This window comes from Stenella coeruleoalba (assembly GCF_951394435.1).
Source record: "Stenella coeruleoalba genome assembly, chromosome: 3".
Classification (NCBI taxonomy): domain Eukaryota; kingdom Metazoa; phylum Chordata; class Mammalia; order Artiodactyla; family Delphinidae; genus Stenella; species Stenella coeruleoalba.
In genome coordinates this window covers 107,923,178-108,162,513 of record NC_137148.1, presented here as the reverse complement: position 1 = coordinate 108,162,513, position 239,336 = coordinate 107,923,178, and the positions used below count along the sequence as shown (strand labels likewise).

Below are 239,336 nucleotides of genomic sequence, written 5' to 3'. Positions count from 1 at the left end.
TGCCTACTCAACTCGCCCTACTCCTTGGTTTTGCTGGTCAAGAGGTTGGAAACAGATAGTTTATTAGCAGCATCATGATCATAAACAATCATAAAGCATTTAAGTACATTTAACTTATGACCTTGCAAGCATCAAGAAAAATATCTCAACCTTGCTCCCATTGCATAATCGTTTGTCTTCCCTACCCATCCCCCCAGGTTAACTTTTAGGTAAAATTGACTTTTTATTAGGAATGAAAGATTTAGACCAATGGATATCCAAGACCCTTTTCCTTCTCTGTGATTTATGTCATTTTAAAGAATATTGCAAGTCATCATAAGAATAGCAATAGTTGACTTTTTAAAAATTAAAATGAATTGGATTTGCAAAAGAGTGTTTAACATAAGCAATTAAACCAAATATTCTGGATACTGTCTTTTATCCAGGAAACAATAAATTCGATGATCTTGTGACATTGTATAGTAGTGCCTTCTGATTGCTAATGAATGATTCAAAGATGCCAATTTTCATTTTCAGTTTAGAATCACAGCCCAATCTCCTAAACATTCGTAATTTATTTTTATAATTTCTGGCTAACTAGGGTCCTGTATTCAGTTAACTAAAGCCGCTTATCTGCCAATATTTGAAAGTATAGTTTCCATAGTGCCCAAAAATCAATTCAGTCCTGAAGCTTCTCTTCTCTTAGGTAAATCTGTATGGTTCCTTGAGCTGTTCCATAAAAGAAGCGACTATTCTGGTTGTTCTGGGAATACGTCTTGGTTTGTTGGCATCTCAAAGTGTGGGACCCAGAACTGAACAGGAAATTCCTACATGTTCATCATGTAAGGTCATGGACTATGTGGTAGGCAGACTAATGGCTTCCAAAACATGTCCCTATTTAAATCCTAGGAACTTTTGAATATATTATTACCATTTATGACAAAAGGGGCTTTGCAGATGTGATTAAATTAAGGATTTTAAGATGGGAAGGTTATCCTGGGTTGTCTGATGGGCCCAATGTAAACACAGGATCTTTTTTTTTTAAGATTTACTTATTAGTTATTTATTTATTTATATTTATTTTTGGCTGTGTCGGGTCTTAGTTGTGGCACCCGGGGTCTTCACTGAGGCATGTGGGATCTTTCGTTACAGCACATGGGCTTCTCTCTAGTTGTGGCGTGCGGTTTTCCTCTTCTCTAGCTGTGGCACGCAGGCTCCAGGGCAGGTGGGCTCTGCAGTTGTGGCGCGCAGAATCCAGAACAAGTGGGCTCTGTAGTTTGCGGCATGCGGGTTCTCTAGTTGAGGCGCTTGAGCTCAGTAGTTGTGGCACGCTGGCCTGGCTGCCCTGTGGCATGTGGGATCCTAGTTCCCCAATCAGGGATAGAACCCGCATCCCCTGCATTGGAAGGCAGATTCTTTACCACTGGACCACCAGGGAAGTCCCAACACAAGGATCTTTATAAGTGGAAGAAGGAAGCAGAGTCAGAGAGAGGTTTGCAGATGCTCTTCTGTGGTCTTTGAAGATGGAGGAAGGGCCAGAAGCCCAGGGACACAGGTGGCCTCTAGAAGACAGAAAAGGCAAGGGAACCGGTCTCCCCCAGAGCCTTTAGAAGGAATGCAGCCCTGCTGACACCATGATTTTAGCCCAGTGAAACCCAATTTGGACTTCTGACTTCCAGAATGTCACCTGCTTGTGGCCCCTTCCATCTTCTAAGTCAACAGTGGAGCATCTTCAATCTTTGATTCTCACCCCTGCTTCCATCATCATATCTCCTTGTCTGAGTCTCACTGTCCCGTATCCCTCTTTCATTTAAAGGGGTCCATGTGATTACACTGGGCCCACCTGGATAATTGAGGAATCTCCCTACCTGAAGACCCTTAACTTAATCATATCTGCACATCCCCTTTACCACGTAAAGTAACATATTCACAGGCTCCAGGGATTAGGACATGGAAATCTTCTGCCTCTCATACCCACTTTGGGTGAAGCTGGTCAATAAGGATGAAATGGAAGGAAATGTAGGAGAAGCAGCCATGGGCCCGATTGCTTAATAGCTTATAAGCCAAGTTTAGGATTTTATATTTAATTCTATGATGAAATGCCTTACCATCAGGAGAGTGACATCATGATTTATATTTTATAAAAATCATCTTGACTACTGTATAGCAAATGGACTAGAGTAGAAGCAGATAGGCAAACTAGGAGGCTTTTGAAGTACTCCAGGCAAGATATGATAGAGGCTTGGATTAGGCTGGTGGAGTAGAGGAGGTGAGAAGTGATTAGATTCATATGTGTTGAAAATCCACAAAGAAGAGTTGATGATTGCAAGACTTTCGGCTTGCGCAATTTGGTGAATGGTATCATAGTAGATGTAAAATGCTGCAGGAAGAGGTTTTTAGATTGTTTGTTGTGAGGGAGTAAAAATAAATTTGAAGTGCCTGGTAGACATCCTACTGAAGGTGGTGAGTAGGCAGAAATATGTATCATACACCAATCTGGAATTAAGAAGTCGGGAGATAAATACTGGAGTCATTACTCTGTAGAAAGCAAAGCCTCTTAGTGAAAGATGACCATATTATTTACTACCCAACCCAGTATATATTCATTTTTTAATTTTGACAATTTCAGTCTTACAGAAAAGTTGCAAGAATGATTGAATTTGCAAATACCTTTCACTCAGTTTCCCCTACTGTAAACATTTTACTACAGTTGCTTTATCCTTTTTTTGGGGGGGGATCTCTTTACTGTTTGAAAGTGAGTTGCAGACACAATACTGCTATACTCCTAAACACTTCAGTAGGTTTTTCTCCTACAAAAAAGACATTCTCTTACATCAGTGGTTCTCAAAGTGTAGTTCCCAGGTTAGCAGCAACTGCATCACCTGGAAACTGTTAGAAACCTAAATTATAGAGCCCCACCCCAGATCAACTGATTTTGATAATTTTGCTATATGTACGTGGGGAAATTAACAAGACTTTCAAAACTATTTCCTAATTTGTATGCATTATTTAGATTTCACCAATTGTCTCAGGAATGTCTTTAATACCAAAAGTACCAAATGGGACACTTTTGTGATTAAAGGGGACCACTATCAATAATTTTGCCAAGGTAAAGTGCTAAAGGTATAATTTTTCATAATAAGGACACTTGGAGATTAAGTGTTAGAGAAGAGGGCAAAGAATGGAATGCACTGAAAGACCTGGAACAGAAGGCTCACTATGAAGGAGAAATAGCATCCAGAAAGGTAGGAGAGTGAAGGCTTTTGCTGAAAAGAGGGCATGGTCAACAGTGGCAAATGTTGCCAAGGGGTCAAGTATAATTGGAATTACCTATAGGATTTTGTAAGTGGAGGTCCTTAGTGACCTTGACAAGAGGCAAATGGTTTCAAAAAAGAAAGATAAAGTGGACACAATATATAGAAAACTCTTTTAAAAAGGAGCAAAGACATGGAGGGGTATGTGGGGTTAGGAAAGGTGTTGTTCTTTTAAGGCGGGGCATCTTACATTATGCTGACTAATGCTGGGAATAATTCTTTGCAGAACAGTCTAGGGAGGTTTACAAACTACTGATGCCTGGGTCTCTCACCCCCAGAGAGTCTGATTTAACTGACCTGAGGTATGGCCAAGTTCCCGGGGACTTTTTACATGCTCCCCAAGTGATTTTAATGTGCAGTCAAGATTGCGAACCACTGCTAGAGTGAGGAAAAAAAACGGATGCAGGAGGGCTTACTTGCTGGAGCTAAGACCTATGTAGCTGACAAATGAAGTTATCATGGTGTCTCTGCCAGCAAAAACGGCCAGTTCTGCTTAGGTTATCAAATCTTTTCAGTTACAGTATACGATTTTTCCTACAAGCATCCATAAGTTAAGCAAAGGGCTTACTGCAGTAACACCGCTCCCCGAGAGACAAGAAAGGAAGAAAAACGACCTTGGTGCGGAACCCCCGGGCCTCCAATCAGGAACCGCCCTCCAACTTAGTCGCGCCCAGCGATTCCCCTAGAGCTGCCGCGCGCCCGCAGAAGCCCAGCGCACGTCGCCAGTGCGCACGCGCACGAGCTGCCGGAGCAAGAGAGCAGCGGTCCCCTAGCGGGCTTGGCCGCCAGCTCCCGCCCTCTGCCAGCGTCCACGGCTCCTCCCTCCTCCCGACCTTCTCCCCGGCCAGCCGCGCGGGAGGGAGGCCGAGATGGCAGATGAGATCGCTAAGGCTCAGGCCGCTCGGCCTGGTGGCGACACGATCTTCGGGAAGATCATTCGCAAGGAAATCCCAGCCAAAATCATTTATGAGGATGACCAGGTAGGCACCGGGCGCCGCCTCGCTCGTGGGCTGAGGCGGGGCAGCCGCCTGTGGACACGCGGGTTTCCCGTAGTGGGAAGGGAAGGGAAGGGAAGAGTCGGGGTGGGGGTGCGCCGCGGAGAAGGGAAGGCAGCGGGCCGCCTCGCGCGGCCTCTGCCTCGGGCCCACAGCCAGCGGGCTGGGCCGCGGCCGCACCGAGGCGGCCGGCCGGCGCGTGCCTGCGCTCCGGTTACGCGTTATCAGCCCGGAGCGCTGGCCAGGCCGCCGGGCGCCCGCGGGCCCGCGCTGCGGGGTCTGGGTGCTTGTTGTGGGCGCGCCGGGTCCTCGGCATGAGCGCTCGCCTGCTCCCCGACTGCCTCGGACCTCTCCTGTATCAGGAATCTGACAATCTCGCCCGCGCTCTGCCTGACAGGCAGAAACCCGATCGCACCCTGACTCGGGCCCAATCTCCGCGATCTCCCGCGCACAGCCGGCCTGCCCGGGAGCTCCCGGGCGCCTCTCCCCGCCGCCTTGCGCTAGAGGGCCGGGGGCGAACGGCCTGGGGGCGGCACAGACGCGCTGGGCCTGGGCGAGGGCCGCTAGCCAACGCCACTCGGACCCACCCCCGCCGCCCATTCTCGGGCCTAGGACTCCTGAGATGAGAGTGGGCCTGCATCTGGGATTTGCTTTCCTTTGGCCCCTCCCGGGAAGAATGGTTCCTTTTATATTTTCAGGAAGCAATTTTATGCCAAGGGATTAAGAATGTCGTTTTTGTTGACTTCACTCTAGGTGAAACTGTTTTAGAAAGGCCGAGTTCATTTGACTTCGAGACATCTTGTTTAAAATATTTAGTGGGCGGTTATATTTATGGATCTCACATAAAGCTGGACAGGTTGGCTGATTTAGATACAAGGTTTGTGAACTTTAATAAATTAGCTTTATGAAATATGGAATATAAGGAAAGATTTTATGCTACTAGTAGCGTTCTTAGATTCAGAACACCTACCTCGAGGTGAATTTATATAAATATCTTTATTTGTCCGTTAGGGGAGTTCTTTTGTTGTAGGTAATGTGTATTTCTTTAAAAATATTTTAAGTTTCTTTTAATAAATGATCGTTGAAATACTGACTTTGGAGCCATCAAAGTTCCAAGGTGTAACAGCATGAAGCAATCTAAATGATACAGCATTTTTGTACAGAGTACCAAGTAGAATAACTCCTGAGACAGTTAAGCTGGGATAGGTTCTATTAAACAGCTTCCACCTTCAGTAGAGAACAAGAGATTCAAAACCATTCAAGTGGTATGTAATTTGTCTAAATGTTACTTATGCTCTTCATTTCTACAAAAGAGAATAGATATATTTATTAAGTAATTCAGTAAAGTTGGAAGAAATCGGTGTTGGTCAAATATCAGCAAATTTCTCATTACAAAAGTGATCACCGCCATAAAGGAAAAAAACCAAATTGCACAACCAGGACTCCTGACCTAGGGAAGGTGGGGACATGAATCAAAAGATTTCCTTTAAGTGGCGCTGGGAAAGTTGGATAGCTGCATATAAATCAATTAAGTTAGAACACACCCTCACACCATGCACAAAAATAAACTCAAAATGGCTTAAATGGCTTATGTTTAAAGACTTAAACATAAGACATGACACCATAAAACTCCTGGAAGAGAACACAGGCAAAACATTCTCTGACATAAATTGTACCAATGTTTTCTTAGGTCAGTCTCCCAAGGCAATAGAAATAAAAGCAAAAATAAACAAATGGGACCTAATCAAACTTACAGGCTTCAGGCTTTTGCACAGCAAAGGAAACCATAAAAAAAGAAAACCGAAAAGACAACCTACGGAATGGGAGAAAATATTTGCAAATAATATGACCCACAGGGCTTAATTTCCAAAATATACAAACAGCTCATACAACTCAACAACAAAAAAACAAACAACCCAATGGAAAAATGGGCAGAAGAGACATTTCTCCAAAGAAGACATACAGATGGCCACAGGCACATGAAAAGATGCTCAACACCACTAATTATTAGAGAAATGCAAATCGAAACTACAATGAGGTACCACCTCACAACAGTCAGAATGGCCATCATCAAAAAGTCTACAAATAAATGCTGGAGAGGGTGTGGAGAAAAGGGAACCTCCAACACTGTTGGTGGGAATGTAAATTGGCGCAGCCACTATGGAGAACAGTATGGACGTTCCTCAGAAAACTAAAAATAGAGTTACCATATGATCCAGCAATCTCACTCCTGGGCATATACCCGGACAAAACTATAATTCAAAAGGATACCATTAAACTGTAAGTTCCATGAAAAGGATCAGAGGACCACATGTGTTGTGTCCAATTCTGATTTCCTAGCATTTATTACAGTGTTTCCCATGGGGTTAGTGTGAAAGAATGATAAGTTTAGGCTGTAAGATTATATATGAAAACCTTGATTTCCCCTCCCCCCCTTATTCCAGTGTCTTGCTTTCCATGATGTTTCCCCTCAAGCACCAACACATTTTCTGGTGATACCCAAGAAACATATATCCCAGATTTCTGCAGCAGAAGATGACGATGAAAGTGTAAGTACATTTACTAACATCACTAATTTTCTTGCTTTTTAAATTGGGAGACTAAATTTTGACTTTAAAGTGATATCACATTTTCATTTTCCTGAGGGCATTACTGAGGAAAATCAGAAAATCATCAGTGATTCAATGCAATGTATAAGTAATTTGATTTTTTAATGAGATATAATTGGCATATAACATATTAGATTTAAGTATATAACAAAATGATTTGATATATGTATGTACTACAAAATGATCACAGTGGGACTTCCCTGGTGGTCCAGTGGGTAAGACTCTGCACTCCCAATGCAGGGGGCCTGGGTTCAATCCCCAGTCAGGGAAGTAGATCCCACATGCCTCAACGAAGATCCCGAGTGCTGCAACCAAGACCTGGCGTAGCCAAATAAATAAATAATTTTTTTATTTTCAAAAAGAAAATGATCACAGTAAGTCTTGTTTACATCTATCACCACAAATTCTTTTTTTTTCTTTTTTCTTCTGGATTTTAATTCCTTTATTCAAATGATCTCTGGGCTTAAGTTTACAAAACAAATTTCATCTTTAGACTTTCATTTCTCCCTGAGAATTTGATAAAGAGAAAAGATGTATATTCACATTAGATGTAGCTCCGTATTTTTAGAGTTTTTATTATTAGAGAACCTTACTATTTTCATTCAGTCTTATGCAGAACCTCTGATATACTATGTTGAGCAATGTAATTGGACATAGTTTGGCATGGAAAATAGGAAATTAATTTTCAGCCTTTGAAATGGAGTATCTTTAGTGTTGACTGATTAGTGTATTTTCTTACCCATTTCCTAGCCTTCTGTGGTCAAAACTACACTCCCACCAACAATCCCAGAATGATGCCCAAAAGAAGTCATCACCACAAATTTTTAAACAAAAAAGCATTCTAAGCAAGGATTAGTTGGTGAGACTAATTTTTCCTTAAGTAAGAAATAGTGTTATTGTACAGGAGAGGGTTCATTGGCTCTTCTGTTAATGCCGTTAAAGAAAAATAATTATTTGATTTTGCTAGGAGGTACTGGCCTCAATTAAAATTTTTCCTGGTGCTCTTTGTAGTAGATTGTATAATTGTTCATAAATAGTATTTTATTTAGGGGTACATTATATTTCTGACCTCACTGATGTTGGGCCTGGTCGTATGACTTAACTTGGCCAATGAGTACAAGCAGAAGTGATACATGTCTTTTGAATAGAAACTTTAAGAGCTAGCACCCGGTTTGCCATGTTCTCTCTTGCCTCTGCCACTGTGATCATACAGAGACTGTTCCATCAGCATGGGTTTCAAAGTGAAAAAGATGTAGAATATAGCGCCTGGTCAACTTGTGATGAAGATGTAGTAAACACAAGAAATGTATGTTCGTTGTAAACCAGATTTGGAGGTGGTTTGTTACCACAGCATAACCAATTCTATCCTGACTGATACACTCCCCCGTAACAAGCAAGCAAGGTATCGTGCCTTATTAAGAAAACTTAAATACCACTTGGAATATGATTTAAAAAAATTTTTTTTTTTTTTTGCGGTACGCGGGCCTCTCACTGTTGTGGCCTCTCCCGTTGCGGAGCACAGGCTCCAGACGGCCATGGCTCACGGGCCCAGCCACTCTGCGGCATGTGGGATCTTCCTGGACCGGGGCACGAACCCGTGTCCCCCGCATCGGCAGGCAGAATCTCAACAACTGCACCACAGGGAAGCCTTAAAAATTGTTTTAGTTGAGCAGATTTTTGTCTTTAATATGTTTATTGAAATTAGTAATTAATAAATACCTAATCTTACTGGGTTTTTAATTGTAGATTATATTATTTTAGGATTAAAAGTGTTTCCAAATATTTGCCCAAAGTCTGTTTCAGTTTGGCAGTCTTTTAATTTAATATTTCAACTTGGTAGTTTGTTACATGATGACAAGAAGTTCTAAATTACCATTGCTTAAGAAACTTTTTTTTTTTTTTTTCAGCTTCTTGGACATTTAATGATTGTTGGCAAGAAATGTGCTGCTGATCTGGGCCTGAAGAAGGGTTATCGAATGGTGGTGAATGAAGGTTCAGATGGGGGACAGTCTGTCTATCATGTTCATCTCCATGTTCTTGGAGGTCGACAGATGAATTGGCCTCCTGGTTAAGTGTATTGTAGGGATCATTTTCCCTTCTCTATGCAGTGATCAGGTCTGCAAGTTCCAATATGCAAAACAATACTTTTTTTTGCCTGTGTATGGAGAGATTGCAGAAATAATTTTAAAAACCCATACGTAATAAAAGACATTGTTGCATGGTCTGAATTCTGTATTTGACTTATTTTAAAAACATATTTGTTGGAATGTTTGAAGGTGGAGTTCATAATTTGGGAGGTTTTTGTTTTTTCTCCCCACGGAGGACTCAGCATGTGTACATGGCTATAATGGTGTGACTGATCTTTGAAGACAAATGTAAAAATTTCATAAAATTAGCTTTAGCTTTGAAATATCCTTTTAGGGTAAAATATTAGTCCAGGAGAAGATTTTCTAATCCAATTCTCTTATTTTCTAAGAACAAAGGAGTATGTGATGTGATTGATTGATCCAGAAAATGACAGTTGTGGGTCTAGCAAAAATGCTTTTTGTCCAGCTCACGTGTTTCTCCTGGACTACTGGGGTAGTGTGGAAGGGATGAAAGTAGATTTGTCACAGAATCTTTGATGACCATGTGAAGCCATACTATGATGTTTCCTTGTTACCTAATGCTATTTATTATAAAGGCTTGAAAATATATTATTTAGAATTAACTCTCCAAATTGAAAACTCATTGTTGTGAATGTGTATGTACACACTAGCAAAAATTTTTAAGTTATGCATGACTCTGGCTGTGTAGAGTTGGGGGGAAATCTCAGGGTTTGAGTTCTTATGTTGGCTGACAACAAAACTTTTTTTTTTTTGGTCTTGCCATGCACCCTAGCCTTTCTAAGTTTGTGCAGGGCAAACAGGTTTGCTTCTTTGCTTTCCTTCATGTAGGCACTTTCCAGCTTCTAAAATTTATTTAATACTTCTTGCCTGCTTTGTCTCTTCTCTCATTCTCTTTGTGTTTATGGGTTCCTTCCATTTTTAATCCCTAAGGCCATTTTAGTAGATTTTGACACATTTTATTGCAAATTGTTTTTCTTCTAAATTTTTAATTTTATTAGTGACTTAAAAAATTTAGGGGGGGTGGATTAGGGAAATTGGCTGTATTTGTCTTACAAGTGAGTTTTTTCCAACTGTCATTTTTTTACTTTGTTTATGGTGTTTAAAATATTTATATAGTTAATGTATCCATTTTTAATTTAGTTCATATTTTTATATAGTTAATGTACCAATTTTTAATTTAGTTCATATTTTTAAGAACCTTTCTCACCCTAGGAGGATTTATAAAAGAAATTATTCCCCTAATACTTTATGGCTTTACGTATTTTTATGACTTTTTTATGAGGGAAGTTCTGGGGCGGGGGATGAGTTTTGGAGGGATTTGTGCCACTGTAAAAAATGTAATAATGAGAGAAGCATTTGTACTATGTATAAGAGGGTTGAGTCTAGTTTCCTTAGGCATATTAACGTTCCCATTGATTTCGTCAAACTAGTGCTAATAAATCAGGTAGATAACCGCTAAGTTGTCTTGCTGATTGTGTCCGACCTTTCTGCCTAAAATCGTTCTGAGACTCAATTTTCAGTGTGTGCGGGGGCGGGGGGGGGGGTGGGGTGGGGGGGGTGGTGAGTATCCCACACAGCATCCGCTAATTCTCCAGATACCAGCTGGGCGTCCTACAGTTCAATTCAATTCTGACACTACCCAGAGATAACATCAGATTCCACAGGTTAAGGGTTCAGTCCTACACAACTGCCATCCCCCTATCCCTCCAACTTCAGATGCCATTCACAAGCTCGGCTTGTTACCTGTACTTCTGACCAGCTGGCTGTAAATCACACATTCTCAAGACTCTTCCTTGACTTCAATTAATTTGCTAGAGTGGCTCACAGGGCTCAGACATTTTGCTTACTAGATCAGTGATTTATTAGAAAAGGATATAATTCAGAAGCAGCCAGATAAGAGATACATAGCACAAAGTATGGGGAAGGGCCAGGAGCTTCCATGCTTTCTTTCAGTGCACCACTCTCCCCAAATCACGTATTCACCAACCTGGAATCTCTGAAAAATGTTCTTTTGGGTTTTATGGAGGTTTCACTGCATAGGCACGATTGATTAAATCATTGGCCATTGGAAATGAATTCAACTTCCAGCCCTTTTCCCCCTCCCTGAGGTTGCTGGGTGGGGCTGAAAGTTCCAATCAAGGGGTTGATTCCCTTAGGTTACCTAAGGGTGGTCCAAAAGTCACCTCATTAACATAACATAACAAAAGATACATTTATCCCTCTTATCACTTAGGATAATTACAAGGGTTTTAGGAGCTCTGTGCCAGAAAGGGAGATGAAGACCAAATATATATTTCTTACCATAAATCACAGTATCAAACTGCCTGAAACAGACTTGTGTCAGATATTCACCAAACCTCAGGTGGTAGCCAATTTACAAGATAGCCCACAGACATCCTCTCCTAGCATCCACACCCTTGTGTAGTGGGTCACAAAGGGCTTGTGGCTTATATACCTTGTTCTCTTGGATTGCTCACTTTGGGGGAAGCCAGCTGCTATGGCCAAGGACACGCAGGCAGCCCAGTGGGAAAGCCTATGTTGGGAGGAACTGAGGCCTCCTGCCAGCAGCCAGAGTTAACATGTCAGCTATGAATAAACCACCCTGGAAGTAGATCCTCCAGCTCCAGTCAAGCCTTCAGATGACCGCAACCTCATGAGAGACTCCAAGGCAGAACCACCTGACTGATCTCCCAAATCCCTACCCCACAGAAATTAAGAGATAACAAAGGATTGTTTTAAGCCACTAAGTTTGGGGATAATTTGTTACATAGCAATAGATAACAAACATCCTCTTTTCCTTAGCATATAGCTAAGTTACGTTTCCCTGCATCCCTTCAGCTATGTGGGGGCATGTGCCTATAGTCTGGTCAGTGAGATGTGTGAGGAACTGATGTATGCCATTTCAAGCCCCAGAAAAATCTCCCATGCTATTTATCCCCCATGCTTTCTCTTTTCCTTTGTCTTGGCAAAATGCAGAAAGGATCCAGCAGAGGACAATGAGCTGTTTGATGGAAGGAGCTTGAATCCCTGAATGAATGGGGCAGAGTCCTCATTATTCCTGACCCACATCAGAATTTGTTAAGCTGAAACAGGAGGGGAGGGGGCAGGGCACAACTTTTAAAAGAATGACATAGCCCGAGGACACAATATAAACTGATTAGAACCAACAGGTCCAAGAAGGCGGACAAGTTCACTAGACCTTAAGCCTCAGGATACGCTCATTGTAACACATCAGCAAGCTAAATGACACACTCACAGGTGCCATGACAGTTCCAAGGCTGACCATAAAGGTCAAAAATCAGGTGCTGGCCTAATTTTTGGAATCCCCACCCCTTCTCCAAAATAGCTGGAATACTCCTCCCACTCATTAGCCTATGAAATTACCCACCCCTATAAAAACTGACAACCCCATACCCTGAGGGCCACTCTTGCCTTCTGAAATGGCCCACGCTCTGTCTGTGGAGTGTGTTTCTCTCTAAGTAAATCCACTTCTTACCTATCACTTTGTCTCTCACTGAATTCTTTCTGTGACAAGACAACAAGAATCCAAGCTTCAGGCTTCCCTGGTGGCGCAGTGGATAAGAATCTGCCTGCCAATGCAGGGGAAACAGGTTCAATTTCTGGTCCAGGAAGATCCCACATGCTGCGGGGCAACTAAGCCCAAGCGCCATAATGACTGAGTCTGTACTCTAGAGCCCGCGAGCCACAACTACTGAAGCCCACGTGCCTAGAGCCCATGCTCCTCAACATGAGAAGCCACCGCAATGAGAAGCCCACGCACCACAACGAAGAGTAGCCCCTGCTCGCCACATCTAGAGAAAGCCCATGCGCAGCAATGAAGACCCAACACAGCCCCAAATAAATAAATTTTAAAAAAAGAACCCGAGCTTCATTAAGTCCTGAGACCAGGTGTGTGATCTCAGTTAAAAAACCCTGGGTTTAAGTCCCAATCCTGTTTTTGCCTGGGTTCGAGTCCCGGCCCATGGGCTCAAGTCTCAATCTGGGTTTTTGCTGGGTTCAAGTCCTGATCTCAGTTGCAGGGTTTCAAATCCACTGAGATTTCAGGGATTAGGTAACAGCAGCTAGGAATATTTACCATAATTAATACAAGGTCCATTCAGGAGTGGTGGAACTTACTTGTCTGCATAAGGTGGCTTGGGCTTTTAACAATCATAGCAGCCTATTTGATTGTTCTGCCCTTTGAATTACCTAGGAGGGTGAGACTGACAGGGTAAGAAGAGTAGAACTTGGAGTTAACAGTTGGGCTCATAAGCAGAGTGTAAGCCAGTTTCTGTAGCACAGCTTGATTGAACTGAACTGAGAGGGAGGCTAAATGGGAAATGACTCCTACCTTTAACATTAAATGTTGTAAGTTTAGACCAAAAGTGATAGATTCAGACCATTCAAGGGTTTTAATTTATCACTGAGATAATCTGCTTGAGTAAGCTACTAAGAAAAAGTGGCCTTTATCCTTCATTTTTAAAAATGTTATTTTTCTCAATCAATATGATACACCGCATTAACAAATTAAGGAATGAAAACCATATGATCATTTCAATAGATGCAGAAAAAGCTTTTGACAAAATTCAACACCCATTTATGATAAAAACTCTCCAGATAATGGGCATAGAGGGAACCTACCTTAACATAATAAAGGCCATATATGACAAACCCACAGAAAGCATCATACTCAATAGTGAAAAACTGAAAGCATTTCCACTAAGATCAGGAACAAGACAAGGATGTTCACTCTCGCCACTCTTATTCAACATAGTTTTGGAAGTCCTAGCCACAGCAATCAGAGAAGAAAAAGAAATAAAAGGAATACAAATTGGAAAAGAAGAAGTAAAACTGTCACTATTTGCCAATGACATGATACTATACATAGAAAATCCTAAAAATGCTACCAGAAAACTACTAGAATGAATCAATGAATTTGGTAAAGTTGCAGGATACAAAATTAATGCACAGAAATCTCTGGCATTCCTATACACCAACAACAAAAAATCAGAAAGAGAACTTAAGGAAACACTCCCATTTACTACTGCAACAAAAAGAATAAAATACCTAGCAATAAACCTGCCTAAGGAGGAGAAAGACTGTACTCAGAAAACTATAAAACACTGATGAAAGAAATCAAAGATGACATAAACAGATGGAGAAATATACTATGTTCTTGGATTGGTAGAATCAATATTGTGAAAATGACTATACTAACCAAAGCAATCTACAGATTCAATGCAATCCCTATCAAACTACCCATGGCATTCTTCACAGAATTAGAACAAAAAATCTTACAATTCATATGGAAACACAAAAGACCCCAAATAGCCAAAGCAATCTTGAGAAAGAAAAACGGAGTTGGAGGAATCAGGCTCCCTGACATCAAACTATACCATAAAGCTACAGTAATCAAGACAGTATGGTACTGGCACAAAAACAGAAATATAGAGCAATGGTACAGGATAGAATGCCCAGAGATAAACCCATGCACATATGGGCACCTAATTTATGACATAGGAGGCAAGAAAATACAATGGAGAAAAGACAGCCTCTTCAATAAGTGCTGCTGGGAAAACTGAACAGCTACATGTAAAAGAATGAAATTAGAACACTCCCTAACACCATGCACAAAAATAAACTCCAAATGGATTAAGGACTTAAATGTACGACCAGACACTATAAAACTTTCAGAGGAAAACTAGGAAAAACACTCTTTGACATAAATCACAGCAAGATCTTTATTGGCCCACCTCCTAGAGTAAAAGAAATAAAAACAAAAATAAACAAATGGGACTTAATTAAACTTAAAAGCTTTTACACAGCAAAGGAAACCTAAACAAGACAAAAAAGACAACCCTCAGAATGGGAGAAAATATTTGCAAATGAAACAACAGACAAAGGATTAATCTCCTAAATATACAAACAGCTCATGTAGCTCAATATCAGAAAAACAAACAATCCAGTTAAAAAATGGGTGGAAAACCTAAATAGACATTTCACCAAGGAAGACATGCAGATGGCCAAGAGGCACATGAAAAGATGCTCAACATCACTAATTATTAGAGAAATGCAAATCAAAACTACAATGAGGGGCTTCCCTGGTGGCGCAGTGGTTGAGAGTCTGCCTGCCGATGCAGGGGACACAGGTTCATGCCCCGGTCCGGGAAGATCCCACATGCCGCGGAGCAGCTGGGCCCGTGAGCCATGGCCGCTGAGCCTGTGCGTCCAGAGCCTGTGCTCCGCAGCGGGAGAGGCCACAACAGTGAGAGAGGCCCAGGTACCGCATAAAAAAAAAAAAAAAAACCTACAGTGAGGTATCCCCTCACACCAGTCAGAATGGCTATCATCAAAAAATCTACAAACAGGGCTTCCCTGGTGGCGCAGTGGTTGACAGTCCGCCTGCCGATGCAGGGGACACGGGTTCGTGCCCCGTTCCGGGAAGATCCCACATGCCGCGGAGCGGCTAGGCCCGTGAGCCATGGCCGCTGAGCCTGCGCGTCTGGAGCCTGTGCTCCGCAACGGGAGAGGCCACACGGTGAGAGGCCTGCGTACCACAAAAAAAAGAAAGAAAAAAAAATCTACAAACAATAAATGCTAGAGAGGGTGTGGAGAAAAGGGAACCCTCCTACACTGTTGGTGGGAATGTAAATTGATACCGTCACTATGGAAAACAGTATGGAGGTTCCTTAAAAAACTAAACATAGAACTACCATATGACCCAGCAATCACACTACTGGGAATATACCCTGAGAAAGCCATAATTCAAAAAGAGTCATGTACCACAATGTTCATTGTAGCACTTATTCACAACAGCCAGGACATGGAAGTAACCTAAGTGTCCATCAACAGAGGAATGGATAAAGAAGATGTGGTACATATATACAATGGAATATTACTTGGCCATAAATAAAAGAACAAAATAATGCCATTTGCAGCAACATGGATGGACCTAGGGATTGTCATACTGAGTGAAGTAAGTCATGGATGGATCTAGAGATTGTCATACTGAGTGAAGTAAGACAGAGAAAGACAAATATCATATGACATTGCTTATATGTGGAATATAAAAAAAGGCTACAAATGAACTTATCTATAAAACAAAAATAGAGTTACAGATGTAAAAAATAAACTTATGTTTACTGGGGGGTAAGGAGGGGGAGGGATAAATTGGAAGATTGGGATCGACACATACACACTACTATATATAGAATTGATAACTAATAAGGACCTACTGTACAGCACAGGGAACTCTACCCAATACTCTGTAATGGCCTATATGGGAAAAGAAGCTAAAAAAGAGGGGATATATGTATGTATAACTGATTCACTTTGCTGAAAGTAACACATTGTAAATCAATTATACTCCAATAAAAATTAAAAGAAAATAGTAGTGGGTGCAATTTTAATTCCAGGTAAAGCTCCTTTTTAAAAAAAAATTATTTTATTTATTTTTTTATACAGCAGGTTCTTATTAGTCATCAATTTTATCCCCATCAGTGTATACATGTCAAAGCTCCTTTCTTGGGCTTCCCTGGTGGCGCAGTGGTTGAAAGTCCGCCTGCCGATGCAGGGGATGTGGGTTTGTGCCCCGGTCCGGGAGGATCTCGCGTGCCGCAGAGCAGCTGGGCCCATGTGCCATGGCCGCTGAGCCTGCGTGTCCAGAGCCTGTGCTCCGCAACGGGAGAGACCACAACAGTGAGAGGCCCGTGTACCGCAAAAAAAAAAAAAAAAAGCGCCTTTCTTATTGCACTCATTTCTAGTGTCCTATTACACTGACAACATGTCTTTCCTACTCATATTATGACTTACAAAATAATAAGTGACTAAAATTTAAAAATTATGGCATCAATTCTAGTTAAAAAAAACAAAACGTGGGGAGGGTGGCCCAGATGGCAGAGTAGGAAGACCCTGAGCTCACCTCCTCCCACAGGCACACCAAAATGATAGCTATTTACAGAGCAATTATTGATGAGAAAGACCTGGAGACTAGCAGAAAAGATCTTCTGCAACTAAAGATATAAAGAAAGAACCACAGTGAAATGGGTAGGAGGGGCAGGAATGCTGTATAGTCAAAACTCATACTCTTGGGTGGGCGACCCACAAATGGGAGCATAATTACAATTGCAGAGGTTCTCCCCAAGGAGTGAGAGGTCCACCCCACATTGGGCTCCCCAGCTTAGGGCCTGGGGGTCTTTCACCAGGAAGATAAGCCCCCAGAACGTTTGGCTTTGAAAGCCAGTGGTGCTTACTTTTGGAAGAGCCAAAGGGCTGTAGGAAATAGAGAGTCCACTCTTTAAGGGTACACACAAAATCTCACACGCTCCAAGATTCAGAGCAGAAGCAGTAATTTGAAAGGTGCCTGGGTCAGATCCACCTGCTGATCTTGGAGAGCCTCCCGGAGAGACAGGAAGCAACTGGAGCTCACTCTGGGGACATAGACACTGGTTGCAGCCATTAAGGGGAATGTGTTCTACCACGAGGACACTGGTGCTGACAAGTGCCATTTTTTTTTTTTCTTTTTTTTTTTGCAGTATGCGGGCCTCTCACTGTTGTGGCCTCTCCTGTTGCGGAGCACAGGCTCCGGACGCGCAGGCTCAGCGGCCATGGCTCACGGGCCTAGCCGCTCCGCGGCATGTGGGATCTTCCCGGACTGGGGTACGATCCCACGTCCCCTGCATCGGCAGGCAGACTCTCAACCACTGCACCAGCAAGGAAGCCCACAAGTGCCATTTTTGAGTCCTCCTAGCGTATTAGTGCTGGGACCCAGCCCTGATCATCAGCATGTTGGCACAAGTACTGGGATGCCTGAGGCCAAGCAGTTAGCCAGGCAGAGGCACAGCCTCACCCACTAGCAGATTGGCTGCCTTAGGAACCCCTGAGCCCCCAGCTGCCCTGGTACCTGACCCTGCCCACCAGAGGGCCCAGGATCTGGTCCCACCCATCAGTGCACCAGAACTAGCCTCGGAGCCCCAAGGCCCAACAGCTAGTTGTTGAGACCTGGCTTTGCTCAGCAGTGGGCATAACACCAACTCTGGTACACCCAGAGTTGCAGCCTAGAGACCTTAGGACCCAACTCTACACACCAGTGGGCAGGCAATAGCTCCAGGACAGCCTGGGCCCAGACTCCACCTGCTAGAGGGTTGGCACCAACCCTGGGACCCCCCAGGACCCTGCAGCCAGAGACCCCAGAACCTAGCCCTGCCCACTAACAGGCTATCAGCCCCAGGACCACTAAAGTATGACAATTTGCCATGTTAGAACCCAGCCTACCCACCAACAGGCCAGCACCAGCTTCATGACCCCCAAGGCCCTATAGCCAGAGGCCTCAGGACCCAGCCCTTCCCACCAGTGGGTAGACATGAGCCCCAGGACAAACGCAGTCCTGCATCTTGCTGTGTCAGGACACAGCCCACCTACAAGCACCCAGCACCAGCCCTGAGACCCTTGGGCCCTGGCCCTACCCACCAGCAGGACAACTCTGGGAAACCCTGGGCCCCTGAACCAGCTGCTCAAGATCTGGCCCCACAGACCAGTGGCTGACACCAGCTCTGGTCCCCCAGGGCTCTGCAGCCAGAAACCCTGGGAACTGGCTCCACCTACCAGTGGGCCAGCAGTAGCCCTGGGACCCCAAGGGCCCTGGCCCTGCCCTCCAGCAGGTTTACACCACCAGCTCTGAGACACCTTGGACCCCTCAGCCAGCCACCCTTGAGACTGAGCCCCATTCATCAGTGGGCCAGCGCCAGCTTTGGGACACCCAGGACCCTGCAGCCAGCCATGTCAGGAACCTGTCCTGCCTACCAGCAGGTGGACACTAGATCCAGGATCCCCAGCTGCACAGCCACCCACTCTAAAGTGATGAAAGGAAAAACCTCCAATCAGGAATACTCTACCCAGCAAGGCTTTCATTCAGATTTGATGGAGAGATCAAAAGTTTTACAGACAAGCAAAAACTAAAAGAGTTCAGCACCACCAAGCCAGCTTTACAAGAAATGTTAAAGGGAACTCTCTAAGCAAAAAAACAAAACAAAACAAAACAAAAGGCCACAACTAGAACATGAAAATTACAGAGGAAAAATCTCATTGATAAAAGCAAATATACAATAAAGATAGTAAATCAACCATGTATAAAGCTAGTAGGAAGGTCAAAAGACAGAAGTAGTAAAATCATCTATATTCTCAATAAGTAGTCAAGGGGTACACAAAACAAAAAGATGCAAAATATGATGTCAAAAACAGTAAAGGTGGGGAGAGTAAAAATGCAGGGTTGTTAAAATGTGTTCAGACTTAAGAGATAAGCAACTTAAAATAATTATACACTCACATATATTTCTATATATAAACCTTATGGTAAGTACAAACTAAAAATCTATATAGATACACAAAAAAGAAAGGATTCCAAACATAACACGATAAATAGTCATCAAATCACAAGGGAAGAGAACAAAAGAAGAAAGGAGCAAAAAAGAAGTACAAAAATAACCCCCAAACAATTAACAGAGTGGCAGTAAGTACAAAGCTATCAACAATTACTTTAAATGTAAAGGAACTAAGTGCTCCAATCAAAAGATATAGAGTGGTTGAATGATACAAAAACAAGGCCCATATATATGTTCCTTACAAGAGACTCATTTCAGATCTAAAGACATACACAGACTGGAAGTGAGAGATTGGGAAAAGGCTTTCCATGTAAATGGAAATGAAAAGAAAGCTGGGGTAGTGATATTTATATCAGACAAAATAGACTTAAAGTCTATTTTAAAGAGACTGTGACAAGAGACAAAGAAGGATACCACATAATGATCAAGTGTCAGTCCAAGAAGAAGATATAATAATTGTAGGCAGAACTGGAGCTCTGGGCAGCACCAGCAGTGACATAGGAGGCAGCGAGGCTGCGATGGCGGAAGCCAACCAGTGATTGCAGCAAGAGTGGCAGGGACAGAGCAGACCACAAGGAAGGTGCACAGGCAGCCAGACTGGGCCAGGCCATGGGGAGAGTGGCCACTGGGAAGCAGGCAGGAGGCTGGGTGGGCAGTGGGCAGCTGCCTAGCTGTGAAGCAACATGGTGCTGCTCAAGGAGTATCAAGTCATCTTACCTGTGGCTGTGGAAGAGTATCAAGTGGGGTAGCTGTATTCTGTGGCTGAGGTCAACAAAAATGAAACTGGTGGTGGTAAAGGCATAGAGGTCCTGGTGAATGAGCCCTATGAGAAGGACAGTGAGAAAGGCTAGTAAACACACAATATCTACCACTTACAGAGCAAAGTGCCCATGTTTGTTCAAATGCTGGCCCCAGAGGGAGCCATGAATATACATGAAAAAGCATGGAATGCCTACCCTCCTACCCTTATTGCTGAACTGTTATTACAAATGAGTACATGAAAGAAGACTTTCTGATTAAAATTGAAACCTGGCACAAACCATATCTTGGCACCCAGGAGAATGTGCATAAACTGGAACCTGAGGCATGAAAACATGTGGAAGCCATATATATAGACACTGCAGATCAAAACCAAGTACTTAGAAAGGATTTCAAGGTAGAGGAAGACCCAGCAAAATTTAAACCTATCAAAACAGGCTGAGAACCCTTGAGCCCCAACTGGAAGCAAGAACTTGTAAATCAGAAAGACTACCCATACATTCATACATACAACATGGTTACTGTCAAGTTCAAGTGGTGGGGCCTGCAGAACAAAGTGGAAAACTTTATACATAAGTAAGAGAGGTGTCTGTTTACAAACTTCCACAGGCAGCTGTTCTGTTGGCTCAATAAGTGGGTTGACCTGACTATGGATAGCATTCAAAGGATGGAAGAAGAGATTAAGAGACAGCTGGATGAGACAAGGCAAAAGGACCCAGTGAAAGGAATGATGGCAGATGACTAAAGCCACCTCTCCTTCTTCTGCACTTTTTGCAAGACAGTGGTCAAAAGGAAGGCCCAGCAGCTCCACCCTCCCAAGTGACAGGTCATCTTCAGACATAGCCTTTCTGTGTCCATTCTTCAGACAACTTTTTATCCCTTACTGTAGCTAATTCTAGATGCCCTTTAATATTGTGAACAAATAGACCATCTGGTATTATGAAGTCCATGTGTGCGGGAGCCTGTTCCTCTGAGATGTGTGGTGTGTAGGTTGCTGTATTTACAGCTCCTCCCTCTCCAACCATTGTGTTCTCAACCTATTTCTGTGTGCCCTGGGAGGCACTTTATTTCCAAGTGACAATTTTAGTCTTTCAAAAACAAATTGTAAATATATACACACCCAACATCGGAGCACTTAAATACATAATGCAAATATTAACAGACATAAAGGGAGAAATTGACAGTAACACAATAGTAGGGGACTTTAACACCCCACTTACATGAATGGGCAAATCATCTAGACAGAAAATCAATAAGGAAATACTGTCCTTAAATGACATATTAGATGAGATGAACTTAATGGATATATATAGAACATTCTGTCCAAAAGCAGCAGTATATGCATTCTTTTAAAGCATACATGGAACATTCTCCAGGACAGATCATATGCTAGGCCACAAAACAAGTCTCAGTAAACTTTAAGAAGGCTGAAATCATATCAAGCATCTTTTCCAGCCACAATGCAAATACAAGAAAAAAACTGTAGGGAATTCCCTGGCAGTCAAATGGTTAGGACTCTGCTCTCACTGCTGAGGGCCTGGGTTTGATCCCTGGTTGGGGAATTAAGATCCCACAAGCTGTGCAGCCAAAAAAAAAAAAAAAGAAAAGAAAGAAAAAAACACTAACATGTGGAGACTAAATGATATGCTACTAAACAACCAATAGATTACTGAAAAAATCAAAGAAGAAGTAAGCAAATACCTGGAGATAAATGAAAATGAAAACACAATGATCCAAATCTATGGGATGCAGCAAGAGCAGTTCTAAGAGAGAAGTTTATAGTGATACAAGTCTACCTCAGGAAACAAGAGAAATCTCAAATAAACAACCTAACCCTACACTTAAAGGAACTACAGTAAGTCCCCTACACACGAACGAGTTCTGTTCCAAGAGTGCGTTCATGAGTCTAATTTGTTTGTAAGTCCAACAAAATTAGCCTAGGTACCCAACTAACACGATAGGCTATTTAGTACTGTACTGTAATAGGTTTATAATACTTTTCACACAAATAACACATACCAAATGAACTCAAAAAATAAAAAAAAAATTTAATCTTACAGTACAGTACCATGAAAAGTACAGTACAGTACCAGCTACATCATTGCTGCTTTTACTCTTGCTTCCAGACATCCTGGGCTTGAAATAAAGATACTGTACTCTATAAAGTACTGTACACTAAAGTACATAAAGGAAAACCACTTGTAGAGGATGCATGCATGTGACAGTGTACACCAGACACGTGAACTAACTTACGTGATTGGACATGTGAACGCACATTCACATCTTTGAAAGTCTGCAACTTGAAGGTTCGTATGTAGGGGACTTACTGTAGAAAAAAAAAAACAAACCCAAAGTTAGTACAAGGAAAGAAATCATAAATAAAATCATAAATGAAATAGAGATGTAAAAAACCATAGAAACACCTAGAGGGGTGGGATAGGGAGGGTGGGAGGGAGATGTAAGAGGGAGGAGATATGGGGATATATGTATATGTATAGCTGATTCACTTTGTTATAAAGCAGAAACTAACACACCATTGTAAAGCAATTATACTCCAATAAAGATATAAAAAAAACAAACAAACCATAGAGTTGGTCCTTTGAAAAGATGAACAAAATTGACAACCTTCAGCCAGACTCATCAAAAAAAAAAAAAAAAAAGAAAGAAAGAGGGCCTGAATCAATAAAATAAGAAATGAAAAAGGAAAAGTTACAACCAATATCACAGAAATACAAAGGATTAAAAGAGATTACTATGAACAATTATACACCAATAAAATGGACAAATTCCTAGAAATGTATAATCTTTTAAGACTGAACCAGGAAGAAACAGAATACATGAACAGACCAATTAGCAATAATGAAATTGAATCAGTAATAAAAATATTCCCAACAAACAAAAAGTGTAGAATTAGATGGCTTCACAGGTGAATTCTATCAAATATTTTGAGAAGAGTTAATGCTTATCCTTCTCAAAATATTCCAAAAGATTGCAGAGGAAGAAATGCTTCTGAACTCATTTTATGAGGCCAGCATCACCCTGATACCAGTACCATGGAAAGACATCACCAAATTACAGGACAATATCACTAGTGAACATAAATGCAAAAATCCTTAACAAAGTAATTGCAAAGCAAATTCAACAATACATTAAAAGGATAGATCATGCACCATGGTCAAGTAGGATTTTCCAAGGGATGCAAGGATAATTCAATACCCACAAATAGATCAATGTGATACTCCACATTAACAAGTGGAAGAATAAAAAATCATATAATCCTCTCAATAGATACAGAAAAACTTTTTGACAGATTTCAAGATCTATTTATGATAAAGACTCTCAACAAAGTGGTTATGGAGGGAATGCTTCTCGACATAACACAGGTCATATATGACAAACCCACAGCTAACATCATACTGAATAGTAAAAATCTGAAAGCTTTCCCTCTAAGATTAGGAACAAGACAAGGATATCCACTCTTGCCACTTTTACAACATACTATTGGAAGTCCTAGCCATAGCAATCATACAAGAAAAAAACATAAAAGGAATCTAAATTTGAAAGGAAAAAGTTAAAGTGTCATTTTTTGCAGAAAAGATGATACTATACACAGGAAATCCTAAAGATGCCACCAAAAAACTACTACAACTCATGAATGAATTTGGTAATGTTGCAGGATACAAAATTAATACACAGAAATCTGTTGGGTTTCTATATACTAACAATGAACTATCACAAAGAAAATTAAGAAAACAATCCCACTGTATCAAAAAGAATAAAATACCTAGGAGTAAATCTAACTAAAGAGGTAAAAGATCTCTACTTGGAAACTATAAGGCACTGATGAAAGAAACTGAAGATGACACAAACAAATGGAAAGATATACCATGTTCACGAATTGGAAGAATTAATATTATTAAAATGACCATACTACTCAAGGCAATCTACAGATTCAATGCAATCTCTTTCAAAATGCCAATGACATTTTTCACAGAACAAGAACAAATAATTTTAAAATGTTTTGGAAACAGAAAAGACCTTGAATAGTCAAAGCAACCTTGAGAAAGAAGAACAAAGCTTCAGAGGTCTCATGCTCCCTGATTTCACACTATACTACAAAGCTACAGTAATCAAAACAGTATGGTACCAGCACAAAAACAGACACATAGATCAATGGAACAGAATAGAGAGCCCAGAAATGAATTCACACTTCTATGGGCAACTAATCTATGACAAAGAAGGCAAGAATATACAATGGAGAAAAGACAGCTTCTTCAATAAATGGTCACTTCAATTTTTCCAATTGGACATCTCCATGCAAAAGAATCAAACAGGACTACTCTCTCACACCATGCCCAAAAATAAGCTCAAAATGGATTAAAGACTTAAAGGTAAAACCTGAAATCATAAAAATTCTAGAAGAAAACATAGGCACTAAGCTCTTTGACACTGGTCTTAGTAATATTTTTTGGGATCTGTCTCCTCAGGCAAGGGAAACAGAAGCAAAAATAAACAAATGTGACTACATCCAACTAAAAAGCTTTTGCACAGCAAAGGAAATTATTAACAAAATGAAAAGGCTGCCTACGGACCAGGGGAAGAGATTTGCAAGCCATATATTTGACAAGGGGTTAATATCCAAAATATACAAAGAACTCATACAACTCAGCATCAAACAAACAAACAAACTATCTGATTAAAAAATGGGCAGAGGACCTGAGTAGACATCTTCCCAAAGAAGACATAGAGATGGTCAACAGGCACAAGAAAAGATGCTCAACATCACTAATGATCAGGAAAAAGCAAAACAAAACTACAACAAAGTATCACCTCATACCTGTCAGAATGGCTATTATAAAAAATACAATAAATAATAAGTGTTGGTGAGCATGTACAGAAAAGAGATCCCTGGTCCTCTGATGGTGGAAATGTAAATTGATGCAGCAACTGTGGATAACAGTATGGACAGTCCTCAAAAAACTTAAAGTAGAGGACTTCCCTGGAGGGTCCAGTGGTTAAGACTCTGTGCTTCCACTGCAGGGGGCATGGGTTCAATCCCTGATTGGGGAACTAAGATCCCACATGCCATGCAGCATGGCCAAAAAAAAAAAAAAAAAAAATCAGAAGTAGAACTACCATAGGATCCAGCAATTCCACTTCTGGGTATTTATCTGAAGAAAACAAAAACAGTAATTTGAAAAGATATAGGTACCCCTATGTTCACTGTAGCATTATTTAAAATAGACAAGATATGGAAGTAACCTAAGTGCTCACTGATAAATGAATGGATAAAGAAGATGTGGTATATATATATACACAATGGAATATTTCTCAGCCATAAAAAAGAATAGTATCTTGCCAGTTGTGCCATCATGGATGTACCTAGAGTATATTATGCTAAGTGATTAAGACAGAGAAAGACAAATAATATCTGATTTCACTTATATGTGGACTCTAGAAAAACCACAAATGAACAAACAAAACAGAAACAGAATTAGAAATACATTCAGGTGGTTGCCAGAGGGGATGAGGGTGGTGAGAGGAAAGAAACAGGTGACGGAGATAAGAAGTACAGATTTCCAGTTGTAAAATAAATGTGTCAGGGGTATGAAATGTACAGGGTGAGTAATATAGCCAATAACTATGTAGTATCTTTCTATGTTGACAGATCGTGATTAGACTTATTGTGATCATTTTGAAATGTACAGAAGTACTGAATCATTATGTTGTGTAACAGGAAGTAACAAAGTGCTACAGGTCAATTATACTTCAAAAACAAACAAACTCATGGAAAAAGCAATCAGATTTGTGGTTAGCAGAAGCGGGATGTGGGGAGGGAGAATTGGATGAAGGCGATCAAAGGTACAAACTTTCAGGTACAAGACAAATAAATACTAGGGATGTGATATACAACATGATAAATCAACACTGCTTTATGTTATATATGAAAGTTGTTGAGGGTCAACAACTTGTGATCATTTTCTTATGATCACAAGAAAAAAATTTTTTTTCTATTTCTCTAATTTTATATATATATAATATGATGGATGTTCACTAAACTTATTGCAGTAATCATTTCATGATGTGTGTAAGTCAAATCATTATGCTGTACACCTTAAACATATAGTGGGTACATCAATTATATTTCAATAAAACTGTAAGGAAAAAGAACAAAAAGTGGTTAAGCCTTTTTCAAATATGTACTGCAAGTATGCCAAGAGTTGATATCAGTTCTCTGTATATCAATCCTTTCATCCATCTATGAAGCAAACTATTTAAAAGCACCAGCTGACGATAGTAATTGCTTCTTGCTTTGCCTTCTATGATATACAGGATCATTTAATAAAGAAATTTTTGCCTATAATAGCTCATTAAGTTTTCTTCCTGAGCATATTTATTATAATGATATCCAGTTCTATAAGCTTCTCTGAAGTAGTGAGACTTGTACATGCATTTGTTTACTAAGAGTAAATTCTGATGTTTTTATAGCCTGATTTCTTCTCTTTGTTCCATACTGAAGAGTATTTGCATTTGTCCTAGAAAAATGCAGTTGGTTTAACATGGATTTATTGTACTCTGTTTGAAAATGACCTGAAAGCTTGGATGGCTTCACATTATTTTTTTAAAAGTCAAGATTATTGATTTATAATTTAAATACCATAAACTCTACCTTTTTAAAAGTGTGCAGCTTGATGACTTTTGACAAATGTACATCATGTATCCATCACCACAATCAAGATATAGAATATTTTAATCACTCCAAAAAGACTTGTCAGGAGATCATTTTATAATCCATGCAAGAGATGACTGTAGCTTGGTCCTGTATGATAGTGATGGAGCTGATGAGAAGTGATCAGATTCAGCATGCATTTTGAAGGTAAAGCTGGCAGCATTTGCCCATGGGTAAATTGCATAAGAAAGTACAGTCAGGATTTATTATTTCTCAAGATTCTATGGACCAACTTGGCAGTCTGCTGCTTTTTGCCTAGTCATGTCGCTGTGCTTTGTTTAAGGTTGGAAGGTACAAGATGATCCCACTCAGATGCCTCACAGTAGGTGCTGGCAGTCAGCAGGGGTCCTTTGAGTCTCCTTTATATGGCCCCTTATTCTCCTGTAGGCTAGACGAGCTTACATGGTGGTCACATGGTAATAAACAATCTCAAACTTAGCTTAAAACAAGTACAATTTATTATTCATCATGATTTTTTGTGTTGGTTGGGCTGTTCTGCTGATCTTACCTGGGCTTGCTCATGTAGGTTGGATGGAATGGATTCAGCTGGGAAAACTGGAATGGCTTGGCCTTTTTCCATGTTGTCTTCCACCCCAAGTTTCTTCACAGCATAATGTTCTCAAGGCAGCATTTCAAGAGGGCGAAACAGATGCTGCAAGGCCCCTTGAGGCTTAGGCTTCAGAACTCAAATAACATCACTTCCCCCACAACCCATTGGTCAAAACAAGTTAAAAAGGCCAGCCTAGATTCAAGGATTTGGAGAAACAGACCTCACTTATACAAGGGAGAAGCAGAAAAGTCACATTGCAAAGGTGGGTACATACTAGTATGGAAGGAAGATATATAGCCATTAATCAGTTTACTCCACTGCCGTTATGTTGACTCGCCTACTTTCTTTCTCTCCTCCTGCCATTAAGACCAATTGCTTCTGTATCTCTTTGTGACTTGAGTTCATACTTCCTAAGAGAAGACAAGGACTCCTAAGGCATGAACTTGGGGCCAGATACCCTCATAAGCTGCAAAATAGCCTATAAATGGCTTACCAGCTTTCACTGTGGTGAGCCAATCTGGTATCCATGGTAGCCAGTGTGTAAAGAACTCAAAGAATCTTATAAAAAGGGCAAAGGGCCAGTGGGTGTGGCAGGTCCTCTGAAGTTTTCCTGAAGGGGTCAATACAGGCATCTTGCTTGACTGGTACAGAGCACCTGGGAAAAGATGTAGTGTGTACAAATATCAGCTTACAGTGTAGTATGCAAAAATATACCTCCTTTTGATCTTCTATAACAACTTACTTTCTCTTTTGAGTCTCTGATCCATCATGATGAAAAATGCATATTTTTAGTCAGCTTAGAGTTTCTCTCTTCCATCCCTTGGTCACACCTAATTTCTGGAGGGTCTTATATAGTGTCACAGCATCAGGAGGGCCTATCTACGCTTCTTTGTCATTGGTCTCTACAGTGTTCTCAAGACTTTAGCTATCTCATTTAATCCTTATTCACTGATCCCTGTAGCCTGATATTTTTTAATAATGATGACCATGATTATGATAGTAATTATGACAGTTTTATGATAGTATTAACAGCAATTTCTATTTATTGTCTGCTATGAGAGGCAGGCAGTATGCTGCTGTATATATTAAATATACTATTGATAAAAACCAAACAACTCTGTGTACATCTATTACATCCTATGGCATTTACTGAGAAATTATATGTATAATGAACACTAGTAATTACTGATGTCCACCATTTGAAACCCCCCTGAATTTAAGGGATTCCTTGTCCCCAAAAGAGAAGTTGAAATGAAAAGACATCTAGTATTCTAGCTCCTCTCCTAGCTGGGATGTAAGCCCTTGACTTAGGCTTTGCCAATCAGATGGACTCATCTGGGATTTTGAATTTGAAACTAATGACACAAAGAAAAAAGGACAGTGGAGATTGCTTTCTGATGTCAGTGGCAGCAGCATCCAGTTGGCAGGCACAACAGTGTCTGTGTTGCCAACTGCTGGATCCAGTATTAAATACCAGGGATGACAACAGTGCAAGCTGCAGTTAGTTCCTTTGTTCAGTGGCAGCAGTAGTGGTGCCCCAATAGACAAGCTTTTTGGTTTTATTTTTGGCTGTGGTATTATCTGCATAGGTTCTCTTGATTATTGCCTGCTTTACCAGTTAAATCTGCGAGGTAGCCATTAAATATTGTTACAAGAAATTAAATTTTGGAGAAATTTTTACCAGGGATGGTTGTAGGCAACAGATCCTCAGGGAAGGGTGGGGGCGGGCGGGGGGAGACCTAAGATTAGTTACTTGGTCTGGTTTAAGATGAAGACAAGGAGAATCCAGCTAACATTAAGAAACTGGATTTTCACAGCCCATGGTAAATAGTACCAAAATAGCTAAATCATTCCATGGATCACTTGTACTAAGTATGCCAATTGAAGGCAAGACTTTGTACTTTCAAGTGCTACTGCCATAGGATGATATGAAGGGTAAGCAGAATTCTAGGACTATGGAGGTGTTGTGATTGCTTCTAATATTGCTGAACATCTGAGAAAGAAAGAATGACATTCTATGAGGCCACCATCACGTTGATACCAAAACCGGACAAAGAAACCACAAAAAAAAAGAAAATTATAGGCCAATATCACTAATGAACACAGGCACAAAAATACTCAACAAAATACTAGCAAACTGAATCCAACAATACATTAAAGGATCATACACCAGGATCAAGTGGGATTTATCCCAGGGATGCAAGGATTCTTCAATATCCACAAATCAATTAGTATGATATACCAAATTAACTGAAGAATAAAAACCATATGATCTCACTGCAGCACTATTTACAATAGCCAAGACATGGAAGCAACCTAAATGTCCATCCACAGAGGAATGGATAAAGAGATTGTGGTACATATATACAATGGAATATTACTCGGCCATGAAAAAGAATGAAATAATGTCATTTGCAGCAACATGCTTGGACCTAGAGATTATCATACTAAGTGAAGTAAGTCAGACAGAGAAAGACAAATATCATATGTTATCACTCATATGTGGAATCTAATTTTAAAAAATGATACAAATGAACTTATTTACAAAACAGAAACAGACTTACAGATATCAAATACAAACTTATGGTTACCAAAGGGGAAATGTGGTGGGGAGGGATAAATCAGGAGGTTGGGATGAACATACATACACTACTACATATAAGATAGATAAACAAGGACCTACTGTGTAGCACAGGGAACTCTACTCAATATTCTGTGATAACTATATAAGAAAAGAATCTAAAAAACAATGAATATATGTATATGTATAACTGAATAACTTTGCTGTATGCCTGAAACTAACACAACATTGTAAATCATCTATGCTCCAATAAAATTAAATTTAAATAAAAGAGACATTGTCACTATTCTTTCTCTTATTTCCTCTTTATATGATGTATCTGTCCTGCTGTGAACAGCATCAGCAGCTCCTAAAAATAAAACAGTCCAAAGGCTATCACCAGCTATGAGATTGATAAGAATCTTACTCTTGAGAGCAACAGTGTATCCTTTTAAAATTGTATTTTGTTACATCACATTATATTTGGCCACACAGTACAGGTCAGATTCAGAAGAGCATTTGGTAGGCTGCATTTTGTCATTTAATAAAACTTTTATGGAGCATGTTTTTTGTTATTAAAGAAAATAAATTACGTTCCACTTCAAAATGTCTTTCTCGGAACTTCTGTTAATGCCGTGAATTTTTTTTTTTTTTTAATAACTTGTGAGATGTTGCATTTGTTTTTTTAGGTGTGCCCTAACCTAAGTGCCACAAACTGGGTCGCCTAAAACAACAGAAATTTATTCTCTTGCAGTTCTGGAGGCCAGAAATCAAGGTGTCAGCAGGGCTGGTTCTTTCTGGAGGTTCTGAGGGAGAATCCACTCCACGCCTCTCTCCTGACTTCTGGTAGCTGTTGGCATTCCTTGGCGTTCCTTGGCTTGTAGCTGCATCACTCCAGTCTCTGCCTTCATCTTTACATGGCCCTCCCCTCTGTCTCTTTATTTTTTAAATATTTATTTTCTTTCTTTTTTTTTTTGCTGCATTGGGTCTTAGTTGCGGCATGTGGGATCTTTCATTGTGGCATAGGGTCTTCGTTGTGGTGCACCAGGGTTCTCTCTAGTTGTGGTGTGCAGATTTTCTCTCTCTAGTTGTGGCACAGGGGCTCCAGGTCGTGTGGGCTCCAGAGTGCATGGGCTGTGTAGTTGCGGCACACAGGCTCTCTAGTTGAGGCACACAAGCTCAGTAGTTGTGGCACATAGGCTTAGTTGCCCCGCGGCATGTGGGATCTTAGTTCCCCAACCAGGGATAGAACCTGTGTCCCCTGCATTGGAAGGAGGATTCTTTTTTTTTTAAATCAACTATTTATTACTATTATTTTTTTAAATTTATTTTATTTATTTATTTTTGGCTGCATTGGGTCTTCATTGCTGTGCAGGCTTTCTCTAGTTGCGGTGATCGGGGACTACTCTTTGTTGCAGTGCGCGGGCCTCCCATTACAGTGGCTTCTCTTGTTGCAGAGCACAGGCTCTAGGTGTGCAGGCTTCAGTAGTTGTGGCGTGTGGGCTCAGTAGTTGTGGCGCACGGGCTTAGTTGCTCCGCAGCATGTGGGATCTTCCCGGAGCAGGGCTGGAATGTCCCCTGCATTGGCAGGCAGACTCTTAACCACTGCACCACCAGGGAAGCCCTGGAAGGCAGATACTTTACCACTGGACCACCAGGGAAGTCCTCCCTCTGTGTTTCTTTCTCACATCTTCCTCTACCTTTCTCTTCTAAGAATCCCTGTCATTGAATTTAGGGCTCGCCCTGAACCCAGGATGATCTCATCTCTAGATCCTTAACTTAATTACATCTGCAAACACCCTTTTTCCTAACAAGGTCACATTCACTTAGTTCAGAGGATTAAGACTTGTTTTGGGGGACTACTGTTTTGTTTTTTTAACATCTTTATTGGAGTATAATTGCTGTACAATGGTGTGTAATGCCATGAATTAAAAAAAAATCTGCTATATTAAAAAGGAATTGCATTGATTTTCTTTTCTAAAGTTCAGGAAATGTCTCATTCAAATATTTGCTTGCTATTAACTATGGTTAGGCAGAAGACAAAGGAATGGATTTTCCTCCTGTTGGAAATAATTAAGCAAGCTCTGCATGTAATATATATTTTGCCATTTATGTTACTTTTATTCCATCAAATATGGTTATAAATGTTTTAGAGAAAGAAGATGGCTATCAGAGAAAGCTCATGTTTGCTAAGTGGAGGATATAATCCTTAACATCAAGACATTGTTTGTCAAGATTCAGCTATTAGGTGTATTTAGGATTCTATAATAGTTTTTGTTATTTATTCTTTTGAAATCCTAATGTAGCATTTCTCTTTGGAAGATATGAAACATCTTTCATTGGGGTTCCCAAGAGGACCCCAAATAAATAGCATCCCTCTTCCTTGCCTGAGTTTTGGACAAATTGAGAAAATAAAACAAAGAGTAAATATAGAGGCCAACATTTTGATTACATCTTCATTATTGTTAGAGATGAGGTTAGAGGATGTGGCTCTATGTCTGTAACCATGTGTCCTTGCTAATACTTAACCTACAATTAAGTAGATTTAACCTTGGATGGGTAAAGGGATTGGGTGGGTTAGCAGGGGAAGTGAGCCTCTTGAGGGCTTCTAAGAGGAAGAAGAGCAGAGCTGAGAATTTGCATTAGTGGTTATTCTTCACAGATTTACCAATCAGAGAAGTCACTCCACCTACCTTGGGATGGAGTGCAAAAAATGAGGAGAGCATACTTAGGAAAAAGCCCTTCTCTTGGAAGTGGGGAGTAGAAGAAAGGAATTCTATTCCTACATTCCTTGGCTTTTTGTTCTTCTAATCCATTGATTTAGTAATTAAGCCTATGGTCAACCATAGGCTGTTTTCAGTTTTGTCCCTGTTTCATAAGAGTGCTCCTCCCAAACCAACCACTTCTTTTGGGCATCATTCTGGGATTGTTGGTGGGAGTGTAGTTTTGACCACAGAAGGCTAGGAAATGGGTAAGAAAATACACTAATCAGTCAACACTAAAGATACTCCATTTCAAAGGCTGAAAACTAATTTCCTATTTTCCATGCCAAACTATGTCCAATTACATTGCTCAACATAGTATATCAGAGGTTCTGCATAAAACTGAATGAAAATAGTAAGGTTCTATAATAATAAAAACTCTAAAAATATGGAACAACATCTAATGTGAATATACATCTTTTCTCTTTATCAAATTCTCAGGGAGAAATGAAAGTCTAATAATGAAATTTGTTTTGTAAACTTAAGCCCAGAGATAATTTGAATAAAGGAATTAAAATCCAAAATCAAAATCTCTTGTTCTTGTGACTTAAAAGTCCAAAGCCTAAAATTCTTCAAGTCCAAAATCCATTCCCTCAAATTTTTTTCCTACTTGGTTTTAGTGAGGAACTAAATGCTTGAGTGGGACTGGAGTTCCTCCTATAACTATGGTTTCAGCTGACTCTCATGGACGGAGTATGCTTTCTTCAGAATTCCAGAAATAATACCTGTTTAGAGGCAAGTTTCTCCTGACTCTCCCATTTTAAAAAGTTCAAAGTGTCCACAGGCCCCATCATAGCCACAATTTAGAAAAAAATATGTCTCTACCCCCAAAAGCAGGAAATGGGAGAAAGCCAGACACCACTCTGCTTCAGCTCCAATGAACTCAGGACCTGGGAGTGGATGAGCCCTAGGATACAGAGCTCCAAGCAGGAGAAAACCCACTGTCAAGAAAACCCACAATCAGTCACCCCTTACCTCTCAAAACAACGCTGCTGGTCTGGTCTTTCTCCATTGCCTCTGTATTAATCAGAGTTCTCCAGAGAAACAGAGCCAATAGAACATATGTAGATAGATAGATAGATAGATGATAGATAGATAGATAAATAAGAGGAGATTTATTAAAAGAATTGGCTCACCGAGGTTATGGAGGCCAAGAAGTCCCATAATCTGTCATCTGCAAGCCAGAGAACAAGGGAAGTAGGCTGTATAATTCAGTCTGAGTGCAGAGGCCCGAGAACCACGGGGTGACTGATGTAAATCCCAATGTTCAAGGCTGGAGAACTAGGAGCTCTGATATCCTAAAACCCAAAGTCAGCAAAAGACAGAAATCCCAGCTCCAGTAGAGGGAGAGGGGAGAGGGAGAGGAAAAGGGAGAGAGGGAGAGAGAGGGAGAGAGGAAGAGAGAGAATTCTTCCTTCTTCCATCTTTTTGTTATATCTTCAGGCCCTGAAAAACGGATTAGCTGATAGCCGCCCTCACTCCAGAGCAAGGATCTTCTTTCCTAAGTCTACTGATTCAAATGCTAATCTCCTGGAAACACCTTCACAGTGCACCCCGAAATAATGTTTTTTCAGCTCTCTGGGTATCCCTTAGCTCAGTCAAGTTGACACATAGAATTAACTATCACAGCTTCCTTGGGAGAAACAGCAGAAGAGGGCATTCCTCGGTTGTAATTCCCCAACTCTGAAGTTTCTAAGCAACTGCTTGAGGTCCGTTAGTCCCCACTTATTTGTCTCATACCCTCACAAGTGCAGGACTTCACTGTTAAACTAATTTTAATCCTGAGTACACCTGGACCACAGACTGCTGGTAAAGGCTTAACAACCAGCTGGGGGTTGTTGGGGGGAAGCCCTGATTAGTAGGGTTTGTTGATTTTCATGGTATAAAATCAGGGCTGATTTCAAGTTGCCAACTGAAAGTGGAGTTGAGAGATGTGCAGTAGCACAGTATTATATAGAGTTTCCACCTTACAAGTACAATAGATACAAATAATCTCAAGAATACAGATAATTGCAAATTGTAGTATAATTAGGAAGTGATGACTTTTGAGTATTTATTGTTCAAAAAAACCTTTTTATTTTAAAATATAGACTCATAATAAGTTGCAAAATAGCACAGGGAGGTTCTGGGTACCCATCACTCATTTCCCCTAGTAGTAATATCTTACATAATTATCAAATATTATGAAAACCAGGAAATTGAGATTCTATTGCCTTTGCTTTTTTAAAAAAAATTAATTTTTAAACTTTTAATTGCTGTAAAATACACACTACATAAAACTTACTATCTTAACCATTTTTAGGTGTATAGTTCAGTAATTGCTACGTTTATGCACATTGCTGTGCAACCAACTTCCAGAATTTTTCCCTTGCAAAACTGAAACTCTATACCCATTAAACAGCTCCTCATTCCTCTCACCCCCTTACCCCTGGCAAACCACCATTCTACTTTGGGCGTTTTTTGACGACTCTATGTACCTCATTTAAGTAGAATCATGCAGTGTCTGTCTTTCTGTGTCTGGCTTATTTCATTTGGCATAATGTCCTCAAGGTTCATTCATGTTGTAGGATGTGTCAGCATTTCCTTCCTTTTTAAGCATGAATACTATTCCATTATGTATATATACCACATTTTCTTTATCCATAATCTGTTGATAGACACTTGGATTGCTTCTACCTTTTGGCTATTGTAAATAATGCTGCTATAAACATGAGTGTTGCCTTTGTTTTTAATACAACTTACTTAATTGTAAATTTATATAATTTAATTTTTAATAATGGCTGTATTTAAAAACTGGCTTGCAAAATTTCTGACAAGTTAACAATCAGCTATTGAGAGCCGCTATACCAGTTCCAGCACATCAGTGGATCTGAGTCACTTCACGCATGGGAATGGGCAGTATTTGTTCCAAGACAGCAGCAGAGGAGAAATAGAACCAGAGTGCCAATATTTCCCTTTTTGGGCTGCCTCCTGTTTGGGGCTAAAGCCACCATACCCTGCACAAACCAGTTCAAAGCACTTCCCCTATCAAGGATTTCTCACAGTTTTCCTTCTCTACATGCTTGGCGTTGATCTTGAGAGAGGGAACCAGCGTCCCTAACAGTTCAGCATCTTGTCCTTCTATGTTATCTCTACATTTTTTCAATGATGTTTTCGATAGTGAACAACAGAATGCCTGTCTCCTTTTACAGGAGGATGATTTGTAAATGCTGTGCTCCATGCTTACTGGAGCTCTTATCTTGGACGAGAGGATGTGTCTGTGCCTTGAGAGCACATCTTTCTTGTCATATCAATGGCATTCCAGAGGATAGACGTCTTTTCACTTGTCAACAGTGATTTTCCCCTTCTAGACAACTGCCATTCTCTAGACGGTGGGAATCATCCCTGGAGACTTTGTGAATTGCTTTAGTTTCCCTAAATGGCTAATGAGGTTTGAGAATTTCTGCTTCCATTCCAAATTGGGAGGCTGGGGCTTAGCAAGTAATAAAGATATAACTCAAGTAGAGCAAAGAAGGCTTTATTTTATTCATGTTTTGTAGCAGAGTGTTAATTTTCCAGAAGTGTATTTTTTTTTTTCCAAGTGCAGCATACAGTTAGAAGCTCTAGTAGGCCACTCACATGGAACAATTATACTTTTGGTGAGTGCTTTTCATAAACCTTAGTCATGTACTTTGGGGACTCATTAAATTTCACTTAGGTGACACATTAAAAAATTCATAGATCTGATAGGGAGCTGTAATTAATCTCTATTTTTCTTCAGGGAAGAGGCTAGAAATGTAGCATTTTGTGGGGTACAAATGATAGACTAAATAGAGGGGAAAACCTCAGGAAGGTAGGTGTGCAGGACTAGCTGCTCACCTGAGCATGCAGGCTTCAGTAGTTGTGGTGCACGGGCTCAGTAGTTGTGGCTCACAGGCTCCAGAGCCCAGGCTCAGTAGTTGTGGCATGTGTGCTTAGTTGCCCTGCGTCATGTGGGATCTTCCCGGGCCAGGGATCGAACCTGTGTCCCCTGCATTGGCAGGCGGATTCTTAACCACTGGACCACCAGGGAAGTCCTTATTATTAGTGCTTCTAATGTGTGTTGCCTGGTTCTGTATTTTGCCAAGTTTTGTCGGTTTTCTCCTTTTGTTTTAAAAAATCTAGCCAATAAACATTTGAATAAAATATTATTTTCTGGACTCCCTCCTGGCTGACACACCTTCATAAAGACCTGGAAGGCTAAGTTCAATTTCCTAGAACGTGACACTGCAGGGAGGGCTGGTCCCCAGCTCAGTTCCAGGTCCACGGCTTACCCATTTCTTTCCTTTTTTCCCTGAGGCAGTGCTCAGGGTGCCTATACCCTGGCTCTTGTAACCATACTCCTTCCATCTCCCTACAAAGGACCCCTCCATCCCCACCCCCAGTGAACTGGGAGCCCAGGTTCTAGTAGTAGGTGACAGAGTCTGGGTGGCCTCATCCTTGTGGTCCTTTGGACACCTTGCTCCATGCCCCACGCAGAGAGGTGAGCCAAATGAAGGTTCAGAGCTCGCATGGAGGCCCTCCTTGCAGAGGTCTTGCAGGGATCCAGTGATTAATAATTTTGTGACAAAAAATGCTATGCTAGGTCTTCCCTGGTGGCACAGTTGTTAAAAATCCGCCTGCCAATGCAGGGGACACGGGTTCAAGCCCTGGTCCGAGAAGATCCCACATGCCGCAGAGCAACTAAGCCCGTGTGCCACAACTACTGAGCCTGCGCTCTAGAGCCTGCGAGCCACAACTACTGAAGCCCACGTGCCAGAGCCCGTGCTCCACAACAAGAGAAGCCACCGCAAGGCGAAGCCTGCGTACCGCAATGAAGAGTAGCCCTCACTCACTGCAACTAGAGAAAGCCCGCGCACAGCAACAAAGACCCGACACAGACAAAAATAAATAAATAAATTAAAAAAAAATGCTATGCTAAAAATAAATGTTTTTAGTATTAACATTTAGATTGGAAAACCCATCACAATTTCCATCTGGTTAACTCGCAGATAAACCTTTGTAACCCAGTTATAAGTTTGGAACCCTGTCTGTCAAATCCATGTTAATTTGATCCAGCCCTTGCATTTGTTAATTTGCAGCTGTTGTTGTTAACTGTCATATGAGCACAGTCAGTCTGAAAATACATAAAATATCTTGATCTTGAGAAGCTTGCTGGTGAAATCAAGCTAAATTTAGAATGCAGTTTTCAAATATAATTTACCACAAGATTGAAGGTTTACAAATCTAAATGATGGTCATTGTTTGCCCCAAAGCAACAAAACCCCAAACTGAAACAAAACAACAAAACGTAAACAAAACCCCAAAAACAGGCTGGAAGTGGATAACTGGTTAGGACCAAACCATATTAGCCCCTGAGGAAGTCTCACGTCTAGATTTTAGGAACAGGATTTAGGTAAGTAGGTCAGATCAATGGGGGAAAAAACTTCGGGAAAGTTCATTTTTGCCTTCATATGGGACTTAAATGCTAATTAACTTACCTGAAACCAAGCCTGCTTAGTAAATAATAGAATAAATAATTAAGCCTTACTGTTTTCATAATTTAGTCAGCATCATTTTTCTGACAATGTTAAAAATTAAGAATAGTACAGAGAAAACATGTAATTGTCAGATGCAGTCATAATACTTTTTGTTTATTCAGTTTTGATAGGTGTTTCTTAATCAGGATTGGTCTGGTAAATGTTTTTTCTTTAGGGCTGTAAACCACACATCTTTGTGTAAATGAAATAAAAGCTGCTCTGGGAGCTAGGATACTTGGACTCGGATTCTGAATCTCTCAATAGGTTTGGGTCCTACCTACTCACCTCAGGGTCTTCAAGGTGTCTTGTGTACCATGAAGTTCCCGGTCTCCCTCGGAAGCACTGTGTAAGGAGCAACAGAAAACATTTACATGAAGCACTTTGAAAAGTACAAAGAGCTAGTACTCATCTCATGGGTTTGTTGTGAAAATTAAACAAATTAATATTTACGTGGTGCCAGATATACAGTAATTGCTCAGTTAATATTAATTATTATTATTGTCCCTACTTTTTATATTTAAACCCATACCATGTTTTGTACACCATCAAACAACATTTCACCTTGGGAAAATTAGAAGATAAGTTGAACATTAAATTCAACTTTACAAGTGGATGAGTTAAAAACCATCTGACATTTGCAAATCACTTTTCCTCTAAGTCATTTATATTTTATCTTATTGCATCCAGTAACACTATACTCAGAAAATATGAATATTTAGTGTGGATTTCTGATTGAAAGAGAAGCCTCTGTTTTTTCCTTTGTGCTCTGCTTATTTCTCTGACTAAAGGCATTTATTTTCGCTGATTCCAAGTTCTGAGCACTGTCCCCTCATGCACTTCTCAGCGTTCCCACAGCAGGGCAGAGCAGGACCATAAAATGAACACTAGTCAGCCTGAGCCATTAGAATGCATGTCTGCTGGCCTTCACCTTATTTGATTCTGCAGTCTAATATGAGACCCTGTGAATGCTTTGTCTGAAGTTGTGCTTATTAAATTCACAGGTCCTTCTGAAGAATTTTCATACCCTCTGAGCATTTTGTGTGTGTTTATGTTCAATATACATCAGAAGGACAACAACTTAATGTTTACTCTGTAAAACTGCTTTTCATTTTGTCTGATGCATTCCTCAATGGAAGGGAACAGAAACCTAGCCTCGTGCTTGGGAGAGCCACTGTCTTTGCTGTTGTGACTGAGAGGATCCCTTTGAGAAACCATCAACTTGCTACTTCTAGAGTAATCTGTAGGTAGGACTCTGTGGAGACACTGGTAAATTAAAAAATAAAAAATAAATATAGTAACTGAGCATATATGGGCAAAATTTTCCAATGACAAGTTGTAAACCCAATCATTTACTATTAACATTGTTTTTTCAATCTTGGCAATCCTTTCAGAAAAGTTCACATGAAAAATAGCATTTCCTTTGCTACCTTGCTCTCCATAAAGTCTAGGACCTTCACTGACCCCAACAATATTTTACTATAGTTTAATTAATATCCACCCCCAAAGACTTTCTAATCCCTATTTTGAGCAAGTTATAGTGTGTGTATTGCATATGTGTGTGTATACGTGTGTGTGTGTGTGTGTTTATATGTTTAGGGCTTGTTTGGCAGACTTGCATACAAGTCAACAAGTGTTCGTTAAATACCATGTATTGAATACACTGCTAATACAGGGGTTTTCAAACAAGCAAAGAATATAGATTTTACAAATGTCCAGTTTGGGTTTGAGAGGTAAGACACAGGAGATAAGACTTGTTAAACAATTACTAGAATTCTAAATTTTTACCATTGAAAGTGGATAAGCACTAAGATTTTTCCAGTTCTAAAACTTTGATTCTATGATTTAGAGGACAAATAAAAAGAATATATAAGCAGGTCCAAAGTTTTATGGCATAGAACTAGTACTGCCTTAGAAGATTAACAGTAACAATAAAGATTCAAGGTTGATTTTTTTGGTCCCCAAAACTCTTACTAATGATGAATTAATGTATAAAAGGAAGAATTCTCATATTTTTAATTCCTTTTGGAAAAAAAAATAACCAGAGTTTTTCTAATTTTTGTGGGCTTTTTACTAAATTCTCAGCAAAAAGTACTTAGGATAAAAACTGAGCACTATAAACCCTTCCCAATGCCTTTTAAACCCACGCACCTATGGTCAACTAATCTATGACAAAGGAGGCAAGGATATACAATGGAGAAAAGATAGTCTCTTCAATAAGTGGTGCTGGGAAAACTGGACAGCTACATGTAAAAGAATGAAATTAGAACACTCCCTAATACCATACACAAAAATAAACTCAAAATGGATTAGAGACCTAAATGTAAGACCAGACACTATACAACTCTTGGAGGAAAACATAGGAAGAACACTCTTTGACATAAATCACAGCAAGATCTTTTTTGATCCACCTCCTAGAGAAATGGAAATAAAAACAAAAATAAACAAATGGGACCTAATGAAACTTCAAAGCTTTTGCACAGCAAAGGAAACCATAAACAAGACAAAAAGACAACCCTCAGAATGGGAGAAAATATTTGCAAACGAATCAATGGACAAAGGATTAATCTCCAAAATATATAAACAGCTCATGCAGCTCAATATTAAAAAAAGAAACAACGCAATCCAAAAATGGGCAGAAGACCTAAATAGACATTTCTCCAAAGAAAACATACAGATGGCCAAGACACACATGAAAAGCTACTCAACATCACTAATTATTAGAGAAATGCAAATCAAAACTACAATGAGATATCACCTCACACGAGTTAGAATGGGCGTCATCAGAAAATCTACAAACAACAAATGCTGGAGAGGGTGTGGAGAAAAGCAAACCGTCTTGCACTGTTGGTGGGAATGTAAATTGATACAGCCACTATGGAGAACAGTATGGAAGTTCCTTAAAAAACTAAAAATAGAATTACCATATGATCCAGCAATCCCACTACTGGGCATATACCCAGCGAAAACCATAATTCAAAAAGACACATGCACCCCAATGTTCCTTGCAGCACTATTTACAATAGCCAGGTCATGGAAGCAACCTAAATGCCCATCGACAGACGAATGGATAAAGAAGAAGTGGTACATATATACAATGGAATATTACTCAGCCATAAAAAGAAACAAATTTGGGTCATTTGTTGAGGTGTGGATGGATCTAGAGACTGTCATACAGAGTGAAGTAAGTCAGAAAGAGAAAAACAAATATTGTATATTAACGCATGTATGTGGAACCTAGAAAAATGGTACAGATGAACAGGTTTGCAGGGCAGATATTGCGACACAGATGTAGAGAACAAACGTATGGACACCAAGGGGGGAAAGCGGCAGGGGGCGGGGTGGGGGTGTGATGAATTGGGCAATTGGGATTGATATGTATACACTGATGTGTATAAAATTGATGACTAATAAGAACGTGCTGTATAAAAAAATAAGTAAAATAAAATTTAAAAAAGGGTATATTAACTATCTTAAAAGCTAGCTTTTATTTTAACTTAATCAACAAGATTTTGGGGGGCCACATACTGTGTGCAAGGCACAGGGAATGCAAAGACAAATAAGAATAGGCCTTACTGTTCTATATTATAGGTACTGACTTTATTATATTTATTGTGATTTCTAATGCAAAGTACTAATTGTGGAGTATACTCTGCCTACTCTTCTCTCTTGGGATTACAAAAACATAGGGAATAATTTTCTTGTGTGTCCACATAAGAGAGCCACAATATCTGAGGCTTCTCAGAAGTCAGTGGCTATTCTCAGACCATAATTTCAATACTGGCAGAATCCTCTACTCAAATGACTTCCAAATCCACATCCCTAGCTTTGAACACTTCTGGATTCCAGTCATAAAATCCAGCTACTTAGTGGAAATGCACTGGGATATCCTGAACTTAACTATAAGTATCATCATCATCTACCCTCAACCCCACCCCTTCCAACAGACTTCTCTAATGGTGAATACCACCATAGTTGTGTTCAACTAGGGTCAAAACTTCAGAGTTATCTTAGACTCCTTCTTCCTTATATCTCATGACCTGTCATTAAAGATGGTCAATTCTTACTTCACAACTCCTCTCATATTAGACTCCTTCTTTTCACTTCTGAAGTTACCACTCTAGGTTTAAGCCATTACCACCTGTCTTATCTCCTCACTTCCAGGTTCTGCCCTCTAATTTAGCCAGCCACCCATTTTCGTATCAGTCTTCTGAGAGCACTACTTAGACTTCTAAAGGCATTTCTAGTTCAAAGATATTATAATTCCTTTATTCAAGAACACTTAGAATTTCCCTGTTATTTAGTAGATTAAGCCCAAATTGGCATTCAAGGATTTCCAGTCTGGTTGAAACACACATTTCCAATAATGTCCTCTGTTATGCCCACATCAGAACCTCTGCAGCAGGTCTGACAGTGTATTCATGCCTTAGTACTCTTCTGCACCTTGTTGTTTTTTCTCTGCATTCACATGTTAATCACCTGTCCAAGTGGATCCCTGGTATCATTTTTTTTTTTTTCAATTGAATCTTCCTTTACTGCTCTATTTGCAGTCATCTCTCCCCACTGGTAGAATCAATAGCAATGTCTGTACTTATATATGGCCTTGTTGTGTGTATGACGTTTATAATTCTCCCATTAAATGGAGGCTGTCCATCACTCACTATATCCTCTATTGCAGATAAAGCAGCTCTCAGCATGTATTTGTTGATCAGCCAACTGAATGAATGATTTAGTAAATGGAGAATGAATGAAGACCTAGGCCAAACTAACTTGAAGTCAAAGTCTTGCATATGATTTTGACCACTTAAAACATCAAGAATGGCATTATGTTCTTCCCAAATGCTTTGACTGGACTGTAGTCAAGTCAGGAAGAAGATATCATCTGTTCTTCTGAAGGAAATTATAGGTTTGGGAAGTCAGTCAGGAAATTTCTGCTGGAGTGCCCAAAGGGCACTTGTAGTCATACATCCCTCTGAGCCTCAAGTCTCTGAATATTCAACAAAGAATATAGAACATTCGAAGAGAGATAAGAGTTCAAGACTTGCCTTTGCCCTGCCCAGAATAAATTGAAAACCAAAAGATTAATATCCCTGATTTTCTTCCCAGGCTTCTGGGAAATGCCTCTGCCATGAAGGCACCAAGCATCCCTCTGCATTGGGTCAAGAGGTTTCGACAAAAATCCACTGACCTGTGTTGGATATTCAATATTAGGGCTGTCAGCTTCAGTATGGAATGCCTTGTCCTTAGGGCGTGGCAGGTCCAAGGGCATGGCATGATCAGAATTAACTTGGATTCAAGGCTAAGAGTTAGCCGCCCAGATTAGCACACCTATCAGTCCACAGAATACAAAAGGGTCTACTGAATAACTTCATAAGGGTAATGGGATTGAGAAGGAAATTGATTAACTAACTCTGTATCCTCTTTATTGACATTATTATATATCATTTAGGCTTATACATTTGTATGGCATAAGCACGATGAAATATTAAAAAGTTATTTTATTCTGTTTCATTTTTAGATTGTTTTATTGTGCTGTGGTTCCAAAAGTGAAATGACAAATTTGACTGAAGACCTTCATTCTATTACTAATCAGTTATCTGTGTACATGGTTAATATATTTCCCCTTGGCCCACTTTCCATGAGCATCACTGCTTTGATCTGTGAGGCGGTTGACCAAATAAATTGACTTGTAGAAGTTCTAACTATGCCACTTTTCTATGATTGGTTTTCTACACAGCAGACGAAAGGGGACTTCCTGTCCCCTTCCACATTCTTGTTGTTTGGGAAGGAAAAGAGCCCTTTACTGACACTTTGATAACGCTCTAGTGTGAGGCTGGGCTTTCACAATAGTCAAAGAATACATACATGATTTCCATATTCTCAACAGCAGGTATTCTAATCCTGCAAATTTTCCTTGATTTTTCCTTTTCTTAAGAAATTTACTGAAGATCATTGTATCTGAGCCTCTGCTTTTGCTGCTTCTTTAGAGTCCAAGCGAGAGCATTGTGTTTGCTCAGTCTCTTCCTCCAAAAAACTCCCTGAAGAACTGTACTACATTTCCTAGTCTTGAAGGATTTCTAGGGTGCTATGATTTCTAGTGAGTCTTTGTCAGTTTGAAACAGATGACTGCTTAATATCAGCACCACCATGGTGACAGAAGCACATGAAGAAATTAGTAATATTAATAACTGATTGACACACAGTATGGGGTTCTGAAGATGATTATTTTGACAAGGAACCATTCATTCATTCATTCGTCAAATAATTCCTTACCACCTACTTTGTGCCAAGCACCAGTACAGTAACTGGGGATACAATGGTGAATAAAATAAGAAAATTCCTCATCTTCACGGATCTATGTTGTACTATGCAAGGCAGATTATAAGCAGGCAGACAAGTGAATAAATAACATAACTGCACACTGTATTATGTGTTATTAAGGAAATAACTCAGCATTGCAATTGGGTGGTCATGGAAGACTTCTCTGAGGAACTGACATTTATGCTGAGACTTGATGGCTGTAAAGAAGCTAGACACATGAAAAGTCAAGGAAAAGATTCCCAAAAAGATGGAACAGTAAGTGTAAGACTTTAAGGGAAAAAGTGAAACTGGATGAGTTGGATTGGAGAGTGGGTAGAATCCAAATTATGTTTACTGAACCTTGAAGGACAAGGTATGGAGATTATTCATTATGGAACTCAAGGTAAAAATGGGAAGACCCTAAGGGTTTTAATTGGGGTTATGGTAGGAGGTGAATTTTATTTTGAAAGATCATTCTGGTTACTGTGAAGAGGTGGGAAAGGGGGAAGGTTAGAAGCAGGCCAATTAGGACATATATGTTCTGAACATCTACTGTTTGTTCCTACAGATCTACCTTATAATCTGTCCTATGTGGTTAAACAGATTATGAATTACTTCAACAGAGCTCCCAAGCCCTCTGGCTTCAGCAGGTTTGATCAACAGTCACTGTGGAGATCAGAGAATGAGATTGAGGCTAATTATTCACCTGGATTCTTTCCTGCAAGGGCTATGTTCCTCAACTAAGGTCCTTGCTCCTCTTGAGATGGCCTACTCTTTATGATTCTTTCTCCTTTTGGGTTCTGGTAACCTTTCCCTCTCCTCATCCTTTGATAACAGCTCTGACGCTGTTAGCCTGGGTTCCTGCAATCCTTTGTTTCCTTAACCCTGCATGTTTGTTTGAAGAACTAGATCACCAGGGTTGGACAAATTCTTTCAGGCTAAATCATTCCTTGGGATTCCTTCTTTCACTTTGTTTCTGCCTTTTGTAGATTCCTTATTTTCTTGCCATCTCAACAACTCATTTTACATGGTGACCATTAAGTATTCAATATTATTTAGCTTTTGTAGTCATTTCATTGGAAAAGTCCTTCCAATATCTAATCAACAAACTTGCCTTCTATTTATCCCTGTAACAGACCCAGAGTATCCTGACCATGGGATGGACACATGACACAGGCTGAGATAATCTTAGTTTCCAATCTTTCTGAGCATGTGTCCCAAGTGGAGACAATCCACTCCTGAGGCCTTCCCCAGGAGTCTTCTAACCCCAGTCAAGGGGAAGAGAATTTTTTCCTCTCCTTGGATTTGAGCTGTGAGGATGTGATACTAGAGTTTCTGGCACTCATTTTCTCCTCCTGCCATGAGGCAAAAGCCTGTTTGCTATGGGAGAGGTTGAAGCCAAGCAAAGATCAGCAAAGATGAGAGATAGGTTGAGGAAGAGTGATAGACATACAAAGAGAACACTTTGGAGGTATCAGGTTACCAGTTCCAATTGCTGAGATTCTTGGAGTTGCATGAGTTCCTGCAGCTCTCCCTTTCATTCTGTGACAAATCCCAATATCTTTCCAATAAATTTCTTAAGCTATTATGGGTGAGAATCCTCTGGGACCTCAGGGCCCCAGTACTGTGGGATACTTAGGAGACAGCCCTAGAGCCACACTTTTACCAGTATGACTCTGTTGCAGACTGGCAGCTTGTGAAAATAACCATGGGTTATTCCCTCTAATCTCAAAGTTAGACTACCCAACAACATGGCTCTCAGGCTAATGATTTAGGATCAGAGACACTAGGTATGAGCACCGCACAGGGCTCCCAATTTGGAAGCCAAATCAAAGGCAGCTGAGGTGACACAGTCTTTACCGTGTCTTCAAAGATAATATTAAAGCTGCAGGCCACAAATGTGTCAGTTCAGAGCCTTCACCAGCATTGTATTTATTCAAACCAACATTTAGGAGAAATTAGCTTTCTTATATTTTCTGTTGCATGTCCAGCTGTTGCCAAAATTTTGGCAAAGTAAGATATCTTGATGCATAATTGAATATTTAACATATTTTTGAAAGTGAATATAAAGAATTTCAAGATTAATTTCATTTTTTGCTTTTAGAAAAAAATAACTAACACCAGATTTTACAAAACCTTTTAAATTTTCTCAAAAAGAAATGAGAAGCACATTACATCAGTATTCATATTACTTTTACTTTTAAAGCTTGTCAGATTTCAGGTTTTAAACAGTTGGCAAACTGAGTCACAGTGCAATAATCAAGTTACTTACCTGACTCCCTCTTGATGTCAGGGGTTTCTCTCGTGCAGTTAGCTTCACCTGAAATGGAGTCAATAGGTGGGGATGGAGGTGTGCAGCTCTTTGTTCTCCTTGACTAACAAACTCAATTTCCTAACAGCTTCTGAGAGACTCAGTAAACTCTCAAGACCAGTCAAAATTCTAGTCCGTTCACTTCACCATTAGGAACAGCGGAGTTCCTAAACTCTAACCAGGCAAAGCACATGACGTGACCTACAGCATATGAGAAAAGTGCATCTACTCTCAACCACTCTTTCAAAGATCAGTAGGATCAAGTGAATGACAAAGCCAGCACTCAGTCTGGGACATCATCAAAGGGGCTAGATAAGCAAACAGTACCTCATGGTGTCTCTCTCCCTTTCTCTTCCTCCTTTCTTCATTCTCCCAACTACTATCCTTCCCCATCTGTATTAGTTTCCTATATAAACTACCACAAACTTAGTGGCTAAAAGCGACACGAATGTATTATCTTACAGGTCAGAAGTCAAAAAATGGGCCTTGCTGGACAAAAACCAACATGTTGGCAAGGCTGCGTTCCTTCTGGAGGCTCTAGGGGTGAATATCTTTCCTTATCTTTTTCAGCTTCTACAGGTCACCTGCATTCCTTGGCTCCTGGCCTCTCCAGACATCTTCAAATCAGCAACTGCAACATTCTGACCTCTGCATCTGTCATTACATCTCCTTCTGTGACTTTGCCAAACAGTCTTCTGATTCTCTTTTTCACTTTTAAGGACATTTATGATTACACTGGGACCATACAGATAATCTGGGGTAATCGCCCCATTTCAAGGTTAGCTGATTAGCAACCTTAATTCCACGTGCAATCTTTTTTTTATTTTTATTTTTTATATTTTGGCTGCATTGGGTCTTTGTTGCTGTGTGCAGGCTTCCTCTAGTTGCAGTGAGCGGCGGCTACTCTTCCTTGCGGTGCACGGGTTTCTCATTGAGGTGGCTTGTCCTTATTGCTGAGCACGGGTTCTAGGCGCACGGGCTTTAGCAGTTGTGGCTCGCGGGCTCTGGAGTGCAGGCTCAGTAGTTGTGGCGCGTGGGCTTAGTTGCTCCACGGCATGTGGGATCTTCCCGGACCAGGGCTCAAACCCATGTCCCCTGCATTGGCAAGCGGATTCTTAACCACTGCCCCAACAGGGAGGTCCCTCCACCTGCAATCTTAATCTAGCTTTTCCATGTAACCTAACACCTTCACAGGCTCTGGGGATTAGGATATAGACACTTGGGGTGGGATGCATTATTCTGTCTACAACACTATCTTCTTCTTAAGCCATTGCAAAACAAAAGTACTTTTTTGAGGTCAAAAAGAAGTCTAGGATGATGAAAATGTTACGAAACTAAACAGATGGTTGCACAACTTTGTGAATATGCTAGAAAACTACTGAATTGTACACTTTAAAATTGTGCATTTTACACCATATAGATTATATCATGATAAAAAGTATGTATACAAAAATGTCTAAGTTGACTATATGGATTCTATCTACTAAGCTGTTTTATCTGTTGCTTTACTTATATATAAACAGGAAATATCACTCACAGTCACTCCTTTACCAACTTAACCCAATTCAGTTTTCTCCTGAGTGGGAACAGGGTTAATGAATCCAGACATATCAATTTCAAGAAAGATTACAGAAGAGACAGATATGCGATAAAACAGGGTGTACTGGCACTTCAAGAACGTATTTTAGATAACTGAGCCTTTCAGCCCCAGACCAACCTCAGTCATACTCTAGCAGATCTTCTTATTGGGCTCTACATAATTTGGAATAATCCCCAAGTAATTGAAATATGCACATGAAAATGTCCTAGGAGGATTTATGCAGAAGTTTGAATGGTACATGCTAGTAAATATTCTGAAGTGAATAGAGACAATTATGAATCAGCTGCAGATGCATCCCAAAGTAAGCAAGTAAAAGTCCCATGCAGCCAGGGAGAATCTCAGTTGGGTTTCAATGACACTAAATCATGAAGAATATAAAAGAAGAAGAGAGCTCTAGGGGTCCTCCATCTGAGACCACAGGCTTAAATCACAGACAATCAACTAGCAAGCCTCATTCTGACAACAGAGCCTCAGTAGAGATGAGAATGTTGATGCAAGGATCCCAGGCCACAGAGATAACCATTATGTGGACCAGAGGTTTGCAAAACTTCTCTATGCTACACACCTCAAAAACCTATGTATAGAATATATGCGGATGTTTGCAGCAAGCATTCCCAGCTTCACTTCTCAAGCATCAACTTGGTTAGAAGGGAGAAGGAGTTAGAAACAGGGAGTGTGGAGACGAAGAAGGTACAATGTCAGTTAATACTGAAAACTGAACCCTTGAACTGCCATTCGTGTTGGAGTATATACTACAATAAAACAACCAACTAGTTATCCTGGCTGGCTCCTTTATCTCTCTATTCACCTTGGGGGAAATTCAAAACTTATATTGATGAAAATGGGATTTGTATCTATTAAAAGTACTTTTTATTCACTCTGAAAAGTGTCTTTATTCTTCAGGAAGTCTCATAACATTTATTAATCCTTCCACACTGCTGTCATAAATGACAAATCTGAGATGAACTTCCTTTTTTTTGCTTTGAGTTTGCATTTAAAAGAGTATGATCCTAAGAGATATGGGAACATATGTATATATATAACCGATTCACTTTGTTATAAAGCAGAAACTAACACACCATTGTAAAGCAATTATACTCCAATAAAGATGTTAAAAAAAATAAAAAAATAAAAGAGTATGATCGTGAAAGAGAGGTTTTAAGAATTCACAATGAACTCACTGAGTTATTTACTGCCTAACTTTCCCTTCATTCTCACCAAGGGAGCATATTTATTATATTTTCTCCCTCTGTGCATTTACATTTCTGAGAAGTTTCCAAAAATGGAAGGAAGTGGGGAATTGGTATACTTATTCTGCAGCCAGGGAGACTCTTCATTTTTTAATAACTCATAATACCAATGGGATAGTTAAATCAAACAGACTTTTTGGCTAGAGATTTTGTTGGTCTAGCTTGATTATTTTCAAACTGTGATCAATCCATTTCCACATTGCTCCTACAGCTGGATGTAGTTTATATTTCAAAGTCTCTGAAAACATAGGTTACAAATTTTCCAGTTTTAGATGGGGTGGGAAAACACTTTGATGTTTTTGAGGTGAAAATTACCCATCAAAGAAGTGGAGTTAAGCACTGCACCAGAAAAAAATTATATCCCATTTCCATACTTGGAATAAAAAGAAGAAAAACAAAACCCAAAGCCCCTGCAATTGAAATAATACATTTTATTAATGTCAACCTTCCATAGTAATTTTATACCAATCTCTCATGGGCCCTAGGAAATGCTAAGACAACCAAACCAAAATTATCAGTAGGTTTATCATCCAAGCCATGACTTATCCACAACAAATTGTGAAACCTCAAACTGCTTCTGCATGCAGTATTTTTGAACTATTTTCCCCCAAACATCACACACACACACACACACACACACACACACACACACACACACACACCCCGATTGGTTAGTCTTATGGATTGCAACAAAGCTTAATGGAGCAAAATCCTCCTATGGGATACCTTGTTCTCCCACAGATTTGGACAGCATGAAATATGTAATTCATTTCTTTCCCAAGCTTAAGTAGTTGGGTGCCAATCTAGAGTAATTGAAATTTTGGGCTCTTGTTTAGGATCATTAATTCTACTCTTCCTTTCTCTATGAATGGGAAGAATAATCTCTTGCAAAGTAGTTTAAATAAAATATGGACATTTATGCAAAATGAATTCCTAGACTTATCAAAGACTTATTCCTCAGACAACGGCAATTTCATGGGACAAACACCTCGTAGATTGATGGTCAAATTGCTTCACTCACAAAATGTTCAGGGCTCTTTTCTTTTTTCCACCTTTTACATCCTGATGATCAAAGAAGCCTTTCTCCCTGTTGGTGCCACTGAGAATCCTGGGCACCCCTTGCAAATCACACCTCCTACTACTTCCTGGGCCAACACTGTCTTGCTTGCCTTGCCGTGTGGGGCTTCCAGTCACTCTCAATTCAGCATTATTCACATTTTCTTGGTAGATACTTTTTCAGTAAAAGGCTTCTTAGACATATACCATGATTCAGTTTAGAGTTTTATTTTGGTTGCCTGGGGACTTGTAAAAAAATTCTGTCTTTTTCATCCCAATCACATATATATATATATATATATATATATATATATATATATATATATATATATATATATACTCTGAGATTACAAAAAGAAGTTTTAAGTCTCAAGTCTCCTGAAACTTTAAAAAGTATATATTTTTTAAATTTAATTAATTAATTTATTTTTTGCGGTATGCGGGCCTCTCACTGTTGTGGCCTCTCCCACAACAGAGCACAGGCTCCGGACGCGCAAGCTCAGCGGCCATGGCTCACGGGCCTAGCCGCTCCATGGCATGTGGGATCTTCCCGGACCGGGGCACAAACCCGTGTCCCCTGCATCGGCAGGCGGACTCTCAACCACAGTGCCACCAGGGAAGCCCTATTTATTTTTTTATACAGCAGGTTCTTATTAGTCATCCATTTTATACACATCAGTGTATACATGTCAACTCCATCGCCCAATTCAGCACACCACCATCCCCACCCCGCCGTGGCTTTCCCCACTTGGTGTCCATACGTTTGTTCTCTACATCTGTGTCTCAATTTCTGTCCTGCAAACCTGTTCATCTGTACCATTTTTCTAGGTTCCACATACATGCGTTAATATACGATATTTGTTTTTCTTTCTGACTTACTTCACTCTGTATGACAGTCTCTAGATACATCCACATTTCTACAAATGACCCAATTTCGTTCCTTTTTATGGCTGAGTAATATTCCATCGTATATATGTACCACTTCTTCTTTATCCATTCGTCTGTTGATGGGCATTTAGGTTGCTTCCATGACCCGGCTATTGTAAATAGTGCTGCAAGGAATATTGGGGTGCATGTGTCTTTTTGAATTATGGTTTTCTCTGGGTATATGCCCAGTAGTGGGATTGCTGGATCATATGGTAATTCTATTTTTAGCTATTTAAGGAACCTCCATACTGTTCTCCATAGTGGCTGTATCAATTTACATTCCCACCAACAGTGCAAACGGTTTGCTTTTCTCCACACCCTCTCCAGTATTTGTTGCTTGTAGATTTTCTGATGATGCCCATTCTAACTCGTGTGGGGTGATACCTCATTGTAGTTTTGATTTGCATTTCTCTAATAATTAGTGATGTTGAGTAGCTTTTCATGTGCTTCTTGGCCATCTGTGTGTCTTCTTCGGAGAAATGTCTATTTAGGTCTTCTGCCCATTTTTGGATTGGTTTTTTTGTTTCTTTAATATTGAGCTGCATGAGCTGTTTATATATTTTGGCGATTAATCCTTTGTAGGTTGATTCATTTGCAAATATTTTCTCCCATTCTGAGGGTTGTCTTTTTGTCTTGCTTATGATTTCCTTTGATGTGCAAAAGCTTTGAAGTTTCATTAGGTCCCATTTGTTTATTTTTGTTTTTATTTCCATTTCTCTAGGAGGTGGATCAAAAAAGATCTTGCTGTGATTTATGTCAAAGAGTGTTCTTCCTATGTTTTCCTCCAAGAGTTTTATAGTGTCCAGTCTTACATTTAGGTTTATAATCCATTTTGAGTTTATTTTTGTGTATGGTATTAGGGAGTGTTCTAATTTCATTCTTTTACATGTAGCTGTCCAGTTTTCCCAGCACCACTTATTGAAGAGACTGTCTTTTCTCCATTGTACATCCTTGCCTCCTTTGTCCTAGATTAGTTGACCATAGGTGTGTGGGTTTATCTCTGGGCTTTCTGTCTTGTTCCACTGATCTATGTTTCTGTTTTTGTGCCAGTACCATATTGTCTTGATTACTGTAACTTTGTAGTAGAGTCTGAAGTCAGGGAGTCTGATTCCTCCAGCTCCGTTTTCTTCCCTCAGACTGCATTGGTTATTCGGGGTCTTTTGTGTATCCATACAAATTTTAAGATTTTTTGTTCTAGTTCTGTAAAAAAATGCCACTGGTAAATTGATAGGGATTGCATTGAATCTGTAGATTGCTTTGTGTAATATAGTCATTTTCACAGTATTGAATCTTCCAATCCAAGAACATGGTATATCTCTCCATCTGTTGGTATCACCTTTAATTACTTTCATCAGTGTCTTATAGTTTTCTGCATACAGGTCTTTTGTTTCCCTAGGTAGTAGGTTTATTCCTAGGTATTTTATTCCTTTTCTTTCAATGGTAAATGGGAATGTGTCCTTACTTTCTCTTTCAGATTTTTCATCATTAGTGTATAGGAATGCAAGAGATTTCTGTGCATTAATTTTGTATCCTGCAACTTTATCAAATTCATTGATTAGCTCTAGTAGTTTTCTGGTGGCATCTTTAGGATTCTCTATGTATAGTATCATGTCATCTGCAAACAGTGACAGTTTTACTTCTTCTTTTCTGATTTGTATTCCTTTTATTTCTTTTTCTTCTCTGATTGCTGTGGCTAGGACTTCCAAAACTATGTTGAATAATAGTGGTGAGAGTGGACATCCTTGTCTTGTTCCTAATCTGAGAGGAAAGATTTCAGTTTTTCACCATTGAGAATGATGTTTGCTGTGGGTTTGTCATTTATGGCCTTTATTATGTTGAGGTAGGTTCCCTCTATGCCCACTTTCTGGAGAGTTTTTATCACAAATGGGTGTTGAATTTGTCAGAAGTTTTTTCTGCATCTATTGAGATGATCATATAGTTTTTATTCTTCAGTTTGTTAATACGGTGTATCACATTGATTGATTTGCGTATATTGAAGAATTCTTGCATCCCTGGGATAAATCCCACTTGATTATGGTGTATGATCCTTTTAATGTGTTGTTAGATTCTGTTTGCTAGTATTTTGTTCTGGATTTTTGCATCTATATTCATCAGTGATATTGGTCTATAATTTTCTTTTTTTGTAGTACCTTTGTCTGGTTTTGGTATCAGGGTGATGGTGGCCTCACAGAATGATTTTGGGAGTGTTCCTTCCTCTGCAATTTTTTGGAAGAGTTTGAGAAGGATGGGTGTTAGCTCTTCTCTAAATGTTTGATAGAATTCACCTGTGAAGCCATCTGGTCTTGGACTTTTGTTTGCTGGAAGATTTTAAATCACAGTTTCAATTTCATTACTTGTGATTGGTCTGTTCATATTTTCTATTTCTTCCTTGTTCTGTCTTGGGAGGTTATACCTTTCTAAGAATTTGTCCGTTTCTTCCAGGTTGTCCATTTTATTGGTATAGAGTTGCTTGTAGTAGTCTCTTAGGATGCTTTGTATTTCTGCAGTGCCTGTTGTAACTTCTCCTTTTTCATTTCCAATTTTATTGATTTGAGTCCTCTCCCTCTTTTTCTTGATGAGTCTGGCTAATGGTTTATCAATTTTGTTTACCTTCTCAAAGAACCACCTTTTAGTTTTATTGATCTTTGCTATTGTTTTCTTTATTTCTATTTCATTTATTTTTGCTCTGATCTTTATGATTTCTTTCCTTCTGCTAACTTTGGGTTTTGTTTGTTCTTCTTTCTCTAGTTCCTTTAGGTGTAACGTTAGATTGTTTATTTGAGATTTTTATTGTTTCTTGAGGTAGGCTTGTATAGCTATAAAATTCCCTCTTAGAACTGCTTTTGCTGCATCCCATAGGTTTTGGATCGTTGTGTTTTCATTGTCATTTGTCTCTATGTATTTTTTGATTTCCTCTTTGATTTTCAGTGACCGCTTGGTTATTTAGTAACATATTGTTTAGCCTCTGTGTGTTTGTGGTTTTTACATTTTTTTCCCTGTAACTGATTTCTAATCTCATAGTCTTATGGTCAGAAAAGATGCTTGATATGATTTCAATTTTCTTAAATTTACTGAGGCTTGATTTGTGACCCAAAATGTAATCTATCCTGGAGAATATTCCATGCACACTTGAGAAGAAAGTGTAATCTGCTGTTTTTGGATGGAAGGTCCTATAAATATCAATTAAATCTACCTGGTCTATTGTGTCATTTAAAGCTTGTCTTTCCTTATTAATTTTCTGTTTGGATGATCTGTCCATTGGTGTAAGTGAGGTGTTAAAGTCTCCCACTATTATTATGTCACTGTCAATTTCCTCTTTTATAGCTGTTAGCAGTTGCCTTATGTATTGAGATGCTCCCATGTTGGGTGCATGTATATTTATAATTGTTATATCTTCTTCTTGGATTGTTCCCTTGATTACTATGTAGTGTCCTTCCTTGTCTCTTGTAACATTTTTTATTTTAAAGTCTATTTTATCTGATATAAGTATTGCTACTCCAGCTTTCTTTTGAATTCCATTTAATATCTTTTTCCAACCCCTCACTTTTGGTCTGTATGTGTCTCTAGGTCTGAAGTGGGTCTCTTGTAGACAGCATATATATGGGTTTTGTTTTTGTATCCATTCAGCAAGCCTGTGTCTTTTGGTTGGAATATTTAATCTATTTACATTTAAGGTAATTATTGATATGCATGTTCCTATTACCATTTCCTTAATCGTTTTGGGTTTGTTTTTGTAGGTCCTTTTCTTCTGTTGTGTTGCCCACTTAAAGAAGTTCCTTTAGCATTTGTTGTAGAGCTGTTCTGGTGGTGCTGAATTCTCTTAGCTTTTGCTTGTCTGTAAAGCTTTTGATTTCTCCATTGAATCTGAATGAGATCCTTGCTGGGTAGAGTAATCTTGGTTGTAGGTTTTTCCTTTTCATCACTTTAAGTATATCATGCCTGTCCCTTCTGGCTTGTAGAGTTTCTGCTGAGAAATCAGCTGTTAACCCTATGGGATTTCCCTTGTATGTTATTTGTCGTTTTTCCCTTGCTGCTTTCAATAATATTGTCTTTAATTTTTACCAATTTGATTACTATGTGTCTTGGCATGTTTCTCCTTGGGTTTATCCTGTATGGGACTCTCTGCACTTCCTGGACTTGGGTGGCTATTTCCTTTCCCATGTTAGGGAAGTTTTCAACTATAATCTCTTCAAATATTTTCTCAGGTCCTTCCTCTCTCTCTTCTCCTTCTGGGACCCCTATAATGCGAATGTTGTTGTGTTTAATGTTGTCCCCGAGGTCTCTTATGCTGTCTTCATTTCTTTTCATTCTTTTTTCTTTATTCTGTTCTGCAGCAGTGAATTCCACCATTCTGTCTTCCAGGTCACTTCTCCGTTCTTCTGCCTCAGTTATTCTGCTATTGATTCCTTGTAGAGTATTTTTCATTTCAATTATTGTATTGTTCATCTCTGTTTGTTTGTTCTTTAATTCTTCTAGGTCTTTGTTAAACATTTCTTGCACCTTCTGGTTCTTTGCTTCCATTCTTTTTCCGAGGTTCTGGATCATCTTCACTATCATTATTCTGAATTCTTTTTCTGGAAGGTTGCCTATCTCCACTTCATTTAGTTGTTTTTCTGGGGTTTTATCTTGTTCTTCATCTGGTACATAGCCCTCTGCCTTTTCATCTTGTCTACCTTTCTGTGAATGTGGTTTCTGTTCCACAGGCTGCAGGACTGTAGTTCTTCTTGCTTCTGCTGTCTGCCCTCTGGTGGATGAGGCTATCTAAGAGGCTTGTCCAAGTTTTCTGATGGGAGGGACTGGTGGTGGGTAGAGCTGGCTGTTGCTCTGGTGGGCAGCGCTCAGTAAAACTTTAATCCGCTTGTCTGCCGATCGGTGGGGCTGGGTCCCCTCCCTGTTGGTTGTTTGGCCTGAGGGGACTCAACACTGGAGCCTACCCAGGCTCTTTGTTGGGGCTAATGGCGGACTCTGGGAGGGCTCCCGCCAAGGAGTACTTCCCAGAACTTTTGCTGCCAGTGTCCTTGTCCTCACAGTGAGACAGAGCCACCCCCCGCCTCTGCAGGAGACCCTCCAACACTAGCAGGTAGGTCTGGTTCAGTCTCCTATGGGGGTTACTGCTCCTTCCCCTGGGTCCCAATGCGCACACTACTTTGTCTGGGCCCTCCAAGAGTGGAGTCTCTGTTTACCTCAGTTCTGTCGAAGTCCTGTCGAAGTCAAATCCCACACGCCTTCAAAGGCTGATTCTCTAGGAATTCCTCCTCCCATTGCCAGACCCCCAGCTTTGGAAGCCTGACGTGGGGCTCAGAACCTTCACTCCAGTGGGTGGACTTCTGTGGTATAAGTGTTCTCCAGTTTGTGGGTCTCCAACCCAGCAGTTATGGGATTTGATTTTATTGTGATTGCGCCCCTCCTACCATCTCATTGTGGCTTCTCCTTTGTCTTTGGATGTGGGGTATTTTTTTTGGTGCGTTCCAGTGTCTTCCTGTTGATGTTTGTTCAGCAGTTAGCTGTGATTCCAGTGTTCTCACAAGAGGGAGTGAGAGCATGTCCTCCTACTCTGCCATCTTGACCTAATCTTGTAAAAAAACTTTTAAATTATCCTGTTCTTCATCACCCCCCCAAGTTTTTTTTTTGTTTATTTTTGGCTGCATTGTGTCTTCATTGCTGCGCAGACTTTCTCTAGTTGCAGCGAGTGGGGGCTACTCTTCATTGAAGTGCGTGGGCTTCTCATTGCAGTGGCTTGTCTTGTTGCAGAGCACGGGCTCTAGGTGCATGAGGTTCAGTAGTTGTGGCTTGTGGGCTCTAGAGCACAGGCTCAGTAGCTGTGGTTCACGGGCTTAATTGCTCCATGGCATTTGGGATCTTCCTGGACCAGGGCTTGAACCCTGTTGCCTGCATTGGCAGGTGGATTCTTAACCACTGCACCACCAGGGAAGTCCTACCTCCCCCCAGTTTTATTGAGATATAATTGATATATAACAGTGTATTCATTTAAGGTATATACAACCTAAGGATTTGCTATATGTATTTATTGCTAAATGATTACCAAAATAGGTTTAGTTAACATCCATCACCTCACATAACTTTTTTTTCTTGTGATGAGAACTTTTAAGATCTACTCTCTTAGCAACTTAAAAAAAAAAAGATTATCACAACAAGTTTAGTTGACATCCATTATCTCCTGTACATATAAAGGGAAGGAAAAGAAAGAAAAAAAAATTTCCTTATGATAGGATCGCTCAACAACTTTCATATATACCATACAGCAGTGTTAACTATAGTTATCATGTTGTACATTATATCCCTAGTACTTATTTATGTTGTAACTGGAAGTTTGTACCTTTTCACCACCTTCATCTAATTCCTTCTCTCCCCCACCTCCCTGCTTCTGGTAACCACAAATCTGATTGTTTTTTTCTGAGTTTGGTGTTTTTAAAAAAATTCCACATATATGTGAGACCATATGGTATTTATCTTTCTCTGACTTATTTCACTTAGCATAATGCCCTCAAGGTCCATCCATGTTGTTGCAAATGACAGGATTTCCTTCTTTTTTTATGGCTGAATGACAATATTTTGTGTGTGTGTGTGTGTGTGTGTCACATTTTCTTTATCCATTCATCTGTTGATGGACACTTAGGTTATTTCCATGTATTGGCTATTGTAAATAATGCTGCAATGAGCATGGGGGTGCAGATATCTCTTTGAGATAGTTATTTCATTTCCTTCATATACATATCCAGAAGTAGAAAGGCTGGATCATATGGTAATTCTATTTCTAACTTTTTGAGGAACCTCCATACTGTTTTCCATAGTGGCTGCACCAATTTACATTCCCACCAATACTGCACAAGGGTTCCCTTTTTTCCACATTGTTATCTCTTGTTGATGACAGCCATTCTAACAGGAATGAGGTAATACCTTAATGTGGATTTGATTTGCATCTCCTTGATGACTAGTAAAGTTGAGCACCTTTTCATGTACCTTTGGGCCATTTGTATATCTTCTTGGTAAAAATGTCTATTCAGTTCCTCTGTTCATTGTTAATTTTGCCCATTGGATTATTTATTTTTTGCTTTGAGTTGTATAACTTCTTTATTCGTTTTAGATATTAGCCCCTTATCAGATATATGATTTGCAAATAATTTCCTCCCATTCTGTAGGTTAACTTTTTGTTTTATGATTGTTTCCTCTGCTGTTCAGAATTGGTGTCAAATCCAAAGAATCATTGCCAAGACCAAAGTCAAGGAGCTTACTCCATGTTTTCTTTTAGTTTTATGGCTTTAGGTCTTATGTTCAAGTGTTTAATTGAATCTGAGTTGATTTTTGTGTATGGTATAAGAAAGTGGTCCAGCTTCATTCTTTAACATGTGGCTCTCCAATTTTCCCAGCACCATTTATCGAGGAGACTAACCTTTCCCCACTGTAAATTCTTGTCTCTTTTGTCACAAATTAACTGATCTTGTATGCACAGGTTTGTTTTGGGGCCCTCTATTCTATTCCACTGATCTATGTGTTTGTTTTTATGCCAATACTACACTGTTTTGACTACTATAGCTTTGTAGTGTAGTTTGAAATCAGGAAGTGTTATGCCTCCAGCTTTGTTCTTCTTTCTCAAGGTTGCTTTGGCTATTTGGGCTCTTCTGCAGTTCCACACAAATTTTAGGATTGTTTGTTCTATTTTTGTGACAAATGCCATTGAATTTTGATAGGAATTGCATTGAATCAGTACTTTGGGTAGCATGGACATTTAAAGAATATTAATTCTTCCAATCTACAAGAATATAATATCTTGCCATTTATTTGTGTCTTCTTTAATTTCTTTCATCAATATACAGTTTTCAGTGTACAAGTCTTTCACTTTCTTGGTTAAATTTATTCATAGGTATTTTATTCTTTTTGATGCAGTTTTAAATAGGATTGTTTTCTTGACTTTTATTTCTGAGAGTTTGTTATTAGTGTATAGAAATACAACTGATTTTTGTAGGTTAATATTTTATTCTGCAACTTTACTGAATTCATTTATTCTAACAGTTTTTGGTGGAGTCTTTAGGGTTTTCTATAAATAATATCATGTCATTTACAAGTAGAGACAGTTTATGTTCTTCCTTTTCATTTGGATGTCTTTTATTTCCTTTTGTTCCCTAATTATTTCGATTTAGGATTTCCAACGCTATGTTGAATAAAAGTGGCAAGAGTGGACATCCTTGTCTTGTTCCTGACCTTAGAGGAAAAGCTGTCAGGTTTTTACTGTTGAGTATGATGTTAGCTGTGGGCTTGTCATATATGGTCTTTATTATGTTGACGTACTTTCCTGCTATACCTACTTTGTTGAGAATTTTTATCATAAGTGGATGTTGAATTCTGTCAAAAGTTTTTCCTGCATCTATTGAGATAATTATATGATTTTTATCCTTCATTTTATTGATGTGGTGTATCACATTGATTGATTTGCAGATATAGAACCATCCTTGTATTCTTGAAATAAATCCCACTTGATCATGGTGTATGATCCTTTTAATGTATTGTTGAATTCAGTTTGCTACCATTTTGTTGAGGATTTTTGCATCTATGTTCATCAGGGATATTGGCCTGTAATTTTTTTTTTCTTCTGGGCTTCTTGTCTGGTTTTGGTATCAGGGTAATGCTGGCCTCATAAAAGAATTCGGAAGTGTTCCCTCCTCTTCTATTTTTTGGAAGAGTTTGAAAAGGATTGGTATTAACTCTTCTTTGAATGTTTGGTAGAATTCACCAGTGAAGCCATCTGGTCCTGGATTTTATTTGTTGAGAGTTTCGATTACTGATTCATCTTTACTATTACCTGGTCTATTCAAATTTTCTATTTTCTATTTCTTCATGATTCAGTCTTGGTATGTTTCTAGAAATTTATCATTTCTCCTAGGTTGTCTGATTTTTTGGCCTGTAATTGTTCATAGTAGTTTCTTACGATTCTTTGTATTTCTGTGGTATCAATTGTAATGTCTTCTTTCTTTTTTTTTCTTTTAAAATACTTGCAATTTATACTAGCACTAAATTTGAATTCCTATATAATGGATTTCTGTTTTCCCTCTTTCATTAGAATGGTGAATTTAATTCTGCATTATTACATCTAGTCAGAATCACCTGTAGCAATCAGCACATTATTAAGGACCTGGATTCAGTGCTTGCACTGGACTGTGGAGACAAGCAGCTGAAACACCACAGAGAAGAGAAAAAGGAAGCAGGAAATGAGCCAGCTGGCGCTACAGAAGAACTGAGGCTCAGAAATATGCTGTATACCCAGCATTGCCTAAAGGCTAGAGACCTGGATGGTAAGCCTCTCTGCTTTTACACATGCCACTCTGTCTACTGCCTTTTGGTGGGCTTTCTTCTCCTCATTTTACCTTCATTGTTCCCATTCAGGATCACTTTAACCAGGTCTCACCTATCTACAAATGAAGGGCAGGACAAGGTGTGTTCATAGCTCATGTGATAATGTCTGAGCTCCCAGAACTGGTCCCGTGACCTCTGGCCCAGCTCTCCCAGATGCTTCCACACCCAGCTCCAAGACCACACACTGTCTTTACTTGTAGACTCTAAAGTAGACTCTGAAGATGTGGTACATATATGCAATGGAATACTATGCAGCCATAAAAAGGAATGAAATAATGCTTGTTACAGCAATATGGATGGACTTAGAGATTATTATACTAAGTGAAGTAAGTCAGAAAGAGAAAGACAAATACCATATGATGTCACTGATATGTGGAATCTAAAGTATGACACAAATGAACCTATGTGCAAAACAGAAACAGACTTGCTGACAGAGAACAGGCTTGTGGTTGACAAGGTGGGGTGGGTAGGGAAGGATGGATTGGGAGTTTGGGATTAGCAGATGCAAACTATTATGTATAGAATGGATAAACAACAAGGTCCTACTGTATGGCACAGGGAACTATATTCAATATCCTGTGACAAACGATAATGGAAAAGAATATGAAAAAAGAATGTATACATATGTATAACTGAATAACTTTGCTGTACAGCAGAAACTAACACAACATTGTAAATCAACTACACATCAGTTAAAAAAAAATAGACTCTGAAATGTGGCATTTCAGCTGCTCCTTGCCCTATACAGAAACCTAATTTGTACAAACCTTGTATTAGAGCCAAATCTTATGTGTATTCCTCCTTTGACAGCTGGCATGATGTTAAGCTATGCCAATGGAGGGCACTGAAGTGACTCAGCTAGCATGCAGGACAACCAGCAGAGCTAACCTCCAGCAGATGTCAGGGGGTACCCAGGCAGGTATCTTTCCAGCAAGTTCCATGGGTGCACCAGATGACATCTCTGCAAGCTCAGCAGCATTCTGCACACACACACTTTCCCATGAGTTCTGTAGATACTCCAGCCAGATTCCCAGCAAGCACCCTGTTCCCCCTGGGTGAGTGACTTCCCAATGAGTCCCAATGATGACCAGTTAACTTCCCAGAAAATTCAACAGCAGCCCCTCTCCACGGGAAGCTTGCCAGTGAGTTTCTTCAGCATCCCAGTAACCTATTTCCTGCTTTCCAATCTTGGCTCACAGCTTCTTAGTGAACTCCTTTGCCACCCAGAGGGTTATAGCTGCACCTTCCCCAAAGAGGTCTGAATATCAGCATTAGATGGGGAGAAGCAGAATATCCCAAATGTGTTCCTTCCTTGGGTACTCTGCCTCAGACCAAGGGGTAGTAGCTGTTCCTTATAGCTGCTATTGCTTTATTTTTAAGTCCTCTTTACCAAGGGGTAAATCTCCTGTTACGCCAATCTCCTGTTACAAGTTGATAATTCTTCCAATTAAATCTTTCCTATCTAATTACTAAATTACTCTGTTTACTGACTAGGCCCTGACTGATACAAATTCTATCATCATTTGGTTTTATAAGAACTCTGCCACTCTATTATTTTAGTTTCAAAAAGCAGGGTGCCAGTACAGACCAGGATAAACCAGTGATTCCCACATCCTCTGCTACCCCAAAAGGTTGTCACATTCCCATGCCATAATGCTACGGTAGTGTGGTCAGTCAGAACTCCATTTGAAAGAGACAATGGTCTTCCGAAAAAAAAAAAAAAAAAAAAAAAAGCAGGGACTCTTGGTATTAGTGAAAACTTTGAGTGTTTGCAATATCATATATTCAGAGCAAAAATTAAAAAAGGAGGACCTATATTAGAATGAGTTGGCTAAAAGTGTTAGAAATCCAACTGATACTAAATTAAGCATAAAAAAGGAGTTTATAGGAAGGATATTTGGTTTTGTCATAGTATCCAAGGAAAGGCTGTAGGAACTCATGAAGCTCCAAGGATCTCAGGAATTGGAACTGAAAACCTAATACCTCCAAAGCGCTCTTTCTCTCCCCTCTATCACTCTTTCTCAACTCATCTCTCATCTTTGCTGGTCTTTGCTTGGCTTTAACCACTTCCATAGCAAACAAGCTTTCATCTCATGGCAGGGGAAAAAATGAGTACCAAAGATGCTTGGTATCACATTCTCACAGCTCAAAACCAAAGAGAGGAAAAAAAAATCCCTTTGCCCTTGTCTGGGATTAGAAAATTCCTGCAGAAGTTCTCTGTCTTCGCTTGGGGCACATGCTCAGCCTGGACCAACCAAGGGCCCAGAGAGACTGGAGACTAAGTCTCAGCCTCTGCTATGTGTCCATCCATGATCAGGATATTCTGGGTCTGTTTACATGGACAAAAGGAAGGCAAGCTTGTTGATTAGCTATCATAAGGACTTTCCCAATGAAATGACTGCAAAAGCTACATAATACATAACAATCACTATGTTAAATGAGTTGCTGAGATGGCAAGAAATGAAAGAATCTACAGAAGTCAAAAAATAAAGTGAAAGAAGGAATCCTGGGGAGTGGTTTAGCCTGAAGGAATCTATTCAACCTTAGTGACTGAGAACTTTTAGCTTGATTGCTACAGCAAGTAGAAGAGACAAGGTATGTTTTTATTATAAGTTTTCCCTCAAAAAAAAGGGTGACTTGAAAATATGAGCACGGAACAAGAGACCATAAAAATGATCTAATAGACTTGAACAAGAACCATATAGAACTTCATGTCAGAGACCGTCTGTCTAGATTTTGTTCCTTAAAGACATAAAGACAACCCTAAGCCATTACCCTGATGTGTCACTGATCTCTGGGGACTCTGAACTGAGGCTTTGGGACCGTGACAAAACTGCCCTTCTGTGTTCTAAGTGATCCCTTTTCTGCTTTGTTTATTTACTCATTTTACAATTATGCCAGGCACCATGCTGTCTCTGCCCTTAAGAAGGTCACAGTGCAAGAAGAACTTGAGTTCACAATCAGATAATGATACTACTGGGTGACAAGTGCTGTAGCAGAAGAGTAGACAAGGAGTGAGAGGAGTTCAGGAGGAAATTCCCAAGTCCACCTGAGTAATTAGGGCGGTTTTAAGTCATGACTTGAAGGCAGACAATTGAGGTTGGGCATCTTGGGTGTGGGAAGAGCATGTGCAAGAGCACAGAGCTTAGGAAGGAGCTGGGTGCATCTGGAGAATTTCCAGAGGCTCAGTATTACTGACTCACAGAGGGAGTGTGTCTAGGAGAGGGAGAAGAAGATACAGGGACAGCCAACAGGGACCAGGCCTAAAAGACTTTGTCCACCATGCTTAAGAGCTGGGGTTTTACCCTGTAGGGCGGGGGAGGGCATTAAAGGATTTAAATCTGGGCAGTGACATGATTGCAGCTGTAGGAAGGAGCACTCAGTAATGGTGTAGCAGCTGTTCAGACCAGGGGTGATGACTGCCTAAACCAAGGCAGCGTGGGCAGGCGGATAAACCTGAGATACTTAGGAGGTTAAATTCCCATGACTGAATAAGGCCAGTAAAAGAGAGAGGCAAGGGCAAGGATGACCCTTTCATTTCTAATTTGTGTAACTAGCTGTAGATTAAAGTGTGAATAAAAGTTGACTTATGAAAGTGAAAGATAAATAATGGTTAGAAGAATGTAATTTTAAAACTACAGGGGACCTGGAGCAAAAAGTCCCAAAGAGGCAGAAAATAACCTAAACTGGTCAGTTGAGCACAAAGAAATGTTATTGGACAAAAGTGGAAAGGGCTGGCTTTCAGAAAGGCTCAGGGCTGGTAAAATGAGCCAAAGCAAGGAGGAAGAGGATTATCTTAGTTTCTTGGTGCCATTAAAAGCAACTGGGATGGATGCCCAGGATTCTATTTTAGCAGTTTTAGCCTCCTTTAGAGACAGAAATTTTGCTTCTTAATTCTCTAATGAGTTTTTGGTATATTACAGAGAGTTATTTCTTCAAAGGAAGAGCAAAATCTGAGTTTATCCTGTCAGGCTTACAAATACTCTAGTTAAGACACATTAGGGCAATCAAATATGCATAGGTTAATCTCACCTATGCTGTCTCCACTCTCTGTTCTTCTAAGTGGCTTAGCTTCTTGCTAAGTCTAGAGTGTCCCTACGACATGTACACTCAAATACGTGGTTTTCTAAAGAGAAGGTGGGAAAAACAGTCAGCATCTGACTGTTGCTAGGCTTGTTTACTTGCTACTCTCCCATCTCTTTCTCTGCGTCTGGCTTGAGCCATGAACCATGAAGCTGAGTCATATCTTACCATTCTTCGTCTCTGCTACTGCTCATGCTTGCAAACCTGATTTGCCCCTCTTAACTTTTCTTCTCAACCCTTTCTCTTCATCATATCCTAGACCTTCCGTATGTACTTCCCTTATAACCTGAGTGAATCCAAAGGCTCCATGTTGCCAACCTCAGCAGTGTCACATTCAAATAATTGATCAACCAGAAGTAATTAAAATTAATTCGAATATTCACTTATGTCTCTTGAAGAATATTAGAGGAGACTCAATTCAAAATTCACAGGACTGCGACTTCCCTGGTTGCGCAGTGGTTAAGAATCCACCTGCCAATGCAGTGGACATGGGTTCGAGCCCTGGTCCGGGAAGATCCCACATGTCACGGAGCAACTAAGCCTGTGCGCCACAACTACTGAGCCTGCGCTCTAGAGCCCACGAGCCACAACTACTGAGCCTGCGCGCCACAACTACTGAGCCTGTGCTCTAGAGCCCGCGAGCCACAACTACTGAGCCCGTGTGTCACAACTACTGAGCCTGCGCGCCTAGAGCCTGTGCTCGGCAACAGGAGAAGCCACCGCCATGAGAAGCCCATGCACCGCAATGAACAGTAGCCCCCACTTGCCACAACTAGAAAAAGCCCATGCACAGCAACGAATACCAAATGCAGCCAAATAAATACATACATAAATAAATGTATTAAAAAATAATCCACAGGACTACTTTTCAAACTAGCCACTTTCCCAGTCTTCTCACTCTCTATCTCCCTCACAGCTCTACGGATGCTTCCATGGATTAGTTTCCTGTCAGATTCCTTAGTCCTCTGCCCTTACTTATTACCTGCTTCTGCCTAACAGGGCTGGGGTGGCAGGGAGGGAAGGCACATGCCAGAAGTTCCTTAGTGGGCTGGGCTGAGAGAGTCTACTGATTTTGGTTGCAATATCCTTGAACTTTTAACACTTCATTGGAATTATTTATATGCTTGTCTCTATCATCTAGATCAGCAATCCTCCACAGAAGTATCCTAGCCCATTAATGTGGTAGAATCAGGCTGGAGGAAGGGCTTGGGTTATAACTATTTTTCAGGGAACTGTGCTGAGCTCTTAGTCTATGCAATTATCTGGAGTGAGTGACCATAAAAATCTGGATGTACTGAGAGAGGAAAATACTAGGCAGTAAAATCTAAAAGTGTAGGGATAGTCATCATACTCATTTCCATTCTTTAGCTGTAAAAGGAACGAATAAAAGCACTTTCATCATGTAGATTGGGATTTATTTTAATGTTTTAAGCTCCAGCGGTTGTAATGTCTTAATCACAAGTTAATTGCTTTCAACTTGAAGTTATTAACACAAATTTTATGATTCACATATTCCTAAAAGGAATAAATGGGGGAACAAGAGAGAAGGCAAAGATCAATTCTAAATTAATCTAATGGACGCAGATTTGGGGGATTTCTCATTTTTTCTCTCCTGGAAAAATAATGAGCTTTACATTATCAGTCCAGATCTCATGATGCAGGATTTGCTTGAAACTCAGCCTGATATTTGCCGCTAGAGTTTTCACATAAACATTGTATTGATTCTGTACTAAAGGATATAGAAAACTGGTTTTAGGCAAATAGTGAATGTGTGCTGGACCAGTTTTCTTTTTTTAACTATGCCTTGTTATATATTATTGCCAACCTCCTTGTGCTTATGTGCTCATATAATTTTGCTCTCCCAGGTAGCATTCCATCTGATTTACCACACCTGTGAAGCTGTCTCTTTGGTGTAGGGGAAGGTAGGAGATGTAGTTTGGGTGCCAGGATATGAAAAATCTGTTTCTGTTAATATACTTATAAAATTAGCAAATTATATTATATATATTATATATGTATACATTATATATATAGGTGGAGAGAGAGAGAGAGAAAGAGAGAGAGGGAGATTTTCTCTAAACTCCAGCTCCTTTCCCCTAACATCCTTATTCATACAGCTTAGTGCCTAAAAAGCATCTTAAATGTAATTATGTGTACAACAGATTGTTAACTTATTCCCTTCCCAGGTTACCTTTTCACAGTCTGTTCCATCCTAATAAATGGCAGCACAGCCCACTCAATTGCAAGGACCAAAAGCTAGGAGCCATCCTTGTATCCTCTCCATTTATCACCCTTTACATCCATCAGCAAATCCTTTGGGGTCTACCTCCAAAATACCTCTTGAATTTGTCCACTTCTTTCTTTGTCCAAACTACCCTCGTAATCCATCCTATATCGTCTTTTATCCAGACATCTATAATAGCTGTCTTGTTAAATAAGACAACATCACTAATGGACAATTACAGCTTAACATCTTCAATATGATAAATGTACTCTTGTTAGGTGTACATAATATAAATAATCAGAATTTGATCAATTGCTTATTTACTTCAAAAATAATATCTGTTTTTAATACTGCTGAAACTTACGTGACCCCTAAAATGATTTATTATGTAATCCCAAAAAATGCTAATAACATAAATAAAAACTAAAAAGTAAATGTTAGGCTAAAATGACAATCTGTTGTGTGTGTGTTTGTGTGTGTGTGTGTGTGTGCGTGTGTAGGCAGTGCTGAGGGAAATATAAGAGCTAACTTTATCATATATCTGAAATTTTAGAAAAAGGTCAGAAACTCTCCCTTTAAAATAGCATAACGATCATTAAAATATGGATGATATTTAACTCCCTTTTAAAAGAGCATAGCTAATTTAAACATGTATTTGTAAGCACGATGCTGGTATAACTAGGGTGCTAAATACATCTCAGTAAGGAATTTTAGGAATATTCTGAAAATGGAGATGTCACATTCCAAATTAAGGTGGCTAACTGAACAAAGGTATCAAATTTTATTCCTGAAATGCAACTAAAAATACAGTAAGGGCTTAAAAATTTTTTTATTACGTTTTTAAACTGCAAGGAATTTTAAAAAGGGATTAAAAAAATAAACTCAGAAAGACAGTGAGAACAAAAAAAGAGAAAACATACACAAAATTTTGGAAGCTGGAAAAGAGATACACAATAAGCAACTTAGCAGAGTACAGAGCTGAATACTAAGCCAATAAGAGCAAAAACCGAGAAACAATCTGATTTTCACTGCAGAATATTCAAAGACTTGGAAACCGGCAGTACAAAATACCTCTGAAATGGAGTTCAAAGGGAATGCTAAATAATACTGATTTAATGAAAATTGAATGAGAAAGGTATTTCTGAACCTACTCACCATTATATGTTTCTGGGCAACTGATTCCACTCTACCCATGATAATTCAGGACTGGAGAGAGTAAACACAGGGCATCTAGCCTAGGGAACATAAGGCAAAGTTAAGGGCATTGGTGCAGTAACAAAAATAGATAGGTTAAGTGATCTTATGCAGATTGTTTACTGAGATCCCAATTTCCTTCACTCCCTAGAACTCTAATAGATAGTACTTTACCCTCCAAAGAGAAGATAAAAGGCTTATATTTAGGAAAACTGATTAGGCCAAGAGAAAATATCTAAAAATACTGTATACCAGAGTTTCTCAACAAACAACCTACCTGATCACTCTACCAAAGAAGGTTAAATTCAACAAGTTAACTCATTTGTTACAGGCTTTTAATCAGCTTTTTAAGCTTTCAGTGGAAGGACATATAAAAATAAGTCAATAAAAAGGAAAATAAAGGTAGTTTGTTGGAGACAGATGCTATGTAGTTAAAACAAACAAACAAACAAACAAAAAAACAACCTACCAAAGACTTAGATGAATATACCAGGTGCATGAATTGAGAGATTCAATAATGAAAAATCTATAGATTCAGCATAATCTCAGTCAAAATCCAGGTAGGATTTTTTTTGGGTAGAAATTAGTGAGTTCAGCCTAAAATGTATATGGAAATGCAAAGGGCCAAAAATAACAAAGATAACCCTGAAGAAGGAGAATAAAACTTGAGATATTATACTTCTAGATATCAAGACTTATTGCAAAGATACAATGAATCTGACATTCACTGTAAATACGACAGTGTGATATTAATTAAGGATTGATAAATAGATCAATGGAACAGAGTAAGGAGCTGAATAAAAAACTGAGATATAAACACATATAGAGTTATTCTACATGTTGTGTCACTCCAATGCAGTGAGAAAAGAATGTATTTTCCCCAAACTTCAGATATATAATTGACAAGCAAATGAAAAAATAATAAACCTAGATCTCTCCAATCCATACCATATCTATTCCAGGAGTGTCTTCTTTGGCATGTCAGAGTAAGCTCCTAACAGACCAACCCTCACAGAAATTTTAGCAATGGCATAGATGCCATCATGATTAGTCAATAAGAAATCTAGAGTTACTCATGCCAATAGGTTGAGAATGATTTGTTGTCCGTCTAAAGAAGAGGTGGTATCATTAATAACTTCTGCCAGAGTTAGTGAAAAGTTTCTTTCGGTCTTTTCTATTTGTAAGATGCTCACCACTGGGAACACTGCTCTGACTGCGTCAACACTGAGTCAGTAATTCTTCCAGGTAGAGTGCCAGAATAATCAGGGGTAGCCACATTTTGTAGCTCATGTCTAAGCTGGAATTTTCACCCTTGGTGATTTATAGAATTAGATTTCCGAGTATTATTCCTAAAACACATGAGGTCTAGTCTGAGGCAAACTGGACCAGACGTTCTGGCTGTAAAGGAAGTAGTAGCCAGTAGGAGCAGAGGAAAAAAGGAGTTGTTCAAAACATGAGATGAGAATTAGGGCCTTACCTTAGCTTGGTTACATATTTGAATCTCTATTAGTCTGTTCTAAGGGACAATTTCTTGGCCCATCATTCAATGAAGGTTGCTGAATTCAGATTTAAAATTACCTCTAACTGATCAGTTGTAATAATTTGTCCTTTTTCTGAGAGGGGGTAACCATCAAAGTCATAGGTAGGTTTTTAAGGTCATTTGTTTATGTAGGTGCAAGTGGAAATGCTACTAGCTATCATTCCCTTTGTTATCATTTGATGAGACTAGAATTGTGCAGAGGTTTTTTTTGTCTGGTGACGGATGGTATATCCAGCAGTCGGTAAGATTAAAAGCAGTGGCTACTGTTTGGGATAATCTAAGAATGGCATTAGAATAAGTTTGTTCTGACCTAACAGTTATCAGAAAGAGGAAAGAAAAGAGAAATAGGGTAATTATGGATGGACAACAACAGGGGTCAAATGTAATCGAGAAGGCAAAGGTATATCCAGAGCAGACACACTTGACTATGAAAAGAAGAGTCCTTTGGAGCCTCTAGAAATCGTCCCTTTGGTGTGCATTTAATGTGACAATTCCATTTGCAAAGCAAGCCTCTCCCTGTTGGAGGACTGGTGTCACAAAGCAGAAAGAAATACTTTTCAGTCGTTGCGCAAGGACTGAGAAAAAGGGAAGGTCTGTGGGTATTTAAAATATCCACCACCTGTGTGGTATGTTTACTCCAAGGAAGAGATTGAGCAAATGTGGCAGGATTTGATGTAGAAAGAGAAGTGCTGGTATCTACCAGGTACTGATGTAGTTGACCATTTATATTTATAGTTAATTCACCTTAAATGTTTAAGGTGAAGGCAGTATATTGGGAGCTTTTTCCTTTCCCGGAGCGTTCTCATTGATCTTAATTGAGGGATTTTTCTGTCTTGGTTTTCTTTTGTAAGATGGATCAATGTTTTTTATCTAGTGTTCTTTTTATTTACAATATCTACAATTGTCCTTGTTAATAGGTGGTCTGTTAGGAAGTGGGTCACCTACCTTTTTGATCTGGAAGGCCATAAGTTTATTTGGGGCCTGTCTTGTTTTATTCTCAAGGCCTTTCAAAATGTCATGCCAGTTGTAACAGCACTATTTCCCATTATAATTTCTGTTGTCTAATTAGGTCTCAGATTTCAGGTTTAATTTCATTGACAAAAATGAGAAGAAAGGTCTGCTGTTACATTGGTGCTTTCTTGAAATCCCAAATGTTGTCAGCGACATTTTCTAGTCTATTCCACAAAAACTCCTATAGTTGCATATTTTATCTTCCTCCTGGAAAATCACAGTGCAGTAAATGAAATCAAATCTCTAACAGGTTACTTGACAAAGAAATACTGTTATTACAGATAAAAGAAACATTTTGAAAAATATGTATCACATAGAACATTTTTAGAAAAATATATCATTAATTATGATTAACAAACCATTTTCTAAATTGAGGTCTCAAGAGCTTGGTCATGTGACTCATTTTCACAGAGACTGAATACAAGAATACAACTGATATAACTGAACAGCTGAACATGCAAAGCTGAAGATCCAATTTTGAATCTTTAGTTTCCCAGTAAAGTACAGACACCCTGAAAATTCAATCACAGTTGCAGAACAAATGCAATGCGTTTCTCTCTCTTGACTACCTGTGCTATAATGCTGTCAGGTGGCATATAATTTTGAACTTAAATTGTATATTTTCAACAAAAGAGTTTTAATGAAAAAATGTGCCTGAAGTCATTCCATTTTTAGACTAGACTATAGACTAGATTAGACTATATCTAATTCAGTGTTTCCAGAAGTGTGTTTTTTAGAGTACTATAACTGCAGGGTATAAATAGGTATTACAAGAATATAGGAGAGGTGGTAAGGAGAGATGGAGATCAAACAAGTTTAGGAAAAAGCAATGTGCTAATCAATGAAAAATCATTTGGTTTTGCTTTTTCCTTTAAATATTTCTCAAAGCACATCCATTATTTCAAGATTAAAACATGTAGTTTTACTTTTTTAGTATATAAGCCATGAAAAGTCATTAAAATGTATTGACTAATGAAATTATCAGACAAGTCAATTGTTCATGAAGAAGGAAATGGCTGCAAAGACGCAATGAACAATTGCTTAAGTAGTTTGTGTAGTTTAAGAAATAAAGCCACAAGGAAAACAAAACCATACTTCTCAGGATTCTCTCTCTGCAAGTGTTGAAATTCTGCGAAGATTTCCAGCCTCAGGGGAATGAATCATTGCAGCTACCTTTCTGCTTATCAGAATGGCATTTATGGTCTGATTATGCTGAAATTTTTTCATGAAGCATTGATCATGTGGTCTTTCATTTGAAAACCTGTAGGAAAACAAAATTTACATTTATACTAGATAACATTTAAGAAAAATGCATTTAAAATTTTAGGATTCAATTAATGTAACTAAATAAAAGTAAAAAAATCTTACATTCAGAAGATGGGGTAAAGCAAGTAAAAAATTTAAGAGGGTATAAGCTAGGGCAGAAAATTAAGCATTAAAGAACAACATAAAACACTAAAAATAGGTAATGAATATTATTATTACAAAAGTTTTAGAAGTAGTTCCTCATGGAAAATTGTTCAAATATTATTCATGATGCATTCTACACAATCAAACCTTTACTCCTACGGAAAAGAACTTATGCCTGGGTGTCAAATGAAGGGGGGCATACAACTTTTACTGGAGAGTAGAAATGAACTATAAATTGAACTGAGCTGAAGCAAAGATACTCCACTGTGCGGTATATGTTCCCCTGCTGCTCTCTCTTGCATCATTCCACCTGCCCTCTCCCTTATCCTTTATATATTGCTGGTGTTAAACCATGAAGCGGATTTCCTGAGTCTGCCTCCAGGTTAAGCTTTAAACTCAAGAGTGAAAGGAAAAAATCAGGGCTTATACATATATATGCCATTACAACTAGCCAAGGTAGGAGTCCGGGTATGTGATCAAATCCCTAGCTTTAACAGGACTTTCAGGGACCCAGGTGGGTGCTGATGCTTATGAGGGAGCAGCATTCGGGGTTTCATAAATCCCAACTCCATCATCTCAGGAAAAAAGGAAGTACAAATATTTTTGACCAAATCACAAAGAATCCTGCTTGGATTAAAAAACAGCAACCCATCTGGTAATATGGAACCACAGGTAAATGAAAAAAATTTTACCTGCGTTGTGAGTCATATCCTGTATTTGAATTAAAAACATTTATTGCCTGTAGTTTGCTAAATTTTAAATTCTAGACTTGTGGGTCCAAAATAAATTTTTATTTTTAAAACGAAGCCAGGATTCCTTTATCTCCTGTCTCCCTCGACTTCTTTTTTTAAAAAAATTAATTAATTAACTAATTAATTAATTAATTTATGGTTGTGTTGGGTCTTCGTTGCTGCTCGTGGGCTTTCTCTAGCTGCGGCGAGTGGGGGCTACTCTTCGTAGTGGTGCGTGGGCTCCTCACTGCGGTGGCTTCTCTTGTTGCGGAGCACGGGCTCTAGGCACGTGGGCTCAGTAGTTGTGGCACACAGGCTTAGTTGCTCCATGGCATGTGGTATCTTCTCAGACCAAGCCTCAAACCCATGTCCCCTGCATTGGCAGGTGGATTCTTAACCACTGTGCCACCAGGGAAGTCCCCAAATAATTTTTATGTGTGATATAACATCTAAGCACAACTGAGGACAACCAAAAGGTCTTGTGGGTTTCATATTGTCAAAGCAAAAGCTGACAAAGTTAAGCAGGCAAAGGAAAATTTAAGAAGTTATTACCAATATGGAAAGGAGACCAAAAGCTGTCTGAACTCAACTCTACTGAAATCAAGGCAGGAGGGTTTTTAAATGCTGGGATGAGCAGAAGAACACAGGCCAGCTGTGTTTGCTAACTGACTTTACTCAAAGGAAAAATAAACTTTCTCACATCTTTGTGACAGAAAGTAGTTTTATAACTTGTATCAAAGCCATCACCAAAGGTAGCCTCCTACCCTCCCAAAGAAACTGGAAGATAGGGTCACTATCTTCACTGACAATTATATTTCAAAGGGATGGCTTCCAGGTCCTTGAGAAAGATAGTTCTGGATTGTAAAACTGACAGGAGGCTTTTAGAAACTATTTACAACTTAAAGAAACAGAAAATAATTTAAAATTATTTAAATATAATTCTATTTTATAACTTTAAATATATTTAAAGTTTTCTGAAGTGAATGCTCTAAGGAAAGAGAGGTCAGAGACCTGGAGACAGAAAGAACCCTGTCTAAAGACTGGCCAAGCTGAGGGGAAGGTTAAGATCATTTGGGCAGTGCCCTCTTTTGCTCAAGGGAATCCGAGTTTTCCACTGAACAACTGAGGAAAGCTAGTCCACGGAGTTCATTTCACCATATTTCTGCTGTTGAAGGCCTACTGGAACCATCTGCTGAGCCTTGGCAGTAGAGAATATTTGCTGGATGGTACAAGCAATGAGGCATTTAATGTGTGTGGGGGGGGTGGATTCCTATAGAAATGCAAAGAAAGACACAGAATAGTAGTTGGAGCAGACTTTAAACCCAGTTTTGGAGACCAGAGCTCACGTAGTTCAAAAGATCCCAAGACACTGGGCTTGAAGCATATTTAGATTATAGAGTGAGGACAGCAGTGGTAATTCAATGCATTTCCTGATTTGCACTCTGAATGTTTTTGGTGATGACATAGACATCAGAGAGGTTTTGGTAGGATCATCCATGACTGTGGTTATTTTCTGCAGCAGAGAATGGAAGACGCGATAGTTCCTATGAACTTCTTGAGTGGCCCACAGCAGCAGCTTCAGGCACAAAGTCTGCCCATACATGATCTGCTCTGGTATAAACCTCAAGTCATCCAGCTTTAGTTAGCAGGACTACTTCTAATCCTGGGGGCACAGGCCAGCTATGAAGCAATACAGAATCCTAATAAAGATCTGGGCAGATTTGAGTTCTCAGTGATGCCAAGTCAGGAGAGTGGGAGAAAAACTGGAAACATTAGTTTGTAGACCTGGAGTCTGATATTGAAGGAAACTGCAAAATTTTTTAATTTGATAAGAAATGACAATTTGTGCAAAATGACAGGATTGAGTGTAATGTACAGGTAGGTAACAGAACTATTTTACCTACAGAGAGGTGAATAATAGATGGAAGACGATGAATAGGACTAGAGTCTAATAACTCACAAGGGCGAGCTACAGTCTTCTACTGCAACATAAAATTTCTCTCTACAGTCTAGGCTCTTTCACTCAAAGATAAGCAAAGTAAGATTATCCTCAATCACAAAATAAGTCTGGGACTTCCTTGGTGGAGCAGTGGTTAAGAATCTGCCTGCTAATGCAGGGGACACGGGTTCGATCCTTAGTCCAGGAAGATCCCACATGCCGTGGATCAACTAAGCCCATGCGCCACAACTACTGAGCCTGCACTCTAGAGCCCATGAGCCACAACTACTGAGCCCACGCGTCGCAATAACTGAAGCCTGCATGCCTAGAGCCCATACTCCATTCCAAACAAAACCCATAATCATCCTTCATCAGTTCATTCAGTACTATGTAATTAATTCTTTTCCTGCTTGATCATAGGTTAGCAGTCTCATGAACCCATCAGCATCTCCACTACAGTTATAGAAATTCTGACTCAGTCCGGTGGTATGGTCTCAAAGTCATTTAAGCAATGTCATCAGAAGCTTGTGTCTTAGAGTACCTGGCATAGTGTTTTCTGAAGACAGTGCATTCTGACCTAGAGCTAACTGATGTTTCAGGGAAACATCAAAGTAAAAAAAAAAAAAAAGTGGATGACATATGACTTAAAATGGATGTGGTTAAAGATCTAATGAGAGTTCATTACAAAAATAATGCAATTGGCAAGGTAATTTGTTTGGTGGGACTATAAATTGGTGCAGCCACTATAGAAAACAGTATGAAGGTTCCTCAAAAAATTAAAAATAGAACTACCATATGATCCAGCATGCCCTTCTTCTGGGTATAGATCCAAAGGAATTAATATCAGGATCTCTGAGAGATATCTACACTTTCATGTTCACTGTGGCATTATTCACTATAGCCTAAACATGGAAGCAACCTGAATGTCCATCAACAGATAAATAGACAAAGAAAATGGGGTCTATACATGTAATGGAATATTACTCAGCCATTAAAAACAGGAAATGCTGCCACTTGCAAATACATAAACAAAGTAAAGGACATTATGTTAAGTGAGATAAGCCAGACACAAAAGGACAAATACCACATGATACTACTTATAAAAGGAATCTAAAATAGTAAAACTCACAGAATCAGAGAATAGAATGGTGGTTTCCAGGGGTTAAGGGGAGGGGGTATAAAGTTACAGTTATATGAAATGAATAAATCCCAGAGATCTATAATACAACATAGTGTCTATAGTTAATAATACTGTATTATATATTTAAAAATTTGCTAAGAGGGTAGGGCTTCCCTGGTGGCGCAGTGGTTAAGAATCCGTCTGCCGATGCAGCGGACACAGGTTCCATCCCTGGTCAGGGAAGATCCCACATGCTGTGAAGCAACTAAGCCTGTGCACCACAACTACTGAACCTGAGCTCTAGAGCCCACGAGCCACAACTACTGAGCCCATGTGCCACAACTATTGAAGCCTGCGTGCCTAGAGCCCGTGCTTTGCAACAAGAGAAGCTACCGCAATGAGCAGCCCATGTACTGCAAGAGAGAGTAGCCCCTGCTCGCCGCAACTAGAGAAAGCCCACACACAGCAACAAAGACCCAACACCGCCAAAAATAAATAAACAGATAAATAAATTTATTAAAAACAATTTGCTAAGAGGGTAGATTTAAGTTGTATTCTAATAATCATCATAATAGTGATAATAATAACAAGAAAAATAAATAAAGAGAATGGGGGGAAACTTTTGGGGGTGATGGATATGTTTATGGCATAGATTGTGGTGACGATTTCACAGATGCATACTTATCTCCAAACTCATCAAGTTGTATATATTAAATATGTACAGCTGTTTTGTATGTCAATCATACCTCAATAAAATGTGTTTAAAAAAAGAAAGAAAGAAAAGTTCCTTTAGTATTTTATTTTGTGAAAAAAAATATCAGAAGTCAAGTTTGAACACTTGGTTAAATAGGATCATGAGTCACTGAGAAAAATAGCTACTTATTTAATCCAGGTGACAATAAAATATTTAAAAAGTAAATATAAGAGGTAATGTGATTGTAAAAAAACCTTTAACTCTTTCAAATATGACAAGACTTGGCTCTCTTACATAATCAATGATATGATAATGTCAACATAGTGTACAGGAAACATAATTCTATTTTTTTTAAAAGATTTAATTTTATTTTTGGCTGCGTTGGGTCTTTGTTGCTGTGTGTGGGCTTTCTCTAGTTGCGGCTCGTTGCAGTGCGTGGGCTTCTCATTGCGGTGGCTTCTCTTGTTGCAGAGCATGGGCTCTAGGTGCATGGGCTTCAGTAGTTGTGGCACGTGGGTTCGGCAGTTGTGGCATGCAGGCTCTAGAGCGCAGGCTCAGTAGTTGTGATGCACGGGCTTAGTTGCTCTGTTGTATGTGGGATCTTTCCGGACCAGGGATCGAACCCATGTCCCCTGCATTGGCAGGTGGATTTTTAACCACTGTGTTACCAGGGAAGCCCCACAGGGAACATAATTCTAAGACACATATTCCGTTGTGCCTTGTAAGTGGATTACTCAAAAGGTAAAGAAAAATCTTTTACAACCTCTTATTAAGAGTAGACAAATAATCCAAGGACGTTTTGCCATTTTTAAAAGAGCGAAAGTCAAACTCTAGTTCTGCATCAGTATACTATTGATACTAAAGCTCATTTATAAAAACGATATAAATAAATCCATTGAGTCTGTGTTGGTAAAAAATTTTCTTAGGTCCATTTATTCATCCAGGGATATCCCAAACATATTAAAATGTTGGGGTTCTATATAAAAAAAGAGAATCACAAAATTGGAATTCACAGAGTTGAAGATAGATATTTCCCTCCAAAAACAAAGAAGAAAGCAGATAATAATCTCTCTAATTATCACTGGAATCATGTTTCATTCCATTGCTAGGTAAGAACTTTCTTCTTCCCTGACCAAAGCAATGCTGTGCCAAGAAGTTTTAACTTCTGAGTTAGAGGAGTAAAATTCTTTGATCAAGGATACCTACTTCTTGGGGCTTCCCTGGTGGCGCAGTGGTTAAGAATCCGCCTGCCAATGCAGGGGTCACGGGTTCGAGCCCTGGTCCGCAAAGATCCCACATGCCGTGGAGCAACTAAGCTCATGCGCCACAACTACTGAGCCTGCACGGTAGAGCCTGTGAGCCACAACTACTGAGCCCGTGTGCCTAGAGCCCGTGCTCCACAACAAGAGAAGCCACCACAATGAGAAGCGCACACACCACAACAAAGAGTAGGCCCCACTCTCCACAACTAGAGAAAGCTCACAGATAGCAACAAGGACAGCCAAAGACAGCCAAAAATAAATAAATAGATAAATAAATTTATTTTTTTTTTAAAAAGGTATCTACTTCTCTTTCCATCTATCCTTTTGGAAATCTAGTCACTTGTTAGCACTAATTGAGCTTTCCTTATACCACTGCATATGACATGGTTAATCAATCCCTTCTTCAAAAAAGTTTTTTTCCCCTTGGTTTTCTATTTTCCCTTCTCTCCTGGAAAGCTGCCCAAATAAGAAACTTTAGTCATTCTGGACACCTCCCTCTCCCTTATGTTTTTCGTTTGTTTGTTTGTTTTGTTTTTTGCGGTACACGGGCCTCTCACTGTTGTGGCCTCTCCCGTTGCAGAGCACAGGCTCCGGACGCACAGGCTCAGTGGCCATGGCTCACGGGCCCAGCCGCTCTGCGGCATGTGGGACCTTCCCGGACCGGGGCACGAACCCGTGTCCCCTGCATCGGCAGGCGGACTCTCAACCACTGTGCCACCAGGAAAGCCCTCCCTTATGTTTTATATTTGGTTATGTTACTACTCTTTTAATCCTCTCTCTGATTTGTCTTTCTATAGAGCATAGCATTTAAGAGTGGAGATTTGAAGTCAGACAACCACAATTTAAATCCCAGGTCCACTGTTTATTAGCTATGTGATCTTGTGAAATAATGGTAAAAATTAAAATAAGAATAGAAATAAGAAAAAGGCTATGTGCCAGGCACTATTCTAAATACACATATCAACTCAATGATTACAACTTATGAGATAGGTGCTATTACTGATCTCATTTTATAGATGAGAAAACTGAAAAACAGAGGTTAAAGAACTCAACAAAGGTCACATAAACAGTAAATGTTCAGCCAGGATTCAAAATTAGTCTGACTGAAGAGTTCATGCTTTTTACCATTTCATTTTTTACTTTTGGCTTTCAGTTTGATATCTACCATGCAGTAAACAATAAATATCAGCATTCTTATTAATATAAGCACACGACTTTTATCAAGTTTCATCATTTCTTACTTGTACTATTGCATCAGTCTTTGCATTAGTCTCCTTGCATGTCCCCAGGTTAATTGTTCTCTCACTGCTGCCAAGGATCATCTTTAAAAAAATCCAGAATTAACCATAATACTTACCTGTATGAAACATTTTAATGATTTCCATTTATCTACCAAATAATATTCAAGCACAGCAAGGTGTTCAAGGGCCTTCACAGTGTTGCCCCCAAATTAATTAATTTTATCATTTCTTTTTCCTCACTCATTCCACACTTGCCTAACCTCAGCCACAACAAAAGTTTACTGGTCCACATGGATCCGTAGATTTTTACATCTTGGTGTAAGCTCAGTGTCATCAGCTCACAATGTTGAGCTGATAGTAGGGTATCACCTAGGCCCAACTTGGTTTCAGTTGGTAAGCATGGGGTAAAAGGGCCTCTGGGTAAAATCTGTTATTAGTGTGGATGCCAGGTAACAGATAAGGAAGCCAGGCACATGCAGAAGAGCACTGAGGTGTCCTTGGTCCCAAGTACTAGGTCTGATTCTCACAGAGATAGCAGTAAGCAGATGAAGGGGGTTTTTCACAACAGACTCAGGGCCCAACATCTGCTGCTCTAGAACTCTGGGGATCAAGCTTAATAGCAACTTAATAGCAATACCTGGGGGCAGGTACTGTCCCATTTCTAAATCAAATGCAAGAAATCTCCAGGCACAGAGGGAAGGCAATAGGGTAGTACATTATTCAGCACCTGGGGAGTGGGAGAAAGTTCCTTAGGCAGGTAGAGGGGTGGTCACTGAGAGGAATGTGAGGTACTCCAGAGATCCCAGGAACAGGAGAGGAGATATTGTGGCTGAGTTACAAATATTCTGCAGTTGGGCTTCGATGTGGGATGGGGAAATAGGGCACAAACCAGTGAAATATGGATAATAATGTGCCATTTGCACCCATACATGGGATTACTGAGACACTTAAGTATGTTAGTCGTAATTTATTTTGTTATATACTCTGCAACTGATCTGGCGAGGCTAGTATTTTTAACATTATATTTAAGGATCACTGATCTTGGGAATTCCCTGGTGGTCCAGTGGGTAGGACTCCACACTCCCAGTGCAGGGGGCCTGGGCTCGATCCCTGGTCGGGGAACTAGATCCCGCATGCATGCCGCAACTAAGAGTTCGCATGCTGCAACTAAGAAGTCCACACGCCGCAACTAAGACCCAGTGCAGTCCAAATAAATAAATAAAAATAAAAATGTTAAAAAAAAAAGAGGAATTACTGATCTCCCAAATTTGCTGCTACCCTTCTGGCAGTATTCCAAGAATTCCCAGGTTTTCCCCTGCACTTTCCATAAGTGGAAAAAATAACGGACCTAGGACCCAGTGGAAGACTGGGTTTAAATCCTGTGTGCTGGAGTGTGAGTCTCAGGATTGAAAATTGATGACTAAAAGCAATCTCGATTTATGGCAGACTGCAGTGGTGCACTGTGAATGCTAGAAGATACCAACATCTGCAGTGGTCAAATTCCAGGCCTCAAAATTAGGACCTCATATGATGTGTTGTTCCTTTTCCAAGACACCCACAGATGATTCATGCGCTTATTCCTTCCTCCAAATGGCCCCTCAGTAACTCATCATCCAGGGGTGACTCACTCTGCCCCTGTTTATACTTGAACACATCAGACAGCAGCTATCTTCATACATGTCATGATTTCCTTGAGTGACATATGTTTCTAGAATGATGCAGGAACACACACCTGCACTCGGGCAGAACTTCTCAAATGTGTGTAGTTACCTATATCCCTAGTCAAGGGCCTGGCATTTGAGCTTAGAGTCCATCTCTAGGCATCAGATTCCTTAACAGAGATTGTAAATAACCTCCTATTTCTTTTACATTTTTGCTTTGTAGTAAAGAAACATTAAAACTTAGTGGATGTGAGTTGTTAGCAGTGTATAGTGTAAGAGAAGGACCGGTAAGTAGATATTTTAAAATTCTAATCATCCTGTTCCTTCAACCTAGTCACAAGTGGCTCTGGCCTACAATTCCCCACCTAAGACCTCAATGAATTTGATTTTATTTATTTACAAATGAAAAAGTAGGTACTTCATTCTTTGTTATTTCCCCGCTGCCTTATGACATTTAATCTGGTATCACCTAATTCTGAAAGTATCAATAGTACAGCAGTCATTATTACTGTAATGCACTATCTGACAATATTCTTCTTATTTTGTTTCCCTGAACTGTCACCAGAGATGTCCATTAACACAAATTTTGCCACAAGTTTTGAAGTAAGCCACAGATACTCATGCATCTTCTTTGAGGAGATTCTCACTCTGAATGTATGACATATGTTCCAATAAGAATAGAAAAGGAAACTAGCAAGGATGACATCTAGCCAAGTCAAAACCTTTCAATTACAAAGGAAAAACACAGGAAATCATCGGAGTAATTGATTTACATCTTAAAAAGTGTATTAAATATTAAAAATAAAGAGAAACCACAGAAGCAACTTAAAAGGTTCTTGCCTCCTACCATTTGTTCATAGTTGACTTGTAAAATAAACTTTTCAATAGTTCTGGACAAGATGTAATATGCATGGAGGGAGAACTTCTGTATGTATATATATATATATGTGTATCAATTTTCTAAAATATAAAATGGAGATACAAACATATATCCCTAGATATTATTTCTAGTGACTTCATGTGAATAGATTTAAAAATCCAAGAGATTCCATTGGCTTAGAAAATAAATACTGTTCTTAGCAAAGAAAGCACTCTTTACTTTTACATAATAACTAGTCTGATCTCACTGATGGGCTTAACACACCATCAAATCACTGCTCTGTGGGACCAAGCAGGATCCTTAAAAATTTCAGGAGCTAGTACACATAATCATAATCATAAATAGCTGATTACTACTGCATGAAATTAAATGGTACCTAAAGCATCTAAGTTATACCATCAAGTATAGTGTATACATTTAGGAGGGACGATATAGTCTACAAATGGTCACAGGAAAATTTTTTTAAAACTTCATTAGGGAAAAAAGGAAAGGAATAAAAGGACTTTGCCTTGGGAATAAGGGGCTGTTTTGGGTTGGGCTGAGCCAGGGAGGGCATGGAACCGAGTCCCTGTGGGAGCCTGAAGCCTTGCACACCCACCTCCACCCCAGCAATGGCTGTCGGTGGTCCACAGCCCTTCCAGCCGAAGAGAAGTACCCTTCGCCCAGACCTAGTAGCAGAACAGGCAGAAATCGAAAGGCGTGGCCCAAACCTCACGAACCCAAGCTAAATCTTCCAGACCTTAATGAGTCTAACCACAAGTGCTGTTGGTGGCCACAGTAAACCACTGCAGACACAGAAATGATGAGAGTGTGGCGGCATGAGGGAAGGGACTTAGGACTTTTTAATTCACTGTTGAATTCCCAGGTCCAAGAATAGTGCCTGGCACAGAATAGGTGTTTCATAAATATTTGATGAATTAATCTCTACTTTCTACATGATAACCAGTCTGGCCACACTGATAGGCATTCTACAACGTCTGCTTTATAAACAGTGTGTTTGGTCTGTATACACTAAACATCTGAGACATGATGATTACCCAGAAATTTCAGACACACAGACATGCTGGACATGTGTTTCTTTAATTAACCTTAATACAGTGGGAAAAGGACAGTCCCTTCAATAAATCCTGTTGGGAAAACTGGACAGCCACATGCAAAAGAATGAAACTGGACCACTAACTTACACCATACATAAAAATTAACTCATAATGGATTAAAATCCATAAAACTTCTAAAAGAAAACATAGGCAGTAAGCTCCTTGACATTGGTCTTGGTGATACACTTTTTGGATTTGACACCAAAAGCAAAGAGCAAAAATAAAGAAGTTGGGACTATAACAAACTAAAAAGCTTCTGCACAGCAAAGGAAACCATCAACAAAATGAAAAGGCAACCAATGGGAAAAATATTACCCAATGAGAAAAATATTTTAAAATCACATATCTGATAAGGCACTAATATCTAAAATATATAAAGAACACAAACAACTCAGAAAAAAACCTGAACAATCTGATTTAAAAATGGGGAGAGGATTTGAACACACAGTTTTTTCAAAGAAAGTATACATGTGGCAAACAGGAATATGAAAAGATGCTCAACATCACTAATCATCAGGGAAATGCAAATCAAAACCACAATGAGATATCACCTCACATCTGTTATAATTGCTATCATCAAAAAGACAAGATATAACAAAAGCTGCAGAGGGTGTGGAGAAAAGGGAACCCTCCTGCACTGTTGGTGGGAATGTAAATTGGTGCAGCCACTGTGGAGAACAGTATGGAGGTTCCTCAAAAAATTAGAAATAGAACTGCCATACAATCTAGCAATTCCACTTCTGGAAAACACTAAATTCAAAAAGATATATGCACCCCCATGTTCACTGTAGCATTATTTACAATAGCCAAGATCTGGAAACAACCTAAGTGTCCATTAATGGATGAATGGATAAAGAAGATGTGGTATGTATGCGCACACACACACACACACACACACACACACACACACACACACAGTGGAATATTATTCAGGCATAAAAAAAGAACAAAATCTTGCCATTTGTGACAACATGGATGGAACTATGAGGGCACTGTGCTAAATGAAATAAGTCAGACAGAGAAAGACAAATACTGTATGATTTCATTTATATGTGGAGTCTAAAACAAACAAATGAACCATCAAGCTCATAGATACAGAGAACAGACTGATGGTTGTTAGAGGTGGGGTGGGGGGTGGAGCAAATGGGAGTCAAAAGGTGCAAAATCCCAGTTATACAGTAAATAAATCATGGGGATGTAATGCTCAGCATGGCGACTACAGTTAATAATACTGTATTGTAGGGACTTCTCTGATGGTCCAGTGGTTGACTCTGTGCTTGCAATGAAGGGGGCCCCGGTTTGATCCCTGGGCAGGGAACTAGATCCTTCAGGCCGCAACTGAAGACCCTGCATGCTGCAAATAAAAAAAGACCCTGCATGCCGCAACTAAGAAAAGATCCTGCATGCCGCAATTACAGATCCCACATGCCACAACGAAGGTCCTGCGTGTTGCGACTAAGACCCAGCGCAGCCAAAAAAAAAAAAAAAAAAAGTGGTCCATTGTACAGTATGTGTATTGTATCTCAACAAAGCCTTTCAAATAAATGGATACATGCATTAAGAGTTTCTTTAAAAAAACAATACTGTACTGCATATTTGAAAGTTGCTAATAATCACTTGAAAGTTCTCATCACAAGAAAAAAATTCTATAACTGTGTACGGCAATGGATGTTAACTAGACTTACTGTGGTGATCATTTCATGATATCTACAAATATGGAATTATTATGCTGTATACCTGAAACTAATATATGTCAAGTAAACCTCATTAAAAATAAAAGTTAAATAAAAAAGAAATTAACTTTAGAATTTCTACAATGCATAACATAGTTTCCCCTATTTTGAACCTGAGGTACTGCATAAAAGTGCCTACAATGCAGTATGCACCTTTTAAAAAAATTGTGGTAAGAACACTTAACATGAAATATACCCTCTTAACAAAATTTTAAGTGTACAATACGGCCTTTTAAACTATATGTACAATGTTGTACAGAAGATCTCTAGAACTAAATCATCTTGTATAACTGACATTTTATACTTGTTGAATAGCAGCTTCCCACTTTCCCTCCCCCTGGCCCATGGCAGCCACAATTCTACTTGCTACTTCTATGAGTTTGGCTCCTTAAGACACCTCATATAAGCAGAATCGTGCAATATTTGTCCTTCTGTGGCTGGCTTATTTCACTTAGCATAATGTCCTCCAGGTTCATTCTTATTGTTGCATATGACAGGATTTCCTTTTTATAAAAGCTATTTTGTCTTGATAGAACCTGTTCATGTCTTCCAGTCTGTGTCTTGCCATGAGAAACTGTTCACTGCTTTCTTAAAAGTATATTTAGTAGACTTAAATGTTTTCTTTTAATTATACTAATAATTAAATATAATAAATATGTTAACATTTCATAATTAACTCATATATTCTGCTAGAATGGCACGTAGCACATAAGATATAGCTTAATTAATAATCATAGGCACCATTCAGTTAGTGATAATACATATCAGATCCTAGGCTAAAAGTTATTCACACATTAAAAATTTTTAATCCTTATGAAAATTCTATAAAGACAATATGATTATCCTTATTTTGTAGATGAAGAAACAGGCTTAAGAAAATTATACATTCAAGAAAGTACAATTTATGCATAGCATTATACAAATGATATGTGATGTGCTTACACTCTAACGAACTCATCAAGTAAGACCAGGGCTGCCCAAGCTGCAGTTGTGAACCATTTGTTACGGTCTGACATGAGATAAGCTTGTTCTGGAATGTTAATCAAATAAATCACAATTCATTTTCCCATTAATATATCAGAACTGTCAACTAGAGGGCGTCTGTTATCCTTATTATAAAAACAGAATTTTTATCTCAGTTTGTCATTGCTTTCTTCACTGAGAAAGTCCTGCTTTAAAAAAAAAAAAAAAAAGTTGCCATGCAGACTAAATCAGATAATATACATGAACACATTTCATAAAGTCTAGTAATATTACCTGGATTTTAGAAATGAGTTTCAAAAAAGGCCAGCTGTCGTCATGCCATACCAATTCCACAACAAGTTGTTCAAAAGCAGACAATTCATGAACTCCCTGTCGACCTGAACTCCTTCAAGTGTCATAGGAGATGATTCTGAAGAAATAATAATATTAATTCTAGGTGATGACAAAACAAAATATTTGATCACCATAAGCTAAACAGGTCATATAAATACAAACTAAACTCAAACAGAAGATCGACACTCTACACACTGAGATGTTAAAGTAACTAACATTCTGAGAGACAGGTAAATCTGGACCAAGTATTTGTTATTTCCTTTTGATCTTAAAAATTTCCAACTGAAATAAACATTTATTGGGAACAGATTGTAAAAAGAGTGTAATACAAAAGGAAATTCTACAACACAAAGTTTGTGGGTTGTTTTTTACTCCATTTTATTAAAAATATGTTTTCAACTACAGTAAAATGAAAGCAAGCAATCCTCTGGTATTTCCTGAAATACATCCTTAGGAAAATAACCTTTTCGGATCTAGAAACTTGGCCTCTTTATAAATTACCTTGCAAAATAGAAAATATTTCTCAATGATGAAATAAAAGATTATTCTTATAAATCTAAAAACAAAAAATAAAAAACAAAAAAAGTCAGCTGAACTCTACAGTGTGCTTAGTGACATAGTCTATTTACATTGTGATGCAACTCCTTATGGGGCAGAGACTGCTAGCCAACAGTTCATGCCCCACCAGGCGTCTGCAGGCTACTCTTTGAGTAGCACTGTACATATGGGGTATGAATAAACACCTAACACTTCAGTTTAAGCAGAGTTCAAGCTGGACTCAGAGAACATGAACATTTGTGTGAAATGTTCAGGGTATTTTTAATCCCTTCTTGCAATCAATCAAAAAACTAGTTTCTATTCTGTATACACAACAAATAAGGCACATAGTAGAAGGTGGGGGTGATTTTAAAAATCAGGATCCTTGCCCACTTTAGGAAGTTTGCCACCTGAATGGAGAGAAAAACTAATGCCAAAATAACCTACTTATACTTAGGCATTAATGATAAAGGCCCAATAAATGATCGGTGTAGACCACAAGAGCTCATACGTGCAGCTGAGGGAACAAGCTCTGAGGCGATCTGCCAAAGCTTCAAGGTAGAGGGAAAAATGTAAGCAGGTCTTTTAATGACGAAACACTCATACGGTTTGAGAAAAACGTAGAGGCAGAAAAAATCAGCACATTCCCAGGAAAATGAGGGAAAGTAATCAAGGGGAGTCAAGAATCTGAAGGAAGAGGGAGGAGTAGGCTAGGAAGGTAAACTTTCCCTCAGGGACACGAAGCGCAGATGCTTAATAAGCATATTGAGTTTCTTGAAGAAAACCTTTTTATTGCTGAAGGCTGCCTGTCTTAATAGTGAGCAGGGACATTGGTAGGGACAGTGTTTTCCATTTTTAGTAGGCAAGGGTGCACTTCTTTGCATAATTCTGACTTTGCATGAATTGTCATGAATACCCTGCAGGTTTAGTTCCAGTTCAGGTTTATGTATCAAGGATGGGACATTTTATGTACGAACAACTTCTAAAAAGTCCTACCCTGGTAAATAATCCATATATTCATAGCCTATAGAAGTATCTGATCCAGAGTTCAGGCTTAAATCAAAATGGATTTTCCTAGGAAAAATTTAATAAGTAATATCCTGGGATATTCCAGAAATAATCAGTTTCCATGATATTCTCCAATTTTTATGTGGTGAGTTTAAGTTGAGAAAGCTTCCTAAAAAATATATATATATGTATATTTATATATTTGTTACAGAAAAGAACTAACTTGAGGGAAATATTTCTTCAGTTTTCCTCCCTGTTAAGCTCTTTTCTCATACTGTTTTTATTTTTTACAAAATACAACACATATGAATCCACAAACTCAAACTAGTGAAAGACAATGGCTGAATGTGAGGTTTGCTTCTTTCCATTTCAAAGTTCAAATGTTATCACTATCCTAATTCATAAAGGAACAATTCAGGGAATATTTACAATTATATCTATATCTCCATGCAATTCGTATAGTATAAAAAAAGGCTTAATTATTCATATTTAAACCTGTGTGACTCAAAATTATTTATTGAAAGGTTTAACAGCCTAGGTTGTTTCATAGAAATACCTGACAGAAAATCCATTAACATGCCAATAATTTCACTAAGTTTTAGTAAGTGGTCAAGGTGAAATCAAGATGGGATATATTTGCATTTCAGCTTAGAATAATAAACTGACATTTGCTTAACATTTCCAAGTGAATTTGCACATCTTTCCCACAAGCATTTATTTTCATATTAGTTGCTTCTCATTCCCAGACATACCCTTGTGTAATTAGGGTTAATATCAAACTATGCCTGAAGAATTTGTTCAAGAGAGGTGGAGACACCAGAGGAGAACAGGAAGCCCCCAACGGATATAACCACACATGTAGTTGCGTAGAGACACCTGGCCAAAGGCACAGGTTCCTTGGTAAGGAGAATCTGAGGTCATGAGCTTGTGTCAGGTCAGGGGCATGGAAGATTTTCAAGAGAAAACAAAGAAAGGGGAGAAAAGAGAACAGGATGACAAATTAAAATCCAGGAATCTGAGCAGAGAAAGGAGAGACGGCTTTCCAGTTTTAACCAAATTTTAAGAGTTGATGGGATCGGATGAAAGAAGTCAGGACTTCTGGGGTCAATGAGATGAGTTTGCTCCTTGGAAGGGCCTGACCTTAGAGTGGGTCCTGATAGCCAGAATCTCTCACAATGGCCCTCAAATAAAGCCATGTGTGCAGTTAAAGGTATATGTACCTCCATGAGGTTTTCTTTTTGCCTGTGCACGCATGTTTATATTCTCTCCTAAAGAAAGGACTTACTGTCTAAATTTCCGTCTTTTTTCAGCACCTTTCCATTAGTGAACTTCAGACACAAAAATAGGGTTTCAAAAAGTTCCACGGGGTGGAAGTGTGGAAGGAAAGCTTTCCTAATTTAGAGTTCTGAGCAAAAGCTTCATAAGGCTTATGACACTGCCTTTCTTTCTACCTTTTTGCTGTCAATTATGAGTTTTACTTTGCCTGCAGAGAAATTTTTTAATAAGCAGTTGCTTTCCTTTGGATATTCTAACACATCTAACAGCATTCTCAGTGCCCTATCATTAATTTATATTATTCACTATGTTTGCAAAGATTAAAAACCAACTCCCCAATACATTTGTAGACTGTTATATAGAATTCAATTTGAATTTAGCGTTAATTAATGTGCCACTAAGCATGTTCTCTATTTTTCCTGTCACTGTATGATATTAAATCCTTTTAAATTTTTAGTTGTTCCTAGTAATTTACACTGTTTGAAAATAATATGCAGTGACAAAGCAAGCAGAAGTTAAATCTACAGCTGATTTAACTCCAAATCACAATTCATTTTCCCATTAATATTTCTGAGTTGTCAGCTAGAAGGTATCTGTTATCTTCATTATAGTAACAGAATTTCCATTACAGTGTCACAAAACTTCATAGAAAATACTTTTTGACGTGCTTAAGTCTCATTCCTTGTGAGAGAGGTCTTGTTATGTGTGGAAATAAAACTAGATACCCTAGAGATCCTGCTATAGAGAAGAAGTTGGAATAAGAACATGATACTAAATTATTTGTTCTTAGGATGGGAAAGAATAACAGAATTGATGAATAACTTTATAAAGTTTAACCAGAGTCTAGTATTTTTGTGTTACTTTAAATCACCTAATCTTTAAATTCAGAGCATCTGTGTGAGGCATTAATTCACAGAAGTTTTCGTGAAGGTCAATTCTGAATGAGTATTTATGACATGTGTTTATGCTTCTGCCTAGGAAATCAGCAAAGGAGACAAGTCATTTTATCTCTGTATTTTGTGAAAAGCAGTACTCAGGTGATACTGGCTCTTTTATTCCAAGAATACATGCATGCCCACACCTAATTTGAGAGCAAGCCGAGTAATGGTGGCAGTGTAATATGAATAGCGCCCACTAAGGCAGCTTCTTTTTCATTCCCACTGAGAAAAAGAAGAAAAAAAAAGAAGGCCTCGTGAAAGTATTCTGTCTGTTCTTCCTCAGATAAAGCAAATCATCTTTCTTTTTAAAATGACCTTCAGTTTTACAGGAGCACAAAACCATAACTGTCATAGCTAAAACTGATCAAACATGTTAAACGTAATACCAAACACGTTACAGGCAAAGCAGTCAATGCTCCATAGGTGAGGCTGATGAAGGTATGCCAGGTATCCTATAACTCCTTCTGTAACAAAGAAATGAAAAGATGCTGCAGCAAACAGAAAGGAATTGTTACTCAAATTTGTTCACCTGAGCCACCTGTACTCAATGTAAATTATACCATACTAGAGATCTTTATAATTATTAATCAAATGAGTACATGAATATATTTCATTAAAAACACTATTGGCAACGTAATTCCTCTAAGACATCACACTTGAGTCCAATGATTAAAATTTTGACATAGGCTCATATATTTTTCCATTACTAAAAACAAGTTACAGAAGGAGACTCTATCAAAATGCCCAATTCTTATACATAGGCATTGTTAAGTTTAAAATAGGAGTCATCTTTGTAGAACTTCCAAGATTGATTTCTAAAAGATTGAGTAAATAAATACTCTGAATTGTACTCCTGTCTCAAGCCAAACACTACTTGCCAGCGTCCAGTAAGCAGCAACCTTTATAAGAGAAAAGAAAGAACAACAGGCATTGTTTTTATGTGATTCCTGGAAGCTTTTGCATTCAGAGCCTAGAGTAATTAACTGAGGACCACATTTTTTTATAAATACAAGTAGAGAGAAGTTGGCCTGCTGGAAATTTTAAGCATCTCAAACTCAACTTCTTCCCCAACATCAATGCGTCAGATCTAGCTGAGATGGTAAAGGGAATGAAGGGTATACTCACACTAGATGCTTGGTATGAACTATTGGGTCAGGCCTATTGGGGCACCTAGACTGGTCAGTGTGGATGAGGTAGAAATATTCAATGTGGTCAATGTGTCTGTACCGATAATGTATCCAGATCATCAGTTTGAAAATTCCTGTGTCCAGGTTTTCATATCATTATTGGGTGCTCAAATAGGTGTTGACTGAAGTTTTACCTGAGAATCCTGACCAGCAAAATCTTGGGGGGTGGGGAAATCTGTAAATTTGAAATGAATACAGATGATTTCTTTTTTTAATTAATTAATTTATTTTCGCTTCACTGGGTCTTCTTTGCTGCACCCGGGCTTTCTCTGGTTGTGGTGCGCGGGCTCCTCATTGCGGTGGCTTCTTTTGTTGCTGAGCATGGGCTTTAGGCGCGTGGGCTTCAGTAGTTGTAGCACGCGGGCTCTAGAGAGCAAGCTCAGTAATTGCGGCGCATGGGCTTAGTTGCTCCAAGGCATGTGGGATCTTCCCGGACCAGGGCTCGAGTCCGTGTCCCCCGCATTGGCAGGCAGATTCTTAACCACTGCGCCACCAGGGAAGTCCAATACAGATGATTTTAAAAAGAAATATATAGCATGATAAGCATTCCTCACTAGAGCATAGGCCTGAATGCGTGACTCTGTAGATAAGAGAATTCTAGTTCATTGTACCATAGATCTGAACTAAAACCGTAATTAATTTGAACCCAGATGAAAAGAAGAGAAAGGAGCAGTGGCAGTTTAACCTCTCACTTTATCATCTAATGAAAGATACTGCATTTTGTTTTTTGAGTCACGAAACACAGACACTGATTCTTGTCAGGTTTTCTCTTACTCTCGTTCCCTGTATCCCAGAATAAGTTTTTCAGTTGCTGTGTGAAAGATCACAGTTCCACAAACTCCCCTCCTCTTTGTCCTCAAGAAAGACACCTTTCTTCCTGAAACAATGCAAAGGAACCTATGCCTCCAGCAAGTATTTCTATTACACTTCAAGGACCGTGGGGGTGAAAGGTGTTTCTGTCTCTTCCAAGGTTTGGATGATGGGTCCATTAGATGGTTAGTGCAGCTTCCATCTGGCAGCAGAATTCACGGTTCCAAGTAGCACAGCATTATTACCTTTGTGGGCAAGACAATATCACAACTGGTGGAGGAATAATCACATACGTTGCCTCGTTTTACATTTGTCCAGGCATTCAGCTACACAAACTATTCCTCTTTGCTCAGTCCTAAATGACATATAGACTGGGGAAAATACAAGAGCACACTAAAGAAATTTATCTCAAATTACTGCAGGGAATTGAATTTGTGGCTCAACTGAAATAGGTAACCGCTTCTATTTAACTGGCTATAAAGAGATATCAGATGGCACTGTGATGTATGTTCTTTACAATGACCTTTGACAGGCTACGGTGGGTCCTGAGGCATTTGAGGCCACGATTAATTGTATTGCTTTCTTGTGAATTTTCTTGCTAACACTCTGTAAATCAGAGGAGTCAAGAAGTTGGTTTCTCATCTAATAGATTTTTTTGGTGCACTTATTTCACCTTTTGCAAAGGAACAATGACTTTTGCGGGGAAAGAAAGGAGGGAGACGTTTGAATGCCAAAATTTAATAATAATAATAAGATGTGGACTGCATTTGGCCTTCAGCTAGGCCTGCTATGGGACCTGTCATTTTGTATTTAGCATGCAATTTGGACTTAATTAAAGCAACTTCAACTAACATATATTAGAAAAGATTATTCTCCCCAAGTGGTTCTCTGATCTTACTTTATTGCAAAACAGTGATGCTGATTAATGTAAACAGAACTAGAAAAAAACTTAAAGTTAAACTATTCTTAATTGAGGATCATAATATTCAGTAGACAATTATGACTTTTCCAGAATAATAAAAAAGTTATAGGAACTTCCCTTATGGTCCAATTGTTCCCTTTCCACTGCACAATATACAGATAAGCAGTAGTCAGTCCACTTATATGACAGTCCACTTATATGACTGCGTGTAAGACATGTCTTACACGCAGGGAACACAGGTTCGATCCCTGGTCAGGGAACTAAGATCCCACATGCGCGGGGCAACTAACCCAGGGTGCCACAACTACTGAGCTCCAGCGCCTCAACTAGAGCCCACCTGCTGCAACTACAGAGCCCACATGCTCTGGAGCCTGCATGCCACAGCTAAAGAGAAAACCTGCATGCCAAAACTAGAGAGAAGGCCGTGCACCACAAGGAAGAACCCACAAAATGCAATGAAAGATTCCTGCATGCCTCAACGAAGATCCTGTTTGCCCCAACTAAGTCCCGATGCAGCCAAAAATAAATAAATTAAATAAATAAGTAATAAATCTTTAAGAAAAAGTTATGTGTAGAATTATTAAATTTAATTTATTAAAGTCACTTCCTGCATCTTTCTTCAGATTTTTCAAATCTATGATAATAGAGTTAAAAATGTCTCAAACTTCTTAAATGCGTTGTTTCAATAGAAAATGCCCTTCCTGATCTACAATTAACCTACAGTCAGCAGTACTCATTTTTAATGCTTCCAAGTTTCCTTGGGTTACCTAAATTATGTATAGAATAAATATAACCGTCCTTATCTTAGTCATCTTTTATACATGTTTTACTGTTTTGCAAACCAGCATGGAGACACTGGAAGCCTAAAATTCCACAAAAAGATTCTCTCACACTCAAACTGAAAGCAGGAAGAAGAAAAAGGAAGAGGGTGCATCAAGTTATGCTAGAAAATAAAATGTGAAATACATGATCATTTTAAGATAGCCACTACTCTAGATTTCATGATATTCTGCCATGTGGAAACATTAAAGAAACAAACAAAAAAATGGATAAGAGAATTCTATATAGAACGGAAAGAAAACTAAAGATCTTAGATGAAGACTGAAAAAAAATTAAAAAGGAATAGGAAAGTAAATGAAGGAATTGCATGAAAAGGAAGAGAAAAGTAGACAATCTGCATAAGAAAAGCAGTTGTGAAACATTCTTACTAGGATACTTGTCGCCTGGTTTCAAATTCAGTTATCATATAAGTGGACTGACTACTGCTTATCTGTATATTGTGCAGTGGAAAGGGAACAATGACAAAGTGAACAATTAATTAGAAGTAATGATTTCCAAAATGAAAAATTTAATAGAAAACAGGATAATTACATGGAACACATTTCTTAGCATGTGAAGGAAGAACGGAAACAAAGCGAAAATGTTGAGAAATACAGCATCATGAGAGAGAGAACATCACTTCATCATTCAGCTATTAGGAAGTCTAAAAGAAAGAAGTGAGAAAAAAGAGGGAGGAAATTATCAAACAAGTAATATAAGAAAATACCTCAGAGTCATAATATTTATATTGAAAGGGTCCTTTGAGCAATGTCATCAACAAAACAATCAGTCTCAGATTAGCATTAGCACCTAAAATACAGTGGGTAAAAAAACTGGATCTGCTAAGAGGATCAGCAACAATGGATGCGAAAACAGGAAGTGATATCTTCAGAGTGTGAAAAAATAGATATGTTATTTATGATTCTGTGCTCAGCCCAACTATCAATTAAGTTTGACTGTTTCATAAATTTATTTGCAGAAATGCAAGGACTCAGATTTTATCACCTCTGCATTTTTTTATGAAGAAAAGACCTCAGGTGTACTCTCTGAAAATAAAAGGAAAATCAGACATTTAAATGAAATGACAGCACTGCCCAGGAGGCAAAAAAAATAAAAAAGGGAAAAGGCAGTGTTTTTTTTTTTAATGGAAAAGATAGTTTTAATATTTCATTATTAATTCTTGATTTTATGAACATTAAAACAATTCACTAACAACTTTGTGCAAGGATTAGGGTGTTAACACACAAAGTATAAAATTATTTACAGTATAAAAATGAACAACTAGCCTAAACCACAGAGTACTTTGTAAAGAATGCTATATTGCCTACCTGGATCTAAGTGGCAGGTAGCTTCTCAGAAGTTGCTGTGATAGAAGGGAGGCCCATTTACAGTGGTCATCACAGCATCCTGTGACAATACTTGAATTAATGCATTTGTATGTAAACTTATGTATCTAATTAATTTTACTATTTGTTATAGATACTATTAAAATATTTTGCTTCTGACATACAAATATTTCATTGTTTTCAAACAGGTACAGTTGTACTGGTAGGCACTAGTTGAATAGCAGCCTTGAATGGGTCCACGTTAGAAGAGAAAGTGAAGCTCCTAAAAGAGTATCTCCAAGAAGAAGAATGAAATGGAATCAAACAGTTGGTAACCCCTGAAAACAGGTGGAAGATATTTGGGAAATGATAAACTCTCTCAACAAGAAAACAGAAATGTAAGAAACTTACAGTCCAAAAATGAAACAAGCTACAAAGGTAGATTTTAAATGAAAGTAATCTATTTAACCTTGATCCTAGGAACATACTCCTTTGAGGAGCACAAGTATTAAAACCCAGAAAAGGGGATGTAACTGGAATATATTACCAATATAAAAATAAGACAATAATATAAATACTGTTCATTTGAGCTCATCCTTTAAAATCAATCTCTTCCTATGACTTTTCCATAAACAGGTAATTATGTTAACAGAGGAGAATGTGAACTGTATCAACCATAACCATATATATGACAGGTGGAGCTGAAAGAGTTCAAGATGCAATTAGGAAGGAGTGCTGAGAGGGAATGGTAGGGTGCAAGGAATAAGTTTGGTTGTGCCTAAAACTGATGGAGCAGTAAGGAGAGATATAAGCACATTATTTAAAGCTAGAAGTAGGAAAAATCAAAAATAATGTTACAACTATTAAATATTGGGAAGGGAAGAAAAGATGATGTTCCATTTGAGTTAATCCTCATTTTTCATAGTGGAGAAGCAATAGGAAGCAACTGTCTCAAATTGATAAACCAAGAAATAGTAGTGTGTTCATATTACTTAGAGGAATGAAGGTAAATAAGTACCACCCCCTGCCCCCTGCCACATACACAAACAAAACCCAGAAAATTCTGAGTGTTTACCTCCAGAGGACTAGAGCTCAGAAGAAGGGTAGAGCAGAATACTACCAAGTATAAGGTGTTTAGAGTTATTATTTTATAAAAATATTTCAATTATTTAAATATATAAAGAGAAAGGAAAGTCATTATAGGAGATATATAAGATAAGTAGCATGACCAAATTTTTGTTAGGGAGTTGGAACCAAGCAGAACCCTGCAGCACACCCTGTCACCCCACCCCCAACACTGGTACAAAGGCCCTCTATGTCCCCTGCCTCTTTGTAGAAAAGCTGAAATCTCCCAGGCCTCCCTGAATTACAGAAGAGCAGGCTCAAGCAGTTAATGATTAGGACAACAGAGTCGCAGACTCAGGGTCTGATATGCATTCCTGAGTTATTTTACAGATACTATAACTGCCACCAGAGGGAAAAAGCTAACTTCATAATGGTCAGATTGGAGCCGTGACATAAGCTGCTCCATCCTGAGCAGTACTGCATCTATGGCTAGCACAATTCTAAAAACTGGCCTGAAGAGAATGGGATTAACACTATCACTCATAATAATCTATACCTTTGTGGGCAGCAAAATAATTGTACTTTGTTCTGCCCGTATATGTAAGGGGGCAACTAAAACTGTCGGCAAAGAGATGCCTCAAACCCATATCGATATCTTTCACTCTAAGACTTCAACGCCATTTTTCAGCATAAAGCAATTACAGAAGATACAGCTTCGTCCCCAATCCCATAGAAATGGAATGATATCTGACTGGGGGAATCTGTAAGCAGCTCTTTGCAGGAAACCACTCTCAGGAGAAAATCCCTTTTCCCTTGTCACTTTAGGAAAGCTATATTGTAACTAACCTTAAACCATGCACCCCCATGCTCCACTCATGTCTGGCCCAAGCACACTTTTCAAATCTTTTGATCACACAATACCTTGCCTAACCTGCTGATTCTTTCCTTAGATCAAAGAAGAAGAAATGAAGAATAAGTAATTATCAGATGATCAGATTTCTTCCCTAGCTTCCCCTTTAGTAATCTCATGAACAAACTGTGTGAACAAGATAGCATCTAAAGAAAGATCACAAGGAGTTGACAAGCCTCCACGCAGTGGGAGATGGCTACAAATTTGATCCTCTATCTCAATGATTAATTGAGATTACTTCTCCTTTTCCCTTTAAGAACTTTCATGGCTGAGCAGAATCTTCAGAGTTGGGTTTTGGGAGGACATGAGTCTGCCTTTCTCCCCAGATTGCCGGCATTCTGATTAACAGCAACTTTCCTTTTGACCAATAACTGCCTCTCGGGTATTGATTTTTGAGTGGCGAGCAGCCAGACCTGAGTTTGGTAATGGAATGAGACCTTATGAAAAATGGATAATGGAGATGGACATTTTGATGGGTACAGAATTTTTGAAAGGAAGGTAGCAGGGCTAATTTTATCCTTAGTTTCTCTATAGTGAAACTGAGGTTTAGAGAGTTTAACGTGGTAATCCAAAGATTTACTGATAGTAAATAGGAAATATACTGTAGAAGTAGAACCTGATCTCCCAAATTTTAAATACTTTATATTCTTTGAGATTCGCCCTTAGAGCAACATGTTCCAAATCCTTTTTTCATTCTTTTTTGGTGCTTATTTTCCTGCAAAATGCAAACTTAAAAAAATTCACTCTGCCCTTAAAGTGACTCAATTAAAACCAACTACATAACATATATCAAGGGAAAGAAACAGTGCAATGTGGTAACATAAAGTGTTCTTCCTACTGCATGTAACTGATAATCCCCTGACTCCTGTAATTCCTTACACCCCGTTGCCTTAAGATAAAATAACAATTGCTTAGATGTCTATTTAATAAAACATGGAATTTTTGCAAAGCAAAAGCCAACTTTATGTTGTACGCAAGAGATATTACCTCTAATAAAGTAATTCAGAAAGCCTAAAAATAAATGGATGAACAAAGGTATAAAAGACAAATGAAAACAATAAGAAAACAGGAGCTATTTCCTGATATCAAACAGACTAGAATTCAGACCAAAAGGCGTTGGATGTTAAAAAAAACATACAGTATGTAATACTTGTTAAAATAAAATGGAAATTAGGCTTGAAGGTCTCCCAAGCAGACAAAACTAGTTTAGCCACATATGCAAAACTCAATCTAGTTTATGCATGTGAAACTTACATAGGTTCTTGTAAGTGAATGGAAGTGAAACTTAGATTATTTCTTGTAAAGACATCTGATAATCACAAAGGAAACTTAAGTTATCTTCCTAAAATGATAGAAGAAAATCACTTGTAACCAATCCCTTGTTGTCTGGAAACCTCCATTCTAACAACCAATCACTGTGAGGTTAAACAACTTGTTCATTCTCACTTTATAAGCCATCCTGTAATAACAAGCCTCTCAGGTTCATACCACTTTCTGGTTTGAAGTCTCCCTATTCATGAGCAGTTTGTTTCTTGCTCAATAAAATATCCACATCAAGTAAACCTCTCTGAATTTTCTCTTGACAAACTAAAAGCCACAATTCACAAAGAAGATACAATATTCATGAAAATCTATGTACCAGAAACACAGAAATCACATTCATAAAGCAAAAATTAAAAGGAAGTAAAGGGTAAACAGAGAGAAACCCACTAAAAAGAGGAGACACTGTCATAACTCTCAGTCCAAAACAAATCAAGTAGACAGTAAATAGGTAAGGATATACAAGACCTATACAACAGTACCAATAAGGTAAGTATTAGAATAGATACTGTCCTCTGTAAGCCCAAATAGAGAATATTTCTTCTTCTTCAACACAAATGGAACATGTACAACTATTTACCAAATATCAAGTCATAAAGATAAGCTCAGTAAGTTCCATAAAATAAAAATAACAGAAAAAACATTCTTTGATGACAATGCAGTAAAACCAAAAATTAACAACAAAATCAGAAAATTCCTCAATATCTATTAAAGGAAGCACTGTGTGAAATAATTCTTGAGTAAAGGGGGAAATACAATCTGAAATTCCTCTGTTTCTTAAAGAGTAATAATAATATAAACATAACATAATAATATAAACAGAATTTAAGAAGCAGAAGAAATTAAAACAATCAGAACAGACTACACAATTTATGCAAAAAATTTAATGTCTATATAAAATAATCAATAATTATTTAGGAAAACACAATTTACTAAAATTGACTCCAATCAAGATAGACAGCTTGAGCAAACCATTTTCCATAGACAGAATAAAGTTATCAAATTTCTACCCTACAAAAAAAGCACAAGGCCCAGAAATGATTTCACAGGGAGATATCACCTAGTTTTTAAAAAACATATTTAAACATTGTTCCAGAGGATAGAAAATGAAGAACTCCCAAATTTCTTTTATGAAGCAAGTGTAACACTAATACCTAAACTTGTGTAAGATCTCTCTCTCACACACACACACACATACACTCACACACATCACAGTAAACAACAATAATGCATAATGAACACAATGGCTCAATAGTAGAAATCCACTAATATAATAAATTAAGAGATCTAAGGAGAAAAATGAGATAATTATCTCAAAAGATGCTTAAAAACCTTTGAAAAAATTCAACATCTATTCCTTATGGAAACATTCAACAACAGGGAATTGATACTTCCTTATCCTGTAAAAGAAAAAGAAAAAAAATATGTAACAATCTTGTATCATATTCTTCTTTTTTTACTGGAGACTTCTGAGGAAGGAGAAAAAATGACCCAGTCAATCTCCTTGCAAACAAGCTGACCTCCTACAAACACATTAGTGCTATTTACTAGCAGAAAGACCAAGAAGAGTCCTTATCTCTAAAATACTTTTAGTAAGATAGACATTTTAGTAGAATAATTGCTCATTTTATTGATATATCAAATCAGATATGGATTTGTAAGGCATGATTTATTGTAAAAAGTCACACAAGCTACCTAAAGGGGCACACAATGGGTATGTTCTGCTGAAATGGCTCTCTGTTCAAGTAATGTTGCATACACATTCATTAAAACTTTGTATGCTGGTGGCGTAGTGGTTGAGAGTCCACCTGCTGATGCAGGGGACACGGGTTCGTGCCCCGGTCCGGGAGGATCCCACATGCCGCGGAGCGGCTGGGCCTGTGAGCCATGGCTGCTAAGCCTGCACGTCCAGAGCCTGTGCTCCGCAACGGGAGAGGCCACAACAGTGAGAGGCCCGCGTACCACAAAAAACAAAAAAACCCCAAAACTTTGTATGCTAAATCCAGTCCAGAAGATATCCTTATAAGGGAGAGAAAGGACATTTGGAGAATTGTGTTGATGGTCTCAGACCATTCCAAAAAAATAACCTGTATTTTGCTATTGTCTACATTGTTTTAGTTATTAATAATTTTAGTACTGTGTAGGTTCTACACTTTGTATAGAGCATGATTTTACAGTCCTACTCTGGATGTTATCTATCCATTTAGAAAGAAGATGATGACAACAATATTGACAGGGACAGAGATAGGTATAGGAATAGAGGTGGAGGTGGAAGTGGAGATTGACATGGAGCTAGGTCTAGAGACCTTATATTTAATGTCAGCTCCTTATTTAATGGAGAAACAACAGTTATTCTGACTAAAGTAAGGAACAAAGTAAGCATACCCACTGTTTCCATCACTATTTAACATTGTACTTGGGGCACTGACCAGTGAAATCAAATAAGAAAAAAATAATTAGAGGAAAAAGGATTGGAAATGAAGAAGTAAACTGATCTCTTTGAAGATGATATGACATTATAACAGGAGAACTCAAAGAATCAATGGTAAATATTACTCAATAAATTCACTAAGTTAGAAGTGTGTAATATTAATATACAAAAATTAAAAGCCTTCACTTATACAATAATAATCAGAAGTTACAATAGAAGAAAAAATCCCATTTACAATATCAACAGAAAATCTTTAGGAATATACTTAACAAGAAATATGTAACACTTAATGAGGGAGCCAAGAAAGAAACACTTCTAAAAGACACAAAAAATACATTCCTTGTTCTTGGACAGAAAAATTCAGTGTCATAAAAACAGCAATACTCTCTAAGCTTATATATGAATTTAATGTGATCTAAATAAAAATACCATGTTTTTCTAGATCTGGACAGATTTATTGTGATTTCATGTGTAAAAATAAACATGAGAAAAGGAAGGTAAACTCTAGGACTAACTCTATAAGATATTAAAACAAACTAGAAATTATATGTAATTAAAACAGTATAATACTCATACATGGATAGACTGACAAATGAAAAATCCAGAAATGAACTCCAAAACATGTAGAAATTTAACATATGAAAAAGACATTATTTTAAAGCACTAAAGAAAAAATAGACTTTTTAATAAATGATATGAGAAGTACTGGATAGCCACTTGGAAAAAGATAAAACTGGACGCATACTTTGCATCAAACACCAGAAAAAACTTCAAATGGATCAGAGATCTAACAGTAAAAAACTGAAAACATAAGTCTTGGAAGGAGATACATGTGATTTCATTTTTATAACATGTATGTGAGAAATCCAGATGTAGTTTTAAAAGATTGATGAATGAAACTTTAAAATAATACATTGCATGAAAAAAATTACAAGGAAGTCAAAAGACAATTGCCAAACCAGAAGAAATATTTAAAATATACCATCTGTAAAAGACTAATATCCATACATGCAGAACTCTTAAAAATAGAGAGGGAAAGAAAAAAACTTGATGAAAACTGGAAAAAGATTAACAGTTAATTATAAATACAGAAAAATAGACCTTAGATATATGAAAAAATGCTGCACTTCACCCATAATAAAAGAAAAGCACATTTAAACCACACTGAAACCATTTCTCACTTATCAAATTAGCAAAAATTCAAAAGCCTGACTACACACTTTGCTGGTTAGATTGTGAAGAATCAGCACTTGCTTATATTGCTAGGGGGAGTGCAAATTGTGCAATCTCTATGAAGGTGAACTTGGAAATATCTAACCAACTATATATTTATTTGTTCACCCAGAAATCCCACTATTATGACCCTACCATGATATGTAACTTCAATAATATAAAAATACTTATGTACACATTTACTAATTTTAGTGTTCTTTGCAATAGAAAAATATTGGAAACAACCTAGAAGCCCAAACATAGGAGAAAAACTATGGTACATGGAATATTATTCAGCTGTACAGAAGAATAAGAATGATCTCTAAGAACAGATACAAAGCAATTGCTGGGATATATTTTTAAGCAAAGCATGTTAGGTAAAAAGATCAGATTTTTTATTCTACCTCTTCTGTAAGAAAGATGTGAAAAAAAATATATAAAGGATTCTAAATACAATTCTTCACTAAAAGGAATCAGGATCCCTTGGAACTAATACCAGATATGAGATAGGAAATATTCAAAGTAAGCCTGAAATAATGTGTTGTAAAGAAACTAAGGAAGTGCCAAAAAACTGATGAAGAGATGTCAAAAGGACAAAGGAACTCTTCTGTAAGAGCTCTTGCTTGACAATTTGAATATTTTAAAAAACCAAAGATTAATAATAGATTATGATATGCTGAATAAAAGAAATTCATGAGTCTTAGTAAGATGGGAATATTCTTCTTTACAGAAGAATATAAACTAATAAATGTATAAGAAATGATAAAATCACAGTTTTGCAACTACCAATATGATAACTGACTCAGGAAACCATCATTAATGATTGCTCAAACCATTGAATGGAAATTTGTTGAGGAACAGGTATTCACACAGCCTCAAATTAACACTGTACAGAGAGTGGCCAGGATGGTAGAGTAGAAAGACCCTGAGCTCACCTCCTGTCACAAGCACACCAAAATCACAACATTCTGCAGAAAAACCATTGATGAAAAAGACTGGAATCTACCAAAAAAGATTTTCTACAACTAAAGACATAAAGAAGGAACCACAACGAGACAGGTAGGAGGGGTAGACTCTCTATATAATCGAATCCCATACCCCCAGGTGGGTGAACCACAAATTGGTGAATAATTATATTACAGAGGTTCTTCCAAAGGAGTGAGAGTTCTGAACCCTACGTTGGGCTCCCCATCTCAGGGGTCTTGCACTGGGAAGATGAGCCTCCCAGAGCATTTTGCTTTGAAGGCCAATAGGGCTTAATTTTGAGAGCCTCACCGGACTAGGGGAATTAAAGACTTCACTCTTAAAGGGAACACATAAAATCTCATGTGCACTGGGACCCAGGGCACAAGCAGTAATTGGATAGAAGCCTTGGCTAGACTTACCTTCTAGTCTTTGGAGAGTCTCCCAGAGAGGCAAGGGGCAGTTGTGGCCCTCTCTGGGGACACAGACACTGGTGGCAGCCATACTTAGGAACATTCTATCATGTGAACATTGTTGCTGGTGGCTGCCATACTGGTTCATTAGCACCAAGACCTGTCCCACCCAACAGCCTGTAGGCACAATTGTTGGAACACCTCAAGCTGAACAACTAATTGGGTAGGGATACAGCCCCACCCATTGGTAGACAGGCTGGCTAAAGACCTCCTGACCCCAGAGCCACCTCTAGACATGACCCTAGACACAGCCCTGCCCACTAGAGGACCAAGACCCAGCTCCAACTATCAATGGGCAGGCACTGGCCCTTCCTGCCAGGAAGCCTGCAGAATCCTCTAGACCAGCCTCATACACCAGGGGGTATACACTAGACACAGGAAAACTATGATCCTATAGCCTGTGGACACAGCTCACCCGGGACCTGGTCCTGTCCACTAGCAGGCCAACACAAGCTTTGGGACATCCCAGACCTCATGCCCAACTGTGTCAGGAAACCCCCCCCACACCACCCCCCCAACAATTTAAAATGAACTCTGGGATCCCTGGGCCCTACGGCCAGACTTCAGGGACTGGATCTGACTGTTCTGCACCCAGCCACCTCATGACTAGGCCCTGCTAAACAGCAGCCAGCAGCATCCACACAAGGCAGAGCCTGGCAACCAACCAGCCTAAGGGCCAACCAAACCTACCGGAAAACCCACATAGTCAGCCCACCACAATAGAGGGACCCACACAGCCCTCATAAGGGGAACCCCTAGAGCATATACCTGGGGTGACAGAAGGGGAGGGCACTTCTGGGATGCAAAGGACCTTTCCTAGAGAAGTCCACTTCTCCAAAGTTGAGAAACATAACTAACCTACTACATACATAAAAATATAAATAGCAACGTAGGCAAAATGAGGCAGCAGAGGAATAGGTTCCAGATGAAAGAACAAAATAAACCCCAGAAGAAGGACTAAGTGACGTGGAAACAGGCAATCTACCCAAGAAACAGTTCAGAGTAATGATCATAAAGAAAATCAAAGAACTCAGGAGAAGAATGGATGCACAGAATAAGAAGTTAGAATTTTTAAATAAAGAGTTAGAAAACATAAAGAACAACCAAACAGAGATGAAAAACACAATGAAAAGTACACTAGAAGGAATTAAAAGTAGCCTAAATGATACAGAGGAATGGATCAGTGAGCTGGAGAACAGAGTAGTGGAAATCACTGCTGCTGAACAGAAAAAAGAATGAAAAGAAATGAGGACAGTTTAAGAGACCTCTGGGACAACAGCAAGCACACTAATATTCATGTTATAGATGTCTCAGAAAAAAGAGAGAGAAAGGACCTGAGAAAATATTTGAAGACATAAAAGGTGAAAACTTACCTAACCTGGGAAAGGAAACAGTCAACCAAGTCCAGGAAGCACAGAGAGTCCCATACAGAATTAACTCAAAGAGGAATACATCAAGACACACTGCAATTAAAACTGACAAAAAATAAAGATAAAGAGAGAATATTAAAAGCAGCAAGGGAAAAGCAACATATAACATACAAGGGAACTCTCATAAGGCTATCAGCTGATTTTTCAGCAGAAACTCTGCAGGCCAGAAGGGAGTAGCACAATATATTTAAAGTGATGAAAGGGAAAAACCTACAACCATGAATACTCCACCCAGCAAGGCTCTCATTCAGATCTGATAGAGAAATCAAAAGCTTTACAGACAAGCAAAAGCTAACAGAGTTCAGCACCACCAAAAAAGCTTTATAATAAAGGTTAAGGGAACTTCTCTAGGTGAAAAAAAAAAGCCACAACTAGAAATAAGAAAATTACAAAATGAAAAAAACTCACTGGTAAAGGCAAACATACAGTAAAGTTTGGAAATCATCCACACAAAAAGCTAGTAGGGAGGTTAAAAGATAAAAGTAGTAAAATCATTTCTACCCACAATAAGCAGTTTAGGGATACACAAAACAATTAGATGTAAAGTATGATATAAAAAACAGTAATCATGAGGGGAAGAGAGTAAAATACAGGGTTTTTAAATGCATTTGAAGTTAAAAGATCAGCAACTTAAAATCATATCTATCTATCTAGATAGATAGATAGATATTAGACTACTATCTAAAAACCTCATGGTAACTGCAAACCAAAAATCTGTAATAGATATACACACAAAAAGGAAAAAGGAATCCAAGCACAACACTAAAGATAGTCATCAAATCACAAGAGAAGAGAACAAAAGAAGAAAGGGAAAAAAAAACCTACAAAAGCAAATCTAAAACAATGAACAAAATGGCAATAAGAACATACATATTGATAATTACCTTAAATGTAAACAGACTAAATGCTCCAACCAAAAGACACAGTGGTTAAATGGATACAAAAGCAAGACCTGTATATATGCTGCCTACAAGAGACTCAATTTAGATCTAGAGACACATACAGACTGAAAGTGAGGGGCTGGGGAAAGGTATTCCATGCAAATAGAAATCAAAAGAAAGCTGGAGTAGCAATACTCATATCAGACAAAATAGACTTTAAAATAAAGACTGTTACAAGAGACTAAGAAGGACACTACATAATGATCAAGGGATCAATCCAGGAAGAAGATACAACAATTGTAAATATATATGCACCCAACATAGGAGCACCTTAATATATAAAGCAAATATTAAGGTACATAAAAGGAGAAATTGACAGTAACACAACAATAGTAGGGGACTTTTAACAGATCATCCAGACAGAGAATCAACAAGGAAACACAGGCCTTAAATAACACATTAGACAAAATGGACTTAATTGATATATACATAGAGACAAGAGAGAGCATTCCATCTGAAAAAAGCAGAATACACATTCTCTTCAAGTTCACATGGAACATTCTCCAGGATAGATCACATGTTAGTCCACAAAACAAGCCTTGGTAAATTTAAGAAAACTGAAATCATATCTAGCATCTTTTCTGGATACAATGTTATGAGACTAGAAATCAACTACAAGAAAAAAACCTGCAAAAACCACAAACATGAAGAGGCTAAACAATACGCTACTAAACAACCATGGGGTAACTGAAGAAGTCAGAAAGAAAAAAAAAATGTCTAGAGAGAAATGAAAACGAAAATACGATGATCCAAAACCTACTGGATGCATCAAAAACAGTTCTAAGAGGGAAGTTTACAGTGATACTAGCTTACCTCAGGAAACAAGAAAAATCTCAAATAAAAAAGTTAACCTTACATCTACAGGAACTAAAGAAAGAAGAACAAACAAAACCCAAAGTTAACAGAAGGCAAGAAATCATAAAGATCAGAGCAGAAATAAGTGAAATAGAGACTAAAAAAACAATAGAAAAGATCAGTGAAGCTAAAAGCTGGTTCTTCGGAAAGATAAACAAAATTGATAAACCTTTAACCAGACTCATCACGAGAAAAAGGGAGAGGGCCCAAATCAATAAAATAAAAAAGGAAAAATGAAAGTTACAACCAACATCATTGAAATACAAAGCTCACAAGAGATTACTATGAGCAACTATATGCCAATAAAATTGGCAACCTAGAAGAAATGGACAAATTCTTAGAAAGATACAACCTCCCAGGACTAAACCAGGAAGAAACAGAAAATAGGGACAGACCAATTATCAGTACTGAAATTGAATCTGTAATTTAAAAAACTCCCAACAAACAAAAATCCAGGACCAACAGCTTCACAAGTGAAGTCTACCAAAAATTTAGAAAATTTAGAAAAGAGTTAACAGCTATCCTTCTGAAACTATTCCAAAAAATTGTAGAGGAAGGAACACTTCTGAACTCATTCTATTAGGCCACCATCACCCTGATACCAAAACCAGATAAAGAGATCACAAAAAAAGAAAATTAGAGACCAATCTCACTGATGAATATAGATGCAAAAATCCCCAACAAAATACTAGCAAACCAAATCCAACAATACACTAAAAGGATCATACACCATGATCAAATGGGATTTATCCCAGGGATGAAGGATTTTTCAATATCTGCAAATCAATCAATGTGATGCACCATATTAACAAATTGAAGAATATTCACTTTGTTATATAGCAGAAACTAACACAACATTGTAAAGCAATTATACTCCAATAAAGATGTAAAAAAAAACCCCCAAAACTGAAGAATAAAAACCATATGATCATCTCAATATAAGCAGAAAAAGCTTTTGATAAAATTCAGCACCCATTTATGATAAAAACTCTTCAGAAAGCAGGCATAGAAGGAACATACATCAACATAATAAAGGCCATATATGACAAAATCACAGCTAACATCATACTCAATGGTGAAAAGTGGAAAACATTCCTTCTAAGATCAGGAACAAGACAGGGTGCCCACTCTTGCCAATTTTATTCATCAGAGTTTTAGAAGAGCTAGCCATAGCAATTACAGAAGGAAAAGAAAGAAAAGGAATTCAAGTTGGAAAGGAAGAAGTAAAACTGTCCCTGTGTGCAGATGACATGAAAAAATCCTAAAGATGCAACCAGAAAACTACTAGAGCTCATCAATGAATTTGGTAAATTTGCAGGATACAAAATTAATATACAGATATCTGTTGCATTTCTATACACTAAGAACAAACTATCAGAAAGAGAAATTAAAGAAACAATCCCATTTACCATGCATCAAAAAAAAATAAAATACCTAGGAATAAACCTACCTAAGGAGGCAAAAGATCTGTATTCTGAAAACTATAAGACACTAATGAAAGAAATTGAAGATGAAACAAACAGATGGAAAGATATTCTGTGTTCTTGGATTGGAAGAATCAATATTGTTAAAATGACCATACTACTGAAGGCAATTTACAGATTCAGTGCAATCCCTATCAAAAACTAGTGGTATTTTTTCACAGAACTGGAACAAATAATTTAAAAATTTGAATGGAATACAAAGACTCCAAATAGCCAAAACAATCTTGAGAAAGAAGAATGGAGCTGGAGGAATAACATTCCCTGATTTCAGAGTATACTACAAAGTTACAGTAATCAAAACAGTATGGTACTGACACGAAAACAGAAATATAGATCAATGGAACAGGATAGAGGGTCCAGAAATAAACCCATACACTCACTGTCAACTAATCAAAGGCAAAGGAGGAAAGAATATACAATGGAGAAAAGAGTGTCTCTTCAGTAAGTGGCACTGGGAAAAATGGACAGCTACATGTAAAAGAATGAAATTGGAACATTCTCTAACATCATATACAAAAATAAAGTCAAAATGGATTAAAGACTTAAATATATGACTGGATATTATAAAACTTGCAGAACACATGGGCAGAACACTCTTTGACATAAATCACAGCAATATTTTTTGGATCTGTCTTCTACAGTAATGCAAAAAAAGGCAAAAATAAACAAATGGGACCTAATTAAACTTAAAATATTTTGCACAGCAAAGGAAGCCATCAACAAAATGAAAAGACAACCAAATGAATGGAAGAAAATATTTGCAAATGACATGACCAATAAGGGATTAATATCCAACATATATATAAACAGCCCATATAACTCAGCTTCAATAAAACAAACTACCTGGTTGAAAAATGAGCAGAAGAACTGAATAGATATTTCCAAAGAGGAACTGCAGAGGGCCAACAGGCATATGAAAAGATGCTCAACATCGCTAATGATCAGGGAAGTGCAAATCAAAACCACAATGAGGGACTTCCCTGGTGGTCCAGCAGTTAAGACTCTGCGCTCCCAATGCCGGGGGCCCAGGTTCAATCCCTGGTCAGGGAACTAGATTCTGCATGCTGCAACTAAAGATCCTGCTTGTGGCAATGAAGATCCCACGTGCTGCAACTAAGACCTGGCACAGCCAAATAAATAAATATTAAAACAAACACAAAAACAAAACCACAATGAGATATCACCTCACACCTGTCAGAATGGCCACCACAGAAAGAACACAAATAACAAGTGTTGGGGAGGATATGGAACAAAGGGAACCTTTGTACACTGTTGGTAGGAATGTAAATTGGTGCAGCCACTGTGAAAAACAGTATGGAAGTTTTTCAAAAAACTAAAACGAGAACTGCCATATGATCCAGCAATTCCACTCCTAGGTATATATCTGGAAAAAACAAAACACTAATTCAAAACGATACATGCTGTTATGAACATGTCAAGATATGGAAATAACCTAAGTGTCCATCAACAGATAAGGAATGGATAAAGAAGATGTGGTATATATACACAATGGAATACTACTCAGCCATAAAAAAGAACAAAATTTTGCCATTTGCAGCAACATGGATAGACTTGGAGGGTATTATGCCAAGTGAAATAAGTCAGACAGAGAAAGACAGATACTATATGATATCACATGGAATCTAAAAAATACAACAAACTAGTGAGTATAACAACAACAACAAAAAAAGCAGACTCACAGATATAACGAACAAACTAGTGGTTACCAGTGATTGGGGAGGGCCAATATCGGGGCAGGAGAATGGGAGGTATACTATTCGGTGTAAAATAGGATCAAGGATATACTGTACAGCATAGAAATATAGCCAATATTTTTTAATAACTATAAACGGAAGTAACTTTTCAAAATTGTATGAAAACTAAAAATGAAATAAATTTTTAAAATTGACAAATTTTGCATTAAAAATTATCACTGTACAACACAGAATTTATAAATTAGGAAAGTGACACTTAAAACGCTGATGCACCGTGAAGAACATAATATCCTGTATTTGATATCTTGCCAAAAATTTTTAAACTGACTCTAATCATAAGGAAACAATCAGGCAATCCAAATTATTGGAAGTTAAAAAAAAAAAAGCACTAATCTTGTCTCTTTATAATAGTCAGTGTTATGAAAACAATACAAAAGTAGTGGAACTACCTAGATTAATTTTAATCTAAAGTATATGTTGCAGAAAACGTTGGGAGGAAAAATAGTTCACATTTAGGCACTTTCATGAAGTCACCATTTCTTTTCATGGTGTTCTATCTGGAAATCCAACCAATACCTCTGTACGTTTCTATGGAAGGATAGGGTAGAAACTTTCAGATAACTTCAAGAAGACAAAGAATACCCTTCCGCCCACCTCACCCAGCCACCCTCAGATTACTCCACCAAATTTTTACTGACATCTGAAATGCCACAACAACAAAAGCATTCCCTTGGCTTCACTGTTTTTCTTTCTTTACTCTTTGTTAGAATGCTAACATTATGAGGGTATATAGTATGACTCCTCATCGGTTTACTCATCAGAAACATTAATTTAACAGGTCATTTCTTAAGAAACTCAGGGTTGAAGAGGAAGAAAGAGTCTGAGGGCATTTGGGGATGCTGGTATAAATGAGAAAAGGGAGAAAAAGCCCAGATAGGACATAATGAGAGGCAACGTAGACAAACCAGTCACTCATAGCTCTGCTGTCTCAAGGCCCTTTCAGTGTGCATAAAAACAATAAGAGATGCCTGAGGGAAAAGCCAATCGACACAAGAGACAAAGAGAGGTTCTTCAACCCTGGACAACCTAGAAGAGCAGACTACTATGGTGGAAGGTATAGGTCTGTTTTTCTTTTTCATTCCAGATGGTGCCAGCCTGTTCTAAGACTGTTGGAAATAGACTCTACCTGGCATGAATAACCGTAAAGCACTTAAAAGCACAAAATACTATGGTAGATCTGGGTTAAAAATGTCTCCTAGTGGCATAGTCTATGTCTCTGTGCTCTAAATATTCTAAATATCCTACCAAAATATATTGGCTTCCTGAAGGCAAATGGTCCTTCTGAAGTATCCTTTATCTCCCTTCATTGGCCAAGTAGCCAGATTTTCTGTAACAACACTCACAGGAAAGGGGGATTGGTAGGACACAATATAGATTCTAGTGGGTCCTACTGAATGACCACGTGAATCATTCATATAATTTAAAAAAGAGTTTCATCATGATGAACCACATTTCACTGATGCTTCAACTGCCTGGAAAGAAACTATAAGTGGATTCCATGTTAGGTTTCTCTGTGCAGAGACACGCTCCCAGAGCCCACTTCAAACACGCCAACAGCTAACACCCTGCAAATGTCAGAAGCCCCACCAGCTCCTCTGTTAGAAATGATCTCATTCTGTGTGGGATAGTTGGCTTGCAAACAAGAATCTAAGTTCATTCATTCTCCCTCTCTGCCCTGGCCGATGTGAGTGATCCTCAGAGAGGCATCTCAGAAGCAAGAAGGCGGTAAAGCTGCTGTTAGAGCTGACGAGCAGTTGGACAGCTGATTATATTGGACCTGAGTGATTACAATTACAACCTCTCTACCTCACAGGCTTTTTAATGGGTTTCAGAAAGTCAGATAATTCTGAATGCCATGGAAACTTCTCATTTGAAAGCGGCAAGGGGATATGGAAAGTTTATTTCCACTGGTCAGTGTGATTCAGTGAACGCAACATGGAACTAAAAAAGAGAAGCACTTTGGGACTAATACTAACAAAGACACAAAATTTAGATAAAAGTAGTAGAAGAAATAGATCTGGTTCTCTTTCACTTGGGTACATACAGGCAGACTCTTTCTAGAATGCCAATTAGTAATGAATAGAGAAAGAGTTCTCAATATCTTTAGACTTCATTACAAATTTGTCAGCTATAGAGGTACTACTGCCTACAAACAAATCCATTTTCTGAGTTTTGATCCATTTGATTAACTTCTTTTATATCATTTTTATGTGACTGAGTTTCTATACTTGGCCAGTTTACCATCAGCCTTTTAGTGTCATTTTTTTATCCCAAGTACATGTTTGGCACAGGTTCTGTCCTTTTAAATAAATGGAGTACTAAATAGTGGATTCTGAAAGTTATTGAAAATTCATTAAATTTTATCGTCCCCATTCATAGCATTCTTTTTGTCCAAAATTAATTCCCTGATTAAGAGAATAAAACTACTTAATACTCTCCATCAGCCTTCATAATAAAATTTCACTTTCTTTTTCATAGAAGAATGTATGTAAAGCAATGTAAATCATTTTAAACTTTCTCTGCTAGTCTAAGAGAAAAATAAATGACTAATAAAAGCAATCACCAGGGTTCCAGGTTAAAATGGTAGATGGACAACACACATCTAAATTCACTCCTTCCTGAAGTAGAACCAAATGGGATCTTTAAAAAAAACAAAATCCCCATATACAGACAAACAAAAAATACTCTCTCAAAGATATCAGGAAGAAAGCCACTAATTTTTGAAACTATAAAAATCAGATAAATGAATGGCCACTGATTAAGTAGATCTAATACAGCCAAACTCCTAAGCCTTCAGTGGAGAATAGCTAGAAACATACCTGACTTACACTCAAAAGGCTCAGAAGCTGGCAATACCAGGTACCTCTGCTGTTTCTGGAATGGGAGTGAAGGGAAAACTGAGTGAGTGAAAGAATAAAATAAAAATATGGTAAAAGTTGTTTGAGAATCTTTTAAAACCCTAGATGTCCTTCCAGACTCTACTCCATAGAGTGAATGTACCTCCCCCACCCCAACAGAAATATGAAAGATAATTCTTCAGAAAAGTTTTAAAAGGAGAATCTCTGGGCTGGGCGTATTTAGTACAGTTGTGGACCTGGGAAACTTAATAAAAACAGAGGCACTCAGGAAAGTAGTCTTTGTTCTTCTTGTTGGTTTCTGCTCTGTTCCCAGGGCATGAGACCCCCCTCCTCCCCCCCTCACCCACCCCCCATCTCTGGACTCTATGTAATTGAGGCTTTTGTTTATTATTACAGTCTTCATTCCAACTAGAAACTGAGTTTTTAAGAAATGTTCTAAAATTTCCTAAACTCTTCCAAGGCAATAAGCTTTTAATCCCAATATAACCTATTAACTTGCAATGCTCTCACTCTAGAGAGTTTGTGGTAAAATGAAAAGATATTAAGTGAAATAAAATTTGGGGCTCAAGAAGAAAAAGCAAACAGGGGCACTAAGTGGAGGATAAATAGTGACTGTTGAATGTTGGAACCACCAGCCCCACCCCCATCCTCTCCTCACCTCCCAGAACTCTGGCAGCCAAATCTCTAACATCTAGGCTGGGGACTGGGAGACCCTTCTCTGGGACACCTGGTCAACCAGGAGGAATTTTATAAAGACATTGACATCTGGAGCTTGGCAGCTAATTACCTGCCAAGACTACCCTACTGTGGAACTATAAATCTGCAAGCCCCATTCCCAGACTCAGAGCATTCAATTTAAGCCCACATTCTATAAGCAGACAAGAAAGGATCTACAAACATCTAAGGAAAGCTAACAGGAAGTTAGCAATCAAAACAAACAATCAATAAGGATAAAAGCCACTTGGAGGACAAAAACTGCAAGGGAAAACAAAACAAATAACTATTACTGATATCCTCCCAAACAGAAGAAAGGCATCCATGATCATGTCAGGAAATAGTATTCAAAGAACAGAAAAGTAGATCTTGGAAATTAAAAACTTGATGGCAGAAATGAAAAACATCAATGGATGGGATGGAAGGTTAATTTGAGGAAGTCTCATAGAAAATAGAGCAAAAAGACAAAGAAATGAAAGGCAGGAGGGAAGGTTAAGAAAATAGGAGCAATCTAAGAGTTTCAACATCCAAAAAATAGCAGTTCAGAAGGAAAGAACTGAGAAAACAGGAGAAAATTATCCATCAAGTAATTCAAGGCAATTTCCTAGGATTAAAGGGCATACTGAAAGGATCCATTGAACACTGAACACACTGGATAAAAATAAAACCACACTAAAATACAACACTGAAAAATTTCAGAATCTTACTGTAATAAAGATCTTAAAACCCTTGGTAAAGCGAGAAAAAAATTAATAAACCAAATGAACTTTTTCTAGAATAACAAAGAAAATAGTAATAACTTCAAAACTCTGAAGGGAAATTATTTCCCACTAGAATTCCAGGTTTAATCAACCTATCCACCTACTTGAAGGGTCAAATAAAGATATTTTCAAACATGTACAAATAAAAACAATGAAGTCATTTTGTGCTCCACCAAAATGAGGAAGTAGATTAAGAGAGACACAGCAGAGGACAAAGGAATCTTAGGTTGTCTTCTGAGATCCAAGCATGGATCTGTATTACTTAAGGTACAGGATGAGCTCTGTAATAAACTGGTCTCCAAAAGACAGTGGCTTTAAAAAGGCAGTAATTTATTTCTCTCCCATGTAACACCCCAAGTTGAGCAATGAAGGTTGGTGGGACATCTGTGCTTCACACAATCATACAGAGAACGTAGTTCCTTCTGTTTTGTTGCTCAACCAGATTGTTGGACTATTCTGCATATTCAAAGCTTGAGGACTTATTATCTATGTGCTAGCTTGTGGAGAAAGGATGAGTATAAATCCAGAGTAAACAATTAAAGTTGTAGTTTACACACCTCACTTCCACTCTTAGACCATAAGAAATAACTTAGTCACATGATCACATCTACCAGAAGAGAGCTAACGAAGTATAGTTCCTAGTTATGCAATCATGTGTCCAGTTTGAATTCTCTTATTATTGAAGAAAGGAAAAGAAGATGTTGTGATATTATATAGTCTCTGTCATAGAGAACAGTCTAGATTGGATAATGTTTTAAAAACTTGTGGACAAGAGCAGTGTAACTCCCTATATCCATGGCCATCCTTTCCTCCAGAGTGAAGAGACAGATATAGTGAAAATCAACAGAAACACAACTTTTATTTTTATTATTTTTGAATTTAGTTTAATTTTTTTATACAGCAGGCTCTTATTAGTTATCTATTTTATACATATTAGTGTATATATGTCAACTGCAATCCCCCAATCCCCCCCCCCCAACTTTCCCCCTTTGGTGTCCATATGTTTGTTCTCTACATCTGTGTCTCTATTTCCACCTTGTAAACCAGTTCATCTGTACCATTTTTCTAGATTCCACATATATGCATTAATATACGATACTTGTTTTTCTTTTTCTGACTTACCTCACTCTGTATGACAGGCTCTAGGACCATCCACATCTCTGCAAATGACCCAATTTTGTTCCTTTTTATGGCTGAGTAATATTCTATTGTATATATGCACCACATCTTCTTTATCCATTCGTCTGTTGATGTGCATTTAGGTTGCTTCCATGATCTGGCTATTGTAAATAGTGCTTAAGTGAACATTGGGGTGCATGTGTCTTTTTGATCTTTTGATCTTTTCGATCTTGAAGATCTTTAGGATCTTCAATAATTATGATGTACATCAGACACTGAATGATGAAACAATACAGAACTGTGCTCCTAACACGAATGGTAACATAAGAGTCTGAGTACTTCTCTCTCAACCAGTGTCTTAGCAAAACCCTTTGGGCTCTCATAAACACAATGCAGAAGAAGATATAAATATTTCAAAATAAGAGGAATTTCCTAATTCCTAATATACATACATGTTTGCATTTGCATAGATTATCTCTGTATTTAAGGAGCTAGTAACACTGGTTGCTTATCAAAAGAAGAACTAGTAATATTTTCACTCTTTACCGTTTTGTTTACCTTTTGAATTTATATATTATGCATTTATATCTCATCCAAGAATAAAAGAATTTATATTCCATCTAAGAATAAAGTAAAATGCATTTCTTTAAAAAAATACAAACGGGAGGAGCTTCAAGATGGCAGAAGAGTAAGAAGTGGAGATCAGCTTCCTCCCCAGAAATACACCTACATGTGGAACAACCCCTACAGAACACCTACTGAACGCTGGAAGAAGAGCTCAGACCTCCCAAAAGGCAAGAAACTCCCCACGTACCTGGGTAGGGCAAAGGAAAAAAGAGAAAACAGAAACAAAAGAAGAGGGATGGGACCTGCACCAGTGGGAGGGAGCTGTGAAGGAGGAAAGGTTTCCACACACTTGGAAGCCCCTTCGCAGGTGGAGACTGTGGGTGGCGGAGGGGGAACTTTGGAGCCACGGAGGAGAGAGCAGCAATGGGGGTGCAGAGAGTAAAGCAGAGAGATTCCCGCACAGAAAATCGGTGCCAGCCAGCTCTCACCAGCCCGAGAGGCTTATCTGCTTACCCGCTGGGGCGGGCAGAGGCTGGCAGCTGAGGCTCTGGCTTCGGAGGTCAGATCCCAGGGAGAGGAATTGTGTTGGCTGCATGAACACAGCCTGAAGGGGGCTAGTGCACCACAGCTAGCCGGAAGGGAGTCTGGGAAAAAGTCCGGAACTGCCGAAGAGGAAGAAACTTTTTCTTGCCTCTTTGTTTCGTGGTGCGTGAGGAGAGGGGATTCAGAGCACCACCTAAATGAGCTCCAGAGACGGGAGCAAGCTGCAGCTATCAGTGTGGACCACAGAGACAGAAATGAGATGCTAAGGCTGCTGCAGCAGCCACCAAGAAGCCTGTGTGCAAGCACAGGTCACTGTCCACAACTCCCCTCCCAGAAGCCTGTGCAGCCCACCATGGCCAGGGTGCTGTGATCCAGGGACAACTTCCCCGGGAGAACACACGGAGTGCCTCAGGCTGGTGCAATGTCATGCCAGCCTCTGCCACTGCAGGCTCACCCTGCATTCCATACCCCTCCCTCCCCCCACCACCACCTGAGTGAGCCAGAGTCCCCTGATCAGCTGCTACTTTAACTCCGCCCTGTCTGAGTGGGAACAGACGCCCTCAGGCAACCTACAGGCAGAGGCGGGGCCAAATTGAAAGCTGTTCACACAGGAGCTGTGTGAACAAAGAAGAGAAAGGGAAATTTCTCCCAGCAGCCTCAGGAGGAGTGGATTAAATCTCCACAGTCACCTTGATGTGCCCTGCATCTGTGGAATACCTGAACAGACAATGAATCATCCCAAACTGAGGTGGTGACTTTGGGAGCAATGATATATATATATTTTTTTCCTTTTTCTCTTTTTGTGAGTGTGCAGGTGTATGCTTATGTGTGTGATTTTTGTCTGCATAGCTTTGCTTTTACCATTTGTGCTAGGGTTCCGTCTGTCCGTTATTATTTTTTTTGTTTTTTAGTAGTTTTTAGCGATTGTCATTGTTGGTGGAGTTGTTTTTTGGTTTGGTTGCTCTCTTCTCTCTTTCTTTCTTTCATTCTTTTTTTATTACTTTAAATTTTTTTCTATTTTTCATAATTATCTTTTATTTTAATAACTTTATTTTACTTTATTTTTTCTTTCATTTTTTCTCCCTCTTATTCTGAGCTGTGTGGATAACAGGGTCTTTGTGCTCCGGCCGGGTGTCAGGCCTGTGCCTCTGAGGTGGGAGAGCCGAGTTCAGGACATTGGTCCACCAGAGACCTCCCGGCTCCACGTAATATCAAACGGGAAAAATCTCCCAGAGATCTCCATCTCAATGCCAAAACCCAGCTCCACTCAACGACCAGCAAGCTACAGTGCTGGACACCCTATGCGAAACAACTAGCAAGACAGGAACACAACCCCACCCATTAGCAGAGAGGCTGCCTAAAATCATAATAAGGTCACAGACACCCCAAAACACACCACCAGATGTGGACCTCCCCATAAGAAATACAAAATCCAGCCTCATCCACCAGAACACAGGCATTAGTCCCCTCCACCAGGAAGTCTATGCAGCCCACTGAACCAACCTTAGTCACTGGGGGCAGACACCAAAAACAACGGGAACTACGAACCTGCAGCCTGTGAAAAGGAGACCCCAAACACAGCAAGTTAAGCAAAATGAGAAGACAGAGAAACACACTGCAGATGAAGGAGCAAGGTAAAAACCCACCAGACCAAACAAATGAAGAGGAAATAGGCAGTCTACCAGAAAAAGAATTCAGAATAATGATAGTAAAGATGATCCAAAATCTTGGAAATAGAATGGAGAAAATACAAGAAACATTTCACAAGGACCTAGAACTAAAGAGCAAACAAAGAATGATGAACAACACAATAAATGAAATTAAAAATTCTCTAGAAGAGAGCAATAGCAGAATAACTAAGGAAGAAGAATGGATACGTGACCTGGAAGATAAAAGAGTGGAAATAACTACTGCAGAGCAGAATAAAGAAAAAAGAATGAAAAGAACTGAGGACAGTCTCAGAGCTCACCGGGACAACATTAAACTCACCAACATTCGAATTATAGGAGAAGAAGGGAAAAAGAAAGGGACTTATAGAAGAAGAAAGGGAATTATAGAAGAAGAGGAGAAAAAGAAAGGGACTGAGAAAATATCTGAAGAGATTATAGTTGAAAACTTCCCTAATATGGGAAAGGAAATAGGTAATCAAGTCCAGGAAGTGCAGAGAGTCACATACAGGATAAATCCAAGGAGAAACATGACAAGACACATATTAATCAAACTATCAAAAATTAAATACAAAAGAAATATTAAAAGCAGAAAGGGAAAAACAACAAATAACATACAAGGGAATCCCCATAAGGTTAACAACTGATTTTTCAGCAGAAACTCTGCAAGCCAGAAGGGAGTGGCAGGACATATTTAAAGTGATGAAAGGGAAAGACCTACAACTAAGATTACTCAACCCAGAAAGGGTCTCATTCAGATTCGATGGAGAAATTAAAACCTTTACAGACAAGCAAAAGCTAAGAGAATTCAGCACCACCAAACCAACTTTACAACAAATGCTAAAGGAACTTCTCTAGGCAGGAAACACAAGAGAAGAAAAAGACCTACAATAACAAACCCAAAAGAATTAAGAAAATGGTAATAGGAACATACATATTGATAATTACCTTAAAAGTAAATGGATTAAATGCTCCAACCAAAAGACAGACCGGCTGAATGGATACAAAAACAAGACCTGTATGTGTGCTGTCTACAAGAGACCCACTTCAGACCTAGGGACACATACAGAGTGAAAGTAAGGGGATGGAAAAAGATATTCCATGCAAATGGAAATCAAAAGAAAACTGGAGTAGCAATTCTCATATCAGACAAAATAGACTTTAAAACAAAGACTATTACAAGAGGCAAAGAAGGACACTATATAATGATCAAGGGATCAATCCAAGAAGAAGATATAACAATGGTAAATATTTATGCACCCAATCTACGGACACTTCAATACATAAAGCAAATGCTAACAGCCATAAAAGGGTAAATCGACAGTAACACATTCATAGTAGGGGACTTTATCACCCCACTTTCACCAATGGACAGATCATCTAAAATGAAAATAAATAAGGAAACACAAGCTTTAAATGATACATTAAACAAGATGGACTTCATTAATATTTATAGGACATTCCATCCAAAAACAACAGAATACACATTTTTCACAAGTGCTCATGGAACATTCTCCAGGATAAATCATATCTTGGGTCACAACTCAAGCCCTGGTAAATTTAAGAAAATTGATATTGTATCAAGTATCTTTTCCAACCAGAACACTATGAGATTAGATATGAATTACAGGAAAAAGACTGTAAAAAATAGAAACACATGGAGGCTAAACAATATGCTACTTAATAACCAAGAGTTCACTGGAGAAAGCAAAGAGGAAATCAAAAACTACCTAGAAACAAATAATGAAAACATGACGACCCAAAACTTATGGATGCAGCAAAAGCAGTTCTAAGAGGGAAGTTTATAGCAATACAATCCTACCTTAAGAAACAAGAAACATCTCAAATAAACAACCTAACCTTACACCTAAAGCAATTAGAGAAAGAAGAACAAAAATACCCGGTTAGCAGAAGAAATCATAAAGATCAGATCAGAAATAAATGAAGAAGAAATGAAGGAAACAACAGCAAAGATCAATAAACTAAAAGCTGGTTCTTTGAGAAGATAAACAAAATTGATAAACCATTAGCCAGACTCATCAAGAAAAAAAGGGAGAAGACTCAAATCAATAGATTTAGAAATGAAAAGGAGAAGTAACAACTGACACTGTAGAAATACAAAGGATCATGAGAGATTACTACAACCAACTATATGCCAATAAAATGAACAACCTGGAAGAAATGGACAAATTCTTAGAAAAGCACAATCTTCCAAGACTGAACCAGGAAGAAATACAAAATATAAACAGACCATTCACAAGCACTGAAATTAAAACTGTGATTAACAACCTTCCAACAAACAAAAGCCCAGGACCAGACGGCTTCACAGGTGAATTCTATCAAACATTTAGAGAAGAGCTAACACCTATCCTTCTCAAACTCTTCCAAAATATAGCAGAGGGAGGAACACTCCCAAATTCATTCTACGAGGCCACTATCACCCTGATAACCAAAACCAGACAAAGATGTGACAAAGAAAGAAAACTACAAGCCAATATCACTGATGAACGAGATGCAAACATCCTCAAGAAAATACTAGCAAACAGAATCCAACAGCACATTAGGAGGATCATACACCATGATCAAGTGGGGTTTATCTCAGGAATGCAAGGATTCTTCAATATACGCAAATCAATCAATGTCATACATCATATTAATAAACTGAAGAATAAAAGCCATATGATCATCTCAATAGATGCAGAAAAAGCTTTTAACAAAATTCAACACCGATTTATGATAAGAAACCCCCAGAAAGTAGGCATAGAGGGACCTTACCTCAGCATAATAAAAGCCATACATGACAAACCCACAGCCACCATCATCCCCAATGGTGAGAAACTGAAACCACTTCCACTAAGATCAGGAGGAACACAAGGTTGCCCACTCTCACCACTGTTATTCAACAGTGTTTTGGAAGTTTTAGCCACAGCATTCAGAGAAGAATAAGAAATAAAAGGAATCCAAATTGGAAAAGAAGAAGTAAAGCTGTCACTGTTTGCAGATGACATGATGCTATACATAGAGAATCCTAAAGATGCTACCAGAAAACTACTAGAGCTAATCAATGAATTTGGTAAAGTAGCAGGATACAAAAGTAATGCACAGAATCTCTTGCATTCCTATACACTAATGATGAAAAATCTGAAAGAGAAATTAAGGAAACACTCCCATTTACTGCTTCAACAAAAAGAATAAAATACCTAGGAATAAACCTACCTTTGGAGACAAAAGATCTGTATGAAGATAACTATAAGACACTGATGAAAGAAATTAAAGATGATACAAACAGATGGAGAGATATACCATGTTCTTGGGTTGGAGGACTCAACATGTGAAAATGGCCATACTACCCAAGGCAATCTACAGATTCAATGCACTCCCTATCAAACTACCAATGGCATTTTTCACAGAACTAGAACAAAAAATTTCACAATTTGTATGGAAACACAGAAGACCCCGAATAGCCAAAGCAATCTTGAGAAAGAAAAACAGAGCTGGAGGAATCAGACTCCCTGACTTCAGACTATACTACAAAGCTACAGTAATCAAGACAGTATGGTACTGGCACAAAAACAGAAATATAGATCAATGAAACAGGATAGAAAGCCCACAGATAAACCCACGTACATATGGTCACCTTATTTTTGATAAAGGAGGCAAGAATATACAATGGAGAAAAGACAGCCTCTTCAGTAAGTGGTGCTGGGAAAAGTGGACAGCTACATGTAAAAGATGAATTTAGAACACTCCCTAACACCATACACACAAAAAAACTCAAAATGGATTAAAGACCTAAATGTAAGACCAGACACTATAAAACTCTTAGAGGAAAACATAGGCAGAACACTCTATGACATAAATCACAGTAAGATCCTTTTTGACCCACCTCCTAGAGAAAGGGAAATAAAAACAAAAATAATCACATGGGACCTAATGAAACTTCAAAGCTTTTGCACAGCAAAGGAAACCATAAACAAGAAGAAAAGACAACCCTCAGAATGGGAGAAAATATTTGCAAATGAAGCAATTGACAAAGTATTAATCTCCAAATTTACAAGCAGCTCATGCAGCTCAATATCAAAAAACCAAGAACCCAATCCAAAAATGGTCAGAAGACCTAAATAGAAATTTTTCCAAAGAAGATATACAGATTGCCAACAAACGCAAGAAAGAATGCTCAACATCACTAATCATTAGAGAAATGCAAATCAAACTACAAGGAGGTATTACTTCACACTGGTCAGAATGGCCATCATTAAAAAAATCTACAAGCAATAAATGCTGGAGAGGGTGTGGAGAAAAGGGAACCCTCTTGCACTGTTGGTGGGAATGTAAATTGATACAGCCACTATGGAGAATAGTATGGAGGTTCTTTAAAAAACTAAAAATAGAACTGCCATATGACCCAGCAATCCCACTACTGGGCATATACCCTGAGAAAACCATAATTCAAAAAGAGTCATGTACCACAATGTTCACTGCAGCACTATTTACAATAGCCATGACATGGAAACAACCTAAGTGTCCATCGACAGATGAATGGATAAAGAAGATGTGGCACATATATACAATGGAATATTACTCAGCAGAAATAGAAACGAAATTGAACTATTTGTAGTGAGGTGGATGGACCCAGAGTCTGTCATACAGAGTGAAGTAAGTCTGGAAGAGGAAAACAAATACCATATGCCAACACATATATATGGAATCTAAAAAAGGAAAAAAAAAGCTTCTGATGAACCTAGGGTCAGGACAGGGATAAAGACGCAGACATGGAGAATAAGCTTGAGGACACAGGGAGGGGGAAGGGTAAGCGGGACAAAGTGAGAGAGTGGCATGGACATATATACACTACCAAATGTAAAATAGATAGCTAGTGGGAAATAGCCACATAGCACAGGGAGATCAACTTGGTGCTTTGTGACCACCTAGAGGGGTTGGATAGGGAGGGTGGGAGGGAGGAAGACACAAAAGGTAAGAGATATGGGGATATATGTATAGCTGATTCACTTTGTTATAAAGCAGAAACTAACACACCATTGTAAAGCAATATACTCCAATAAAGATGTTAAAAAAAATACAAATGCATATACCCTCTTAACCAGCAATTTCACTTCTAGGAATTTATCCTACAGATATACCAGTACAGCATTATTTATAGTTAAAACAGAAGATAACAATCTAAATATTCAATAATAGGAGAATGATGGAATTAATTATGCTCATCTACACAATGGAATAAAATATAGTCTCAAAAAAGAATGAAAACTTTGGAAACTGACTAAAACCAAAGCAATAAATTGTGATCAGTAACTACATGAGTGATTAAATGGATGCAAGCTTTGGCTCTGATCATAATTTGATTTCAAAAACATTTACAATATTACTTTGAAGAAGAAAAAGACAGACTGTAAGACTGAAAATGCAGTGGCGTGACATTAAAGTTAAATGACATATGAATGCACAATTGTTTGTCTTTGTAAGTCAAAATCTGCTCAGAGTCACAGTTCTCTTTAAAATAGTAATGGCAATTATACTGTTGACTTGGAAAAGTATTATGATAAATCAGCAGAAACATCAGATGTGGTGTTTATGACTTGGGTTGGTGCTCAGCTCTTTCACTTAATCATTTTGTAGCCATTGCTGTAACAGACACAAAAGGTCCAAAACTTAGTGCTCACTGAGGTTGGGCTGGGAAGCAGAAGGAGAGAAGGTGTAGCACCATAGCCTATGGGGGAAATGGACTGAGTTATCATGGAAATTCAGGGTGGAAAGCCAGAAATTACAGAGATAAAAATTGGGGTTCAGGGTCAGAAAAGATACAGGATGATAAAACTTAATTCTGCAGAGACTGAGTCTTTGGTACCTGGTGTTTTCAATAGGCTCTCTGGGTACAGGCAAGCTGGGTCTATTTTGGCAAGATGCCTCCAAGGCACTGGCTGGTGTTTATATGATCTTGGAAGAGGAACCTCGATTTCCTCATCTTTGATCTGTAAATAACAACACATAACCTGAAATGATGTACGTGAAAGGACTCTTACAAATATAAAATAGTATTAATTTATTTACTAATGCTGTTCAGGGAAACTATATTGATCTAGAACAAGAGTCACGTTCCTGTCAGTAGGACTCACGCATCTCCATGTGCACAAAGCAACTGTGAAATCCTGTCTACTACTGATTTTCAGCATTTTACTGTGGTATCTTCTTTCCTAAGGCCATGCTTCATGTTGTCCTGAAATCTTTCCTCACTCTGTCCTATGTAGAGAGTCCCCTAGAGCTTATTCCTGCAATAACTTCACTGCTTGTAATGTGAGTTTTCTGCCCCAAGCTATTAATTTCACAAGACTAACCCAGAGAATGTGTGATAGGTGTAACATCTTAGGATTCTCTTGCAGGAAGGAGTGCCTGTGCAATTAGAGGGAAAGAATGGTTCTTCAAAATTGTCTGTGATGAGTCCAGCTGTAAAATTATTCCACAATTTAGTTAGAAAATCAACAGTTTATTGGCTTATGCGCTGCCTGCATTATACCAATGTACACTGTAGCCTTAAGCATTCATAACGCCTATCTATTAAATGACCATAGGTCACCTCCTTTTGTTCCTAGCAGTACGCAGATGATCTTAACTAAAGTCACATAGCTAAATGTCTGCAGTGTGCTACAAATAGACTTTAAAAATCCCAAACCTAAATGACTGTTTTGATCAGGCATCTCTTATAGACGTCTAACGTGGCAAGAAGAACCTATGCTGGATAAGTACATAGCACCTTACAGTGTGCACCCATATGAATTACTATAGTCTGAAAGAATGAACATGTTGAATAAATGGAAATTAGGTCGTGAAAAAGCAAACTTTTTTATAGTGCCATAAAATCAGAAGCAAAACAAAGAGATTTATCACTGTGGCAGAAATGGTTAATTGTTTCTCAATCCCCATTCTCCCATTCTGTTCATTTTTATCTGGGCAGCTTGCCACCCAGCTAAAAGCCTGTATTCCCCAGTCTGCCCGACTGTGTGGCAATTCCTTGCCTCAAATCTTCTGTAAAATCTAAAGGAGGATAAATAAATATAATATGAAAAAATTATCTGTAGGCTTACCTCTTTGATATACCAGCCTGGGAAGGAAGATGGTAAATCTTACCTTTCAGCTAAGAACCTCCCTAGCCTGACCTCTGGAGCAAGGGGTGATGGAAGTTGGCAAAATAGTTAAGTTTGTTTGACCTGAACATATGCATACGTGCTCATTTCTTACCACGAATCATAACCAAAAAGAGCAAACAAATCTGGAATCAGCTACGTAACTCTAAATGGTAATCTTTTGCTGCTACAACATACTTGTCAAATGACACCCATGCTCTTCAGAGATGAGAGAGGAGTTAAGAAAGCATATAGGCTTAGAAAGCGTCAGAAGCAAAGTTCAGAAAACTGTATCTCCTCCTGCCAATTCTGATTTCGGATATTATTACAGACACCAAAGTGTTTTTGCTCCTCTTGGTTCCGTAAACCTTAGTTCAGTGGCTGCCTTTGGCCGTATCCTGTGGGTGTTCCTCCCTCCTCCCCAAGTCTCCTAAGTCCTGCTTCAGGACTCCTGCAGTTCAAAGAGACACTAACTTGCTATGCAACCATATCAAGTAATGGAGCTGGACTGTCCTTAAATAATGATATGGCTTCATTTCATAAAATTGTATATTTAAAGTCATAAAATCTGGATCTAGATATCACCAAATCTAAGGTGTCAGCCTTTAGGTATCAAAGTATTAACTATCTTCAGTTTTACAAGTGAAACACAGAAAGAATAAGGGACTTCTCTAAGATCACTTGACTTGTTTTCTAAGAAAAGACCAGAACCCAGGTCTCCTGTCTCCTAAAAGTTACTCTTTTTTCAACTTCATGGAAGGGGGTTACATAAGGCATCTACCAAAAGAAAAAATACATTGCAGAAATTTCTTCAATGTTACTTATCAGCAAGGGTAGTCATGGGTGTATCCGTTATACACTGTCACAAGCATGTTGTGTAACAAACCACCCACAAATTACCCACTTGTTTTCAGTGGCTTAAAACAAGTGATTTGTTCTCACAGCTCTGCAGGTCAATTGGGATGGCTCTGCTTCTCTCTTATTCTTTTCCCAGGACCAGTGAACTAACTAAAGAATGTCCCTCTCAAGATAATAACTGAGGCACAAGAGGGCAAGTAAAAGCACGTGATAACTTTTCAATGTGTCCATTGGTCAAAACAAGTTACATGCTCAATCCCAACATCACTAGGATAAGAAAATATACCCCAACTATACAGTAGGAGTGGTCACTGCAAAGTAATGCGGCAAAAGATGAGGAGGCACAGTCCTCTTGGGAAATGGTAGCAGCTGGAGCAGGGATCAGGGGGATATCAAGTGAAGAGTTGGAATAGTAATCCAGTCTATCATAGCATAATGTATTGGAAGAAATTAGAGTTTTTATAAAAGTATATTATTTGCAGTCAATGCCTACCAGAGATGAAGCTCACAACAAATTGTTTCATACTCTTTAAAATTCCTTTAAGTGATTACATTTTCTAGAGGAGCCAAATGTAATCCAAAACACAATTTTTTTTTTTTGGATAGAATTGAAAAAAAAGTCAAAGAACTTGATTGATGAAAATTGATTGCCAGCAATGTTTTTAAAGGGATCTCATTTAGAGAAGCAGATAAAATGTTTATAACTTTTAAAAAAAAGATGAAATGTGAGAAGTTGGATGAATACGAAAGAGTTTAAAAATGTCAGTTCAAGGGACTTCCCTGGTGGTCCAGCAGTTAAGAATCCACCTTCCAATGCAGGGGACGCGGGTTTGATCCCTGGTCGGGGAACTAAGATCCCACAGGCTGCGGAGCAACTAAGCCCATTTGCTGCAACTACTGAGCCCGCGCGCTCTAGAGCCTGTGCACCACAACTAAAGAGCTTGCATGCTGCAACTAGAGAGAAGCCCGTGCACTGCAATGAAGAGCCCACGCACTGCAACAAAAGATCCTGCATGCTGTAACGAAGACCCCGCGTACTGCAACTAAGACCCAACGCAGCCAAATAAATAAAATAAATTAATTAATTTAAAAAAAGTCAGTTCAAGTAGAGCTTCAATTAATAAAACATGTTCATCACTAAGCTGTGTGTGTGTGTGTGTGTATAAAATGGATATTTTTTTCATGCTGTGCCATCTATTTGTTAATAAAGTGTTATGACTCTTTACCAAGTAATTATTATAAGGTACCATTCACAAAAACTATTCTATCATGATACATTTAAGAATTCAATTCAACTAGGGAAAAGCATAGAGGTTTTCTTTTTTCATATTTGTTTTTTGTCAGTATTGTTGGTGAGCTCACAGGGACACTTTAATGATGAGACTTTTTATTTCAAAATAAACTATTCCATCTTATGACACTTTAAATTTCATAATATAGAGGTTCTTTTCTAAATAATATCTGATTTAACTTGGCAAGTAGCATAACTTTTTCTACAATCACAGCTGCATGACGTACTTTTGCTAAATAAATGTATTTATCATCAAACTGTGAAAAATCTGAATTTAATTTATTGTTCCATCTTGCTGGGAAAAAAAAATCTGTGATTCTCCTCTGAAGTCAATTAGTACTTCATTTATAACCACTTGTTCAGAATATGTTAATACCAGAAAAAATTTGTCTGGTATGTTTTCATCATTTGATAAAACATTTCTTTTAAAAATTAAAAAATAAAAAGTCAGGGCTGCTCTCTTTCTCATTGCTAGGTGAAGTAACACATATTAAGGAAATGAATGTTAAATTGTTTTTTAGCCAAGACGTGGAAGCAACCTAACTGTCCATCAGCAGATGAATGGATAAAGAAGATATGGTATATATACACAATGGAATGTTACTTAGCCATAAAAAAAATGAAATAATGTCATTTGCAGTAACATGGATAGACTTAGAAATTATCATATTAAGTGAAGTAAGTCAGACAGACAAAGACAAATATCATATGATATCACTTATATATGGAATCTAAAAAAAAGGATATGAATGAACTTATTTATAAAAGAGAAATAGACTCACAGACACAGAAAACAAACTTGTGGCTACCAAAGTGGAGAGTGGGGGAGGGAACCAGGTTGGAGGGAGAGAGAAGTTAGGAGTTTGGGATTAACATATACACACTACTATATATAAAATAGATAAACAACAAGGACCTACAATATAGCACACGAACTATATTTAATATCTTGTAATAATATATAATGGAAAAGAATCTGAAAACGAATATATATGTATGTATAACTGAATCACTTTGCTGTATACCTGAAACTAACACAACATTGTAAATCAACTATACTTCAATAAAAATTTGGTTAAAAAATTGTTTTTGATGTCCCAATTATATCAAATTTTTAGTGCTTCTGATTTTAGTGAAGAATATATTTGTAGTCATTCAGCCTTTTCCACATAGAGATTACACTGAATTTTAAGAATTGACTCATTGAGAAATTACCACTCTTTCAGATTTGATTTATGGAGGAACTAAAATAGGCTAAAAAAGGTCACAATGAAGGTCACTTACAAACTACAACAAATCAAAGTTTTCTGTCTTTTTCAGTGGCCAGTTCATCACCATCACAAGCAATCTCTCTGAAGCCCAATTTGTGAATATTTAAACTACTGCCTTTGAGTAAGTCAACCCAAACCACCTCTCTGTGGCCTCCATGATGCCCTAGTGGTTTTCATTTGGTAATTCTCTGTTCTCACAAAATAGGACACTCTCAAACGTTTTTGAGGAATAATTAAATATGATTATAGAGCTTATTAGGATTATTTACATTTGGTACATTAATTCTAAAGAATTCCAAAATATGAAGACCATTTCTGCTTGTATCTGTTATATTTCAGGTACCTAATAATCCCTGGAATGTAATGTGTGCTTTATAAAGATTTGTTGAATAAAATAATGAAAACAGTACTAAAGACCAGCTTGTCTCAAAATTTTAAATAATATTTGGACACTCAAAGAACATGGATTTTTCACAAATAGTCTTAATGTTGGTATAATATGAATAAAAATAGTGTAGTCTGTTATCTATGATATCAATCATGAAACCCTTAGTTTCTAAGTGGCAAATAGGCAATAAAAAATGATCAAATCATTTCCATTAATTTCTCATAATTGTTCTATCCAAATCAATGGAAAATCAACCTTATTGATTAAAGTGGCTTAAATGTTTAACAATGCACCCATTTTTTGTTGTTCACAAAATCAAAATCTCAACATGTTCTTTATTTTACAGAGACCTAACAGTGGAAAACACAGACTTAATGACCCCCAATTGCTTCACTGACCACCAACTATGGGATTTATTTTAATTACTATCCTCTTTATTTATGATTTTAATATAAGTGCTTCTAGTCTTTTATCTATAAATATCTTTATGGAGTAAATATAATATCGTGCACACAAATGAGCTATTGTTGCTTTTGAAATTTAAATTTAGAATGCAAATATTCACCTGTTATTAAAAACTTTAAGTCATCTTTTAATAGTATATAATAGTCAATTAGATATATTTACAAAATTCTACATATCTACTTCCTAATGATTAAGTTTATTAGGTTACTACCATTTTAAGCATTATAATAACACTGTGATGCACAATAGTACATATACTCTGGTTTTAGGCATTTCAGATTATTTTCTTAGGATATATTCCATAAGTGAAATTATTAGGGCAAATAATAGGGAAATTTTCAAACATTTTGTTCAAATTTCCAAATTACCTTCCAAAAGAGTTTATGACAGATAATTCTCCCACTAGTTTTACATTTGAATGATAGCCTCACTTCCATCTCGCTAGCATTTAGCTTAGTCTTATTCTAAAGGAGACTGTGTTAGGTTGAAAGATGAGAAATAACATTAGTTTTGCTTTAAATCTATATTTCTTTCATTACTAATGAGGTTAATTTATTTATCTTAATGATTATTTGCATACGGTAAATGTTCTATCTCTGAGTATCTAATTTCCAAAAATGATTTCTTTAAATTAAAATATTCCTTCTAAAAAAAGTGATACAAATGAACTTATTTACAAAATAGAAACAGACTCATTGACTTAGAGAATGAACTTATGGCTACCGGGGGGAAGGGATAGTTAGGAGTTTGGGATTGACATGTACACGCTACTACATTTTAAATAGTTGACCAATAAGGACCTACTGTATAGCGTAGGGAACTCTGCTCAGTGCTCTGTAATAATCTAAACGGGAAAAGAACTTGAATAAGAATAGATACATGTATATGTATAACTGAATCACTTTGCTGTACACCTGAAACTAACACAACATTGTTAATCAACTATACTCCAATATAAAATTTTTAAAAAATGTAAAAAAGTTAAAATATTCTAGGTCCCATTTAGTTGCCTTTCATCTGGTATAAAGAATCTCATTTCCTTCCATTTTGTGAAAATCTGGCAGTTAAATATTTACCATGTACCATTACCCTGGAAACTGCAGCCAGGTCCACTCTGGCCCTTCTGTGGCTGCACCTCTCTCCACAAGGCAAGGAGTCCATGGGGCCAAGAGGACAAAGCCTGTGCGGCCCGCCATCACAGTCCAGATGCCCAGCACCTGGAATTCCCTCTGTGAATGGCTCCAAGTCTATACCAGGGGTGGCATGGGCCCCTGCCGTAGGCTTGCCCTAGAACTGCCAATGTTAGAAACAAGTCCTGCATGGACTCTTTCATATCTATCTTTTGAGTATATTGTTCTCAACTCACTCACAAAATTAATCCCTGGAGCTTTATATTTATGTTCAGCTAGTTGCAGGGCCAAGTTATTAAACACAAGGGAATTGGAGTCAGTATGGATTTGAATTCCATCTCTGCGACTTATTAGCTTTGCGACTTTAAATAAGCCACTTAATGTTTCTAACTAACATAGTATTAGGATTATAGAATTATTTAATGTATACAGCGTTTGGCATATAAAGTCACTTGGTAAATTATGGTCTTCATTATGAGGAGAAAAAATCAGGTATTAGGAAAATTATGCATTCTCTTCATCTTCTGAGTATGTATTCAGGCAGAAGGTGTACTGTGAACTCATGTGTATGTGTGTACATGCCTGTGTTCACACATGTAGTCATAGAGACATAGGTTTAAACTAAAAATTGAATGTTAGAGATTGACTAAATTTGGCTTGAAAGGTGCAAAAGTAATAAAAACATATTCAGTCTTCTTTGTATGAAATCACAGCATGATGTATCATAAAGAGCATCAAACTCAAAATCAGCAAGTCTTATATTCACACCAGACTCTTAGGAAAGTAAATACTCTGAATTTCAATTTCCCTATCTATAAAATGACAGTAATAATCTTTCTCTGCCCACATAAAAGTATGATTTACATATATTTATGCTTACTTATTTTACATTTATATGAATTTATAGATATAAATTATAAAATTTTATCCACCTTTAATATTAGTAGTGAGTAGTATCTACAGTAGTTACATAGTGCTTATAGCAGTAGTATCTATAGTTATAGATATCTATAGTGATTATAGGCAGTACTACCTATAGTAGTTCCTGTGATTGGTTTATATTTACTACTCTAGTTAGAATATTTTTACTCAAAATGTACCTATACTTGTTTTGGCTTCCCCAATGTCTTGTTGAACTAGCATTAAAAATTAAATGGAAAATAAATGTATGCAATGAGACAAGAAGGGATAAAGTCAGTCTGAAAATCTTTAATTTTGGCGACATGGAACTGAATTCAACTCAATCCAATCATCCAGATAGGAAAATAAATGTAATATGGCTCATTATTTCTGTGTGTGTATATATATACATGTGTATAAATGTGTGTGTGTGTGTGTGTGTGTGTGTGTGTGTGTGACAGAGAGACAGACAGAGAGAGAGAGAGAGAGAGAGAGAGAAGGAGCATGCTTTGCAGAAATAGTGAGAAATTAGGCATATGATTCATTCTCTGTTTAAAAAATAAAAAACTCTAGACCTCAGAAACATAAGTAGAGCAATAGGCTAAAACAAATTGTAGAGGGATAAGAAAACACTGTCACTATCCTAACTTAATATTAACTCTCTTGTTTTCTTAAGTACATTGACATTTATACCTTACCACTAACAAGTAAGTACTTTGGTACTCTCTCATGTCATTTGGTCTTCTCCTTCTCATCATATTAATGATGGCTAGAATTTTACTTCTAAGTTAATTTTGGACGTGTTTTCATTTTTGTTTCATTAATCCTAGTTTCATTTTTTAATAAACAAAAATAACTTTTACCAAGATATATGATCACTCTTACTTCAGCTATCTTGCCTCATCTCCTAAAATTGTTTCTCTCCTATTTCTCAGAAATGCTCTTACAATGGATCTTTGTGTGACAACTCTTCTAAGATTTTCATTTTTTAATGCCTGGAGTATTTTCATTAAATGTCTTCATCTGAATAGTAATTTGGCTGGACATAAAGTTATACATCAAAGTTCATTTCCTTCTTTTTAAAAAATATTTATTTATTTTTGGCTCTGCCGGGTCTTACTTTCAGCACACAGGATCTTTAGTTGCAGCACGCAGACTTCTTAGTTGCGGCCTGCATGTGTGTTCTAGTTCCCTGACCAGGGATCTAACCTAGGCCCCCTGCATTGAGAGTGTGGGGTCTTACCCGCTGGACCACCAGGGAAGTCCCAGTTCACTTCCTTTTATACTTCAAAAATATTACTCTGTTACCTTCTTACTTCTAGTATTACTGGTGAGAAGTTCAAAGTTAACCTAAGGTTTTTTTCCTTTGTAGGTAATCCTCTCACTGACTTTACTTAGTATTCCATCTTTGATTCTGATATTCTTAAATTTCTCAACAATGTGGATTTTTCTTCTTTGTATCTTCTCTTGATGCTGTATGAACCCTTTACATCTGAAGCTTATTTTTTTATTCTGGGAAATTTACTTCCATTATTTCTTCAAATATTTTCTTCTCTCCATTTTTACTTTTTTCCTTCCTTCTGAACTCTCCACTGTATCTTCTATTCCAATCTTTCATATCTCTTTGGCCTTTCCTTTTATATTTTTAAACTCTTTATTATTTCCTAACGACTTCTGGAGGGTTTTCCAATCTGATTTTCCAATTCGACTAAATTGTTCTTCAGCGATATCCATCAGATATATCCATCCCACACATTAGATTCTATACTTTAAATAATTTTTCATACCGTATTTTCTATTTGGTTACTCCTTATGATACTAGTTATGTTTCTTATTAATATCATCCCTTATTTCTTTAAAATTAGCATGGTTATTTTAATTTATTGGTTCATGTATTAGAATAGATTATGATGTAGTAATAAAAAATCCTAAAACCTCAGTGGTTTAACTCATGCAAAGTCCATTACAAGCCTCAGCAATGCTCCAGGGCAACAGGATGTGGTGTCTCAGAAATCCAGATAGTTGGAGGCTCCACCACCATGTAGTTGAACTGTCTGGAGCATGCAACACATTTGGCCAACACAGCAGGGGAAAAAGAGCTCTGGAGAATCCTGTACTGGCAATTAAAAGCTTCATACTTTAGTAATAAATCATAACTTTGACTTATAAAGAAGTGGCCCAGTACTAGTCACGTGATCCTGCCTAACTGCAAAGGTGGAAAAGGGCAACTCTCCTATTTCCCTGGAGAGAAGAAGTCAATATGGATGAACAGTACACACCACTAGAGTCCCTCTGTTCCAGTACATCTGCTTCAGAATACATATACTATTCTATTCATTGATTTGCTTTTGAGGCAGTTGAACTCCTCAGGTAAAGAGGAAGGGTCACCACTGTAATGCTTAACTTAATGTGTCAACTTGACTAGGCCATGGTATCCAGATATTTGGTCAAACATCATTCTAGAGGTTTCTGTAAAGGCAATTTTTTAATATGAGATTAACATTTAAATCAGCGGACTTTGAGTAAAGTAGACCATAATGTGGGTGGACCTCATCCAATCAGTTGAAGGTCTTTCTATAAAAAGACTGACCTCCCTATAGGAAGAAGGGATTCTGTCAGTAGACAGCCTTTGGACTCGAAGTGCAACATCAACTCTTCCCTGGGTCTCCAAGCTACTCTGCACAGATTATGCATTTGCTTCTACTATCAAGTGAGCCAATTCCTTATAACTAATCTCTCTCTCTCTCTCTTCTCTCTCTCCCTCTCCATATACACTTATCTCCTGTGGACTTTCTCTGTTCAACCCTAACACACTAATAAAGCTTGAGTCACGGACTCTCACTACCAAATGGTCATATATTTTTGCACATCTGCAAAAGTAAGATACTTGTATGCAGCCAGTTAAGACTTCCATCTCTTTCTTCTGTTTCCACTTCCATTCTAAGAGACATGGTTCACAGTAACTCCTGAGTACAGTTATTACTAGCTGTACCTGTGTAAAAATAGCTTCTGGGAATACTCGTTCAGTGCACTGTGCCAACTCATCCTGCATCATGACATGTAAAAGGTCGTATTGTAGTATGAGAATGTTCTTCAGTGTCCAGCACTGAGAATATAAAGGAAGTGGTTTGAAATGCACAAAGCTAAAAAATAATATGTGAAAAAATGATTCCAATCATCAGATATGGAAAATTGTAAGAGAATTTGTTTTTCAATGATCCCCTAGTCAAAATGGAAGTTCTCTGTTTTTAAAAATATACTTGAAAATTCAAAATACATAATTTCAAATGCAACATACAATTTTCCTTTCTTGATACAATCATGCAAAATAGGATTGGTAAGATGTCCTGTGACTATAAAGCACAAATCTATAGCAGTATCAAAAACATGTCAGTGTATGAAGTTGTATGATTTATGCATCCAGGTATCAGTAAGAAAAGCAAAATTGAACAACCATATTATAGAAAAGGATAAAATATATTTCTGGTTTTAAATTGTAGTTATCTTTGTTAATACAACTGTTGACAGATAAAGAGGTGAACAAAGAAAATAAAGAAAAAAAAGGAAAACAGTTTTATAGGAATTTGTCATCTGGTTAATTAATAGAAATACTTTTTCTAGACTTAGTGATGTTCGTGTTATCTCTCAGTTTTAAAACATGTGCATTTTATTGCTATTTCTCGTGTCAGCCTAAACAAATAATCGTTTTCATACCTGATTTTGTATCTGTGATTTTGTTTTCCTGTTTTGCAAGATATAAAACGGTATAATTTTCAGGCCTCATAATCCTGGATCCACCCCTTCTCAGAGGTCTCCATCACAGATTCCCCTGTAATCCCCACGGGTCGAGACCAGAGTAGGGGCTCCCACAAAGCGATCCACAGTGCTGGGGGGGCTGGCTGTCCCCCTGGAGGCCCCGGAGGCTCAGGGGAAAGCTCTCCGCCTGCTACGGCGCTGGCCTGCGGGAGGGGCACTGCGGTCAGCCTGCAGTCACTTCTCTTACCTTGGATTGCAGCCTGTCTTGGTCTCTGTGGTGCAGAGGGGTGCTTCAGCCTCACGCCAGTGTTCTTGGATTCTCTCAATGGTGTCTTGTTCATGAATAGCTGTCATCTGTTCTCCTGAGGGGGAGCCAAGTCAGGAACCACCTATGTCGCCATCTTGCTGACATCATTCTCCATAGGTCTCATTCTTGTGTCTGCTGAACCTATGTCTTCTTGAGGGTGTCAGCTGTTCTATCTGGTTAATGGAAAATGGCACAAGATTAAACGCTGAATCAATCAGTCCAGGTGAGTTGGGCAGGTGGAGATAAGCCCCCACAGCTGAGTATCTCAGGCTCCACAGAATCCCTGGTGACCTTTTGGCTGACCCTCCAGCAGGCAGCTACTCCAATCAGGGTTTCTTTAAAGCCTTAGGTGAATCAACAGAAGCAGGTTCACTCTGGAGGCTGAAAACTGAAGAGTTTAATGGGGAAATAAATGCTGGAGAACAGCGAGTCAGTCTATACCTATGTTAATAACTTCTTGCTGGAGCAGGCCTTTTTTTGCACTGCTGTACTACTCCCTGAATTGGCAACAGCAGTGATCCTCTGAGCTGTTGGGGAAAGGAAGGTGTTTGCAGTAAAGCTTGCAGGCCATGAGACCTGCAGAGCAAGAAAAAGGCAAGTGAAGCTTAACAAAACTTTTTATTTCAAATTTTAGCATGTATCAGATTACCTGGATGGCTTGTTTAAACATAAATAGCTAGGCTTTAGCCTAGGTTTCTGATTCAGTAGGTCTGGAATTAGCCAATAATTTGTATTTTTAAATTTGTATTTCTAATAAGCTTGAGGTGATACTGATGCTACTGGTCTTCGTAGCACATTGGAGAACCACTGTTCTATCCCATTCTCCCATTTTCTGCCTCTGCCTTTCCTCTGCCTCAGGCTACTACCCAGTTATCCTGTGCAAACTAGTCCTCAGATGGTCTTCCCTCTGCGAGGGGGGTGGGGGGTGGGGGGAGTGTTTGTCCTCTATGAGTTCCTTAAATTTATAGTTCCTTTCGCTTCTATAATTTCTCCAGCATTCATTATGGAGGACAGAGGCTGAAACTTATTTCTTCATCTTGGCAAAACCAGAACCCACACCCCCTTCAGCCTCCTCCTGTCTCCTTAGTTTAATATTTACCTAAAACCTTGGTGATGAGTCATCCTGGTTTTGCCAGGTAAAAATAAAATGATATAGAAAATGCCTTGTTAAACTGTCTATTCCTATTCAGTTAAGTAACATAAAGTACACCAACACTGCGAAGTTGTCATCTGAAATCATGTCTGACAATAGACTGCCTCTATTACAGCAAGTTTCCTCTGGAAAACCCATTAAAATAAAAGGTCAGCTTGATGGAGAAGGAAGTGGTAAAAGATCGTGAAAAGAAAACAGAGGAATGCCAAAATTTCTAAAACCAGGAATTGTGAGACCAAAGCTATAGTTATATGAATTTTAGACCAAGAATTTTCAAACTGTTAAATGTTGCCTTTATGTTGGAAATAAATGTCTTCAGAAATTTGATTATGCAGCAGTAATTTAATTATATATGTAGGTTTTAAAAAATCTATTGCCATTTAAGTAACATGTATAATAAATCATAATAAAATAAAGTAATAGTTTATATAGCCAATGACTCATTGTAAAGGGGCAAACTGAATTTCTTTTTTAAATGAAGGAAAACAAAGAGGAATAATAGAAGAAAGAAAAACTACATATTAAGTAAACTCTACAGTGAGACTGGCAACTTGTCAAAGGCAAACTATTCATTTTTATCTGAATCACACATACACACACACACACACACACAACACACAAATATACACACACACAAATAATACATTTCTTGCCTGTAAGTGACTATATTTATACTCTTTGCTTTCAGGTGGAGTCCTTTGATTGCTCTAAGCATGCCTGCTATACGATAAAGACTAAACTGTAGATGTGTACCTAAAATAAAAAGAAATAAAAAAAAGTGATTTTAAACTATTAGAAAAAGTTACACATACATTTATATAGTATCCACAGTACTTTCTCATGGAATTATTCTCCTGGGACTCTATCCCTTCCTACCCCCCTACTCCAACATACAGTGGAACAGAGTAAACTTTGAAAAACCCTGCTCTAGCCGATGTAAAAGATCTGAAATTAACAACAGTGCAGATTTCAAAGGAAGCTTTTTCTCTTTAAATTGGGAAGAGTTGAGGATAGTTTAGCAGCTCCTCAGAGGCAGCTGTTAAAAGAGCCACAAACACAGAGCTCAGTGCCTTAGCCTCGCTGCCTCATCCTGTGTTATTCTCCAAAGGAAGCTGAGGCCGCTTGTCCATGCCCTGTTCTCTCTGCAGAATGGCTATGAAAGATGAGTGCCAAATTACAGTAATTTAGATTTTTTAACAATTTTCTGGTAGTGGACTATAATTGACATTCATCTGTGGAATGGAGTAAGGTTAATGATTCAATCACATTTTTATTATGAAGAAATCTTACCCTGCTTAAATCTGCCAAAAAAAAGGGGGAGGGGAGTCAATATGTATTGTTTCTGCAGTGTTGTTAGTGGTCAGAGTTCCTAAGGAGAGCATTGTTTAAGCTAGTCCTTCGCTCACCATGTAAATTATTCTACCTAAGCGGTTCAAGAAAAATGAGCATGGGATGCTAAACTGCAAATTCCTTGATGCAGGTTTAAGTAAAGTAAAAATCTACCTTCTGTAGTCATGACTGTGATGAATGTTTCCTTGGTACATGTCAGAATTGTCAAGACATTCCGTTGATCAGGAAATGGCTCTGCCTATCCAAAAAGCCTAACAATAGAGCCTTAGATGCAGAGTGAGCCGCTCTCCTGACAGTACTGGTTTTTATTAGATATACAGCTGCAATCCTCAGCCACAATAGAAAAAAAGACAACTTTGGAGGTACAGCAAAGTTTGGAAAGTGGGAGGGTGCCAGAGAAAAATCACTGGAAGATGTCACTTGCTTTACAACTTTCTGTGCCCACCTTCAACTTACAGGGCTCTGGGTCCTTGGAGGGAAGTCTTCTTTGTGGACTCATTTCAAAGAGTTTTCTCTGAACATGAATGCTCCAGCTCCCCATGGGGTCATGAAGCAAGAATGAATAAGCTATACATTTACCTGTACAGTTGCTGAAAACAACAACAAAGAACCTCTTCAATGTAAAAAACCAAACAAACAGTACAATGCCTGCACTTAAGATGCTATACTATTCTCTACAGTATGATGTTCTGAATGCTCAAGAACAATTTGTAACAAATAACCTGTTCACTAAGAGAGCAACTATGGATACATTTTTTCCCCAAGGCAGAAAATATGTGAGTGGAGGGGACAGAATAGGCCCAGAGTGTACTCCTCTGTCTCTTCCTCCTGGAAAATAGAGAAGAAGCCCTCTGATGGAACTACAAACCCAGAGAAAAACAGTAACTACTGTGTGGTTCCCTCAGGGCAACGAAGCCATGTGTCAGTTGAGGATTTCTGACTACAAGTACCTTTATTCCAAAAAATTCTCAGTATTGGACTTTCTAGTGTTGTGAGAAATCAACGGGGAAATTAATTTGTGGGAAGGAACAGAGAATAGGGCTTAAAAGAGTTAAGGTTTTGGCATCAGAGGGATTTGGGGTTTTAATCCCACAGAGACAAAGGACATTCTTGAGCCAATTCTTTCTATTCTCTGAGAATTATTTTCCTTGTCTGTGAAATGAGGACTGACAAAATTTTCCCTAAGATCCATTTAAGTTTGAATATGGCACCTGAGGAATCTTCCTGTACAAAGACATAAAGTCACTAATCACACATGAAGCCATTGTCTTTTCTACCTTTGGTTTAAGATTGAGGCAGCATTTTGGTTCGGAGATCAGATCTAAGTCATACTTGTGACTAAGTATGTAAGTCACACTAAGGCATACTTGTGTCTGAATATTGGCACTTCCACCTACCAGCTGCATGATCCTGGGAAAGTTGTCAAACAGGTCTAGGCCTTAGTTTCCCCACCTGAAAAATGGAGAGGAAAACACTCTGTCTTATAGGGGTGGTCGTGAGAATTAAATGTGTTAATTCAGGTGATGACTTGCAAAGTACTATGAACATGTGAATAGAGAATACAGAACATTCCACAAAATCGTAGGTTTTTTTTTTTTTTAAATCACATTTTACTCTTAGAAATGCATTTACTCTCGGACTTCCCTGGTGGCACAGTGGTTAAGAATCCGCCTGCAAGTGCAGGGGACATATGTTCAAGCCCTAGTCTGGGAAGATCCCACGAACCACGGAGCAACTAAGCCTGTGCGCCACAACTACTGAGCCTGCGCTCTAGAGCCCATGAGCCACAACTACTGAAGCGAACGTGCCACAACTACTGAAGCCTGTGCGCCGAGAGCCCATGTTCCTCAACAAAGGAAGCCACCACAATGAGAAGCCCGTGCACCGCAAGAAGAGTAGCCCCCGCTTGCTGCAACTAGAGAAAGCCCGCGTGCAGCAACGAAGACCCAATGCAGCCATAAATAAATAAAATAAATTAATTTAAAAACAAAAGAAATGCATTTACTCTCAAGGAGACCAAAGACACTAGCCCAGCGTGTTCACCTTTGCCTCTCAGCATCGATTTACATCCTTTAAGACCCTTTCAGAAAACTGTGACCATTTCAGTTTACACGACTGTTAGCAATAAGAATTGATTCGGTTCCATGAATTCTTTTCTTGCTACTATTGCTTTAGATCTTTGTTTTTGTCACCTTCACATTGAAATAGCATGGAGAAAACTATTGACTTCACTCTCTGAAACCAGGGAGATCTGTGCTTTTTCATCTGGCATCCTTCATTTAAAAAAATAACTATTAATCAGCAACATTATAATTATTCTTTTTTTTCAGGTTTCTAAGATTCTTCATATTCTATTTTTCTTTAACATCTTTATTGGAGTATAATTGCTTTACAGTGTTGTGTTAGTTTCTGCTGTATAACAAAGTGAATCAGCTATATGCATACGTATATCACCATATGCCCTCCCTCTTGAGTCTCCCTCCCACCCTCCTTATCCCATCCCTCTAGGTGGTCGCAAAGCAACAAGCTGATCTCCCTGTGCCATGCAGCTGCTTCCCACTAGCTATGTATTTTACATCTGGCAGTGTATATATGTCAATGCTACTCTCTTACTTCATTGAAGCTTAACCTTCCCCCTCCCTGTGTCCTCAAGTCCATTCTCTACACCTGTGTCTTTATTCCTGTTCTGCCCCTAGATTCATCAGAAGCACTTTCCTTTTTTTTTAGATTCCATATATATGCGTTAGCATACGGTATTTGTTTTTCTCTTTCCGACATACTTCACTCTGTATGACAGACTCAAGGTCCATCCACCTCACAGCAAATAACTACATTTCAATTCTTTTTATGGCTGAATAATATTCCATTGTATATATGTGCCACATCTTTATCCATTCATCTGTTGATGGACACTTAGGTTGCTTCCACGTCCAGGCTATTGTAAATAGACCTGCAATGAACATTGTGGTACATGACTCTTTTTGAATTATGGTTTTCTCAGGGTATAAGCCCAGTAGTGGGATTTCTGGGTCATATGGTAGTTCTATTTTTAGTTTTTTAAGGAACCTCCATACAGTTCTCCATAGTGGCTGTACCAACTTACATTCTCACCAACAAAGCAAGAGAGTTCCCTTTTTTCCACACCCTCTCCAGCATTTATTGTTTGTAGATTTTTTGATGATGGCCATTCTGGCTGAAGTGAGGTGACACCTCATTGTGGTTTTGATTTGCATTTCTCTAATGATTAGTGAAGTTGAGCATCTTTTCATGTGTTTGTTAGCAATCTGTACATCTTCTTTGGAGAAATGACTATTTAGGTCTTCTGCCCATTTTTGGATTGGGTTGTTTGTTTTTTTGATATTGAGCTGCATGAGCTGCTTGGAAATTTTGGAGATTAATCCTTTGTCATTTGCTTCATTTGCAAATATTTTCTCCCATTCTGAGGGCTCTATGTCTTGTTTATGGTTTCCTTTGCTGTTCAAAAGCTTTTAAGTTTTATTAGGTCCCATGTGTTTATTTTTGTTTTTATTGCCCTTTCTCTACGAGGTGGGTCAAAAAGGATCCTGCTGTGATATGTCATAGAGTGTTTTGCCTATGTTTTCCTCTAAGAGTTTTATAGTGTCTGGTCTTATATTTAGGTCTTTAATCCATTTTAAGTTTATTTTTGTGTATGGTGTTAGGGAGTGTTCTAATTTCATTCTTTTACATATAGCTGTCCAGTTTTCCCAGCACCACTTATTGAAGAGGCTGTCTTTTCTCCATTGTATATTCTTGCCTCCTTTATCAAAAATAAGGTGCCCATATGTGTGTGGCTTTATCTCTGGGCTTTCTATCCTGTTCCATTGATCTATCTTTCTGTTTTTGTGCCAGTACCATACTGTCTTGCTTACTGTAGCTTTGTAGTATAGTCTGAAGTCCAGGAGCCTGATTCCTCCAGCTCCATTTTTCTTTCTCAAGATTGCTTTGGCTATGCGGGGTCTTTTGTGTTTCCTTACAAATTGTGAAATTTTTTGTTCTAGTTCTCTGAAAAACGCCATTGCTAATTTGATAGTGATTGCATTGAATCTGTTGATTGCCTTGGGTAATATGGTCATTTTCACAATACTGATTCTTCCAGTCCAAGAACATGGTATCTCTCCATCTGTTAGTATCATGTTAATTCTTTCATCAGTGTCTTATAGTTTTCTGCATACTGGTCTTTTCTCACCTTACATAGGTTTATTCTTAGGTATTTTATTCTTTTTGTTGCAATGTTAAATGGGAGTGTTTCCTTAATTGCTCTTTCAGAGTTTTCATCATCAGTGTATAGGAATGCAAGAGATTTCTGTGCATTAATTTTGTATCCTGCTACTTTACCAAATTCGTTGATTAGCTCTAGTAGTTTTCTGGTAGTATCTTTAGGATTCTCTATGTGTAGTATCATGTCATCTGCAAACAGTGACAGCTTTACTTCCTCTTTTCCGATTTGTATTCCTTTTATTTCTTTTTCTTCTCTGATTGCTGTGGCTAAAACTTCTGGAAAATATGTTGAATAATAGTGGTGAGGCTGGAGAACCTTGTCTTGTTCCTGATCTTAGTGGAAATGGTTTCAGTTTTTCACCATTGAAAACAATGTTGGCTGTGGGTTTGTCATATATAGCCCTTATTATGTTGAGGTAAATTCCCTCTTTGCCTACTCTCTTGACCGTTTTTATCTAAATGGGTGTTGAATTTTGTCAGAAGCTTTTTCTGCATCCATTGAGATGATCATATGGTTTTTCTCCTTCAGTTTGTTAATATGGTGTATCACACTGATTTTTTTGTGTATATTGAAGAATCCTTGCATTCCTGGGATAAACACCACTTGATCATGGTGTATGATCCTTTTAATGTGCTGTTGGATTCTCTTCGCTAGTATTTTGTTGAGGATTTTTGCATCTATGTTCATCAGTGATATTGGCCTATAGTTTTCTTTTTCTGTGACATCATTGTCTGCTTTTGGTATCAGGGTGATAGTGGCCTCATAGAATGAGTTTGGGAGTGTTCCTCCCTCTGCTATATTTTGGAAGAATTTGAGAAGGATAGGTGTTAGCTCTTCTCTAAATGTTTGATAGAATTCTCCTGTGAAGCCATCTGGTCCTGGGCTTTTGTTTGTTGGAAGATTTTCAGTCACAGTTTCAATTTCAGTGCTTGTGACTGATCTGTTTATATTTTCTATTCCTTCCTGGCTCAGTCTGGTATGGTTGTGCATTTCTAAGAATTTGTCCATTTCTTCCACGTTGTCCATTTTATTGGCATATAGTTGGTTGTAGTAATCTCTCATGATCCTTTGTATTTCTGCAGTGTCAGTTGTTACTTCTCCTTTTTCATTTCTAAATCTATTGATTTGAGTCTTCTCCCTTTTTTTCTTGATGAGTCTAGCTAATGGTTTATCAATTTTGTTTATCTTCTTAAAGAACCAGCTTTTAGTTTATTGATCTTTGCTATTGTTTCCTTTATTTCTTTATCATTTATTTCTGATCTGATCTTTATGATTTCTTTCCTTCTGCTAACTATGGGTTTTTTTTGTTCTTCTTTCTCTATTTGCTTTAGGTGTAAGGTTAGGTTGTTGATTTGAGGTGATTCTTGTTTCTTGAGGCAGGATTGTATTGCTATAAAATTCCCTCTTCAAACTGCTATTGCTGCATCCCATAGGTTTTGGGTTGTTGTGTGTTCATTGTCATTTGTTTCTAGGTATTTTTTGATTTCCTCTTTGAATCCTTCAGTGATCCCTTGGTTATTTAGTAGTGCATTGTTTAGCGCCATGTGTTTGTATTTTTTTTACAGACTTTTTCCTGTAATTGATGTCTAGTATCATAGTGTTGTGGTCGGAAAAGATACTTGATGTGATTTCAATTTTCTTAAATTTACCAAGGCTTGATTTGTGACCCAAGATACGATCTATCCTGGGGAATGTTCCATGAGCACTTCAGAAGACAGTGTATTCTGTTGTTTTTGGATGGAATGTCCTATAAATATCCATTAAGTCCATCTTGTTTAATGTATCACTTAAAGCTTGTGCTTCCTTGCTTGTTTTCATTTTGGATGATCTGTCCATTGGTGAAAGTGGGGTGTTAAAGTCCCCTCGTGTAACTGTGCTATTGTCGATTTCCCCTTTTATGGCTCTTAGCGTTTCCTTTATGTATTCAGGTGCTCCTCTGTTGGGAGCATAAATATTTACAATTGTTATATCTTCTTCTTGGATTGATCCCTTGATCATTATGTAGTGTCCTTCTTTGTCTCTTGTAATAGTTTTTATTTTAAAGTCTATTTTGTCTGATGAAAATGGCTACTGCAGCTTTCTTTTGATTTCCGTTTGCATGGAATATCTTTTTCCATCCCCTCACTTTCAGTCTGTATGTGTCCCTAGGTCTGAAGTGGGTCTCTTGTAGACAGCATATATATGGGTCTTGTTTTTGTATACATTCAGCCAGTCTATGTCTTTTGGTTGGAGCATTTAATCCATTTACTTTTAAGGTAATTATCAATATGTATGTTCCTATTACCATTTTCTTAATTGTTTTGTGTTTGTTATTGTAGGTCTTTTCCTTCTATTCTGTTTCCTCCCTAGAGAAGTTCCTTTAGCATTTGTTGTTTAGCTGGTTTGGTGGTGCTGAATTCTCTTAACTTTTGCTTGTCTGTAAAGGTTTTAATTTCTGTGTCAAATCTGAATGAGATCCTTGCTGGGTAGAGTAATCTTGGTTGTAGGTTTTTCCCTTTCATCACTTTAAATATGTCCTGCCACTTCCTTCTGGCTTGAAGAGTTTTTGCTGAAAGATCAGCTGTTAACCTTATGTGGATTCCCTTGTATGTTATTTGTTGTTTTTCCCTTGTTGCTTTTAATATTTTTCCTTTGTATTTAATTTTTGATAGTTTGATTAATATGTGTCTTGGTGTGTTTCTCTGTGAGTTTATCCTGTATGGTACTCTCTTTTCTTCCTGGACTGGACTATTTCCTTTCCCACGTTAGGGAGGTTTTCGACTATAATCTCTTCAAATATTTTCTCAGACTCTTTCTTTTTCTCCTCTTATTCTGGGACCCCCTATAATTCGAATGTTGCTGCATTTAATGTTTTGCCAGAGGTCTCTGAGACTGTCTTTAATTCTTTTCATTCTTTTTTTCTTTATTCTGTTCCCTGGCAGTTATTTCTACCATTTTATCTTCCAGCTCACTTATCAGTTCTTCTGCCTCAGTTATTCTGTTACTGATTCCTTCTAGAGTATTTTTAATTTCAGTAATTGTGTTGTTCATCACTGTTTGTTTGCTCTTTAGGTCTTCTAGATCCTTGTTAAATGTTTCTTGTATTTTCTCCATTCTATTTCCAAGATTTTGGATCATCTTTTCTATCATTACTCTGAATTCTTTTTCACGTAGCTTTCCTATTTCATCTCCATTATTTGGTCTTGTAGGTTTTTACCTTGCTCCTTTGTGTGTAAGGAACTTTTTTGTCATTTCTTTTTTTTTCTTCTTTTGATGGTTGGTGCTGTATTCCTGTCTTACTGGTTGTTTGGCCTGAGACGTCCAGCACTGGAGTTTGCAGGCAGTTGGAAAAAGCTGGGTGTTGGTGCTGAGATGAGGATCTTGGGGATGCCTCACTCTGATTGATATTCTCTGTGGTGTGAGGTTCTCTGTTAGTCCAGCTATTTGGACTCGGAGCTCTCACCACAGGACATTGGGAGTGACCTCTGGCCTGGGAACCAAGATCCTGCAAGATTTGTGGCATGGTAAAAAAAAAAAAAAAAAAAAAAGGAAGATAGAAAAAAAGGAGCTGTACAATATCAAAGAATAAAAAACGAAATAAAATTAGAAAGATAAAAAATATATTAGGAAAAATAAAACTGTAATTGAAACAACTGCAACAAGGTAAAATTAAACCACAACGGAAGAAAGAATAAAGAAGGGTGGGGGGGAACAAGCCAAAAGGAGAGATCACTAACAAAGTATAAAGAATAAAATAAAATTAGAAAAATAAAAGATTTATTAGGAACAATAAAAATATAAAAGAATCAACAACAATGAATCAGCAAGGTAAAACAGAACCCCAATCTAAAAGAGGAAAAAAGAAAAGAAAAAAAAAGCCTTGGTTATACGGGCGAAGTTTAAGTGGGGGGTGGAACTTAGGCCAGGGCGGGGTTTAGGGTGGGTTGGGACCTAGGCAGGTGTGTGGGGGGGTGACGTTTGAGCATGGGATGGGGCCTAGGCTCAGGACCCACGCGGCCAGAAAAGGCCTTGGGGGCGGGGCCTAGGCAGGGCAACATTCAAGCATGGGGCAGGCCCTGTGCGGAAGGGGAGAGGCAGCACATAGAAAGGAGCGCCTCTGGAGTGTGGAGTTCCGGAGTTTGGAGATAGGGCCCTGAGTGAGGTTGTGTGGGTGGGGTTTAGGCCCAGCGCATTGGAGGGGGTCTCAGAGGGGGGCTCTGAGTGTAGAGGTAGGGCCCTGTGTAGGTGTGCAGGGGCGGGGCTTGGGCTCTGTGCGGCAGGAGGGAGGCTCCGGGGGCAAAGGATTAGGCCCGGGAACCCAAGAGGCTTCTCGGTGCCTAAGTGGACAGGGAAAGCACTGGCTGCGTTCCCTTCCATTCCTTCGTGCCCCTCCCCCACTGGACCCTTAACTGTGGGTGGGTCCCCCTGGATTTAGGAAGTCCTTCCCTCCCCCAACCACCCCTCAGGGATGCCGGTCCTGGAGTTCTGGCCCTTACTTTTGCTCCCCCTTCCCCCGCTTCACTCCCTCAGGACTCGGGCAGCTGGAGGGGGCCTCGGTGGGCAGAGGATCAGGTCCTAGATCTCAGCAGGCTCCTGGGGGCCCAACTGGGCAGGGGAAACCTGGCCATGCTCCCTTTTGATCCTCTGCCCTCCCAATGGTTCCCCAATTTCCCCCTTCGGGTGTGGGATCCTTTCCCCTCCCCCAGCCACCCCTCAGGGGCACCAGTCCCGTCCCTCCTCCACTTCCCCTCCCCCTTCACTTCCCCCACACCCCACGTCCTACCCGTTGCTGGGGTTTCCTCCTGTCCCCTTAGCTGTCTGTGGTCCCCCACCGGTGCCTGGTATGTGCCCTAGTTGTGAGGAGGCACAAATTCCACATCCTCCCAGTATGCCATCTTGACTCTAAATCTGCCTATTTTTTTTTTAATTGAGAAGAAAGAGGAGAAACATTTCTATAAAAAATGTTTTTTCACCAAGAAAAGGAGAGTATAAAAATGTTGGAGATATGGTAAGGGAAAGAGTAAGTCTGTGAGCAAGCCATCTAGTGTGTCAGTGAGTGAGAAGGAGAAAATTGGAAGGAGAACTATAGGCAGAGAGAAGGAAACAGATTGAGAAACCAATTTTAAGAAGAATCAACTAAAGGAAAGTAGAAGATTTGAAAAAAATAAGAGAGTGGCAACAGAAGGAGAAAGTCTGGTGAGAAGTGAAGAATAATAAAAATTTATAGCAATTCATGTATATGACAAATTCAACCCATATTTGAATAGAAATACCAAAAGAAACACCAAAGAAGGATCTAATGGAAGGTTCTCATCACCCACATAAAATGGAGATTCTTTTCCCTAACCTTTATTTATTTAAATTTTTTGGTTGAAGTACTTTTACTCTCAAATTTCTAAAACTTACTGCCCTCTTCTGCCATTTTCTCATTCCTTTTATGATTTTTATTAAGGCTAAATAATTCATTGAAATATAAACATATGTTCTCTTCATAAGTATTCTTCCATCCCAGGAAGGTAGTTAGACCTCCATTCAAGTCATCTATAGAAATTATCTAAAGTAGTGCACTAAGAAAATGTGCTTAGGCTCCTGTGTTTATCAATATGACATTCCAGATACCCCAGATATCATACCCACTGAAAACAAGAAAAAATTATGGAAAATAAATATTAATCCATATAAATTCTTCCCTGATCTGCCAAGAAACTAAGAAATAGTCAGGGGCTTTCAGCAACTGTGAAGCTGGGGAGATCCCAGCTGGGCTGAAGACCTAAGATCTCATTGTCCTCCCAGCTCTTTGACACTTCCCTAAAACCCCTCAGTAAAATGGTCTGATCCATTTCCCCTCTCAAAAGAAAAAAAATAGTCAGGGGCAAAAAATAAAGTCAAAGAGGGAATTCATAGAGAAAAGTAAGTGCTCACCAAATGGCTTTCACGTGGAGGTGACTGCTGACCCATGGTGACCCTGAGCTTTTGTTTTGGTGCTATCACGGGAATAGTGGAACAAAGTCTAATCTTAGTTCCTACAAGATGGGAATTGAAGAGGAGATCCTATACGAAGCTGGGATTTCAGAGGGCTATACCCTCAGTACAAGGGTGAACTGGACATAAAAAACACATTGCAGAGGAAATCTGCCTGTCTTGATGGACAGAAAGAACAAAAAGAAATCCTCCTTGATAATGTTGATGCTGACCCCGGGTCCTGGACCCTTTAATCAATATAAATTGATAAGAGGCCAAACGAGAAATTCAGGCAAGGCTTTATGGGACTCGTGCTGCGGCATGATGGAGCAAAAACAAGAAACAGGTGCCCTTGCTCGTTCCCTGAGGAGGGGTGAGCTGGTTCCTCAAAAGGGTGAGGCTGGGGGCAGATCAGGTGGTCAGGTTGGAGGGCGGCTCCGGTGATCTGCCCGCCCCCGTGGTGGTGCTACGGGCAGGGGTCACGTGCAGGACCCTTCTTTTGCTCCCGGCACCTCAGAAGTGACAACTGGTTTTTGGCCTTTTTGTATCTTATTGTTCATAATTTGCTCCAACTGTGCATTCATGTATTTTTAGTCCCTTACAGTTTCTTTGTGTTCTGTTGCTCGAAGAGACATTTGTCCAGGAGCAAGCACTCCAGTAAAGGATCTAAGGTCCCAGGTCCCAGCCTGTCTCAATGTGAACCAAAAAACTGACCCTCAGAATGGTTTATAGCAAAATGCTAAAGGGGATATCAGTAATGAACTGTTGTTATTAGCTGTTTAAAAAAAATCCATTATCTTGCCAAATAAAGGGAGTTATGTCAAGATTATACAGAAGGGAGGGGTATTGAAATAAAATGTTTTTGTAATTGAAATTGGAAGGGACTAAATTCAGCAACAGAGTAGTGACTGCTTGTATTCATGTGCGGGTAAAACAAAAGGAGACAGGCAGGAACTGTGCATTTTTGGAGGCACTAAAACTAATTTCATTAACAGCTCCACAAAGATAGAGATTATAGGTTCTAACTCAAGGCCCAATAGAAGCAAGGATGACTGAAGAGACAGCCCATTCAATTCTGAGAAGACAAAAAGTCAACCTCTCATGATTTCTCCATGGGATGTGTAGCTACTGAGTGCCATACAGTCTTCATTCTCTGCTATTTTAACTTCCCTAAATCTGATACTCAACAGAAAAAAAAAATGGCACATAGGTAGTCACACATTTAAAGAGCATCTCTGGAGTATCTGTTCTGAAGCTGGCACTGACATAAGCAAAGGCAACACAGAAATGGGTGTGATATGCTCTGAGCCCGGGAGGGGCTCTGTATGGGAGGAAGAATGGAGACTGAAGCTTTAATACAGAACAGTGAAAATGACATGCGGCAGAGGTTGGGATGGCAAAGTATAGTGGAAAATAGGAGGCAGAGCAATTAGCTTTGATGGCGAGTATTAGTGGTTGTTTCTCAGCTGAATCAGAGGAAGGTGGCCTTAGGAACAGGAGTAGAAGAGTTTGTTCAGTGAGTAGGAAGAAGAGAATGATGTTCCGGGTAGGAAATGTGGCATGGGAAAAGGCACAAAGTCATGGAAGGATTTTGTGTGTTTTTGTGTAAAGATAAAATGTGTTATGGAGTAAATCACCAGCCAAGTTACATCAAGAGCAGATACTTTTCCAAACAAGAAGCAACTGGGCCACGGGTAGTGGTCTTGTGTGGTGTGGTCAAGTTCTCTTCCAAAGCAAGGGGTGAGATTGACCACAGCTGATTCAGGGATGCCAGTAAATGCCTGGGGATTCCGAGATATGTCTGCCTGTAAAAATTGTACTATATGTTAATTTGGGAAAATCAAGAGTGGTACTTGGGGTTGCAATGCAGTGGTGCTGAGAAATTCACTTGCTGATAACACAAACACAGGTAAAGAGGACACAAGTGATGTCATTCTTATTATGGGAGGCCACTTATTTACTCATGTATACAAGAAAAATGTTTACATCTCAAGAAATCTGTTAAAGGCTACAAAGTAAAAACCGTACTTTTCTTACAATTTAGCTTAGGAACTAAGGTATGCATTCATTCATTGATTCATTCAACCAATATTTTTGATCATTTACTATGTATCAATATCAGTCTAGGTGCTGAAGACATAGCAGTGAAGAGGAGGACATCACTGCTCATATGGCACTTATATTCTACTGGAAGAACCAAAAACTTGCAAGTCTTGATATGATTAGCTGCAGCAGTTAAACAGATATGGTATAAAAAATGTTCCAAATATGATGTGCATCAAAGTCACCTGGAGATTTTTTTCTATACACAGAGTCCCAGGTTCCAATCACTAAACATCCTGTGATTTTAAGAAGTCTCTCTTGAGACCCTTGATATGCAGCCAGGTTTAAGAAATGATAATGCAGACCATTATCCTAGGATCTGCAGAAATTAACCAAGTGAACGCTCACTTTTGTGAGACCAGCTGTCTAGATCAACCTAACAACTGAGCCGAGCTTATGTAGGTACAAAGCAATTTAGATATATGTACAAACTGGGACTTCCCTGGTGGGCCAGTGGTTAAGACTCTGCACTTCCATTGCAGGGGGCCCGAGCCTGATCCCTGGTCAGGGAACTAAGATCCCATATGCCTCACAGGTTAAAAAAAAAATGCGTTAGATATATTTACAAAATATGACAGATATATGTTTTGTAAATATTTATATGGAGAGAATACGTATTTTATACATGCCTGGCTATATATATACCTGTGCTTGTGCACTTGTTGCCGGAATGGGGACCCCTTTCAGGGCCCAAGAGTGGGCTCTGTCTAACACTCAGAGGAGACACATGTGCAGACAAAGCAAGAGACTTTATTGGCAAGGGGCACCCGGGCGGAGAGCAACAGGGTAAGGGAACCCAGGAGAACTGCTCAGCCACGTGGCTCACAGTCTTGGGTTTTATGGTAATGGGATTAGTTTCCGAGTTGTCTCTGGTCAATCATTCTGACTCAGTGTCCTTTCTGGTGGCTCACACGTTGCTCAGCCAAGATGGGTTCCAGCGAGAAGGATTCTGGGAGGTTGGTAGGACATATGGACTGGCATCTCCTCTCTCCTTTTGACCTTTCCTGAACTATTATGGTTGGTGGTAGCTTGTTAGTTCCATGTTCCTAACCAGGACCTCCTGTTGTAAGATAACTCATGCAAGTGTTTACTGTTGGGCCTGGCCAGGGTGGGCGGTTTCGGTCAGTGGTTCCCCTAACACAGGGGTCCCCAACTCCCAGGGTTGCGGAACGGTAGCAGTCTGCGGCCTGTTAGGAACCCGGCTGCACAGCAGGAGGTGAGCATCCGGCAAGCAAGCGAAGCTTCATCTGCCGCTCCCCACCACTTGCACTACCGCCTGAACCATCACCCCCACTGCCCAAGTCTGTGGAAGAATTGTCTTCCAAGAAACCGGTCCCTGGTACCAAAAAGGTTGGGGACCGCTGCCACACTTGTGTATCTTTTTTGGTGTATTGTATTTGGGACTAATTAGTATTGATTCTACACAACCACACCAACGCTGTACACTTTCTGCGGTATTCTATGTAGACAGTGAAGGGTGGGATACAGCGAAGTAATTTAGAGCTGATCTGTATTAAACCTTTTAGCTTTTTTTTTTTTTTTTTTGCAGTACGCGGGCCTCTCACTGTTGTGGCCTCTCCCGTTGCGGAGCACAGGCTCCGGACGCGCAGGCTCAGCGGCCATGGCTCACCGGCCCAGCCACTCCGCGGCATGTGGGATCCTCCCGGACCGGGGCACGAACCCGCGTCCCCTGCATCAGCAGGCAGACTCTCAACCACTGCGCCACCAGGGAAGCCCCAGCAAGCATTTTCAATGTTCACTCCGCTTAAAATAAGAACTTAAGTAATTCAGCTGCAGTAGGTCATGTTAAAACTCGGTGAGCGGTGGGGTGAGGGCTGATCGCTTTCTCTCCTCTACTCCCTTTCCCAAACTCTACTCATTTATCCTAAAAGATTAACCCAATGTGTAAAAGCAGCTGTATTCTTCTTTCTTTAGGTCACTTGATGACATCATCCCCAAAGTATCTTTTTGTAAATTTAAAACTTCTACTGATTAAATTCAAACCCCCCAGAGAATACTCCAAATTGAGAAATTTAGGTAAGAAAGATAAGTTTAACTCCTTTAGAAAATAAAATGCCTTCTGCAAATTTCTTGTATTTACTTTTTAAGTTTTCTACTTACTCTATTTAGAGACTGAATTGCAAAATTTCTTCCATGACAATACAAGAAGGATTTGAATCTGAATTGTATAATACTGGAATAGATATAGACTATAACTTAAATATTTCCTTCATGGTTTTAGGAAGATGTTCATTTCAGAAACTCCTAATATCTCACTTTAATTAGTAAATAATTTATATAATAATATTCAAATAGGGTTTAACATTCTTAGAATAACGTAACAGAAAACTCTCATTGCCTGTCTCAGTGATAATATTTCAGAAGCCATTGTGGCATATTTATGACTAGTAGTCAAGAAGTTGGAGGTCTATATTCCTCTTAGAAGTGATGCTGGTTGGGAGAAATAAAGAATGTGTTAATGTATTATTGCTAGCGTATGGGTTAGCAATAATATAAACATTGCTTGTAGGATAGGATCAGAAGTTGGAGATAAAAGCATGACAGAGAGATGCAAGTAATATGCAAGATCAAGGAAAATCTATGTTCTTCACCATCTGCCTGTTTCTTTCTCTGTGTGAAAAACAGTGGAAAAATAACTTTCATAGGAATGATTAAAAATAACCTAAAGTATCACTTTCAAGCAGGTTTCCAGCTGAGGTAGAAGGCCCTACCTGCCTTTCACTGCTTTATGAATCAGCGAATTTTTTCATAAGCATTTTTTCATATCTAACAGTCAAGCAACTTGAATGATTGCATGTTAGAAGCTAAGGAACCTTCTTACCTTCAATACTGTTGTGTTCTATTCCTGCATTGCTTCGTTACTTTAAAAAGATGGAATTTTCATTTGTTCTCTTTCTATCATAAGTGTCTCATGGGTGAAGATTCATTTCTGAAAGCAATAAAAAATTCATTTGGTTCATAAAGGAAGAACTCGTTGTGAATTATATTACCAAAGCTGTTCTTGATATGCTTGTCCATTAAAATAAAACAGAATAGTTGAGAAACTCTCATTAAATCATTAAAGGAATTTTTTAAAGTTACCGTTTTAAAGGATTGATTTTATCATTGTGTTATTCAATATGCCTAAGCAATTGGTCCATTCTTCTAAGTCCTGAATAAATAACCCACTAAAAAATCATGGCCAAGTGGTTTTAAACTAGAAAGAGTAGCTGTTGAGTAATATGAAAACCAAGTGAATGAATCAGGAGTTTAAAATTTTAAAAACACTGAACAAAACATCTCATAATTTTTTCTACAACATAAGCAGAAAAAACTTCTCTAATGTCTCTCCACATGTCACAAATCATAGCAAGTATTATTATTACAGATAAAAAGTGTCAGTAGAAGAATCACTCAAATATACAACAAATTTTGACTTACAAATTATTTGCTTAACAAATTACAAATTATTTTGGTTCTAAATGAAATCTTTGATATGGAACTTTATTTAACGAATCAGTCAGATGAACTGATAGTAGAAACTCCAAATTTCTACCCAAGAAGGGTTTAGGGATTAATAAGATGGTTGTAAGGGGTCCTTGAAGCTGAGCTTGCAAAGCACTCTGCACTCCACCAAGAATTTGTGTGTTGTCCACATCAAAGAAGAAGAAATGGAAAGTTGGGGGTGGGGGTAGAGAGGTGTTAAAGACACAGGTGCCCCTAGTACCTGAGGTCAGGAGAGTGGAGGTGATGTAGAAGGAAATTGAAAACAATGAAGGAAAATGAAGCAATTATCTTCTCCACATACTACATAAACTATGTGGAGATATCCTTTCAGCTTTAAGCATTCATGAGAAACTGGTCCAGCCAACAGCGGTCTTTATACAAGTTAAATTCCTTGTTCAGTTTCTTAACAATTACTGCCTCTCACCTAAAAAGAGGAAATCCTCAGGGGTCATTTGAAAGAACTATCCTGGATTTGAATTCGGTTTCTCCACTTATTATCTGTACAACTTCCTTTCTTTCTTTTTGTTTTTTGTTTGTCTGAGAAGTACTTTATTCTCCTTTCCTTTTTTTTTTAAATAGATCTTTATTGGAGTTTAATTGCTTCACAATACCGTGTTAGTTTCTGTTGCACAAGAAAGTGAATCAGCCATATGCATACACATGTCCCTGTACCCCCTCTCTCTTGAGCCTCCCTCCCATCCTCCCTATCCCACCCCTCTAGGTCATCGCAAAGCACCAAGATGACCTCCCTGTGCTATGCTGCTGCTTCCCACCAGCCAACTACTTTTACATTCGGTAGTGTATATATGTCGATGCTACTCTCACTTTGCCCCAGCTTCGCCCTCCCACCCCATGTCATCAAGTCCATTCTCTATGTCTACCTCTTTATTCCTGCCCTGCAACTAGGTTCATCAGTACCATTTTTTTTTTTAGATTCCATATATATGCATTAGCATATGGTATTTGTTTTTCTCTTTCTAACTTACTTCACTCTGTATGACAGACTCTAGTGATCCACCTCACTACAAATAACTCAATTTCATTTCTTTTTATGGCTGAGTAATATTCCATTGTAATTATGTGCCACATCTTCTTAATCCATTCATCTGCTGATGGACATTTAGGTTGGTTCCATGTCCTGGCTATTGTAAATTGTGCTGCAATGAACACTGTGGTGCATGTCTCTTTTTGAATTATGGTTTTCTCAGGGTATATGCCCAGTAGTGGGATTCCTGGGTCATATGGTAATTCTATTTTTAGTTTTTTAAGGAACCTCCATACTGTTTTCCATAGTGGTTGTATCAATTTACATTCCCACCAACAGTGAGGGAGGGTTCCCTTTTCTCCACACCCTCTCCAGCATTTATTGTTTGTAGATTTTTTGATGATGGCCATTCTGACCGGTGTGAGGTGATACCTTATTGTGGTTTTGATTTGCGTTTCTCTAACAAAGAGTGATGTTGAGCATTCTTTCGTGTGTTTGTTGGCAATCTGTATATATTCTTTGGATAAATGTCTATTTAGGTCTTCCGCCCATTTTTGGATGGTTTTTTTTGTTTGTTTGTTTTTGGAGCTCTATGAGCTGCTTGTATATTTTGGAGATTAATCCTTTGTCAGTTGCTTAATTTGCAAATATTTTCTCCCATTCTGAGGGTTATCTTTTCATCTTATTTATGATTTCCTTTGCTGTGCAAAAGCGTTTAAGTTTCATTAGGTCCCATTTGTTTATTTTGGTCTTTATTTCTGTTACTCTAGCAGGTGGGTCAAAAAAGATCTTGCTGTGGTTTATGTCAAAGAGTGTTTTTCCTCTAAGAGTTTTATAGTGTGTGGTCTTACATTTAAGTCTTTAATCCATTTGGAGTTTATTTTTGTGTATGGTGTTAGGGAGTGTTCTAATTTCATTCTGTTACATGTAGCTGTCCACTTTTCCCAGCACCACTTACTGAAGAGGCTGTTTTTTCTCCACGGTATGTTCTTGCCTCCTTTGTCGTAAATTAGGTGTCCATATGTGCATGGGTTTACCTCTGGGCATTCTATCCTATACCACTGACCTATAGTTCTGTTTTTGTGCCTGTACCATACTGTCTTGATTACTGTAGCTTTGTCGTATAGTTTGAAGTCAGGGAGCCTGATTCCTCCAATTCTGTTTTTCTTTCTCAAGATTGCTTTGGCTCTTCAGGGTCTTTTGTGTTTCCATACGAATTGTAAGATTTTTTGTTCTAATTCTGTGAAGAATGCCATGGGTAGTTTGATAGGTATTGCATTGAAACTGTAGATTGCTTTGGGTAGTATAGTCATTTTCACAACATTGATTCTTCCAATCCAAGAACATGGTTTATTTCTCCATCTGTTTATGTCATCTTTGATTTCTTTCATCAGTGTTTTATAGTTTTCTGAGTACAAGTCTTTCTCCTCCTTAGGCAGGTTTATTCGTAGGTATTTTATTCTTTTTGTTGCAATGGTAGATGGAAGTGTTTCCTTAATTTCTCTTTCTGATTTTTCATTTTTGGTGTATAGGAATGCCAGCGATTTCTGTGCATTAATTTTGTATCCTGCAACCTACCAAATTCATTGATTGGTTCTAGTAGTTTTCTGGTGGCATCTTTAGGATTTTGTATGTATAGTATCATGTCATCGGCAAATAGTGACCGTTTTACTTCTTTTCCAATTTGTATTCCTTTTATTTCGTTTTCTTCTCTGATTGCCGTGGCTAGGACTTCCAAAACTATGTTGAATAAGAGTGGCGAGATTGGACATCTTTGTCTTGTTCCTGATCTTAATGGAAATGCTTTCAGTTTTTCACCACTGAGTATGGTGCTTGCTGTGGGTTTTTCATAGATGGCCTTTATTATGTTAAGGTAGGTTCCCTCTATGCCCATATTCTGGAGAATTTTTATCGGAAATGGGTGTTGAAATTTGTCAAAAGCTTTTTCTGCATCTGTTGAGATGATGAAATGGTTTTTGTTCCTTAATTTGTTAATGTGGTGTATCAAATTGATTGTTTTGCATATATTGAAGAATCCTTGCATCCCTGGGATAAATCTCACTTGATCATGGTGTATGATCCTTTTCATATGTTGTTGGATTCTGTTTCCAAGTATTTTGTTGAGGATTTTTGCATCTATGTTCATCAATGATATTGGTCTATAATTTTCTTTTTTTGTGATATCTTTTTCTGGTTTTGGTATCAAGGTGATGGTGGCTTTGTAGAGTGAATTTTGGAGTGTTTCTCCCTCTGCAATTTTTGGAAGAGTTTTGAGAAGGATCAGTGTTAGCTCTTCTCTAAATGTTTGACAGAATTCACCTGTGAAGCCATCTGGTCCTGGGCTCTTGTTTGTTGGAAGATTTTTTTTTTTTTTTTTTTTTTTTTTTGCGGTACGTGGGCCTCTTACTGTTGTGGCCTCTCCCATTGTGGAGCACAGGCTCTGGACGCGCAGGCTCAGCAGTCATGGCTCATGGGCCTAGCTGCTCCGCGGCATGTGGGATCTTCCCAGACCAGGGCACGAACCCATGTCCCCTGCATCGGCAGGCAGACTCTCAATCACTGCACCACCAGGGAAGCCCTGTTTGAAGATTTTTAATTATGGTTTCCATTTCATTACTTGTGATAGGTCTGTTTATATGTTCTAATTCTTCCTGGTTCAGTCTTGGAAAATTGTACCTTTCCAAGAATTTGTCCATTTCTTAGTGGTTGTCTATTTTATTGGCATATAGTTGTTTGTAGTAGTCTCTTCTAATCCTTTGTATTTCTGCAGTGTCAGTTGTGATTTCTTCTTTTTCATTTCCAATTTTATCGATTTGCATCCTGTCCCTTTTTTTCTTGATGAGTCTGCCTAAGGGTTTATCAATTTTGTTTATCTTCTCAAAGAACCAGCTTTTAGTTTTATTGATCTTTGCTATTGTTTTCTTCATTTCTATTTCATTTACTTCAGTTCTGATCTTTATGATTTCTTTCCTTCTGCTGACTTTGCGTTTTCTTTGTTCTTCTTTCTCTAGTTGTTTTAAGTGTAGGGTTAGATTGTTTATTTGAGATTTTTCTTATTTCTTGAGGTGAGATTGAATTGCTATAAACTTCCCTCTTAACTGCTTTTGTTGCATCCCATAGGTTTTGGGTTGTTGTGTTTTCATTGTCATTTGTTTCTATGTATTTTTTTATTTCTTCTTTGATTTCTTCAGTGATCTCTTGGTTATTTAGTAGCACACTGTTTAGCGTCCATGTATTTGTCCCTTCATGGTTGTTAGCATTTGCCTTATGTATTGAGGTGCTCCTATGTTGGGTGCATAAACATTTAAAACTGTTATGTCTTCTTGGATTGATCCTTTGATCATTATGTAGTGTCCCTCCTTATCTCCTGTAACAGTCTTTATTTTAAAGTCTATTTTATCTGATATGTGTATTGCTACTCCAGCTTTCTTTTGATTTCCATTTGCATGGAATATCTTTTTCCATACCTTCACTTTCAGTCTGTATGTGTCCCTAGGTCTGAAGTGGGTCTCTTGTAGACAGCATACATATGGGTCTTGTTTTTGTATCCATTCAGCCAGTCTGTGTCTTTTGGTTGGGGCATTTAATCCATTTACATTCAAGGTATTATCGATACGTATGTTCCTATTACCATTTTCTTAATTGTTTTGGGTTTGTTTGTATGTGTCTTTTTCTTCTCTTTTTTTTCCTGCTTAGAGAAGTTACTTTAGCATTCGTTGTAAAGCTGGTTTGGTGGTGCTGAATTCTCTTAGCTTTTGCTTGTCTTAAAAGCTTTTGACTTCTCCATCAAATCTGAATGAGAGCCTTGCTGGGTAGAGTAATCTAGGTTGTAGGTTTTTCTCTTTCATCACTTTAAGTATATCCTACCACTCCTTTCTGTCCTGCAGAATTTCCACTGAAAAATCAGCTGATAACCTTAGGGGATTCCTTTGTATGTTATTTTTTGTTTTTCCCTTGCTGCTTTTAATATTTTTTCTTTGAATTTATTTTTTGTTAGTTTGATTAATATGTGTCTTGGTGTGTTTTTCCTAGGGTTTATTCTGTATGGGACTCTCTGTGCTTCCTGGACTTGGGTGACTATTTCCTTTCCCATGTTAGGGAAGTTTTCCACTATAATCTCTTCAAATATTTTCTCAGTCCCTTTCTTTTTCTCTTCTTCTTCTGGGACCCCTATAATTCGAATGTTGGTGCATTTAATGTTGTCCCAGAGGTCTCTGAGATTGTCTTCAATTCTTTTCATTCTTTTATCTTTATTCGGCTCCTAGGCAGTTATTTCCACCATTTTGTCTTCCACCTCACTTATTCATTCTTCTGCCTCCGTTATTCTGCTATTGATTCCTTCTAGTGTATTTTTCATTTCAGTTATTGTGTTGTTCATCTCTGTTTGTTTGTGCTTTAGTTCTTCTAGATCTTTGATAAACATTTCTTGTATTTTCTCAATCCATGCCTCCATTCTATTTCTGAGATTCTGGATCAACTTTACTGTCATTACCCTGAATACTTTTTCAGGTAGATTGCCTATTTCGTCCTCATTTATTTCGTCTTATAGGTTTTTACCTTGCTCTTTAATCTGTTACATATTTTTTTGCCATCTCATTTTTTTTTTTTTTTTTTTATGAGTGGGATTGTGTTCCTGTTTTACTGGTTTTTGGCCTGAGGTTTCCAACACTGTAGTTTATAGGCTATTGGGTAGAGCTGAGTCGTGGTGCTGAGATGAGGAACTCTGTGAGACCTCACTTCAATGAATATTCTCTGGGGTCTGAGGTTCTCTGTTAGCCCAGTGGTTCGAACTCGGAGCTCCCACCACAGGAGCTTCCACCCAACCCCAGGCTAGTGAATCAAGATCCTGCAACCCGTGTGGGGTGGCAAAAAAAAAAAAAAAAAAAAAAAAAAGAACAATAACAAAGTAAAAAATAAAATTAGACTAGAAAACTAACAGATATGTTAGAAAGAATGTAAAGATAAAAATATAGATGCGTCAACAACTGGAAGGTATATCATTACCAGAATAGTAAAAAGGATGAGAGAAAAGAAAAGAAAAAAAAAAAAGGTGGAGGGGGAATCCTTGGCTGTGGAGAGTGGGCCTAAGCAAGGGCAAGTTTGGGGTGGTGGGTGGGGCCAATGCTCAGGACCCAAAGGGCTGGGAAAGGCCCTGGGGCTGTGAGGGGTGGGGCTTAGGGTCAAGGAACAGAAGGGGCCCAGGCGTGCCCCCCACCCCTGGTCTCAGAGGGCAGGGGACCACACCTGAGAGCCCAGCATGCTTCCTGGGCTTGAGTGGGTGGGGCAAATGCCCTCCTCTCCTTTCCTGTTCCTCTGGTCTGGGGTCTGGAAGGGCCCCTCCTGCCTGCCTCTCCTTATCCCCCTGGCCTCCATCCTATGCCCCCAGGACCCATGCAGCCTGGAGGGGGGAAGATGGGCCTTGGAGGGTAGGGGACCAGCCTGGGAGCTCAACAGGCTCCCTTGGCCCAAGTGGGCCAGGCAACTTCCCTCCACTCCTTTCCCACTCTTCCTGGAGAGTCCCTCCCACCTGCCTCTCCTGATCTCTCTGGCCTCAGGGGCACTGATCTTGTCTGGCCTCCACTTCTCCTCCCCCTTCAGTCCCTTTACGTCCTACTGGTTCACTGTGGGGTTCCTCCTGTCTCCTTGGTGGTCAGAGACCCCCATCAGCGGCCGGCAGGCACCCTAGTTGTGGGGAGATGCCTCCATGTCTTCCCACACTGCCATCTTGACTCCTCCCCTATCTGTGCAATTTTGAACAAGTTACTTGACCTCTCTCAGACACTTTCTCTTTATCTTTAATTTAGAGATTTTTAATAGTCAGCTGCTAAAATGGTGCATGGTACACAATAGGCACACAATAAATATGGATGAATGGATAAGTGAATGAGTGTTTACCTAGCCTGGGTTATATAAGAGCTAAATAAGAATGTATATAAAATGCCTGACAACCTGCAAGGAGGCAAAAAGACTGATTTTTTTTCTCCTTCTCCCACACCTCCCACTCCCCACCACTGCAACCTCTCTCTTATTCTTTAATGGATCAAAGTAAAAGAAGTCGGGCTTCCCTGGTGGCGCAGTGGTTGAGAATCTGCCTGCCAATGCAGTGGACATGGGTTCAAGCCCTGGTCTGGGAAGATCCCACATGCCACGGAGCAACTAGGCCTGTGAGCCACAACTACTGAGCCTGCGCATCTGGAGCTTGTGCTCTGCAACAAGAGAGGCCGCGACAGTGAGACGCCCGTGCACCACGATGAAGAGTGGCCCCCGCTCGCCACAACTAGAGAAAGCCCACGCACAGAAACGAAGACCCAACACAGTCAAAAATAAATAAATAAATAAAATTTTTAAAAGAATCAACTGTGTAAGGCAAATCGCTACTTATTTTAGTTCCTAGAGAACAGGCAACCAAGGGAAGTGGGAAGAGAAAAGACGGTGATAGAAAATCAGGAGATTCCTTTCCTTTCCTCCCTAAGTATCTCCCCATATGGAAGCAGCAAGCACAGCCATGGGCAGAGCTGCTGTCAGAAGCTTCCTTGGAGCCCAGCCTGTCCCAAACTCTCTTGGTAAACACTTACCAGAGGTTTGAATCCAGGATTCACCTATACCAAGGCCCATACTTAGGCATGTACCGTGACCAGTGATGAGGCTGTGACTTTGTTGGTAAGGCCAGGAAATAAGCTAGCAGTGGTGAACTCCTGGCTCTAGGCTTCCCTTCTCCAGCCACTCTCAAGGGTGACACCCCACGGGACCCTCAAGCCCTAAAAAATACATTCACAGATGACTCAAGCCCCTCCACAACACTTAAATCACAGGAGTATTCCTGGCCCCAGGTGATCATTAGAGACAGTCTGCTGGGAATGCCTAACTGCACCTGGCAGGATTCCGTAGTCCCTTGATAGATATTGGGCTTGCTAACGTCCTCAGAAAACCTAGTTTGAAATACATAATTATGTACCAGAGTATTTTGGCACTGTCACTAACTTTGTCTTTTCTACTGCAGCAGAATTGTATAAACCAAGAATTAAGACTATTTTAAAATACTGGTAATTCATATTCTCCTTGACAATAGAAGGGATTAAACTCAGGTAATCAGAACCATAACCTCTTTATCAAAGACACTGTCACCTAAAGATGACACAGAGCAAAAATTGACAAAAGGTATTTTCTTTCTTTTCATGGAAATTGATAAAGCAGTCTAACTCGCTTCTCCACCTTTATTAAATTCACCCCCGTGAAAGTTAGGTTTTAGTGCTAGTTCCTTACTGTGGGTCAGAACTCAAAAAGAAAACTCAGCACTAAAGATTATTGTGTCTCTGTAATATCATGAGTAGTATATTCTATCATATTGGCTGCAAGCCTATTCTAAGCATACATCAAAATAATACAAATAAAATACAACACTTCTTTACTGGAATGGGGAGTGAGCAAGATCTGAGAGAAAGATAACTCAATATTTGAGGAAAATATTTAGCAATGAACAATATAAGACTGTAGAAAATGAAAACACAAACAAACAAAAATGTATCTTCTGTATTCCAATCCCCTTTTCCTAATTCTTTTTGTCAAACTGTTTTCTTCTCCCTCTTCCATTACATCTGTAAGTGGTTAACTGTGTTTAACCTTCTCAGAAAAACTTTGGAACAGGAGGTACCTAAGGGGGATGCTAACATCCCCAGAATCACTTACGTGTAAACTTGCTGAAAATGGAGATGTAAAATATGTGCTCCTTAAGTTTGTTTTTCAGACCAGCAGTTTAGCCCCCCAAAAGCTTTCACATCAGACAAACTTCAGTTTTAACCATCCATTTCCCCTTACTAGTTGTGTGGCCTTGGAAAATTTAAAATTTCTGACCTTCAACTCATCTTCTGGAAAAAAGATATGGGGAAAAATAGTGTTCTGTGAGTTTAAACTTAATATGTGTCTGGGGATATGGCGAAAATATTTTTATATTTCAGCACAGTTAGGATTTTTTGAGCAAATTTTACTCACACTTGGCCTTGGCTAAAAGCAACCCTTGGAGCTTAATTTATAGCTGACTTACACAATGAGAGAACTCCAGAGCGAGAGACTGGAGACACCCCTGGGTTATAAAGCTGGAGACCCTGGTCTTATATTTCCTCTGGAGAGATTTATTTATATTCCAACAGATTAAAGTAAGCACTCAGGATCCTTCCCATTATGTTTCCAAGGAGACTCTCTCAGGAGATGGGGGAATAACATACGTAAGAACCCATGTTCATTTTTTGAGGATTTCTTGCTTAAAATACACTTCTTATGTACAGAGATTTAATCTATCTGGTTCTTATTATATCACCCTAAGTGTAAGAATTGGGGCACAGGGGAACCATGTAGTTGTTGTTTGCTGTAAATAAGTGAATAATAATATGCTCTGCTCCAGAAACTTCATGTATGTATTCAGGATAATATCTAAATATGGAATTTTTTAAACTTTACAAAATATAAATTTTCTAAAAGAGCACTTGACATGTAGTAGGTACTTAATAAATGGTAATTATTTTTTCAACTTGACTTAAAAATGTTTTTTAACCACACAGACTTATCTGAAATGTGTAGTTTCTTTTTTGTTTCCCAATCAGGATTCCAATATTAGATTTATAGGTAACTCTCATATTAATAAAATCTGACAGTCATAAAACCAAAGCTGAAACACGATAAATTAGGAGCAATTGTTCATATTACAAATAGACTTTTCACTTCCTAAGAGAAACCTGGCATGAGTGGAGGTCATTCTTAGAAGTTAATAAAATTTCAGTTTTTATTTAAAATGTCCAACATTAAAATATTTCCTTTTAGACATCCAAACTTGTAATGTATTTGGAGATGATTAGCCACAGAAGCTCCAAGGAACAACAGAAACTATATGAACTACATGTACTTTTTGTTATACTAGTAGTGATGGTGGTATATTAATCAAGTACTAGTAATAATAACTATAGCAAAAACATCAATAATTAACATTTATTAGGCACCTAATATATGCCACACACTGCTAGTTTATATGTTTTCCTTTATGTAGGACTCAACAGCAAGCTTTTCAGTTACATGTCCTCTATTTTGCAAATGAGGGAGATGAATTTTAATGAAGTGAAGAATGAATGAATCTCTGTCCAAGATTATATAGCCATTAAGTAGCAGAGATTTTAACACAGAACTCTCTGAGGCACAGACCACACACATCACTGCTATGTGGCCTCCCAAGGGGATAATCCAGATAGAAATTTTGGTAATATTGGGGCAAAAGAGGCTGTTAGGTAGAGCTGTAGTAGGCACAGGACTCTGGTTTCCTGACATCATCTTTAAAACTAAACAACCACAGAAAGACTTACAATTACTGTAAATTATCAGAAAGAGAAAGGAAAGAATCAGAATCAAAGATGGATTGTTTATGATACTTCTGAGAGAAACTCTCCAACTAACAGGTTAGTTACATGGGCACATGCACATGCTGAGACATAAACATGCACACAAACCCAGCCTCATACACTTTTACACACAGGTACACATATGTACACACATACACACGAGTACACATATGTACACACACATATACTCACTCAGGTACCTAACATCTGGATTTAAAAGGGAAAAAAACTTTCATGCCCATAAATAAAAGCAGTATCTTGCTTCAGATTCTATTTAGGATCTAAATTTAGTTTTTAAATTTCCCTTTATAATTCTAAGCATCTGGCCAAGGAACACCTGCCCTCAGCTCTGGTATTTGTGATCTATGTGAATAATTTCAGTTGCTAAGTGGACACTTCTGATTTCCAGTGATAGTCCAGTTCATCCCACACTTTCAAATGATGAAGAGTGTGAGCTCTTCTGCCTTGGCTGGCTAGACGTGGGGCCAGCAGTAGATGAAGGTCCCATAGATACGAATTCCTCTCAAGATAGGACCACTCTAAGCCAAAAGGACCTTATCAGACGGTTTCCCAAATTACAGATAAATGAGAATAAATCATTTAAAGAACTGTATTCTAAGAAAGGAGCTGTGTGAGGTTCAAAAGACAGAAGAATAAGAAGGCAAGACGTTAAAAAAAATACTGGTTAGCTTACCTGAGTATCTTATCTAGAACCATCCGTTTCAAATCCTGACATTAATTTCAGTATACTCAATCAAAGACAGCAGAAAAATAGTCAGAAAGGAGCTAAAGACCATTTAATTACATCTAAACCGATGCTTTGCGAGTGACAACTTCGCAGTTAGTAAGATATCATAAAAAAACTCTGCTTTTGTACAAATTTATTAGTGCATGAGTGGTAAAGATTTATAATCCAAAAGATGATACAAAAAGCAACCTGCAGGCTTCCCTGGTGGCGCAGTGGTTGAGAGTCCGCCTGCCGATGCAGGGGACACAGCTTCGTGCCCCGGTCCGGGAAGATCCCACATGCCGCAGAGTGGCTGGGCCCGTGAGCCATGGCCGCTGAGCCTGCGCGTCTGGAGCCTATGCTCCGCAACGGGAGAGGCCACAACAGTGAGAGGCCCGCGTACAGCAAAAAAAAAAAAAAAAAACAATCTGCATATCTGCCCTATGCATGTAAAAATGCATTTGTGAAGATAATATCCTTACCAAAAATGGAAGAAGGTGTGAGTCCAAGAACTAATTGTTCGCCAATTCCAGCTCAATTGAGAAAAATCCAGTCCTCTGGCCAATCTTGATAATTGCTTATTTGTCTTGCATTCAGCTTTCTCCCAGAACTGGCTCATATGCGTATCTCTGATCTCCGGAAAAACAGAAATACAAACTGGAAAGAACCATGCAAGTTCATCTCCAGTGCATGGCTAATATCTGAACTATCAGCTCAGTCCAGGAGAGCAGAGCATGTTTCTCCCCTTCGCACATTTTCACAAGGCTTGTTACAAGAGGCTAGCTACTAATCATGAAATGCCTAATGTGGCTGGAGACATCACATAGATGCCTTCAAATCCTTGCCACAGCCCGATGAGACAGGGACTATGATCGTTCATCATAGGGAGGAAACTGAGATGGGGTTAATTGCCCAACAGTTTTCATTAGAGTGGGAGAACTTGTATTTGAAGACAACACTCTTCATTCCATTCAAGTTCCTTGGAATCTTGTAATTTTAAATACAACAAAAATGTTCATCTCAATAATAAACAGCAGCTAGAGCCTCCCAGGTTTTCTCAAATGAGTCTCTTTTTCAGAATATTCCAAAATAACCTCAAGGGCTTGATGCTTATTTAAACAGCAAGATGCTTCAGTAAAAGAAGCTAATGCTGCCAAGTAGAGTCAGATTTTCTCCAGAGCTTCTAGGTGAAGACAAATAAAGCTCTCAGAAGCATTACAGATAATGAAAATCATCAACAATTTCCTGCCTCTACTGTCTCTTGTTAATACTTTCGTCGTGCAGATTGCCCTAATTTGATTGCGGGATTCCTGTGCCCGCCCCCCCTTGTCGCCAAGAACTATAAACACGATGGGATGTAATAAAGTGATATTCTGGGTCTTTTATTGTCATTATTATTCTCATTTAGCTTTGGAAATTAGATTCGACTTTACTGGCTAAGAGCAGAGCTCTCCATCTTTTCACATAAGGTGTGCCAGTCAGAAATTCCCTGCCATGCCCTTCCTATTAATCAGTTTTGCAAAGGTGCCCTAGAGAAAGAGCCGTGGCAAGCAGAGAAACATCTGTAAAATGCATTAAAAACTCTTCTGAGAATGATGTTTCTCTGGGACTGAGCCACATTTACTAGGTGACAAACACACCCTTCTGGGCATTCATTTTATAGGTAAAGTATGTCCGAACGCTCAATATTCTCCCACAACCCTCACTAACTGTACCTCTCACTTGGACATTTTAAAATTTTAAACAGACAATGTCAGAACTAGCTGAATAGTCCTAGTCCTAAGGAAAGGGCCAGTGCTGGGTACTTGAAAAGCAGTAAGGCATCCCCAATAGATATATAATCCACTGTTGAGCCAGGCATCCTAAATTGAATTTGAGCTTGTCCTGAATTAGCTAAATATTTTATTTAAGTTACTAAGCCCCTACTTAATTCTCTCCTGTCAAAAAGAGCTTATAATACTTCATAAGGTGATTGTGAGTATAAAATGAGATAATGTCTTTAGAGTACTTCGTATAATGCTTGTTACTTAGTGAGAATTTGGAAAAGTGTTTGGTTGGTAAGTATATGTTTGTATCTGTATATAAAATTCAGAAACGTTAGCAAAATGAAAAAGGATTTCTTTGCCACCAAAACTAAGAGTTATATGGCCAAGGAAGTTTTAAAAATATAGGTTTAAACAATGTGAAACAGATTTCTTTACTGAAGATTTCCCAAAACTTGTATTATGCTGACATGTATTAGGAACCCACTAGAGAAAGCTGTAATTAAAAACAAAAGAAAAAAACAAACAAACGGAGTTTCACGGATGCCAACCAGTCAGCTGAAAACAGACACCCAAGTATTAAATCAACACTCAAAAAAACTGTCACTAGAGGACTTTAAGGGAGGTTAAGCCAATTTCCACCTCAATCTGAAGGAAAAAACACCAAAGGCTAGCAGAACACACTCATGAGAAAGAAGACACAACAGATTCAGAGAAAAGTGTTCTAGAGTATATTACCTAAATTAAAGCTGTCAATGCCCTGCATAATTCCACAACCCCTTTGGAAACAGCTAGTACAGAGATGTGTGACAGAGACTCCAATGTTGAGAAGTGTCTGGAATGTGTCAGTGTACACTTGGGCTCACTTTTCTCACTTAGGAAACCGACTTTCCAAATCTACTGGTGATGATGCTGTGAGGATTAAATAAGACTGAGTCTTTTTAAAAAACACCAAACTATTAGACATTGTTATATTGAATGTAAGATGGGACCACTTAGTAAGGAACAGGTGAAGATAAGGTCAGGACTTACTACCAAATCTATTGAAATAATGAAATGGGACCTTGCTACTCAAAGTGTGGTCCATGGACCAGAAGTATCAGTATTATCTGAGAACTTGCTAGAAATGTATCTAGACTTATTGAAACATAATCTGCATTAAAAAAAAAGATACCTAGGTGATCTGGATACACATTACACTCTAAGAATTATTTGCACAGTAGCTTTATAGAAGGAAGCACTGAAAACTTGGCAGAAGCTGACCATAAGAAAATAAAGCTAAAAATAAAACATGGTGTTAAAAAGAAATAACAGGCCCAAAATGGAGTCACTTATGCTAAGCCCCACATGAGCAAACCAAGGCTTAATACCTAACCTAACTGCTGTTTCAGCCCATGCCAGGAATGTAACCTTTAACCAGTCAATTCGGAATTACCCAGTCAGCACTAGTGAGGTAATCTACCCAATAGACTTCTCCCATTCCCCTTAGGAGAGTGACCTTGCCTGAAACAACGCATTCTTTGCTAATAATTTGCTTTTACACTCCCTTTCTGCTTTTAAAAGCCTTTCTTTTCCTTCAGTTTGGTGGAGAGCCCCTTTCTATTTGCTAGATGGGATGCTGCCCCATTCACAAATCATTTAATAAAGTCAAGTTGATCTTTAAATTTATTCAGTTGAATTTTTGTTGTTAACAGATTTGGTAGCAGTGATGGGATCCAAAGGGAACTTTTGATGGCATCTGGGGACAACAAGAAACACAGGTGTGGTACTCCCAACTCCTTCTTGAGTTCACTGTCTTTCTTATGATTTTCAAGGGCCATGGGTAAGTTCCTCTGGGTTCCGAGCTCCACACTGTTGTGTTGAGCTTCCGATCTAATTGTCTTTCCAGTTCAGGGCTAGAGGGTCAGCTTGAGCTGGCAGACAGGTCCATCTGGAATCTGAGTCCTGAGCCTTTGGTTCAGTCAGATTGGAACTTCCCCAGTTCCAGTCTACAGTCTGCATTTACTGGAGTCTGCTGGTTTAGTCCATGCTGGAAATTGCTGGTGGTGTGCACAGTCTTCTCTTGTCCAGTCCCCTAACATCTCTTGGTTATTGCTGGTTGTTAAGGTGCATGTATCTTTGTCTTGATTTGTCTAGATAAGGACTATTGTTAATGGAAATCTTGGAGGAAAAAAAAAAGCTACAAAAATTGGTGGGCACTGGTTGAATATTTGAGTTGTTAAAGCACTCACTGCTTAAAATAAGTTGGTCATGAAACAAGTTAGATTGATACTAGGTCACCTGCTAACCTCAAGAAAATTTCCATGTGAGGGACTTCCCTGGTGGCGCAGTGGTTAAGAATCCACTTGCCAATGCAGGGGACATGGGTTCGATCCCTGGTCCGGGAAGATTCCACATGCTGTGGAGCAACTAAGCCCGTGCACCACAACTACTGAGCCTGCGCTCTAGAGCCTGCAAACCACAACTACTGAGCCCACGTGCCGCAACTACCGAAGCCTGTGTGCTCTAGGGCCCACGTGCCGAAACAAGAGAGGCCACCGCAATGAAGAGTAGCCCCCACTCACCGCAACTAGAGAAAGCCCATGTGAAGCAACGAGGACCTAACATAGCCAAAAAATAAGTAAATAAAATAAAAAAAAAAAAAAGAAAAAAGAAAATTTCCATGCGACGTAAACTGTAAAACATCACACAATTCCCAACTGTGTGGCACAACACTTTTAGGTATTAATGTGGCTCTGAGAGACCCAAAGGTTTAGCTAAAAATAATTATAATAATAATAAAATTAAAATGGGATCCTCAAAATCCAAAATGTTAAGTGTGCCACCTTCTGGCACACCTGCTTATTTTATATCTATGAACTGCAGTCCCCAAAGCTATAAATATCTACAAACATGGCAAAGTCCTACCAAAGGCAACTTAGAACCAACGGCCATTATGGGAAACATACCAAATAGACAAGATCATTAACTTAACAAGTGCATTTGAAAGTATGGGTTTCCATATCAAACGGAATGGAATACCTATTTTAACTGGTAATAGGAATTTTCAAAAGGAAGATTCTTGAAATAGCTTTATTAAAAAAAACGTGTTGCACAAGGCTAATGAAAATTTAAAACACAAGATCATAAACAAAAGTGCAGGAAACCATTAGCTCTACAGCTACAAGTACTCCAAGGCCAGACACCTAAAATAACACCTCAGCTCCCCACACTGCACTCTCCTGGGGGTTTATCAGTAAGATCCCTGCTGGCCCAGGGATCAATGTCTCAGTTATTATCAGCTGGGACACAGGAAAAGAGTTTGTTCTCAAAGGGCTTATGCCAATTTTTTAACATCAAACACACATGCCCTCATATCTACCCTCAAATGAGAACCCTCCTATTGGCCCCTTCCAGAGTTGATAAAACTCTGAGGGATTTTCTGGTAAATTGTTATTTTATTCCCTTAAACAGCTAAGGTAAACTAAAAATTAATGAAGAACCTTGCCAAATTCTGGACACTGGAGCTACACCCCCTACCTTAAACCTCACTTGCCTGGAGCCTGCAGATGGGATCCTCAGAAAACTGGCAGAAGCCAGCTAAGGGTAAGACGTCTTGCCAGAATCAGCTCTCCTGTATCTCTGTCTGTAGTACCCAGTAGAAAGAAGAAAATAAAATATCTTTTGCATCCTCTTTGGGAATGCCTCCTTAGTCCAAGGGGTTGTTCAGTACTGCCAGAAATATTTACTGTCTGTCCCAGCTAAAAAACTACAAAGTAGCTCTGTGGTCAGAAATTGGCCTAATTGCAAAACCTGATAGAAACATTTTTTAAAGCCTTCTCCCTTAAACGAAAATAAAACTACATACCCAGAGGGAAAAAGAAACCTTTTAAAGACCCTGTAAAAGGATTTATGGGTGGATCAACCTTCGGTATCATTTAAGTTGCAAGCCAATTCCTTGAGGAATTGAGAGAAACAGTCCTTAAAAATCTTTGCAAAACTAGAACTGCAGCTCTAGAGGCAACTCAAAGCTCACCTGTTCCTTTTTACCAACCCCCCAAACCTCCTCTATTTATCTTAAAAGACTTATAACTTGCATTCTTATCCTGTCCCTTTGAGATGTAAATGTTAAAGTACTAACTTCAAGGAAGTAATTCTTATCAATAAAAGGAGGGTGGGGGAAAGGTCATTTGGAACTTGGGCAAATGAGATATCTTAAGTGTACTGAAGCTATGAGGTCTCTTCATGCATCTATCTATATGTTCACATGTGTCTCCATATATGTGTTGTAGATGTGTGGTATATTCTACCTGCTCATGGTATTGCCAAAATTAATCTGTAAAAGTATTTAACTGGCCTAAAGAAAATTAAATGCTTATATGAATTACATATTCATAAAATTCTTAAAAATATAATTAAAACATACCCAAATACTTTTCAGGTTCACATGATCTGAGATAAGCTTTAGTAAATAAAAGCTAGCTTGTTTGTTGATTAAATTGACATGTCTTTAGAGTTATCAACATTAGAAATAATTCAGACATACAACTTTCTTTCTACCTAGGCTTACTAAAAGTCAAATAAATTCATGTCATTGCTTACAAAATTTGTGAGCCAAACAAAACAAAAACTTGGGATGATTGCTGACCTTGTCTAATGGCTTATGAAGTTTTTGTGGGAAATGCAAATGTTACTGTTAAGAAGAAGTAAACTGAATAGACGTAAGTAGGGTAAAGAGTTTTCAGGTGAACTTTTCAGATAGTTTCCCCAAATTTTTTCGATAACCTGTAATCTTAAAGTTTTGCTAAGTTAAGTTAAATGATGGATAGTCATTAAACATATAGATCATTTCCAAATGAGATATTCATTACTCAACACAGGTTTATCTACTTTTGGCTTCCTTTTACAGAGAAACTGAAAGATATTTGGATCTATTATTAAACATATTTTGTGGCACACTGAAAAATTAGTTATGAGAAAGAATACATTTCTAGATATTATAAAAAGTATTTATAAGTCTGACAATCCACAGAATGCTACTGTAAGCACACTTCTTTTTTTTTAAAGGTTGTAGAAGGTTTGTGGAAAAGGAATCTTTGGAAAAAAATTTTAATGTCTGCCCACATTAAAGCTGGCTAAACTGGCTAAGATTAGACTGAATTTAATTAAGTGAATTTTAATATCAAATAAGCTGATGCAAAATTAAAATTTGATTTTCTCTCTTTTAAAAGGCCAAAGGTTTCTTAAACTATTGGTCCATTCTTGATAAGAGACTGTAAAAGGTTTTTCTTCAAGTAATCTACCTAGCAAACAAAGATTTTGTTTCTTGTCAAAATAACTTCCTATGTCTTTTTCATCAGGTCTCTGATTTCTTCAGAAAGGTGAGTCTTGTCTATTAAAAGAGCTTAGGTTTTCTTTTTTACAACTATTTAACTGTCTGCATTTTCCTTCAAAGTCTTAATTGTCTCTATGGTTAAATGAACAAATAAGTATTGTTTCACAGTGACCCATGATCCTATTTGACCAATAAAATCTTTAAAACCTTTTGATGTTTTTGATAAACTTTCCAAAAATCAAATTCTAAGTGAAGTCTTTTTGAGCTCAAACTAACTTTGGGATTTTCCAGAGGGCTCCTGGAACATCTCAAAAGATTTGTTTCTTTCTCCTTATAAAAAGGGAGATGTTAGACTAATTTGGCTTATTTGATTATATGGGAAGCACTGTCAAATAAGAAATCATACCAAGCCTTTTTTTATGGTGTATTTGTATAGTTTTATGTTATAAGTGCTCCAGAAATTATATAGAGTTCCTAAAATCTGACACGTCCTGGTATAATGTTATCATCATAATTTTAGTCACTATTTTAAAATGTCGTGTGCCACAAAAATAACCAATTTTCCTTATCAATTCCATTAAAATGAACTCTCATCAAATCATGAACAATGGGCATTTAAAGAACCCTTTTGTCATTTACAGACAGTTACTGTTTTACTCTGATGCTTTTACAAAAGCATTCCGGCAAAAGCACTTCATCTTCAAGGAGTTCAAGGAAAGGACTTTTTGACAAGTACAGGTTTCCGATAACTTTAAGATAATAAAACTGAACTGGGTTAGAACTTCTGGAACAAATGGATTCAAGCAGAACAAATATTAATTACTAGAGACTGAATAAAATGAGGAAGATGATGATATTTTTTTAAATAATTTTTTGTCTGAAACATTGCTAGTTCCCTAGCATCTTTTTTTTTTTTTTCCCAAATTTAAGGAAATCTTTTATCTTAAGCTTTCTATGACATGCAGCAATTTGGTAACATATACTTTGGTAAACAAAGATGAAACATTTACTTTTTCTCCTTACCTGATCCCTCCCAAACATATATATGTATAGCTGATTCACTTTGTTACAGGCAGTTATTTACGTAAGTTCAATAACAATCTGTTCTCCTTGTAACAGGCTTTAGAAAAATTGACCTGGTACCTTGCTTACAAGGTTCCAGCAAAACAGTCTTAAAAAGAGCATATAAGGTCAATCACCATTCTTGCTGCCATTATGTTAATAATCAGGCCAAACTGAATAAAAACAAATTAGTTTTACTGTGATTATCTTTGGTAAAAATGGGGGTGATGAAATAGAGAGAAGTTATGTTTGCACTTCTGTCTATATTAAATTCTAATCCTGTTTATTGTCTTTGAGTTTTTGTTACATAACTATAAACTGAACTGGATCCTGAATTCTTCTAGTTTCCTCAAATATCTGGCTACAACTCTCCAAAATAACATTTCCAAATTTCTTCCACCCTTCTAATTTGGAATCACTAATGCCCTTGAATTTCCTTGAAAGGGATGATACCAGGTCCTCCTCAATACCCAGATGATGGCCAAACTTCAGGGACTCGAAACTTGGACACACATCGTACAGCTAAAGAGAGCTCTACCTGAGCTGTAAAAATGCTGGAGCCAAATCAAATTGACTAGGAAAAGAAGTAGCTGACATGGAGGTATTCTGCTCCCTCACAAGACACAGGATTAAAACTTCATACTTCAACTAAATATAAAACTCTTTCTTCTTTTCTTTCCTTCATTTACTCTGACTTGGCCAGAAAAGATAATACCATCATTTGTATCTCCCAGACCACTACTAAGGCAGTTAATCTTTCAGACTGCTGGAGTTGTCATTTTAAAACAATGGATCTATCCTTGATTCTAGAGACTCCCTGGTCCATTTCCATATCTCTGGTTAACAACCCCAAACTTGGGGAATTTTGTGTTTAGGCTCTACACAAAGAAAAGAATGCAAGGCAAAGGGAGCCAGAATAAAACTGCTTGTGTGGTCTACTGACCCTTAAAATTTTATGGTCTCCATGGCTGTCACCTTTCCAGTCCTGAGTCATAGATTTAAATGGAAGTTATCAAGAGGCATTAATGATTCAGGATTTGCTTCCATTGACAGGGTCCTACTTTCCTGGTTTGGAGTAAATGTAAACGAGGAACATCTCCTGAACTCTTCAAAGTATTGCAGAATCCACTGTTAAAGAAATAAATGACCAAAAAAATCCTTAGACTCTCTGGCCAAAGTTGTTCTTGATAATATGATAGCCCTTGACTAGTTTTTAGCTGAACAAGGAGGTATATGTGCTGTGGCAAACACCACCTGCTATACATGGGTTAAAATTTCTGGGCAAGTTAAAGCTGTGACATAAGAGTACTGAGCAAGTCATGTGGCTGAAAAAGGTGACTCCTTCAACTGGGTCTTTCCTTGACTTATTTGATTTTGATTGGTTTGGATTTGGGGACCATGGCTTCAAAGTGCATCCAGACATTAGGAATTATTCTGCTTATAAGAAACATAGTAACATCCCCGGCACATTGTAGGCACTTAAAGGCTTTAAATGTATGCTCACAGTCACTGGCCACTAAGCAGCTGATCTCCCTAAGACTGGAACATCAGAAAAAGAACAAAGAGAATGACCAACTTAAATATTCTGAACCTGAAATTGTGGCCTGTCCTCATCACAGAGATTAAGCAAAACGTCATGAGCTGTGAATACCACATAAAGGATCAACAAAAGCTTTGAGGACTACAGAACAGTAGCTGAGAGTGGCACTAATGCCATACATATATATATATATGTATATATATATATTTTTTTTAGCTTTAATTTGTGATTTACTATTGAGAAAATAACAAAAATATTTTATACAGTAAATTCACTTATCATTTATGGAGACCAAAAATAAATTGGAATAATGTTTAGAATATTTTAAAGCAAGGTAAAATAAACCAAGCAAACCAACCAACAAACAGCTTACCGATTTAAGCTGAGAGTTCTTTTTTATTTTTAACATCGTTATTGCAGTATAATTGCTTTACAATGGTGTGTTAGTTTCTGCTTTATAACAAAGTGAATCAGCTATATATATAGATATAGATATAGATATAGATATAGATATCCCCATATCTCTTCCCTCTTGCATCTCCCTCCCTCCCACTCTCCCTATGCCACCCCTCTAGGTGGTAACAAAGCACCAAGCTGATCTCCCTGTGCAATGCGGCTGCTTCCCCCTAACTATCAATTTTACATTTGGTACTGTATATAAGTCCATGCCATTCTTTCACTTTGTCCCAGCTTACCCTTCCCCCTCCCCGTGTCCTCAAGGCCATTCTCTAGTAGGTCTGTGTCTTTATTCTCGTCCTGCCCCTAAGTTCTTCATGATGACCCTTTTTTTTCTTAGATTCTACATATATGTGTTAGCATACAGTATTTGCTTTTCTCTTTCTGACTTACTTCACTCTGTATGACAGACTCCAGGTCCATCCACCTCACTACAAATAAATCAATTTTGTTTCTTTTTATGGCTGAGTAATATTCCATTGAATATATGTGCCTCATCTTCTTTATTCATTCGTCTGTCGATGGACACGTAGGTTGCTTCCATGTCCTGGCTATTGTAAATGGAGCTGCAATGAACATTGTGGTACATGACTCTTTTTGAATTATGGTTTTCTCAGGGTATATGCCCAGTAGTGGGATTGCTGGGGCATATGGTAATTCTATTTTTAGTTTTTTAAGGAACCTCCATACTGTTCTCCATAGTGGCTGTACAAATTCACATTCCCACCAACTGTGCAACAGGGTTTCCTTTTCTCCACACCCTGTCCAGCATTTACTGTTTGTAAATTTTTTGATGATGGCCATTCTGACTGGTGTGAGGTGATACCTCATTGTAGTTTTGATTTGTATTTCTCTAATGATTAATGATGTTGAGCATCCTTTCATGTGTTTGTTGGCAATCTGTGTATTTTCTTTGGAGAAATGTCTATTTAGGTCTTCTGCCCATTTTTGGATTGGGTTGTTTGTTTTTTTGACATTGAGCTGCATGAGCTGCTTGTACATTTTGGAGATTAATACTTTGTCAGTTGCTTCATTTGCAAATATTTTCTCCCATTCTGAGGGTGGGTTTTTGGTCTTGTTTATGGTTTCCTTTGCTGTGCAAAAGCTTTTGAGTTTCATTACGTCCCATTTTTTATTTTTGTTTTTATTTCCATTTCTCTAGGAGGTGGGTCAAAAAGGATCTTGCTGTGATTTATGTCATAGAGTGTTCTGCCTATGTTTTCCTCTAAGAGTTTTATAGTGTCTGGCCTTACATTTAGGTCTTTAATCCATTTTGAGTTTATTTTTGTGTATGGTGTTAGGGAGTGTTCTAATTTCATTCTTTTACATGTAGCTGTCCAGTTTTCCCAGCACCACTTATTGAAGAGGCTGTCTTTTCTCCATTGTATATTCTTGACTCCTTTATTGAAACTAAAGTGGCCATATGTGTGTGGCTTATCTCTGGGCTTTTTATCCAGTTCCATTGATCTATATTTCTGTTTTTGAGCCAGGACAACACTGCCTTAATTACTGTAGCTTTGTAGTATAATCTGAAGTCCGGGCGCCTGATTCCTCCAGCTCCGTTTTTCTTTCTCAAGATTGCTTTGGCTATTCGGGGTCTTTTGTGTTTCCTTACAAATTGTGAATTTTTTTGTTCTAGTTCTGTAAAAAATGCCAGTGGTAGTTTGATAGGGATTGCATTGAATCTGTAGATTGCTTTGGGTAGTATTGTCATTTTCACAGTGTTGATTCTTCCAATCCAAGAACATGGTATATCTCTCCATCTGTTTGTATCATCTTTAATTTCTTTCATCAGTGTCTTATAATTTTCTGCATACAGGTCTTTTGTCTCCTTAGGTAGGTGTATTCCTAGTTATTTGATTCTTTTTGTTGCAATGGTAAATGGGAGTGTTTCCTTAATTTCTCTTTCAGATATTTCATCATTAGTGTATAGGAATGGAAGAGATTTCTGTGCATTAATTTTGTATCCTGCTACTTTACCAAATTCATTGATTAGCTCTAGTAGTTTTCTGGTAGCATCTTTAGGATTCTCTATGTATAGTATCATGTCATCTGCAAACAGTGACAGCTTTACTTCTTCTTTTCCAATTTGGATTCCTTTTATTTCTTTTCTTCTCTGATTGCTTTGGCTAAAACTTCCAAAATAATGTTGAATAATAGTGGTGAGAGTGGGCAACCTTGTCTTGTTCCTAATCTTAATGGAAATGATTTCAGTTTTTCACCATTGAGAACAATATTGGCTGTGGGTTTGTTATATATGGCCTTTATGATGTTGAGGTAAGTTCCCTCTATGCCTACTTTCTGGGGGGGGTTTATCATAAATGGGTGTTGCATTTTGTCAAAAGCTTTTTCTGCATCTATTGAGATGATCTTCAATTTGTTAATATGGTGTATCACATTGACTGATTTGCATATATTGAACAATCCTTGCATTCTGGAATAAACCCCACTTGATCATGGTATATGATCCTTTTAATGTGCTGTTGGATTCTGTTTGCTAGTATTTTGTTGAGGATTTTTGCATCTATGTTCATCAGTGATATTGGCCTGTCGTTTTCTATCTTGTGACACCTTTGTCTGGTTTTGGTATCAGGGTGATCGTGGCCTCGTAGAATAAGTTTTGTAGTGTTCCTCCCTCTGCTGTATTTTGGAAGAGTTTGAGAAGGCTAGGTGTTAGATCTCCTCTAAATATTTAATAGAATTCACTTGTGAAGCTATTTGGTCCTGGGCTTTTGCTTGTTGGAAGATTTTTAATCACAGTTTCAATTTCATTGTTTGTGACTCGTCTGTTTATATTTTCTATTTCTTCCTGATTCAGTCTCAGAAGGTTGTGCTTTTCTAAGAATTTGTCCATTTCTTCCAGGTTGTCCATTTTATTGGCATATAGTTGGTTGTAGTAATCTCTCATGATCCTCTGTATTTCTGCAGTGTCAGTTGTTACTTCTCTTTTTTCATTTCTAATTCTATTGATTTGAGTCTTTTTTTCTTGATGAGTATGGCTAATGGTTCATAACTTATATTTTGATCACATCTCTACATTAAGTTGAGGGTCTGATCAAAAGGGGAGAATTGTTAAAAAGAAATAACAGGCCCAAGTGGAGTCAGTTGTGCTAAGCCCCACATGAGCAAAGCAAGACTTAAAACCTAATCTAATCTAATGTAATTTTGCACATTAAGGATATGTGTGCTCAAAGATGTGAAACAACAGAAACTCTTAACTGTGGAAATATAAGCTTGTTCAGCCACCTTGCCAAATAGTTTAGTATTAAGCACATAAAAATTGAACACGTAAATCATGCAACAATCTCATCATTGGGTATAAAACAAAAATCAAAAGCGGAAACTCTTGGACTTTTGTAAAGAGACATGTCCAAGGACTTGATTGACTGTTTCCTTTCCAATGTTAGGGAAGTTTTCAACTATAATCTCTTCAAATATTTTCTCAGACCCTTTCTTTTTCTCCTCTTCTTCTGGGACACCTAGGTCTTTGAGACTGTCCTCAATTCTTTTCATTCATTTTTCTTTATTCTGCTCTGTGGTAGTTATTTCCATTCTTTTATCTTCCAGGTCACCTTTCTGTCTTCTGTCTCAATTATTCTGCTACTGATTCCTTCTAGAGAATTTTTAATTTCACTTATTGTATTGTTCATCATTGTTTGTTTGTTCTTTAGCTCTTGTAGGTCCTTGTTAAATGTTTCTTGTATTTTCTCCATTCTATTTCCAAGATTTTGGATCATCTTTACTATCATTACTCTGAATTCTTTTTCAGGTAGACTGCCTATTTCCTCTTTATTTGTTTGGTCTGGTGGGTTTTTACCTTGCTCCTTCACCTGCTGCATTTCTCTGTCTTTTCATTTTGTTTACTTTACTGTGTTTGTGGTCTCCTTTTTACAGGCTGCAGATTCATAGTTCCCGTTGCTTTTGGTGTCTGCCTCCAGACAGTGAGGTTGGTTCAGTGGCTGTGTAGGCTTGCTGGTGGAGTGGACTGGTTCCTGTATTCTGGTGGATGGGGCTGCATCTTGCCTTTATGGTGGGCAGGGCTGCGTCCAGTGGTGTGTTTTGGGGTGTCTGTGGACTTATTATGATTTTAGGCAGCCTCTCTGCTAATGGGTGGGGTTGTGTTCCTGTCTTGCTAGTTGTTTGGCATGGGGCGTCCAGCACTTGATCTTGCTGGCCGTTTGGTAGAGCTGGGACTTAGTGTTGAGACAGAGATCTCTGGGAGAAATCTCACCAATTGATATTATGTCGGGCCAGGAGGTCTCTGGTGGTCCAATGTCCTGAACTCAGCTCTCCCACCTCGGAGGCTCAGCTGTGACACCACTTTGGAGCACCAAGACCCTATCAGCCACATGGCTCAGAAGAAAAGGGAGAAAAAAAGAAAGAAAAAATAAAATAAAATAAAAATAAAATATTAATTTAAAAAAAGTAGAGAGCAACTAAACCAATAAACAAATCCACCAGTGATAACAAGCACTAAAAAAGTAGAGAGCAACTAAACCAATAAACAAATCCACCAGTGATAACAAGCACTAAAAACTAAGATAAAACTAAGATAAACATAAAAGTCAGAAAGAGATCAGTTGCATACAGCAAACCCCAAGTCTACAGTTGCTCCCAAAGTCCACCGCCTCAATTTTGGGATGATTCATTGTCTATTCAGGTATTTCACAGATGCAGGGTACATCAAGTTGATTGTGGAGATAATCTGCTGCTCCTGAGGCTGCACGGTGAAATTTCCCTTTTTCTTCTTTGTTCTCACAGTTCCTGGGGTTCAGCTTTGGATTTGGCCCCACCTCTGCATGTAGATCACCCTCTGGTGTCTGTTCTTTGCCCAGACAGGAGGGGGGTTAAAGGAGCAGCTGATTAGGCACACTTGCTCACTTAGGCCAGGGAAGGGAGGGTCACGGTAGTCATAATTGGAATGTGGGGCAAGCCTGTGGTGGCAGAGGCCAGTGTGATGTTGCAATAGCCTGAGGTGTGCTGTGTGTTCTCCCAGGGAAGTTGTCCCTGGATCACGGGACCCTGGCAGTGGCGGGTTGCACAGGCTCGTGGGCAGTGGGAGGTATGTGTACATGGTGACCTGTGCTTGCACACAGGATTCTTGGTGGCAGCAGCAGCCGGGTTAGCGTTTCATGCCTCTCTCTGGGGTCGGAGCTGATAGCCACGGCTCATGCCTGTCTGTGGAGCTCACTTAGGCAGTGCTCTGCCTTCTGTGGGTACACGGGGAAGGAATCCCCTCTCCTCGTGCACCCCAAAACAATGGTCTCTTGCCTCTTAGGCAGTTCCAGACTTTTTCCTGGACTCCCTCCCAGCTGGCTGTGGTGCACTAACCCCCTCAGCCTGTCTTCACACAGCCAACCCCAGTCCTCTCCTTGGGGTCTGATCTCTGGAGCCTGAGCCTCAGCTCCCAGCCCCTACCTGCCCCGGTGGGTGAGCAGACAAGCCTCTCAGGCTGACGAGTGCTGGTTGGCACTGATCCTCTGTGCGGGAATCTCTCCGCTTTGCCCTCTGTACCCCGTTGCTGTGCTCTCCTCCATGGCTCCAAAGCTTCCCCCCTGCCCACCTGCCATCTCCACCAGTGAAGAGGCTTCCTAGTGTGTGGAAACTTTTCCTCCTTCACAGCTCCCTCCCAGAGGTGCAGGTGCCATCCCTATTCTTTTGTCTCTGCTTTTTCTTTTTTCTTTTGCCCTACCCAAAGAAAACGTGGGGATTTTCTTTCTTTTTGGGAAGTCTGAGGTCTTCTGGCAGTATTCAGTAGGTGTTCTGTAGGAGCTGTTCCAAATGTAGATGTATTTTTGATGTATTTGTGGGGAGGAAGGTGATCTCCACGTCTTACTCCTCTGCCATGTTGAAGGTCCTCCAAAAATTTTTATTTTATATTGGAGTATAGTTGATTAACAATTTGTGTTAGTTTCAATTGTACAGCATAGTGATTCAGTTATACATATACATGTATCTATTATGTTTAAAATTCTTTTCCCATTAGGTTATTTCAGAGTATTGAGCCGAGTTCCATGTATTATACAGTAGGTCCTAGTTGGTTATCTATTTTAAATATAGCAGTGTGTACATGTCAAACCCAAACTCCCAATCTATCCCTTCCCCCATCCCCTGTAACCATAAGTTTTTTCTCTAAGTCAGTGAGTCTGTTTCTGTTTTGTAAGTAAGTCCATTTGTATCATTTTTTTTTAGATTCCACATATAAGTGGTATCATATGATATTTGTCTTTGTCTGACTTACTTCACATAGTGGTGTGCAACTATTTTTTAAAAATTGTTCTACAGGAATTCCCTGGTGGTCCTGTGGTTAGGACTCTGGGCTTTCACTCCTGAGGGCCCAGGTGCAATCCCTGGTTGGGGAACTAGGATCCTGTAAGCCATGGAGTGCGACCAAAAAAAAACTGTTCTAAATAGTTCTTTACAGAATCCATCAAAGTTATTACAAGATTATTTATTTTTTTCAATGCAATAGGACATTAATAATATACTCCTCGTGAGGTATGCAATTCAGTTTTACCTTGTACAGTAATTAAATTGAGTTTCTGACACTGTGAATAATTAAGTAATAGGGCATAGAAGGACAAGTGATTTAGAAGTTGACTGGAATGATTAAAAATATCACAAATGTTGGAAATGTGTTGCAAAATATTTAAAAATAAATTTTTATTACACTTATTATAATAAAAAAATGTGAAAATCTAACTATTACCGTGCACACTCAAAGATTCCTAAGTCCAAATTCTGTTAAATACAACTGATTGGACTGTATGGGAACTGAAGAGAAATAAAAGATGCCAAACTATGAAACAGATAATTATCTAACTCCTTGCTGGTTCTTAGACACATATGATATGACTGGTTGCCAATATGATTAAATAGTTACCATCTAAATTCAACCTAAAGCCTCTATTGTCTCTGTCAATATACTGGAAAAAAATCAGATAATGTGAAAATCATTCTTTTTTTTTTTTTTGCGGTACGCGGGCCTCTCACTGTTGCAGCCTCTCTCGTTGCAGAGCACAGGCTCCGGACGCACAGGCTCAGCGGCCATGGTTCACAGGCCCAGCCACTCCACGGCATGTGGGATCTTCCCGGACCGGGGCACGAACCCGTGTCCCCTGCATCGGCAGGCAGACTCTCAACCACTGCGCCACCAGGGAAGCCCGAAAATCATTCTTTTTACTGGAAAATTTTCAATGATCAATGGAACTCTTTAAAAAAACGAAATTGAGAAGAGTAACATATTAACCTATTAAGATTACATTATCTATTAGCTATAGAATTTAACCTTCTAATCACTGGCAAACAAGAGGCAAAGGGCAGACAAAAGTAGGGGGAGGGGAAGAGAAGAGCTGATATAAAGGAGCATAGTCTGGAGCTGGGAACACTGTGCTAGGATGACCTAAATAAGGAAAACTCTGGACCACACTGCATAACCATAGGAGTCCCCATTCATATTGTAATCTATGAAACTGGTATCTGTTGGAAAATATTCTATATATTATAAATCAGAATGTTAACTTGTCTCCTGAGCCCAACACTGGGGCCATGCTCTGGAAGATAAATTTGTAAAGAATCACACACTGCGTTAATTAGTTTGGTAAAAGGAAGCATAGAAGTTAAAGACAGGAGGTTGGAAAGGCAAACGTCCCCTCTTTGCCTATGTCATGAGACAACAGTGACCTTCCTTCTGACTCTTCTCACTTCTATAAGGGCACTCTTGAGCGGTATCTGCAATTGAGGGTTTAGTTCTATAAAGAATTATTGTCTCTTACTCCTGGAAGAGAATATTTAGGAGTCCTGAGGTCCAGAGTATTTAAGCAATAATAAAGTCTTCAGAACTCATTGGTTAACTGAAGCATGTATAGAAAACAAAATGAAACTACACAGACATCTGCTTTTGGCTTGATAGAGTGGCTTGTAGAAGACCATTGCTTCCACTGAGAACTATTAGAAAAACTAAACAAAATACAGAAAGAAATGATTTGAAGAATCAGAGAGATAATGAATCAACCAGGACAAGAGGATCTACATTGCAGAAAGGGGAGAAGCACAGTTTCCTTCGGGCAACTTTCCTCTCAGGGGATTTGCCAGTTCTCAGAAACATGCATCAGGCTCACAGAACAATGGGTGGAAGAGAAGTCCTCAGAGTTGTAAGCAAGCTCAGGAACGTGGAGACAGAATCTGAGGTTTAGGCTGCTAAGGGAGACAGTATGCAAGCAGGAAGTAGGCAGTCAATAGTCCTGAGGTGTGATATACACACAGAAGAGTGTAGCCAAATGTCTTCTCACATGTGCTGATTAAGCTACGTAGGGTAAAAGGTTAAGAAGAAGGCCAAAAGCAGCTAGAAAATACAGTGAAGGTTTTGACAGTCTCAAGGTATTTAAGATATAAAAATTGGAGTTCATGACTCAGTGAAGAAAAGGTCCCTGGGGAGCACCCTAATCTCTTACATGGAACCTAGAAGGGCTTCACCTTGGGAGCCAGGAAAGAAACAGGAAGACACATACAAAGTTTGCAAAAGATGACAAGTTGGCTCAGGTTCTCACTGGGTTGAGATAACCTGCCCCTCTGATACTAGCAAGAGGATGGGAAAATCCTCCCAGTAGGAAGAAAACATCATTTAGAAGCTCAAAATTCTCATATGCAATGCCCACATTTCTTCAAATGTTCCAAGACCAGCAAGAAGCAGGACAAAGAAAAAAATAGATAATAGAAACAGATACACAGTTGACTCAGATATTGGAGCTATCTGTTATTGACTTTAAGATAACTGGGATTATTAATGTATTCAAGAAAATAAATGACAAGATAAAGAGTTTCAAATGGAAACTGCAGAACAGAAAAACACAATGACTAAAATTTAAAACTCTATTTAACGGGTTTAACAGCAGACAAAACCCAACTCGAGAGATTTTGTGATCTGGGAGATGGGTCAGTAGAAAATATCAAAACTCAAGCACAAGATTTAAAAAAAAAAGAAAAAATAGAGCATAAAAGACATATAGAACATAATACAAACTTTTAATAACATGTGATTGGAGTCCAGATGGGGAGAAGAGAGAAAATGGAGCAAAAGCAATAACTGAAAAGATTTTGACTGAGATTTTTCCAAAATTATAAAGAGATGTCAAGTTACAGATTTAAGAAGTGGTATGACCTCATGCAGTAGGTTATATAACAACAAAAGAAATCCATCTAGACACATCATAACAAAACTGCTGGACACCAAAAATAAAGAGTTAATCTCTTCTTGTTTTATGGAAAGGCATTTTATTTTAAATATAGCAGTGTGTACATGTCAATCCCAAACTCCCAATCTATCCCTTCCCCCCACCTTTCACCCCTGGTAACCATATATTCGTTCTAAAGAGTTAATCTTAAAACCAGCCACAGAATAAAAAAAAGACATATTTCCTTCAACAGAGATGACTGAAGCCACAGGATATGGCATGATTTCTCTAAAGCGCTGAAAAAGAATAAAACTGTCGGGCTTCCCTGGTGGCGCAGTGGTTGGGAGTCCGCCTGCCGATGCAGGGGACACGGGTTAGTGCCTCGGTCCGGGAAGATCCCACATGCCGTGGAGCGGCTAGGCCTGTGAGCCATGGCCGCTGAGCCTGCACGTCTGGAGCCTGTGCTCCACAACGGGAGAGGCCACAACAGTGAGAGGCCCGCGTACCGCAAAAAAAAAAAAAAAAAGCTAGTATTTAAAAAGAAAATTACCTATGTTGAGTATTATTTTTATTTTACATGGCTTTATGTTTACATGGCATTATTATTATTGTTTATTTATTTATTTACAACAATGGAGGGTTTAATTCCTTGCCTTCTGACCCTAACACAGGAACACAGGCATAACTGGTGAGACAAATCCAGAAGTTCTAATCTATGGGTTTACTTACTCAGAATCTGCTAACTCAATATAGGAAACATTCAGAGTATAAACAAATGAACAAAGAACATCTTTAAGGCTTCATAAAACAACCAGGGTCCTTGTCGAGAGTTGTAAACTTGTTTGGATTTTGGATTTGCCACTTAAGGGCTGCATGATGATGAGGCATCACCTCACACTGGTCAGAATGGCCATCATCAAAAAATCTACAAACAATAAATGCTGGAGAGGGTGTGGAGAAAAGGGAACCCTCCCTCACTGTTGGTGGGAATGTAAATTGATACAGCCACTATGGAGAACAGTATGGAGATTCCTTAAAAAACTAAAAATAGAACTACCAGATGACCCAGCAATTCCACTACTGGGCATATACCCTGAGAAAACCATAATTCAAAAGGACACATGTATCCCAAAGTTCACTGCAGCACTATTTACAATAGCCAGGACATGGAAACAATCTGAATGTCCAACGATAGATGAATGGATAAAGAAGAAGTGGTACATATATACAATGGAATATTACTCAGCCATAAAAAGGAACGAAATTGGGTCATTTGTAGAGATGTGGATGGACCTAGAGTCTGTCATACAGAGTGAAGTAAGCCAGAAAGAGAAAAACAAATATCATATATTAGTGCATATACGTGGAATCTAGAAAAATGGTATAGATCAACCTATTTGTAGGGCAGGAATAGAGACGTAGAGGTAGAGAACAGACATGTGGACACAGTGGGGGAAGGGGAGGGTGGGACGAACTGGGAGATTAGGTTTGATATAAATAAACTACCATGTGTAAAATAGATAGCTAGTGGGAACCTGCTGTACAGCATAGAGAACTCAGCTTCGTGCTCCATGATGACCTAGATGGAGGGGATGGGGGTGGTGGTGGGAGGGAGGTCCAAGAGGGAGGGGATATAGGTATACATATAGCTGATTCACTTCATTGTACAGCAGAGACTAACACAACACTGTAAAACAATTTTACTCCAATTAAAAGAAGTATCAATAATTTAATGTTCTAGGTCTCAATTTCCTCAACAGTAAACAAGATTTATTTTTCCTCCTCGAAGAACCATTGTGACAAAAAGATATAAGATTTTAAAAAATATAGTTTCATGACAAATAGAAGATATTCAGTGTTAATTTCCTTTCTCCCCACTTCAGATCAACACACTGACCTTGCTATAGTTGTTGAAAATTATCAAGTAAATATCAATTCATTAACCAGGTTGGGTAGCAATTAAAGTCACAGTTCCAAGTTGGATGGAAAAAGTAAAAATACCCCAAATTTGTTTCCCTTTATTGCAAATTCTGCCAAATATTTTTTGAATTCTTAGGGAAATCTGTTGGCTTTAAAATTTTATCTATTTTTCTTGGGGGTCTGAGTTTGTAGGTACATCTTTGGATCTCAGATGCTGAGTTTGAAACTTGAGAGATAATGAAACCTTGAACCAATGTCCAGAAAGTTTTGATTTTAATGTCACCACCAATCAACTGATGGTGGCTGCCTGGAGCACATACAGAAAAGGATTCTGAATCTGAACCTACCAAAAAAAGAAACAGCATCTGCTATGGATGTGGGAGGCGGAAGGGCAGCTTGCATGTCATGCTTCTGATAATCCACTCTACCTCCACGGTATATAGCACTTTGGAATATGAGAAATCCTCTTAATGTAAAGAACATTTTCAAGCTTCCACAGGATAGAAAAGTTGCACTTTGAAGGTTCATAAAGGAGCAAAACGTATGATCACGAGAAGTTTGGGTTTCTATAAACTACAGGTTTCTATAACCTCTACGTTAAAAAAAGTCCTCTTGGCAATATTTTTCAAAATTTAAAAATCTGTGGATTATTTAATGGGTAAAAAATAAAGAGAGGAGGGTCTGCGCTTCCAGTGGGTGCTGTGGGAGCGAGGGCTGGCGACAGGTTAGTGGATGGGCCTGGTATGAGTAAGGGCACTGGCTGGGCCTCCTGGGCGAGCTGGAGCCTACCAGAAAGCTTAGATCCTGTGGCCAAGGGTACAGACCTTGGCAAAGTGGAGCATGTCAGGCAGCCTGATGACAGCGACTGCTTGCTGAAGAATATCCAATAGCTGGAATGATGCAGTTCTGGAGGATCTAAAAACGGTGATGAGCTCTACTCCAACTTACAAAGGCAGTTCTGTGGCGGACCATGACCCCAAGCTTCCTTGATGAGACCACTGCCTGGATAATCAGATAACTTAAAAGAAAAGAAAAAGTGGTTCCCTATATCCAGAAAATAGAACATTAAAGATGCAGCAGTGTTCTAAACAAAAACCCATACAGAGAGTGGACTTCTCTCCTTCGCCTGAACTCTGCAAGGAACCAGAGCCTTCGGACCAGCAGAGGCCACTTGCACCCATCTGCCTCCTTGGAGAGTCCAGATGAATTTGGTTTCCTGAATACGCTTGGGGCACCTCTGGGACTTCTTACCTGCAGAAGTGGTGTAGGGATGACTCAGCACCCTTCTTAACCTGGCTTGCTGCTATGGACTTACTTTGGAGAATCTTGAAGTCATAAACCTGGGGCCCAGATGTAAACCTGGGTGTAAGCCGTAACCTGGGCCTCAAATGCTGGCCAAATCCCCCAATACTGCACTCCAGAGCAGAGAAAGCAAGCGCTCAGCGCCCGCATGACTCAGACCCGACACATGGCCCTCAGGCAACTGCACCTGACTGGAAGCCCCTGAAAAGAGGCCACCCCTCAGGTGTCTCCAGGACCTGAAGAGAAGAGCCCCTGACAGGATGCCCGGCCTTAGGTGACTCTGTGACAGGCCGGCTGCCCAAGCCGTGTGGCTGACAGGGTCTTGGTGCTCTGGCCTGGCGTCAGGCCTGAGCTTCTGAGGTGGGAGAGCTGACTTCAGGACATTGGACAACAAGAGATCTCCCAGCCTCACATAGTATCAATTGGTGAGAGCTCTCCAGAGATCTCTGTCTCAATGCTAAGAACCAGCTATACCCAACAGCCAGCAAGCTCCAGTGCTGGACGCCCCATGCCAAACAACTAGCAAGACAGGAACACAACCCTACCCATTAGCAGCCTAAAACCATACTAAGTCCACAGACACCGCAAAACACACCACCAACACGGTTCTGCTGACCAGAAAGACAAGATCCAGCCTTATCCACCAGAACACAGGAGCCAGTCCACTCCACCAAGAAGCCTACACAACCCACTGAACCAACCTTATCCAACGGGGGTAGACACCAAATAAAACAGTAACTATGAACCTGCACCTACAAAAGGAGACCACAAATGGAGTAAGTTAAACAAAATGACAAGCCAGAGAAATATGCAGCAGATGAAGGAGCAAGGTAAAACCCCACCAGACCAAACAAATGAAGAGGAAATAGGCAGTCTACCTGAAAAAGAATTCAGAATAATGATAGTAAACATGATCCAAAATCTTGGAAAGGGAATGGAGAAAATATAAGAGCCATTTAACAAGGACCTAGAAGAACTAAAGAGCAAACACACAATAATGAACAACACAGTAAATGAAATTAAAAATTCTCTAAAAGGATTAACAGCAGAATAATTGAGGCACAAGAATGGATAAGTGACCCGGAAGATAAAAGAGTGGAAATAATTACTGCATAGCAGAATAAAGAAAAAAGAATGAAAAGAGCTGCGGACAGTCTCAGAGACATCCAGGACAACATTAAATGTACCAACATTAGAATTATAGGGGTCCCAGAAGAAGAAGAGAAAAAGAAAGGGACTGAGAAAATATTTGAACAGATTATAGTTGAAAACTTCCCTAATATGGGAAAGGAAACAGTTAATCAAGTCCAGGAAGCACAGAGATTCCCATACCAGATAACTCCAAGGAGAAACACGCCAAAACACATATTAATCAAGCTATCAAAAATTAAATACAAAGAAAAAATATTAAAAGCAGAAAGGGAAAAACAACAAATAACATACAAGGGAATCCCCATAAGGTTAACAGCTGAACTTTCAGCAGAAGCTCTGCAAGCCAGAAGGGAGTGGCAGGACATATTTAAAGTGATGAAAGGGAAAAACCTACAACCAAGATTACTCTACCCAGCAAGGATCTCATGCAGATTCAATGGAGAAATTAAAATGTTTACAGACAAGCAAAAGCTAAGAGAATTCAGCACCACCAAACCAGCTTTACAACAAATGCTAAAGGAACTTCCCTAGGCAGGAAACACAAGAGAAGGAAAAATCTACATACAAAACCAACCCCAAAACAATTAAGAAAATGGTGTTAGGAACATACAAATCGATAATTGCATTAAATGTCAATGGATTAAATGCTCCAACCAAAAGGCACAGACTGGCTGAATGGATATAAAAACAAGACCCACATATATGCTGTCTACAGAGAACTACTTCAAACCTAAGGACACATACAGACTGAAAGTGAGGGGATGGAAAAAGATATTCCAAGCAAATGGAAATCAAAAGAAAGCTGGAGTAGCAATTCTCAGGTTAGACAAAATAGACTTTAAAATGAAGAGTATTACAAGACACAAATAAGGACACTACATAATGAGCAAGGAATCAATCCAAGAAGAAGATATAACAATTGTAAATATTTATGCATCCAACAGAGGAGCACCTGAATACATAAAGAAAACGCTAACAGCCATAAAAGGGGAAATCGACAGTAGCACAGTTACAGGAGGGGCCCTTAACACCCCACTTTCACCAATGGATAGATCATCCAAAATGAAAATAAATAGGGGAACACAAGCTTTAAGTGATACATTAAACAAGATGCACTTAATTGATATTTATAGGACATTCCATCCAAAAACACCAGAACACACTTTCTTCTCAAGTGCTCATGGAACATTCTCCAGGATAGATCGTATCTTAGGTCACAAATCAAGCCTTGGTAAATTTAAGAAAACTGAAATCACATGAAGTATCTTTTCTGACCACAACACTATGAGACTACATATCAATTACAGGAAAAAGTCTGTAAAATATACAAACACATGGAGCTAAACAAGACACTACTAAATAACCAAGAGATCACTGAAGAACTCAAAGAGGAAATCAAAAAATACCTAGAAAGAAATGACAATGAACACACGACAACTCAAAACCTATAGGATAAAGCAAAAGCAGTTTTAAGAGGGAAGTTTATAGCAATACAATCCTACCTCACGAAGCAAGAAACATCTCAAATAAACAACCTAACCTTACACCTAAATCAATTAGAGAAAGAAGAACAAAAAAGCCCCAAGGTTAGCAGAAGGAAAGAAATCATAAAGACCAGATCAGAAATAAATGAAAAAGAAATGAAGGGAACAATACCAAAAATCAATAAAACTAAAAGCTGGTTCTTTGAGAATATAAACAAAATTGATAAACCATTAGCCAGACTCATCAAGAGAAAAAGGGAGAAGACTCAAATCAATAGATTTAGAAATGAAAAAGGAGAAGTAACAACTGACACTGCAGAAATACAAAGGATCATGAGAGATTACTACAAGCAACTATATGCCAATAAAAATGACAACCTGGAGAAATGGACAAATTCTTAGAAAAGCACAACATTCTGAGACTGAACCAGGAAGAAATAGAAAATATAAACAGACCAATCACAAGCACTGAAAGTGATTAAAAATCTTTCAACAAACAAAAGCCCAGGACCAGATGGCTTCACAGGCGAATTCTATCAAACATTTAGAGAAGAGCTAACACTTATCCTTCTCAAACTCTTCCAAAATATAGCAGAGGGAGGAACACTCCCAAACTCATTCTACAAGGCCACCATCACCCTGATACCAAAACCAAACAAAGATGTCACAAAGCAAGAAAACTACAGGCCAATATCACTGGTGAACATAGATGAATAATCCTCAACAAAATACTAGGAAACGGAATCCAACAGCACATTAAAAGGATCATACCCCATGATCAATTGGGGCTTATCCCAGGAATGCAAGGATTCTTCAATATACGCAAATCAATCAATGTGATACACCATATTAACAAACTGAAGAATAAAAACCATGTGATCATCTCAATAGATGCAGAAAAAGCTTTTGACAAAATTCAACATCCATTTATGATAAAAACCCTCCAGAAAGTAGGCATAGAAGGAACTTACCTCAACATAATAAAGGCCATATATAACAAACCCACAGCCAACATCATTCTCAATGGTGAAAAACTGAAAGCATTTCCACTAAGATCAGGAACAAGACAAGGTTGCCCACTCTTACCACTCTTATTCAACATTGTTTGGAAATTTTAGCCAGAGCAATCAGAGAAGAAAAAGAAATAAAAGGAATCCAAATTGGAAAAGAAGAAGTAAAGCTGTCACTCTTTGCAGACATGATACTATATATAGAGAATCCTGAAGATGCTACCAGAAAACTCCTAGAGCTAATCAATGAATTTGGTAAAGTAGCAAGATACAAAATTAATGCACAGAAATCTCTTGCATTCCTATACATTAGTGATGAAAAATCTGAAAGATAAATTAAGGAAACATTCCCATTTACCACTGTAACAAAAAGAATCAAATACTTAGGAATAAACCTACCTAAGGAGACAAAAGACCTGTATGCAGAAAATTATAAGACACTGATGAAAGAAATTAAAGATGATACAGACAGATGGAGAGATATACCATTTTCTTGGATTGGAAGAATCAACATTGTGGAAATGACAATACTACCCTAAGCAATCTACAGATTCAATGCAATCTCTATCAAACTACCACTGGCATTTTTCACAGAACTAGAACAAAATGATTCACAATTTGTAAGCAAACACAAAAGACCCCAAATAGCCAAAGCAATCTTGAGAAAGAAAAACGGAGCTGGAGGAATCAGGCTCGTGGACTTCAGACTATACTACAAAGCTACAGTAATCAAGACAGTATGGTCCTGTCTCAAAAACAGAAATATAGATCAATGGAACAGGATAGAAAGCCCAGAGATAAAGCCACGCACATATGCTCACCTTATTTTTGATAATGGAGTCAAGAATATACAATGGAGAAAAGACAGCCTCTTCAATAAGTGGTGCTGGGAAAACTGGACAGCTACACTTAAAAGACTGAAATTAGAACACTCCCTAACACCATACACAAAAATAAAGTCAAAATGAATTACAGACCCAAATATAAGGCCAGACACTATAAAACTCTTGGAGGAAAACATAGGCAGAACACTCTGTGACATAAATCACAGCAAGATCCTTTTTGACCCACCTCCTAGAGAAATGGAAATAAAAACAAAAATAAAAAATGGGACGTGGGCTTCCCTGGTGGCGCAGTGGTTGAGAGTCTGCCTTCCAATGCAGGGAACATGGGTTCGTGCCCCGGTCTGGGAAGATCCCACATGCCACGGAGCGGCTGGGCCCGTGAGCCATGGCCGCTGAGCCTGCGCGTCCAGAGCCTGTGCTCCGCAACGGGAGAGGCCACAACAGTGAGAGGCCAGTGTATCGCAAAAAAAAAAAAAAAAAAAAAAAAAAAAAAAAAGGGACGTAGTGAAACTCAAAAGTTTTTGCACAGCAAAGGAAACCATAAACAAGACGAAAAGACAGCACTTAGAATGGGAGATAGATCTGCAAGATAAGCAACTGACAATGGATTAATCTCCAAAATATACAAGCAGCTCATGGAGCTCAATATCAAAAAAACAAACAACCCAATCCAAAAATGGGCAGAAGACCTAAACAGACATTTCTCCAAAGAAGATATACAGATTGCCAAGAAACACATGAAAGAATGCTCAACATCACTAATCACTAGAGAAATGCAAATCAAAACTACAATTAGGTTTCACCTCACACCAGTCAGAATGGCCATCATCAAAAAATCTACAAACAGTAAATGCTGGACAGGGTGTGGAGAAAAGGGAACCCTCTTGCACTGTTGGTGGGAATGTAAATTGATACAACCACTATGGACAACAGTATGGAGGTTCCTTAAAAAACTAAAAATAGAACTACCATATGACCCAGAAATCCCACTACAGGGTATTTACCCTGAGCAAACCATAATGCAAATAGAGTCATGTACCACAATGTTCATTGCAGCACTATTTACAATAGCCAGGACATGGAAGCAACCTACGTGTCCATCGACAGATGAATGGATAAAGAAGATGTGGCACATATATACAATGGAATATTAGCCATAAAAAGAAATGAATCTGAGTTTTTTGTAGTGACTTGGATGGGTCTAGAGTCTGTCATACAGAGTGAAGTAAGTCAGAAAGAGAAAAGCAAATACAAATATGTGTATGCTAACACATATATATGGAATCCAAAAAAAAAATACGGCTCTGATGAACCTATGCGCAGGACAGGAATAAAGACGCAGAAGTAGAGAATGGACTTGAGGACATGGGGAGGGGGAAGGTTAAGGTGGGACGAATTGAGAGAGCAGCACTGACATATATACACTACCAAATGTAAAATAGAAAGCTAGTGTGAAGCAGCCGCATAGCACAGGGAGATCCCCTCCATGCTTTGTGATCACATAGAGGGGTGGGATAGGGAGGCTGGGAGGGAGATGCTAGAGGGGGGGGATATGGGGATATATGTATACATATAGCTGCTTTTCTCTGTTATACAGCAGAAACTAACACAACATTGTAAAGCAATTATACTCCAACAAAGATGTTAAAAAAATGAGGTTATAGAGCTTCGAGAGCACTATTAAGTATGATTGTTATTATGTAGGATACATGTATGTCAATTTTTTCACTGAACAATATTATGATGCAGGTTTGTTTTACAATGGAGTCGGTGTCATGAGATAGAATATGGACAGAATGGATATCACCAGGTTTGTGTTACTGATTGCAAAGTCTACGTTTCTAAAGTTCCTACTTTCCTTCCTTTCACTAAACAGATAAATGGTTCATTCCTATTTCATTCACGGTATTCACACCCTGAAAATACTGGTACTTCAAGACCAGACCTTCAGGAAGTTAACGGTGCATGCTGCATACAATCACACAAAATCAGTGGCACAGATCAAAAGAGGTCCCATACGCCAATGTATAGAATCACGCTGTGCTACCAAGCTCATCTGCATCTCCACCAGCAAGTTCCAGAAAATAAAGTAAATTAAGTCAATATGCATAGTTGATCCTTCTTTCAGGGCTCTGATTTATAAATATGAAAACTGATATGATCTTGGCTCCATGGTAAAATGAAGAATATAATACATTTCTTCATATATTTTAGGAGTTTTTGTTTTAACACATCAGCACATTTTTAGTTACTTAGAGGTGTCTATGAAATATCTTTCTTCCCTGGTAATTGGTAATTTGAGGCAGAATTTTTTTTAACCATTCCTCAATATCATCAGTCCTTGTGCACCAGCTTGTCCTGAACTTAAACAGAAAAGTGAATGCTGCCAAAGCTAATGAACCATGACTACAGAGAATAATTCTGTCAGAGACATAGTCAATGAACATTTGTGCAGTATAAGTTAAGCATTCACACATCCTCTGGTTTTGGGGTGAGGGTGGAAGTAAGTCTCTGTCTTTGCTTTTGTTTCCTTTTAATCATTCTATTTCTTGCTTGCACAATGAGGACCAGTTTTCAAGCGAAGAACCAGATTTAGCACAGTGGCTCAGGAGACTCAGCAAAACTTACCCAGCAAAATATCTATAATTCATGGGAACAATTTGACCTCATAAAATTCTTGGTGCCCTTATCCAGCTATAAGTTCATCTGAACACATTCTATTTTAATATATCAGTTTAAACTGTAACCTCCCTATTTCACTTACTTGTTGCTGTTTTAAATGCAGTACGGCCCAGTTTCTGCACCTTAGTGCACGGCTTCTGATTTAAAGATTACTAGCCAGGACTTTCTTTTTCTTAGACTAATAAATCATTTATAGAGATAAAATACTTTGGAGGTGAATAAGTTAATGCTCCTGAGAACTTCTAGGTATAATAACTGCTGAACTATATGCAAGACCATGTGTGAGATGGAAAGGATATATGTATGTATGATAAGCTGCCTGCCCTCAGAGACCTTCTGTATACCTGTCAAATTCCATCATCACATCCAACAGTGACTCAATGAGCATTTCCTATGAATAGGACATTTTACAAGACTGCATGAGATGCTCTGTCCTTGCTTTCAAGATGATTAGGATCTTTTGCCAAATAGTTTGAGATTTCTAGTGAAGTAATAATACACATAGAATATTACAAGTATTTGTGGTTCTAAATGAGTACATTAATGTACATTTTTGTCTCATCTTCTCAACTGGAAAGTTTTTAAGGTAATGACTCTGTGATGCTCCTTTTTTATATTTCCACTGCCAAGCCTAATCCAGATAGATATTCCTTGGGGATATATACATACCCAAGGAGCCTACATGACTGCTGTGGGATACAGACACTGAAAAGAGTTTCTTTTTCCACAATAAAGTATGATAAGTGCTATAATATACATGTTATCAAATACCACCAAGAATAGCTCATCTGGAAAAAGTTTAAGAAATGCCAGTTGAATAAATAAATAAAAATGATAAAGTGAAGTTGCTTGAAATTTAGGAGCTTAAATTATTAAACTTTTGTGTTTTTTATACAATTTAAAAATATTTAGTTATTCCAAAATATTGGCTGTATTCCCCATATTGTACAATATATCCTTGAGCCTATCTTATACCCAACAGTTTGTATCTCCCACTCCCCAACCCCTATATTGCCCCTCCCTGCCTCTCCCCACTGGTAAACACTAGTTTGTTCCATGTATCTGTGAGTCTGCTTCTTTTTTGTTATACTCACTAGTTTGTTGCATTTTTAAAATTCCATATATAAGTGATAGCATACAGTATTTGTCTTTCTCTGTCTGACTTATCTCACTTAGCATAATGCCCTCCAAGTCCATCCATGTTGCTGCAAATGGCAAAATTTCATTTTTTTTTTTTTTTTAATTTGGCTGCATCTGGTCCTAGTTGCGGCATGCGGGATCTAGTTCCCTGACCAGGGATCGAACCCATGCCCGGCCCCCTGCATTGGGAGCGCAGAGTCTTAGCCACTGGACCACCAGGGAAGTCCCAGCCACGAGGGAAGTCCCTCATTCTTTTTTATGGTGATTAGTATTCCATTGAAAAAAAAAAATATATATATATATTCCACAACTTCTTTATCTATTCATCTGTTGATGGACACTTAGGTTGCTTCCCTATCTTGGCAATTGTAAATAATGCTGCTATGAACATTGGGGTGCATGCCTCTTTTCGAATTAGTGGTTTTGGTTTCTTTTTTTGGACATATATCCAGGAGTGGAATTGCTGGGTCCTATTTTTCGTTTTTTGAGAAAACTCCATATTGTTTTCCATAGTGACTGCCCCAATATACATTCCCACCAACAGTGTAGGAGGGCTCCCTTTTCTCAACATGCTCACCAAAATTTGTTATTTGTGTTCTTTTTGATGATAGAGATTATCACTTTTTATTATACCTTATGAAATAGTCTGGATATTCAAGTACCATTGCTTTTTGGAGCTAAGATTATTATTTTTATGTACACTCAAACAATTTCTTTTTTTTCTTTTCAAACAATTTCTTAACAGTTGAATTTTGTTTTTCTTCAAACACAATAATGATTGCTCATCCCCAAACTGGAGAAAACATAAAGTGGAACCAAAGACAAGATCTCTGGGACATTCTTTTGAATTGGAACTTGAAGAATTTTGTGTTGGTGGCATTGCTTTAAATAGAAACATCTAGAGAATTCTAATCAGGCATCAATGGAGCCAACAGAAGGTGCCAATGAGGGTAGTTATCTAGTAAATATATACTATTTATTTATTTACTATTTATTATGTGCCAGGCATTCTAGTAGACACTGGTGAAAAACAGGGAGTAATATAGTGGTTCTGGCCTCAAGAAACTCAGAATAACCTGACATATAAATGAGCAGGGAAAGAACAAACTTAAAATCTGGGCCACATTTTTCTTTGTTGTCAGGCAATCATGCCACTCTTTACTTTAAGCTATGGTTCCCAAACTATGGATCCTGGCCCAGAAGCATTAGCATCATCTGGAAACTTGTCAAAATGCAAATTCTCATGTCCCAGTCTAGACTTACTGGATCAATCGGGGGGTGGGTGGGGTTGGCAACAATTTGTGTTTTAACAAGTCCTCTAAATGATACTAATAATGTACACCAAAGTTTGAGAACCACTTATCTAGGCCAACTCCTTGTCTTTTCACTATAAACACCAATACTGCAACCATAACTAAAATCATACCTTCTGAGTTACTCATTAGTTTATGTAAATAAGAAAGTGGTACAATGGTTATAAACATTAAACAGGAGCACCCAAATTTAACATTTATCCACAATTATCAAAATTTAAACACCAATATTTTCCCCAATTTATGGTCCTGGTATAGTTTCTGTGGCAGGCTTTGTTTTTTCCTCACCTTCTGTAATGCTAGTCAAAGTGCTTGATGCTGGGTTAAAATATAACATTCAAAATATAAACATATATAAATCTAAAATCATTTTAAAATAGTTAAAAAAATTTCAGAGATCTCTTACATATTGTTTGCTCATAAAATTAATTTTAGTCTGAAAGAATTATGTCCATGCTACAAAACTCTGGCTTCCTGTAGACTGATAAATGTTAATATGAAGAGGAGGTAGACACAAAGAGTAAAGAGTTGACTAAATCTAAGACTATTTTCTCCACCAAAGTAAGGACTTTTTGGTGATGTCATTCTATTTCATAATTGGTAGTGGATGCAGCATCTCTGATTACTCAGACCACTTTAAAGAAGAAAAGTGGCCCTCCACTACAACTAATCAGACTTCACTTTATTTTTTGAAGTCTTTTAGGCTGTTTCATGAAATGGGTGTGCCTATTATCATTAGATGTCAATCCCACATGTCTGTCTAGCATAAATACTTGCCTTAGAGAAAGGCAAGAGGCAAGATGGTGCCTGTGTGCATTTGCTGATTTCTCAGTCACAGTCATGTTGGTGAAACTAACAAGATAACTTCCTCTCTGATTTTCTTTGAGGAAGAGGTTTAAAAAAAAAAAGTTAGAGATACATTAAATAGGAGAACCCCCCCCCCCCACACCCGCCACCATGGAACCTCATCAATTCCACCTAGGAGTTCAGAGTTGAGTACAGAGGTGAAGAATTTGAGATGAGAGATTTTGCCTTTTCTTTCTAGTTTTCTTGCTTGACACCAATTCATCAGCCATATAGAACTCCTGACCAGGAAAGCAGGAACACAATAACTAGTCTATATAGGAATTTCACTCTATAAATATATATTTAAGTTAGCAAAATTTAAACACATAATTTATTACAATATCTTCTACATAGGACTTATGTTCTTGGTTATTTTGCTGCATTTCCTGCCTTCTCATTTTGGGTCATTTATCTTTTTATTAAATCTCTCCACAGCCAGTCCAAGAAATAAACATTTTGTAAGATATACCAATGGCAGAATCAGCTTGTTGCTTACTCAGTGGGACACCCTTCTTTCCTATAAACAGACCCCTAATTAACAAGTGGTCTCAGGGGGAGGGAGTCCCCACCCACAGTTCATGAGGATGAATCAAAATTGGTCCATGTTAGCCATGGAAATTTCACTTGATTGGCCAGTAATTGGTCTGGAGTCAGCCCAAGACCCACTTCTAATGAGATAGAAGAGAGAATTTGAACAATGAAGATACTCAGTACACTCAGAAGGAGAAAATGAAGCATAGTATCTACTTGATACAATTATAAAATTGAATCTGAGAGGTAAAATAATTGGCATCAGGGAACCTAGATTACATATGGCAGATCCAGGGCCATTGATTGGCTGAGAGGATCACAGAAGGCTCTCAAGAGACATACTCTTTGCAGCTTTTTAGTTCATAGATCAAACTGCCACTGGTGTGAAGTCTTGAATTAGGTTGACGATTTCAAAATATGAAGGTGTCCCCACTGACTTCTATAGTGCTAAGCTTTTCAGGCAAAGAAATTAAAAGGACCAGTCACACTATGTATAGGACTAGAAAGCTGAGTGGTCAGGTGATGAGAAGATCTGTAGCCTATATTCTGAAGTCCTCAAACAATATCCAGGAAATTCACAATACATCCAGTCATATTAAGGCTAGAGAGTTAACATGGAAGAACTCTGGAACCTTTAGCCTATAGTCAAAGAGAAGCAATCATTTTCCTCCTATGTATTAGCCAACTCTTTTTTTCCCACCTACCCTGAACACTCAAGAAGCTGCATATTGGAAGCGAATGAGTGAGACTTTCTGGAGTGAACCTTCCTGTTTAGCATCCCACAGGCACTCACCACTGTGTTGTGCTATCTTATGGGTAGAGTGAAGAGGTAGGGAGTGAAATCATAATCACAAACTCCATAGTAGCAGGCATTTCATCAGACGTTGCAGTCACCCCCCCTGCTTAAATTTCATGAAGCAATATATTCTCTCAAACACTGATAAAAACATGGTGTCCTTGTTTTACAGAGAAGTCACAACTCTGTTTAGCAAATTTAACAAAGATCAGATAAAGTCACTGATTTATGATAAACAGGATAGATAGGTAATGTCTACTTTAAAAACTTTGGCCTTTCCATTTAGAAATATTAAAAAAAATAGTTAATTTATCTTTCAGTACAATCACTAATTCACCAAATTATTATTATTTTTTTGGCTTTGATTTTGGCTATACTTAACCACAGCATAAGGCAAAGAACTTATTCAAATAACACTTACTAAATATTTAATCTTCACAATTCATGATAGATATAAATATAAATACAGGAGCTTTATGATTGAGGAGTACTGAGTTTATTTTCTGAAGCCTGAAGGATCAACACACAGTATCTCCCTTAGATAAAAATCTAATCATTTTGGTTAAACTGTCCTGGAGATTTAGTTTTAATAATGCTTAAAATTTGTCACAAAATTTTGCATATAGTCATGTCACCTTACAATATCATCTTTTCACCGTTTACCAATTCACCAAAGTCCTTTAAGTCCCATTAGAGAGAAAAAAATCTAATGATTTATTCCTAACCTGTTGTCTTCACTGAGTTACTTCCAACAGTGCCACATAGTTAACATCAGAGAGACAGCAACTAAAGAAATGTGCATGTTCAAAAAATAATGTATTTAAAATATACAAAGAAATATTAAAACTCAACAATATGAAAACAAACAACCTGATTAAAAAATGGGTCAAAGACCTTAACAGAAACCTCACCAAAGATGATATACAGGTGGCAAATAAACATATGAAAAGATTCTCAACATCATATGCTATTGGGGAAATACAAAATTAAAACAACATGAAAAAAAAAAACAAAAAACAACAATGAGATACCACTACATACCTTTTAGAATGGCTAAAATCCAGAACACTGAAACATCAAATGCTGGCAAGGATGTGGTGCAACAGAAACTCTCATTCATTGCTAGTGAGAATGCAAAATTGTACAGCCATTTTGGAGGAGAGTTTGGCAGTTTCTTACAAAGCTGAACATACTCTTACCATAGGATCCAACAACCATGTTTCTTGGTGTTTATCTAAAGGAGCTGAAGATTAATGTCTACACAAAAACTTACACATGGATATTTATAGAAGCTTTACTCATAATTGCCAAAACTTGGAAGGCAACCCAGATGTCCTTCAGTAGGTGAATGGATAAGTAAACTATGGTACATCCAGATAATGGAATATTATTCAGCATTAAAAAGAAGTGAGCTATGCCATAAAAAGACAGGAACCTTGAATGAATGTTACTAAATGAAAGAAGCTAATTTGAAAAGGCTATATGCAGTGTGAAATCTGTGTATAACTTTACAGTCAGCCCTCCCTATCCATGGTTTTGCACCCACGGATTCAATCAACCTTGGACTGTGTAGTACTGTAGTATGTATTTATTGAAAAAAATCCATGTTTAGGTGGACTTGTGCAGTTCAAACTTGGGTTGTTCAAGGGTCAACTGTATATGACATCATGGAAAAGTTAAAACTGTGCAGCCAGTAAAAAGATCAGTGATTGCCGGGGTTACTGGGGAGGGAGGGATGAATAGGTGGTGCACAGAGGAATTTTAGGGCAGGGAAAATACTTGGTATGACACTATTATGGTGGATATATGTAATTAGAAGTTTTTCCAAACCCATAGAATATACAATATCAACAGTGAACCCTAATGTAAACAATGGACTGGGTGATAATGATGTGTCAATGTAGGTTCTTCAACTTGTAACAAATGTACCACTCTGGTGGGGGATGTTGATCAGGGGGAAAGCTGTGTTTATGTGGGGGGTGTATGAAATATCTCTGGACCTTCTGCTCAATTTTACTGTGACCCTAAGACTGCTCTAAAAAATAAAGTCTACTAAAAATAACCCTCTCATTCAACTTGACAATTGAGTAGCTTTCAACTGTGAAAAAGAAGCTGTTCCTGAAATTAGGATGGATTCAATCTAACTCTCCTACAAATACGTCATTTGCAATATTCTGAAGATTAGTGAATTATCCTATCAAGTCTCTGGAAAGAGAAAACTGCCAAAGGCCAAGAAAGGAGACAGCTTCTATTCTTGTTCTGGGCAATACTAGTCCTCTAAGGTAGTAAGGAAAGGACAGCAAACTAAACCGGAAACATCAAGAGTTGTTCCAATTCTGGGCAAACTTACCTGGGGCTTCAGCATGCTGAGCTTCTACCATTCTCCAGTTCAATGCTCTTCCATGAAGAATACACTGAGTGGAACAGAGGAAACAATGCAGAAATGAAACAACGTATTACTTACATAGACTTTAGCTAAACAAAGCCAATGGGCCAAAGCAATGCTACAGCCCTCAAAAGTGTCTCTTGATTGGCTTTAGTGTTAAATCCACTCTTTTTTATAAAACTTAAATCCTTTCCCTCCTGGGCTTACCACTTTGTTTCTTATACAAAGGCCTCTCAAACTCCCCACCATATAGTACTTAAAAATTTGCTAAGAGGGCAGATCTTATGTTAGGTGTTTTAACACAATTAAATAAATAAATAAATAAATAAATAAATAGGGTGGGAGGAAACTTTTGAATATGATGGATACGTCTATGGCATTGATTGTGGTGATAGTTTTATGGATGTACACTTATCTCCAAACTCATCAAGTTGTAAATATTCAATATGTACAGCTTTTTGTATGTCAATAATAAACAAATTAAAAAAAAAAATCTCAGAACAAAAACTCCTCCCCAAATCTTTCAAAAGGAACTGATGGAACCACATTTAGTTCTGCCTTTCATTACCATTTATACTGCTTACAAGTAGTTTCTCATTTTAATCTCATTATCAAATGTACAGGAGTGGTACATTTGAAGATTCAGTCTTTATTGACAGGGCTGAATTCTACTTCACTAACCTCCTACTGTGTTTTTATATGACCAGAATTTGATGACTGCAATAAAGCAAAGCATTCCACTGTCCTGACTATATATCATACCTTACTCTCTGTCTCTCCCCTCCTTCCTAATACCGTTTCTTCCTTTGTCATAATAGATTGTCCTTTAGAAAATCCTGTTTGATCAGTACAATACACTCAACTATTTTGTGTCAGCTTTATTGAGGTGTAATTTACATGTAATAGTGTACAATTTTAAGTGTACACTGCAGTGAGTTTTGATAAATATATACAGTGGTAAATGCCATTACAATCAAGATATGGAATATTTCCATCATCCCTAAAAGATCCTTCATGCCCTTTTATGGTTAATCCACTCCCCTCACCCAAACCAGTGACAAGCACTGATCTTTCTTTCACTATAATTTTGCCTTTTCTAAAAGTTCATATAAATGGAATCATATAGCATGTGGTCTTTATGTATGGTTTCTTTCACTTAGCATAATACTTTCAAGATATGTCCATATTGTACCCATCATATGTTTGAGATTTTAATAAACTGTCAAACTTCTCCAAGTGGCTGTATCATTTTTCACTTCCACTAGCTACACATGAGAGTTTCATTTATCCACTATCCTTGCCAAAACTTGGTATTGTTAGTCTTTTTAATGTTAACCATTCAAGTGGGTGTGCAGTGGCATCTCACTATGAGTTTAAGTCTATCATCTTGCTCCTTGCTTTTTATTTGTCCCATTTTTTCTTTGTTCCTTTCCCTCTCTGTTTCTGTCTTCTTTTGAATTTACTGATTATTGTTTGTGATATACCTCAATGAACCTCAAATGACTTCTGATCAAGGCCAATGACTTAGAGCTCTAGAGACATTATTCAGTCAATGGGAACTCAGTTTACTTCATGATCCATCATCCTAAAATGGAGCTGAGACCTTGACAACATGAGATCAACTTAAAGAAGAGAGGTTGGAGTTTTCATTAAGGAAGGGGTAAGGATCAGTAGAGTGGGGGTGAGCAAAGCACAAATGTGAAAACAGAGCTGCTGAAAATTCAGCTGTTTGTTTTTAGCACTATTACATAGTCTTGGAGCTGTTTCCCTTTAAGAAAACCATTTAGACGGGAAAAGGAAAAACAATTTAATATTATTTTCAAGTGTATTCTCTGTTGATGTGATAACTTTTATTAAGGGTAGGTGAAAAGGAAATAATCTAAAATAAAATAGCTAGATCCAAAGAATGATGCCCTGATTCTTGGTAAAAAACAGTGTAAATCCAGGAATTAAATTTGTAGTATAACTGAACATGGAAGAACGATTCCCCATGAGTTGTACCTGGGGGCACAATAGCAGAAACAGAATTTCCATATGAAAAAGAGACCAGTAGTTGGAGACATCGTCTCTCCTTCTGCTGAGATGAATCTATTTATGGTCAGTGAAATGTCAGTTAAGGGTTTGAGAGTGAAGCATAGAAATGAAAAAAACAAAAAAGGGAAACAGTGAGTCTGCATTAGAAGAGCAGGGAATTTTTACTCTCCACAAAGCAGGAACTAGTTTTCCAGCACTGATCATAACACATCTATAACTACCTTTCTAAATAGCTCAATTGTAGGTATGTTTATGAATAAAATTGATTATATAGAGAACAACATGGAGAAGTTAAATGGCCGTATTTATTTTCTTACACGGTGGGCAATCATGTTATTTTATCTGGCTGTTATAGTGAATAGGTCAAAGAAATTAAGTCATAAGGACTGGAAAATTTCCTGGCAAGGAAAGGACTCAGCATGAGCGAGAAATACATTCAATTAAGTTTTTCTGATTCATTTCTTCCTTCCCTCCTTTTTTCCTTCTTTTCTTCCTTTCTTCCTTCCTCCCTCCCTCCTTTCCTTTCTATCACATTGTACTGGTCCTCAGTAATATGCAATTGAAAGCAAATACAGAATCTGTTAAATTCAATCAAAATATGGGTATCTGATACATGTTAAAATCAGATAATCTCTGTAAAATAGTCAATCATTTCTACTGCTTTTGCTTCTTGTCATACTCCCCTGGAGATATAAATTATTGATTCCATCTGGTTTATTACTGCTTGAGTGTTTAGAAGGCAGATGTAAATAAAGCTAAGTAACTTTCCAGAAAAGCTGCACAGTAAGGTTATAAACCTGAAGTGTAATTCTCCTCTTCCAGATGCCACCTCAGACGTAGAAGTTTACAAAGGGAAACATACTACAGTACCTTTTAGGGCCTGCTAAAGCAAACAGCTCAGGGGAAAATTACCAAACTACAGGTGTAATCAACTATTCTAAAATAGTCTTTCTGAAAGGTAAAGTTGAGTGTGTTATAATTTTTTCTGGATTTCTCTCTCTCTCTCTTTTTATATTTTATGGGGCAAGGGAAGATGGAGGTAAGTATGATAACATTGCTTCCATATAAAGTGTTTTTCCTCAGTCTAAGGTAGGACTGATTGTGAGGTGTTTTCCTTCTTCCTCTACTCTTCTCATTTTTTTCCTCTACCTACTATTCTTGCTCCCCTCATCTTCTGAAATGATGTTTATCTGCCTAAATACACCATCTCCAAACTAAATGAAAAATGATGAAGAGGAAAAATCTTCTTTTAAGCACTTGGAAGTTTACATCTGTAAATTAGTCCACAAAAGACTTATGGGCAAGACTCAAATCCTACACACCTCCCAAGGTATGTGGCATCTCTCTGCTCTAATTAGATAATATACCATTTATGAATTAATTGTTTATTGAATTAATATATTATAAATATAATTTATAACCTATTAGAAGTTGAAAACAATATTGAAATGTGGAAATAATCATCTCCTTTAGTATATTTAAGGCATATCCATAGTTTCTGCACGGCCGAGCCACCCAAAAACCAGGTTTATGCTGAATAATGGTCCAGGCATAATAAGTTCTGAGTATGGCTATCAGTGAGCATAAACTAGATATTGTACTCCGTAAAATAACAAAAATTATCAGATGTACCATGATAATCTAGAGAAAAAAAGCAAATCCTTACACTTATGTTAAAGCTTCTAAGATTTCCCAGTTAGTTATTAGTAGTAATTTCCCAGGACTTTATTAAGGGATATTGAATTCCTATTCTCAGTAGTCTCCACATGTTCTGTCAGCAAACCATCTTGGTGTCTCCTTGAACTATGGGATCATCTTGATTAACTGACCTCTTAGGAAAAAAATCCCAACACAGCCAAGGTGAGAAACAGCAAATGCATGTTTAGACTCATTTTGGTGCAGTTAAAAAGCCTGAGATTTAAAACCAAATGGATACAGGTTCCACTCCCAGTCTCTGTCAGTTACCACCAATGTGGTCCTAAGAAAGTCTATTAACTCCTATGGGTCTGTTTTCTCATCAGAAAAATGAGATTGTTGTATGGGATTGCTTTGATTATTAAATAAGATAATGTACGCATAGCACCTGTACAGTAGATCCTCAATTAATGATAGCTGTCTCCTTCCATTCCATTTACATTTTCAACTTCCAGGTAAAAAGATTCTTGGTCTTTAAAGATATGTGAAATCTTTCTCTTCTCTGAAAGCATTTGGCAGATAGGAGGCACTCAGTAAATGTGAGCTCCCTGTCAACTCTTTATGTGCCTCACCAAGCTGTAGGCATCCACTGAAGCATAGCCCCTCTCATATATTACCTGACTTCATCCACACAGCAGCTGTGAAGCAGACCAATTCTGACTTCCTCATTCGTCACTCCAGAAGCAGTGAGTCAGGCTGAAATAAATAGGGGAGTGCCTAAGTGTCTGCAAATGTGGTTTAAACAACACCCATTTCTGGGGTAGATGAACATCAAAGTACTAATGCAGATATATATATATATACTAGAGAGAAAGAAATTTTAGAATTTGTGCCCTCTTATTTTTTGCTTAAAACTCTTAGTCTGACCACAAATAGAGAGTCACCATTATAACTGTGGGTAAAGGTAGGGTTCACAAAAAATGATGTTCTTTTAATTTTTCAAGGCTAAACTTGAATGAATTGGTATATTACACTTTTTAGCAATAACAGCCAAGATTAGCAGAAAGGAATATAATTTTGCCTCTCTTATTCAGAACATTTATATGTTGTGTAACCCTATAAACTTAAGTATCACTAGCCTCACATACTTTGCTTTATTTGCGTTACTCATCAAAGGATATGTGAATAAGAGTCTATTTTAAGACACTGTTTGAAATAACATTTTTAAAGGGATAATAGTTTTGAAACCAGTGTATTTTTCATTCATTATAAATCCACTTCTCTATGACTCCCCACCCATTAAATGAGTAAGAGTCATTACTTCAGGAGGTTGTTGGATATTTCCTAGAACAAGTAAGTCATTATTCAACTTTGAGCTTCAAAATTAAATTATCCCTGAGTTCACAGCTAGATGATAGTCTTGAGAACCAAGCTTTGCTGGGAGGAATATGTGTTCTAAATTCCAAAATCTTCTTTTTACATTCCAAGAGCAAAACAAGGGTGTCAGAGCCTGGATTTCTTTTGCCCTCAGTCTCAGTACACAGAGAAGAAAGGATATCAGGGATATCCATTTTTATAGAGTTAACTGAAGACTATTTTCAGTTGTCTTTGACATACAGGAAGAAGAAAACTTTCCACTGTACAGAAGACTTTGAGAATGCTGGAGGAGATGAAATTAGGGTAACTCTGCCTGGGTCCCTGAGATGGAGCCAGATGCTCCTGGACCAAAGATGGAGGGAGAGGGAATGAGATAGCAAGAAGCGAAAAGCAGCAAGAACATATACCTCTTTTCCATTTCAAGCTATAGCTAGAAAAATGCCTCAGAGTAGATCTGAAGCCATTGGATTGGCCACAGTAGAGCAGACATGATACGTGACATGTTTAGGCAGAGGTGGCACTCACACCTCTGCTGCCATGTGGATGGGGTGGTGGTATGTGGTGGGGTTGCGGAATGATGGGGAATTTGGCAGGTAGCTAAGAATTAAGAAATGATTTGCCTTCCAGAGGTTTGGGGAGAAAAGAAATGGGGTGGAAAGCAGCTGGAGAGCTGATGGAAAATGCACTGAGTCTTAGGGGTTTAGCCATTCAAACACACACCCAACTGCTACACCCCAATCCAAAGTCAATGAGGCCTACATGAGGTCTAGACACTTCCCCTCTTATCATTACAGTGTTACCTGATCATCACTTTGTGTCAAGAAACCTCACAGGGAGAAAGGGAAAGGTCTCCTGAAAGACTAAGCACCCTCCCCCCAATAAAACATATTTTAAAACAAAAAAGAATGAGTCATCTTGAATGGGCTATTTTGTGGTGGAGGTGGTTTAGTGTTTGCTACTGAATGGAAATGGGGGCTATTGAGCAAGATGAGGTAGTCGTATAAATTAATTAACTGCCCGCATATCTGATTTGTACCTTCCTTTTGCTACTCTTTGGAGAACTAACCAAGAAATTCTGGTTTTCCCAAAGCTCAGGGCTTGGACTGAATGAATAAAGAATCAGAAACCATTTTACAAGATTATGTAGAGTGTCGGAATTTCCAAAAATAGAAAATAGTCTTCAGTTAGCTCTATAAAATGCTGTTGAATATCGTTCTATGCATTCATTTAAAATGTGTCTACGTGTATGTGTGTTGTGACTCTCACGTTTTGGGGCTTCATTTAGCAGAGGAGTCAAACCAAATTCATCTTTTTTTTTTTTTTTTTTGGTCCAAAAGAGTCTAAAGGCATGAATATGGAGAGGCCCTAGGCATAATCAGCCTAACATCCAGATCCCCAAAGTAGCAAGCTAGGTGAGGGTTAATGTATATTCTATAGTATGAGAGCTCCAGCAAGAAAGTCCTTAAAAGAAGGCAATCTGGCAAAACCAAAACATTTATCTGTTTCAAACCCAACACTATTAATCTAAAATGAAGGTGTGTTTTAAACTCAAGATCCTGACTAAAATGTACTGAGCATTCTCGGTGCTCAGAGCATTCTCAGTAACCCAATAAAACCGGTAACTTAAATTGAGTTTCCCCCCAAACAGACCCTGAGATAATGATTTGAGTGCAATGGTTTATTAGAGAGCTGATCCTAGCAGCACCGCTGGGGAGTGATAAAGGAAGACAGGGAATGGAAGGAAGTTCCACAGTAAGATAATATACAGGTGATCACTATGGGCGACTGAGGCCTAATACTACTGGGAACATCTGAGTGACGAGATCATTCCTCAGTTAGATCACATGAAGGATGAGGAAGCTGGTATTTACTCTCCAGTTGCCTCTCTCATTAGCTGAAGGCTGTCCTGGGGGCATCAGCTCCCCAACATTCTGACCTGTCCCAAGCAGGGGTTAAGCATGCCAAAGAAAGCCCTCTAAAGAAAAGTAAAAAATACAAGCAGTAGGAAGCCATCAGTGTGTATAGGGACTGGTGAGCTAACAATGTTAATTAGGCATTTGGGCAACTCAAAATTGGAAAAGAGTAAATCAGGCATTTCCGGAAGCAACAAAAAATGTTACTAAATGGCAGAGCTGGAACCCCCGGCTCGGGGTCTCTTCCCTCCGCCGTCACGCAACTGCCCCGGAGCCCAAGGGGAGGGCAGCCTCACTGAGGCTGCCGGCTCTGGAGGGGCCCCGGCGGCCAAAGCCGCGACAGTCGTGCGGATGGCGGACCGGATGGCGGAACAGTACGACGCAGAGATGACCTTCCTCCCCACAGATACACCAGAAATACACCTACACGTGGAACAACTCCTACAGAACACCTACTGAATGCTGGTAGAAGACCTCAGACCTCCCAAAAGGCAAGAAAGTCCCCACATACCTGGGTAGGGTAAAAGAAAAAAGAATAAACAGAGACAAAAGGATAGGGATGGGACCTGCACCAGTGGGAGGGAGCTGTGAAGGAGGAAAGGTTTCCACACACTAGGAAGCCCCTTCACGGGCGGAGACTGCGGGTGGCAGAGGGGGGTAAGCTTCGGAGCCACAGAGGAGAGCACAGCAACAGAGGTGCGGAGGGCAAAGCAGAGAGATTCCCATCGGTGCCGACCGGCACTCACCGGCCCGAGAAGCTTGTCTGCTCACCCGCCGGGACGGGCGGGGGCAGGGGGCTGAGGCTCAGGCTTCGGTTGGAGCGCAGGGAGAGGACTAGGGTTGGCGGCGTGAACACTGCCTGCAGGGGTTTAGTGCACCACGGCTAGCGGGGAGGGAGTCCGGGGAAAAGTCTGGACCTGCCAAAGAGGCAAGAGACTTTTCCTTCCCTCTTTGTTTCCTGGTGCGCCAGGAGAGAGGATTAAGAGCGCTGCTTAAAGGAGCTCCAGAGACGTGCATGAGGCACGGCTAAAAGTGCGGACCACAGAGACTGGCATGAGACGCTAAGGCTGCTGCTGCCGCCACCAAGAAGCCTGTGTGCGAGCACAGGTCACTATCCACACCCCACTTCTGGGGAGCCTGTGCAGCCCACCACTGCCAGGGTCCCGGCATCCAGGGAAAACTTCCCCGGGAGAATGCACGGCGTGCCTCAGGCTGGTGCAAATCATGGTGTCCTCTGCCGCCGCAGGCTCGCCCCACACTCCGTACCCTCCCACCCCCGGCTTCAGTGAGCCAGAGTCCCCGAAGCAGCTGCTCCTTTAACCCCATCCTGTCTGAGCGAAGAACAGATGCCCTCCGGCGACCTACACGCAGAGGCGGGGCCAAATCCAAAGCTGAGCCCTGGGAGCTGTGAGAACAAAGAAGAGAAAGGGAAATCTCTCCCAGCAGTCTTAGAAGCAGCAGATTAAAGCTCCACAATCAACTTGATGTACCCTGCATCTGTGGAATATATGAATAGACAACGAATCATCCCAAACTGAGAAGGTGGACTTCGAGAGCAAGATTTATTATTTTTTCCCCCTTTCCTCTTTTTGTGAGTATGTATGTGTACGCTTCTGTGTGAGAATTTGTCTATATAACTTTGCTTCCACCATTTGTCCCAGGGTTTCTATCCGTCCATTTTTTGTTTTCCTTAAAAAAATATTTTTTCTTAATAATTATTTTTTATTTTAATAAATTTATTTCATCTTATCTTACTTTATTTTATCTTCTTTCTTTCTTTCTTTCCTTCCTTCCCTCCTTCCTCCCTCCCTTCTTTCTTTCTTTCTTCCTTCCTTCCTTCCTTTCCTTCCTTCTTCCTTCCCTCCTCCTTTTCCTTTTCTTTTCTTCCTTCCTTCCTTGCTTTCTTTCCTTCCTTCCTATTCGCTCATTCCTTCCTTCCTTCCTTCTTTCCTTTCTTTCTCTCTCTCTTCCTTCCTTCCTTCCTTCCTTTCTTTCTTTCTTTCTTTTTTTATTTCTTCTTTTTCTCCCTTTTATTCTGAGCCGTGTGGATGAAAGGCTCTTGGTGCTCCAGCCAGGAGTCAGTGCTGTGCCTCTGAGGTGGCAGAGCCAACTTCAGGACGCTGGTCCACAAGAGACCTCCCAGCTCCACATAATACCAAATGGTGAAAATCTCCCAGAGATCTCCATCTCAACACCAGCACCCAGCTTCACTCAACGACCAGCAAGATACAGTGCTGGACACCCTATGCCAAACAACTAGCAAGACAGGCACAAAACCCCACCCATTAGCAGACAGGCTGCCTAAAATCATAAGTCCACAGGCACCCAAAAACACACCACCAGACGTGGACCTGCCCACCAGAAAGACAAGATCCAGCCTCATCCACCAGAACACAGGCACTAGTCCCCTCCACCAGGAAGCCTACACAACCCACTGAACCAACCTTAGCCACTGGGGACAGACACCAAAAACAACAGGAACTACGAACCTGCAGCCTGCAAAAAGGAGACCCCAGACACAGTAAGATAAGCAAAATGAGAAGACAGAAAAACACACAGCAGATGAAGGAGCAAGATAAAAACCCACCAGACCTAACAAATGAAGAAGTAATAGGCAGTCTACCTGAGAAAGAATTCAGAACAATGATAGTAAAGATGATCCAAAATCTTGGAAATAGAATAGACAAAATGCAAGACACATTTAACAACGACCTAGAAGAACTAAAGATGAAACAAACAACGATGAACAACACAATCAATGAAATGAAAAATACTCTAGATGGGATCAATAGCAGAATAACTGAGGCAGAAGAATGGATAAGTAACCTGGAAGATAAAATAGTGGAAATAACAACTGCAGAGCAGAATAAAGAAAAAAAGAATGAACAGAACTGAGGACAGTCTCAGAGACCTCTGGGACAAGATTAAATGCACCAACATTCTAATTACAGGGGTTCCAGAATAAGAAGAGAAAAAGAAAGGGATTGAGAAAATATTTGAAGAGATTATAGTTGAAAACTTCCCTAATATGGGAAAGGAAATAGTTAATCAAGTCCAGGAAGCACAGAGAGTCCCATACAGGATAAATCCAAGGAGAAATACACCAAGACACATATTAATCAAACTGTCAAAAATTAAATACAAAGAAAACATATTAAAAGCAGCAAGGGAAAAACAACAAATAACACACAAGGGAATCCCCATAAGATAACAGCTGATCTTTCAGCAGAAACTCTGCAAGCCAGAAGGGACTGGCAGGACACATTTAAAGAGATGAAGGAGAAAAACCTGCAACCAAGATTATCTACCCAGAAGGATCTCATTCAGATTTGATGGAGAAATTAAAACCATTAAAAACAAGCAAAAGCTGAGAGAGTTCAGCACCACCAAACCAGCTTTACAACAAATGCTAAAGGAACTTCTCTAGGCAAGAAACACAAGAGAAGGAAAAGACCTACAATAACAAACCCAAAACAATTAAGAAAATGGGAATAGGAACATACATATCGATAATTACCTTAAATGTAAATGGATTAAATGCTCCCACCAAAAGACACAGACTGGCTGAATGGATACAAAAACAAGACCCATATATATGCTGTCTACAAGAGACCCATTTCAGACCTAGAGACACATACAGACTGAAAGTGAGGGGATGGAAAAAGATATTCCATGCAAATGGAAACCAAAAGAAAGCTGGAGTAGCAATTCTCATATCAGACAAAACAGACTTTAAAAGAAAGACTATTAGAAGAGACAAAGAAGGACACTACATAATGATCAAGGGATCGATCCAAGAAGAAGATATAACAATTGTAAATATTTATGCACCCAACATAGGAGCACCTCAATATATAAGGCAAATACTAACAGCCAAAAAAGGGGAAATTGACAGTAACACAATCATAGTAGGGGACTTTAACACCCCACTTTCACCAATGGACAGATCATCCAAAATGAAAATAAAAAAGGAAACCCAAGCTTTAAATGATACACTAAACAAGATGGATTTAATTGATATTTATCGGATATTCCATCCAAAAACAACAGAATACACATTTTTCTCAAGTGCTGATGGAACACTCTCCAGGATAGATCATATCTTGGGTCACAAATCAAGCCTTGGTAAATTTAAGAGAATTGAAAATGTATCAAGTATCTTTTCCAAACACAACAGTATGAGACTAGATATCAATTACAGGAAAAGATCTGAAAAAATACACACATGGAGGCTAAACAATACACCACTTAATAACGAAGTGATCACTGAAGAAATCAAAGAGGAAATTACAAAATATTAGAAACAAATGACAATGGAGACATGACGACCCAAAACCTATGGGATGCAGCACAAACAGTTCTAAGAGGGAAGTTTATAGCAATACAATCCTACCTTAAGAAACAGGAAACATCTCGAATAAACAACCTAACCTTGCACCTAAAGAAATTAGAGAAAGAAGAACAAAAAATCCCCAAAGTTAGCAGAAGGAAAGAAATCATAAAAATCAGATCAGAAAAAAATGAAAAATAAGTGAAGGAAACAATAGCAAACATAAATAAAAGTAAAAGCTGGTTCTTTAAGAATATAAACAAAATTGGTAAACCATTAGCCAGACTCATCAAGAAAAAAAGGGAGAAGACTCAAATCAACAGAATTAGAAATGAAAAAGGAGAAGTAACAACTGACACTGCAGAAATACAACATATCATGAGAGATTACTACAAGCAACTCTATGCCAATAAAATGGACAACCTGGAAGAAATGGACAAATTCTCAGAAATGCACAACCTGCCAAGACTGAATCAGGAAGAAATAGAAAATATAAACAGACCAATCACAAGCACTGAAATTGAAACTGTGATTAAAAGTCTTCCAACAAACAAAAGCCCAGGACCAGGTGGCTTCACAGGCGAATTCTCTCAAACATTTAGAGAAGAGCTAACACCTATCCTTCTCAAACTCTTCCAAAATACAGCAGAGGGAGGAACACTCCCAAACTCATTCTATGAGGCCACCATCACCCTGATACCAAAACCAGACAAGGATGTCACAAAGAAAGAAAACTACAGGCCAATATCACTGATGAATATAGATGCAAAAATCCTCAACAAAATACTAGCAAACAGAATCCAACAGCACATTAAAAGGATCATACACCATGATCAAGTGGGGTATATTCCAGGAATGCAAGGATTCTTCAATATACGCAAATCAATCAACGTGATACACCATATTAACAAACTGAGAGAAAAACCATATGATCATATAAATAGATGCAGAGAAAGCTTTCGACAAAATTCAACACCCATTTATGATAAAAACCCAGCAGAAAGTAGGCAAAGAGGGAACTTTCCTCAACATAATAAAGGCCATATATGACAAACCCACAGCCAACATCGCCCTCAATGGTGAAAAACTGAAAGCATTTCCACTAATATCAGGAACAAGACAAGGTTGCCCACTCTCACCACTCTTATTCAACATAGTTTTGGAAGTTTTAGCCACAGCAATCAGAGAAGAAAAGGAAATAAAAGGAATCCAAATCGGAAAAGAAGTAAAGCTGTCACTCTTTGCAGATGACATGATATTATACATAGAGAATCCTAAAGATGCCACCAGAAAACTACTAGAGCTAGTCAATGAATTTGGTAAAGTAGCAGGATACAAAATTAATGCACAGAAATCTCTGGCATTCCTATACACTAATGATGAAAAATCTGAAAGTGAAATCAAGAAAACGCTCCCATTTACCAGTGCAGCAAAAAGAATAAAATATCTAGGAATACACCTACCTAAGGAGACAAAAGACCTGTATGCAGAAAATTATAAGACACTGATGAAAGAAATTAAAGATGATACAAATAGATAGAGAGATATACCATGTTCTTGTATTGGAAGAATCAACATTGTGAAAATAACTCTACTACCCAAAGCAATCTACAGATTCAATGCAATCCCTGTCAAACTACCACTGGCATTTTTCACAGAACTAGAACAAAACATTTCACAATTTGTATGGAAACAAAAAAGACCCCGAATAGTCAAAGCAACCTTGAGAATGAAAAACGAAGCTGGAGGAATCAGGCTCGTGGACTTCAGACTATACTACAAAGCTACAGTAATCAAGACAGTAAGGTACTGGCACAAAAACAGAAATATAGATCAATGGAACAGGATAGAAAGCCCAGAGATAAACCCACGCACATATGGTCACCTTATCTTTGATAAAGGAAGCAGGAATGTACAGTGGAGAATGGACAGCCTCTTCAATGAGTAGTGCGGGGACAACTGGACAGGTACATATAAAAGTATGAGATTAGATCACTCCCTAACACCATACACAAAAGTAAGCTCAAAATGGATTAAAGACCTAAATATAAGGCCAGAAACGATCAAACTCTTAGAGGAAAACATAGGCAGAACACTCTATGACATAAATCACAGCAAGATCCTTTGTGACCCACCTCCTAGAGAAATGGAAATAAAAACAAAAATAAACAAATGGGACCTTATGAAACTTCAAAGCTTTTGCACAGCAAAGGAAACCATAAACAAGACCAAAAGATAACCCTCAGAATGGGAGAAAATATTTGCAAATGTCCTATATTTGCAAATGTATGACAAAGGATTAATCTCCAAAATTTATAAGCAGCTCATGCAGCTCAATAACAAAAAAACAAATAACCAAATCCAAAAACGGGCAGAAGACCTAAATAGACATTTCTCCAAAGAAGATATACAGACTGCCAACAAACACATGAAAGAATGGTCAACATCATTAATCATTAGAGAAATGCAAATCAAAACTACAATGAGATATCATCTCACACCAGTCAGAATGGCCATCATCAAAAAATCTAGAAACAATAAATGCTGGAGAGGGTCTGGAGAAAAGGGAACACCCTTGCACTGCTGGTGGGAATGTGAATTTGTACAGCCACTATGGAGAACAGTATGGAGGTTCCTTAAAAAACTACAAATAGAACTACCATGTGACCCAGCAATCCCACTACTGGGCATATAGCCTGAGAAAACTATAATTCAAAAAGCGTCATGTACCAAAATGTTCATTGCAGCTCTATTTACAATAGCCCAGAGATAGAAACAACCTAAGTGTCCATCATTGGATGAATGGATAAAGAAGATGTGGCACATATATACAATGGAATATTACTCAGCCATATAAAGAAACAAAATTGAGTTGTTTGTAATGAGGTGGATGGACCTAGAGTCTGTCATACAGAGTGAAGTAAGTCAGAAAGAGAAAGACAAATACTGTATGCTAACACATATATATAGGATTTAAGAAAAAAAAATGTCATGAAGAACCTAGGGGTAAGACAGGAATAAAGACACAGACCTAGTAGAGAATGGACTTGAGGATATGGGGAGGGGGAAGGGTAAGCTGTGACAAAGTGAGAGAGTGGCATGGACATATACACACTACCAAACGTAAAATAGATAGCTAGTGGGAAGCAGCCGCATAGCACAGGGATATTAGCTCGGTGCTTTGTGACTACCTAGAGGGGTGCGATAGGGAGGGTGGGAGGGAGAGAGATGCAAGAGGGAAGAGATATGGGAACATATGTGTATGTATAACTGATTCACTTTGTTATAAAGCAGAAACTAACACACCATTGTAAAGCAATTATAGTCCAATAAAGATGTAAAAAAAAAAAAAAAAAGAATTTCTCTCTCTTAAAAAAGACTGTTACTAAATGAACACTAGAAGGCAGTAGTGTTTCGGTAGATTCCACACAATTTGTAACCTTGTAATATATAACTTTATCAGAATAAATTTGTTTAGCTTGTAGATTTAAGCTACCATTTTGTCTAATTATTTTTTGACATTCATTTCACTCAACTGAGTAGATCCATGAGAAGGCTGCAAAAGCCAAAAAAGATTTTGAAAAAATTGACTGCTGGAATCCAAAGGCAACTGTGAAAGCTAAAATTCTTCTCTGTATAACACTAATTATGAGGTTTTAGGTAGACCAGTTATATTTAAGGAACAAAAAGAAAGCAAATTTTAAAAATTTTTGGTTTTTTAGGTGTTTGAGGTTATAGTACTGGGGCAACTGTGGGTTGCATATCTTCAGAAATGAAAGTCAAATTTTGGTTATTAATAATTTAAGAAATATACTTCTCCCCTCAAATCATTTAAATTAAATATACAATTATGGTTGAACATCAGTTAAAGAAGGATGCTTAATTCATCTCCACAGGGGGGCAATCTATTTGGAATAAGGAGTTCTTAAAAATGTCTTGAAGGGAAAATGGTGTGTGTGTGTGTGTGTGTGTGTGTGTGTGAGACTCTTTTTCTTCCTCTTTATCTTCCTCTTTTTAAAAATTTTTCCCAACACAAAAGAAAGATTAGTTTCAGCACTGATCTCTGGTCACAACATTATCTGAGGTCAGAATAGCTCTGTCTAATTTATTTCAAAGCCGGAATAAAACAAAGGTATAGAATTTACAAAAGGGAATATTTTAGAAGGTGCCAGTGGAAAGAAGGATAAGAGAGAAAATCTGAAGAGATATCGAAGTAACATGCCCACATGCCTTCCCAGGAGACTGCACTAGGCATTTAGGCAACAATGACAACCAGAATGGAGAGGCTATGCATGATGAACCCCTTAGACACCAGACAAGTTCTAGACACTCCTAAAATTACATGTACAGTTCATTGTATGGAAAAGTAGCCTGTAGTTACTAGAAGGGGATGATTTACAGAAAAGTCTGGATTAATCATGCACCTTGATAACATAAGCTGGAACTGACACAGGCTTATAATAATCAGTTTAAAAATGTTAGCTAGTAAACATCTATAAACATTATATACTTCTTTAATGCAGACACTTTAAAAAATATTTGAGCATTTTTATAAATTTGCATTATGTAGAAAAATAATTTTATAAAATGAAACAGTAAATACATCTCCAAAACTGCCTTGAATATTGTTATATCTTTCCAACACAGGGTATTTAGCATATACTAAGCAGTATACAAAACAATTAATGAAGCCTAAGGAAATTAGCATTCAGGTCAGTGTAAAGAGGGTAGTCAAAGGCCTGAAGGCCAGAAATATTTTCTCACTGAGAGAAAAATATAGGTGAACTTTATGGTAAAGAGAGCATGACTGTGACTCCTGCTATTGCTCTCAAGTTACAGCAACAAGCAGATCCAAGGTTCTACGTTTAAAATAAAAACATTTAAAATTAATAGGAGTTATTTAAGATTATTTAGCTTACATAAAAAGAAACTTGTTTACTAGCCATTAATAATCATTAAAATCAAATGATGCCAAATAATATATATGAAAATCAATATTCATTTGGAAGAAAAAATTCCTAGCAACTACTATCCTAGCAAAAAGGCCATTTACCAAGGTTTTTTGTTTTTTTTTTAAAGTCTTTATTGAATTTGTTACAATATTGCTTCTGCTTTGTGTTTTGGTTTTTTGGCCACGAAGCATGTGGGATCTCAGCTCCCCAACCAGGGATCGAACCCACACCCCCTGCATTAGAAGGCGAACTCTTAACCACAGGACTGACAGGGAAGTCCCCATTTACCAAGTTTTAATTCATAATTACTCCTGAATCCAGTGCTACTATTTGCTAGTTAACTATGTGCCACTAGCGTAGAGGCTACCCATTCTTATTTTTAGACTGGTTATAGACTAAACCATTATTATTGTTATTTAAATAGGCAAGCATTTATCACAGTACTTGACAGGCAGTTTCCAAAAACTCTACTTTTACATAAGTCTGTTCACATTTCTACGATAAGAAAGTGTTATATGGAAAGAGACAAGGATTTGATATTGGATTCCATTTTTCATAAAATAGAGCTGTTGTTACGTTTTTTCAATTTGGGAAGGTAAGGCCAGTCTCCCAGGCTTCAACGTTTTGACTTATGGGACCTCTTCAGGAAAACTATTGTACCTAGAACTGCCATATCAAACTTTACATTAGCTAGAGCTCCACAAAAGTATGTTATTATTCCTCCTTAATGCAATGCTTTAACACTGACTGAACCTTTTATATTAGCATTTACAAGTATTCAGCTTTAAAATTAAGACAACTAAAAATCCTTCTCAGTGCTGTGGATTATTTGATATCCCTCAAATCTTTAACAATGGTTTGGGAAGTACTGTGATTCTTATGCATCAAAATGAGTCTCAATATAATTAAGACTTACTGAGAAGGTACTCATTTATTCATTGCCTAATATGTGCTAGTCTAAATTAAGCTCATAGAATGAAGTGTTATATGTGAAGACAGGGAGAATTTCTGTCTGCAATAATCTTTATATTGGGAAGACATATAATGAACATGAAAACAAACAAAACAAGAACACAAGGAAATTTGAGATAGTAGTAAGTGTTATAAAGGATGATGTGATAGATACCACTGGAGGTTGGAGTTAGGCATATAATTCAAGACATTGCTCAGATCAAAATCATCACCATGTACTTGAAGAACTTAATGAAATAACCAAGAATTCTGAGAAATTATTGAAAAAATAAGAGATAAAATAGAAATTGGCAAAGCTGAAAAAATAAGTGGGGAGTAAAATGAACTGAAGCCCTCACTGGAATAAATAATTCTAAAATACATGAGATTCATAATGCATAGATTGAGAAAAGTGAACACAACAAAATTCAAATTAGGAGTTTAAAATTAGTAGACAATGTGATAGATACGGAAGATCTAATACATGTATAATTGAGTCTCCTAAGAGGGTAACTGAATTAATAGAACAAAAAAAAATTAGAAATAAAAATATTCATCAATAAAATCTTCCATAAATAAAATAATAGTTGAATATATGAATTAAAAGGATTTATTTTGTCCCAGGAAAATAAACACAGAACAATCAACCTTGAAACATATATGAGTAAAATTACTGGACTATAAAAATGAAGAAAGAACTTTCTGGATGTTCAGAAAATAAAATTAGGTTATTAATCAAGGCAAAAAAAATCAGCTGGGAGTTTCAGACTGATTCAAAGCTAAATGACTTGGAGAAATACCTACATGTCTTTAGAGAACAAAGGGGGAGGGGTAACTCAAAAATTTTATATCCAGCCAATTGTCTTTTAAGTACACATTCAAGAAACCAGGAAATATAATTCCATGAGGCTTTCTTGCAAAAATTATTAGGATATTCTCTGTCACGAAGAGAGAGAGCCACATTGTGTCTCTATAGCTTCCCAATTTTTAATGTTTTATTCTTACCAGCTTCTATTATTTTATCACCACTAAGTAACTAAGAGTGAAGTCATTCTTACTGCTTTCTCCTTAATAATCATTCCCTGTTTCTCCTAACTAAAAAATAAATGAAGACGTGATGGCAAAATGCATCCATTTTGTTGCAAGACTAAGAATAAAATAACTGTGGAGATTATAGCTCAGAAAAGAACAATTTTTTTAAACAATATTATTATTAATAATTTAACTAACAACATGTGGAAAAGAGAAGAAGAGAAACTTGACCGCTTGGCAAGTGAATTGATTTCTTCTATAGAAATGTCAACAGATTTTATGCTGACAAATCAAGTAATAGAGTTTATCCATCAAGATAGACTAGCTACATGAACAATCAATCCCCCAATCTCACTGGTTTAACATAATAAAGGTTTATTTCACACTCATGCTAAATGTTAATCATGGGTATACTGATGCTCTGTTCTACATTATGTTCTCTCTGACACAGACTGACAGAGACCTACAATCTGAAACATCACCAGACTTCGTGGCTGAGGAAAGGGTTTCACGTTGGTAATGTCAGTTCTACTCACAACTCATTGGCCAGAATTCATACAAGGAATTATCAGGAAAAGCAATCCTATCACATACCCAGAATGAGAGAACCGGAATATATGGCAAAGAGCACTGATTGCTACCATATCAAGATATAAGTATATTTAAGTGAATTTAAAATAACACCAAATTGGCTAGGAAAAAAACAATGAGGAGAAATTAGGAAGTGGAGAAGAGAAGGAGAAAATAAAAAAGATGGGAGGAAGTGGAAGTTTACTCATATTCGAGAGGTGGTGAATATTGTTCAATGAAATAGAGAAATGAATATACCATCAATCTCTACTGTCCAATAAGGTAGTCACTAGCCACATGTGAGTATTTAAATTTAACTTAAAATGAATTAATGTTAAAATTTCAGTTTCTCACTCACACTAGCCACATTTCAAGTACTTGATATGCAACATGTGGTTAGTAGCTATTGCATTGAACAGCACAGACATAGAACATTTCGATAGTCTTAGAAAATTCTCTTTTATAATGTTGCTATTGATGTTTGTTGTTATAAATAAAAAGATATAAAGAAAACTATTATTACTCTTTCAAATTATGAGAATGAAAATTCACATGCACAAAGCAGTCAAACCACAGCTAGATTGTAAAAGATGAAATAAAATTTAAAAACCCCAGAAGTTACAATGTAAAATATGGATAACACAACTAAGAACAAAGATACATGTTGCACCAACAAATTTGACTATAAAAATAAAAAACTCAAGTAAGATCATGTGTATAAACTCAAATATATATAAACATAAGAAATCAAAATTGCCTATATATATGTGTGTGTATATATATATATATATATATATATATAATTTTATTTATTTATTTATTTTTGTGGTATGCGGGCCTCTCACTGCTGTGGCCTCTCCTGTTGCAGAGTACAGGCTCCAGACATGCAGGCTCAGCAGCCATGGCTCACAGACCCAGCTGGTCCGCGGCACGTGGGATCTTCCTGGATTGGAGCATGAACCGTGTCCCCTGCATCGGCAGGCGGACTCTCAACCACTGCGCCACCAGGGAAGCCCTAAATTGCTTATATTTTTGAATGCTTATCATGGACCAGGCAACTAATATAACCATGTAGTATATATTATCTCTTGTAATTATCATAACAAGTTACAAGGTAGGTATTGTGTTCCTTCCACCAAATTCATATGTTGAAGCTCTAACTCCAAATACCTCAAGACATGATTGTTCTTGGAGAAAAGTTCTTTAAAGTGATGATTAAGTTAAAATGAGGCCATTAGGGTAGGAGCCTAATGCATTATGACTAGTGTCTTTATAAGAAGAAGAAGAGACTGCAGGGGCACGTGTACACAGAGGGATGACCATGTGAAGAGGCAGCAAGAGGGCAAGGAGAGCCAAGGAGAGAGGTTTCAGAGGAACCCAACCTTGCTGGCACCATGATCTTGGCCTTCCAGCCTCCAGAACCATGAGAAAGTAAGTTTCTATTGTTTAAGCCACCCAGTTTGGGACATTTTGCTATGATAATCCTAGCAAACTATTACAGTAATATTAATATATATGTTTTATTATGATAAAACCAAATAATGAAATGTTAAATAATTTAACAAAGATGACAAAGCTTGAAAACAGCAGAGGCTAACTGTGAAGCCAGGCTGTCTGATTCCAGATCTTGTCCTCTTAACTCTTTTGCCACAATTGGTCATGAACATAAAGCCAGCTTCAATGAATTTCATGATTGTACAGTGGAATTAAGCAAAAAAGTTACAAAAGATAATTAGAAAATCCCCAACTGCCTGGAAATTTAAAGACAGACTCAAAATAATTCATTGGTAAAAGAAGGATTTCAAATCCAAAATTTAAAAATACTTTGAACTGAATTATTAAGAAGATACCCAAAATGAAAACTTATGGGATGAGACTAAAGCAGCCTTTAGAAGGAAACAGGAATCCTTAGACACTTGTATTAAGAAAGAAAAAACATTAAAAACTAATTATCTAAGTTCCCATTTCAATAAATTAGAAAAAATCCCAGTATATTAAATCTATAAAAAGGAGACAAGAAGAAATAACTAAGACGAGTTGAAATCAACACAGAGAAAATAAAGAAAAAACCAACAAAACCAGAAGCTGGTTCTTTAAAATTGGTAATAAAATTGATAAACCCATAGCAAGAGTAATCAAGAAAAAGAGAAGTAATTTTATTCAAGATCATAAAAGGGGTCTATGAAATGGACAAATCCCTAAAAAACACTTAGTCAAATTGATTTACGACAAAAAGAACATCTGAAAAATACTAGATTATTAAAGAAATTGAATCCATTATTGAAAATCTTCCCCCGAGGACAACCTAAGACCGTTATGTCCTCATGTATGAAGTCTTCAAAACTTTTAAGGAAGAAATAATACCAATCGCACACAAACTCTTCCAGAGAACAGAAAAAGAGGAAACTCTTACCAACAATTTTTATGAAGCCAACATACCCTTCATTTAAAAATATGATAAGCACCTAATCAGAAAGGAAAATTAAAGACCAGATTCTTTCACAAACAGTTGCAAAAATCTTGAACGGAATATTAGCAAAATGAATATATATAGTAAATGATAAAATATTCTGAATAACAGATTGCATTCCAGAATGCAAGTATAGGTTAGCATTCCAAATTCATTCTAAATAATTTACTAATAATATAACGAAGGAGGAAAGAAACATAATCAGTCCAAGAGAAGCAGAAAAAGCATTTGACAGAATTTAACACCCACTGATGATAAAAATTTCTTTGGAAACTAACAATAAAAGGGAACTTCCCTAACTTAATGAACAATATCTATACAAAAAAATCTACAACGAACATCATATCATCAAGATGGTGAAAATGTGCATGCTTTCTTCCTGAGATCAAACGTGAAACAATGATGCCTGCTATCATCAGTCAATACTATACTGGAGGTCCTAGCCAATATAGTAAGACAAGAAAAGTGGAAAATGGCATAAGGATTGGAAAAGAGATATAAAGCTGTCATCATTTGCAAAGGATGTAATTGTTTATGTAGAAAATCCAAAATAATCTGCAGACAAAACATTAGAACTAGTAAGTGAATTTAGTGAGGTCACTGAATACAAGGTAAATATACAAAAATCAATTCTATTTGTGTTTACTAGCAATAAACAAACAGACAAATTAGATTTAAAACTATATATCTCTTACAATAGAATTAAGAAAATCAACTACCAAGGAACAAGTCTAGTGAAAATGGGAGGTGCTATATTCATTTACAGATTCATTATTGTAAGGTTATCAATTCTCCCAAGTGAATCTATTATTCAACACAATCCCAAACAAAATTCCAGTAGATTTTCTAAAGAAATTGAAAAATTCTAGAAGTTAGATGGAAATACAATCATCAAAGAGTAGCTAAGACAGTCTTAAAAGGGAACAAAACTAAAGGACTTAAACAATCAAAATGTATTATATAGTTATAATAGTTAAAGCATTGTGCTGCTAGTAGAGGAATAAACAGAGGAACAGAATAGGGAGTCCACACAGAGATCAATACAAATATTATCACTAGATTTATGATACTGTAGAGCAGAGGCTAAGAAATTGTGACCTCTAACACACAGCATACTCAATCATCAATTCCACATGAATTGTATATCTAAAAGTGAAAGATAAAACAATAAAGCTTGCAGAATAAAACATGGTTGGACATACTCATGACCTTAGAATAAGCAAAGATTTTTAAAAATACAACATAAAAACTGCTAACTATAAAGAAAAAAATTTGATAAACTGGATTACATTCATATTCAGAACTTCTGTTCATAAAAAGGCATTATTAAAAGAACAAAAAGGCAAGAAACACACTGTGGAGAAGGTATTTGCTACAGGTACATTTGACAAAACACTTCTATCCAAAATCTAAAAATAAATCAACAAGAAAACAAAACCTAGTATAAAAAAATGTACAAAAGATTTGTACAAAAGTATTGCAATTTTAAAAAAGAAAATAGCTAATAACATGTAAAAAGGTGCTCAATTTCTACAGTTATCAGTAAAATGTAAATTAAAACCACAAAGAAATATTACTACATGCCCATCACCAAAATGACTAAAATTAAGAAATAAATAAGTAAAACAGATAATATCAAGTGTTTGTGATGATTAGGAGCATCTGGAAATCTCATTTACTATTGGCATAATTATAATTGAAAGCCCTTGGGAAAACTAACTAGTAACATCTACTGAAGCTGAACATTTGTCTACCTTATAATTAAGCAATTCCACTGTTAGGTATAGGTATCTAACAGACGTGTACACATCTATGAACCAAAATAATGTATAAAAATGTTCACAACAGCACACTATTCAAAATAGCTGTGAAAGACCCAAATGCTGATTTACCATTAAATGGCTCCCATTGGCTAACAGTCACACAATGAAATACTATAACAATGAGTATAAATGACCTATAATCCTACCTACAAAGTATAGATGTATCTCACAACCATAAAGAGGAAAAATATGCCAGAAACAAATGAGACTATACTGCAAAATTCCAAAATATAAGGAATAGCTCCAAATCAACATGAAAAAGGCAGACAACCCAATAGAAAAATGAAAAAAGACTTGTACAGGCAATTCACAAAAGAGAATATCCAGATGGTCATCATAGAAATACAAAGTAAACAACCAGAATGGCAAAATGAAAATGAAAGAAAATACCAAAATTTGGCAGTGGTGAGGAGAAACTAGAATTCTTATACACGGTCTGGCGAGAGTATAAATTGGTACAACCACTGTTAGACTGTATTTTCCAAAGTTAGCCTATGTAGACACAACCTGTGATCCTGCAACTTCATCCCTTGGTCTATACTCTCCAGAAATATACACGTAAGGCCAACAAAAGATATGTACTAGAATACCCAAGCAGCACTATTCATAATACCTCCAATTTGGAAATGTTCATAACACCAAAATGTCCATCAATAAGGAAACAGGTATATTAATTATAGTATTGTATATAATAGTATAGCACACAATGAGGATGAGTGAATTACATCTACATATAATATAGATAAAACTAACAAAAAATATGAATAAAAGAAATCAGGCACAAAAGAGCACATATTATATAAATCCATTTATAAAAAGTTAAAAAGAAGAAAAACTAATCTGTAATATTAGAAGTCAGAGTGATGATTTCCATTGACGTCAGGGAGAGAGGGTAAGGTAGTGATTCAAAGGGGCAGAGAAACACTTCTGCGTCAAGCAGTGTTTTGATTTTTAATCTGGTTGCATGAGTATATTCTCTTTGTGAAAATTCATTAAGCTGTACACTTATGATTTTTGTACATTTTAATAATATTTTAATACTTCAATAAAGTCTGAATAAAACTATAGAGGGAGAATTAAATAAAAATGGCATGTATTGGGAAAAGAAAAAGTGGCCTTAAAGGATTCTCAGGTTCTTTGATTTTAAAGACAGTTAAATTATTAACCAATATTACACTAAGTCAAGATTGCATGCTATATTCTCTAAAACCAAAACATCAAATTAGTAATATCGAAATAAAAAATTACTAAACAAACTTATGTGGTCATACCCACACTCAGAGAATGAGATTTGAACAAGGAGGAACTGTGAAAGGAACTGATGGGCCTGTTACCATTATCACATCCCTGAGGTAAACCACAGCATCCAACACCTCCACTGCCACAAGCCCACGTCTCCTGTCAAGTTCTAGTCCCCCAAATCAATGCAACTTGGAGCATTTCTCCCTTATTATTTCCTCTCTAACAAAAATCCTTATCTTTAACTTTTGCAATGCTGATATACGAAGGCATGTCAAGATCCTTGGGAGTAAGATAATCATGTGCTATTTTTTTCACCATGCTATTTTTTTTCACCATGAACAGAACATTGCACACTTTATCATTAAATACCTGTTGCATGTTTTTGTTCAGTGAACTCATCTTCCTAAAACCTTGGACCTCCTGTTTTTATTGCAGGGAAGGGTTTTGTTGTTACTGTTGTTTTTGTTTTGTTTTGTTTTTCTAAATGATATCTTCCCTGAATCTTCCTGTGACAACACATAATCAGAAGCTATTAAAGACTAATACATTTGACGATTGTGAAAGTCGATATATTATACACAAATCTGTCCACCTACATATTCTGTACCTTGTACCTTCTGTGGAATAGACTCAAGCAAGCAACAATTAAAAAAAATAATGACCCATTAAGTAAATATTTGATTTAGGAACCTGGGGAAATAAGGATGCAGAAAAAAACAAAACAAATCATAATACCTACCTTCAAGAGCTAACAGAATGATGGGAGAGATGGTGATATATAAATAGGTAAATTATTAACCAATGTGATGAGTGCTCTGATATGGATTCAGAGAGGAGAAATTCATCCGTTCAAGAGGAAATGTAGAATAAAGTAATTAAATCTCTTATATAAGCATTTCAGTCAAAAAGACAGAATTACTAAATTAAGGAAGAACACACAGCAGAGGACCCTAAGTAGCATTTTAAACTTCAAGTAAAATTTCAAGGGAGAAACAATATGTTTGTAAAAATGGGCCACTTCTATTATTACATTCATCATGATTGAAAGTTTGCTGTAAGATGCTTTTATAACTTTCAGATTTAAAGAAAAACAGGAAAAGGTTTTTTTTTCAACTATCCATTCATTTATTCTTTATATTATTATTTTCTTAACATCTTTCTTGGAGTACAATTGCTTTACAATGTTGTGTTAGTTTCTACTGTATAACAAAGTGAATCAACTATATGTATACATATATCCCCATATCCCCTGCCTATTGCTTCTCCCTCCCATCCTTCCTATAACACCCCTCTCAGTGGTCAAAAAGCACGGAGATGATCTCCCTGTGCCATGCAGCTGATTCGCACTAGCTATTTTACATTTGGTAGTGTATATATGTCCACGCCACTCCTTCACTTCGTCCCAGCTTACCCTTCCCCCTGCCCGTATCCTCAAGTCCATTCTCTACCTCTGTGTCTTTATTCCTGTCCTGTCCCTAGGTTCTTCAGAACTTTTTTTTTTTTAGATTCCCTATACATGTGTTAGCATATGGTATTTGTTTTTTCTCTTTCTGACTTACTTCACTATGTATGACAGACTCTAGGTCCAACCACCTCATTACAAACAACTCAATTTCATCTCTTTTTATGGCTGAGTAATATTCCATTGTATATATGTGCCACATCTTCTTTATCCATTCATCTGTCGATGGACACCTAGGTGGCTTCCATGTCCTGGCTATTGTAAATAGTGATGCAATGAACATTGTGGTACATTACTCTTTTTGAATTATGGTTTTCTCAGGGTATATGCCCAGGAGTGGGATTGCTGGGTCGTATGGTAGTTCTATTTTTAGTTTTTTAAGGAACCTTCATACTGTTCTCCATAGTGGCTGTATCAATTTACATTCCTACCAACAGTGCAACAGGGTTCGCTTTTCTCCACATCCTCTCCAGCACTTACTGTTTGTAGACTTTTTGATGATGGCCATCCTGACTGGTGTGGTGATACCTTACTGTAGTTATGATTTGCATTTCTCTAATGATTAGTGATGTTGAGCATCCTTTCATGTGTTTTTTGGAAATCTGCATATCTTCATTGGAGAAGTAACTTTTTAGGTCTGCCCATTTTTGGATTGAGTTGTTGGTTTTTTTGATATTGAACTGAATGAGCTGCCTGTATATTTTGGAGATTAATCCTTTGTCAGTTGCTTCATTTGCAAATATTTTCTCCCATTCTGAGGGTTGTCTTTTCGTCTTGTTTATGATTTTCGTTGCTGTGCAAAAGCTTTTAAGTTTCATAAGGTCCCATTTATTTTTGTTTTTATTTCCATTTCTCTAGGAGGTGGGTCAAAAAGGATTTTCCCGTGATTTATGGCAAAGAGTGTTCTGCCTATGTTTTCCTCTAAGAGTATTTTACTGTCTGGCCTTACCTTTAGGTCTTTAATCCATTTTGAATTTATATTTGTGTATGGTTTAGGGAGTGTTCTAATTTCATTCTTTTACATGTAGCTGTCCAGTTTTCCCAGCACCACTTACTGAAGAGACAGTCTATTCTCCATTGTATATTCTTGCCTCCTTTATCAAAGATAAGGTGACCATATGCATGTGGTTTATCTCTGGGCTCTCTATCCTGTTCCATTGATCTATATTTCTGTTTTTGTGCCAGTACTATACTGTCTTGATTACTGTAGCTTTGTGGTATAGTCTGAAGTCAGCAAGCCTGATTCCTCCAGTTCCATTTTTCTTTCTCAAGATTGCTTCAGCTAATCAGAGTCTTTTGTGTTTCCATACAAATTGTGAAATTTTTTGTTCTACTTCTGTGAAAAATGCCATTGGTAGTTTGATAGGGATTGCATTGAATCTGTAGATTGCTTTGGGTAGTAGAGTCATTTTCACAATGTTGATTCTTCCAATCCAAGAACATGGTATATCTATGTGTTTGTATCATCTTTAATTTCTTTCATCAGTGTCTTAGTTTTGTGCAAACAGGTCTTTTATCTCCTTAAGTAGGTTTATTTCTAGGTATTTTATTCTTTTTGTCGCAATGGTAAATGGCAGTGTTTCTTTAATTTCTCTTTCAGATTTTTCATCATTAGTATATAGGAATGCAAGAGATTTCTGTGCATTAATTTTGTATCCTGCTACTTTAACAAATTCTTTGATTACTTCTAGTAGTTTTCAGGTAGCATCTTTAGGATTCTTCTCTATGTATAGTATCATGTCATCCGCAAACAGTGACAGCTTTACTTCTTTTCTGATTTGGATTCCTTTTATTCCTTTTTCTTCTTTGATTGCTGTGGTTAAAACTTCCAAAACCATGTTGAATAATAGAAATGAGAGTGGGCATCCTTGTCTTCTTACTGATCTTAATGGAAATGGTTTCAGTTTTTCACCATTGAGAATGATGTTGGCTGTGGGTTTGTCATATATGGCTTTTACTATGTTCAGGTAGGTTCCCTTTATGCCCATTTCTGGAGAGTTTTTATCATAAATTGGTGTTGAATTTTGTCAAAAGCTTTTTCTGCATCTATTGAGATGATCATATGATTTTTATCCTTCAATTTGTTAATCTGGTATATCACATTGATTGATTTGCATATATTGAAGAATCCTTGCATTGCTGGATAAATCCCACTTGACATGGGGTATGATCCTTTTAATATACTGTAGGATTCTGTTTGCTAGTATTTTGTTGAGGATTTTTGCATCTATGTTCATCAGTGATATTGGCCTGTAGTTTTCTTTCTTTGTGACATCTTTGTCTGCTTCTGGTATCAAGGTGATGGTGGCCTCGTAAAATGAGTTTGGGAGTGTTCCTCCCTCTAGCATATTTTGGAAGAGTTTGAGGAGGATACGTGCTACCTCTTCTCTAAATGTTCAATAGAATTCGCCTGTGAAGCCACCTGGTCCTGGGCTTTTGTTTGTTGGAAGATTTTGAATCACAGTTTCAATTTCAGCGTTTGTGATTGGTCTGTTTATATTTTCTATTTCTTCCTGGTTCAGTCTGGTAAGGTTGTGCTTTTCTAAGAGTTTGCCCATTTCTTCCAGGTTTTCCATTTTATTGGCATATAGTTGCTTGTAGTAATCTCTCATGATGCTTTGTATTTCTGCAGTCAGTTGTTACTTCTTTTTCATTTCTAATTCTGTTGATCTGAGTCTTCTCCCTTTTTTTCTTGATGAATCTGGCTAATGGTTTATTAATTTTATCTTCCCAAAGAAGCAGCTTTTAGTTTTATTGAACTTTGCTATTGTTTTCTTCATTTATTTCTGATCTGATCTTTATGATTTCTTTCCTTCTGCTAACTTTAGGGTGTTTTTTGTTGTTCTTCCTCTAATGCTTTATGTGTAAGGTTAGGTTGTGTTTTTGAGATTTTTCTTGTTTCCTGAGGTAGGATGGTATTGCTAGAAACTTCCCTCTTAGAACTGCTTTTGCTGCATCCATACGTTTTGGTTTTCATTGTCATTTGTTTCTAGGTATTTTTTAATTTCCTCTTTAATTTCTTCAGTGATCTCTTGTTTATTTAGTAGTGTATTGTTTAGCCTCCATGTGTTTGTATTTTTTACATTTTCTTTCCTGTAACTGATATCTAGTCTCATAGAGTTGTGGTCGGAAAAGATACTTGATACAATTTCAATTTTCTTAAATTTACCAAGGCTAGATTTGTGGCCCAAGATAAGATCTATCCTGGAGAATGTTCCATGAGCACTTGAGAGAAAGTGTATTCTGTTGTTTTTGGATGGAATGTCCTATAAATATCAATTAAGTCCATCTTGTTTAATGTATCAATTAAAGCTTGTGTTACCTTACTTATTTTCATTTTGCATGATCTGTCCATTCATGAAAGTGGGGTGGTAAAGTCCCCTAATATGATTGTGCTACTGTTGATTTCCCCTTTTAGGGCTGTTAGCATTTGCCTTATATATTGAGGTGCTCCTAAGTTGGGTGCATAAATATTTACAATTGTTATATCTTCTTCTTGGATTGATCCCTTGATCATTATGTAGTGTCCTTCTTTGTCTTTTGTAATAGTCTTTATTTTATAGTTCATTTTGTCTGGTAGGAGAATTGCTACTCTAGGTTTCTTGTGATTTCCATTTGCATGGAGTATCTTTTTCCATCCCCTCACTTTCAGTCTGTATGTGTCCCTGGGTCTGAAGTGGGTTTCTTGTAGATAGCATATATACACATCTTGTGTCTGTATCCATTCAGCCAGTCTATGTCTTTTGGTTGGAGCATTTAATACATCTACATTTAAGGTAATTATTGATATGTATGTTCCTATTACCATTTTCTTAATTGTTTTGGGTTTGTGATTGCGATTGGACCAGGTCTATTCCTTCTCTTGTGTTTCCTGCCTAGGGAAGTTCCTTTAGCATTTGTTGTAAAGCTGGTTGGTGGTGCTGAGTTCTCTTAGCTTTTGCTTGTCTGTAAAGGTTTTAATTTCTCTATCGAATCTGAATGAGATCCTTGCTGGGTAGGGTAATCTTGGTTGTAGGTTTTTCCCTTTCATCATTTTAAGTATGTCCTGCCACTCCATTTTGGCTTGCAGAGTTTTACTGAAATATCATCTCTTAACCATGTGGCGGTTCCCTTGTATGTTATTTGTTGCTTTTCCCTTGCTGCTTTCAATATTTTTTCTTTGTATTTAATTTTTGATAGTTTGAACAATATGTGTCTTGGTGTGTTTCTCCTTATATTTATCCTGTATGGGACTCTCTGTGCTTCCTGGACTTGACTATTTCCTTTTCCATGTTAGGGAAGTTTTCAACTATAATCTCTTCAAATATTTTCTCAGTCCCTTTATTTTTCTCTTCTTCTTCTGGAACCGCTATAATTCAAATGTTGGTGTGTTTAATGTTGTCCCAGAGGTCTCTCAGACTGTCCTTAATTCTTTTCATTCTTTTTTCTTTATTCTGGTCTGTGGTAGTTATTTCCACTATTTTATATTCCAGGTCACATAACCGTTCTTCTGCCTCAGTTATTCTGCTATTGATTCCTTCTAGAGAATTTTTAATTTCATTTATTGTGTTGTTTACCATTCTTTGTTTGCTCTTTAGTTCTTCTAGGTCCTTGTGAAACGTTTCTTGTATTTTCTCCATTCTATTTCCAAGATTTTGAATCATGTTTACTATCATTACTGAATTCTTTTTCAGGTAGACTGCCTAGTTCCTCTTCATTTGTTTGGTCTGGTGTGTTTTTACCTTGCTCCTTCATCTGCTGTGTATTTCTCTGTCTTCTCATTTTACTGAACTTACTGTGTTTGGGGTCTCCTTTTCTCAGTCTGCAGGTTCATAGTTCCTGTTTTTTTTGGTGTCTGCCCACAGTGGGTAAGGTTGGTTCAGTGGGTTGTGTATGCTACCTTGTGGTGGGGACTGGTGCCTGTGTCCTGGTGGAGGAGGCTGGATCTTGTCCTTCTGGTGGGCAGGACCGTGTCCGGTGGTGTGTTTTGGGTTGTCTGTGATCTTATTATGATTTTAGGCAGCCTCTCTGTTAATGGATGGGGTTGTGTTCCTGTCTTACTAGTTGTTTGGCATGGGGTGTTCAGCACTGTAGCTTGCTGGTCATTGAGTGAAGGTGGGTCTTAGCGTTGAGATGGAGATCTCTGGGAGAGCTCTCAGCAATTGATATTATGTGGGGTCAGAAGGTTTCTGGTGGACCAATGTCCTGAACTCAGCTCTCTCACCTCAGAGCAGGCCTGACACCCCACCAGAGCATCAAGACCCTGTCAGCCACATGGCTCAGAAGAAAAGGGAGAAAAAAAGGAAGAAGAAACAAAATTAAAAAAATAAAGTTATTGAATTGGTTTTTAAATAAAAAAATAAAAAAAGAAGAGAGGAACCAAACAAACCAATCCATCAATGATAACAAGAGGTAAAAACTATACTAAGCTAAACATAAAAATCAGAAAGTAGTCAGTTGCAGACAGCAAACCCCATGTCTACAGTTGCTCCCAATGTCCACCGCCTCAGTTTTGGGATGATTCGTTGTGTATTCTGGTATTCCACAGATTCAGGGTACATCAAGTTGACTGTGGAGATTTAATCTGATGTTCCTGAGGCTGCACGGAGAAATTTCCCTTTCTCTTCTTTGTTCACATAGCTCCCGGGGTTCAGCTTTGGATTGGCCCCAACTCTGCATGTAGATTGCCCTCTGGTGTCTGTTCTTCACCCAGACAGGAGGTGGTTAAAGGAGCAGCTGAGTAGGGGGTTCTGGCTCACTCAGACTGTGGGGAGGGAGGGGTACAGAATGTGGGGTGAGTCTGCAGCGGCAGAGGACAGCATGACATTGCAACAGCCTGAGGTGCACTGTGTGTTCTCCCAGGTATGTTGTCCCTGGATCATGGGACCCTGGCAGTGCCGGGCTACACAGGTTCCCAGTAGGGGAGGTGTGGATTGTGACCTGTGCTTGCACACAGGATTCTTGGTGGCTGCAGGAGCAGCCTTAGTGTTTCATGCCCATCTCTGGTGTCCATGCTGATAGTCATGGCTCGCACCCGTCTGTGAAGCTCGTTTAGGCGGTGTTCTGAATCTCCTCTCCTCACTCACCCTGAAACAATGGTTTCTCGACTCTTGGACAGTTCCAGACTTTTCCCCGGACTCCCTCCTGGCTAGCTGTGGCGCACTATCCCCCTTCAGTCTGTGTTCATGCAGGCAACTGAAGTTCTCTCCCTGGGATCTGACCTCTGAAGCCAGGGCCTCAGCTCCCAGCCCCCACCTGCCCTGGCAGGTAAGCAGAGAAGCTTCTTAGGCTGGTGAGTGCTAGTCGGCACTGATCCTCTGTGCAGGAATCTCTCCGCTTTGCCCTCTGCACCCCTGTTGCTGTGCTCTCCTCCGTGGCTCCGAAGCTTCATCCCCCGCCCACCCTCCCATCTCTGCCAGTGAAGGGGCTTCCTAGTGTGTGGACACTTTTCCTCCTTCACAGCTCCCTCCCAGAGGTGCAGGTCCCATCCCTATTCTTTTGTCTCTTTTTTTTCTTTTTCCTTTTGCCCTACCCAGGTACATGGGGAGTTTCTTGCCTTTTGGGAAGTCTGAGGCCTTCTGCCAGTGTTCAGTAGGTGTTCTGTAGGAGCTGTTCCACATGTAGATGTATTTTTGATGTATTTGTGGGGAGGAAGATGATCTCCATGTCTTACTCCTCCACCATCTTGAAGTGTAATCAAGAGGAAAATTTTCTACAAATTTAATTACATAAATATTTCTACCATAGAGTCAGATATTGAGCTACATATGTGATGTGATTATCATATATAAGCTGATCTTCACAATAACCCTGAAAACTAGGAATGATTACAACAGTCACAAAGATAAGGAAACTGAGGTTCAGTGGATTTAAGCTTGTTGCTCAAGGTCAAACAGCTAGCAGTTGGCAGAGTGAGAACTCAGCCCTAGACTTGTTTGTGTCTAATATATTCACCATTTTATACTACATCATGCAGCTACCTAGAGTTCCTCAACACAGACATACACATCATTCACAAGAGAAATTAATATATCAGTGACATACTACTGAAAGAACAGCTGAAAGATGGAGGGGGGTGAAAGAAACAATCCTGTGTCCTTCATGTAACTGCCTATGCATGCAGAAAGCTCCTTAAGGTCCCATTAAGGAGTTAAAATATATGGCTTAGGTAAAGTAAATTAAAAGGTGCTGTATAAATCATATGCAGTTAGATTTGGTGGAAATTGCATTTACTATTCTGTACACCTTGGCATGTGTGATTGATATCAATTTGATGCTATAGAGTAAAAAGTGCTGACAAACAAGTGAATCACTTTATTAATGTGCTATAAAAGGATAAACGAAGCTTGAGAAACTTTCTTTGCACTAGACTCAGCACATTGGGAAGGCTGGCAAAGGTAAACACCTTCTTGGGATGATCTATTGTACCTCCTGCTCAGTTTTTCAAATGTAATCTTCCCTTTAGATTTCCTAGAGGTATTATTTCTCCATGTTCACAATTTAAAAATACTTGGTCTCACTTTGACATATCTCAAAATACTTGGCTAAGTTATAACATTCATTTTTCTAGCCTACAAACCTTCCACTTATCTCTTATCCAAAGTCAGCTCTCCTGAAAGGTAGACTCATCAGGTGTCTTCCTCAGGACTTCTAGAGAAAATACATGAGGAATTTGTATAACTTAGGAGGAACAAATCGATGCTGTCACAATGGGATTCATGGGCCCTAGGAAAATCCAGGAGCCCACCCATTCTCCAACATTACACTCCTGTGAAGCTTCTTGGCAACTAGAAATTAATTTCTATATGCTTTGAGTTTTTTTACTTTTCCAGAGTTCCTTCTCAAAATGCAAATACCAAAAATTGTTATTTAATAAAATGTATCTGGGAAAGGCTAGGAAAGAGGCAACGAAGTGACAGGGATCTATAGAAGAAATTAAAAGGCAACCCATACATAGTCCTGGACCAAGGATTAATGTCCTCTTAGACTTTCAAAGTCCTTGTCAGTAAACTTTCCAACTTTCTCAGATCCCAGGTCAGTCTTTCCTTTTCTTGAGAATAGACTTGTTCTTCCAGGCCAGGAGAAATGGTACCCATTGAGAGGAACTGTTCCAGAGAGAGGTAGGTATGCAATGAAGTCACACATCTGAAAATAAAGTGTGAAAATCCCATCTGCTGTGCTATTTAGGACCTCAGGCCACCTTTGTGAAAATTAGAAAAAGGCGCCCTCTCTGGGTGCAGGACACATGGTTTAGCAAATAGAGAAACAGCTGGATTTCAGCTCCTATTCCCACCCTTGCCAGGAGCAATTGTGCAGTCCACACAGAAATCACCCAGCCATCCATAAGGTTCTCCGGGATTACCATCTCAGTTTACAAAAGACTGTTCACATGCTTGACTAGGCTTTGTCTAGCTGTATTGATTACGTAAAATTCTAATCTTTCAGGTTAAATTCTAAGTGCAAATTTCTGAAAGGTTAAAACTTTTTTGGTATTTGCTTACAAGTTATCTTGAAATTCCCTGAGGTAATGGACGTTTTTTGTTATTCTGTAAGAATTTTTGGTTTCATCTGTCTCCTGCAGCATACTTTGTACCTTTCATGCCAATACACATGCACACACACACAAATCCACACACCACCTAGACACACCTATACCCACTCACCCAGCCACATTCACACCCATATGTACAGACACACATACACAAGCATGTGCATGCACACACACACGTGTATCCACACACTCAGCCAGCCACACACTAGTGCATAAATACATAACTCCAAGCAAAAATACACTACCCATACTCATATCCATACACATTTATCCACACTCCTAGCCACCCACATGCCCATAAAGATATTCACATACTTACACAAAGCCACATTCAGACTCTTCCTCTAATCATTGGTGCCTCCTCCTGTTCACAGATATTGCACAATTACACACCAAACTCTTCATTCAACGTTTCCTTTCTCACAAAGCTGCTCTCTCAAAACCATCCTTGAGCCTGAGAAATACATTTATGAAAGTCTTGAACAGTTTTCTGACTTTTACTATTCCCTATGCTTAAGCTTTTATTTGTTCAACCAAAGAATTTGGATGTCTTGAGAAACCTCTGAAAATAGGACATAGTATCTGAAAATGTACCAAAAATTAAACATTCACCAATTAATTTCACCTAAGCATTCCCAGCATTGGCCAGCCAATTTGTTTACAAATTGTATCACTACCCAGAATAACTTTGAGGAGGTTTGAAGGAGGCTAGTAAATAATACTCCTGTTCCCTGCTAGATATAAGTTAACTGAGAGCCAAAGTGTTAGGCAGAGTTTATTGTAAGTGAAACTGGGCTGGGGGAGATGGCATTGGAAAACAAGTGGTTCCTAAAATAACCTTGTCCTGAATCAGATACTTACCCACCAGTCACTAGCAGCACTGAATAATGACAGTCCTTCCTCCACATAACCAAGAGCACCCTAGATCTCTCTATGGAGAAACAAATCGCAAGGAAGAAAGCAGCAGGCCAAGCACACCCTGTTCCTTGTTCCAAACTCACCAATGAGGGTATTCCATTCTCTTCTCATGAGGAGAAGCAAGGGGCACAGAGGGGAAGGATGTCTCTCCACATGACAGGAGACATCAGGAGTTTCTCCCTACCACTCCTCAGTTTTTCTGTCATCTTTACCTTTTAGGCTTAAAGAAGCTTATCCATAACCAGGGGTGGGAACAACCCCTTCCAGGGAGGGGACCAGCAGTCTATTAAAATCATCTGCTCTCACTTATTAAGACCATTTGACCATTTTTTCATCCTCCTTGGATCATATTTGAACAGTAAAATTTTCCCCTCAAAAGACACTGAAATGTTCTAGAACCACATATTAATTAAATCAACCCCACAGCTACTTAGGAATTAATGTTGAAAATTCACTCTCTATTCTATTTCTTTATTTTTTTTAAATAATTGTTTTAGTGTTCATTCTTTTTTATATAAATTTATTTTATTTTATTATTATTATTATTTTTTTGCAGTATGCAGGCCTCTCACTGCTGTGGCCTCTCCCGTTGCAGAGCACAGGCTCTGGACGCGCAGGCTCAGCGGCCATGGCTCATGGACCCAGCTGCTCCGCGGCATGTGGGATCCTCCCGGACTGGGGCATGAACCCGCGTCCCCTGCATCGGCAGACGGACTCTCAACCACCGCACCACCAGGGAAGCCCTAAATTTATTTTATTTTTAATTTATTTTTGGCTGCATTGGGTCTTCGTTGCTGCATGCAGGCTTTCTCTAGTGGTGAGCGGGGTCTACTCTTTGTTGTGGTGTGCGAGCTTCTCATTGCAGTGGCTTCTCTTGTTGTGGAGTAAGGGCTCTAGGTGCACGGGCTTCAGTAGTTGTGGCACGTGGGCTCAGTAGTTGTCACTCGTGGGCTCTAGAGCGCAGGCTCAGTAGTTGTGGCACATGGGCTTAGTTGCTCCGTGGCATGTGGGATCTTCCCAGACCAGGGCTCACACCCATGTCCCCTGCATTGGCAGGCAAATTCTTAACCACTGTACCACCAGGGAAGCCCTCTATTCTATTTCTTAAGCCAAATTATTTCCAATCTTGCCCAACATCAGCTGTTTGGCAATAAAATCAAAAGGCATAATAGAGATATAAACATAAACCCCTTCCTGAAGGAAATTAGAATCCAATGATTAAAGTCCGAAAGAAGTTGAACCTACAAATTCTTATGTTAGTGTCCAACAAGAACATTATGAATTAAAACGCAAAGAAATTAAAGTTTTACCCAAGTTCTTAATCTGCTCAACTTCTTCTTAGTCAGGAGAGTTCCTGATGACTGGATAGAATCAGAAATTCCTCTAATAGTGAACACCTAGTGTTCTCCCCTGGCATGAATGGTTGTTCTTTCAGTGCCCTACATCTTGCATTAGGTTACATCAGTCTTCTAATAGGTCCAACTTTTTGAGGAGTCCAATGAGTTAATAAAACACAAAAGATTCTCAGCAATGGAAAAAACACAAAAGACTCCCAGTAACTTTAAAAAAAACCAATCCCCAGCACTTAATAAATCATCCCAGGCACAATTATGTTCTCAGTATCTGGTTATTCTTTTAAGCCAAAGATTGTAGCAGAAACTCCATGGCTTCTGAGAAAAGGAAGGTAGATGGAGATCTTAGTTTCAACTTCATCAGGATACAGCTAAGTATGGCAATGACCCTGAGTTCACAATCTGTGAACTTAAATTCAACTGAGAAAAATCTTCCAGAAAAATCTAATCTGGGAAAAAAGTTCACTTATGCATACTATCTCCTTACTTGGAACAAGGCATTTGAGAAACTTTGCCTTCTTGTATAATTTAGAAAATAGCAACCATGGCTACCCTAATCATCAGATTTTACTTCTTTTTTTTGTTTTTAAATAATGTTTTTTTTTAATTTGGCTGCACTATGTCTTAGTTGCAGCATGCGGAATCTTTAGTTGCGGCATGTGAACTCTTAGTTGCAGCATGTGGGATCTAGTTCCTTGACCAGGGATTGAACCTGGGCCCCCTGCATTGGGAGCTCGGAGTCTTAGCCACTGGACCACCTGGGAAGTCCCCTTAGATCTTACTTCTGATGCTTTTTTTGTATAACAGATTTATTTTAAAAAGCAAAAGTAATAAGACAAGTTTAGTTTTGTGTCCTAAAGTTAGTGTAAAATTTGTTCAGCAGGCCTAGTTCTTACCCTGTTCTTAAATAAAACTCATACAGATCCCATTGTTGCTCTTAGGTACTAGAAAGCATTGGGGTTACTTTAAGTGGCAAGGTTTCAATTTGAAATTTGAAAT

The 239,336-nt window shown here is 38.4% G+C and overlaps 1 protein-coding gene, 1 long non-coding RNA gene and 1 pseudogene across 3 annotated transcripts; 2 read left to right on the top strand and 1 right to left on the bottom strand.

Moving 5' to 3' along the window:
* Window positions 1–4,032: 4,032 nt before the first annotated feature.
* Window positions 4,033–9,125, top strand: HINT1 (histidine triad nucleotide binding protein 1). The gene is made up of 3 exons (XM_079918913.1): window positions 4,033–4,273; window positions 6,733–6,837; window positions 8,805–9,125. The coding sequence occupies exons 1-3, from the start codon at window positions 4,163–4,165 to the stop codon at window positions 8,967–8,969; spliced, it is 381 nt and encodes a 126-aa protein (XP_079775039.1). The 5' UTR covers window positions 4,033–4,162; the 3' UTR covers window positions 8,970–9,125.
* A 10,942-nt stretch (window positions 9,126–20,067) lies between these two features.
* LOC307184131 (phosphatidylinositol transfer protein alpha isoform-like) lies at window positions 20,068–20,888 on the top strand (annotated as a pseudogene). Its single transcript has one exon. The product of its transcript is annotated as a phosphatidylinositol transfer protein alpha isoform-like (transcript).
* A 6,558-nt stretch (window positions 20,889–27,446) lies between these two features.
* Window positions 27,447–206,450, bottom strand: LOC307184135. Its single transcript, XR_013827664.1, has 13 exons — window positions 206,093–206,450; window positions 201,711–201,774; window positions 153,272–153,379; window positions 139,544–139,598; window positions 135,584–135,816; window positions 124,005–124,128; window positions 86,170–86,305; window positions 72,240–72,405; window positions 71,079–71,351; window positions 68,555–68,634; window positions 46,852–46,899; window positions 38,568–38,624; window positions 27,447–28,078 (listed from the first exon to the last, which is right to left on the bottom strand). It is a non-coding gene; the product is annotated as an uncharacterized lncRNA (long non-coding RNA).
* Window positions 206,451–239,336: the final 32,886 nt, after the last annotated feature.

Excerpts from the sequence above, each read along its gene's own strand:
- HINT1 (XM_079918913.1), top strand. The coding sequence starts at position 4,163 with ATGGCAGATGAGATCGCTAAGGCTCAGGCCGCTCGGCCTGGTGGCGAC. Across the intron at positions 4,274-6,732 it reads TCATTTATGAGGATGACCAG|TGTCTTGCTTTCCATGATGT; the intron begins GTAGGCACCGGG and ends CCCTTATTCCAG. Across the intron at positions 6,838-8,804 it reads CAGAAGATGACGATGAAAGT|CTTCTTGGACATTTAATGAT; the intron begins GTAAGTACATTT and ends TTTTTTTTTCAG.